Here is a 217,884-nt window from a genome sequence, read left to right as displayed (position 1 = left end):
TTTAGGATTTCATTTATTCAAGATGTATGACATGCGGAGGTTGGAATTTCTATGGGACATACCCTAGCAGTCATTCTGACATTGAATAAAAAGGTAAAAGATGCCTCCAATGGATTGCTGACACCAACATTATATCTCTTCTGCCTGAAATTTGGAGTCTCCTTTGCATGTGCCTTCTTTTTCTTAATTGGTACCCTGATCACTTAAAATCTTACAATTGGAAGGAGTCTGGTAATGCCTTTCCCATCTAGCAAATGTTATTAAAAATCAGGATCTTTCATGAACTGTAGGTTATACCAACATGGTCACTTTGCATCATCTGCATTTTGGGTTGAAGGGCCGATCCCTTAACTATAGTTTGAAACAATTTTTTAAAAAACTGGCTCACTGTATTATGTGGACCAGGTTAAACTCAGGACAATCTTGGCTTCCAGGCAGGTAGACAAGAATGGTTTGCAGTAATTGCAAAACTGGGTCATTTCCACATACTTTTTTTTTTTTGTCTTCATATAAACACTGGCAGGTAAATATGTGAGAAGTAGGAAGGAATCAGCTTAATCTTTCCCTAGTATGTGTACTGTGGCTCTGACAACACCTGGACTCTTACCATTACTTGACTTTTTTTACCCAGATTACAGAAACATACTCCTTTTCTCACACAAATGCAAAATTCAGGAAGTGTCAAATCGGCCAGCCATTGCACACATGACCAGGATGCTGACCAAAACAGCCGTAAATAAAACAGAGGGGTTAACTTCTATTGGCTCTGCCATCCAGTCTGGCTTTATGGCCAATCAGCCCATGGTTAATACCAGCTGAGTGTGCTTTATGAGCATAATGATTGATTTTGAAACTGCAGCCACTTACTAAAAGGGTTTTCCCCTCTCTACACAAAGTATTTAATGCACTCAGTTTGCCCTCAATATAATGTAAAAATAAAGTCAGGTGTTTGTTTTAGGGTAGTAAGCCATTGTTTAAAACCAAATTTGTTCTTGGTTGTGGCCTGGAAAAGTGACTTAGCGTAGTATGTCTTGCTGAAATTTTCAGAGATGCAAGAAAGAGCAGCTTAACAAAAAGGAGGATATTTGAAATTGAGCCAACAGCAATTACTTATCTATTACACTGATTGATTTGATCAACAAACCATACTTAAATGCCATCATTTAGCACCTTCTAACAATAGGAAATTCCCTTTGACACAGAGAATGCCTCAGCTAAGATGGTATCTTCTATTAGATGAATATCTTCCATTAGATGGCACATGAAAAAGTGTGCTTTACTCATATACCATTCCCCCCAAAAGTGATTAAATAAGTAACCTGTTCCATATATATCATAATCTAGGTAGTCTTACTGATGTTGCCTAGTTAGGTAATGAAAAATTGGCAAGTAAACAATCAAGCTCAGAGAACAGAGAGAACTTCACAGAGCTACAGATAATCAACTCTAAAGTATATTTAGCACATTCCAATATACGCTCACTATTGGTATGTGTGTACTCAGTCCGATCCCTATTCTCTGGGCAGAGCTGTTAAGGAAGAGGAAATTGCATCAGCTCTATTTGTCTTGAAAAGAGAGAGGTCTGCTGCAAGATTGAATTGGGCAAGAACCTTTGGTGTGTGGTGATAAGCAACCATAATGTAGGTGATAATCATAATGTATTTGGTGCAACTGTTCCTGCTTTCAGTGACTGCAAGCAGATACCCCCCCCTGGTGATGGTTGGGTGGCAATATAAAAAGGATCAGAAAACTGAAAGTTCTGGAGTCTTTCCAAGATGAGCTTCTGTGGAAGCAAGCAAGTCTTTTTTTGCTTGAACATGTCTGCAAATCCCAGTCCTCTTTACTCTGTGATCTGTTTCAAATTGTAGGAGGAAACTTTGCAAAATGCTCGTGTTATCAAACATTTCAAAGGAATCACTCGTTGACTTGGCTCACATGTCAGATCATAGCTGGTTAATTGTGGTTTATTGAGTAAACCACCATAGCTGAATTCACACAGCATGGCAAGCAAAAGTACGTCTTCTGTACGAACCCAGCAAGTATGGTTTGTAAACATAGATTAATCCCTTATTGTGTTGTGATGCACCCAGCTAAGTGTGGTGCAGAAAACCATGTCCCATTATATCGTTCAGCTTAGCCTGGCCAAGAAACAAACCACTGGTTCCAACCCAAAAGGGACCGACTTGCAAGAATTCTTCAAACTTTCCTCCAGCTCCACTAGCCACATTCCCATTCCTAAAGTGAAGGATGAACTTGTTAATCTTCGTTAACAAAGCAGACGATGCTCCAGCACTTGGCCCGACAGCAAGGATTTCATAAAACCGAGGAACAGCCTCGCGGCCGCCGCCATATTTTTTCCCCAAATCCGGACACTCTGTTCTGTGGCGCTGGTGTGGGCTTTTTCAATACGACCGCGGTTGTTCTTAAGAGGGTCTCAACATTTTGAAAAGAGACCCGGATGCGTAGAAACAGAGGCAGCGCTTGCTCCCCTGAACATTTGGTCTCGGACTAGGCCAATCCCATTTTATTAAAGGATGTGATCGGAGGGTCCATGCGGCTTCGGGACAGAGGCGCTCTGCTTATTCTCAGAGGCTCCTCGCCATCGCCTCCTGCGTCCTAGCGCCGCAGCTCCATTCGAGCCCTGCAATCCTCCCGGTTGCGCCAGGCGGAGGCGCGTTGGGGCCATTGCCGCGCCGCTAAGAGATCGCCCGCGATCGCCGCCCTCGTGTTCCCGCCCGCCGCGCGTGGCCAATGACGGGCCGGAATATCGGATTATTCTCCCCGCGCTAGCCAAGTAGGTTTCCCGGTCGCCAAGCAAGTGGACGAGCAACAGAAGAAAGACGTCGGCAATCGACCGTACGGCGGCTGCGGCGATCTAGCAGATCGCTCTGGAGAGCCGGAGAGGCGTCGGCTGGTCCACGTGGAAACCGCGGAGCGCAGGGCGCGACTGAACGTCTGGCAGGAAGGCACGCCGGCGGGACCCGCGAAACCCGTAGCAACCAGGCCAGCCGCGGAGCGTGATCAGCGCCCCCCCAACACGCACCCCGCTAATCTGTGTGGGGCGCCCCCTTCCCACTGTGGAAAAGGCGAAGGGAAGCCAAGCCGCGTCCCCTCTTTTCCCAGTCCCGTTGCTGCTGTGCGGAACCCCCAGGCCCTTTACACGTTTGCTAAGGCAAGTGGCGATATGCGGAGCGGAGGGCGGGGATGGGGGGGGGGACCCATGTTTCGTCCCGGGTTTTGGGAATGGGCATTGCGCGCAGCGCGGGTAACTGAATAGCCCGAGAGCGATTGTACTGGGGTGCGAAGCCAGGGCGAGACTCCATATGGAACAGGAGAGGGTGAGACTGGGTTAGGAAAAAAGGGGGCAGGTAGAGCTGTGGGGGCGCCTGCTTGCCTTTCTCCCACCAGCGATGCGAACTGTCTTCGGAGAAGCCCCGGAATGGCGAAGGCAGGCGGCACCGGAGCTGCCCCCCCCCCCCGCAAAAAAAAAAAAAACAGAATTCCTCTCCCGAGAGAAAGTAGAACTGGATTTTGCACACGCTTCCTTGAGGCACGCAGAGGAATTTCGCCCGTTCCTCTCTCCTTAGATTTAGGCCAGCCCGGCCGCTGCTGCAACTGGTTTTTTGTGTGTGTGTGTGTGGTACCCCTCTGGGGCTTCCTCTACATCCGACGCCTGTGAGCCCGGATAGCTTGACCTGCAAGGCTGGTAAGGTTTCCTATCTAACGTGGACTATTTAAGGATGTGTGTGTGTGTGTGTGTGTGTGTGTGGTGTGTGGTGTGTTTGTGCACGCGTTTCCCTTTTCGTAGTTTATGAAGGTAGGCGACTGCAGTTTCTTGCCCTCTTTCCGTTATGTCCACCTTCTTCCACCCCTTGTTAAAGACTACACGAAGAAGGTGAGCAGTGCGTGAGCAGTGCGGAATTGGATTTCTGGTCTGTCTGTTCTCATAGTGGTCAATCCAGGTGCCCAAGGAAGGCCACTAGTCTCCTAGCAGATGGCCTTTGAAAGCAGTCACCCTGCTACCATGGCTGCTAGCCATTTATCTCTCTCCCCTGCTTTCTATTAATTTGGAGCTTTAGTCCAGCCAACCCTTCGTTTCTACTCTTGACTTCCCCAACATGGTCTTTTCCAGATGCGTAAGGTTGCCACTTCCGTGATTCTTAGCCAGGTTGTAGAAATGTTGGTCTGCACACATTGTTGATGGCTCTGCAAGCTCATTCCCAGCCCAGCAAAGGAGCATCCATTGATGTTTCTCCAACTTAAGGAGACACCTCCATGCAGGTGGTTCTCAATTTACAACCAGCTTTGCAAAAGGTGCCTCGCCACTGGTCCTCATCCTTCCACATGTCACAGCATCCCCACAGTTACATGATCAAAATTCAAGTGCTTGGCAGCCAGCTTATATTTATGACAGTTTCCAGCATCTTGGGGTCACATGATCACCTTTTGCGACCTTCCCAGCTGGCTTCTGACAAGCAAAGTCAATCAGGGAAGCCGGACTCGACTAACGACCGCATGATTCACTTAACAATTGCAGTTATTCATTTAACAACTATGACAAAAAGAGCTGTACAATCAAGTGTGACTCACTTAACAACCACTTTTCTTAGCAACAGAAATTCTAGTCATAAGTTGAGGACTATCTGTATAGCTCTCAGTAGGAGAGCACCAAATTAGAGATGTTTTATCTGTTTTCCAAGGCATTTCCAGCAGTAGGAATTGATGCTCCTGGAGTGGGTGATTCCTAAGACTGAACATAGGCAACAAAGCAAATGGGGCTTCTACTGGCAGCTTGTACAACTCTTCTGATCCAACAAAATGGTCTAACTTGGGACAGATTGTGATACTTTTGGCAAGCAAAACAGGCTTTCCATCACTGAACAAACACAGTATCAGCACCTGAACAGGGACTAGAAGCCAGAAGATTTTTTTCCCTATTTTTCAAAAAGTTGCCAAGATTTGCAGGAAACTGAGCAGTGATGTAATGAATTACAGAGAAGCCAGGCTTCCCCCTCCCCTCACTTTGGGGGAAGTGGGTTTTTTTTCTCTTTCATTAACATGTACGTTATTTTTTTTTCCACACAACCATGCCCAGTTCTCAACATCTGCCAAAGCAAGTTCCGGCACTTTTCTGGGCCAGGTTTTTCAGAAGTGGTTTGTCATTGCCTCCTTCCTGGGGGTGAGAGGAAGTGATTGGCGTGAGGTCACCCAGTGGTCATTCTTGTGCCCAAGGCGAGACTAAAATTCACAGTCTATCAGTTTCTACTCTGATGCCTTAATCCAGTAGTGGCGAACCTATGGCACGGGTGCCAGAGGCGGCACTCGGAGCCCTCTCTGTGGGCACCCGTGCCACTGCCCAGCCTCGCTTCCCCCATGACCCCGTCCTCTCCAGTAGCCCCCCTGAAGGAGAGTTGCCCCTGAGCGTGGCCCACGCAGAGCAGCGCAGCCAAGGACATGGCAGCCAGGCAGCGTAGACAAGACTCTGCCCTCACATCCCATTGCGCACAGTTGATGCTGCAGGATGCGGGCAGAGGGCATGGCCGCCATAGCGCTGCTGGGCTGCCTGGGCGATCTGCGGTGGGCCCCGGAGGTGGTGAGTGGCCCTGCGGGCAGGTGGGGCAGGATGGGGGGGTGAGTGGGAGCAGGGCAGGGAGTGAAATGGGATGGGGCCAGTTTTTGGGCACTCGGTCTCTAAAGGTTCGCCATCACTGCCTTAATCATTACACCCAACTGGGTCTCGGAACAGGTTCATTAAACTTATCAAAACTACAGTAGTGGCCAAAATTGTGGAAACCTTTGGGAAAAGGGTATAGTAGAAATGCCACCTTTGGTTAAGTTTCCATCAATTTTTCTTCTAATTCCTTTATAACTGTAGCCTTGTTCACTTAATAATACTATTTTACCTCGCTTTCTGGGCAACAGTCAAGTCTTTGCACCATTACTTTAATTTTATTCCATTTTACAAGCTCACTAAATGAAAGAACACAAAAAACACCAACCAATTTGATAGCAATCATATAACACACTGACAAATGTCCTCCTCTCAGCTTCAATACATGACATCAATAATTGAATCCTACTGTGATCTCATTGGCTCATTGCCAAAACAAGATGACACCTGATTGGCTCTCTAAACACTCATGCTCATTGGCTACAATCAGATGAAGGAAAGCTACCTGATATCAACCTAAATAAGTTGTGCTTCCCTTTTCTGATTATTTGGCTATAACTTTTTATAGATTACAGTACAGATAATTGAACAAACTTTGTTGCATTATATTCTTGATTAAATTATCTTTCCATTGATATGTGATTTTATGGTACTACTCCAAAAAAAGTGATGTTCTTAGCCATCAAACCTCAAAAATACACTTTTCCCAAAAGGTTTCCACAATTTTGGCTACTACTGTACCTAGAATCCATTCTTTGGAGCTTTGTCACCAATACATTATCCACCCCTGTTCAGCTAAAATGCAGATTGTAACTGCAAACATATAGGGGCAAGAATGGGCTTTAAAAGGAGCCTCTAAAACAGTATTCCCCAATCTTGGCTCCTTTAAGACTTGTGAACTTCAACGCCCAGAATTCCCCAGCCAGCCATGCTAGCTGGGGAATTCTGAAGAGTTGAAATCCATGCGTTTTAAAGTTGCCAAGTTTGGGAAACCCTGCCCCAAATCTATGTCTCCATGTTGCCTGCCCTGACCATCAAGTCTTTTCCCATCTTCCAGGGAAGAACGCTTTCCAGCCCTGTGGACTGAAACTTTGAGCTGCAGCTGCACAGAGGCAGAGAGCCATGTGCACAGCCACTGAGTTATATTTGCTGTACTAGTAGATTTGGCTGTGTTCTGCAAACTGATACAAGGCTTTGAATCGTTCCAGTAACCAAAGATAGTCTTCCACTCTCTGAGTAGAGTTCCTGTTTGGGCTGTTTCAGTCTGACCGGGAGGGTCAGAAATTGATGCGGCGGGGGTGTGGTGTGTGTTTGTATCCAGACAGAGTGAGTTGGCCTGGTTTGGCAAAGCAGGAGTAAATGCCTGCTTCTATGTTTATTTATTTATTTTTAGAGTGGAAATATAAAGTGAGCCTTGGGCCAAGTGGGTGTGGGTGTTACATTTCAAGTCTGCTAAAGGCTGCCTTTGGATTTGCTAGTAATTAATTTTTACAAAAAGAACTGGCAAGCTCTGGCAGCTCTGCGCGTCTTATACTGTAATTTTAGATCCCAGGCACTCTCTCTCTCTCTCTCTCTGTATGTGTGTGTATGTGGATATCGTATTCACATGCTCACAAGTGCCCTTTGTACATCATTCTTTGCTGCTGAACGCCTTTCCTTTCTTTTCCACTCTACTCTACCTTACCCTACCCTACCCTACCCTACTCTACTCTACTCTCTCCCTCTCGCTTTCTGAAGCACACTGCATTCACAGCCTCCAATGGGAATATTCAGATTCTGCTTCTCAGGGTTATTGTAGAGATATGAAAAAAAATCAGAACTAGGCATTGCATTTAACTTGAAATGCCAAAAAATAAATAGCACTTGGTAGTATTCAGGATGGGGGACATGTCCTGGAGCTCCAAACTGGTTTATTATTGCAATATTTTTTAAACAATCTGGGATTCAGTTTTCAGCAAAAAAAATGACAAAGGAACTAGATTCTACTGTATAGCTTAAACCATAGAACCACACAAAATAAAGTTGCTTGTGTCCTGTGTGCAAAAAAAATTGTGGCTCTTTGGAGATTTAAGGAATATTTTCCAGTATTGCAGTGACACAATTAGTACAAGGCACTGAGTATCTCTTGCAGTCTTGGGCAATTGTTGAAAGATACTGCACTAACAAACTATTTTGTGGGTCAAAGGATGAAGTGGATAGGATCCTAATAAAATCCTTGGATATACACATAGAGCACGGGTGGGATTTGAGTGGATTTAGAGCCTCAATTGAGAGAATAGTTTCTTGTCTCAAAATGATAAGTCACAGACATTCGGTACAGTTGGAAAAAAACTCCTTGGATCATAATGAAAAAATTTGGAAGGATAGAGAACTACAGAGGTGACCTTGGAGAAGTAACTGTGTTTTCCCTCTCCTCCTTCTACACAAGAGAATTAAGGTGGGGTCAGATTAAGTTTCTTTTAATATTCTTTTTCTAGGATTAAATCATGTTCTGCTAACTGCCATATCCCTTCCCTAAGGCCATCTCTGTAGTTCTACTTTCAGCCTTGGAAGTACAAGCTGTTTCCTTCTGAAAGACCTTTCTTACTATACAATAATAGTAAGCATCTTTTTTTTACTTTCTGGCAATCCAAGAAAACGAGGAGTGGGAGGGAAATATGTAGGTGTGAGCAGTAGAATGATTCTATCACTTCTAAAAGAGCACCCTTGAGACAAGAAGGTGCGTGAATGCAGCCCTATCTCCATCTCATTAAAGCAGCTATGTATTTCCCAAGTTCATGCAATCCAAATTATTGTCTGGGTGAACAGTATAGAAAGTCATATGTGGGTTAGGCTTAAGCTAGTCACAGGATCACCCTTTGGTCTGGCCCTCGCTCTAAAGTCATCAGTGGGGCACCTTTTGTGAGTATTGCAATAAATAAAATTAACATCAACAGCTAATTCTGTTTTATTTGGCTTGAGTCCCATGTTAAGGAACATACTGGCAGTGGAACTGACGCAAGCTCCCACTTTATTATAGTTCAGGAAGTAACACAGAACATTCTTATCCAATCTAGACTTTTAATATTTTATTCTTTTTAATGGATAAAATTCATCATGCTTCTATTTTATCTCTAAGCCTCCCAAAATCTTTTCTAATTACATATTTTATAAATAAATAATTTCCTGGGGCACCTGCTTAAGACGGAGTCACCAATTTATTAGATTTACACATGGTTGGTTGGGTAGCTTATACGTCAGTTTTGTGGGAACCCAGTCATTGTCTTTTGAAAACTATACCCTTACATTAAATCCAGTGGTTAGAATGCAGGCTGACCCTGCCCACTATCTGGGGTTTGATCCTGACCGGTTCAAGGTTGACTCAGGTTTCCATCCTTCCAAGATAGGTAAAATGAGCAGCCAGATTGTTGGGGGGCAATATAATAATAATAATGATGATGATGATGATGATGATAAAGTTGGAAGGGACCTTGGAGGTCATCATGTCCAACCCCCTGCTCAGGCAGGTAACCCTATACCGTTTCGGACAAATGGCTGTCCAGTTTCTTCTTAAAAACTTCCAGTGTTGGAGCATTCACCGCTTCTGGAGGCAGGTTTTTGTTTTGTTCTAACTGTCAGGAAGTTTCTCCTTAGTTCTAGGTTGCTTCTCTCTTTGGTTAGTTTCCACCCGTTACTTCTTGTCCTGCCTTCAGGCGCTTTGGAAAATAAATTGACTCCCTCTTCTTTGTGGCAGCCCCTGAGATATTGGAACATTGCTATCATGTCCCCCCTCGCCCTTCTCTTCATTAAACTAGACATACCCAATTCCAGCAACCGTTCCTTTTAGTCTCCAGTCCCCTAATCATCTTTGTTGCTCTTCTCTGTACTCTTTCTAGAGCAGGGGTGTCAAACTCAATTTCATTGAGGACCGCATCAGCATTGCTGTTGCCCTTGGGGGGCCGGGTGGGTGTGGCCAGGGTCGGTGTGGCCTACTGGGTGGGTGTGGATGCAGTGGGTGTGGCCTACTGGGTGGGTGTGGCCAGCTCTACATAGTTTGCGTCAAGAGTGCCTGTGGAGGCGTAGGCAGGAGTGGGAAAGGCATGATCCACTGGAGGAGCCTCACTGTTCCTCTCAGGCCATGCGGGGTGAGGGGCTGGATGGTGGTACGGGATGTCTGAAGCCCTGGGCAGCAAAGGTCAAACGCCCAGTATGGCCCTCGAGCACCCGCGGCACCAAGCCCAATCCCACTACCCTAAGGGGGCGCCCAGCTGCACTTATCTCCTTCTCAAGGCTGCTGCTGCTGTGTTTGCTCTCCTTAGCCAGGTTGCTCATGACCACCAAAAAATTGTACATTGGCTCCTGGCCAGCCTGGGCCAGGGCCAAGGAAGTGGGGGCCGTTCCCTAACTGTTTCCAGGATGGCTTCGCGGGCCACATGAAACCATTTCGCGGGCCGCATCCGGCCCCCGGGCCTTGTGTTTGACATGTCTGCATTACACACTTCCCTCCATGTAGATGTGGTTCCATATGCTGACATTGTAAACATCTCAGAGAGTGCTGTGCTATTAAACTACCATGTGGTTTCTTTGTGTCATAGCATGATGTGATGTGAACAGGACAGTTGGATTTATTTCAGGTTTAATATATTGTTTGATCCTGGTCAGCTTCAGCTTGTTAGGACTACCATATGGAGCGAAGGGGTTACCCTTTGCATGGAGTGAAAATCCATGTGGAGCAGAATACTTACTTTCTTCCGTGTACCACTTATTGTTTGGTTGATTGCCCTGCATGTTGCTTGACCAGGCTGAAAACATCTCTTTGCTTTTCTCATGTGCACATGTGAACTGTTAACGTTTTTGAGACTTTGGCTGCTTTGTTAGCAAAAGCTCTAGAGGCTGGAGATGCAGCATTGGCAGATTCTTCAGGCTGCACGTGTCTCCAGGAAAATTGAGTTGACAGGCTGAACTAAAAATATGTGCATATGTACGTATGTGCGTGCGTGCGTGCATGTGTGTGTGTGTGTGTGTGTATGAAATGGCAAAGCCTTGTAGGATATACAGAGTATCAGGGATGTATCCTGTGGGCCTCCACGAGGTTTCTGTGTGGAAGGGCTTATGAAAATGCATGGATTAATTCCCTGCCAGACAGCTGTGGGTGGTTGAAGCCTGGAGATACAGCTGTAGCACTGTGCTGTGTTGCTAAGCAATCAACTATGAAGAGGAATAATAATAATGTTGATGTCAGTGGGGTACCCTTTTTTCAACTTGGTAGTTCTTCTATTTCCTTTTCACCAGCTATGCTCCTTGAAGCCTTTTCTGGCACAAGGACGAATACAATATCTGGTATAGCACTTTTAGACTTGTTTGCCAGCTAGTGAGGGTTAATTTCATATTAGGCATTTTTTAAAAATAAAGAAATTGGGGATCTTCTGATCCCTTAAATGGAGTGGGACAAGATGGAGGATTGAAACAAGCACATGGGAGGGCCAGGTTCACTTTCCTAGCGTGGTACAAGAACTGTGAAGCGCCCATATAATACCAAGCTACAATGTAGTTAGCTACTGTCAGTCTTATCAGGAAGACCAAGTAGGAAACACGACAGTTTCTAACTAATTCTAGCTAATTCTATTTTATTGTAAAACTTCATTAACTGACAGACTTAGATTCTGTTATAAGAGACAGACTTAGATTCTGTTATAACACAGCATGTTGTATATTATTTGTGTTTGTATTATCTCCAGAATCCTGGTCAGAATAGAATAGAATAGAGCTGGAAGGGACCTTGGAGGTCTTCTAGTCCAGCCCCCTGCTCAAGCAGGAGAACCTATACCATCTCAGACAAGTGACTGTCCGGTCTCTTCTTAAAAACCTCTAGTGGGGTCTTTTCCACTAGGAGAACTCTAGATCCATTACTAGCTGCTAAGAAATCCTACAGTGGAACTTCCACAGGCAGTCTATTCCAGATATAAAATCCTAGGGACTGCTCCCTCAATATAGGCTGCATCTGCCCATGGAAGTTCTGCATTCCTTCCTAAATGACAGAAAATCTTCCAGTCCTAAGACTTCTGGTTGGCCTAGGACAGTGGTGGCGAACCTATGGCACACGTGCCAGAGGCGGCATTCGGAGCTTTCTCTGTGGGCACACGTGTTGTTGTCCCAGCCTCGCCTCCCCCTACAACCCCCTCACCAGCAGCCCCCCTGGAGGAGAGTCGCCCCCGAGCGTGGCCCACACAGAGCAGCACAGCCAAGGACATGGCAGCCAGGCAGCGTAGACAAGACTCTGTCCACATGCCCCATCCTGCACAGTTGATGCTGCGGGGTGTGGACAGAGGGTGTGGCTTCCATAGTGCTGCTGGGCTGCCTGGGCAATCTGCCGCGGGTCCTGGAGGTGGTGAGTGGCCCTGCGGGCAGGTAGGGTGGGGGATGGGGAGGGTGGGGCAGGGGCTGTGCCAGTTTTTGGGCACTCGGTCTCTAAAAGGTTTGCCATCGCTGGCCTAGGGCAAAGAGGTTACTGATGTCATGGTTCTGATAGATGAAACCAGTAAAAAGAGAACTCCAAGGCAAGAGGTTTCCTTAAAGAACATATTTATTGGCTACAAAATATCAGCACTTTCAAAAATGAAACTAAGACTGAAGTTCCCCCCAAAGGTTACAATGTTACAAAGTTGATTTCCCTACCCCAGTAATATGTCATAAGTCACATTCCCCAATTAACTACTTTTGCGGCTTCCTAACAAAAGTTTCAGCCCACCAAAACTCAGGCAGCAATGACCTTAGTTCCCACAGAAGAATTTATTGTTTTGACTAAACTAAAAAATACTCATTTCCCCTCCCAACTCTGTGGCAACTGAAAACGAAGTGGAAAATGGCTTCAGCCAAATTTGTTTGCAGTATTGACAACTGGTTTAATGGAAGTTTTAATCAAGAGTGCTTGTGATTGCTTTATCCAATTATCCAGTCTTTAGACCAGGGGTGTCAAACTCAATTTCATTGAGGGCTGCATCAGCATTGTGGTTGCCCTTGGGGGGCCGGGTGGGTGTGGCCAGGGTGGGTGCGGCCTACTGGGTGGGTGTGGATGGAGTGGATGTGGCCTACTGGGTGGGCGTGGCCAGCTCTACATAGTTTGTGTCAAGGGTGCCTATGGGGGCCTGGGCAGGAGTGGGACAGACTGATGTGCATTTCTTCATTCCTCACAAAGGGTGACACCTCCCCAGCACGCACCCAGGGGGCAGGGCCGACGCGGCAGGGGCTGGTTCCTCGGTGTTTCTAGACGGCTTTGTGGAGCTAAGTCTGAATGTGTTTCAGCATAGATGGCCACCAAAAAATTGTACATTGACTCCCGGACAACCTGGGCCAGGGCCAAGGCAGTGGGGGCCGTTCCCTGTTTCCAGGATGGCTTCGCGGGCCACATGAAACTACTTCGCAGGCTGCATCCGGCCCCCGGGCCTTGTGTTTGACATGTCTGCTTTAGATCTTTAACGATGTGAACTCTCTAGTTTTCATGGCTTCTGTTCCTTCCTGTTCTTTGAGCGCCATGCTGTCTGCAACACATTGGAACAGTGGTGGCGGTATAGGAGATAGCATGGTGGGTGGTAGCATCTGGTCTCCTTCAGCTCCAGCAACCTGATGCTGTATCACATTGGAAGATTTCCCATTTCCATGGGGACAACAATTGGCGGGTGGAAGTATACTTGGTACATGGAGTGAATCTTGAAGCTGCCTTGGGGTGAACAGGAGGGAATTGTTAAAACTCTTTGGCATTTGAGGCTGAAAAAAACGGGAGAATGGAACTCTCTAGATGCCCTGAGAATTAAACAGAACTTCCATCTACAGCTATTCTTCAACTTACAACTGTAGTTGAGCCCACAATTATAGTCATAAGTTGTGCCACTTGTTAAGCGGGTCGTCACATGAACATGGCTGATTTTATGACCTTTTTGTGGCTGTTGTTCAGCGCACGTGGTAAAGTTAAAAAGGTAAAAGAGTCCCTGCAGATTTTACTCCATTAGTTGTTGCGAACCGTATAACTAAATGAATATGTGAACAAGTGAATTGAATGCATTGTCCGCAATGGGCATTTTTTGCCAGAAAGGATGAGAAATCATGGTCACATGACTGTGGGATAGAGCAAATGATCATAAATATGTTTGGTTGCCAAGCACCCCAAATGCAAATACATGATTGTGGGAGAGGGGAGAATCCAGCCATTAGAACTTTGAATCTGGGTTGTAAATACCTTTCTTGAGTCTATTGCAGTGGTTCTCAACCTGTGGGTCGGGACCCCATTTGGGGTTAAACGACCATTTCACGGGGTTGCCAAACAAGGCTGTCTGCCATTTTTTCCCCCTTTTCTTTGGCCACGCCCCTGGCACCCGGTGATGTATAAGTGGTTGGGGGTCACCACAACATGGGGAACTATATTATGGGGTCACGGCATTAGAAAGGTTGAGAACCACTGGTCTATTGTAACTTTGAAAGGTTGCTGAGCATACTGTGTGATATGTTGAGGACTACCTCTATATGGATGAACCATAGGCTAACTCTGCCCACTCTGCCCGGCTCAAGGTTGACTCAGTCTTCCATCCTTCCCAGGTCAGATTGTTGGGGGCAATATGCTGACTTTGTAAACTGCTTAGAGAGGGCTGTAAATGCTGAGGAGCAGGATATATGTCTGCTATTGTTATCGCTATATGATCATTCTATCTGCATTCACACAACATGTGCACTGCCAGCCAGGAACCGCTCTTCTATGAGTTTCCCTGGGCTATTTGCCTGTCTGTTGGAATGAAAATGTCAAGATGGAAGACATTTTTTCTTTTATGTTCTTTTAAATGGATCCCCCTTGATCAGTGTACCTTTAAAAACCAGGTAGTGAGGAGGGAGAAAACTGCTTTCGTACCTGGCTTGTTTTTAGAGGCAACTGCCTGGCTGCTTCGGAAATACAGGTAATCCTCGACCTACGACTACAATTGAGTCCAAAATTTCTGTTGCTAAATGAGACAGTTGTTACGTGAGTTTTGCCCCATTTTATGACCTCTCTTGCCACATTTGTTAAGTGAATCACTTCAGGTGTTAGGTTTAGTCACACAGTTGTTAAATGAATCTGGCTTCCCCATTGACTTTCCTTGTCAGAAGGCCGCAAAAGGTGATTGCGTGACCCCGGGACACTGTCATAAATACATGCCAGTTGCCAGGCGTCTGAATTTTAATCACATGACCATGGGGATGCTGCAACGGTCGTATGTGTGAAAAACAGTTGTAAGTCACTGATTTCAGTGCTGTTGTAACTTCAAACAGTCACTAAATGAATGGTTGTAAGTCAAGGGCTACCTGTAGAGGGTAGGGTCAAAGGCTCTTTACCAAGGGCCTGATTCAACAGAGCCCTTCTTCTCCTCAATATGTATTTTTAAGAGAGAAGCATCATCGGCTAATAATTTCTAATGAATCCTTTCTGGATAGGTTTGATTACTAGATCCTGTAGACCAGAGGCCCCCAATCTTTTGGGCACCAGGGACTGGTTCTGTGGAGAGGTTTTTCCATGGACTGGAGGGTGCGTGGTTTTGTGTGCTGCCCACATCCCGTGAATGGGGCTTTGCTTGTTTGTGTGGCCCAGTTGCTGGCATGCCGCGGCCCAGTACTGGTCCATGGACCGGGGTTTGGGGACCCCTGCTGTAGACCATGAGTTGGCCCCAGGATGCTGTATTGACTATGTCTTTGGTTTGATCCCAAGGCCTTTCCAACTTATTGACGTCCTTCTCTGTCAGAATGAATGAACATTGTGCTGTAATGCACCTTCCCTCTCCTGCTGCATTTACTTAATGTGGTTGGTGAGCAGCCTTCGGAAAGAGACTAGATGCTCCAAGTCCCAAACCACTAAAGTCTCCTCCTCCTTCTCCACCGCCTCCTCTGTACCTTCCAACAGAATCCTCTGACTTCGCTTTTTTCCCTCTCTTTTGCCAGAAGATTTCCAGGCAGGGAAGAAAGAGCACAGTGGACTACTGACTGCCAGCCCCAGAAAACTGCCTCATAGGGGAAGCCCATCAGCTTCTCCTGCTGCTCCAGGTGGGAAGGGAATCTGGAGTTGGGAAGCTCTGGGGGTGGTGGGTTGGCTGAGTTCACCCGTTTCCGGAGGTGTATTTTTTAGAGGTGGGACAGGATAAACCTGGGGAGTGGAGCTGTTTACCCGTTGGCAAACATAAAAAAGTTTCCAGACTGCTTTTTTAAATATCCTGGCTCTTGACATCTCTCCTTGCTGGCTGAAGCTCCCTTCTGGTAGGTCTTGAGTGCCCTCGGCTTCTCTGCTCTCTTCTTTTCCCTGTTCCCCCTTTCCCCCTTCTGATTCCTCTATAAAAGGGGGTGGTAAGAAAAAATGAGCAATTAACTTTTCTTGGGAGACCAACTTTCTGAACTTGGATAAAACAATAATACTAGGAATCAGAGAAAATATAAAAAAGTAACGAAGGAGAGGAGAGACTTAAACTACCTGCATTTATTTACAAGTCTGGTATTTGAATAAAGGGAGCTGCTATGCAAAGTTGTTAATGAGTAGAAGGGGGCAGGTTTATAGTAATCTATAATTTAACAAAGAAAAGTTAATGGAAAGATTGTAGAGGCAAGACCATATAGACCAAGGGTCTTCAAACTTGGCCCTTTTATGACTTGTGGACTCAACTCACAGAATTCCTCAGCCAGGCCAAGTTTGAAGACCCCTAATATAGAATAATGTCCTTTTCCCCCCTTACATGTTTCTTTGGCCTATTTGCAACAGAGTGCCCGTCCCCAGCCAGGGACTGCCACTCAAAAAAGCCCCACACTAAGATGACTTAAGAAACATTTGGAAGCTGCAGCCTCAATGGTGCAGAAAGGAAAACTATGGCCAGCTATATACTCTTAGGTCATTAACAGAGCCTTTGATGTGCTTTACCACTAGAAATTCTGCTTTTTCTTTGTTGTGGTCTATTTTAAAGAACAAATTGTTGGTAGAATTGAGGCAGTCCTTAAGAGAGGATATAAAACACCCTGTCTTGTTCAAGCTGATTTGATTTGTATGTCTTTCATGAATTTGACTACTGGTTTTTTAATTATAGTTTTTGTGATCCATTAGGCTCGCACAGGACATATATTTGCTAAGGATATAAACAAGAATGTAGATAGTGATATCAAATATAAGCTGATTTTGTACATAAGGCGTTTAATTTATTATGTGGATCAGTTGCAGAGTATATTGTGTGATCTCTTTATGGTGGTTTCTAAAGATAGTGATCATATTTCCTTGGGAAAAAAATGGACAAATCTGAAAAAGGAGCAAATCTGAAAGACGTGCATAAACATAAATTCTAATTGTTTATGACTTTGTTCATAAAAGAAAATTCAATAGCAAAACCAAGAAAAACTTTTCAAAAAATAAAGAACAAATAAAGGACTGTCCTTCGTAATAAAAGGATGTAGAGTTACTGTATTTATAAACCATGCTTGAAAGTTTAGCCTGTTGTGTGAATCCAAATAATTGGATTCATTCATTAAATCAAGATTGAATAAACTATAGTTTAGCGTGATCTGGGAATGTAATCAATATACAATAGATTGAAAAGAGAGGAGGTAGTTGATTAGTCAGAGATCTTTTCGTTGGTGGATTGGTTGGTTGATTTGGAGGTAGATAGGAGGGTGGCCAATTCTTTGTTGATGCCCTGAGATGAGGCCATCAATTCAGTTAGCAACATGGGGTGGCAATTGCTGGAAGACAGGAAGGAATCTGGGAGTCACTTAGGATTTCCGGCAGGAAAGGATCATTTCTAGGTCCTGAAGGTCTCTTTTCTCTGATATTGTAACTTCCAAAACGTGGTGTGCCCCTCACTAGCATCTCCCAGAGTGTCCTGATTGTCAGAGGTGGGGAGTTGCTTGGATAATTAGCCAGATGCTCAAGGACTTGGCAGGCAACCAGGAGTGCAAAAAAGCCAGATGGTTCCAGTCCTAGCCTGCCTTTTGATGCTCATTTGTGGCCAAGAGGTATTTGGTACCACCTGGGGGGAAGATAGGCAACAATTGTGGTTTGAGAACATTCCATATTCCTGCTAAGTTGCTGCTCTGCTATTTTGCAGAAGGTCTCAGATGAATCTTAGCAACTCCAGTGAAACAATAATAGGAAGGATTTTGGGGAGCTTACGGAAGTCAGAGTAGATAGCATTGAGCTCATATGGATCAAAAGAGAAGCAGATTCATTGAAATTATAACAATCAAGATGCCTTACTCATGAAGGATTCTTACAATCCTTCTGTGGGTTGAAAGGATATGTGTAGGGAGTGGAAAGTCATAACCCTTTTCTGGCCAGCAATGTCCTTTATCAGGATCATGTTCAGATGTCCTGTACTCAAGGAGAGCCTTTGGGCCATTCAGGATCTGTACGCATGGTGAGAAGTCCCATATGTATCCTTCTATCCAAACATACATCTCCTTGGCTGCAGACTCCTGGAGGTCAGTGGGAAATGTGTTGACTGCTGCGGCAATAAGAATATTTCCTGGCCGAAATATTATTTATTTGTTTTTTTATATCCCACCTTCATTATTTTTACAAATAATTCAAGGTGGCAAACATATCCAACACACTTCCTCCTCCTATTTTCCCCACAATAGCAACTTTGTGAGGTGAGTTGGGCTGAGAGAAAGTGATTGACTCAATATCACCCAAGTGATGGCTTTCATGACTAAGACAGGACTAGAACTCATGGTCTCTTGCTTTCTAGCCTGGTGCCTTAACCATTAGACCAACTTGCTCTCTGAGAAGATATGATAATCTGAGAAGATATTTTCGCTTCTCAGAAGAGAAAATATCAATATTCTCAGATTGATGAGCTAGGAAAAGAGAACAATTTCCAGCTGGAAACAATTACAGTGGGCTGTGTGGGTTAAAAGAATAACAGAGTTGGAAGGGACCTTGGAGGTCTTCTAGTCCAACCTTCTGCTCAAGGAGACCCTATACTATTCCAGACAAGTAGCTGTCCAGTCACTTCTTAAAAGCCTCCAGTGATGGAGCACCTACAATTTCTGAAGGCAAGCTGCTCAATTGGTTAATTGTTCTCATTGTTAGGAAAAGGAAATTTCTCCTTAGTTCTAGGTTGCTTCTTTCCTTGATTAGTTTCCACCCATTGTTTCTTGTCTTCCCTTCTGGTGCTTTGGAAAATAGGTTGACCCCCCTCTTCTTTGTGGCAGCCCCTCAAATGCTGGAACATTGCTATCATGTCATCCCTAGTTCTCAGACTAAACATACCCAATTCTTGCAACTGTTCTTCATATATATTTTAGCCTCCAGACCCCTAATAATTTTTGATGCTGCTTCTGAGCACCAAATCTGAAGAATTCAGCTCAAGTGGAACCAAGAAGGGCAAAATTGGGCAATAATCTTAGGATAGAAGTCTGATGAAGTGAGAGTGAGGAAACAGGGTTTGCTTAGCTTTGGGATAAGACTGCTGAATAAGAAAAAGATAACGTTTTTCAAATACCTGAAGGAATGTCATCCAGAAGAAGACCAAGACCTGTTCTTTATTGTTTTGTAGGGCACAAGAGTAATGTTCTGAAACTGCAGAAGAGCAGATTCTATTGAAACTTAGGAAAATCTTCCTTGTAGTTTGCCAAGGTGGTGAACACCCCTTCCTTCCTTGCATGTGTTTGAGTAGGGGCTGGATAACATTTCCTGGGGATGCTTTAGTTTGGGATTCTGCATTGAGCAGGGGCTAGTATTTGATGGCATGACCAGCCCCTTCCTACTTATTTTATTCATATCTCTGTGTGCGTGCATATGCACGCACTTAGGTGTACAGGTGGAATTTTTTAACTTGTTGACAGTTTCTTGCCATGACTGTATGGGACTTCCAAGAGTGTGGATAGTTAAATCAGTACACAAGGACTGAAGCTGCTAGGTAGGAAAAGAGCCATATTTCCCAGCATCTTAAATCCTCTTTCTGCTTTTTCCTGTACAGCTTCTTGGGGCTCCTGACCCTCTGAATGCTGAGTCCCATTATGGGCGAGCATCAGACTCACATCAACAGCCTCTTCCTGAATGAGGAGACATCTAAGCAGCTTGGATCGGGGAGCCGGGTGCATCGCTTCCGCCATGCCCTGGGGAAGCGTGCAGCACATGCCAGGAAGCAAATGTACAATATCACCCGAGAGAGCGTCAAAGGCTTCTTCCAGAGAAATGCTTTTGTTCTACTCACCATCTTGGCTGTCCTGCTGGGTATGGAGAGAAAGGGCCTTTGAGAGATCAAGGCGTGGGAGGGCATGGAGGGATCTTGCAGCCATTGAACTGTGCACCTCTGTGCCTGTCTAGAGGTCCAGGTGAAATTGTAATCCCACCATTAATTAAGAAATATGAACTTCCTGCTTTCAATATGTTTTCAATGATTTTTTTGTTTGTTTGTGAACCATTTTGAACATTGTTTTAGAAAAACCAATTAAAAAGCAGTACAGTAAATACAGTAAGCTAGGCTGGATATTGCAAAGTTAACCACTTTGTTTTGAATTGGTGCATTTCCTAAGTTTAATAAAATTGGAAAGATTAGTAACTGCTTAAAAGAGAGGGTTTGGGAATCAGTTAGGAACAGAAAGGTTTTTTTCAATTGCCAGCTGGATCCTCTCCTGTGAGAGACTGTCTTTTCTGACTTTCGTTTCTTCTCCCTCTCAGTTTTGCTTTCAGGTCCCTTCACAACCCTCTTATTTACTCAATCTAATTCAGTGTTTCTCAACTTTAGTAACTTTAAGCTGCATGGACTTCAACTCCCAGAATTCTTCAGCTAGCATGCTGGCTGAGAAGTTCTGGGAATTGAAGTCCATAGAGTTTAAAGTTGCCAAGATTGAGAAGACCTGATTTAATTATTTCTCTTGATAGTGGCAAAACATTTGGAGGTAATCTGAAGGCACTTGTCCCTCATGGAAAACCCGCTTGTTATTTTCCATAGCATTCTTCAGAGTTCTTTTCCATAAGAGAAAAGGTTGCTTGTGATATAGAAACCTGAACAGGAGTTTTTGGGTAGAGTTTCTTTATCAATAATGGCAAAGCCAAGGGGACATTCCTTGAGATGCTGATGGGGTTCTATAGAGAATAGCTTGGAGGCTCAAGTGTCCCATGACCTTGCATTCATTACATTACATTATGACCTGCACATAGATTATGCTCAAGGGTAAGTATAAATTTTGTGTGTGCTCTGGGACACATTTATTTTTTCTTTTTATTTGACATGTTCTGGGCTGAGGTTTTGGTATTCTTTGCTGGTTTGGGAACTGAAATTAAAAGATCTACCACTCTTGCTTTCGAAAAGTGCTTCTTGTTGTGTTAATTGAAATTGTGTTAATTGAAAGATAAGCCCTTCTATAGAGGTGTTTCTACCATTTTTATATATACCATTGTCCCTCCCTTTGCTGGATTGGCATCTTCACTACGTTGGCATCTGACAGCTTATATGAGTGATTGTCTCCTGTAATTGGGATGTTAATGTGAATTCGTTAAAAGGTGAGCACTCCATGAGAGTTGTTGTCATTGTTTTCATAACAGTTGGCAGATCCTTCCCTTGTAGACTTGGTGGTTCACTGGGCTGGCATCTGACAGTTTAGATAAGTGATTATCTCCTACAACAGGATCTGGCTCCAAGATTGGTTGGTAGTTGGGTTTGTTTCCAGCTTGTATTGAATTGTAGCCAGTTGTATTGCAGCTGAGGCACTAGGAGGAGCAGAACTGGGAATTAACCCTTAGGCTATACAACTTCCTTTTTGCCTGTGCAAATTAGGATCTGTCATAGGCTTGACGTGTACCAACACAATCCTGTGGAGGTTTGGAAGTTGATTAACAGTGCACAGTTGGGGAAAAGCCATCTGTTTTCCAAAAACAAAAAAAAAAGAAAGAACCTCAGGAGATTAAGTAAGTTAAATAGTCATGAGTTGGTTCAGTTTGACGTGGATGGAATGTTGATTGAAACCAGGCCAATAATTCTGTTCTTTCAGATTTCTAATTTAAAAGAAAAGAAAGGAAAGCTCTTAAAGCAAAAGCAGCTGGAAGTGAACAGATTAAAATCCTTCCTTCCTTCCTTCCTTCCTTCCTTCCTTCCTTCCTTCCTTCCTTCCTTCCTTCCTTCCTCTCTCTCTCTCTCTCTCTCTTTCACTCTCTAATGTGATATAAAGTGTTACAGTTATACTTAATAGTCTTTTTTCACTCTTATTAAATGCAGTTCATTGTACACAGTAGTGTTGTAGAGAGAGAGGATGTGGAATTAGTTGAAATAGCGAAATGTAGACAAGAATGTACTTCAGGCATCCCAAATTTCATGTGTTCCAAATATACTGGGAATTTGCAGTTCCATTTGAATTGGAAGTGAGAGCTATTTCCCCAAAAGGGTGGACAAACCCAGTTTCCAGGCATGTTTTGGATTGCTTACAAACAAGATAGCTGGAATCTCAAAAGTTCACAGGCCTGGGTCATATATTAATATAGTATGTTTGGCTTGTGCAATAAATTGTGCAAATCCAACCACTCTGGTTTATTTGGGATTCATGGTTAAACAAATTACTGAATCCAGGGACATGCTGTATGCTGCTTTTATTCAGCTTTTTTGACACGAAGTCTAAGAAGTATGGGGGGGGGGAACTGGAACTCTTTATAAGAGAAACACTTTTCCTACACATTTGGGGAGTCCATAAAAGAAATCATAATAAGACTGAGTAATATTTAATATTTGTTGAAGCCAATTCCTACAACCAAAAGTGATAAACAGGGAAATATCCATCTTCAGATCCATTTATTTACTGATGGGGTGATCAGAAGCATTTCCTGTTCTGATTTCCATTTGGTTAGCTGGGAATTCTGGGAGTTGAAGTCCACACATCTTAAAGTTGCCAAGACTGAGAAACACTGATCTAGAATGACAGTAAATACAATCCTAGCCAGATGATAGCAGTGGAAAAGCAGCCTTGCTTGAGAAGGTGTCCTCTGATGAGGCCACAAGTTGGGTCTCCAGGTCTGGTGAGCCAGGCTGAGTCCACAAACTTGAACACCTGGAGAAAAAAATGGGATATCAGTGCAGGTAAATAAACTGAAAACAACTGATATAAGAAGAGCCCTGTTCTTTGTCAGTAGTAGAATTGTAACATTTTCCCTTTTTGGCCTCATGTTTTACAGGGATTACTCTGGCCCTCGCCCTGCGGCCGTATCGGATGACCTATCGCCAAATCAAATACTTCTCATTTCCTGGAGAATTGTTGATGCGAATGCTGCAGATGTTGGTTCTTCCATTAATTGTCTCTAGCCTTATCACAGGTGAATGAGCAGGATACCTGAGACTCATTGTCATAAGGTCAGATCAGCAAAGTGCTGTCCAGCTTCTGACAATCTAGTGCTACAGTAGGCTTAGAAACCACCAATACAGTTGTTTGATTTTGGGGGAGAAACCACAGGGATGAATGGTTCCCAGAACACCTAGAAAGACGGGACTCATTGATTGTTGAACTATTGTTCTGATCCTTCTCTTTCAAGAAAAGCTAGATAAGCCCTCTCTTTCTCCAGTGGCTGTAAATTTATCTTTTTGGGATTAGGAATTGTCAATTTTTTTTCTTTGGGTGTGTTCGGGGTACAAACCTAGCTAAGGTACCTTCTCTAGTTTCCATCTTTCTACTGAACAGATCACGTCAGGACTTCGTAAGTATAAAAATGCAACCCTTGGTTGGATCAAGAAGTCCATTTGATGAAGCATCCAATTTCCAAAGCAATTCTGGAGATGGCTGAGAATAAGGTCTCCTATGATCTTCCACTGCTGAACTATGACTTTTCCTCCCTTTTCAGGCATGGCGTCTTTGGACAGCAGTGCCTCTGGCAAGATGGGAGTGCGTGCTGTCATTTACTATATGATGACAACCATCATTGCCGTCTTCATTGGAATCTGTATGGTCCTCATCATACACCCAGGAAAAGGGAGCAAGAAAGGCCTCCGAGGGGAGGGCAAAATTGATCAGGTCCACGCAACTGATGCTTTCATGGACCTCATCCGGTGAGTAATTTTAAGCCAGGGCAGAATCTTCTGATGCTGGGCTGGTTATGGAAAGTATAAAATGGTTGGAAGGGGAAGCTGTCATTCATTTGTTAACTTTGAAGTGCAATGGAAGTGGCAAGGTGACCCTGAAAGTAATTTTCTAGTGCTGCCTTAGCAATGTCCTCCAGCATGAAATGAGATGTGCTTTCTTTTGCTAGTTTTGTCCAACTGAGTTCTATGGTCCCTGTTAGTGAATTGCTAAGTCAGTCAGGAGAGGTTTGTCACCTTCAGTTCTGGGCTGTTTGCATGGTGATTAGCTACAACCCAGCAGCTTAAAACCTTCAAACTGACGCTGAAAGGAGATTAACGTCCTTCTGCTTTTTCTCTTGTAGGAATATGTTTCCACCCAATCTTGTGGAAGCCTGCTTTAGACAGGTAAGAAGAGTTGATGGTCCTAATTCAACTTCCAAACCTGGGAGTTTGCTTATTTGTGACCAATTCTGAGTTATGTGCTCAGCTTTGGTAACTAAAGTAGAAACCAAACACTACAACAATATTAATAATCAACATTTTGGCATGCTTATATGTCTCTCCTATAAATAATGCATACTAAAACTCCCACCCAAGATAGTCAATGGTGAAAATGGGGAAATTGTGGCTCAAGCATTCCGTGTTCAATTCACATGACTTGCTAAGTGACCTGTATACCACTTGAGACCTTGCTCATCTGCAGAGTTTGTGAGAGTTGCTCATTTGGATGTTATTTCTCTCATAAGAGCCCGAGCTGATCCTTCCTTCTGCTTCCCTTCCAGTATAAGACTCAGTACAGTGTCCGGGTTATCAACAGAACGGTTGTGAGCAACACTTCTCCTGCGGCCATGTTGCCACAGCACCCAAATCGGGATACCAACAGCAGCGGTTTCAACTACAGTGCCACCATTGCCAGTTTGCCTCTCCTGCCACTTGAAAATGCTTTGGGAGTCTGGAATAATGTCACTAACGCTCTAGGGAGCCTCCCGGAAGTGCTGAATTTTGAGGAGGTCATCCCCGGCCCGGGCTCGGTCAACGGGGTGAATGCCCTTGGCCTCGTTGTCTTCTCCATCTGCTTTGGCCTGGTGATTGGCAACATGAAGCAAAAGGGACACGCCCTGCGGGAATTTTTTGACTGCCTCAATGAAGCCATCTTGCGGATGGTGGCAGTTATTATATGGTGAGGACAGGGTCCCTCCTAAGCTGAGCAGGGGGCAGGCTGTGATATCTTTGAAAAACAGTCTTACTCTGTGCTAATTCTGGAAAGCTGTGGTTAAACCTAGGCAAGAATAGGATCAGCTTTAAAAAATTGCTATATGTAATGTATTGATTGTAGCTTTAATCCTACCACTAGCCAGATTTTTCTAGGCAGATTCTAAAGTTTTTAGATTTTTTGCTTGGGACATAAGGCTTGCTTAATTATTGGACAGGTTGATCAAAAGCTATTAGCTCTAGGTAAGTGGAGTTTCCAGTCATCTGTCTCTGAATAGCATTTGTTGAGATCAGGGAGAAGGATATTGGATCATGTGTTGGCCACTGGGGAAACAAAAAACTGGCCCAGATAGTTTTGATGCAGCAGATGTATTCATAGAATTAGCAGTTGGCAGTTGGTAAATAAAGCTGGAAAACTATAGACTACAATTTGCTGAAGGAGAAATGAAGGAGCGCTATTACCTTCCTGCCTTACTTAGGAGCTTCCCATTAAAGTATCAAAGGCAGTAGACTAGATGACCCCCAGTTTGATGCATAGGAACAATTGCATTCTTCATCAATAATGAAGGATCTTCCCCAGCCTCGTGTCTTCCAGATGTCTTGGGATTACAACTCACAGCATTTCTAACCAGTAGGATAGTTTATTAGTTTGTTTTATTTATTACATTTATATGCTGCCCATCTCACTGTTGAAGCAACCTTGGGTGGCTAGATAAAAAAACAATTAAAATTAATGAGGATTAAATAAAACTAAAAACCAAAGGGATGGTTAGTTTAGTTGACCAAGCCTTGTGGGAATTGTAGAATCAATACATCTGAAGGGCACCAGACTGGGAAACCTGGGTAATAATGACTAATCTTTTTTTCTTAAAAGTATGCTAATTACTATAAATTTATCTGTTTTACCAGAATTGCTTGATGACCAATAAGGTTGCGTGACAACTTTGTAATTAAGCAAATATGAAACTTTAACTGGCAGGAATTTCAATTTCAGCATCGAAATTGCCTTAACTAAATCAGCATTTGCTGATCACCCAGGAGATTACAATTGGTTCTGACTGGCAGTGGACCTTGGAAGCTTGATTTACACTTGTTTGCAAATGTTTTCAAAGAAAAAAAACAAGAAAGTCCAGTTGCCTTTGGGGAAAAGAGTCTCTAGGAGAACTTGGAGACCCTTCAGCATGAAAAGCTAGTAAATCGTCAACAACCTTTTCTGAAAGCACAAAGCATTGCCTGTTTTCCAGGTCAGCTCAGAGCTGAGTTTGGGAGTTGAGCGCTATTTTGATATGTTTCATAACAGGTACGCCCCGATCGGGATCCTCTTTCTGATCGCTGGTAAGATTTTGGAGATGGAGGACCTGGCAGTGATGGGAGGCCAATTAGGCCTGTACACACTTACAGTTATTGTGGGTCTCCTGATCCATGGCCTCTGTGTCCTTCCACTCATCTACTTCATCGTCACCCGCAAAAACCCCTGGATCTTCGTGGCTGGGCTCCTGCAAGCCCTCGTTACAGCCTTGGGAACGTCTTCCAGGTGATGGTCTCTTGCAAAGGAATGGGAGAGGCAGGCAAGCCATCTGGGTACTGGTCCCAGGATTCTATGTGTGTGTGTGTGTGTGTGTGTGTGTGTGTGTTGTTTCCAAGCCTTTTTTGGAACTCACTGTTGGAAAATGTACCTCCCAGCCAAGCCAACAGTTGGGGATCTTAAGTCACAAGTAGTGTGTGTGTGTTGTGTGTCAGATTAGTTGCCAGGCCCTTTTGTTGTTCACAGTTGGAAGAAGCAGCTCTTAACAAGATGGGGAGAAGCAGGAGTTAAGGATATTGGCTTGGAAGTATAGAGAGAGAAAAGCTTTTCTTTCCTTTGGAAGCAACTGGTAAGCCCTAATTTGCTCCAGCAATCTCAATAAATTAATGGAATTAATTGTTAATGTTAGTTTTTTATTAGTTGGGTTTATGTCTGTGGTCCTAGCTTATTGTTGCTATTATTTAAATTTGTATGCTGCCTAGTCTCCAATGACTGAGTAATTCACAAGTAAAAATATTTTAACACTTGGAAAAAAATACAACAATAAAAATAGAAGAATAACATATTATAAGAATGACAAAAAACAGATAGGAATGAAAAGAAAGATATCCACACAATTCAAAGTTATTGTTGCTTCGTTGAATTGTTTTTGATCTTGTATGCGCCACAGAGTCATTTGAGAGACAGCCAGCCATATAAATGGAAATAATGAATAAATGAATATAATATTCTTCAAACTGCTTAGCAACTCTGCTCAAATTTCATCCCAGGCAACTTGCATTCCTGCTTATATGAGAGAATATAGAGGTGAATTAGCTTCTAAAAGGCCATAAAATATTCTTCATTCAGGTTGAGAACTTTTATGAGTTTGGGGTTTTCTTAAAATGGCTACTGCATCAAAGAAAAATTTACATACTAGCTATCACAGATTAAAACATATACCCCACATAGAGACACATTATCAAAATCTGGTAATTAACATTCACTCATAAAAGATTAAAAATGTAATATAAAATAGCAGAACATGGTGTTACAAGTAGAAAAATAGCAAGGATAAAATCTGTCATCCATCAAAAACATTTGGAGGTTTACATGGTTCTGATCTGGACTCAAATGGCCAGTCTAGGACAGTGTTTCCTCAATCTTGGAAACTTGAGGCTGTGTGGACTTCAACTTCCAGAATTCCCCAGCCAGTAGGAAGTCCACACAGCTTGAAGTTGCCAGGATTGAGAAAAAATGGTCTAAGGGCCTTTCTTCATTACAAAATTGAAGTATCCATTCTTCTATGAATAAGCAAAAAATATATGGATGTGAAATTTGCTTGCTATCTTGCCCCTCCTTGCAGTCATTGACAGTTCCTGAAGTCTCTCCAAGGAAATGGATGATCATGTAAAACATTTTAAATATCTTAAAGCCATTCTTGGACAATGTTGGAAGAAGGGGGAAAGACTAGTTCAGGGATAGGCAACCTTGGCTTTTTTATGACTCATGGACTTCAACTCCCAGAATTCCTGAGCCAGCCATGCTGGACTAGTTGAAGCCCAGTTCTGCTTGGGCTAGGAATGAACTTGAAGACAGCATTCATGGGGATGAGGCTGAAAAAAGAAGCTGCCACAATGTTTGTGCCATAGTTAGCTGCGAGGAGGGAAGGCCTTACTGAGCACTGAGTGTTGGGTGTCAACATAAAAAAAGCCAGATTATGGGGTCCTTGGTATTCTTTGAGTTTGGTTGTTTTCTTGTAGACATTTCATTACCAACTAAGTAACTTCATCAGTGCTAGAAGGGGAGCATAGTTTGCAAGAAAACAACCAAGCTCAGAGAGCAACAAAGGCTGCACACTTCAACTCTAAGCGACAAATGTTCCCTTCTATCAGGCCCAGTTTGCATTCATTTGAGTAGAGTCTCTCAAAGAGATCACCAAAAGCAGGCAAATCCATGTTGGAGCAGGTGCTCAGATACCAAACTAAAGGCTGTCAAAGCTTTGTGTTTGAATTAGGCTGAAAGGAGCCATCTTTTGGCCTTGTTCGCAAGTTATGAGATGTTTTGGTTTCAGCTCAGCCACACTTCCTGTCACATTCCGTTGCCTGGAAGAAAACAACAGGGTGGATAAACGAATTACCAGGTTTGTTCTGCCAGTGGGAGCAACTATCAACATGGATGGCACTGCACTTTATGAAGCTCTGGCAGCCATCTTCATTGCACAGGTCAACAACTACGAGCTGGACTTCGGTCAGATCATTACTATTAGGTGAGTACACGCACTCGTAGGTGTGCTAGTTTGCTTTGCCAAAAGCACAGCAGTCCCCAGTTTTTTCAGCCCCATGGACTAGCAGCAATGGCGGCGAGGGGAGGGGATGGTTTCGCATGTGCAACCTAATGCCGCACATGGGCAAATGAAGCTTCACACATTCACCCGCCACTTGCATGGGCTGGTTCCCAAGGGCCCATGGCCTGGTGGTGGGGAGTGAGGGCCTCTTGTTTAGCACATATTTGCCTCATGAGATTTTGGATATGTGGATAGTATCCTTCTGCATTTGTTTTACTTCCTTACGTCTGTTATCTTAAAATACAATTTTTAAAGCTTGCTGCATTTTACATCCGTAGTCAAATAACTTTTTGATGTGTAGCCTCATCCTTGAGCTAGACCAGCAAGGCCAAGCTTAATAATTCTGCAGAATTATTTCCCAGCTTGCAAACTGCGGACTTTAACGCAGGCTTCTCCAAACTGATGCCCTATAGGTGTTCTAGATTATAATTTCCACAGTCCTTTGGCCTGTGAAAGTCTTAATCTAGAACCATCTGGTGGACACCAATTTGGAGAAGAGGATGAACAAAAGCTGTGAGGCCAGCTTTTGAGGAGTCCCATAGCGAGGCACTATTTTACTTAGTCTCCTCCACTCTAACCAATGCCCTCTTCACCACAGCATTACCGCCACCGCAGCCAGTATCGGAGCTGCTGGCATTCCGCAAGCAGGCCTAGTGACCATGGTAATCGTGTTGACGTCTGTCGGATTGCCAACGGAGGACATCACTTTGATTATGGCTGTGGACTGGTTCCTGTAAGTCCCTGTGAGGGAGAAATGTTTAGGGCTAAGGGTGATGTTTGTGTTTAAGTCCACTTTAAATAGACATAGCCCACAAAGAGACCTCTTTTCTTCCTCCCCACCTCCATGTCATTGTAATGGAGATGGCAGGATTTCTCCTGCCCAACTATCATTGAAAAATGAGAGCACCCACATTCAGTGATGGAACACCTGCTCTGCCTGTAGAAATCACTGTATCCAGTCTCCAGCATCATCAGATCGGGCAGTGAGAAACCCTGGGGATCTGCTACCACTCTGTACCAATGATATTGAGTACAGGTACTCCCCATTTAGCAGTTGACCGGCACCTTGGTTATTAAGCGAAGCAGTCACTAAGTGAAACGGCAACTCTACTTACGGTATTACTTCAGCAGTCGTTAGACAGTCACTAAAAGAGAATTACCTGTAGCATTTCTGTATGCTTGGGGTAAAAAAGTAAGACAGATATAAAGAAAACCGGGGTGGCTATTAATTCAAAGGGCAATCAAGTAGATAGAAAGTAAAGATGGAGTCACAGTTCTATATTAAGTGTGGTAGTTAAAGACCAGGTCGTTCAGAAACCTAAACAGGGGGTCAAACTTGCAACGTCACGTGACGTGTTGCAACGTATCGCGACTTTTTCCTCATTGCCAGAGCTGGGATGGGTGTGGTTTCGGCATGATGCATCTGGCCCATAGGCCGGCGGTTTGACAGCCCTGCCTTAAATAGAAGACCATTATAGGAAACAAGAGGGCAGGCTAGTTCCATCTCTTGCTCTAACTTAGCAGAGCTGTTCTTATATTTGCAAGTAATATCCATGTGAGACTGAAGATAGACTTCTGTTGGCATTGAAAATGGCAGCCCTCTTCCAGGCAATGTTGGACTTGATAATTCTTCCTTCTTCTGCTTTCAGAGACCGTCTCAGAACCACCGTCAATGTGCTGGGGGATTCACTGGGTGCTGGTGTTGTAGCGCACTTGTCTCGCCATGAGCTGGAGATGCAGGATGCTGAGCTCAGCAATTCAGTCCTTGAAGAGAATGAAAAACCGTATCATCTAATATACCAAGAGAATGACACACACAAGCACCTCCACAGTGAGACACCAATGTGACTTGGAGGAGCGGAGTATTGTCGGGATAGGATCTGTAAAGTCTCACGACTGTGAAGCACTAGAGAAGCAAGAGCCAACCACAGTCCTCCCACAAACTCTCAGCTCCTTTGTTTTCCCTGTTCATGTCACCAGAAAAAAAGGATTTTTTTTAATAACGGTGATTGTACTCCTAGAATCAGGATTTGACAATAGAGTCCGACTTTGCCTTTCCTGCCTCTTAACCACATCTGGTAATATCCTCCACCAAGTCAATTCTACATTTCCTTGCCAAGAAGATAAACTTTGAACATACTGTGCTGTGCCGTAAAGACCAACTAATTTAAATCTTGTGCTACAATTGTAATGATTGTGCTCATTTTTGAAATTTTTTTAGCACTTGGAAAAAATGCAGCCAAATAAGATAGATAGATAGATAGATAGATAGATAGATAGATAGATAGATAGATAGATAGATAGATAGATAGATAGATAGATAGATAGATAGATGATGCTTTATTGGTATGGAAAATGTTTATTTATGAGGATCATTAAAGTGGAGAATTATGTACAGCTTATGTTTTTAAAAAAATATGTGCAACTTGTTGCTGCTTCATTCATTACGATTATTATATGTAACCCTTGTTTAGCGACTCTTTACAGTTTCGATGGTGATGAAAAACTAACTTTGTGATCAGTCCTCACATTTATGACCTTTGCAGGGGTCCTTTACTTTTGTAAAGCTGAAGTAAAGATTGTAAGCACAAAGGAAAATTGAAGTAAAGATCATAAGTACAGTATTTTGTTTAACGACTTGAGTTGCCAAGTCATTTAGTGACCCAATTGTGGTCACTAAATGAGGACTATTGGAACTATAGTATCATGGTAATGCTTATTTGCTTTTGTTTCCTTATTGGTTAATTGTTCAGAACACAGTGGCTTTGTTTATCAACCCAAGATGCATATAGCTCAGCATCTTAGTTTTTTACACCGGTAACTATTTTCAGAGACAAATAAGCAAGACAGCCTCTCTTCTGTAGCTGCTCATAGCATCAGGGCACACAGCCGCATCAGGGCACACAGCCTTGAATTGTGACTCTTAGCTGTTGATAGATTTCTGCTTTCCCAGTTGCCTCATATCCTTTGAAAGTCACTGAAGATAGGGTCCTGTTGCCTCTTATGTAAAGCTTGGGACGTGGATGACTCTGACTGATCTCCAGTGTGGCATAAGGACCAGTACAGTCATCCCAGAGCCACCACCCTCATGCTTTTTTATATATTGATATAAAAATCTCTATAATGTGTCAAAAAAGACTGTGGAATGCATCACGGTATGCCATCAAAATACAATTTACTGCAAACAGGTATTTGCAAAGCAGAGCTAAGAAACATTTCATTCACTTTGGCAACTTAGCTGGGAAATGTTTTATTAATCAGAAGAACAGTATTTGGGTTTATTATAGGGATTGATAGGAAATGTCTTTTCAAGATGAAATCCAAGACATAGCAAATCCAACACTCTGAATTCTCCTTTTTCTCTCTCTTTGCTAGGTAGAAGTTTCCTTTAACCTTTTCCTGGTTACTTCCCTTTTTTCATTGCATGACAAAGTCCTTCTTTCCCTCTCCTAGAGGTTTGCTTGTTGCATGCTTAATTGTTGCCCGGTCCTTGCCTTTGAAGCGCATTAGCCAGACCCATCTCTTCCCCTGGCCCTTCTTCCCTCTCCTAGATAGCTTCTACCCCAGTCTCCCATGCCGTCTTCTCTGGCCAAGTCTTGCTGGTAGCCTGAGGCTTTAAAAACGCTGCCATGAAGGACAAGAGTGGGAGGGGATTTCTTCAGACTAGTGGCTATTTGGCACATGATGCTGAAAGGAAGCTAAATGTTGCCAGATCTATTGGGTTGGGATGAGTCAAGTTAACAAGCTGGCTCTCTGCAGTGCTTCTCATGGCCAGCCTGTACCTCTGTGCTATACTTGTCAAGTATTATGGGCTGCAGAATGACTTGGAAAACAATATGCATCCATTGGATTGTGAATTTGAAACCTTTGTCCTGGGATATAGTAGTATGAAATAGCAAAATGTATACTGTGATCCTTGTGTTGGTGGGCACACTCCTGGTCCCTTCCCCCAAATTTTGCCATCTGATGGGAGCTACAAAGCATGCCTTTTCCATGGCAGCCTCTGCCTTATGAAACACTGCCCCTTGAAGTTTGGCAAGGCTTCTGTATTCATAAACTTCTGTAAAGCTTTTTTCCCCCCAAGTGCTGGGATCAGATTGAAAACTGCACATTAGAAGATTGTTGTTGTTTTTAATGTTTTAATGTGTTTAGGTTTATAGTTTTAATATAGTTTTATATGGTATTTAAACTTTGGGAGCTGCCCAGATTTGGTTGAAAGATGGGTAGCTATATAAATGTTTTAAATAAAATAAATTATTTAGGAAGTACTTTGTGGTCCTTTAGTATAGACGGACAGTATCCCAAGCAACGGTTTGCTTATTCATGATGAGGGCTAGACCACATTTAGCTGGATCCATCTACATTAAGACAAAATCCAAATTGACCATATGATGCTTTGGCACAATGGCTCCCAGGCTTATTGATAGATGACAGAATTCCACTTCTGAGACAATAGGCATGAGGAATGTTACAGTACTGTTATGCTATCTCTTATAACCTGTTGCTCCAGCTGTAAAAGCAAATACTGGCAATTATTCCATCACTCATAAAATAAATGAGGCAATATGGCAGCTTGGCAAGGACAGCAAAACAAGATTGTAGTTGTAGCCTTATAGGTCATGATTATCATGCTTTGCCCGGAGCAGTGGCAGCTATAACACCCCAAAGCAGAGTTCTTTATAAGGAACCAGGAATTTGCTAGCCACCACCAGTGGTGGAAGCTGAGCAGTTAATTGGTGATTCTGGGTAAAAATGGTCTTCAAGTCTGTTTTTCTGAATCAATTTCTTTCCTTCACTCCAAATTGACTTTTGAATATCTAATATTCCTTAACTTTCCCCTTGATACCTATGAATTCTCTTGGAGTATGGAAATTTGCTATATTCTTACTAGTCTTTATGCTTGATTGTTAGTCCTTTCCCGATATAACGATATATGTTTCCTATGCTTTTGCTTTTGTTCACCCCCACATATGAAAGTAAAAAGTTGTCACCTTCCAGTTAAACTCAACTTCTGGTAAAAATAATCTTTGCAGTTTCTTGGCATGATATGGAAATGATTTGCCACTATAAACCAGATAGTTTAATTTTCTTACTTCCCATTCTAGCAGATAGCCTGGGATGCCCATTAAACTGCTATTGTTCAACTCTACTGAGTTTTTTAGATCAGTCGAAATCAACTACCTCCTAATTGGGAAATTATGAGTGAGGCTACTGTCAAACAATCATAGGGACTCTTCGTTTTTCCCATTCATTGCTTCTAAAATATCATCTATCTTTAACCTCTGAGAAAAGAAGAAAAATCAGACAGCATATCATTGCCTAGAGTCGGCAAATAAATTTAATATCAACAATACTTGCAAAAGACGGCTTTATTCGGAATAGTTTACATTCTGCGACGATACTGTTAGACACAAAATAGTCACAAATTGAAATCCACTCTATTTGAAGTTGCAAATAGAAAAGAAGTTTATTAGACTTCACAACAAAGTCTAAAAAGTAATGGTTTGCAAAGCGTGCTGGATTCAGGAAGGCAGACAATGTAATGTAGCCTAACACTGAACCACACTCATGTTTCAGAATCACACATTATTATACATCCTATCATGATGCCCCATTCCCTCCCCCATAGCCCCATTGGCTTAGGCCAATGATGGCGAACCTTTTAGAGACCAAGTGCCCAAACTGCAACCCAAAACCCACATTTATCGCCAGGTGCCAGGTGGGTGTGGCCCACTGGGTGGGAGTGGCTGTGGGGGTCATGGCAGACTGGGTGTGGCCAAGGTGGGCGTGGTCACCTCGATGTTGCTCATGGGAAGGGACGCCTGTGGGGGCCGGGAAGGGTTGGGGGAGATACAGGGGGTGGTGGGCAGGAGGCTTGTCCTGCGAGGTAAGGCAAGGCAGGGTGGGGGTGCCATTGTCGCAGGGCAAGGCAAGGCAGGGGCTGGGGCGGCTGCTGCCTAACACTGTCAGCCCCTGCACAGAGGCCAACGAGCGCATGGGGGCCGACTGTCCGTCAGCAGCCACAGCCTGCCAGCCCCTCGACTGGCGCACTCTGGGGCTCCGCAGCCCACTGCCATCAGTTCAGAGAAGCTGCCTCTGAACTGGACGGCCAGCCGACAGCTGAGAAGGCAATGCAGTGGGTCATGCCCGGGAAAAGGAGAGCATGCGAGACTAGGAGGGATGGGATGGAGGGGAGAGAAACCAGCTGTGCTGGATGCATCCGGCCATGTGGGATCTCGGCGAGTTAGCGGGCAGCTGGTTGAAGAGGAACGGTTGCCATTTCGACATGGTGCGAGTGCTGACAGGGCTCTGAGTGCCGCCTCTGGCATGCATGCCATAGGTTTGCCACCACTGGCTTAGGCTTTGGAGGTTACAATCTATCAGAAGCGCCTAAACAGAATACATTATCTCCGCCCCTGTTTGCTTACATTATACTAATAAGATCCCTCCTCTCCTCTCCTGTTTATTAAGACTATATATGTACATGCCTATCAATCTTGGAAATAAGATGGGTCCACATACCTATCAATCTTGGAAATACCAGGCACCAAAAGGTACAGAAAAACAATTCCTAGATGATGACTCATACCAGACCCCTTAGTAACTCGTTTCCTTCTCCCCTCATTTGAGACTTGTAATTTTCCAATATACATAAAGCATCTACTCAGGCAATTGAGTATAAAATAATGATTATAAAATAACTAATCAATGATTACATGATACTACTAAAATATATTTTATTTTTATTTTTAACTGTCCTCACTACTTCGTTTTTTCCACAATATCAACATCCATCAAACATCCAGATCTGCCTATTCCAGGTCATTGGGGACGACTCCATAGCATAGGCGAACAAAAATGCCAAATCCAGTCTGAACATCTGACTGACTGCGACGAATCATTATCATAATTACTATAATAGCGATTTAAGTACATATCTGAATATTTTGAAATATAACTTGACAAACATTACATATCGATCACTGCTCGCTATTAATACGCTAAATATGTTAGTTATTAAGTAAATCTTTGTGCCATTAATACAAATGTGTAATTAAGTAGCTAGTTATTAAGGAAAATAAACATTGAAGTCATACATGTGTCCAAATTTACAACATAAACACAAGAGGAGGACTCAGAATCCAGGATTAAAAATGAATGGAAGACAATTCCTTACCGGAAGAGGAGGTTCACAAAGACTACTATTTCCGCCCGTCTTGCCATGTGCAAAAGAAGCCTTGCTGGTGCCGGGGACAGAGCGGTCTCGTGATGATGGCGTCATCGGTGCGCAGCAGTAAGATGGCAGCTGCAGCGGCGCGCTCGCTGCTACTTTTGCGACTCTCCAGTCGGACCTGGAGATGTCGGGATCGCGTTTACTCCTCGCCGGGGCTGAGGCGGCATTTCCCTTCTGCGCCTTCCGTGGCGGGACCTTGGACGGCATGGGCGCCATCAGGAGCGCCGCAACCGGAGGAGCAGCAGCGGCGGCTCTTTCTCTTGGGCGGACGTTCTTCCAGCGGCTATAGCAGCAGCAGCAGCAGCAACGGCGAAGACAACTTGGAGGGCTCTGAGGGCGACGGAGGCCTTCCTGGCTCCGGCGACAGCTCGGGCTCAGACTCTGGCGGCCCAACTGTAGTGACAGCGCTGGCCCCGCTCATGGTCCCTGAGCACGTCCCCCACGTGCCTCTTATACCTATCTCCAGGAACCCTGTCTTCCCGCGCTTCATCAAGATAATCGAGGTGATCCACGTCAATGATATTTTTCAGATAATGAAGAGAAATTGGGAGAAGAGGAAGAAATCGTTTTTTCCTGGGAGGGGCTCATATCTTGGGGAAGAGCTTTGCTTTGTACAAAAACCTTGGTTCACTCTCTGGTACAGGTAGTCCTCGACTTGCAACAGTTTGTTTAGCGACCATTCAAAGTTACAAGAGCACTGAAAAAAGTAATCTTTGATCATTTTCCACACTTACGACGTGCAGCATCGCCATGGTCACGTGATCAAAATTCAGATGCTTAACAACTTGATGGTTGCAGTGTCCCGGGATCATGTGATCACCTTTTGCAACCTTCTGACAAGCAAAGTCAATGGGGAAGCCAGATTCACTTAAACTTAAGAACTGCAGTTATTCACTTAACAACTGTGGCAGGAAAAGTCATACAATGGGGCAAAACTCACTTAACAGATGTCTCATTTAGCAACATAAAGCTTGGGCTCAATTGTCATAAGTTGAGAACTACCTGTATATCAAGATAGTAAGTCTGGAAAGGACCCTCTAAACAAGCTCCTGTCTTCCATTGGGGTGAAATGCACCTGTGAGCAGACTCATGATAAGGCGAGTTATAATGTCAGAGACATAGCTTAGCATTTAGTTTTGTTGCCTTGAGTGGCTTTTATAATTAGACAGTTGAAATAATTATGGTAATAATGTATGAAACAATGGCTCTGCATCTAGCGATTTCAGATTTAGCTCTATATATTTGAAATTGCAGAAGGATCCACTACTGGGAAGAGAACCAGTTTGGTATAGTGATTAGAAACTGGGAGACTTGAGTTCTAGTCCACATTAGATGCAAAGCCAACTGAATGACCCTGGTCCAGTCATATTCTCTTAGCTCTAGGAAGGAGGCAATGGCAAACCACTTCTGCAAACCTTGCCAAGAAAACTGCAGGGGGTGGTCTAGGCAGTTACCAGGAGTCAGCACTGACTCAGGTATAACAATAACAGTAATAAAGTAGTAGGTAAAGAGCCCCTCTTGCATGGATTGTTGCTTTCTAGTAAACCACAATGTTTAAATGGGAACATTTCTAATTCACACTCTAGGACAGGGGTCTTCAAACTTGGCCCTTTTATGACTTATGGACTTCAACTCCCAGAATTCCTCAGCCAAGCACTGTGGCTGAGGAATTCTGGGAGTTGAAGTCCACAAATCATAAAAACCTCTGCTCTAGGAACAAAGGCTTTGTTGTAGAATTTAGAGGAGCTGTTGCCATGACCAGTCTGTTTTAGCTTGTTTTAATCAGTGGTCTAGTATGAAACAGTAATTTTAAGCATACAATAGTATATAACCTGGTAATCTAGCACAGATTTTACATTAGAAGTGGACAAGCTTTTAGTGACTGATGGGTAAGTTTGCAAATGGGTAGGGTAGGTTTGGGAGATTTCTTAAAAACTGCACTATGCCTATTGTAAGGCTGGGGTTTTTTTTTATGTTTCCCACCTCAGGGTGGCAGAAGACTACTGTAATTTATTCTGACCAATAACCATAGACAGAGGGTGTTCTAAGGTCATAAAAAGATTACTTTGAGGCCACAAGTAGTCAACCCCTGTATTATATTATGAAAGCCTCAGCCATTCTCTGTGTATGTACTGGGCAAACTTTGTTTCTCCTGCAGACATAAAGTATTTCTGTCAGATATAAAATGAAAAACAAAGATAGCCACGTTAAACCATCTGAAGGAAAAAAACAAAAATTTATTGGTCGAGCAGTTCAGTTCTTAAGTTTCTGAGCTAGATTGACCTGAAATAAGATTTGGTTGGGAAAAAAAGCACATTCATATAAAAGTAACTAAAGCAGAAGAGCTAATTTTTGAATTACGGTACATTATTAGCAAGTCAGAAAGAACTTTTCCCACCGCATTGTCCATGCAAATTCTTGTAAATTGGTATTGCTGCATATTCATTTTTCATTAAATGAGTTACGAATGCCTTTTTAAAAGATTCAAAAAGTTCAAAAGCACAATTCTTACTTGTGGATTTTGTTCTGTCAAACCTCTGGCTCGATTTCTTGCTGTTGAAAGGTTTTAAAAGACATTCCATAATTTTGGTAGATTATATTTTGATAGATTTGTTTTAATAGATTTCTTAGGATAATTTGTTTCGAGTATTCAATATGTTTGACAGTGTTGCCATTTAAATTTGTTATAAGGTTTTTTTAACTTTAAAAATTCTAAGAATCTAATTTCCTCTTTCAATTTAGCCATAGCTTTAGCTTGAGATAGGTCATAAATTACAGTTATGTAGCAGTACTAAATTTCTTTTGACAATTTAGTCCTTGAATTGGATTGTAAACCTTGGTTTTGTTTTGTTTCTCTGTACAAATCTGGCAACAGCTATGGCCTTGGCAGGGTTTCAGTTCTCTGTTTTCAAGTTCAGGGTTATACCGCAATTGGCAACTATTGTTATCTTTTTCTCATCAGGAATACTTTGACTAACAATAACATGTGAAAATGATCTGTTAGACAGGGCCAGGGGGATATTCCAAATTCAAGGAATTTTATCTAAAATATGTATTTATACCATGTTTTTTTCAATGGTAGAGCCATGGTAGGCTTACTTAGATTTGAAAATAGATTCTCAACAGTATATATAAGCTTTTAATGTTAGAATAAAAATACAATTTCATGGTTTCTAGTTATTTCTGGGCCAAAGGATATGACTAACAAGTTAGCCAGTTTCTTCAGATTTTAGCAAATTTCATCATCTTATTTGAGTGAAGCCATTCATTTTAAAACTAGAATGTATCACCAGCATTGATAATTGGCTTTTCCTTAACCTTACCAACAACTTGGAAAATGTCTGGTTTTAGATAGTTTTCCATTTTTTTTAAAGGCCCCGAGTTTTCCTAAATGTAGGAAGATTGCAGTCATCTCAAAGTTACCTTTCATGGAAACTTTTTTTTCCAAGTAATAGCCATCATTAAGTTCCATAAGATAATTCTGTGATATAGTGATATATAATAATAAAGTTGGAAGGGACCTTGGAGGTCATCTAGTCCAACCCCCAACCTATATAATTAAAGAAGCTATATTAGAAACATTGATGCCTGCTTTTGCTTGGCATAATTTTTGCAAAAATACTTAAGGCACCTCGCCTATTTTGTGACAATGTGTTAAATGTATGCAAAACAAGTGCAGGGAATCCCAAAGGTGCTTTTTCAAAAGGCAACTAGATTTGTTTTTCCTTGAAGATGTTTTACTTCTCATTTAAGAAGCTTCTTCAGTTCTTCAGAAACATCTTCAAGGAAAAGCAAAGTTCAGTTGCCTTTTGTCCTTTGGGACAACCATGATCTGGATGACTGAGAATCTCCATAGAAAAATGCAAGGAGTGTTGGAATCAATCCTCTTGGAGGCGTTTGTGTAATGTTTTGGGGCCAAAATTGGTAGAGATCTCATGGATATAGAGCTATCTGAATAAACAGCTTAGACTGCTATATATTTGAACCTAGATTGGTATTCTTGATAAAAATGGACAGACAGTCCCATGGAAAGGAAGGAAAGAGTGTACTGTACACTCTGCATCCCAGGTTGGGCATAATAATATGGATAAATACAATTTATAATTTATTTTTGAAGGGTCTTGTTGAAAGCTGGCGTATTGGAGTTCAGCGTCATGACATCTGTTAATGAACGTCTCATCAAGTCTATTTTAATTCTTAGGTAAAAAACAAAAAACTGGTTGATCTGTTGAGGAGAAAAGTAAGTCTTGCTCAGCCATATGCAGGTGTATTTCTCAAGAAGGATGACAGGTAAGTTGTAATTTTTTAATGTAATGCTTACATTATGTTTACTCTGAAGATCAGCTTATTGTGCTCTGTGAAGGCCAATTTAAAAGGACATGTTCTCTATCTCATTTTAGAAATAAAAAGAGTTCTCTTCTATTGCAGAACTGTTGCAGAGTGTTATGCTTTAAAAAATAGCTTCTGCTGTTGCTTAGCTGGAATTCAGAAATCTGAAATTTTGCAAACATGAATTCCCACTTATACAATATAATATGAAATAATTCTATGTTTTATTATCTCTAAGTTTGGGCCCCTGAGCAGTTGAGAAATGCTGTGATCACAAAATAGCTGTCAAGACTTGATTGATCATAGGCAATCAAGTTGTCAACTCTTAGTTGACAAGATAGATTTTTTCCATGATGATCTGTCCCTAGTCTGGTCCTTCAGCTGTCCCAAGGGTGCTTCTACTGCCACTGTAAACAACCCAACTTGCTGCTAGTCTTCCTCTTCTCTTTCCTTTTGACTTTCTTAGCAGTGGGGCCTTTTCCAGAGAGACAGGCCTTCACATAATAGATCTGAAGTAGGATAATTTGAGCCTGATCATTTGTACCTCGAGTGAGAACTCCAGCTTGATTTATTCAGTGACTCATTGGTCTGTTTACTTTCCCTGTCCACAATATTCCCAGGACTCTTCTCCAATACCACATTCAAAAATGTCAATACTTGGTATTGGGGATATCTCCCAACTACAAATAATATATTTATGATTTTGAATTTGCCTCACTTCTTATATAGAATTTATTCTCAACCCCTCCCAGCACCAATTAGCTAGTCATAAAACATGGATCTTCATATTTTTTTACAAGAGACCAATAAATCGGTCATCAGATTAAGGAGCACATGGATATGTTCTGTGTGATCTGCTGGCTAGCTGAATATTCTCTATTGCTTCTGTCAACCAATATTTATCTAGTGGGTAGTTTTATCTATGCATGGAAGCATCTTGGCTGCTATTCTTATTAGGAGTGAATGTTTAGAATTACCAAAATTTAATCCAGAATACTGTCTTTATCCTGACTGGGATTATTTTATAGCAGGATAGTAAGAATCTTGCTTATGGCTGTGTGGTGATTTTGAATATCATATTTAGACATCACAATAAGATGACAAATTTCAAAGTATCCCCCATTTCCTGTAATTACTTATTTTTCATAGATTCACTAGTGAATTGGAGAATGCTATCTAAAATGGGAGATGATGATGATGATGATGATGATAATAATAATAATAATAATAATGTTGGAAGGGACCTTGGAGGTCATCTAGTCCAACCCCCTGCTGAGGCAGGAAACCCGTCCTATACTATTTCAGACAAATGGCTGTCCAGTCTCTTCTTAAAGACTTCCAGTGTTGGAGTATCCACCACTTCTGGAGGCAGATTGTTCCACCGATTAATTGTTCTAACTGTCAGGAAGTTTCTCCTTAGTTCTAGGTTGCTTCTCTCTTTGGCTAGTTTCCATCCATGGCTTTTTGTCCTGCCTTCAGGTGCTTTGGAGAATAGCTTGTCTTCCTCTTGTTTGTGGCAGCCCCTGAGATATTGGAACACTGCTATCATGTCCCTCTTAGTTCTTCTCTTCATTAAATTAGACCAGGGGTAGGCAACTTCGGCTCCTTTATGACTTGTGGACTTCAACTCCCAAGCTGGCTCAGGAATTCTGGGAGTTGAAGTCCACAAGTCATAAAAGAGCCATGGTTGCCTATCCCTGAACTAGACATACCCAATTCCAGCAACCTTGTTCCTTGTTATGTTTTAGCCTCAATTCCCCTAATCATCTTTGTTGCTCTTCTCTGTACTCTTTCTAGAGTCTCAACATCTTTTCTACATTGTGGTGAGTAAAACTGGATGCAGTATTCCAAGTGTAGCCTTACCAAGGCATTGTAAAATGATATTAACACTTCACGTGATCTTGATTCTGTCCCTCTGTTAATGCAGCCTAGCACTGTGTTGGCTTTTTTGGCAACTACAGCACACTGTTGGCTCATATTTAAGTGATTGTCTCCGAGATCCCTCTCACAGTTACTATTATTGAGCAAGGCACTTCCTATACTATACCTGTACATTTGGTTTTTCTTGCCTAAATGTAGAACCTTACTTTTTTCACCACTGAATTTCATTTTGTTAGATAGCGCCCAGTGTTCAAGTCTGTTAAGATCCTTCTATATCTTAAGTGTTGGTTATTCCTGACAGCTTGGTGTCGTCTGCACTTGATGAGTTCCCCATCTATCCCCTCATCCAAATCATTGATGAAGATGTTGAAGAGCAGTGGGCCCAGAACAGAGCCCTGATAGATTCTTTTCTATCATTTAAAGTTTTATGTGTCAAAATAAGGTGTAAAAAAAAGTCTGTCAGCAAATTACTTTGCTCCGAAGTTAATATTAAAACAGATTTCTGTTTGCTGAAATTGAGTTCTCATCTTTCTCCACAAATGTCTCTGAGTAAATACTTTGATTTTTTTGTGTGTCAGCAATGAAGCAGATGTGGTGGAAAACCTAAATGAAATCTATCAGATGGGGACTTTTGTCCAAATCCATGAAATGCAGGATCTGGGTGACAGGTTGCGGATGATTGTCATGGGACATCGGAGGTAAATACATTCCACAATTCTTGGACCTTCTTTCTCGTTCATGTTTGTGTAATTGCTATATTGTGGTGGATGGATGTGGAACAATGCCATTCAGCATTGGAGAATTGATGTTATATTGATGAAGAAGATCTCTGTAACTTTGCATCTCTTCTGCATGGAGGCAGACATTAATTTTTAAAAAAAAAATTGTGACTTGAATCTGTCTTTGGTTCTGTATAAGGTTTAGCACATACCTAATCTTTAGACCATGTCACTATTTCAAACAGATACAAAGCCACACTTTGTATGGAGTCTAGAAGATAAGAAAAAAAATCATTTTTTCCTTCAGTGGGTTCTTACCCTGTTCTTTTCCTTCCTTGGGGTTTCAGAATTCGCATCAACAAGCAGATGGAAGTGGAGCTGGAGGAGGCCGAGACCAAGAAGAAACCCCGTCAGAAGCAGAGGCGTTCCAAGCAAGAAGCGAATGAGCGAACAGAGACAAAACACCAAGATGCTGAACTGGTGCTGGAGCCACTGCAGGCATCTCCAGGCGAGGTGCTCATGGTGGAAGTGGAGAATGTGGTCCATGAAGACTTCCAGGCCACTGAAGAGGTCAAAGTGAGTGAGGGGACCTAATAGGACTTCTTTCTGGAAGGAAACCACCTGAACCTGGGAATGCAAGGATGCCCACTTCTGCACGTATCAATCCTGTCTTAGCCAAACAGGACCCACAAAGATTCTCTCTTGCAGACATGTGGAGCCCTGTGCAATGGGCAAATACAGATTTAGCCTTGGAAATTCCCTTCCAGTATTTATCTGGTTGTACCATTTGTTTGCAGGCTCTGACAGCAGAAATTGTTAAGACCATCCGGGATATCATTGCCTTGAATCCACTTTACAGGTATGCTTTCCATCCTCCTTAGCCCCAAAGCAGATGCGGGGGCCTCTGTTGTGTTCCTCAGTTCTTTTCCCACAGTCAATTTAGCAAAATAAAGCTCAGTGTATAAAGCAATCGTTTTTCCTGGGTAGCCTGTAGATCAGACATGTCAAACTCGCGATGTCACGTGATGTCGCGCAATGTATCAGGATGGTTTTACCATTGCTGGCAATGGGGTGGGTGCGGCTTCCAGATGATGCATCCGGCCTGCGGGCCGGCAGTTTGACACCTCTGTTGTAGATGATGGTTGATAGACGTGGTTGTTAGTAATTTGGGGTTTGTAAATAACAGCAAAATATAAATAGCCCAGCAAAGAAATCCACACAAATTAGGGAACCGTGTCCTGCATGCCCAACACGGGATTTAGCAGCAATTTTAATTAAAATAGAGTCCTGCCTCATCTAACCGATAAACCTCTGTTTCTTAATCTGGAGACATTTTCTCTTCCTTGTATGTAGCTATTGCCTGCAGGCTGATAATAATATATGTAGGGCCCTTTAAACAATGGTATAGGTCAGACATGTCAAACACAAGGCCCAGGGGCCGGATGCGGCCTGCGAAGTGGTTTCATGTGGCCCGCGAAGCCATCCTGGAAACAGTGAAGGAACGGCCCCCACTGTCTTGGCCCTGGCCCAGGCCAGCCGGGAGCCAATATACAATTTTGTGATGGCCCTCTATGCTGAAACGCATTCAGTCTTAGCTCCTATGCTGAAATGCATTCAGTCTTAGCCACATGACCTGAGAGGAACGATGAGGCTCCTCCAGTGGACCATGCCTTGACACTTGCTCCGGTCCCACCCCCTTCTGCCAGAGACCCTCAGATCTGTCCCACTCCTGCCCAGGCCCCCACAGGCACCCTTGATGTGAACGATGTAGAGCTGGCCACACCCACCCAGTAGGCCACACTCGCTCCATCCATGCCCACCCAGTAGGCCGCACCCACCCTGGTCACACCCACCCGGCCCCCTGAGGGCAACTGCAATGCTGATGTGGCCCTCAGTGAAATTGAGTTTGACACCCCTGGTATAGGTAGTCCTCGACTTACAATCATTCTTTTAGCGACCATTCAAAGTTACAACAGCACTGAACAAAGTGGCTTACGACTGGTCTTTGTACCATTGTAGCATTTCCGTGGTCCCATAATCAAAGTTTGGGCACTACAGACTACAGACATACTAAGTGTGTGTCAGAGCATGCACAGTCTTATTGTGTGAGATAACCCAGGATAGACACAGTAAATAGTGGTCTATATTAAATGGTAGTTTATCTTACATTATCTACAATATCATACACCAGGAACATAATACATACACGTGCTAATACAGCAAGATCCAACACACAGCAGTTACAGCAAGAAAACGGAAGAGAGAGAATACATTTGCGGAGCCTTCCCTTTTATACAAAGGCTCTTAAAGAGACACAGACCCTGCTTGTTCTTAAAGAGACACAGACCCTGCTGACTCATTTCCATCATTACATCTTACATAAGCTGGTTAGCTGTTAAATTATTACCTTGACAGTGTGGTTTCAGAGGAATGTGGAGATAAGCAAGGAAGGTGGATTGTGGGAAGGGTTCTGGTCCGCTGCATCATGTTCTTTCGGTATATGTGCTGGAAAAGATGGAAATGCGCTTTCTGCTAGATGCATCTTTGCTTTGACATATGTTTTAATTTGGTTCATTGCAGAGAATCTGTGCTTCAGATGATGCAGGCAGGCCAAAGGGTGGTTGACAACCCAATCTATTTGAGTGACATGGGTGCAGCTTTGACCGGAGCTGAATCACATGAGCTTCAGGACGTCCTAGAAGAAACCAATGTAAGGGAGAAGAGAGTGCCACACCACAATAGGCTGAGTTTGAGGAGACTCAGTAACTGGGAACAATTAACCAGCCCTTAAACAGTGACAGCTTGGGTGATACAGCTGGTCAGAGTACCCTGATTGGCCCAAATGTGAACGTGTTTTGTTGCTTCTCTTTTTCTAGATACCAAAACGCCTCTACAAAGCACTGTCTCTCCTCAAGAAAGAGTATGAACTGAGCAAGCTTCAGCAGCGACTCGGGCGGGAGGTGAGGCCTGCAAGGGAAAATGGAGATTCCTCTTGCCTTCTTCAAGAACTTCTTGTCCTTTCCTGTAGTGAGATGGAAATTAACGGGCCTTGGACGCGTGCCTGGCTGAGGAATTCTGGGAGTTGAAGTCCACAAGTCATAAAAGGGCCAAGTTTGAAGGCCCCTGGTCTAAAGCCCCAGCTTTTGTTCCATCTCCAGGTGGAGGAAAAGATCAAGCAAACTCATCGCAAGTATCTCCTGCAAGAGCAGCTCAAGATCATCAAGAAGGAGCTGGGCCTGGAAAAGGAAGACAAAGATGCCATTGAGGAGAAGTTCCGAGAGCGCCTGAAAGAGCTGCTGGTTCCGAAACACGTCATGGACGTGATTGATGAGGAGCTGAACAAATTAGGCCTCTTAGATAATCACTCCTCGGAATTCAAGTAAGCGGCAACTTTTGCAAACATGTGCAGTTTCTTTGTCTCTTCCTAAGGATCAGGAAATCAGTGTGATGAACAACAGTGTGAAGTTTCTAGTACTCTTTTTGTATCACAATGTAACTACTGTGTGATAGAATGTTAGAATATATGTGAGTGTGTGTGTGTAACCGTGGTTACATTCCCAAATGTATGTGATACAAAAGGAGTACTAGAAAGTCCACACTGTTGTTCGTCACACTTATTTCCTTGTGTGTGTGTTTGTGTACATATAGACACACACACACATACAAGCAGTGCTTGAGTTACGACTTTAATGGAGCCTGCCCATCACGGTTGTTAAAGAAATCACTGTGGACATGAAGTGAATCCTTGGTCATTAAGCCAACCATTGGTTTGCTGTGGGTGTGATTTTGCCAAAAACTGGACGTAAATGCTGGGTTTTGATCAAAACTGCCATAAAAGGTGATCACAAATGGCCTAAAACGTGGCCTATTGGCTGAGCACCTGAAGCGCAGTCACTTGATCATGGAGAGGTGTAGCCATCAGAACTTTGAATCCAGGTTAAGTCCTCCCCAGATAGGTCTGTTGGAACTTCAAAGGATTGCTAAGGAACCGGTTGTAAATTGAGGACTACTTTTAGTTACAGTTATACACCGTCCATCTCTTAAGCACACAAGATCACTTTCAAATGCCACCTTCAGCACCCCTCCTGACCCAGATAAATAAGTTTAGTGTAACAACCGCTGTTAAAAAGGTTGCTTTATAACCATCACAAGTTATGATCACGATGGGCAGGCTCTATTACTGTCATAACCTGAGGACTACCTATGTTAAATTTATTTCCATGTAAGTAAGTATAATTTTAATGGGAGTTGAGGGACGCTATGAAGGAAGTATGATTTGGTCAAGCTTTTCTACTCTGCTCTTTGGATGCTGATGCTCTTTTGGTTTCTGCCAGCGTCACCCGCAACTACTTGGACTGGCTGACATCCATCCCGTGGGGCAAATGCAGTGAGGAGAATCTGGAATTGGCCAGAGCCCAAGAGGTTTTGGAGGAGGATCATTATGGCATGGAGGATGTGAAGAAAAGAGTGCTGGTAATGGCTTTGGATCTGTTCTGTTGGTTCAATATATTGCTCCCTAGCATTATTTCCTAAAGAAGCAATTTAGGTTAATGATTCCATTCCTTAGCAAAGCAGATTAAAGTATATCATAAGGATGTAAAACTGGAGCAAAATGGAGTGTCTGTGGAGAGAATCAGCATAATGTTCATAACAAACGCATGTTGGTTACCCTGCTCTTACTCCTCCAGCCCTTTCACTGACCGGCAGATTAAAAAGAAAGCCCTGGGTTGTCTTTCCAGCCTCTGCTAGCCAAAGCTGGACTTGTGTCAATCACACTTCTATTCCTGTCCTTTGTACGACTCAGGAATTCATTGCTGTCAGCCAACTGCGAGGATCCACGCAAGGCAAGATCCTCTGTTTCTACGGCCCTCCAGGGGTTGGGAAGACCAGCATTGCCCGCTCTATTGCTCGTGCCTTGAACAGGGAGTACTTCCGCTTCAGCGTGGGTGGCATGACGGATGTGGCAGAAATCAAGGGCCACAGGTATGTGCATCTTGGGATTCCTTTGCAGGACTTGTCCAAAGTATGATAGCTGTAATGTCGGGAGGGAGTTGCTAACAAATCCATCTCTTTCGGGTCATAGGAGCTTGGCTTCCTGATGTGCAGAGGCATCCACGGGGTGTGGCCAAAAAAGTCTAGAGTACATTTGTAATGCAGCAATTGAAACTTTGCCACACACATTAAAAAAACAGCTTTGATCATGCTGTCATGGATGCTCCACTGGCTTTTTTCACCACACCTTGTGCACTCATCTGCTGGTGTCGATTCTACTTTCTCTAGCTGAAAACGTGTCTCTAGCCTGTGCATGGATATTTATAAAAATAATATAAATTCTCATGGCAGTCTGAATGGCAAGCAAGGAGAAGTTGACTCTGATTGAGATGGAGAAAACTTTGCATAATTTAGACAGTTAACAACACCTTCTCCATAATCACATCTATTTTTTCTGGAACTACAAATTATTAGAATTATCTATATTAATATATACAGTACGGGTGGTCCTCAAGTTAACAACCATAATGGAGCCTGCTCATTGCGGTTGTAACTCATAACCATACATTGGGTCACCCACATGAATCTTTAACAATCTTTTTTGCAGCAGTGTTAAACAAAGCAGTGGTTCCTTATGAGCCATTTTTCCTCAAAATATAAGCCTATTTTTGGCAAACCATCTTAAAACGCCATGCGATGCAAGACGCTGCAAATGGCTATAGATGCAGACCAGTTGCTGGGCATCATCCAATGTGTGGTTAGGTGTCCATGTTGGAACATTGAATTTTGGTCATAAGTACCCCCTAGGATGGTCCATTGTAACTTTAAACGCTCATAAATTGAGGACTAGCTGTATATACCTACATGATCTTGCATGTATCTGATTGTGTACATTGAGACTTTTGACTGTCCATATAGTTCTTAACTTTTTTCCAGGCAAACAAAAATCAGAACCTTTGGCCTTTTTCAAAATAGTGCCCAATGCTTCAGGGGAGTAAAATCTAGCTGTTGCCAAATGCTCTGTCCTACCAATATATTTCACACTTGAAGCTCTAATACTAATAGGAGCCCTGGTTTCACAGTGGTTAGAATGCAGTATCGTAGGCTGACTCTGCCCACAGCCTGGAGTTCAATCCTAAGGGGTCTCAAGGTGGACTCGGCCTTCCATCTTTCCGAGGTCGGTAAAACGAGGACCCAGATTGTTGGGGGCAACATGCTGACTCTGTAAACCACTTAGAAAGGGCTTGTTGTTGTTAGTTGCGAAGTCGTGTCTGACCCATCGCGACCCCATAGACAACGTTCCTCCAGGTCTTCCTGTCCTCTACCATCTTCTGGAGTCCATTTAAGCTCACGCCTACTGCTTCAGTGACTCCGTCCAGCCACCTCCTTCTCTGTCGTCCCCTATTGCCCTCAATCTTTCCCAGCTTTAGGCCCTTCTCCAGTGAGTCCTTCCTTCTCATTAGGTGGCCAAAGTACTTGAGTTTCTAGAAAGGGCTATGAAGTGGTATATGTCCAAAGAGCAATTGCTATTGCTAATACTCGCCCAAGGACTCTCAGGAGGGCACTGTTAAAAACAAGCAAGCATTCTACTCCATCTGCATGCCTGTGTCGGTCATTTGACTGCAGTCCTGATCTCTTTCCACACAGGCGGACGTATGTGGGAGCCATGCCGGGGAAAATCATTCAGTGCCTGAAGAAGACCAAGACGGAAAACCCTTTGATCCTGATTGATGAGGTAAGGGCAGATGAGCCTCCTTTCTGGGAGTTTTCAAATGCAGCCTTGCGATGCTTTGGCTCCCTTTGTTTTGTTTTTGTTTATTCTGGTGGGTGACAGCAATGGACCATTCTTTCTCTGATGCAGGTGGATAAAATAGGGCGAGGCTATCAAGGAGACCCTTCTTCTGCTCTCCTTGAGCTGCTGGACCCAGAACAGAATGCCAACTTCCTGGATCACTACCTGGATGTGGCAGTGGATCTCTCCAAGGTACGTTTCCCCCATTGGATTTCCCAGGAGGGGCTGTGATTCCTCCGGCCTCAATCCCCGATTTCTCCATTTAAACACTTCAGGCCAGGAATAGCAAAGATCTTTCCCACTATTGGAATAAGCTTGCTTGTTGTCTAACTTATTTTCTTTTCATCAATTGACAGGAGATTAGTTTAATTCTCCTAGAACAGAGGTAGGCAACCGTGGCTCTTTTATGACTCGTGGACTTCAACTCCCAGAATTCCTGAACCAGCATGGCTCGGCTTGGAAACCTCTCCCTTTCCCCTCAGCGTGGCTGGCTCAGGAATTCTGGGATTGAAGTCCACATGTCATAAAAGAGCCAAGGTTGCCTACCCCTGTCTTAGATGGAACTAGCTTTTTAAAAATTATTTGCAAGCTTGTAGATTTAAAAGTTTTAGGAAGGACTTGTGTTGACTTTATTATCTCCTTGCTTTAGTTTTTATACTTTTTATGTGTGTTACTTGAACAATTGTGATGAGGGGGCAGTGGTGAAATTGAACAACTGCACAAATGGGCCAGTGAGAGTTAATTCCAATCTTCCAATTCCAGTTCTGCTTATGTGCAGAACCTTCCTGTTAGCTATATAATGCCTAAAATCCTGGACCACAAAGTCTATGGCAGTGGTTCTCAACCTTTTTAATGCCGCGACCCCCAACCAGTCGTAGGTCGAGGACTAAACCGGTCATAAGTCGAGGACTAAACCAGTCGTAAGTCGAGGACTACCCAACCGGTCATAAGTCGAGGACTTTCCCTGCCCGGGAGTGCCGCGCATGCGTGGTGCCGCCCCCTGCGCCGGCCTCGGCGTAGCTGGCAAGCGGCAGAAACGGAGCAGGCCAACCACCGGCTGGGCCACCAGCTGGCCCAACCCAAGGGAGGTAAGGCACCCGCCGGAAAAGGGGAAAAAATGGCGGACAGCCTTGCTTGGCGACCCCCGTGAAATGGTCGATCGACCCCAAATGGGGTCCCGACCCACAGGTTGAGAACCGCTGGTCTGTGGAGGTTCTCAGTTATTCAGGTAACTGGTTGTCCCAAAGGTGCTTTTTCAAGAGGTAACTGGGCTTTCTTTGTTTTTCTTTGAAGATGTTTCGCTTCACATCCAAGAAGCTTCTTCAGCTCTCACTGGATTGGTGGGGAATGGAAGGATTGATATTCCATTCCAATGACCAGCTGTCTGCAAGGAATATAAATCCTTCCATTCCCCACCATCCAGTCAGAGCCGAAGAAGGTTCTTGGATGAGAAGCAAAACGTCTTCCAAGAAAATCAAGAAAGTCCACTTGCCTCTTGAAAAAAGCACCTTTGGGACATGGGCCAGAAAGGCTTTTGGCCTGAACCAGAAGAGTTTTCCCCTAGATCAGCGGTTCTCAACGTTTGTGCGACGGCGACCCCCGTCACACAAACGTTCTGCGCATGCGCGACGGCGCCCCTATGCGCGGCGCACATGCGCGGCGGCGCCCCCTGAGGGGAAAAAATGGCGGATCGCCTTCTTTGGCGACCCCCGAAAAATGGTCGATCGACCCCAAATGGGGTCGATCGACCCCAAATAGGTTGAGAACCGCTGCCCTAGACCAACCTTGGCTCTTTTATGACTCGTGGACTTCAACTCCCAGAATTCCTGAGCCAGCATGGCTCAGCTTGGAGAGGCTCAGCTCTCCCTTTCCTCTCAGCATGGCTGGCTCAGGAATTCTGGGAGTTGAAGTCCACAAGTCATAAAAGAGCCAAGGTTGCCTACCCCTGCCCTAGACACCCATCTTATTGGCTTGCTCTTCTTTTCTTTCATTTCCACCCAGGTGCTTTTCATTTGCACAGCCAATGTGACAGAAACGATCCCAGAGCCCCTGAGAGACAGGATGGAGATGATCAATATTTCAGGATACGTTTCCCAAGAGAAACTGGCAATAGCAGAGGTAATAACGAACTTGGTTTTAAGACTAATTTTTATCTGCTGCATCTCTTTTTGTTCAATTTAAATTTGGCATGGGTGAGTCCTGATTCATACCAGGGCAGAGGAAACCTGGTACAGTCTTGTCCGTTGCAATCGTATATCCAGGAGAATATATGTTAATATTTTGCTCTATTCTGTATTAGTAAAAAATATCCAAACATCAGGTGAAGGATGGAGATATTTATACCTAAAAATGGAGAGTTACAAGGATGATCCATAAATTAGTTTGGGGTGGGCTTGTTGAAACTTGCACACTGAGTAGGAGGAGCCCTGGTGGCTGAGTGGTTAAAGTGCAGTATTGCAGGCTAACTCTGCCCACAGTCTGGAGTTTGATCCTAATGGGCTCAAAGTTGACTCAGCCTTCCATCCTTCTGAAGTTGGTAAAATGAGGACCCAGATAGTTGGGGAGCAGTGTCGCTGATTGACATTGTAAACCGCCCAGAGAGGGCTGTAAACCACCAGAGGGCAGTATAAATGCTATTGCTATTAGGAACTCCATTCTGCCCCCTGAAGTTTGGATTTGATATCTTAGTTTTTTCTTCTTCTTTTCCTGCCAGAGATATTTGGTTCCTCAGGCTCGTGTGCTCTGCGGATTGGATGAAAGCAAGGCCAGCATCATGAGTGATGTGCTGACGGTCCTCATCAAGCAGTACTGCAGGGAAAGCGGTGTGAGGAACCTCCAGAAACAAATAGAGAAGGTGAGGCAATCATACCTTTTGAGGGAGAGGCATCGAGACTACGTGTGCGCAATTTCTCATGGGCTTAATCCTCCCTCTTTCCACTACCACCCCGCCCCCCACGGGCTCAGGTACTTCGGAAATCTGCCTACAAAATTGTCAGTGGAGAAGTGGAGAAAATCGAAGTAACCCCCGAAAACCTCCAGGACTTTGTTGGGAAGCCCATTTTCACGGTTGATCGGATGTATGACGTGACTCCTCCCGGAGTGGTGATGGGCCTCGCCTGGACAGCAATGGGTGAGGCGGCCGTCAGATGGTTCAAATCTCAGCCTGGGCACAAGCCTTAATTGAATGCTTCTTTCTTCTGTTTCTGATTTTTAAGGTGGACAACGGGGGGGCGGGGGGAGAGAGACAGAGCTGCGAAAGGCAATTTAGGCCAGAATAAAGCATGATAGACTTACAGAAAACAAGCATATATAGAAAGTGGAAAAAAGCAGGAGATTTTTTTTTTTTTTTTTTTACAATGCTAGCACTCGGGGTCCTCCAATGAAACTGATATGCCTGGAGAGTCAGGACAGATGAGGAGAAAAATAAATAAACAAATATTATGGAATTTGTTGACACAAAATGGTGAGCAGCCGCAGTTTGGGTACTTTCTGAGGAAACTCAGGCTCATGAAGAACAGAGTGGATAGGAGATGGGATTCAGAAGGGTAGAGGTGGTCCTCAACTTACAACTGTAATTGAGTCCGCAATGACGGTCACAAGTCATGACGGTTGTTAAGTGGGTCACCATGTGAGCAACCCAATTTTATGTTTTATTTTGGGTTTTTTTGCTTCAATCGTTAAGTGAAGCCATTGTTTGCAATGCGGCATTTGTGGCCAGAAACCAAAAGTAAATGCTAGTTACGTGACCCATGGGCTGCTGCAAAAGGCTGTAAATTTGAATCTAGGTCGTAAGTACCTTTTTTTGGGAGGGTCTGTTGTAATTTTGAATGGTTGCTAAGCAACCAGTCATAAGTCAATACCTGTATAGATTCACGGTACTTTAATACAGTAAATTTATGCTATAGCCTGTCTCCTAAGTCATGAAGTTAGAAGAAGGCTGTATTGAGGCCTGTTTGAAGAACTTCCTGGTAGATTGCCACCACCCTTTCCTAACCATTACCCCTTAGTTGCTTCCTTCCAGCGTCTTAATTTTGATTTGTTAGATCATGCCATAGTGGGGGGAACACATTATAAATCAAGTTTTCTTTTCCTTTAGTTACAAGACATACGATGAAGCTAGTGAATTGGATTATAGGCAAGAATAGTTTGCTTACTAGGTGGTAGAGTTGAGTCCAGAATGGATTTCATGCGTTGTTTGTCTTTTCTCCTCAGGTGGCTCAACCTTGTTCATAGAGACCTCTCTCCGGCGTCCGAAAGAAAAGGAGAGCAAAGACGGGACTCTTGAAATGACAGGTCAACTGGGGGATGTAATGAAGGAGAGTGCCAAAATTGCCTACACGTTTGCCCGGGCTTTCCTGATGGAGAAGATGCCCACCAATGACTTCTTGATGACCTCCCACATCCATGTACATGTGCCAGAGGTACTCAGCACATCACAACCTTTCTATTTCGTTCTGTATTTAGCATAATGTGCATTTCATAGTGAAATGGGATTTATGGTGGACCCTGACAGTGCTGAACTCCATTCCCAACTGCACAACATTCAGGGTTTGTTGATACTGAGCAAGTCGTTTGTTCCCCTCCCCCCTACACAGAGATGGTAGATTTTTTTCTTTAAGGTTTTTTTTTGGGGGGGTGGTGGTTGCCTTCAAGTCAGGGGTGGCACATTTTCAGAAGTGGTTCTCCCTTGCCTTCTTCCCAGGGCTGAGAGAGAAGGACTGGCTCAGAGACACCCAGCTGGTTTCGTTCCTAAAACAGGACTCATACTTTTGCCTAAAGCTAGTTTCAGGTTTCAGGCCTAAAATCACACCAAACTAGTTCTGTTTTAATCATGCTTATGCCTACTTTGTGTCTAGATTTTCTCTTACAGGCACTTGGGATGCACCTGTTTCCTGAATAGATTCTGAAGTTTCATAGCAATACATTTGTATTAAAACAGGCAAGGAACTCGCCAGTATTGTCTTTAGGTCCTAGCATTTGGATGTGGATGGAAACTTGTTTCCTTATGCTTTTCTCAGTAATGAAGTTAATACATTTTGTTCATTTACACTTACAGACTCCGATCTTAAAAATACCCACTGAACTTTTTTTTCCCCTTAGGCTGTTTGGAACCTGAGAAATTGTTGTTATTGCAACTTTTCTTAGAATCGTGCTGGAACACAGGGAACTAGACTTGCTTCAAACCATCAGTTTTCTCCTGTAGCTTATTAAGGGAAAGAATTTTCATAGGTTCCGGCAAGAATGTTACTTTTGGATGACAGAAATCCTCTTAGGTAAAGCACCAAGCGTAATGCTTTACTGGGAGAGAGATCTGCCTTGAGAATATTTATAAAAAGACCCAAAAAGATTCGCAAGGTATTCATGTATCATATTTAGGATGATTCCAGAGGCCTTCACACTACATAAACCTCACCATCATTTGCACAACCCAGTGAAGTTTTCTTACTGTTCTTGCTATTCCTGAGATGGAGAGGGGTTGGGGGGGGGGGCAGCAGGAGGCTTTTGGGAAATAAGATTCCCGGAAATATCTTCAGGATTCCTGGAATCTTCTCAAAATAACAATCGTGGGACTTTAGATAGTATTTTGTAAAATCTGTTTTTATCGTATTACACAAAACAAAACGAGAATCTATGAATTGGGGTGGAAGAGTTAATATTTTATAAAACCTGTTTTTATGGTAGTCCACAAAACAAAAATCTTATGAACTGGGATGGAAGGATTACATAGTTAACATCCCTTACATCCAGTGAGCTGTCTTGGGCTGGCTGCATAAAGACTTAATGGCTGGGTGTATCCCCGTATATAATTCTACAACCTTTAATGGTAATATCTTAACCATAAACTTATATTCTATTTTTTGAACAGCAATATTCCCCCCATGGGGGAGGTGCACCATTCCTGGAGGTACTGCAATACCAGGTTGATGCTTGGAGTGGATAGAGCAAGCTCTCAGCCCATCTCCCAGTTCCAAAAATCCATTTAATATTTAGTTCTCAGATAGAGAACATATCAGATATTAAACTGATAAGAACAGATACTACACTTGATCTTAGCCAAAAGGCCGAGAAGCGATAAAGTAGGGGTGGCCATAGGCAAAGGCCCACCTTTTCAAAGCAATGTTGTTGTAACAGTGAGTAAATTCAAGCTGCTGAGCTTTTCACCCAGTCTTACAATAGATATTGTTTGTAATCTTATCAGATTTATTCTGTGAATGTTCTTCTTTTCATTAACCAAGGAAGTGGCCATCTGTTATAAAATATAATATCAGAAATTTTGAAATCTTTTTATCTGTATGTATTTCTGGTATGCCTATATGAGTATTCTGACTGTGATTGGTTTGAAATCTGCATAAGCCTTCCCATTTCTCCCCCATGCGGCTTTGCATAGCTGTTATTCATCTGCCTACCAGTAGAGGTCTCAGGACCTTTTACTTTACTGTAAGGTTCCGTGTTCTTTCAGCACAACGACACTTCCTCTATACTTCGGATTTCACGTGTCTGTTCCAAAATATTTATTTGTATTAAGAAACTTTGCTTGCTCTCTCTTCAAGTTTTGACCTGATCACAGAATGCATAATTATTCTTAACAAAGGTGACAGTTTATTTTCTATAATCCTCCATTCCTGCCAGATTGCCCCTCTCCCTCTGTCTCCCCAATAAATAATAAATATCTTTGGGAGAAGTAGTCTTGGGAGTGTGATGGAAAGCAGAAAACAGAACAATAAATAAAAGAAGGCGGCATTGTTCCTTTGGTTTGTGGCATCTTCTAAAGGCTTAACCAATTTAATTTGGTCCACAGATCATTTGCATTTATGTGCATTTATGTCAAAAGAACTTTATAAACACATTGCTAAGAACTGTTAACCTGGAACATAAAAAAACCTTTGTGGTGTAGATTAATAGTTTCATCTTTTGAACATGCTGAAATCAGATGATCAGGTTAAAAATACCTCCAGGTTGAGGAAAAGTATATAGGCATAATAGGATAGAAAAAGTAGAGAGAGCAAGTTAACAATGTTGGGGAAACAAACTCAGGAGTGAAGTTACAACTGAGAAAAAAAGAAGCTAGAATCCAGGGAAGCTGGAGCAGAATTTATGATATAAAAATGGAGAGTCAGGGAGGAATAGATAGAAGGGTCTAAGGCAGGGGTCTGCAACCTTGATAACTTTAAGACTTGTGGACTTCAGCTCCCAGAATTCCTCAGCCAGCATAGCTGAAGTCCACAAGTCTTAAAGTCGTCAAGGTTGCAGACCCCTGGTCTACGGGTAGATCAAAAATGTGCTAAACTGCAGTTGAAGTTTGCAGATAAGCCCTTTTTTGATGTTTTATTTGATTGGGTTTCTTTAATGTATGTTGTCCATAGATCTTTTATCTGAATTGATTATTCTCTTAAGGTAACTACTTAGGTATGGGGGGAGAACGTTTACAAAGGTTATCTTTATACTGTTGAGTAAGTAATTGGTGTTTGTGCTGCTTTCCCTTTATCTAGGAAAGCACACCAAAAGCAGTTGCAATGCAATGCAATGAAAGATAAATCAATTTAGTTTTCAAAGGGCACTTCAGTAAATTGTTCCTTCCTTGGTACACCCCCCCCCCAGTTAGACTTTAATTTCTAGAATCCTAGTTAATACTATGCTGATTGGGAATGAGTTGTCTTGCCTCAATTTAAAAAAAAAAAAATTCACACTCCGCTCCTTTGACGGTTTGGCCACATGCAAACCTTTTTGGCTAGAGATTGGCTCCTCGTTGGCATGGGGCAATTGTGTGCCTGTGTGGCTTCCCTTTGGAGTCGGTTGCAAAGTTGATTGTTGTCTTCAGTCAACCAACAAGTTGTCTGTGTCTTTCCATTCGCAGGGTGCCACCCCAAAAGATGGGCCCAGTGCCGGCTGCACAATTGTAACTGCCTTATTGTCGTTGGCGTTAAACCAGCCTGTGAGGCAAAATGTAGCCATGACTGGGGAAGTGTCATTGACGGGGAAGATTCTCCCTGTGGGAGGCATCAAGGAGAAGACCATTGCCGTAAGTGGAAAGAGCAGAGTCCTTCCACTGCTAGTAGTTGGTTCAAGAAAACTTGGAGACGTCCCTATTCTAGTTTACATACAGTATCTGTTTCCACACTTTATCCAAGTGGGTTATATGGCATTCAGATTTCCAAGCAGCAGTAAATCAATAACATCGGAAACGAGCTAATCCCTTCCATCTGTTATATCCCATTGTGGGTGGTCTTCTATTGCAGTGTTTCCCAAACTTGACAATTTTAAGGCACGTGGACTTCAACTCCCAGAATTCCACAGCCAGCGTTGCTGGCTGTGGAATTCTGGAAGTTGAAGTCCTCGTGCCTTAAAATTGTCAAGTTTGGGAAACACTGTTCTATTGCCAGAGATTTGGATCAGAACAAGATCCTTGCTTAGGGAGGTATCAGATTTCAGTTGGGCCCCCCATGTATCTACGGTGGATGAGATGATCATAGCTCTTATCTGATCCAGCAAGGACTTTTAACTGTGTACTTAGAAAAGCTGGCTGAGGAATTCTGGGAGTTGAAGTCCACAAGTCTGAAAGTTGCCAAGGTTGAGGACCCCTGCTTTAGGACATTTTTTCAGTTTTCAAAGGTGATTTATAAGGGCTGAGTGGGCTCACTTGGATTTTACTTGTTAAAAATACTCAGTTTCTATGAGCATTATGGCCTACAATCAAGGTCAAGGAAGGACAGAGCACTGGAGAACTGGGTTATTCGGAGGCTGTGTAAGAATAAATTATCATCCGGATAAAAACCATCAGTGATCCATCTGATGGCAGCTTCTAGCTACGAGCTATTCAGTCCTTTTTTTTTTCTTTCCCCTTTTATCATGAACAGTAGGGTACAATTTAGTTTAAGTATTGACAGTTGAACTACCAAGATAACTTAAGGCAGTGTTTCCCAAACTTGACAATTTTAAGGCATGTGGACTTCAACTCCCAGAATTCCACAGCCAGCGTTGCTGGCTGTGGAATTCTGGGAGTTGAAGTCCTCATGCCTTAAAATTGTCAAGTTTGGGAAATACTGACTTAAGGGATTGTACATTACAATAAAGCAGCATTTGCTGTTATCTGGTCTCGGGATTAAGAATACAGCACAGGGCCTGACCATGGGAGGGCAGAGACCTGAGGCCAGGGGGAAGAGGTGGTTCCTCGGTGTGTACTGACCACTTTCCCTTTTCTCCCAGGCCAAGAGAGCTGGAGTCTCCTGTATCATCTTCCCATCAGAAAACAAAAAAGATTACTATGACCTTGCTGAATTCATCAGAGAAGGACTTGAAGTACATTTTGTTGAACATTATAAGGAGATCTTTGACATCGTTTTCTCCAAGTCTGATTCTCCAGGAAGGTGATCTGCGGCTGGGGTGTCCATCTCGCCTTCCCACTCATTCCTCTCTGGAAGCAAGATGTGCTGGCTCAGCAGAGGTTGGATGTGACTCCTGCAAGGGCCGGCCGCTCATAATTATGGCTTGCTTTCCTACTCCTTTAGTCACTCTGAAATATATTCTACTCCCAACAGATTTGAATTATGAATGAATGAAAATGTTTCCTGTGACACGGGGCTACAAGACTAGACTGAAGATCTGTGAGGAAGTCTACTCCTTTGTTTTTCTCAAATGTATTTTCTTATTAGGCCTTATAAAATCCAGATCCCATTGTCTCTTGGTATTTTCTACTAGCACTTTATAAAATAATAGTGGAGCTATATTTAGATCACCTCTGGAGAGTACAACCAATGATCAGGGTGAAAGAAACTTGTATCATGCACACAGATCTCAATATAACAAATGTGATTATTCCCTGTGGTACAAAACAAAATCTATCAATCTTTAGTAGGATTCCCCTCCAGCAAGTTGGTAAGGCTGCTCATCTGGAAGATAATTTCACCTGAATTATTTGTTGGCCCACCATGCGGCGTTTAGTACAATATGCTAATTTATACATCAAGTAAAAAGCTATAGCAATTGCGCTCATGACATACTAAAGCAGGGCTTTTCAACCAGTGGTACGGGTACCACGTGTGGTACATTGGCGGGTGGTATGCGATCATCCTAAAAAAGTGGTAGTGGGAGAGAGGAATGAACTGAACCGGTGGCAGCACCACACAAGCCTGAGCAAGAGATGGCTGGAGCTGCAGGGCTGTAAGGGCTCAGCGGAAGCGACAGGATCAGTGCTTCTTCGGGGCTGTCAGGGCTCAGTGGAAGCACCAGGATCAGTGCCAGGCTCCAGTTGGAGCTCCGTGCTGATCCTGGCACTTCTACTGAGCCCAGAAGCGCCGATCAGCTGGAATGTTGCAGCATCTCCAGGGTCTTGTGATTTATTCAGATGCTTGGCAATTGATTCATATTTATGACGGTCAGTGTCCCAGGGTCATGTGAAGTGACCAAAACCTGCCACAACCCAGCAGATGGGAATAAAAACCAAACACCCCCCATCCCACCCCCACTGCCAACCCTCAATAGAAATGCTCACAATGAAAACCTCAACAGGAGGAAGAGCGCTGCCAGGTGGGCAGGCAGGTGTCTTGCTCGGCTGTGGCTTTTTCAGTGCCATTGTAACTTCGAACAGTCACTAAGCAAACTATTGTAAGTCGAGAACTACCTGTACTTTATCACTTTTTTCCTTTTTTGGGGGGGGGGTCATCACGTTTTTGACATCTTGCTAGGCGACTGGTGGTACTCGGATATTGCCATATTCTAAAAGTGGTACAATGGGTGAAAAGGTTGAAAAGCCCTGTTCTAAAGCACAAATAAATAAAACTTCACTATACCTAAATGTATCCATTAGACCAGTGATTCTCAACCTTTCTAATGCCGTGACCCCATAATACAGTTCCCCATGTTGTGGTGACCCCCAAGTGGGTGTGGCCACCAATAAGAGGGAGTAGGACAGCTAGGGAAAAGGGAAAAAAATGGCGGACAGCATGGTTCGGTGACCCCCGTGAAATGGTCATTCGACCCCAAATGGGGTCCCGACCCACAGGTTGAGAACCACTGCATTAGACACATGATATATCTGCATAGTTTGATGTTACATAAACAGCCCTTCCATCACTCTGTAAATTTCAGGGTGATGATGATCACCTAAATCCTAAACTATTCCAAGGTGAGCTCTTCAAATCTGAATTTATAACTTAATCCAAAGAATGCTCCACATACTGCTGGGCTTATGAAATAAGCTTTATTGGGAACAAGGATGTAGAATTCAGTCCTTCTTGGCTGCTGCTTTCCTCATTGCTGCCAGGACATTGCTGAGTTCTTCGCGCTTCCTCTTGGCACGAATGTGAGTCCCTACCTGTGAGGATAAGGAGCAAAGTGTGTTGGCATCTAGAGCCAGAAACCTGGCAGAAAAAACAGACTTGTGTGATAGAAATTGTCTGGAGAATATGCTGATTAGAAGAAAAAGGAAAAAAGTCCCAGTAAATCACTCTGAACTCGCTGGCCATTATGTCAGGAACCCAGCCTGATCCCGTTTCTTCCAGGAAACGCAAAACATTCCGGAGTTAAGAAAAGCCCAGGTCTTAAGAGATGCTAGGCCTGATTGTTTGGAACACGGCTGATGTTTCCCAGTGCCAGACGACTTAATTATCCTGGCTGTTTTGGATTGCCTCCCAGCCACTTTTACAACAGCTGCCAGCTCTCAGCTATTTTTGAATCAAGGAAATCTTGAATCAAGCTCAACTTCCTGTGACTTAAACGGACACATCCCTGCAGTTTTCTCAACAGCAATACAAATAAGTTGGCAATGTCTAAAATTCTGGGATTCTTTGCTCAACAGCCATGGCAATTTTTAGTGGTGCCATCCAAGGGACAATGGTTCTTGATGCTGCTTCGCTTCATAGCACTGAGACTGGCCAGGCTGATCTTAACTACAAAGGGGCAAATGGGCTCCTATCTCAACTGGAACTGTGTGGTGTGACCACTCCTTCCTGTTGCTCTATTCACGGTGGCAATGAATCAAAGAGGGCAGGAACACAACATCCCACACAACACAAAGGAAGCACCTTCCTCTGATGGTTCTTGGTTCTGCCCTTAATGGACAACCTTACAGGCTCCCAATCACCCACCATCTGCTCTGTGCCACACTCACTCTTTTCTTTATGAACTTCAGAGCTCTCTTGTCTTTGGAGACTTTGAGCAACTCCATCGCTCGTCTCTCATATGGTGCAAAACCACACACTTCCCGGATCATGTCCCGCACAAATTTGGTGTGTTTGGTCAGCCGCTGTTTGGAGAAAAAACAAAACAAAACAGTGCAACAGATTTCCATAGGGAGGAGGCACTGGTTTTTAAAAAGAAAAGTTCCCACATAAGGGCCTTCTATTTTGAGCACGTATAGACATAGAAGCATGTCTTTAAAGCCTTCCCTAAGGTGGTACCATCCAGATATACAACTTTCAGAATTCCAAGGTAGCATCAGGATAGGAAGACTAGGCAATATGGTGATGTTTCTACTCTTTAGGAGATTATGATCTACAACAATGAGAAAATAACAACCGAGGAGGTAAGTCAGAGGCCTCCTGTCCTAGGCAGACTCTTCACCCAGATGTATTGTGACAGACTGCTCCGAATTGCTGGGATAGCAATGTAAGATGCTGCAATACATCCTTCAAGAAAGCATTGGAAGAACAAATCTTGAGTGATATACATTCTTCTACACCAGGGGTCCCCAACCTCCCAGCAGCAGCCCACTACCAGGTTGTGGCCTGTTCGGAACTGAGCCGTGTGGCTGGTGCACACGCGCGCAGCTCGACTTGTGTCAGCAGCGGGCTGGCGTGCTTGATTTGCCTCAGTGGCAGGACGGCGTGCATGCCGCAGCTCAACCTGCGTAAGTGGTGGGCTGATGCACATGTGCGCAGCTCAATTTGCGCAAACGGCAGGCCGCCATGCACATGTGCACTGGCCCTCTACTTGTGGGGGCCAATTCCCCTCCCCCACCAGGCCATAAAGGTTGGGGGCCACTGTTCAAAACAAGTGTTTGTCAACCTTGGCGACTTGAAGAGGGGTGGACTTCAACTCCCAGAATTCCCCAGCCAGCACAAGGAGTTGGTCCACACTTCAAGTAGTCAAAATTGAGAAATAATGCTTTACACCAGGTAACATGGTTTCCAAGGGGATCACATGAGTGCCTAACCATTAACTATTATCTTTATTAAGGACAGATATTCTTGATGAAGAGAATTGGGAGCAATTGAGAGTAAGGACTAATTCTTTTCATTCCCTGCTGCCTTGACTGAATGCCGGTGGCTCCATGCAAATCCACACCCTTTTTTTTCCAAGTGTTGCACGATGACCAGTGATGATGAAACAGGAAAAATCAATGTGTGTCTGGTGAGTGAAATGCTGTATTAAGTAGCTGATCCTACAGACATAAAGACTGAATGTGAGCAGCATGTGGAATGAAAAGTTGCAGTGTGCTCCACTGCGCCAGAATTGATAGTTTAAAAAAAGATATTTGTGTTCTTGGGGTCTTGCTCTACTGTCTTATATTCGGCTTCTCAGACAAGGAGTACGTCCGGGAACGTGCATTGCATTATCTTTCTGTGACACAATTTTCTCTTGAGGCAAAACACTGGTACAGAGTTTCTTCTTTGCTATATATTGAAGAACATGGAAAACTTAGCTCTTCAGGAAGGTCAAGAAAAGAGTTTGGATTTTAGAGCTTATTCCCCATCTCTGTCTTGTATTGAACACCCCCTTGGCTTTGAGCCCCAACAGCCTTGTCATTCCATGAAATTGCTGTTTTGTATTTCAATTCGAGAATCCTAATCTGATTCACTGAAGCATCTCATTCAAACAATCTCCCACTGTTTAATACAATGAAAGCTGGGTTTTTTTGCTGGCTCGCACTTTCAACCTCCTTAAAGAAGAGTATAGGAGTCCTCACTTAACCACTGTTCCTGGAATTTCTGTTGTTATGTGATCCAGTCATAAAGCACATCACACAACAGCATCACTTAATAATAGCAATCCCAACAGCTCCCACTGCTATCGTTAAGCATTGATCACAGGTCAGTAAGCAAGGATTCACATGAACAGGACTTGCAACTTCCTTCCAGCTTTCAATAAGCAAAGTCGGTGGTCCTAATCACATTGTTTACTTTCTTAGACGGCTTGCAAACCAGCTGGTGGAGGGGTGAACGCCACGGAGGGTAGGTGGGGGCTGCCGCAGGGTGCAAATGTGGGAGAAAAAAATGGTGAGAACAGAAGTGACTTATGGGAGGGATTTATAACCTTCCCTGCTGGTTTCCCATTGACTTTGCTTGTGGGAAGCCAACGGAGAAGGTTGCAAATGGCAATCCAAGACTGTTGGACCCTGCAACTACTGTCAGTGAAAGCTGGTTAATCAAGTGCCCAAATTGTCCCAAAGGCAATGGGAGTTTCTTGAGGACTTGCCTTTTGGAAAAGCATCTTTGGGACAACCATGACCCTGGATGATTGAGAATCTCCATAGAAAAGCGCCCAAATAATGATTACACGATCGTGGCAATGGTTCAACTTTAAGGACCCCTTATTCAGTGCTGTTAACTCTGTACAGCTGCTGAATGAGTGGTCACTGAGTGAGAACTATCTGCATGGATTTTGAAGAGGGCACTTCTTAATCCAATATTGGAATGTGTGACCCTGAAATCCATTACCTTCCTTTAGAACAGGGCTGTCAAACTGCCGGCCCGCGGGCTGGATGCATCCTGCCGAAACCACCACCCATCCCAGCTCTTGCAATGGGAAAAAAGTCACATGTTACGTGGCGAGTTTGACACCCCTGGTTTAGAAAAACTACTCCCATCTTCATTTGCAAATTGTCTTGAAACAGATCAGACTGCCCATTTTGTCCGGGGCTGTCTACTCCGAGAAAACTTCACTAAGCTCTTGAACAACTGAAACCATCTTTCATTTATTTGTTAGTACCCGAGACCCTTTTTTTGCTGAAGATGCTGGGGACTGAATGAGAACCTAAGTGCAAGCCACAGCCCTTTTCTAGTAGAACAGCGGTTCTCAACCTATGGGTCGCCATTTTACGGGGGTCGCCAAACAACGCGATCCGCCATTTTTTCCCCTCAGGGGGCGGCGTCGCGCATGCGCGCCACGCATGGGGCCGCCGCCGCGCATGCGTGCCGCGTCCGTGTGACCGGGGGTCGCCGTATAAAAAGGTTGAGAACCGCTGTATTAGAATCTTGTTAGCCATTTATTTTTTCATAGATTCAAATAAGGTCAAACCCAAAGAACTGTTCCCATATCTTAAAGTGATTCAGAATCAGGAATAAGGAGGGCTTGCAGAGTCTGCTACTTTAGGGGTCCCCAATCCCCAGGCCGCAGACTGAGAGCGATCCATGGCCCATTGGGAACCAGGCCACACAAGTAGCGGGCAAGCATGCAACACCTTTATTTGCACGTGTGCAGGAATTAGGTTGCACGCACAAAACCGTCCCCTCCCTCCCCCGCTGCTGCCAGTCCATAGAGCTAGAAAGGTTGGCGACTGCTGCGCTACTTCATGACTCTTCTCCCACCTGCTCCAAAGTCCACACTTACCCCACGACGTCGACAGTGACGGGGTTTAGACATATTCTTGGTCACTTTGTGGCCTTTGTTCAGGCCAACGGCCATTGGATATCGGATCGCCATGGCTAGAAAAGAGCAGGGAGTAGTTATGATTAGTTGTGTACTCTTTTGTTCCCCCAGTCATCCAAAGAGATGAGTCAGCATGCTCTTCCACTCATGCCAGACAACCGATCCACTTTCTTTTCCTGGAACCCCTCACAGGGTTGTTTTTGTGGGAAAAGTAGGAGGAAGGAGTATTAGCGTGTACACTGCTTTGAGTTACTTATAAAGTAATAAAGGCAGGATAAAAATCTAATAAATAAAAATCCGTCTCTGCTTCCAATTCAATTTCCTACAAGGAATGGGCAGCATTTCAGATTTGAAGGCAAGGTCCTTTGGAATGTAAACTGTCTGCAGCTCCATATATCAATATATCTTTTCCTGGATGACCCTATAGCAGGGGTAGGCAACCTTGGCTCTTTTATGAGTCTTGGACTTCAACTCCCAGAATTCCTGAGCCAGCTTGGCTGGCTCAGGAATTCTGGGAGTTGAAGTCCAGGACTCATAGAAGAGCCAAGGTTGCCTACTCCAGGTCTTGGGGGAAGGAATCGCCACTTATGTGAATGAGTTTCCAAATAAATTACTATACGATCATTGTGCCTGCTGCCACGCTGAATCCTGTTGTCTCCCTCCAATGCCCGCGGTTAGGCACTTTTTTTTAGATCTACCAACTGAAACGAATCAGGAGCCGTTTATTCTATTCGAGTCCCTCGTGCCTTAAACGCCTAGACTTTTCCTAGACCCGACAGCCATCGCTAAGGCTCTTTTGTGACACGTCTTTTGCCCCCCAGCCAGATCCGGGCCTAGACAACCCTCCTTCCTTTAGCCCGCCTGGCACGTCCAGGCCTCCTCGACTGCTTCCGCGCTAACGGATGGACCCCGATCCTCCAAAACCTTCCATCCCCAAGCGAAAGAACTCACCTCCCTTAGTTCTGCCGCAAAGGCCCCGCCGGAAGAGGAAAGCCGAAGCTGCGCGCGCAATACAACCCGCTTCCGCTACAGTTCCCCCCCCCCCGGAGCATAGAGGAGGCCAGAGGGGCTACTGGGTTCAACGGGAAATAGTGAAGCGTTGACGGTTCTTTCAATCCGGGTCAGGCGAAAGCGATGAAGACGGTGACCATGGAGGCTGGGCTGGGTTCGATGCCGGTACCGCGTGCAGAGCTGAAGCTGGTCCGACTGTTGAGCCGTTGTGAGGCGATGGCGGCCGATAAACGAAATCCGGACGAGTGGCGGTTGGAGAAGGTCCGGAGGGGGGGGGGCGGAATGACAGGCACAGGCAGAGATTTGACAAGGGTTGTATTTTTTGCTCTGCATGGTAGCACTCAGTGGCCGGCCGGCCGGCCTGCCCTGTTCAACTGAATCGCGACTTATGCTATTAAATAAATGCATCATTTGCTTTTAAATAAGGAACCGTCCCGTACCATTGTATTATTTTATGGCAGAATGTTTGCATTTGCAACGTTCGGCAGTCTCTGGCAGGGCTCTCCCAACATAAAGCCAAATCAGAGGGGTTTCCTAGCGATTACGTGGACACCCCGCGTTAGGGTTTGGCCGAGCCTTTGAAGCAGTTTGCCACCGGCTTCTTCCAGTTTTTTTTTTTTTCTTAACTTCCCAATCTAACTGCAGCTGTGGAATATCCTGGTTTCCCATCCAAATACTCCATCTGATATTACTTAGCTGTTTTAAAATTAGGCTAGGTGCTGCGTGGGTTGCTGCTAATGTTGGAAGCCACTCTTGTTTTAGCCCAACCTGCAGGGACTGCACTCGCATACTGCATTAATGCATGATTTGCATTGTATAAACTACAATTTGATTCACATCTTGGGTTACCAACCACAGTGCTTGTTTGCATAGCACACTAAGCTCAAACAAATACTATTTTGGTTTAATACAGTGTAAGCTAGGTCAGTGGAAACCCTGTTATAGAGTCTAGTTTTTCAGTCCAGTTTTGGCCATCGTGATACAAAAAAGATGTTGAAACTCTACAAAGAATACAAACGAGCAACAAAGATGTTTAAGGGGATGGAGACTAAAACATTTGAAATGTTGCAGGAACTGACTGTCTAGTCTAAAGAAGGATTAGGGGTGACAAGATAGCAACCTTCCAATATCTAAGGGACTGTTGCAAAGAAGAGAGGGCAAAGAAGAAAGGGCCGGCTATTCCTCAAAACACCTGAGGGCAAGACAAGAAGTAAGGGATGATAACTTATCAAGGAGAGATCCAACCTAGAATTAAGGATAAATTTTCTGACAGTGAAAACAATCAGTGGAATGTCTTGCCTCCAGAAGTTGTGGGTTCTCTATCACTGGAGAGTTTTAGCAGGGGTAGGCAACCCTGACTCTTTTATGACTCATGGACTTCAACTCCCAAATTCCTGAGCCAGCCATGCTGAGGGCAAAGGGAGAGGTTTCCAAGCTGAGCCATGCTGGCTCAGGAATTCTGGGAGTTGAAGTCCATGAGTCATAGAAGAGCCAAGGTTGCCTACCCCTGGTATAGGGTCTCCTGCTTGAGCAGGGGGTTGGACCTTCAATGTCTCTTTCAACACTGTTACTCTTTTTATTCATCCAATAAATTATAGTTAAACAAACCTGAGTTCACATAAAATGCTGAGCCAAGGAACCACAGTATGTTATATGAATGGGTCAGTATTTAAGACATGGTAACCCATTGTAGATGCACATGATTCAGTTGGAAGTAAGTGCATTGAGCAAATAATTTAAAATAATGGGTAATAAATAATGAGTGTTCATGTACATGACACAGTAGGGTTGCATGTATTATGTTGTTAAATGTTCTGAAAAGCTGTTGCCCCCTTAATACTATGGTAGCATGCTGTACTTGTCCTATTGCTGCTATTCTGCTTGGTGTTATGTTTTGAGGCCTTAGAGCTCTTTAGTACAAAAGGATTATTTCCCAAAGAAAAAAGGATAGCAAATTACAGAGGATTTGTAGAAGAAATATGTTTAAATGAAATGTTAATACCCATAAAGTGCATTAATTTTCCCAGCAGATTCAGTATAATGTGGCAGTAAATTTTCATTATAAGAAGTCACTTCTTTGGTATGTTTCCTTCCTTCCTTCCTTCCTTCCTTCCTTCCTTCCTTCCTTCCTTCCTTCCTTCCTTCCTTTTTCTCATGAATATTCATGAGATATATGAACATCTATAAACTGATATCAATTGTGCATGATATATGATGGTTAGACTGCCAATCTCCACTGGGTGTCTCCCTCTGTCCAACATACAACTGATAACCAGTCTGTTATTTTGTGATGAAAGAGATGGGAGGAAATGAGCCTTTTCCAATATCATGTTGCCACGTCATGGAGTCCACTAAGGGTGGTGCAAATCTTGGCTTGGATTGGCAACACCCATTCAGATACCTGCTATAAAGCTTTAGGATAGTCAGTGCCAAAAGACATTCTCTTAATTAAATTCATCTTGGAACATGTAAATGTAAACATGCCAATGTATTGTTATCATTTAGGAAAGCCTTTTAAACTTTTTTTCACTGAAAAAGGCTCTGAACATGGCTTATGCCAAATTGATTAAAAGCCAGACAATTTCTGCCACACAGTCTAAAGACAGGCTGAAAATAGAAAGAGAAAACAACCAGATAAAGGCATCACATTGTCAAAGCATAATTTTAATACTGACTGCTTGGAATGGAATGATCAACTGACCATCATTTGTTTCCCTACAAGTAACGGAAGAAATACCCTTAATTTATTTTTATTTATCAACTTCTGAAACCGCCCATCTCCCTCACAGAGGAATTCTGGGCAGTGTACAAGTAAAATCTTAAAACATAAAAGGAGTATATAAAACGAAAAATTTAACAGAGGCAAAGATGATTAAAATTCAGTGTTAAAAATTAATTAAAAGGCGGAGGGAGGGCTTTCAGGGCGATAAACAGCCATATGACTGCATGCTCCTCTGCATCCCAATCAAGGCCGCAGAGCCATATTTTTGCACCTTTCTGAAAGGCCAGGAGAGTGGGGGCCCACCTCACATTTGGGTGCGCCAATGTCCCACATGACAGTGGTTAAATAGAGAAGACTCTCTTCCTAGACCAGAGTTCCCCAACCTTTTCGGCTTTGTGCACAGGTGGGTGGTGGGCGAGGCAATGCACCCGCGCCCTTGCCTGGCACTTCTGCGATCTGGTTCCGAAGGGCTCAAGTGGGTCATGGCCAGGGGGTTGGGGACCCTTGTCCTAGGCCTCACATGTTGGAATTCTTTGGCTGACGGGGTACACAACATACTTTCTCTGCTTGACTGGGTGGGACAGGCTAATGTAATGGGACAAAGACGGATCCATAGGTTATCTGGCCCCATGTCATGTATGGCTTTAAAGTCATTTTGTTGTTAGTTACGAAGTAGTGTTCGACCCATCGCGACCCCATGGACAATATTACTCCAGGCCTTCCTGTCCTCTACCATCTTCTGGAGTCGTCATATCTTTTTGCCTATTTGGTACTGTTCATGGGGTTTTCATGGCAAAGATACTGGAGTGGGTTGCCATTTCCTTCTCCAGTGGATCACATTTTGTCAGAACTCTCTGCTATGACCTGTTCATCTTGGGTGGCCCTGCACGGCATAGCTCATAGCTTCATTGAGTTACGCAAGCCCCTTCGCCATGACAAGGCAGTAATCCATGAAGGAGTTTAAAGTCATAACCAGCATCTAACAAGTGAAGTAAATTGAGTAAATGAAACCTTTTAAGTTCAGTTTTGCGTTGGTTCTTGAACATTCTGAGCCACATTGTTTTCTATTATTAATATTTAATCCTAAATCCTTTCAAATATTGATTTCTATTTCAAAATGTAGCATAGAAGGAAAAAAATGTCCTAAAGCATAATAACATACTTGGGTATTCCACAGCCTGTTAATGTAGTTCATTTGTCATTGACACAAACTCAGATGTCATGATTTAGAGTTTTTGCAGCCTGCTCAGAAACTAAACACCTGGAATACTGCAGCCAATTTTGGTCACCATATCACAAAAAAGATATTGAGAGTTTGGGAAAAATTCAGAGAAGTGCAACTAAGATGACCCAAGGCCTGGAGACTAAAACATACAAAGAACGGCTGCGGGACTTGGGTTTGGCTAGTCTAAAGAAAATGCTCAAGAAATAGGGGAGACATAATAGCAGTATTCCAGTATCTGAGGGGCTGCCACAAGGAAGAGGGAGTCATGTTGTTCACCAGAGCACCAGAGGGAAGGACAAGAAATAATGGTTGGAAACTGACCAAAGAGAGAAGCAACCTGGAATTAAGGAGAAACTTCCCGACAGTGAGAACAATCAACCAGTGGAATAGCTTGCCTCCAGAAATCGTGGGCGCTCCATCACTGGAGATTTTTAAGAAGAGACTAGACTAGACAATCACCTGTCTGAGATGGTATAGTTCTCCTGCTTGAGCAGGGGGCTGGACTAGAAGACCTCCAAGATCCCTTTCAGCTCTATTCTATTCCATTCCATTCCATTCTATTCTATTCTATTCTATTCTATTCTATTCTGATGAGGTCATTGGTTAACTGAGAGCCAAATCAGATGCTAGCAGTCAAATTATAGTGTCATAATTGTGAGACTAAAAGAGAATTCAGTTTTGTTATTGTATCATTTCACATTCTGATGCAGAGAAGGGATTTGATGGGAAATATACGATTGGTTATTAGCAAACTATGCTTAGTTTATGGGAATAATTTTTGATCATACTTCCTTAGGACGTAGTTTTTAAATAATTACATTTAAAAAAAACCTGGTTTTTTTACAGATTGATGTTCTTAAACTGAGAATCTTACAGCACTTTAAAAATAAACACATGTATTATAGTGTACGCTGTTATGAATTATAATACAATAAATTTCACTTTACATCTGATGAAATAGATTGTGTATTTGTTAGTTGATACAACTTTAAGGTGACCCAAGACCTAGTTATTTTTACTGTGGCGTGCTAAGAGAACTACGTCTCTAGAAATCCCATGACTGTTTACTCAGAAACAACTGCTGAATGCATTAGGAATTAGTATGTTGTACGCTGGCATTGCAGCCTTAGTTTTTCTAATTTGTAGAATATAGTCAGAACTCCAGTTGGCTTTTAAAACAAAAGTGATATATATTGTAGATTCTTAGTAGATAAAACTTACTGACTGCTGTTAACATTGACAGAATGTTCTGTTCACAGGCAATTTGTCAGTTTCAAAAACTGGAATTAAAGGGAAGTCGCTATCAATCTTAATAGCTGGAAAAAGAATGCTAGTTCCTGGTCCAACCTTGGCCAGATTCATTGGGGAGTAGCCACTATGAGTGCCACCTCTTGGCTATCTGCAGGCTTCTCTTGTCATTGCAGTCTGGAGCTAAGTTAAGATGGCCTCTATAGCTTTGATTCACCTGACCGAAAGTGCACTGAGATCCCACCCCAAGAATTTTGTGGGAAAGCTTCTGTGAAGGAAGAAACACCCATTTCTGGTCATAGAGCACTCAAAACATCACAGTGTTATCAACACTGCCTGCAGCCTCCTGTATTGTTTGAAGACTGAAGTTTTAAAATAGGCCTCCTTCCAGTTAGAAAGGATTCTCTTTCCTGGAGATTCACCAGTGCCAGAGAGAAGCACAATGGCTTTACCAGAACTGGGGAAGGGTTGCTTCTGTGTTCTGATGTATTCCTTGGAAGGAAGCAGATGTTCAGTTTTACAAAGAAGCTTCCAAATAGGGATCTAGCTATGAACAGCTTACCTCTGTTTTACAGGCAATACCTTTTTCTCCTCACTCCTCAGAAAAACATCACTGGCGCCAGTATGGCATTTGGTTTGATGCCCCATGGCTTACTTTTTTTTTTTTTTCCTTTTTGGGGAGACGTGTAAATTCCTGTTCGCCTCTAAGGCCGAGGGTGGCGAGCTGGAGGAAAAGGTGGGGTTGCTATTACAATGGGAGGTATATGCTTTCATTTATCATTTTCCCCCTTATCTATCTGCCAAATTCAGGCATATCAAGTTCTGGAAAACTAATTAGGGTTGGCATTGCTTCAGTCCTTTAGGAGTAAGAGATTCTGCCCGCCCAAGTTTCTCATCTAAAAAGCATCCTTTCAAACTAGTACAAGGGTGGGGAACCTTGGCTCTTTTATGGCTTGTGGACTTCAACTCCCAGAATTCCTGAGCCAGCATGACTGGCTCAGGAATTCTGGGAGTTGAAGTCCACAAGTCATAAAAGAGCCAAGGTTCCCCACCCCTACATTAGTAGTTGCCCACTTAAGGCTGCATTTTGTTCTGCCCTCATTATAGTCCTGGGAGGTAATGCTACAACGGACAGCGACACAAGGCTACTTTTGAGTTTTCATGCTTTAATGCAGTAGTTTTCAATCAGCAATTTTATTTATTTTTTTATAGATATTATTTTTTAACTATAACAATCTCCAGTGCCTGGTGTACAGCGTGTTGTCTTGGTTTATATTTTAACAAGAAAAAAGGACAATAATTAATTAACAATCAATAATTAAATTTGATAATTCCATAATTAATATATTAATTAATGATACATTTCTTTGATCTTCCCTTCTCCCGTTTGTATTCTTCTTCAACCTTAGCCAAAATATAATTCTTAATATTTTCAATATATAAATGGTTAGATATAAGCATTTTTTATATTTATACAAATGATAATTATATATATAACATTTTTTCAGCTTATATTATTCTCATAACCATCATCTCATTAGTTCAGCATACATCCTATTTTTATAATTTTTGTTCGCTTTCTGAGTCCTTATTGTTAGTGTTGTATTCTCTGAGTCTCCACTAGATGTCAGCAGTTATTTCTTTTTTCAGTTTTTCTTTCAGTCAAAAGGTTATTTTTGTTATATGTTTTTATAATTCCATCAAAAAAAATTAGGGTATAATCTTCACGGTTTTTTAATTCCTAAATTTGTCCAGACTGAAATATTTTTAAATCAAATTTTAATATATTTCTTCCCTCCTTTAATATTAATTCACCGCTTCCATCTGTAAGGGAATGGGGATATAGTCCCCTCCCTTCACTTCTGGAGGTTTTCTTGCTTTGGGGATCTTTTCAAGGATTTATATAGTAGATAGAAGAAAGAAGATCAGTACTCTCACCAATTCCAAGCACACTGTTCACCGATGTTTAGGTTCGTGCTCTGGGACTTCGGCTGCAAGACTTGGGCTAGACGTTGGGCTAGATTTTCTCCTATCGGGTTCGAAGGGTTTTCCCCAGATCAAACGAAGTGATTGCCGTCGCATCGTGATCAACAGACCGCCCCTCCTTCACAGTCACCTCTCTGGGGCAACTTCGGACCCATCTAGGGTCCCCCAAGCAGGAAGAAACTAGCTGTGGGGAGCGGAGATCCGCTGTTGCATAGCCATGCGCTGTGGGCGCAAAACCGGAAGTCTCAACCAGCAATTTTAAGATGGGTGGAATTCAACTCCCAGTATTGTAGCTGAGGAATTCTGGGAGCTGAAGTCCACCCATCTTAAAGTTGCCAGGGTTAAGAAGAACTGCTTTAATGTATTCCTGGAACCAATAAAGGAAAATATTTGTAGCTCAGGTGGTCCTCTGTGCTCTCTAGCTTGTTATTTTCTTGCAGACATTTCATTAACCAAACTAGGTAACATCATCAGTGCTAGTAAGGAGTGGGGTTTACTCTCAGTTTATATTCTAGTGTTTTGCCCTGTCAGTGTTGGTGGGGCTGGTCTTAGAGATTCGTTGGTTGGGTTGTTTACTGTTGGCTTGTTTGGTAGTTCCTTGATTGGGGTGTTGTTCACTTGATTGTTGGTCTGATGTTAATCTTGGAGTTAATCTATGCTTATTTGGGTGCTGATTGCTGGTGGGAAGGTGTTTGTTCCCTTTTTGGGTTGTTGATTGTCTCTTTTGCATAGGTAGATATTGTTTAAGTCTATGTGTCTATTGATTTGATTGATGTCTATTAATTTATCAGAGTGCCAGGCTTCTAGAAATTCTCTCACAATTTTGGGCTTGCCTTGCTTTACTGGAGACTAGAAGACCACATTTGACAGATTTATGCTACAGTTATTCAAAATGTGCCCTTTTATTTTTTTCTTAGTACGTAGCTGCTCTGGAGGAGATGTTACTCACATTGAAGAAACACTCCAGGTGAGTTGCTTTTTCTAGGATTTATATGGGTCTGCTTCGGTACTGATCCAATCCAATTTATAGTTCTAGGAAGGTGAGATAGAATGGGTAGATAGACATCACATCAACTGGAATTTAGGGGTTTATGTTCAGAGTTTTAATGCCAGGCCTCTTACAGTTCTGTCTTTGCAGGGAATATTCAGCATTGTGTGGTAATCAATTCCATTTTAATTAGGTTATTTTGGCAAGCACAAAGTAGTAATCAGATTTCACGTCTAGCCTCTAGCTTCTATGTGCCATATATTGCAAAAGATTCTTGGAAATGAACCTGGTATAGGAAATGAGCCAGAAAATGACAATATAGAACAGGAATTAGTGGCAATTGTTCATTGCCTCTAAGGACAATCCTGAATCACTGTATCATAGATGGGAGATGTACAGCTTAAATTCCCATCATCCCTGACTATTGGCAATGCGGGTAAGGAGATGGAGTGCGAAGCCACAAATATATAGAATATTATTTTTCTGGGCTTTTTTATTTTGCTATTGTTGCTGTTGAATTGAGCCATATCTTAGTTCCACTTCTTGTTAGACCTTCCCAGCTAACCCTGGTGGCCTTCTCCACTTCACGAGGACGATAAAAGAGAGGAAGATGCATGAGGAGCCTCAAAGATGCTTTCTGAATAGGTAACTGGACTTCCTTTGTTTTTTCCTTGAAGACGTTTCGCTTCTCATCCAAGAAGCTTCTCGGATGAAAAACGAAACGTCTTCAAGGAAAAAAACAAGGTCCAGTTGCCTCTTGAGAAAGTGCCTTTGGGACAACTGTGACCTGGATGATTGAGAATCTCCATAGACATGTATGAGGAGCATTTTTCTGTATAGTTCTTGTCTCAGCTTTGTGATTCCCTTTCAGCAAACCAGCTCCTGAAGTACTGAATGAATATTCTCGTAAGGTGGATTTTTTAAAGGGCTTGCTAGAAGCAGAGAAATTGGTAAGGTCCTCCCTTGTGGTTTTTTCTTTTTTAACCTTTTTCGAGAACCCCTGCTGAAATGACCCTCTGTTGGGAGAGGTCAATCATTAGGTGCCTTTTGCTTTCAATTTTTCCCAGTCATCATCTTCTGAGAAGGCGCTGGCAAATCAGTTTTTGGCTCCCGGGAGAACTCCTACCACTGCCAAGGAGCGAACTCCAGCAACGAAAACCGTGCATCTACAGACCAAGGCCCGCTTTATGGGCGAGATGAGAAATGAGCTGCTTGGTACAGTATGTCTTCTTAGCCAACACTACAATCACATCTCGTAAAACAGTTCCTCTTTAATTTTTGCTTCTGGGCATTTGTCCAAGTCTCTGTAGTACTGCTTTCTTCATCCCAACTTTCTCTGCCTCTCCCCTCCTCCTTTTTCCCTATTTGCTTTTTGTGTGTGTGTGTGTGTGTGTAATATCTTTTATATCAAGGTCAAATAATTAACTGAGGGACCTTGGTCTCTTGATTTAGGTCAGGGGTTCTCAACCTTGGCAACTTTAAGACTTGTGGACTTCAACTCCCAGAATTCCTCAGCCAGCTGGGAGTTGAAGTCCACAAGTCTTAAAGTTGCCAAGGTTGAGAACCCCTGATTTAGGTGGAGCTAGTTGGCTCTTGAGCTATAGGATGAAGTGGTACCTTACTCTTACTTTATGGGTCTAGACTAGAGTCACCTGAGGTTATTTGGCAGAGGTCAAGAGATTCAAAATTGCAAAGACCCTTCTTATGCCATTTATTACTGAACTCTTTATTTCTCCTCTCTTTCTGCTTTCCTAGGACCCTTCCTATATCAATGGTAAGTGTTTACTGATCATGTGGGATATGCAAGGACTCTGGAGGCTGCAGGATAAAATATTTAAACTCCCTAGTATTCTGCAATATAATACATGATTATTTATATCCTACTTCATTAGATTTCCCACTGATTTCTCATCTGGGACTATAGCACCGGGAATTCCCAATGGATCATTATGCCTATCTGATTGTCCTGAAAATTCCTGCGTATAACCAGGAAGCCAGATATGCCTGCTGCATTGCCCATCAGCAAATACTGGGAAAATGTCATTTTAAATTATATGCCCTCCTCACCTCTGATTCGCTGTCAGCTTGCCTTTTTCTTCCTTACTGCTGGCTTCCCCCTTATGCATAAAAATGTATAATTTCTGTTTGTATCTTTGCATCAATACATATTTTTAAGATTTACTAGAGAAACTGATTTCCAGGACAAGAGCATTTGTTCATTGCTTATAGATATAAATATAGCATTGCGTATGTATAAATATACATATATTTCCTTCCACAGATTTGGAAGAGAAAAATTTAAGGAAACGCATGTGAGTATTTGGCAGTTTAAAGGAAAGGGGATTGGGGAAGGAAGAGTCGCAATCATTTTGTTCAGACTATATAAATATCTTGAAGTTTCAGGGAAATGGAAATTGGTAAGAGAAAAAGGGTAATACTTAAGAATAATTTTGCCCTGCCTAGAGTTCAAAATAAACTATATACAGCCGCTTAGTTCCATGGTTTCATGAGAAACACAAGCCTGGCTTTGTCTTATTTCTGTTGGGAGATGGAAAAGTTCTGTTCCTGAAAAATTTTGCCATCTCCAGTTTTGGAAGGAATCTGTGTTCCCTTGGGTATGTGATCACCTGCTTGCAATTACATTATACCTTGTGTTGTGGAATATAAAGATAAATGCTTCTCTCTGGACACCCTCACTACTTTACCTAAGAGAAAAACAGAATGACCAAGGACGAGCAAAAAAGCAGAGGGGGAAGGCGGAACTGCTGACCTTGCTGGATTTCCCATTGAATTTCCTTGTAGGAATCTGATAGTATCCAAAATCTTCCCTTCCCTTCCCTTCCCTTCTGATAGTTAGCTACTGTTGGGTGGAGGAGGGAGCAAGGAATTGCAAGATTGGCTGGGAAACTGTGACCACAGCAGTTAGTAGCCCCGAAAGAGCCACAACTTTGGGAAAGTCCTGGATTTGGGGCACATTCTGTAAATTAGCCCAAAAATAGATTCAAAAACAGTTACCTTATGATCTACCATTTCACCCAGTTAAAGGTCATGACAACGAGAGTTTCAGTGGTATATGGAAGATATTTTTGAGTATCCCGCTTCAACATGCAAATAGGAATGCAGTTGCATTGAATGGCCATACATAGATATTGTATTCGTAATGTAGCTTTTCTTTTCACCTGACATGGGCATTTAATATCTTCTTTCTTGTATTCTGGACCTTTTATAAAACATCTGAGTATACACAATTGGTACCAATTGTATATAGGTCAGTTTTTTTAAAGTGTGTATCAATAAGGAGATCTTTCTCCCCATAGGACTCCACTTCCTGACGAGAAGCAGTCAGCTGCCGAACTGGATGCGGTCCTGCAGACTCATCACAACATCCAGGAGAAATTAGCTGAAGAGATGTTGCACCTGGCGCGCAATCTCAAGAACAACACTCTTGTAGCACAGAATGTGATTAAGCAAGATAACCAGGTACGTCCTAACCCCCTCCCCACAACTGTGAACTCTATACAGCTATTTTGTAATTGTGTCTGATTTTGAGAAAGCGCTTGTCCTTGTCAAAGTATTAGGGGAGGGCGAAATAGCACTTGTTGGCATGGCACTTGAGCACTACAAGTTGCCCCTTTGCTGAAAAAGCATTTTTTGTTGAGTTTGTCCAATGATGTAATGTGGAATAAAGTAGCATTTTGTGCCTTTTCCTGCACCTGCCTGCATTTTGCTGGTTTTCAAAGCAGTGACACTTTATTGTTTGTTTCAGACCTTGACGCAGTCACTCAAGCTGGCTGACCAGAACTTTGAGAAACTAAAGTCTGAATCGGATCGCCTGGAGCAGCATGCCAAGAAATCTGTCAACTGGCTTCTCTGGCTAATGTTGATCATTGTCTGTTTCATTTTCATCAGCATGATCCTGTTCATTAGAATCTTCCCCAAACTAAGATGATTTCTGGGCTGGTGTCAGCAGCAGCTTGGCACCTTATCTTATTTTATCTTTTTCATTTAACCCATCAAACCTTGCTGGGCTTTTGTAATTTGGTGAAAATGCTTAATGGGATACTAGCTCTGTTGCAGATTCTCATAGAATCTGAGCTAAAATGTTTTCCTCCTGCTTGAAAGACTCAATAGGAAAGCTTCTTCTGCATTATTATAGCAGGATTAAGCAACCTATGGGACATATGCAACAGCCCAGAAGTTCCTCTTTGTATGGCCTACAGCCCCCCCCCCCGAGTGTTTTAAATAACAATAGAAGTGGGGCTTCTGAACTTAACATACCTATTCATAAGCAAATAATCCCCCAAGGAATTTGGTGACCCACTGTGGGGGCAAAATAGTAACAAATCTTTTGGTTAGCAAAAGTTTTCCATTCCTGAATTATAAGTCAACAAAGACTCTCCTTGCTGCTGGTGAGGAGCAAAGTAGGTGAATTGAAATCTCATTAAAATAGAATATGACTTCACCTACTGAGGTTGGATGGGGGGGGGAGGTAATACTTAGCTGTTCTTAATTATTTTCCTTTCACAGATCATCTCAACAATATTGCTTTGGTCATCAGGTTCATTGACAAAGTACTCGTTAGCATACAACAACCCAGGGTTATAGAAGCTTTCCCAATTTTCTTTGCTTTGGAATAATAAAATAGTCCTTCATGAATATATTTCACATGCAAGTTTGCTAGTATCCCCTGGGGATTACTTACTCTGGGGGAGATGGTTAGGTAGACATTCATTCCAGGGTGATTGGCAGTTATGTGACCTTGAAGAATAAAAGTGTGGCAATAGTGACTCTTTGAAGTGAGTCGTGCTTCATGGAAGTTTAGACCTCTAAACTTACACTGCAGCAGTGTAAGGCTGAGGACAGCATTCCCTTTTATTCATTTGATATATTGAGTCAGAACAAGGCCGTAAGGGAAGAATTCAATTGAAGATAGAGTGGGCCTCATCTGAACATAGAGGTAAGCTTGAGTATGAATTAATTCATAGTCGGCTGGACTGTGGATGTTATTCCTCTGCACATTCCAGAGAAATGGTAGAGAGAGCAAGGAAGTGGGTGGGTGGAGGTATTTTATGGGCACTTTCCATTAACAACCATCCTGAAACTACCGCACCAGCAGTGTGGTTAATAATCTGTAGGAAACAGCAACTCCCCCAGTTGGGCCTCAGCATTTTAACTTGGCATTTACACAGCAGAAGGGATAGGCACAAAAAAGTGTAATCCCTTCAGGGAGAGGAGTGTCACCACCTTTGCTGCTCACACAGAAGCTGCTGCTGCTGCTGTAATTTCTGAGCCTCTTCCCCCCATTTCCTACCCCTTACCTCCCCAGTTGAAAAGTGCTGACTTGGAATCGGCTCATTAAGCTGTAGATGAGGCTGGGAGTTAACCCGAATTGCCTGTATGTTTGTTGCATTGTCAACCTCCATGTTACAACTTGCACATTATAAATTGTTGTTATTCTGATGTATTCTCTTGTAAGTTGCGTGCAAGAGGCTCTTTGAGGTAAAGGCTGAGCCCTGCAAACCTTGAGGAGAGAGCTTTGGTACTTTCCTAGTGTCATAAACATATGGTAAGATCATGGAAATGTCAAACTGTTGGATGAGAATGTAACTTTTGTCCTTCGCTGAGATAAAATAACCTGTCTGATGCCAGATCAAATCTTGGTCCACTGTCCTTGGGTAGCCAATACATTTAGATTAATAAAAGTCTATGTATCTTGACTGGCAATTCTTACCAAACTTAGTCATTTTAAAACCCTAGCCAGAAATGTAACATACCCATCCCTTCTGCTGTGTAAATGCTGGCTGGGTTATTCTGGGAGTTCAAGTCCACACCTCTTAAAATGGCAAAGTTTGGTAACAGAGCCCTAGGCCTGCAGGTCAATCACCATTACCTATCAGGGACTGATCATGAAACCTCTATGCCACCATGTGCTCCACTGCTGTGTGATGATTCTCCAAAACTTTGTTTGCTTTGGCAACTTGGTTTTGCCATTTCCATATTTGCTATTAAGGTCACAGTAGAAGATCTGATATTTCCTGTCTTAACCAAAGAAGCTTTTGAAAAGATTTTCTTTCTTATATAAAATGACAGGATCTCCAGTCTTCCTGCTGCTTCCTATCAATAGCTAGGAAGAATAAAGTTGAAAGATGATGCAGATGTGTACATGTTTCCAGATTCAGTACTTTCCAGGAGTTTGGGGAGCAAAGAAACATGATGTTCCAAGCTTTCAGTTATAGAACTAGTGAGAGATAAGGATATCCTCTGGTTTAGGAAGTTAGATTTAGAAAGTGGATGTCAGATAAAATACAAAACTGGGAACATCAATATTGCTATATCTTTTTTGGAAGTATCCTTGCCCCAATACTGTAAGAAAATCAAGTCTTTGGAAAGCCCACCCATCATGTTTCATTATCTTGAATGAGATTATTTGTGGGAATCCAACTAACCTCCCCAGATTTAATCTGGTAATTTTGCACTATGGTTGTAAAGGTGAAATGTGTTGAATTCTTGAACTCTGCAGCAAGCAAAAGGATGTTTTGCATATATCAGATTCCTGATTAAATGGGTGAAGTCAGGCATTCAATAAGAACAAAACTCTCTTATATTGGTGGGGAAAAAGGATATAAATCAAAAGAAAAAGAAAAGAGGGAAATCTCAAAAGCACGTTGTATGATTTAGCAGTTGCACTGAAAAAATGAACTCGCACTAACCAAGGGGAAATTTTGGTTATTAAATGAGGGTGGGCCTGGAATGGGAATTGCTTTCTTCCTTCCTTGCTGCCAAGACAGCCCATTACATCTCGCCACATGGGACTTCAATAGCGATGAAATGAATCAGTTTCATGCATAAATTCAATTGCTAGTGCCTCCCAACAATTGTATTGTGTGTTATCTTGAACACAATTTGTGCAAATAGTTGTTTTGTGTGAGCTTAGTCACAGTGGGAACGGCTGACAGTGTCAAATCTCAAGGATGGTGGTCAGCTTGATGGATAATGGGGCTGTTTTAGAAAAGGGGGGGGGGAGAAATCGTATGATGGAAATTCAGGTATCATGGTACTTAGGCTGATTCCTAGACCTAAGCACTTGACAAAAATAAGTTCTTTCTCATGTGCTAAATTTTCTAGGGGATTGAGATTACTAAAGCTAATCTCAATTCATGCTATAAGAAACAAGAAAAATTTAACCCATCTAAATGATATTCCTTGTTGTAGAATCAGAGTTGAAAGTAAAAGCTGCTCAATAACTAAAAATGGCAGGGGCTCTTTCAATGTATATGTTCAGACAGAGATTAGATAGCTATTGGGAATACTTTATTTTGGATTCCTGCACTAAGGCAGGGGGGTGAGGAATTGATTGCCTAAATGACTCTGCCAATTCTGATTGTATGAATCATTTGGTCATTGAATCCAACTACCTTGGTCCATTCAAGAATCCAAATCGAAGCAACCTGGCTTTCTAGTCTTTGCTTGAATTTAGTCAATAAAGGGATGCCCTACCATTTTCGCTAACTGTCTAGTCAGCGTATGCTATTGAATTGTTCTTTTTCTAAGATTCATTCAAAATCTCAAATGCTATATGTCCTGGCCCTGGGATTGATGGACCAGGTCTAGGAGTCCTACAATTGGTGCTCTGAATATTTTTTAAAAAAATTAAATCCGAGGTGCACACTCCACTCTATTCAGCTTTAATTTCCCTTAAAATTCATTATGATTTTGTCTACATTTCCCATACGGAATACACAAAGAAGATTATTTATCTTTTGCTGTTTTCCTTTGCCATCTGAAATAAAATTACACTATCAAGACAAATTAGGAAATTTAAGAACCACATGTTCTTAAATGGACAGGCAACAACTCTTTTCTAATTCTTCTGTTTATTATAAAGAACTTGTATATTTTAGCTGCTGGTTTCTGCTGCAATTCTTATTTTGCCTTTGTATGCTAATAACTGACATTCATATTTTTTCTCATACTCTGAGCATTATTGGATAGTCAAATAAAAGTTATAAACTCTGCCAGTGTTCATTCTGATTTTTCAATACTTCGTTAGATGAAAATACAGCACTATTCTTGTTTTCCTCTAAAGTGTAGAAACTATTATCTGAGGTCTTTATATTAGACCTTAGGATTCAGTTTGAAATCTTATTAAAGGTTATCATATTTCAGCTAAACACAATTTACTACTCTGTGAAGTGCAACTGATTTCATGTCAGCGGTTCAACATCCAGATAATTCAGACCATGACTCCAGAAACAAATATAGGATCACAGTGTTGGAAGGACTTCCAAGGTCTTAGGCTAACTCCCTGCCAGAGGCAGAGGTCCTCATTCCATCTCAGACAAAATGGTTGTCCAATCTTTTTTTGAAAGCCTCCAAGTGATGGAGCACCCAAATTCCAGGAGGCAAGCTGTTCCATTGCTTAATATCATTCTCACTGTCAGGAAATACTGCATCCAGTTCTGGTCACAATACAAAAAAGATGCTGAGGCCCTAGAAAAAGTGAAAAGAGCAACAAATATGGTAAGAGGGTGGCTGGAGGCTAATTCCTATGAAGAATGGATAAAAGAAATAAGTATGTTTACCTTAACAAAGACTGAGGGGATGGTGTTGACTTATTCTCCATAGCACCTGAGGCTAGAATAAGAAGCAATGAATAAAAGCTCCTCAGGGAGATTCAACCTGGAAATAAGGAGAAATTCTCTGTGGTCTCACTAATGCCAAATAGACCAGTACTCTCATTTACCTTGACCCTGATACTATCCCTCGATTGATGCAGCCCAGGATAAAGCAGCCTTTTAGGTAGCTGCAGCACACTGCTGATTCATAATTAAGCAAAGTCCACTAGGACACCTAAATCTTTCTCATTGACTTTATTGTTCAACCAATTACTGCCTATTATGTACTTTTGCACCTGACAGACTTGAACACTGGGCGCTATCAAAATGAAATTCAATGGTGAAAAAAGTTCTACATTTAGGCAAGAAAAACCAAATGTACAGGTATAGTATAGGGGGTAGCTTGCTCAATAGTAGTAACTGTGAGAGGGATCTTGAACTCCTAGCGGACAATCACTTAGATATGAGCCAGCAGTGTGCTGCAGCTGCCAAAAAAGCCAACACAGTGCTAGGCTGCATTAACAGAGGGATAGAATCAAGATCACGTGAAGTATTAATACCACTCTACAATGCCTTGGTAAGGCCACACTTGGAATACTGCATCCAGTTTTGGTCACCACAATGTAAAAAATATGTTGAGATTCTAGTAGAGTACAGAGAAGAGCAAAAAAGATGATCAGGGGACTGGAGGCTAAAACATACAAGGAACGGTTGCTGGAATTGGGTATGTCTAGTTTAATGAAGAGAAGGACCAGGAGGGACATGACAAAGAAGAGGGAGTCAAGCTATTCTCCAAAGCGCCTGAAGGCAGGACAAGAAGCAAAGGATGGAAACTAATCAAGGAGAGAAGCAACCTAGAACTAAGGAGAAACTTCCTGACAGTTAGAACAATTAACCAGTGGAACAACCTGCCTCCAGAAGCGGTGAATGCTCCAACACTGGAAGTTTTTAAGAAGAGACTGGACAGCCATTTGTCTGAAATGGTATAGGGCTTCCTGCCTGAGCAGGAGGTTGGACTAGATGATGTCCAATGTACCTTCCAACATTATTATTATTAATTATTATTATTATTATTTTACTTATTTTTCATGCCTAAATGGAGGACTATTTCTCATCACTGACTGCATCTTGTTGACTAGTAGTTAACGTTGTCAAGATCCTTCTGAATCTTAAGTATATGTTCAAAAGTGCTAGCAATTCTCCCTAGCTCTATGTCATCTGCAAATTTGATGAGCACCCCTTCAATCTTCTCATCTAGGTCATTTATGAAGATGTTGAAGAGCACTGCACTGAGGACAGAACCTTGAGGAACTCCACTGTATGCTTCCCTCCACATAGATGTAATTCCATTAAGGACCACACACTGAATACATTTGGTTGGTTGGTTTATTAACCACCCATCTCCCTCAAGAATTGGTTAGCCAACTGCAAATTCATCTTATAGTGGTACTGTTTATTCCACATTGTTCTATCTTACCAAAAAGTAGGCTGTGCTCTGCTTTTATCAAAAGCCTCACAGATATCCAAGAATGCTATATCCACAGCATTTCCTTGATCCACTAATTTAGTCCCTTTATCAAAGAAGGCAATAAGATTTGTTTTGCATCACCTATTCTTAATAAACCATGCTGGTTTCTAGTAATCACCTTGTTCATTTCTAGGTGCTCACAAACCTGCTGCTTGTTTGCCTTTTCCAGGATTTTCCTACATATTGATGTCAGGCTGATTGGTCCATAGTTTCTCTCTCACTGATCTCTCCCACCGATACAATAGAATCAGCCATCAATTTGTAGCATTATTTCTTGTTCCTGTGACTGGAAAGGTGGATGAGAATGCCACCTGATCCTGAAGGGTCTTCCTGCCTAGGTCAGTAAAGGTCATGGTGATAGTTTTATATGTTCTTTTTTATGTGCTTTAATGCCACTTGTATCAGCTAAACTTTGGGAGTTGTTCTCTCACACCCCTGTTCTTGGCTGACAGTGTACTATTCAAACTGATACTCTTAAGAATTTGAACAAAACACATCACTTAACGAATCATCATGTTCTGGCCTACAAATGTGAATACAGAAGTAGAAAAATAAATACATGGCAACTGTTTCCATTAGTTGCCAAAAATATATTACAACATACTGAAAGGAGCATAAATATCTAAGGATACTGTTATATACAATAATGGGCAGCTGGTTTGTTTTTGACTTAGTATGTCAAATGAATACTGCAACTGTTGCCACTGTAGTTTGTAAATCTTGATTTATAAATCAGTACAAAAATGTTCAACTTTTTTTGGCTGGAAGATAGATATTCTCTCCCTCTAAAAAAAATGGCCTTCAAGGATTGTAGAAGATACATTGACCAAAGGGTATGGTACTTGGATGGATAGTTTTTAAAATCCTAAAATAAATGCACTAAACCTACCAGAGTTTAACCTCATTATTGTGACAGTTTTGTCTTTAACACTAATTTTGAGAGTACTATACTAGTTGCCTGTGGGCTACCAGGCCCATTCAAGATGTGGATATTAGTCTGTAAAGCCTAAAGGATCTAGACCAAGTACAGAGTCCTCAACTTACAACCATTTGTTTAATGACTAAAGTTACAATAGCACTGAAAAAGTGACTTATGCCTGGTTTTTACATGACTGTTGCAGCATCCCCTTGGTCACATAATCAAAATTTGATGCCTGGCAACTGAGATATATTTATGAGAGATGTACTGCTCTGGGTTATGTGATCACTATTTGCAACTTTCCCAACCACCTTCCCACAAGTGAAGTCAATGGGGAAAGCCAGATTAGTTTAACGACCACTTAACAACTGCACTGATTCATTTAGCAACTGTGGCAAAAAAGATCATAAAATGGGGCATAACTCACTTAACCACTGCCTTGCTTAACAATGGAAATTTTGGGCTCAACTGTGGTTGTACGTTGCAGACTATCTGTATTTCAGAAAAGGCCTTTCTGAACACCATCCAATGTATGCAGTATGGTCAGCTAGGAAGGCTCTGCTCATAGTCCCTTCACAGTGATAACTCCTTAATTTTTCAGGTTTTGCCAAAGAAGTTCAGATGTCCACTTTTGGAAGACAAATGAGAACATGCTTGTCATCAGGTATTTGACAAGTTCTGTAAATAATAATAATAATAATAATAGTAATAAAACCTGCAACATAACATCCCAGACTTAACAATTGTCGATAAGAAAGACAAAAAAGTCTGGATAGTGAACGTGGCAGTGTCTGGAGACAGCAGAATAGAAGAGAAAGAACTGGAGAAGATAACAAAATACAAAGACCTACAAATAGAAATAGAAAGACTGTGGCAAAAGCAAGCAAGGGTAGTACCAATAGTCATAGGCGCCTTGGGTGCAATCCCAAAACAACTGGAGCACCACTTGAACACCATTGGCATTGACAAATTTGTTATTAGTCAATTGCAAAAGGCGCCCTTACTAGGAACTGTTTCCATCCTGCGACGATATCTGTAATACCATCAAACATCCACATCTGCCTATCCCAGGTCCTGGGTAAGGACTCGAAAGGTAGACAAAATGCCAAATCCAGTCTGAACATCTGGCTGACTGTGCGATGATCCATAATAATAATAATAATAAAGTTGGAAGGGACCTTGGAGGTCATCTAGTCCAACCCCCTACTCAGGTAGGAAACCCTATACCATTTCAGACAAATGGCTGTCCAGTCTCTTCTTAAAGACTTTCAGTGTTGCAGCATTCATCGCTTCTGGAGGCAGGTTGTTCCACTGGTTAATTGTTCTAACTGTCCAGAAATTTCTCCTTAGTTCTAGGCTGCTTCTCTCCTTGATTAGTTTCCATCCATTGCTTCTTGTCCTGCCTTCAGGTGCTTTGGAGAATAGCTTGACTCCCTCTTCTTTGTGGCAGCCCCTGAGATATTGGAACACTGCTATCCTGTCCTTCCTCTTCCTTCTCTTCATTAAACTAGACATACCCAATTCCAGCAACCGTTCTTGTAAGGTTTAGCCTCCAGTAGACTAAAAATAGTCCAAGATCAGACTACTTAGAAGTTTGTCTTTTATTTCTTTTTCCTGTTATTAAAAAAAATCTTTGCTTCCAATTTTTTTCATTTTATTTTAAAGTGCTGCTTTTGTTCTTGTGGTCACCACTAATAACTTGACAGCCCAAACCAGTGCTGACTCAGTAATGTGACCTGCATAAAATTCTGCTTGAAATGGGCCAATGAGATTCTTTTCTGATAGATAAATAAGAACCAAGAAAGGACAACTCACCTGAAATCTAGGACAAAATAAAACAGAAGATATTGGATAAGAAATCCAACAAATCAAAGCCTCACATGAAGAGATTTTAAAAGATTATGAAGGTAGGTACATTTCAGAGAATCTAGAAAAATGTCTGTCATACGAGAACAAGTCTAGTTAAGAATGCCAGAAAAGGAAGAAGAGTTATTAAAGGGAAAGAAGAAAAAAGATTCAAATAACTTCTGAAACTTATTGGGTTACCATATATTCAATAACTGAAGAAAACAAAAAACCTAGAAAAATCTGGGGTATCAGAAACAGCAAGTAAGTCTTGGAAAGGATGGAAGCCTAGAGTGCTTAATTTCTTCTGAAATCATTGCATTAAATGAAGAGTAACTTTAAATAGCAATATGTAATAAATATAAGAGGCCAAGACATAGCAAAAAATATCAAGGGGACTTGGTTTGAATAGATATGAAATTTTGGCTTATTCCAGTAGTGCAAAAAATGAGTAACAGCTTTATGAAAGGAATCACTATTGTCAGCAGATAAGTATTTTCTATTTTTCTGCTCTACTTTATCAACATGAATTTGAAAATTTTAAAAGTTTGGTGTCAACCATGGATGAGAATTATTTTTTCAGGCTGACTTTTTAAAGGATGGAATCCAAAGATCAAGCATGGATCAAATGGCAAAATTAAAAGCCATAGTCAGCCCCTCAGGAGATTCAATTTCAGATGAAGTCAATTCAGAGAAAAGAAGAGCCAATATTCTGTCATAAAATGAACATAGAGAGAAGGGGATCAATATGGTCAAAATGGTTGATGAGTTGGAAAGGCAGGGTATAGCAGAAAAACGGTCAGATTAGGTTTCTTTAAATAAACAAATTATGAAATTTCATCAGTAAATCCTCAATTAATTTCAAAATGTTGTCCTGGAAATGTGTGTGAGAATTTCTAACATCTTTAGGTCAAAGTTTAGTGGATATCCTTACTAAAATTAGAGGAAATATTAGAGTACTAGCATCCCCAAACATTAGTACCTGGGCATCTAGCCTTAACATTCAAGAGCCATGAGGACAGTTGCTCAACAAACTAATTATTAGGGCAAGGTGGATGAAATATAATAGCACTTCAGCAATAGGAATCATGTCATTTATTGATTTCAGTTAATGGGAATTTAATCTCAATAATTAGGAATGCAAAAGGTAAGTGTCAAGAAAGTTTTTTTAAGAGACAAATTGGCAACATGTTTGGGGAGGAACTTCCTATTATTTCCACTCTATTTGAATTTATAAAATGTAGCATTAATTTAAGGGAGAGATTGCAGAGTAGTGGCTAGTTTCAAATATGGACAAAAGATAAAAGTAAACAAACGAACAAAATCCCTATCTTATTGCTTTTCTTTCTAAGGCAGCGGCTCCCAACCTTTTCTATACCCCGCACCGCTAGAACGCTTCTGATATATTCTTGCACCCCTTACAAAAATTCGAAATAACAGCAACGAATTATGCATATACACTATAATTTTAAAAACCCAAGTTTTTGCACCCCTGGTTGGGAACCTGTTTTAAGGGGATGTACAATTAGTATCATGAACATCCCTAAAGAAATTGATAGCATCTTCCATTATATTCTTTGGATTCAGAAATGTAATTCTCCCATACAAATTAGCTTGTGTTATTCATGCTATTCTTATTAAAAATAATGTTTCTCTTTCCCTTTTAATTAATAAACTCTTAGATTTGTTTTAATCTGTTCTGGTTTAACCAGCCTTTTGACCATTCCCTCAATCCCATTAATATATGTTTTCACACCCTTTGCTGTTCCCTCTCTGTAATTACCAATTTAATCCCTGCTCGTTAATTACTGCCCTATCAATGCGTTCGCTGGTCTCTAAATACACCTCTAATTAACCTGCCTCTGTATGATTAAATTCGTATTCAACATTAGCCCCTGCTATTTATCAGAGTAGCAATTCATAGGAATACCTATTTAATTAGTCCTTCATTTCCCATCAGCAATGAGGTACGTATTAACGCTCCACTCCTGCTCCACGGATCAGCCTCCCCCTCAGCAATCAATGGCTCGCCTTACAACGGAAAAGCCCACATTTATTCATCAATGAGGCGATCAACCAGTTAATAAACAACCCCTCGAGTGCCTCCAAACAAGTCCGCTACCCGCCATAAAAAAGAGAGCGGCGCAGCGCTGCCTGTATCGAGCAGTCCTTACGTCAATTCATGATCCCTCATTGCCCCCCCCCCAGCACCCGTCCAGTCAAAAGACGAAAAGGTAAAAAAAAAAAGACGTATTGCATATATATATATACAGTGCATATATATGTAATATGAACCCTCCTCCCTCGCATGCCAGTACGGGATGAAGCTCCTCGAAGAAGTGCGCGGGATGTTCTCCTTGCCCGCGACTGTCACCGTCGCCTGCCATCCCGTCCGGGCTCCGGGAGCCGCTTTTTCCCTCGCGTCTCCAGGGCTGCCCGGCTCATAGTTGAGAAGGGGGAGGAGGAGGAGGAGGACCAGGACTCATCAGGCCCGGCCCTTCGCCGCGCCTCGTTGCTCTTCGCTTCTCCGCCCTACGGTCCGCCGCCGCCGCCGCCACCGCGGCTGCTGCTTGTTTAGCGGGGGTGGCTTTGGCTACAGTGGGAGGCTTCGTTGTTTTTGTCCACCGCGATCCGCGAGGGAAAGGAAGGCGGAGGAAAGGCCACGCACGGCTGGGCGCGCTTGGCTGCAGGAGGAGGCGCGGCGGGGCTGTTTTGTTCACCGCCGACGGACCCACAGACCAATTGACCGACCCATACAACGCCGTTCAGCGCTTCTGTCAGACGGTGACTGGCGCGGGTAGGAGGCGGGTTCCTTCTTGCCCTCGCTGGCGGGTATGAGAAGGCCCCGCCGAACGGCAGCAGCACAAACGGCGGTCCTGCAGAGCCTGACGCAGAACCGGGCCCGGAGTCTCGACTGCTCCTGACAGCGCAGCCCACAGCCGCCTCCCCCTCCTCCTCCTCCTCCTCGCCATGCGTCCCGCGCGGTGGTGGTCGGGGCCGGCCCTGGCTTTGGCCTTGGCCATAACTCTGACTGGGATGGGCACCTGGAGCCTGGCCAAGGGTGAGTGCCAAGGAAGAGGAAGGGGGTCGTAGTGGTGGTTCGGGGTAGCATTTTTTGGAGTCCTACTTTGAATAGTAATAGCGGCAGAAACAGCGGAGGCAATAATATGCATGTATGTCTCGCTGGTTGTATTGCTGTGGTGCAGCCTTTATATCACTTACTTGGGGTGAGGTTATTTGGAAGCGCTTACCTAGGGCTGCCAAAGGTATGTCTCTTGGTAAATAACTTGTTTGTCAGAGGCGTCTGAGGGATCTCTGTCTATCCGTCCATCCATCCATCCATCCATCCATCCTATCTCATCTCATTTTTACATCTCCCATCTTACTTAAGTGATTCTGAGAGGTTTACAGGATGTTTTGGAGTTTTTCTCACACTCCGATTTAAGTTGAAAACTAGGCACATGTGTACTTATAGTAGACAATTTCCTTCATGGGAGTGTGCTTTGAAAGTTTTCCAGTGAAATGTTTTGTCAGTGCAATGGCACAAACAGTTACAAAGGTGGAGATAACCTATTGAATGAGACTAAGGCTGGGTTTTCTAGTCCATTTTTTCTCCAGAAGTATTTGCTCTGAGGCTTCTGTGGGTGTTTTATATTGTTATTATTTTGATCATTGTTATTGTAATAATTGTATTAGTAATTTAGTAGTACTAAAATTACTTGTTAAGGAACTGGATGAGTCCTATGTGTGTCTCTTTTTGCTTCCTAAGTAAAATGCGATAGTAATATGGATATTACATCCTCAGCTTGTGAGTTTTATGGTGGTAAAAATCTTATGACAGTTTGTCAACTAATTTATTGTACTTTATAATAGCTCTATTCCATGCAGTTTGTAGAAAGTTTAAAACAACTCAAGAATTATCTTAACCTGATACTGGCTTAATAATATCTAATATTTATTTACACTAAAATTTTATAGTTTAGTATCTTTTATTAAGAATTATTTAGTGTGAATCCCCTTCAAGCTTTTTCAAGATAGAAAAAAGTATATTGTCACTATCAAAGAAAAACTTTACTGTGTAAATTGTGATTGAATTCTGTACAAGAATTACTTTTGTATTTTTTGCTACTCTAAAATAAGCAGAACTCTTAAAAGTGTTTATTGGATAACACCCTGGATATGTCAGTATACTTGTTTATTTCAACATGTTTATATTCTGCTTACCCTCCATATAATCTAGATGTGTTAATTATTGTAAATATTGCTCTTAAACACATAAAGGATCATTTAAACGCAGAATAAATCCTCAGACAAAAAATTGCATGTAACATTTTATTCTGAATATTTTTGCCAGTTGATATGCTATGGTATATATATATATGTATATATACTATTGTATATTTCACATAACATTAATATTATTTAATCATGTGTTTTTTTAGGATTCATATTTGGGCCTTTCAGTGGTATCTAGTTCAAGCATCTGCTTTTTTTTTTCAAGATGTATCCTGGCTTAGATGGAATAATAATTTAAAAAATACGTTATAGTCCAGAGTAGATCATTTGGGATAGGCAATAGATTTCTCATTCAAGAATGTTAACAACTGTACTGTTTATACTATTGTTAACAGCAACTTACTGACATTAGTATTTATGACATTTTATGGTAAAGGAGCATTCTCTGTGCCCAGGATCTTGCATTTTCTGGGTAAAATTGGCCAAAGGGTGAAGCATGCATCTTCATCTTTTTCTACAGCTGAAGAACATCATTGATTGTCCGCTTGGTGAATTTCTATGGAGATTCTCAGTTGTCGAGGTCATGGTTGACCCAAAGGTGCTTTCTTTCAAAAGGCAACTGGACTATCTTCAAGCAAAACAAGAAAATCCAATTACCTTTTGAAAGAAAGTACCTTTGGGTCCACTTGGTGAGCATAACCCAGAATTAAATTAGATTACAATAGTAGCGAGATCACATCATGCTTTTCTTCTTCTTTCCTTTGAACATCAGGAAGGAAGAAGCAAGAACATACATCTATATTTGAAGTTCTGGTACTGGTTAGGAATTCAATAATGTTTTCTGTGAAGTAGTGAAATTATTAAATTTATTTTAATAGCTATGTTTGTTATGATGTGCGTACATGTACTGTGCCTGTGAATAGCCTTAAAGACTTTTTCAGTTTTATTAATTCTTTATTTTCCACCCATTCTTCCAATAAATATTTCAAGGATTAGTAAAAGTAAATAGTATTGAACTGGATTACTTCCATAAAGCCATGGAATTATTCTTTTATGGGTTTGCACCCCTCTTTCTGTCTCAATTAGCTTCCTTGTCTGTTATAATGATTATAAAAGTTCTATTGTGTGGAAGCAAAAGGCAGATTTGTTTGTCACAATGGGACAGCAAATTGTGGCCCCCAAATAAAGGAAGGGGACAAGATGGCTCAACGGTTAAAGACACTGAGCTCATTAGCTAGAAACCTGACAGTCTAGGTTGCTTGACAGGGTGAGCTCCCATTACTTACTCCAGCTCCTGCCCACCTAGCAGTTAGAAAGAATGCAAATGCAAGTAGATATAGGTGCCATTTCAGTGGAAAGGTAACAGCATTCTATGCACCTCAGTGTATAGTCATGCCTGCACATGATCACCGAAGTATATTTGGACAATGCTGGCTCTCTCAGCTAAGAAACAGAAATGAGCACTGCGCCCTAGAGTCCGACATGACTGGACGGGAAATCTTTACAATATCAACTACTATAAGCCTAAACCAGGGGTAGGCAACCTTGGCTCTGTTATGGCTCTTTTATGACTCATGGACCAACTCCCAGAATTCCTGAGCCAGCATGGCTCAGCTTGGAAACTGTCCCTTTCCCCTCAGCATGGCTGGCTCAGGAATTCTGGGAGTTGAAGTCCACGAGTCATAAAAGAGCCAAACCTGGGCTAAACCATAGGTGTAAGAAATAACATTACGGTACTTTTATTTTTCTATGGGTAAAAAGTGCATCCTTTTTCTGGTTTCCTTGATTTGTATTGTGTTTAGAAAAATGAGCCATTTAATATGAGAAATATATTTGGAATATTAGATGGGACTAAAACCATTACTTCTGGAATTTAACTTGAGAATTTTTGCATGCTGTGAATTGCATTGGGTAAAAAATAAAACATAGCCTTTTGCATGGAGAGGCCTTCTATTTCAAGATGAAGTCTTTTTTTTTCCTAAAGAAAAAGATTTGAGAGTTATTGAGGGAAAGTTCAAGGTCCAAAAGGCATTTGAATATGATATGGCTACAGTTCTTTTGGCATTTCAGAGTGTTTTAGTAAGGGAACCACTTTGTCCCCAATGTAAGGAAAATATTAAATCCAAATTTGTGTGTGTGTGTACACATACACATACAGAGACATTAAATTTTATGTTGGTTGTTGAAACATTTCACTTAAGGTTGACTACAATAATTCCAGTGCTTAACCAGACTGTTTGAATTCTACCACTTTTAATGTTTTGCCACAAATATTTTGAAATGGGTCCTAGTTTCTCCTTCCCAATGTTTTTAATTTGCCTTCTGCATCAGTTTCTAAAACTGTTTCTCTCAAATGTGGCATTGGGAACATGCAGAGGTATAATTGTACAATCCCTGTCTATATATTCAGAGCTGGCTATATATAAAATAGGGAGTCAAAATGACACTTTGCCAGATAGGTTATGTTAACATTCTTTTATGCAAAGTGCTGGTTAGCATTGTGGGTTTTTGAGTTGTGCCAAGAAAATACACAGTTCCATCTTGAGGGTTGTCTATCTCTCTGAGCACATACACAAAAACAAATATTTTACAGCATTTGGTAGCTGGTACAAAGTAACTTCTTTTTAATGTAGTAAGTATTACCTTTAAATAAACAAAACATGTTTGTGGGTAGGTATTGGCATTTAAGCAAAATGAGGTAAATGAAAGAAACCTAAACAAGTTCCTGCAGAAAATAATAGTAGTACTACTGTAGCATTTGATGGCAGTTTATTAACTGAATTAGATTTATCTGTTCTATGTTGGAGTGTGGTATTTTCCCCCAAACAAATATTAAGTTTCTTTCTAAAACTCAAAGTCTTTTAAACCAGTCAACAGGCATGCATTTCCCTAGTTTCCCCAGTAATATCATATATGTGATTCCTTAATTAGAAATTTAGATAATAAAATGTTTTCCCTACTTCAAAAAAAAAATCCTTGTGTATGGAGAAAAGTCTTGATAGATCTAGGATTAAATCTGAATTAAGATGACTCACACTTCTTCCAATATTAGGGGTTTAATTATTATGACTTTGAAACATGTTAATGGGAAAAATGAAAAAAATGAAAACAGGCAATATGCTTCTTCAAAGGTTTGAATGGCAGTGTTTGTAGCTTTAGTGTAGTTTAGTAAGAATTTTTTTTTCATATTACAGAAGGAAAGTATAAATGATCAGGCAGGAAACTTGCTTTCTTAAAATAATTCCTTATTAATTGGAGTTGTATGTGCATTTTGGATTGCAGTGAACTTTCCCTGATTTTATTTGAATTAACTGAATGATAGGCAGCTTAACATGATGGTATTTGCTGGCAAGTGAAATTATAAATATCTTTCTCCCAGAATATTTTAAATATAAATAAAAGGTATGCTTTGAGATGTATTAACATCTTTCTTCTGTTCATAGCCTGGGGTCTTCTGTTCTGTTCTCCAGTGCTCCTCATACCAAAAGCCAAAGCTTCACATGAGTCATGAAGGTTTCTTACTCAGATTATTTACTGTAAACATACACTTGCATTCCAGAATTGCCCCAGCAAAGTGCTATTTTGATTTTACTCTTTGATAGCTGAACGGTATACTATCAAATTAGCTTATATAATAAATTGTGTCCCTCCCCCCTTCCTGGTTTCATTTCATGACTTTCTGGGGCTTTACAAGAGCTATCACTTCTATAGCTGAGTTGTATTGACAGACTTTGAACTGGATTCCTTTTATACCCAGAGAGAGATGTTGTCCTGCTGATTCTGCTTCATTTGGTTCTCGTAGTTCAATATTTCTGTACAGCACAGAGATAAACTTGTAAAGAAATTATATAGGTTTTTCTCAAGGTTTAGAAATAGAGCTTCACTTCGCATTAGACAAGTTAACCAGAGCTGCTTTGCAAGCATATTGTTTGCCTGCTACAGTATTTGAAATGGATTGCATTTTATTTATTTATTTATTTATTTATTTATGAGACTTATATACCGCTTTAAGTGCAAGCACTCTCTAAGCGGTGTACACCAGTAAGCAATGTGTGTATATATATATGTATACATATACATATTGCCCCCAACAATCTGGGTCCTCATTTTACCTACCCCGGAAGGATGGAAGGCTGAGTCAACCTTGAGCCGGTGAGATTTGAACCGCTGACCTGCTGAACATAGTCAGCTAAAGTGGCCTGCAGTACTGCACTCTAACTGCTGCACCACCTCGGCTCCAATTCCATTTTGGAATTGTTGGGGATTTTGTAGTGTGGCTACCTTGTTCCTTGCACTAGGATAGGAACCCGGACTTGATGTCCTTTGGTTCCTTCAATATGTGTATTAGATTTTTGCTCATTTAAACTTTTGTAAATCTGGAAGACATATGAAATTGGTCCGTATATCTAATTTAAAAAGCTTACACAAATAGATTGGGCATAAATTCAATAATAAATTATTCTAACAAGAAATTCATACATTACAGACACACGGATTTTCATCCATCATGTTTTTCAGGTGCAATAGTTTGGTTTTGATATAAAGCACCCTAGCCAAATAACTTTGTTTGCTGATTGGCTTATTTTTTTAACAAGCGAGTATTGGGGTTGATCAGGGAGTGTGAGTACAGTGAGAGAAATTTGTGTTGCCAAGTATTTCTACGAATATCTTCATTTAGGAAGTTTTTTTTTCAAATTAGATTATCTATTATGGGATTAATTTAATTTTGTAGTTATATATGCAGTGTAAAAACTTTATGTACCATTGATCCATTTATCGAGTACTTCTATTATTTATTGATCATGTATGTATTTTTAAGATGTATACACAACAAAGTCCACATATGTAAAAAAAAAAAAGAATTACCAATTGGATTTGGCTAGTCTAAAGAAAAGAAGAAATAGGGGTGACATGATAGCAGCATTCCAATATTGGAGGGGCTGCCACAAAGAAGAGGGGGTCAAACTATTCTCCAAAGCGCCAGAGGGCAGGACAAGAAACAAAGGTTAGAAACTGATCAAAGAGAGAAGTAACATGGAATTAAGGAGAAACTTCCTAACAGTGAGGACAATTAATTAGTGGATCAACCTGCCTCCAGAAGCGGTGAATGCTCCAACACTGGAGGTTTTTAAGAAGAGACTGGACAGTCGCTTGCCTGAAATGGTATGGGTTCTCCTGCTTGAGCAGGGAGCTGGACTAGAAGACCTCCAAGGTCTCTTCCAGATTCTATTCTGTTCTGTTCTGTTCATTCCATTGCATTGCATTTTATTGTACCACATCAAAATAATTACTTCAGAATCTAAAGCGATATTAATAGTGATAGGTAAAAAAATATGTAAATTAAAGTTAAAACATTATAAAGACAAAAAATATACCCCATAGAATCAAGTTTTCAGGATTCTAGTACAAATATATAAACTATTACAGACTCAGCAGCACAAAACTTTTGAGGAACAGCTAATCTTGTCATATACAGTAGCATTTACTTAAGCACCTCTTTTGTATAATTTAGCTTTCAGTTGCACTTCTGTTAACACATAAAATGAATTGTGCTGTTGGAAATGAAACCTGAAAGAGAAGGAAGCAGATCATGATTTTTTGGGTATGTGTATGGAGAGACCCAAAGAAAGAAGAAGGAAATGGATGATAGGCTACTGTACTTTATGTCAAAGCAGAGCTATCAGAATTACCTGCTGTTCTCATATAAGGATTTCTTGGTTAGCGATCACCACTTTCTTAAAAATTTATGGCCTTCTACTAGTTGCCTTAACAAATTTAAAAAGGAAAGTAAAAGCTTGTTATTAGTGCTTTCTATTTTTTTATTCTTTTATTTTTAATGCTGCAGAAGCCACTCAAAGTTGTCTGGTGGCTTTAAAATGTGATCACATTAAGACTTAAAATGTTTCATTATTTAAATCCAGGGAATCGTAGCCAGTTTTGATCTTATTACATCATTTGCTGTATAAGAAATCCATAAAATAATTACTATTTTGTCATCTCTATGTTGATCTTCAAAGAAGTTTAAGCAGAGACAGTTATTTGTCCTGAGACCCTTTCCGTATTGCCTTTTAAGGCACCCAAAGTATGCTGTGTTGCTTTAAAACAGAGTAAAAAATTCCATTGATGATTTATGAGACAACTTAGCTATAATGCCAAAAGAATCCTGTTGAGCAACCATATTGTTCCAGATTTCACAGTAATGTTGCCAAGTTAATATTTTTTTTAATTAATGGGTCTTAAATGATTACTCACAAAGTAGCATTTGTAATTTAATTATGCTAGAATGCATCTATGAAGGTAGCTTTGCAATCTTCAGAAATGCATACTTAAGACTATTGATAAGAAGGCTGTACATTTTGTGTTGTACCAGTAGGGCTCCTGTGGTGGAATGAAGTCTAAATCTGGTCCAAGTTGCAGACTCAGCACTGAAGAAACCAGGTTGCTAAATGTTTTGCGGTGATTGAGCTTATGGGCCCATTTCTGCTAGGAAAGTATTGTTTTCTTATGTGGCTTCTGTTTTTTTCCCCAATTTGTGAAAAGAGCTCCTGGGACAGTAATCCAGCTTGTTAGATCAGGTTGGCATTGGCCACAGTGATGCCATTTGTCAGGACTAGGTATAAATGACTTTTGTGGATAGTGTATTAGGATGTTTGGTTGCCTTTATTTCCCTTTATAACTTAACTTGTTGTTAGTTGCGAAGTCATGTCCGACCCATTGCGACCCCATGGACAACGTTCCTCCAAGCCTTCCTGTACCATCTTCTGGAGTCCATTTAAGCTCACTCTTACTGCTTCAGTGACTCCATCCAGCCACCTCATTCTCTGTTGTCCCCTTCTTCTATTGCCCTCAATCTTTCCCAGCATTAGGCTCTTCCTTCTCATCAGGTGGCCAAAGTATTCGAGTTTCAACTTCAGGATCTGGCCTTCTAAGGAGCAGTCAGGGTTGATCTCTTCTAGGACTGACCGGTTTGAACGCCTTGCAGTCCAAGGGACTCGCAGGAGTCTTCTCCAGCACCATAGTTCAAAGGCCTCAATTCTTTGGCGCTCAGCCTTTCTTATGGTCCAACTTTCACAGCCATACATTGCAACTGGGAAAACCATGGCCTTGACTATAGGCACTTTTGTTGGAAGGGTGATGTCACTGCTTTTTAATATGCTGTCTAGATTTGCCATAGCTTTCCTCCCCAGGAGCAAGCGTCTTTTAATTTCTTGGCTGCAGTCCCCATCTGTGGTGATCTTGGAGCCAGGAAGATAAAATCTGTCACTACCTCCATTTCTTCCCCATCTATTTGCCAGGAATTGAGAGGGCCAGATACCATGATTTTGGTTTTCTTAATGTTGAGTTTCAAGCCAACTTTTGCACTCTCCTTCTTCACCTGCATCAAGAGGCTCTTTAGTTCCTCTTCACTTTCTGCCATTAGATTGGTATCATCTGCATATTTTAGGTTGTTGATATTTCTCCCGGCAATCTTAATTCCAACTTTTGATTCATCTAGCCCTGCCTTTCTCATGATGTGCTCTTGCATATAAGTTAAATAGGCAGGGCGACAGTATACAGCCTTGCCGGACTCCTTTCCCAATTTTGAACCAATCAGTGGTTCCGTGTCCAGTTCTCTCTGTTGCTTCTTGACCCACATATAGGTTTTTCAAGAGACAAATAAGATGGTCTGGTACTCCCATCTCTTTAAGAACTTGCCACAATTTGTTGTGATCCACACAATCAAAGGCTTTAGCATAGTCAATGAAGCAGAAGTAGATGTTTTTCTGGAACTCCCTAGCTTTCTCCATGATCCAGCGTATGTTAGCAATTTGATCTCTAGTTCCTCTGCCTCTTCGAAATCCTGCCTGTACTTCTGGTAGTTCTCATCCACATATTGCTGGAGTCTAGCTTGTAGGATTTTAACTTAACTTATATAGCACTAAAACTTGGTTTTGGAGTCAGAGGAGCTTGTGCACATTTATTTTACATGTGTTTAATCAATAGTGTGTTTTATTAAGTAAGACTCACTCATAACTAAAAGAACATGTGGAATCTTTAATATTCTATGTTTTGCTAGTCCCTGCTATGAGATTTGCATTAGGGCCAAGATATACATTAAAAAGAGACCCAGAGTGTTATAGATGTAATTTAACATTCTCTGCTGGTACATGTAATTCTAGCTTTGAAATTAATTTAAAAAGTTCTCTTTTTCACTTATTGGAATGGCTATTCTGTTGCTCCTGATTGCTCTTAGGCAAGCAACTGCAGTGCTTTCTGTTCCCTAAGATGACAGGAGGCTAATATGACAAACAGACGTGTTGCTCACACTCTAGTAATGTAGATATTCAGATCTTCCTTTTGCTACTTAAGAAATGCCCTACAGCCTTCTCCCATTTCAGTCAAATGGCTGCAGGGCATTTTGTTCCTTCAATGATAGAATGGATAGCACCAGCAAGTGAACAATTGTTGCATAGCTGCCTCTGATTGGCTGCCATATTACACACATATGAAAAAGTGAGCTCAAAGTGCATTCTTAGTGCCTTGAGGCTCTTTCAGTTCGTTTGAATCCGTCATAGTGCTAGATATATCTTAGTTGCATACAGGGTTGTTAACTGAGATATTAATTTACAGAAAAGCAATTATAGACATCACTCTGTTAGGCGTTAAAATGGATGTTATGGAAATATTAATCCCTCCCATCTGTTTACCTTTGAAGGTTTGATTGCATGTGATGAAATAAAATTCACATCAAATCTGAACTGTTCTGTTTGCCTAGTGTAGGATCTTGCTGCTTCATGAATGCTACAAAAGTCTGTGGTTGTCTTACTAAAAGATTATAACCTCAAGCAACACCGCAGAATTATGGTTTGACCTACTATATATACTTTACCTCAGTACAGTGAATACATACTGTACACATTCCAAGTAATTGTAATAGTAGTGATTATTTTGACAGTGAACATAATAGTCTGAGTAAGCCCAGAGTTGTAAAATCATAGTTTATGAATGCCTCATTCTTGTCATGAGGCAAGTAGGGGGTGTGTGTTTATGTGTGAAATTATCACTAATTGAGCTGGCTTTTATAGCACAAATAACCATATCTGGACACAAATATTGTAGAAGCAGGCATTAAGAGCCTTTTCTTGGATCTGAGGGAAGTCAGGGCCCCAGAGAAGGAAATATTAAAAAGGCAGAAAAATATATTTCCTCAAAAAGGATTTTAAAAAGCAGAAGCCAACTCTGCCCCCAAATCTCTGTCTCCAGCAGGAGCCAGCCCTATACAAATGTAAAACCAGAAGACAAAGACCTAAAATCTGCATATCCCACCTGAGATGGGACATAATAGGACTAACCCATTACCATCAAGTATACCAGAGAGTCACACCTAGACTCATGTCAGAATACATGACACAGGAGATAGCCTCAAAGTTCATGCCACAGGAACGGGAAACTATTCCAAACAAAAGGCTAGAGAGGGTATAAAAACCTACTGCCCATGTGCTCAGGTCTTTCTTTCCTCTGGTCTTTCCTGCAAGAACCATCTTTCTGCCTCTTCAATAAACTGTAACCTTCTTCCCAAAGCAGTCGCCATGTTGTTTATTTATCCCCTGCTTGGATGAACCAGGGTGAAGACTTTACTTCCAACAGATCTTAAGAAAAAAATGCCATGTGTGTGATCAAACAAATGCTGCTTGCCATACTTGCCATAGGCCTGGAAGATAACATAATCTTAGTCTCCAATTAAAAAAAAATGCCTCTGTCTCCTACAGATGAATGTGCCTAAATTGAATTACAATGTGCCACATAGAAAAGCAAACATGGGGCCTGCAAGTGAGTGAAATAAACCCTATACCAGTGGTTCTCAACCTTTTTAATGCAGCGACCCCAACTGGTCGTAAGTCGAGGACTACTCAACCGGTCGTAAGTTGAGGACCACTCAACTGGTGCAGCACCGTTTGTAGAATGGGACTTTTGGCGGACTCAGCAGGGCAGAGACAGCCTGGACAATTCCTATTGGCTTTTGAAAGCCAATAGAATTAGACTCTATTCAAGAGAGTCTATTCTATTGGCTTTCAAAAGCCAATAGAATAAAAGGGAGTAGCACAGCTAAGGAAAAGGGGGGAAAAAATGGCGGACTGCGTTGTTTGGCGACCCACGTGAAATGGTCGTTCGACCCCAAATGGGGTCCTGACCCACAGGTTGAGAACCACTGCCCTATACTATTGTTGAAAGAAAAAATATGATAATATGTTTGTTAGGGTTATTAAGTATTTTAAGAAAGAGGATTAGTTGATCACCTTGATTATTACCCAAAACACATGCATTTCTAAGAAAGACAAGAGCTTCCCAAAACTTTTGTACCTTGGGCTCAATGTTTGGCATCCTGTTGATCACAATAAGAAGGGGAACACATAACTGGTGATTTCCACTCCCCACCCCACCCCCCTGTATGTGAAGAGGAAAGGAGAAGCTGAAAGCAGTCAAATTGTTTTTTGCATTCCATGATTTGTCCTTTGGACTCAGCTACTGAGAGAACATGTAAGACCTGGCCCTTTTCTTTTTTATTTATTTTATTACCACAGTGAAAAAAAAATCAAGCAATAAAAGAATATATATTAAATCAACAAATTCATTACTTCATCAAAAAGAATTCTGCCACAAAAAGTAAGCCCTATTAAAATCTTGTATACGTGGATTCTCCTATTTTTTTTAAAGTCAGTGAGTTATTAAATATGTTATTTATCTGTAAATCATTGAATAACCTTTACCCTAATCATAAACAGCATTTTAATTATTTACATACTGTTTTTCAAATTGCATTTCCCAAATCTATTTGTGTAGAATATTAATTGAAATCAAAGTCTGTGTGGTAATCTGATTTCTCTATTCAGACAAACAATTTGCCTACAAGGTAGCAAATGAAGTATGCTGGACATCTAAATATTTTCCTGCTTGTACCAATATCTTCTGCTAGTACAAATGATTGGTGGATTTTGCCAGCAAAATCCTGCAAACCCGGTCATTCCCAGTTATCCTTGTTAAGACTAGGGATCATAGTTGTTGTTATTATATAGGCAGTCCTTGACTTAACAACCATTCATTTAGAGACCATTTGAAATTATACCACTTTAAAAAGTGACTTACAACCAGTCCTCATACTTACAACTGTTGCACCATCTCCAAGTCCTGTGATCAAAATTTGGGTGCTTTGGTAAGCAGCATATATTTATGACAGTTGCAGCGTCCCAGACTCAGAAAGCTATCTATAGCTTTTGCATAGATACTAGGTATCCTGGAGTTGCTTATTATGGCATTGTAGTGTGTGTATGCATGTGTATCTGTAGAAATATGTGTGATGATTGTGTTCTTAAAAGGGGAATTTGTAAACTGTTCATTTGGAAGCATTGAAATATGTAAACTTAGAGAAATAGATCTGTACAAATCGGATTTTAAAAACTTATATCAAGTTCTTTAGCTTTAGAGATTTAAAAGCTTTATAAATTGAAAAATAGATAAGGCTATAGAGATAAATCTCAAATGCACCCTATATTTGTTAGAAGTTAAAACAAGAAGATAACAGAGTGTTCTGTCTAGATTGAAAAGTAAGCTTTTTTAAAAAAAACTCAGATTTGTTCAGTCTTAAATTTACAACTAGCAATATATGGAATGAGAGCTAGTTTGATGTAGTGGTTAAAGGCCTCAAACTAGACAGTGTGAGACTGTGAGTTCTAGTCTTGCTTTGGACCTGAAGCCAACTGGGTGATCTTGGGCCAATCACTCTCTCTTAACCCTAGCAAGAAGTAAGGGCAAATCACTTTTGAAAAACTGCCCAAAAAACTTCAGGAACCTATGCAAACAGTTTGTCAGAGTTTGACACAATTATACAGAAGGATAAATAAAACTTAGAATACTACCATAAACAGATAATAAGAACTCTTTCTTACTTATAAAATAAGTAAGAGACAATGAAAACAGCCTTGTGAAGTATGAATAGAGTAGAGTAGAATAGAATAGAATAGAATAGAATAGAATAGAATAGAATAGAATAGAATAGAATAGAATAGAGCCGGAAGGGATCTTGGATGTCTTCTAGTCCAGCCTCCTGCTCAAGCAGGAGAGGCTATACCATCTCAGACAAGTGATTGTCCAGTCTCTTCTTAAAAACCTCCAGTGATGGAGCACCCACGATTTTTGAAGGCAAGTTGTTCCACTGATTAATTGTCCTCACTATTAGGAAGTTTCTCCTTAATTCCAAGTTGCTTCTCTCTTTGGTCAGTTTCAAACCATTGTTTCTTGTCCTGCCGTCTGGTGCTTTGGTGAATAACGTGACTCCCTCTTCTTGGTGGCAGCCCCTCAAATACTGGAATATTGCTATCATTTCTTTTTTTCTTTAGACTAGACAAACCCAAGTCCTGCAACTGGTTTTCATATTTTTAGTCTCCAGGACTTTGATCATTTTGTTGCTCTTCTCTGAACTTTTTCCAAAGTCACAACTAATACTATGCCTGTTTATACATTCTAGCATTATATTAGCTTTTTTGGTTGCTGATGCACACTGCTGTCTCAGCAGTGCTTAGAATTATTTTCTAAGGCCCACAATTCCCGACAATTAGAGACCACGTTTATTTAGTGATATGTTAATAGTCAAGTTGGGAGGTTTTTTTGTAGGCTGCATATGATGATCTATGTTTTTCGTGTGCAAATTATTTCTAAGGCTTCAAGTATCTTAAAATTATACTTCTAGTCTAATACATTAGCTGTACATGCACAGCTAATGTACATGTACAGGGCTATATCAGAAGCATGGCTTATTGAAAACTATAATTCCTACATCAAACAAACCCATAAGCAATAGTTTCTAAACCAAGTGTTAGAGCTACACTAATGCTAAGACCAAACCAAACAAATCAAATTAAATCTTAGTATAATATTTGTATTCATTTATTCAAACCAGGGAAAATAGATTTTTTTAGGTTTCAGATTGCCACATACACATTAAGTAATCAATATTAATAACATTGCCTTTTAAAATATGTAAGGTAATAAATGTTTCATGGTAGTGCAAATGGCCTGGATATAGCAGGCTATTTCAGTTAGGGCAGTACATTAGAAGAAACAGATGCACTATGCTTTCATTCCACATTATCTGAGGCATTGATGGAGAAACAGAAATATGTTGATTTATTGAATTAAGTTGCTGATGCTTTGTAAGTGAGGTTGGATATTAAATGCCTTTGTAAATTTGCATATGGTTTTTATATTTAGAATTTGGTGAGGACTCAGAATTGCATCCAAATACAGCACACTGGTTAGAGTTATTTTTTGTCAGGAAAAGAGTGTATCCTCCTCTCTTGAAAAATTAGCTCTCTGTGGCCATGTTCACATAAGTTCTAAGGAAGAAGTCCCAGTTAGTAAGCACACACGGAAGTTTCGTGTTGTTTATTTTTTTATTTACCATATTTGTATAGCTGCCCACCTCATATGAAAATGGCTCTGGACCATGTACAGCATAATTAAAAAAATTCAATTTATTTAGAAATAAATATAAAAAAGGCACACAAAATAGGAGAGGATTATATTAATCACAGTGATCATAGCTATTGCAAAATCTCACTGGTCCTCTGAGACCCCCTGTCCTGATGACATAGCCATGTGTTGAGGGATCTGTGGAGTGTTGCGAGGGATTGGGCCAATCTTCCTTGGGAGGTGGGGGTCCTCAAGGTGAGTGTCATGGCAGAGAAGGCCCACTTCCTGGGACACGCCAGATGTAATTCCCTGGCAGACAGGATCCGCAGCATACTTTTTCTGGCAGACCCAATGGAGCAGGCAGATGTAATTGAGTAAAGGTAGTCCCTCAGATAACCCAGTCCCATGCCATGAAGAGCTTTAAAGATCAAAAGCAGCACCTTGAATTGAGTCCAGAAAGAAACTGGTAACCAGTGCCGCTCACTAAGCAGAGAGATAACATGTGCCACTTTAGAGGCCCACATAACTGCCCATGCCACTGCATTTTGTACCAACTGAAGCTTCCAGATATTCTTCAAGGGCAACCCCACTTACAGCACATTATTGTTTGTTTCTTTCTTATCCTTCCATCCCTTCTCCATCAATCCATCCAATTTCTACATAGTGTATCTCATCTAAAAGATTCTTGCTATAAAGACATACAGTTATGTATATACACACAAAAAAGGTATGTTAAAAAATGTTAAAAAAAGGTAAAAGGGCAGACGGAATGCCCTCAAGTGACCAACCACCATCAGGATTGCGTATCGCTTTTAGATTCCCATGAGTCTAAAATGTCTTGATGCTCTTCTGGAAAGCCAGAAGAGTGGAGGCCTGCCTTATCTCTGGGGATAAAATATTTTATAAGGCAGCTGCAATGGCAAAGGAGGCTGTCTTCCTGGATCTGACCATTCAAAATTTTTAACCAATGGATTCCATAACATACTCTCCCTACCTGAGTGCTTGGAATGGGTCAGTACCATTGGGATGAGAATCACAGCATTACAGAAATTCAGATGGGAGGCAGCAGCAAGGGAATGAGTGCCAGTTAGCAGAGTCCCCTGATGTAGGAACAGGTAGGACTGATGCCCGACACAAACGTATGTGAAGGCCATATTTAAATTTGAACAGTCAGATTTGAAAAAATTGTGTACAATAAAATATTCAAAACGTAAGAAGCAGTATTTAATTTTTTTAAAAGGCAAGAGATGTTAAGAATTAATTAAAAGGTGTGGGGGATCTGAATATATCTTGATTTGTTATATTAGAACATCCAAATGACTTGAGACTGAAAGTTGTGATAAACTGGGAAATGGCGCTACGAAACTGGGAAATGGCGCTATGGTATGTTCCTCAGAGACTTTATAGGGAGGCTCACTCCCTTAGGGGAACTTTCTATTACGTGTACTGTAGTCACCATCTAAAATTTGAAAGTATAAGCTGCCACAGACTAGCCTCTGCAATGAGAATGAAGCCAAAACGTTCATTCCTTTTTAAACAGTGTATGGTACATAGCACATAACATGAAAATAAAGAAAACAAAACAAGAATTATGTATTTTTGCATGATTTATAGTTAGCTGGTTTTATTTACAATATTGGGCACTGGCTTATTACTGTATTGAAACTGTAAATCCCTGAGATGTTGGTTGTTGTATTACCGGTACTTGTTTGCTATGTTGTCTATCACAGAGTTAGCAGAGTGTAGTGAATTTAGTAATATCTTAGTGTTATTGCCTGACTTTACAAGAAAAATTGTATTTGAAGTACAGGTAATCCTTGACTTACGACTGCTTATTTAATAACCACCTGTAGTTACAGCAACCTCAGAGAGATTGATTATGGCTTGTAAAGCATTTCCAGGCATCATAAGGTTCTGCCCACTTCCTCCACCCCAGTGATCACATAATTGCATTTCAGGCTCTTGGAATCAGGCTCACATTTTTACTTAGTTGCAACACCCCGTTATCCTATTACTATGATTTCTTTTTTTTTTAATGCTGGTTTCCCTCTTTTTGTCGATTTCCAGCAAAAAATGCCCATTCAGGAGAATCGATTCGGACGTATGACAATATGATTTGCTTAACAACTACTATAAAAATGGTTGTAAGTTCAGATCCAATCATGTAGGTGCTTCAGCTTATGACTGTCATGACTTATGACCGAAATTCTGGTCCCATTTGTACCTTGTCTTACAAAGAAGCCTTTAAATGAGTAAGTTTGGATGGGTGGTTAGCTGTAAAGATGACTGTAACATTGAAAACAGACAAATCAGTGGAATATTTGTCAGTTTGAAAATAATTCTTTCTTTCTTTCTTCCAGTTTGTCCAAGTATAGATATCCGGAATAACATGACCAATTTCAGCATGCTTGAGAATTGTACTGTGATTGAGGGACATTTGCAGATCTTGCTTTTGTTCAGAACTAAGGCTGAGGATTTTCGAGATCTCAGCTTTCCTAGGCTGACAATGGTAACCGAATACATCTTGCTATTCCGGGTCTACGGTGTGGAGAGCTTCAGGAAGCTTTTCCCCAATCTTACTGTGATCCGTGGGACTCATCTCTTTTTCAACTATGCTTTGGTCCTCTTTGAGATGGTTCACTTGAAAGAGATTGGCCTTTACAGCCTGATGAACATTACCCGAGGGTCCGTACGGATTGAGAAGAATCCCGAACTGTGCTTTTTGTCAACCATTGACTGGTCTCGGATTCTGGACTCCGTGGAAGATAATTATATTGTTGATAACAAAGACAACAACGAGTGTGGAGATGTATGCCCAGGAATAATGCAAGGGAAAAGCACCTGTCCTCAAACTGTGGTCAATGGTGATTTCACTGAGCGTTGTTGGAGTCACGCCCATTGCCAGAGAGGTAAGTTGATGAATAACAAAATTCAGACTATTGCTGTACATCATTTCTTTTGTTTTTACAAAACAACCTGTTTTGTAAAATGTTTTCTTAGTGGGCTCCCAATCCCAGCTGTCTTTGCCACAATTCTAATCTCTTATTACCAGATATTGCTGATTTACAGTTCCTCTTAGCCTTCATCATTGGCCATGCTAGCTGGAGGCTGCTGCAAGTTATAGTTCCAACAATTTTGGGAATGCTATAAGTTGTGTACTAATGATTATGCTAAATCTCTGAACCCTTTCCATCCTACTGCAAATGATGTTCTTCATCTGACTTTGAAGAAGAAATAATTGTATCCTGCGTAGGTAATACAGGATAAATATTCAGATTCTGTAGTTTTCGATCTTTAGCTGGAAGGATCATCTAACATGGTATGTGGTATGCTTAGAAAATGTTGCTTTTTCAGGACACATAGTTGCATCTGATGATATAGACTGGACGGTTTGTTTCCGTACAATGTACAAGCATTCTGTTTCTAATACCACAAAGACCCTGTGTATTGTTCACCAAATTCTATTCAAATCCCCTTTGTTTAAGTTAGTGGACAAAATATCAGAGTTCTGTTGCCTGCTTTGATAATGAGTTTTGCAAAGGAAATTTTTTTTTCCCAAACAAATTTGTATTTTTCATTTTTATTACCATGCCACAGGGTCCTTTCCCCAGTTTTAGCCCTGCATATATCCACTGGAAAAAACAGTATCTATTCTGAAAGAATGAACATTCAGCCTTTTTTGCCCACCTTATGTTTTTGAGGTATTATCCTATGTATCTTTGTTTCAATTTCTCTAGTGCCAGGGTCTCCAAACTTGGCAACTTTAAGAGGAATTCTGGGAGTTGAAGTCCACAAGTCTTAAAGTTGCCAAGTTTGGAGACCCCTGCACTAGTGTAAAGACAGCCATATGCTGAATTTGTGGAACAGGAAGAGGAAATGATCTACAAAAAACCCTGGAAGAATAGAGTGATTGAGTGAATTGTTTCTACTTGGAAACCACTTCTGGACTTTGTGCTTGAAGTGGAAAAAAATGATACTATGATTTTGGATTTTACTGCTTAGATGGATTTGTTGATATAGAAATGGCTAGTTCATACTACTATAGAAATGTAAAAAATTGATGTTCGATGTTAATGCCTTATTTTACTGCAACAGAGGGAGTCAGAAGTCAACGCCTTTTTTTTCTTCCCCCTTTCCACATTTCTCTTTTTCCCCTTCCCCTACCTTTGTTCTCTGTTATTTGCTTTTGTATCTTCGTATTATATGCTATAAGTAAATAACAATCATAAATTTAAGAGAATATTCACTCTATTCAGGGCATTAATCTTTGAAGCCTAAGTCTGTTGAGGACGCTTTTGCCTTCTAGCACAAAAAGAGTTTCTAGCCCACATGATCTTAAAAATAAGCTTTCTTTGGTGAGTTTATAACTCTGGAAAGTCCTTCTTTGGTGGGTTCATAACTTTGGAAAAATTTCTGCTTTTTCTACTGACTTGTTTTTTTAGAAAGTGACAAAGTTCAGAGGTGTGTATATGTGAGAAACAGTGCTTTGTATTGTTTACTTAGGTAGAAATATTACTTAGCAACTGTTTCCAATGACTTCTTGTTCTTTTTCTAAATGTCCTGGGAATTTCTGTAATCATAGGCCAAGTTTTATTGTATATACTACTTCCTTCTCCCATCCAGCCCCGTCTACTCACAGTATGAGAAACCAAACCTCATGATAGCACTAAATATTTGTGATATTTATTAATCCTTTTGAGGCATATGCAAATGTATCCTGTTGCTGGTATCAGAGGAGGAAAAAGCATGCTTACTTTCACCATGAAAGTCAGATGAAGTATTTTCTAAGAGTTCTCAAGCAAACACTGGTTTGATGATGGAGAAGCCTCAATTGCTTTTTCCAGATCAGTACTTCTGTATTCACCTCTGTGTATAAAGAAATGGGAAGTAGCTCATTTCTCTGTGTACTTTATGTTTCTGAATTAGGGTATATTTGGATATATCAAAGAAGGATGCCTTTCTCACACATGTCATATACCACTAAAGATATATTCCAGGAGATAATGATGATGATGATGATAAAGTTGGAAAGGACCTTGGAAGTCATCTAGTCCAACCCCCTGTTCAGGCAGGAAACCCTATACCATTTTGGACAAATGGCTGTCCAGTCTCTTCTTAAAAACTTCCAGTGTTGGAGCATTCACCGCTTCTGGAGGCAAGTTGTTCCACTGGTTAATGGTTCTAACTGTCAGGAAGTTTCTCCTTAGTTCTAGGTTGCTTCTCTCTTTGGTTAGTTTCCACCCATTGCTTCTTGTCCTGCCTTTAGTTTAGGCGCTTTGGAAAGTAGCTTGATAATCAAGCCTTTAGTTGAAACCACCACTTTTCACTGATATGGCTGATATATATACCTGTCCTCCTATCATGGAAAAGAGCAAAAATGTTAAATTGATTCATTTATGTATGTACCAATAAAACAGAATATATGTAGCTCAAGGTTGAACTATATCCTTGGTGCTCTCTGAGCTTGGTTGTTTGCTTGCAGATGTTTCATTACCACACTAGGTAACACCTTCAATGCTAGCTCTCAGTGTGGTCTTTGGAAAGGATGCTTGTGCCATCTGGCAGGATAACAAGGCTGAATAAAAGGATCAAAACAGAGGATTGTCAAGCCGATATAGACAGAATGTAATCATCACAGGCTGACTTGACGCTTTTAATTTATTTTCTATAGTTTTTTGTAGGTGGGAATAGATTCAATTTTTGACCGCAAAATTGAGGGTGAAGTATAAGGTATACAATTATTAGCCAGTACTTGAACATTGACTATTTGATGTTTGGCAATGAAAAGCATACTCTATGGCCTGTTTGGTAATAAAAAGCTCACTCTTAACTGGAAACACTGCATTTGCAAAGCATAATTCTGCCTGTAGCGTCCTAATAACCAAAATACTGAGAACAGCCTACTCAAACACAACTTCATTTCAACTTTGAACAGCTGGTATTTGGAAGTATTCTGACAGACAACAACAAAGGAGTCTGATACTTAAATCCTAAGGTGGGAAACACTTTTAGGGGGCCTTTCTGTAGTAATTTATAGAAAACAATAGTTTTACTTCTACTCCAAAGGAGGAGGAAGATCTTAAAATGCAATCTGTATATATGTGCATGTATGTGTGCATGTATGTACCTTATGCTTGTATATATGTAGTGTGAGTGTTTAAATACGTGTATACACACATTCACAATACATACATACATACATATGTATACATACATACAACACAGAGAACGAAAAGCTGATCAGTGTTTTGCTCCCGTTCTTTAGGAATACAGGTAGTTTTTAAGATAAGCGGTTTACTCTTTCATATACAGCATATATGGTAAAATGTTCCTTTATATTCTATAATATTTTTTATAAAACCAACTATTTCTAAAGCTTCACATGAAACACTAACATCCATAATGCTAATTCCTCCATTGCTTTCAGTCTTATTTATCATAACAAAATTACTGTGAATGAATTCAATTAATGCCAAGCCAAGATTTGGGATTACAGTACATGTACCAGCAAAAAGGAATTCAAGCACATGCTTCCACATTTCCCCACATTCTAGCTTCCAAAACTTGCAAAACTATGTATTGCTTGTAGAATACCTGGCCCACAAGCAAGAATAAAATTCACCCAAGGCTGTATTCTGACATTCAAGGCTGTTTTCTATTATGCAAAGTCAAAATCTGAAATTTACTTTTAGAGTAATTTTCAAACTGCAGCTTGTAGGATTGTTATCATAAACAAATCAGAAATGCTGTATTGAGTACAACAGTCTTCCCAAAGATGCCATTCCTCAAATAAAGACTATGCATCTTTGACATAGGATAGAATTGATTAGTAAGGTGATGGATCCTTGATGCTCTCTGAGTTTGGTTGTTTTCTTGCGGACATTTCATTACTCACATTAGGTGACATGATGTAACCTGAACTGCACAATGAAACATCTGCAAGAAAACAAACTTAGAGAGCACAAAGATCCCTCATTTCAATCCTGAACTATAAATATTCTCCTCTCTATCGATTAGTTGGAAATGGTAGTTGCTTTTCAGCAGAAATGGGAATTCTATTGAGATTACACAACTTTAACATACTTTATTGGGACCATCCTGAAAGGCAGCTTCAGGCTATCAGAAAGAATTATGGTTGCCTGTTTGTTAATGACAGTCTTTCTTGAATCATGTTCTCTTCATTCTGAAACTAATTATTAGCTGGTGTGCCAGTCTATTTTAAAACTCAGTTCTAAGCATTGCTTTTAATATTTTTTTAAATTGACATATTTTTAATCTGCAGACTCCCAGCAAGCTAGCCTAATGTAGTATACAATACAATAATTAATAAAGTTAATAAAACATATAATAAAAGCAATGCAATGAATTAACAATAAATCACATTTGTACCAAAAGAGTCATAAGAAGAGTCATATTGGGTGGAAGAGTGGGGGGGGTAAGGGTAATATAGATAATGGTTGCTTATAGAAGGGTGCGGCCTGGGCAGTTCCCCTATGCCAGCGGTTCTCAACCTATGGGTCGCGACCCCATTTGGGGTCGAACGACCATTTTACGGGGGTCGCCAAACAATGCGATCCACCATTTTTCCCTCAGGGGGCGGCCCGCGCATGCGCAGCACGCATGGGGGCACTGCCACGCATGGGGCGCTGCCACGCATGAGGGCGCTGCCGCGCATGGGGGCACCACCACGCATGGGCGCTGCGCATGGGGCACACTGCGCATGGGGCGCGCCGCGCATGCGCGGTGCATCCATGTGACCGTGGGTCGCTGTATAAAAAGGTTGAGAACCGCTGCCCTATGCAGCGTTCATGGGTTTGATAGGTATGAGAGGAGAAGAAGGTGTAGAGAGGAAGTAGGATAGTAAGAGGAGAGGGGGAGGGGAAGAGAGTAGGAGGGGAGGAGAGAAAGAGGAGGGAAGTAGGGAAGGTTTTAAAAGAGGGTGGACGCTGGGGGGAATGGGCAGGTCGTACCAATGGTTAAGAATTTATGTTATTTTAAAATTGTATCTTTTACAATGTATAACTGGAAAAAATAAAAAAAAATTAATAAAAAAAAGAAGAGTCGTATTGTACCAATACAAGTCATAAATATAAAGTATCAATCAAAAAGATGCAGCAGTTTATAAAAACAGCTTTTCAAATTTCTTTCAAAAGTATTAAAAGAAAATGAAGCCTGTATCTCAAGGAATTCTATATTGAAAATGCCTCTGTTGAGAATGCTTTGGATCTTGTGTCTAACGGGGCCTCTGTTGTGTGAAGTACCTGAAGAGATCTTAATGGCTGAATGGAACTCCTAACTCTTGAAATATTGTGGAAATCATTTTGTTAGGCAATATCCAAGTTGCATCAGAGGGTTGGTTATAAGTCAAAACTAGCACTTGATTTGGAAAATAATAGGAAGCCAGTACAATATAAGCTAGAAGTGGTATCATATGTTCCAGCTAAGAAATAACAGAAACCTGGTCACTATATCCTGTTTTATTTATTATTGTTGTTGTTGTAAACTTCTGGGAATTCTTGGGGAGTCTGCTGCTAGAGAAATGAGAGGGAGAGGGGAGGGGAGGAAGGAGAGGAGAGGAGGAAGGCTTACTGCAGCCTCTGGCTTTACCTCAGAGTATCCCCAAGTAAAGTGCATTACAGGAATCTCTTTGAGAGATAACCAAAGCATGACTTACAATGGGCAGATCAGAACTATTCACTAATGTCTGATAGTAAGTACAATAAATGCTTAGAAGTTTCCCCTCAGTTCCTCTCCTTCAGGGGAATATAGCAGAGTAAATAAAATCCAGAGTAAGTCCCACCAAAAAATAAAACAAAACAAAGCAAATAAAATTATATTCTCAAATGGCTTCATATAGGTATTCATGAGTATGAATATGTGAGTAGAACCCTATGGAAATTTACAGCAGATAGGCTGCAGGGTAGCCAAAATTACCATTTGTACCTACGCCCTTCAAAGTAGGGGTGGAACTACAACAAAGCCATGCCTCTCATTTTCAAATGGTTTTGGCAATTTAGTAAAATACTGTAAATGGTATCAAAGGCCAAATGCTTGAGGAACACAACCCATACATCCTCAACATATTGACCAACAAGGTGACCAAAATTATTTCCATGTTATTCCTTGGTTTAAAAGCAGATTGAGAGAGCTCTAGATGATTAGGAGCATCAAGAAGTTGCTAAGTAACGTCTTCCTTTATGTTCACAAATAGGGAGGAGTCTAAATACAATTTTTTCTTCAGTGGAGATATTATGCTGCTGTCTTTAATGAAGGCGGTATAACCCATAGCAGAAGAAAGTGTTAATAAGAGAATATATCACTTCCCTCAATGGATACCTCCCAATCTGAACTACCCAGGACTGAATTAGGTCCAGTCACCAAGTAATAGCTCAACCTTGTCCAAGCATCTTTTCCAAATACTCAAGGGAAACAAACAAATTGAGAAGTAGGACAAGCAAATACATTGACTATCTCCCTGTTGTCGTCATAATTAATGATATCTTCCATCTGACTGTTGATATGGCTGACTTTATCTGCAAAACATTTCACAGAACCTTCACAGATCATCATCCAAGGACTCAAGAAGGACTTCTACAATTTTTACTGTCAGCATCCGAACCATCCAGAATAGCTTCCTCTGGTGATTTTCTGCAGATGTAATGACAAAGGAGAAAAAGCTATTTTTTTTTACCCCAATGCCAGAATGTAAGCTAGGCCTGGCCATAGTTACTTTGGATTTCCACCACTTTTGCTGTAGCCATCTGTCTGCCTACTTCATACAGTATTCTATAACTCCTTAAACAAAGATTAACAGCTTGGTGGGAAGACAGAAATTGTAGCCAAATAGTCTACAATCTAGACTGAGAACTGGAGATTTAAATCTGCCACCAAGGCCTCCAGCCAAACATTTGGTGCTGCAGAGGACAGATTCGTCAGCAAATTTTTGGTAGGTAGAAACTCAAAATCATCCCCTGTGCAAAGGTGGGATATAGAGCATTAAATGTACTTTAATTAAAATGGTGAGCTGTCCATGTCAAAGGATTCAATTCTAGCTTCTCCATCTATGGAGTGTTAATCATGATGCAGGAAGCCAGATGTGCCCCACTTGATGAGTACAGCAGATATCAACTGTGACAGGACAGGGTAGTTATGGCAGCCACAAACTCTTGAGCAGATCTTAAGAGGCTGGCCTTTAATAAACTGCCATTTGGTCAGGATCTCGGGATGTATAGTATTCCTTTCTGCATGAGCACCTTCTTCCCCCAAATAGTGTCAAAAGTCATTAATCATTTTTGTGTCTATGTGCTTAATTTTCAAATTTCAAATTGGTCTGATCTTTTTGGGATCAGCTTATTGCTCATCATGCTTCCTGTGGAAGAGGGATACTTGTATGTTTGTTGTACTTTTATTTGGATTGTTTGTTAATTTGTGATGTATCGTCACTACTTATATACTGTTTGCTGATGTTAACATATTATGAATTTTATAAATATTAGAGAGGAGTATAAAACATGGCAAGCAATATCTGTATGATGTATATATTCACATTGGGGGAGAGGATTCTGAAATGATATTGATAAATGTACCAAATTTTATGCAGCCCTCATGTGCATATATTTTTATATATGATAGAGTATTTGGTTCTTGTTTGGGATAACCACGCAGGGCTTGAAGGACCATTTTATCCATTTAATTAATTATTTACCTCAATCACATAAGCTTTAGCATCAGTTACTGAAAAACTGGGCTCTGAAGCCAAGTAATCTCTCAGAGAAGTAGCTTGTGTCAGGCCTTTCAGCTGCTTTCCCCCCTCAATCTGTAGTTTGTACTGTATCTGGCCATAGTGCAAATTAACAATAGAGAGATTAATAATATGAATGATGTGGAAATCTCTGCTTCAGGGAAGGTTTGATGCATTCTTTATTCTGGTTTTCTTTGCAGCCTCTGCAGAATAGTGCCCATCACATGCTTTTCTACTTATCCAAACATGTATTTTATCACTCTAAATTCCTCTTGCTTGTATTACAGCCTGCTATTCTGTACTTGTTGTGGAATTTTGGTTATGTGGTCATGCTGGAATCACTCAGCCACAATGTGAGGCTACGTAATTGTCAGCTCTGAGAAAAACTATGGCTTTTCCTTCTTTAAACCTGTGAGGTGGAAGTTCTGAAATTATTTGGCATCCAGTTCTTTAACATATAGCCAGAACAAATGAGACAGATTTGATTTAGGAGTCTGAATTGAGCCCTACAAGTTGTCTCCAGTGCTAATTGGGATGTAAGGGGAAGAGGGAGGCTCTCAGATTAGAAGTGGTTTTTTTTTTTTTTTTTTGAACAAATAAGTTGGAACTGTTCTTGTCTTATATACAGCAATAATAGTCAGAGAGGGACTCTAGATCAGTGGTTCTCAACCTGTGGGTCAGGACCCCATTTGGGGTCGAACGACCATTTCACGGGGGTCGCCAAACAATGCAGTCCGCCATTTTTTCCCCCTTTTCCTTAGCTGTGCTACTCCCTTTTCTTCTATTGGCTTTCGAAAGCCAATAGAATAGACTCTCTTGAATAGAGTCTAATTCTATTGGCTTTCAAAAGCCAATAGGAATTGTCCAGGCTGTCTCTGCCCTGCTGAACCCGCCAAAAGTCCCATTCTGCAAACGGTGCTGCACCAGTTGAGTAGTCCTCGACTTACGACCGGTTGAGTAGACCTCGACTTACGACCGGTTGGGGGTCGCGGCATTAAAAAGGTTGAGAACCACTGCTCTAGATTGTTTCATGTTTTGCAGACAAGCTATCCCCCTTTATCCACATGATAAGCATTTTTTTAACCAAGGTAGGCTCAGTCTGAGACCACATTTCTACCTATAAAAGCCACTCATATGTTCTATGAGTGGCTTTCTATTTTCTGCTTTCTATTTCACACTAGCTTCCAGGAAGCCTTTGATTTCAAGGTAAGCTTACTATGTGTCTAACAGTAAATGACTGGTTAGTAGCCATTCTTCAAGATTTCAGGCACAGATAGGTCCTTTCCATCACCTGCAATACCCACCTGCAATATTGGGTATTGCCACTGAGGCCTCCTTAACCGAAGGAGCTGTTCTTGGATTAGATGCAAGAGTACTAGAATGTAACCAAGTGATTGATGCTTCCAATATTATGGAAAAGAAGTGTGGTTGGCATTTAGTAGACCCAGAGGGATTTTTAATTAGCTTTAAGATATGCAGTAGATTATTGATGGAGATTAATTAAAATAATTGTTGATGCTTATCATTTCTTCATGCATCCTTGCTTGCGACGTGGATCTTCTCAGCTAAAGCATTAAGATTGCCCGGAAATTTATTCTAAAATGCCTCCAATTTTAGAAAAAAATGTTCCCTAACTCCTTGGCCTTAGGTCAGTTGTTAAGTTGCATTAATAAAATCCTTGAGAGGGACGCTGAAGTATCTTTGGCTTCTGATTCTTGTGGCTTTTTGCTGCTGCCTTCTATGTGCAGTTGATTCTTTTGGCAGCAGGATTCCAACATGTACTTTACAGGTCCAGTTCAAGCAGAACAGACCAGATGTTTTTTTGGAACTGTGTCTAAACTTAGTCAGATCCAAAGTATAAATGCAGCTCTTTAAGAATAAACATTGCTTAATGGATTTTTCAGAATGAGTTGAGAAAAAAAATTGTGCAAACTGGAAGAATACAATTAGGAAATTTCTCCATTTCTTTTTCAAAAGGATAGAAATTTCACTTGTTACAGAACCATATGAGGAACATACGGAACTGTCACTCTCAAAAAAGCTAAACTAAATTCAGTGAAATAACTGCTGATATTTCAACTATTCTAACTCCCATGATTGCAGAGCCTTTCACTTGCTTGATTTTGCAATTGCCCTGCATTGCATAAGAAAAGTCATTTCTTTGTAAACTGTTAGTATTTTCCATAAATACAAGTAGTCCTCGACTTACAACCACAATGGGAACCAGATTTCAGTTGCTAAGCAAGGCAGTTTTTAAGCATATTATGCCTGATTTTACTACCTTTTTTCCTATGGTTGTTAAGTGAGTCACAAGATTATTAAGTAATCCATAAGTTTGTTAAATGAATCTGGCTTCCCCCAGGGACTTTGCTTGTTGGAAGCCCGCTGGGAAGGTTGTAAATGGTGATCACATCATTCTCCAGCACAGGAGATGGAGAATCCACCAATGTGTTTACTCTGTCTTCCTGCCCAATCAGATCAAGTCAGCCAAACCTGCTATGCCTGTCCTGGACTAGGGTGTCCCTGTCTCGTCTTGATCTTTGCCCAGGACAGACGTCCAAGTTTGGCTCACAGGCAGGTAGATCGAGTCCCATTAGTGGATTTTCCATATTACCAATGTCTCCTGAGCAGCACTGGGATCAGTGCTGCTTCAGCTTGACTGCTAATCACCTGAATCTCATCTACGACCCAGGCAGAACGGAGGCTTCCGTTCTCCTTTCCTTCCCACAGGCAGCACTGGGCTCAGTGCTGTAGCAATTCCATTCCTCTGCTCCTCATCAGGCCTCCCTTCGTCAGAGTTTGCAGCTGCAGCTTCAGCACCGCGTGCTGGCTGAATTGGGTGATTTGCACTCACGTGCGGGCCCGATTCTTCTCTCCTTCGAATCATGACCTGTTTCTCTCTCTCTCTCTTTTGGATTCGGCGACTGACAGCAGAGTGGTTGCTTGCTCGCTCATGTTGCCGGAACGGCTATTTAGGTAGGCATGCGGGCTGGTTTTACCCTCCTCTCCGACAGTCGCTCAAGGGATCCTTACTGTTTGACGCGGCCGCCATTTTGCGGACCGTGTGGCTACCAATGTTTCTTACCCGAAGGACACGACTGAGGGAGGGGATCCTCCTTTCTACTGTTCCCAGCCGCCCTGTTCCCTCCGGAGTCCTCGCATAGTGGCGTGGGCCGGCTCCATTCTTCTCAGCATTGGCTTAATAGAGCCTTTCTCCATTCAGCACAGGGGAAATAGACCGGGCCGCGGCCGCCATTTTGAAAGGCCCGTGTATTCAGTGGCTCCCTAGGGTTCACAAAAGGGTTTCCCCGATGGTTTTTGGGGTCCCCTCATAGAGGTGACACCATTCCAGTCACATACATTTTTTTTCCTTTTTATTTTTTCCTTTTTCTGGAGCGCATAGTCCATTGGGCCCATTTTAGGCCCCAATCTGGTGTCTCCCTACCTGGTCACCACCTGGCGGGCTCTGCATCGGACTGTGGTTACCACACAAGGAATTTTGGTCACCTCCACAGATCCGCCTGCCATGCAAAGCGTGTTGACAATTATCACCTTGCTGGCCTGGCAACACCGCGCATCGTACGAGCAGGCTGGCTGTCGTCACCTCGTTGACTTTGCTGTGGCCGTAGACACGACAGGTCATCGGGAGTACCACCGGTTGGGTGGCCAGGGGGGCAGGACGATCATTATCATTCCCTGCCCTTAACTCTTACCCGCCAATAGATCCACTGCCAGGGATACCCTTCTGTGCACCTGAGTTTACCTTTAGCAGGATGGAGGACAGCATGGCCTCCCAAACCAAGGACGCCTTACCTCCTTCCTCGGGCCAGAAACAGCACAGGTCCTCCAACCAGGAGGCCGCAGGTAGGATCTTCTCCAAAGCACAAAAGCAGGCCAGGGCTGAGGCTGAACAAGGCAAGGCTCCTCTCTTTGATTTACCACTGAGTCCCTCTACCTCTGCCCAGGGAGTCTGGTCACCAGGGGCACTTCTTGCTTCTCCCGCTCCGCCTGGACCGGATCAGGACATCCACACTCTTCAATCACTATCTGTACCATGGGTCCAACGCCCGATTCCAGAGGCAACCTTCACCCCCACAGCTGCGGGACTCAGGGTAGCTGAGTCTGACACCTTCCCCCCTGAGGATTGCCTTCAAGCTTTAATTGCTCAGGCGGTGGATCGGGCTCTCGCGGCCAGGGCATCGCACGTGCCCAGGACCAATTCAGTGATTTCCTTTCCAATTCCCCAGTGGGCAACTCCAGGATATCATGGGCCTCCCTCCCCGTTCCAATCTGGAGGGCTTCTTCCCCTCCAGAGCATGATCAAGAATTAGATGCCCCGTGGTCGAAGAGGAAGATTCTCCCCCGGACCCGCCGCCGTTCGATGGGCTTTTTAATCCCTCTCTTTTTCTGCCCTTTCTTTGTAAGGCCAGTACTTTTTTTTAATTTTTTTTAAACCAACAAAACAAAACATAACACATATACACACACAGTGTATAATCCTTTTTTTTTAACAGTGATTTCGTAATGGTAATCTTATATTATTATTGACATTTCCCCCCCTTATTCTTCTTTAGAATATTTGTCCTTGTTGCCCTGTTGTTTCTTATTTGCATTTTTCTTCCTTCATACTATACTTCATACTAAGAATAATACATATTATTATTACTATACATTATTATACACACATTTTCCACTTTTGACCTTTCCACATTTATTCTCTATTATTTCTAGTCTCCAACCAGTCATACCACTTGTTCCATATTAGATAGTACTCTGTGTCTTCCTTTTCTTTTATCTCTTTTGTTAATTTGTCCATCTCAGCACAGTCCAGGATTTTTCTTATCACTTCTTCCTCTGGTGGTATATTCTCATTTTTCCAGAACTGTGTGTATGTTACTTTTGCTGCCGTTGTTATATGTAGAATTAAGTACTGTATTTCTTCACTATATTTTCTGTTTAAAATACCCAGCAAGAAGATCTCTGGTTTCCAGTCTACAGGTTGGTCTATTTCTTTGATCCATCTTCTTATTTTAGTTCAGTATTTTTTCATAACTGGGCATGTCCACCATAAATGATAATATGTTCCATGTACTTTTTACATTTCCAACATGTTGGCAAATTGTTCTGGAACATCTTGGTAAGCTTTGCTGGTGGAAGTGCATAAGGCCAGTTCTGCGGCACACATTAGCCCTGATCGTTCTACTCCAGCAGCAACAACTGCATCTGGCTCAGACGTGGACCCTGTCTTCACTGAACTGGTAGTAACACAACACCACATACCTTGTCCGCTTCTATTCCTCAATGCGGTCTGGAAACAGTGGGTCTCCCCTGGCACCTTTCTGAGGCCCTCTTCATTTCCTTCCACCCTTCTTCCAAGGGTCAGAGGGTGTCTGCTTCTACGATTGGCAGATGGATCAGGGCTTGCATTGCAGGGGTGTATCAGTCCGATACCTTGCCGGTTCCACGTCGTGTCATGGCCACTTAACATGCAGTGCAGCTACCTCTGTGGCATGGGCCACTCAGGTGTCCATTGAGGATGTTTGCAGGGTGGCTACGTGGTCTTCATCCTTGCCCTTCATACGACACTACAAACTGGACAGGTTTGCCTCTACGGAGTCCTCCTTTGGCAGGAGAGTCCTCCAACAGGTTGTATTTCGAGGCGTCACTCCGGACCTAGCTGCTTCTCTCCCACAAGGACTGTAGGCTTTGGTATGTCCCATTGGTGGATTCTCCATCTCCTGTGCTGGAGAAGGGGTGTTGTCTTGCCTGAACGCCTTTTCTCAGCATGGAGATAGAGAATCCACTCCCACCCTCTCAGGTCCTTAGGCCTAGGGTTAGGTTCTCTGAGCCAACACGTCATACTGTCAGTCAATGTCTTTGCCCACGTTGAGACTGGGACACCCTTATCCAGGACAGGTGTAGCAGGTTTGGCTGACTTGATCTGATTGGTCAGGAAGACAGAGTAAACCCACTAGTGGATTCTTCATCTCCGTGCTGAGAAAAGGCTGCAACCCTCATAAATAGATGACAGCTAACAAGCAACTGAATTTTGATCATGTGACTAGGGTTGCTGCGATAGTCGTAAGTGTGAGAATCAGCCATAAATCACATTTTTAGTAGTATTGTAACTTTGAACAGTCATTAAATGAATGGTTGTAAATCAAGGACCACCTGTACTGTCTAAACACTTCATTGAATGCAATGCAGAAAGCAGAATTTACATTTTGTGTTAGACACATGTAAGACTCAACAATAGGGATAGATAACTGTTCAACATAGTATGCAGGTCTTCCCCAACCTGGCACTTTTTAGTTATTAAGACACTGTCAGAATTCATACCAGGGTCTGCTGGCTAAGAGAGTTGTAATTCCAAAGCATCTGGAAGGTATCAGATTGAGGAAGGCTACAATAAGTTGTCCATATGCAGTTCACCTCAGTCTTTAATATTAATCCATAAATAAAAGAAAGTCTCTTATTTTGTGTTTTGAAACAGTGTTTTAAGGATCCTGCATGGCCATTAAGCAGACCCAGGAGCAAAGGCACCTGTGTGGAATAAATATATTAGTTTGGGGAGCTACTATGTCTAAAGAATTGGCATCTCTTTTTGAGATATAATGAAAGGTTTGGGAAAGTTGCTGGCAGGGAGTTGCAGATTATTTTTCCCTTTAATAATCAAACCACTTAAAGCAGCCCAGTGTTGCATAGAAACTGAGTCTTTGGGAAATTCTTGATTTACTTTTTAGCTTATGGAGCTAAGACCAGTTCATCTATTCTACTTTTACTTTTTCCTTCTCTTGAAATGAGAAGATTTTTTTCTAATTCAAGGAATGTATTTCTTTTGATTGTGGTTGTTTTATTCTTGCTTTGCTATCCCTAACTTGTTGAGCAATCAAGAAGATGATATTGCTAAATTATTTCATTCCCTTGTGCTTTGTGTTGTCCTGTTTTCAGCTTTGTCTTGTGACAGAATTCAGTCTTAAAATGCAATTGTTGTGTTAGTGTCCTGTGCAGACTGCAAAATTCTGTGAATCTCTTTAAGGATTGCGTGTATTTTAAACAAACATTTGTTTAAGTGTTCAAGCTATTTTACTGCTTCCTGTTCATCACATTTAGGGGTTTAATTCTGAATTAAGTGCCTTTTAATAGAAGCTTGAATTGTCAGTTATGTATCTTACACTTGAAAAGTGGGAAAACTTGGCTGAAACTATGAAATAACAATATGCTTATTAAGCTTCAAGATATTGCTAAGCATAGACTTCCGGTTCCGGAATGCAGCGATGCCAGTCGCGCCTGGAAACTTGTCTCCAGGCTGTCCAGAGTTTCCTTTGCCAGTAGACCCCCTAGGGGGTCGAAAGTCACCCTGGAGGAGTGACCACCAAGGACAAGGTCGGCTGGTAGATAGGGGAGGGCAGCAGCTTCCCCCGAGTCTCCAGCTTCTCTTTAGGGCCAACGGAGCAAAGATCGGCCTGCCGATCACCCTGCTGCACCAGCCGAAAGTCACATTGTCATCTAAGCGTTAAAGACCCACCACGGATGATCCAGGTGAGACCCCTTTTGTTCCTCCCCATACCCCTGCTGTTTTTGCCTGTAGAAGCTGTTTGTGCTATTATTTTCCCGTCTGGAGAAAGCGGCTTTAGTAATCGTGAGAACAAATGCGTTTTACAAAAAGGACAGAAAAAAAATTCATTTAAAGACTATATTCTATTCCTACTTACATTGTGCTGTAGAAAAAACTGTTTTTTGTGCTTTTTGGAGTGGTATTATATTGGCAGAGTATTTCTTTTTCTATTCTCCCTTTAAAGATAGAAAAAAGAAAAAAATAGCGTTTGAAGAAATCTTTGTAGCTCACTGAGGACACTTACTGGTCAAAAGTTAATATTGGATTGTTTATTTGGAGGTGAGAGAGCTTTGGCCTTCAAACTGTTTTTCAAGAAAAAAGATAATTTGAACTAGCCGTGTGATCTGTGGGGGTGGATAATGTTCAAGTGTTCAACTGTAACCTTCACTAAAAAAGGAAAAGGACTCTTCTTCAACTATTGCTAAAATGGAGAAGCCTCAATCACATTTAAACTGTAAACTTATACTGGAAAAGATCTATGAGGCTAAAGAAGAAATATGTACTAAAATAAAAGAGGCTACTACAGAACTAAGAGCCAGAATCTCTACTTTAAAACTTAAAACTGACTCCCAGATTACACTTGACTTCTCTATAAAACAGATTATACAAGAAGAGGTTTTAACTGAGGATAAGGAGAATCTTATTTTGCCTTACAAGCAAGACCAGGAAAAGCAAAGACTGAACTTTAGACTTCTGAAGCAACGAGGCTTTATGGACAAGAGAAACAGAGGATTAAATCAGAGATCAAGATGGTCTGTATCGAATCAAGTGACACTACAAGCAACAAAAAGGGACCTATTACCTGGAAGGGAAGCCCTGTTATGGAAATCTACCTGGCAAAAGAGGAAAGCTAGAATAAGATTGAAAAATGAAATTTAAAATTTCTTAAATTGGATTAAAGGCAACCTAGAACTATGGACTGATCTAAGGACTGAGATTTTGAGTTTGAAGTAAAAAGATGTCTTAGAGTTGGAGTGAATCAATAATTAATTGAATGTTAATTAAATATTGAAATGATTTAAGGTTTGATATTAATTTGTTAACTTAAAGAGATTGATTAAGTGAAGGATTAGATATCTAGAGAATAGTTTGATAAATACATACATTTAGATGTGTCTAGGATAGATTAATATTTTTGTTTAAAAACGAGATATCTTTCTATATAAGGGATTAAACACAATTTAGAATACTAGGAATGTTCCTTTTAGAATGTTAGGTTTATTTCTATGAAAATTATGATGTAATGGAATGACGAAAATTGAAGAGATGTTTCAGATTTGAAGTGAACTAATAGTTAATTGAAATTTAATAAGATGATATGATTTTCTGATGATATGGACGTTATTAGTCATGATAATTAACTGGAGACTTGAATTTTGTTTAATGGAATGACATGATTTAAGGTATGATATTTTTTTTAGCTTGAAGAGATAGATCAATTGATAGATTTGATAGGTATAGGATAGATTAATATTTTACTCTAAATAAGGGAGATTAATGGAAGAAGAAACAAATAAGATTTTGATAAAATTAAGAAAGTAGAACACATGTAGAAGGGATATTTGAATTGAAAATGTTTTATTTAAAGTTAATTTGATTATGGTAGAAATTGATGAAGCTTAAAAACAGGTTCAGGTTGAATAAATTTAAGCTAGAATTGGATATTCTAAATATACTGTGCTATTTGAGGGAAAAAGAGAGGGAATATTTGATGTATTGATTATATTATGTATATATGTCTTGTTTTAAGATGTTTGATTACCCCAGCACCACGGTGTGTCCTGAATATGTTGCTTTAAGAACTTAAAAAAACAATAAAATTTGTTTTAAAAAAAAGATATTGCTAAGCATAGAATGTTCACATTATGTTATGTTATATAAAGTTCTAGGATTATATTCTACCATTCCTTTAAGATATCAAATTGATATATACAGTATAATATCCCTGTCTTCAGTTTTTCCCCATAACAGCAATGGTGTTAGACCAGTGGTTCTCAACCTTTTTAATGCCGTGACCCCCAACCGGTTGTAAGTTGAGGACTACTCAACTGGTGCAGCACCGTTTGCAGAATGGGACTTTTGGTGGGCTCAGCAGGGCAGAGACAGCCTGGACAATTCCTACTGGCTTTTGAAAGCCAATAGAATTAGACTCTATTCAAGAGAGTCTATTCTATTGGCTTTCAAAAGCCAATAGAATAAAAGGGAGTAGCACAGCTAAGGAAAGGGGGGAAAAAATGGCGGACTGCGTTGTTTGGCGACCCCCGTGAAATGGTCGTTCAACCCCAAATGGGGTCCCGACCCACAGGTTGAGAACCACTGTGTTAGGCTAATGGAAAAGCTTAAATCAGTCATAGATTTCAACCAGAGACTTCATTATCTACTGAACCGGTGCGAACCAGCTAAATCCCACCACTGACCACGTTATTTTTTTTTAGTGCTGTTGTAACTTCAGATGATCACTTAGTGAACTGTTGTACTCCCTGTACCATTTGATTATAATTTAAGAGGTTTCAAAGCAGTATGGAAGATTTAAATGTTACTTTTTATTGGAAAAGGTTCAGAACAAAATCCCATTTAAATCTTCATATCATATCAGTCTATAGTTTTAAATTTGCTCAAATGTATTCATTTTTAATATCTCCTAAAACTTTTTAATTATTATTGGAATACTCATTTGTTTTTATGTATTGAGATTTTTAAATTTATTTCTCTAATAGTTACTCTTTACTCTCTGAAATGATAAGAATTTTCCTGTTTTTTTATGAAAACAAGAAATTTTCCTGAAATCTTCTGATTTAGTCATTAGCCACTTAATAGCAAATATGAAACCTGGTTTTAAGAAAAATTCACCTACAGTTGTGTGTTCAGATCTGATCATCCCAGTTTAAGAAGGCTATCAGTCCACTGGCATATGCATGGAAGTAGTTGCACAGTATTTCACAGTATAAGAACTCAGGCTCTGTAAATAAAAGTTCAATGAAGAAAAATCAAGGTGGTAGCAGGGTCCTGGAGAAGAATCTATTAAGAAGTGATGTGATAGCTTGCTTCAGTTATGGAGAGAGTTAACTTAAACGATGGAGCAAATTTATCTTTGTTACTTTATATGGTAAGTTTTGAATCAGTGTCCTTCAAACTAGAAGGAGTTTTGACATTAACTTTATGAAGATCTTCTCGATAATGTGACCATTGGACAGTGTACACTTATTTTGTAATCCTCTACTTCATTGGTATCCTCTACATCATTGGACACTTTTAAACAATTTGACTGAAGGCAGTTTATCAGGGATGCCATATCTGCAGCCTTTATGCACTACAATGAAGTGACTTCTTTATGAGTTGAATAAGTGGTCACCTGTTCAAAGAGCTTTGTGGACAGCAATAGCAAAGCTCAGTTCACCAGCTTAACGTCTTTAAATTCTAAGGATACCCTCTAACTTCTTTGTAGTGCTAGTTCCTAGGTACAGTTTAGCCTTCAGCCCATCCTATCATGCTTCCTAGGGAGTGCAAAGAACCACTGCCTATAAATCTGATTGGAAGAGAGATGCTGCCAAATAGCCATATGATTCTTTTTATTTTCAATTTTATATTTTGACATGGTTAAATTGGATATCATGTCTGTACATCCTGGCATCTTATTCTCCATCAGCTGATTCTTATATTCTTGTCTTGAGAAATAAATGTTACCCCTAGCTTTGGATTTTCTTTGGCTGTCAGATATGTTGAGGACTGTGATGCCAAGTAGGTTCAAAGGCCATCTTGGCTACTGTGGGTCAGTTTGTTTTGAATATCAGTTCCAGAGCGCTGGCTTTTCCTTCCCTTTATTTTTAGCAGGGGAACTCTAAAGAAGCCAGGCTTCAAACATTGCTTAATTAGGTTGTGACAGAAGATTAGGCAGATTCTTGTGAAGAGGCTCCATTAACATCAACCTCTTCTTTTGATGACTTGGTGATTAACATGTGTGAGAAGAAAACTATTGGGCTTTCTTCCAGGACAATCTTGTCAGTTTAACATTTTAATTCAGCTCTTCAGACAATAATGTGTTTTTGCAATTCCCTTTTATTGTTTACTTAAGGGTATGTGTATTCCCCCTGTGTATGTGTATTCCCCCTTTGAGGGAATGATATTGTCTACCTTTAGCAAGACAATGTAAGAGAAGAGACAAGAGAAAACAGACATGTACATTTCCCCCATTTATTATGCTTGTATAAATCTATAGAGTTTGCAGTGGGCTTGCAATTACGTAGCGGGTTGATCAGAACAAAAGTATGGTTAAAAAACAAAACAAAAAGGATGCCACATACCAAAGGGATCGAGTTTATTAGAAATAAAACTGAAATTACACTCATTTTAAAAGAAAAATATTTGACCTCTACCATTCCTAATATTTTATTTTCTCAACATTAGTATGATGTAGACAACTCTTAGCTCTCTCTCCTAACTTAGTAACCATGAAGGATTGTAAAGAAGCCTCACTTAGAAATTCTTTTAAGAATAAAGGCAATTTAATACAATGTAGTATGTATTAGACTGCAGTATGACTTATTTAAAGCTATGATTTCTAAGATTACTTCTGCTGTAATCCACTGCATGATGTTTACTTTTGCATTTTTTAAATCTTCAGACTATCTTCTTTCTCTTCTTTCTCAGTTTATGGAAAAATAATATCATTCTATCTTGCTTGCCAGTTCTTAGTAGAGACCTGGACTAACGTTTTGTTGCTACACTGCTATATTGTTATATACACTGTTATATTCTATATAACATTGGTATAGAATTGTGATGGGTGTTAGTATTTGCATCAGAGCATCTTGTTGTTGGTGTTGGTTGCTTGACCTGAAATATTTCTGTGTTTAGAACTTTCTCCTTACTATTCCATTTCATGACAAAATGGTAATCAAATAAATATGATTGTTTGTATGTCTATATGTGCATACATTGGTGTTTATCAGCTTTGTCATTATGTGTAGAATTCATGTTTTCAAATAACTTTAATAGATCATAAATCAGATACCCCCCCCCAAGCCTTGTTATGCTGCCTCATCATGATGGTGGAGATATTCCTGGGAAGGATCAGAAAAGAATGCTGGGAATATACACCAAGAGTATGTACAGTACTCCCTCCAGGGTCATTTAAGCATGAAGGTTATTCCGGCTGTCCAGTTGAGCAAGCAGGCACCTATATCAGAGAGCAATAACTTTTCGGAAATTTAATAAACTTTTATTTTAAAAATGCTGGAGGCGGATAAACTCTTCATTAATAACAACAAAGGCATTTAATATTGTGTGGGAGAGGGAATGGTAAACTACTCCTATATTTTATCAAGTAAACCACATGGCCGGGCAATATAAAGTAAGTGAAGTTACAGAGCTGGATGATGGGCCTCTCAAGTCAGATGCCACTTTATGTGCTATTGAGGAAGTGCTGAGTTTTTTTTCAGAGAACCAGTGGTATTTATTATATGGTTAGTTTAAAGCCTTTGGGGCATCTCTTTGCTGATGTTACCATGCAGGGAAAGAAAATCTGAACCAGAGGCAAAATTACTGTGGAAACATGGAATGCAAGGGGCATGAGCATGGAACATCTTAATACAGTGAAAGATGAAATCAATCAATTACGCATTGACATCTGAGGCATCAGCAAATTAAAGTACACTAGAATGATGCTTACATATATGGACATCATCAGTTGAAGCACACAGAAATTGACTATATTCCAGGCTGACTCTGAAACAGATTACAAACTCATGTAAGTTTGAAGTCACCCTGAAGCAGAAGAATAAAGGCAGCTAGTTTTCATGATATGATCTTGAGCCCATTTCAAAAAGAACACCAGGAATTGCTTTGAAGTTCTGACCATCATTGTTAGGGAACCAGAAAAACTATGGAATCAGATCAGATAAATGGTTAAAGATGAAAGTGAAAATAGATTGACAACACCCCCCCCCCCAACCCCAGAAAGGAGCACACTGGATATCAGAATAGATGGTAGAAATTGACAAGAACAGAAGAGAAGCCAAAGCCAAGAGAGAGACTAAGATCCGAGGGAGGAACTCAAAAAAGTATTTCAGAGAATTGTTAGAGAGAAGAGGCAATGTTCCATTCACATTTGTTGAAGGTACTGAAAAAGGAAATACATACAGAAAAAACAAGGCAAATCTTCCAAAAGATCTCTGACCTCAGAAGGAGGTGCAACCTTGAATTTATATGTTTAAAGGTCAGTGGACCAATAGTAACCAATACAAAGAAAATCAAATAATGGCAGAAGGAGTGTACTAAAATTCTATACAGTAGAAATGTCAACATCTGAATCATTTGTAAATATATTGAACAGCACTGGGCCCGGGACCAAATCCTGAGGCACTGCATATCTCTCTTCAGGTATAATAGATCTATTACTGACCACACATTGGCTTTAATCAACTGCAAATTTATCTAGTAGCAGGACCATTCACCCCATAAGGTTCCCATTATCAAAGACTATGATCAACTTTATCAAATGCTGTATTAAAATCTAGGTATACTACATCTACAGCAGGGGTTCCCAACCTCTGGGCCGTGGCCCACTATTCGACTTGCGCAAGGGGTGGGCTGGCACACAGGCACATGTGCTTGCAGTTTCACTTGTTTGAGTGGTGGACTGGCGCATACGCCCATGTGCTGGCCTGCTACTTGCATAGGCTGGTTCCCCTCTGCTCCCCCCCCCCCGCTGGGCCACCAAGTCATAAAGGTTGGGAATCACTAATCTGCAGCATTCCCTTTGTGTACTAATCTAACCAGTTTGTCAAAAAAAAAAAAAAACCACTAAGATTATTCTAGCATGACCTAGTTTTAACAAACTCATGCTGGCTTCTAGTAATTACCTTTTTCTTTTTAAGTGCTTGCAAATCCACTTTCAAGCAATAGGCCCAGTGTTCCTGGGAGTAGCCCACCTCTGGGTTCTCACTATATTTCCTTCTGCCCATTATCCTTATTCCCCCCTATCCTCATTTTCCATGTGTTACATCTAGGAAGACATAGTCCAATCTCTTCCCCTCTATGTATAAACAATTTAGTCCCCCCAGTAGGTATAGGAACTTGGAATTGACAGTCTTGGAATTGACAGCTGAGATATCTGTAAAATTCAGAATCGTGTGGACAATTGTTTTTTCTGCAACATTTCATACAAATGAAAGTTAGACTTTAAAGGAAGAGGATAGAAAGAGTATTGATGCTTTTGAATTTTGGTATTGCAGAAGACGATCGTCAAGATAGCCAAGAAAACAAAAGAAATGGCTCATAAAACAAATATGTTTAGAGTTCTCAGTTTAGGCACAAATCAAACTCAAATTATATTTTGGACATAGTCATAGGGAAGGTATGCTACAGATTCCCTTCAGACCAACGAGATCTAGGAAGAGGGCATTCTCTGCTGCTGCCCCTGCACTGTGGAACATCCTGCCCTCAGAAGTGAGGAAAGCCCCCAGCCTTTTGGCCTTCTGCAAAGGGGTCAAAACTTGGCTGTGTAGCCTTGCAAAGGAGACACAGAGACCCACATAAACATGGGGCAGGCTGGTCCCGTGAGAACCTTCCCCCTGCCAGTGGAACAACTTGCCTTCAGAAATCGTGGGTGCTCCATCACTGGAGGTTTTTAAGACAAGACTGGATAGCACTTGTCTGAAATGGTATTGGTTCTCCTGCTTGAGAGGCTGGCTGGACTAGAAGACCTCCAAGGTCCCTTCCAGCTCTATTCTGTTCTATTTACAAGTTAATCTCCCATCTTGGAATTCTTTACCTTCTGAAATCATTGTTTTTTTATTTAAAATGTTGATTTTATAATTTTAAAACTTTTAATTTTATTGCTGATATTGTACACCATCCAGAGTCCCTCTCTGAGGGAGATGGATGGTTAAATTAAATTAAATTAATTTAATTAAATTAAATTTATATGAAGACCTAGCTTTTTTGAGATGTCTGTAAAGGGAAACATGAAAGAAAAGAAAAGAGTATGATCAGCAGCAAGGTGGATGGACTCAACAATAGCATGATGGGTGCACCATTCAAAACCCTGAAGGATCCTTATATGGTTGTGGAGATTATCTGTCCTCACCAAAGTTAACACTGACTTGATGGCCTATGATCAGTCATTCAGATCAGATAACAATTTAATACAGCAATTATACTAATCAAAATTGTTAAGTAATCATGGATGGATATGTCTCATAAAAATGAAAGCGCCTTTACCTGTTGTGTATTTTGTCATATTTACTTTAATCTAAAATGTGAGCCTACCCCTTGTACATTTTTTAAGCAGCTCATAGGATATATATATATATATCAATTCCATACAGGCTAGTACCTAGAGACTGAATAATAGCAGATTAGGGAAATATTTTGGATCAGACAGCATCAAAGGATATTGGTCCAATTAATTATATCTGAATGATTGCTAGCTGCTTCTTTGTTTAGAAATTATTTTAAGCTCTGAGAAATCAATTTGCAGAAAATGACTATCTCACTGGACTGTCTTTCTTCTACATTGCCATAGAAAAGAAATGCAGTAGAAAAATTTTTTTGATGGCAGTTGAAATATCTTATAAAATTGATCCTGATGTACTGTCTCAATAAAATTTCAACTGAAGGTAAAGGATGACAAAAAATAAACCTTAGCACTTTAACCACCACCACCACAGTATTTGATTTACAAAGTTTTCAGTAAACCAAGAAAGACTGCCTAGTTTTCTCTTTTCTCCCATAATCAACACACATACATAGACCTTCATGGACATGCACAGCAACAAAAACAAAAACCCCACAAGGCAGTGTTGCGGGATTATAAGGCCCTTCTAAACTGCTAAAGGGTAATTACAGTACAGTATGCTTTGCAATTGACACTGCTGTGCCGAAGCTGCTGGGAGCTGCAGTTGAGCAACATCCGGAGAGCCATGAGTTCTCCACACCTGCTTAGATCTTCCGGAGCCAAAATCTTTCCAACTGTCAATTAGTCCAAGAACTACAGATACTTGTGCTGTTCTGTGAATTTTAGAACGTCACTGGCTGAATCATGAGGGAGAAAGAAAGATAATATTTTGTTACGATTGTTTGCTGGGCTTACACAATTGAAAACTGTTAGTTCTGAGCAGCGTATAAGCTCTCAATAAGTAATTGTGATTTAAAACCATACATTCAGATAAAAGAAAATGACTAGACGTATGTATAGTCGCTCTTTTATTGTGTCCCACTACTAGCAGAACTATGTGGATCTGAACCTTTCCCCTCTGTTCTTAAGCCAGGAGACCAGTATGGTCAATCTGTCTACTCTCTTGCCTCCACGGTTGTGATATGTTTCATGAAAGATAACATGCCTTCCTTGTTAAACACTGCCCAAGTATCTTACAAATTCTACCACTTCTTGGCAATTTTCTATGTGTTGCCTGCTTTTAGACAGATAACAACTTAATGCATAATAATGCACAAATATGCTGCCACTTTATGTAATTTCCAGAATAACTAACAAGAGAAAGGACGATGGGAAAGCACCACAACTGAGTCTTAACAGTTGTTTCCATGGAAGTAGAGTTGTTTTCCTTTTATCAAGATGCTGAGGATACTCCAGTGGTAAATGGAATAAAAAGGTTGAGATCAGAATAAAACCTCAGCAGCAGCCAGGCAGTAGATGGCTGAATGCTGAGTACAATAGGCTGCTTCAAGAATGGGGGGGGGGGGAAGCCATAATGTGCTACTGTATTTAATGCTTATCAGAAAATACCTGCTTTTACCTGGAGACAGTAGGTAGTGTGTGTTAGCCTTTGCTGTTTCACAGTCTTTTGTTACTCAATTTCTCCTTTCCCCAGTCACCCTGCAGTAGCTGGATCTACTTGGTAGCTGTATTTTAAACTTAGCAATTTTAGTTCTCTTGCAGTTCAGGAGTCAGCAGAGCAGGCACGATGGAAAAACAGCTGCATAACTGGAACACATACCATAGTATCTTGATAGGATAGAGTGACACAGAGGAACCTTTTTCGGTTTGCACCTAATCCATGGTACAAATGTGCCCTTGCAATTTATTTTTTTCTACATGTCTACATACTGTCTTTGGCCTGTCCCCAGCCATTGGATGAGTCAGGTTTAAGTTGCCCTTAAATTGTCCTGTAGTGCTGTCATTTTGGAGGGAAATCAAGTGAGTGCAATGAATGGAAGGCAATACAGTCAGAATATACTGATTGGCTATGGAAATAGAAAATGTTATGCTGGTATAGTGTAGGTTTTTATTTACTAACTTAAGGTTGGGTGGAAAGTACTGCAACTCAGCAGTGGGAAAAGGCCAAGAATTTGCAAGAGATGCAGATACAATACTGGGCTAATTAAGGCAGCAAGTTGTTCCATCCTATTTTAATTATTTTTGTGTTCTATGTTCTTGAGTCTCTTCCTTGTGGTTGATGATTGCCTGTTTGTTTCCTCCAGGAAGATTGTAAGTGAAGATCAGAGTACTGGCAAATCATGTCTGGAGTGCATTATTATGATTATTTTCAGTATTGGCATTTTTAGTAGTTAGCAGAGAAAATTTGATCTAACATTGGAGTGCCATACAGTCATATAAACTGATCAGAGAAACTGAAGGAAAGAATAGTGGCAGGAAGTAGAGTAAAATGACCTGAACTTTAAAGAGTACCGGTAAGTAAATTGTATTCCTCTACTCTGAAAGTTACAATGCAGGCCTGTGGATGTAGACTCTTTGGCAGAAATATTTTTCCATTACATGTATGATATGACACCCTGGAAACAGGATCTTGATGTTGTTAAAGAAAACTTCAATCCAGTCCAGTAGGAATACTGGATTGAGAACAATTGAAAATAAGTAGGGAGTACCTGCAAAATATGTCTTACAGAGTACTGCATAAAGCGGTTCTTCTTTATTCAGCTGTGGCTTTCTTCTAACATACCATTTAATTTTTTTTCCCACTTTTGGAGTTTTCTGTCAATAGCCAGTTGACCAAAAGTGTATCCAGTTTTCTGAAACTAGTTTTAGGGGTCCTCTTTTTACATTCTTTTTCTCAATATGTTTTTGGGAGGGATCTAGCAATTCCTAAGATTGCTTGCCAGTACTATAGATGGTGCAATTTTACCTGTGTAAGCAATAACACTTTGAGAACTGAAGGCTGCCTAGGTCTTTCAATTGAAGATCATAGCTCTTCTCTTAGAGAGGAGGGGGGGGGTGCTGTTTATTTTACTTGTAAGTTGTCAACTCTGGGAAAGAGACAGCTGCTGGGTTAATCTTGTTGTTTTTTGAGTAAACATGAAATGTTTTTTTACACACAATTCAAAAGGATCATGGTGTTATGTCCTTAACATTTATAAATAAAAATTACTGGCTGAGAATAAAAAAAAAGGTTCCTGAGGGGTTTTGTTTGTTTGTTTGTTTGTTTTACTAAAGTCTGTACAGAGCATTTTGACATTTTGGAAAATGTGCAGAAAATTTTGAAGTAAACGTGTGGGTAGGAAAGCTGGAACTGGGCAGAGGGAGGATGCAGCTTCATTAAGGAATACCTAACAAACCCAGAGAATCTGCTTGTTTGAGGTATTTTTTGCATTACGCTGGTTTCAAAGTCCTTTTAATCCATTGTAATCTTTATGTGAACTCTTAAACATGACAGAAAATTGTGGTTAATGAAACTGGGCCCCATTCTTTGTTTTTTGCTCAAGAAACTTTGTTTTACTGGATGGTTCTCTAGTTTTACAACTGGATCCCTGAATCACATAATAGCCCTCTTTTCCTTCTCACCGTTTGTCAGGGCTTGTTTGTTTTCGTAATGTTAGTATAGATCCAATTTTGGCTTAGCTGAAGCATGTTGCGGTCCCAACAACACAACTGCTATCCTTCATAGCAACTCTAGGTTTCTTCCAAACTCACTTTCCCCCAACTAGAGTGCCTCAGTTGTATACACTGGTTTCTTGTGATACATATTTGAAATTTCTCTGAAGTATATCAACCTTTCCTGACATTCCAGGTTGCTTCTTAATCTTTACAAACCCCCAGTAATTCCAGACATAACCCACATACATAAAGGCAGTGTTCTCTGTTGATTTTGTTTTGAAAGCCCATTCAAGATTTTGAAAACAGCAACATGTACTGTTCTGTACATATCTGGACAGATTTCTATTAAGGAAATGCATACATAATTTACATAGCCTGATGTTCATTATTCAATATGTAAAATATTTTGCAGAAACAGGAAGTCCTTCCTTCCTTCCTTCCTTGCAGAGTGGTATTCAAAACCTAAAAAGTGAAACTATCATCTGTCATCAAAATTTTGGTTTACCTAGTTTCTGTCTCTTAATTCTTCTGCTAATACTTTTTGGAACTAGCAGCAGTCTGAATGGCATCTAACATGACTGTGTTTTGTTCTGGATTAGAAGCAAAAGTGCTATATATGGGAAACCCATCCTCCAAAAATGCCTTTTGGTATGATGGGATTAGAGTTTTCAGGTGGACAGACAGGGTCGGTAGCCAGTAAGATATTCTTTAATAGTCATAACTAAACCTTTCACATGTTCTTCTGTCTTTTTAACAAATGAGGAATTCATAAAAGAAACACAGTATTTTATAAATCATATTTTTCTTCTCTGCATCAATGTTGTGTTTGAAGATATCTCTTGTGCAGTAAAATCTCTGAGATTTATGGAGGGTTACTTTTAAAGAGTTACTTCTTACAACTTCTGTATAAAAATCTGACAACAGAAAACTTTTGAACTTTTTGTTTATGTGTATTTGTCATTGTCCTACAAACTATTACGAGGAGAGACTTTGTGTTAATCTTAGAACTGACTAAAGTAAACTTTGTGGCTACAGCATTGTAACTCACATTCAGCTTGACAAAACAGTTCTGGGGAATTGAAAGGTTGGCTCATTTTTATTATTTGGTAATGGATAATAATAGTACTTGCCTGAAAAAAATTGGAATATGTCTTATAATCTCACCTCACTGACTTGTGGGGTCTTTTATGTGTGTCCATCAGTTCTATGTATCTGATAGACCTGTGGGTAACATCTTGCATTGTTGAGACAAGGCAGGGACAGAAGTTGCAGTAATGTATTAGAGCAAATAGTTTGTGGCTGATGGGAAAGAGTTGTGCTTGTTGAGTTGGTGCTATTTTTTCAAAACATATCTAGAGATATAAATGCTGCTTTTTCTGACCCAGAGCCAAATATTTTTTTATATTCCACACGGCAGCAATTAACCTTTAAAAAACATTGTGATGGTGTCATTTGCTAGCCAGGATAGGAATGAGGGCTGCTTGTCTCCAGGCTCTGTCTACTAGAGGCAAACATGGCAAAGCATGCATTTCTTCTGACCACCTGCTGTTGCTGCAAGCATTTCAGAACAGAAAAATTAATGTTATAACCACAGTATGGTAATATTTTTATTGGAGCCAACAAAAAGGATCAAAGAAGTGGGTAACTGAAGTTTATGCTTGGATGTTGAAACCCCAGAATCCACCACTTTTAACAGCCTGAAGCCGGAGCAGGGAAATGTTAGGTAGTTTAATTGGATTAAAAATACAGCTACATTCAGAAAATTGTTACACAGCAAACTGGAACAGCAGTTTTATAAACTGACATGTAAGAGGAATTGCCTCTTCCTGTTCTACATGCAGCCTAATCCAGACCTTGATCTATTTCATGTCTTCGGAGCACTGTGTACAGTAAACATCTGGCAATTCATTCCACTGTTGTTCCCACTTAAGAAACATTGAAGACAAATCACCTGTTTTTTTTAAAGGTGTTTTAAAACCAAAAATTAGAGTCTCTTTATCTTGAAGTATGGTGCTGGAGAAGACTCCTGCGAATCCCCTGGACTGCAAAGCGATCAAACCAGTCAGTCCTAGAGGAGATCAACCCCGACTGCTCTTTAGAAGGCCAGATCCTGAAGCTGAAACTCAAGTACTTTGGCCACCTAATGAGAAGGAAGGTCTGAGCCTAATGCTGGGAAAGATTATGGGCAATAGAAGAAGGGGACGACAGAGAATGAGATGGCTGGATAGAGTCACTGAAGCAGTAGGAGTGAGCTTAAATGGACTCCAGAAGATGGTAGAGGACAGGAAGACCTGGAGGAACGTTGTCCATGGGGTCGCGATGGGTCGGACACGACTTCGCAACTAACAACAACAAATCTTGAAGTATAATAGCAATTCAATATTTTGTACTATGGAACAGTGGGTTCACTTTCTTTCAATAACAGAGCAACATGTAAGTCCAAAAAAACAGTGTTTAATAAATGAGAAAAACCCTTACAGCATATTTCAAAGAGGGGCAGATTTATTGTAATAGATGTTGTGAATTAGAGGCAACTTCATGTACTACATTCTTTGGCATGTGTGATTTTTTTGAGTACATTGTGTCTCTGAAAAATGGGGATGTCAGTTGTATGACTTTCTGTTGCAATAATATTTATTTATTTAGATTAGATGATTAGTTTAGATTAATATCCCAACCTTCGTTCAGTAGGTATTTAGTACTCCTTCCTCTCATTTTTCTCTGTCATGATGATCTTATGAGATAGGTTGGGCTGAGGGAGAATGTTATTAAAGTTATCCATTGAATTTCTATTGTGGAGGGTGGTCTCCACTACCAGTCCAACAGATTAACTGAAATAACACATTGGTCAGTCTTTTAAGATCTATGGACTGCTCTCTTGTGCATGTAATAATAGAGAAATTTTCCTTACTTGGGAAGGCTATTTAATATTGAAAGACATTTCTTTTATTCACAAGTACTCTAGTTTTATCATCTGTGAGACTGGTACTACGATTTCTCTTGTAAAAATATGCGCAGCTTCCCTGCCAGTTATTGAATTGGAAAGCTGGTGTGTGTGTGTGTGAGAGAGAGAGGGGGGGGGGATTTCCTAGCCTAGTCCATCTTCTGCAGCATTTTTTTTTCAGAAAAAAATCATGATTTTAGAAAATGTGCCTTAAAATGAAATAAAAGTTAAGTTTCATGAAAATATGAAAGTTATAGTTGCAGCTCAAAAAGAGGTCTAAGAGTCATCAATAACTTATATGGAAGATTTAAGTATACTTCTTGAACGTATTTTCCAATACCAGGAGTCAGTATGGCAGGGAACTGCCCCACCCTTCTTTCAATCAGTATTACACAACCAGCTGCATTAGATCTTTCCTTATGTTGAATGCTTTAATAGAGCTATTGCACCAGTCCTGCTTCTTCTTCTCCACAAATGTTTTTGTGTTGAGTTACTTGCTTTCTTGGAAGCACAGGAAAACCTCTCTTGGTCTGTTAATCTGCTTGACCTCTTATACAAAACCAACCAACCAAACAAGCTATCTGGATTTTTATCTTTATAAATATATAATTGAATGGAGACTCAGAACAACATAATAATAGAACGACAGAGTTGGAAGGGACCTTAGAGGTCTTTTAGGCCAACCCCCTGTTGAAGCAGGAAGCCATATACCATTTCAGACAAATGATTGACAAATGCTTGACCCAGGACCATTTTAACTGTCCAATACTGCAGTTCAAAGCTAGGAATTCATCACTGTACAGAGTATAAAACACTGTCCCATTTGTAGGAGAGTCACTTGTCTTCCAGACTTTATAGTACCAGTTGCATTTGCAGAGCATTTTTAAATGCAGAACCCGGGATCATGGCTGGAAAGCGTTTGGTGAGTGCGAACGGGGCTAAAGCATTTAGGTTGATGCTAGTGAAGACTTGTCACATGCAATAATTGCACTCAAGGCCAAGAAATTGCGTCCACAACTTGGATAATTTAGTTTCCACAGCAACTGTTAACTTTGACGGGTGGTGGGTGGTGGAGGATGGATGGCCCAGACATTGTTTCCATATACAATAAATAAAGCAAGAGAAAAAGACAAGGGGGATTTCTCCCTTATAGAGATGCAGCCTACAGTTCCTATCACAGCAGTGCTTGATTAGAACAGTACGTACAGAGTCATCATTCTGCATGTGGATTTTATCCAAAGTAAGCTGTTTCAAGCAAATCGAAAACTTTCAAACTTTATTTATTTTTTTGCTTTTTTTCCTATTGAGCTTTCCCACTCCTGTCAGAACTTATGTATTATTGTCACAATGCAACGTGGCTTTAACTTCATTTCTCCTCCTCTACACACACACACACACACTCAGATTTTAAAGCAGGAATAACTTTTTTCCAGATTGTATTAGTCAGAAAGCCTATAAAGAGGGCTGCTTTTTCCTTCTCTTGTGTGTGGAAGGGGTTAAGTATCTGTTTGCTTTGTGCAAAGATAGAAAAATGTGTTGAATGGCTTCCTACCCCAAGCAGCCAATGTATTGGCTAAGGGTGAGGGCGGTTCTGTTGTCAGAAGCATTTCCTGACCTGGATTTCTAAGGATCTGGAGTTTTAAAATGTTCTGTTTTCTTGTTTGCAGTCCAGACGAATCAAGTTGCTCTCTTATCCAGGCTAGTCATAGTTTATCTGCTTCTCTGACTTTGTCACTCTTTTCTTATCCAGAATAATGGTATTTAAACAAAAATAGGCTTGAATTGAGTAATGATATTGTTAAGAAAATTTCCTGAAAGCTTTTCTTTCCTGAGCAGGACCCCTGAATCTTTGACCAAGTGGCCTAATGCTTGAATAGTTAAATAAATAAAATTCCATCAGCAGGGGCCAAAATAATCCCAGTTTATGGATTACCAGAAAGTAATGCTGCTGAGAGTAAAAGGCTGAATGATCTTGGCTAAGTGCTCCCGTATGCATGCAGGTGTTTTCTAAATTATTGTTCCTACTATAGCACTTTGCGGTGCATCAAATTCATTCCAGTCTGATGTTCACTAGCAGTATGGGGTGGAGCTAGGGAAAACCTGCAGTATAATGTTCTGAAATGTAGGAATGCGTTGCAATTTAGGAATCCTTCATAATATGCCTTCTCAAACTTTGTACATTTGATCCATATTTCTCTCATTTGAGGAAGATGTGGCTGCGTGAGCAACCATAGATTTATCATTAGAGCTTCACCTCTCCTTCATTCAATGTAGGCATTATTTTTTTCAAACATATAGATGGATATAATAGTTTGTGTGGATGGAGGAATACACCCTTGTTCCGCTAATAGATCTCTGATCATCTTTGTGATTTCTGTGTACCTTAACAAGGAGAGATTGTGTCTGTGCAAATAGGACTGTACAGGCACTGTTCAAGACATGGGTTCTAGGTATCTGGAATTTTGAATGTAAAGTAAGTTTCCCCAAACTACACTTTATCCACTGACCTACAACATGAGTACAATAGAAGATATCACACTGTCTTCTAAGAAAATGAGACTATGTGTCCTCACATCTAAATATGGGAGTGTTGTCAAATACTTGGAGTTGCTTTCATGCACTGATTATTTGTGAATTCGTTTTGGCAGTTCTGTGTTCTCCAAGTGATTGATTATGTGCCATCAAGTTCTTATTGACTCTTAATGACCATGTGGATAGATTTTTTTTCTTTCACATCTTCCAGTGATGCCCCCATTGCCATTATAACTTCCACAGTGGGCAAGGTCTTTGCATAATGTGTCCAAAATAGGATAATTTAAGCCTCCTGCATCAAATGAAAACCTCTGTATTGATTTGTTCCAGGTTCCATTTGTTTTCCTCGCTCTCCATGAACTTTTCAGAAATCTTCTCCAATATTAAAGTCCAAAAGCATCAATATTCTTCCTTTGCTGCTTCTTTAAACACCAACCTTTGCTTCCATAGACTATTCTCCTAGTATCACTTAGATATTGTTTAGTAATATCTGGAAGAATTCTTCACATTAACTGAAAGGCATAAAAACCCTGTTCAGCTTGCTATTCCAGTCACTGTTCTGATTTCAGGCAGACTGCAGAAAAATTGTCCTTACTTGGGGGAGAGATCTCTGTAAAATGGACATCAAAGATGATCAGGGGACTGGAGGATAAAACATATAAAGAACAGTTGCTGGAATTGGGTATATCTAGTTTAATGAAGAGAAGGACTAAGGGGTAACATGATAGCAGTGTTCTAGTATCTCAGGGGTTGCCACAAAGAAGAGTCAAGCTATTCTCCAAAGCACATGAAGGCAGGACCAGAAGTAATGGATGGAAACTAATCAAAGAGAGAAGCAACCTAGGACTAAGGAGAAATTTCCTGACAGTTAGAACAATTAATCAGTGGAACAACTTGCCTCCAGAAATTGTGAATGCTCCAACACTGGACGTTTTTAAGAAGAGATTGGATAATCATTTGTCTGAAATGATACAGGGTTTCCTACCTGAGCAGAGGGTTGGACTAGAAGACTTCCAAGGTCCCTTCCAGCTCTACTCTACTCTACTCTACTCTACTCTACTCTACTCTACTCTACTCTACTCATAGTGAATATTTACAGTTGACTAAAATTGGAACTGTATTGGCTAATGGAACTTTATTTTGTTTCCATGGACAGCCTTCAGGTGCATTGTACCTGTTTATAATTCCATGAATCTCTCTGCATTGTTCCTGTTCTGGAATACTAAGAAATTGATGCTTGTCCAGCACTGCCATTCCTTTGTTTTTCACACAAAGTGGAGGAGATAGCAAACCAGACTTCATTAGATGTTCCATGTTGCACAAGTAAAACAGAAAGCTTTCTCTCTCGTACTTCCAAACCAACAGTTGCAACAAACATAATAAGACAGTACAAGGAAATTGCTTATTACTCTCACAGGACTGGAAAATAAATCAATTAAGCTCTTGTTGTTTATAGACTACTGTCACTTTCCAGGCTGAGTCATTTTGCAGTCATAACTGCTCTGATTTTTCATGACTCTTTCTTGGGACTGTAGGAACAGAATATTGGAATGAAAACTGTATTCCACTTTTCATTAGTTAACTCTATTAGTGGTTTGAACTACCACAAATATATTTCAGGCTTTATGATCCTATCAAGATTACAGTAGAAAAAAAAAAGAAGGTGCTTGAAAACAAACATTTTGATCAATATACATATGTGAATTTGCTTTTGCATTATAATTGACGTATCATAGAAGAAGTGAGAAACTCAGTGCCCTCCTGTTCTCAAAAGCTTTTCTGTTTCTTAAAAAGCACCGTCGTGGTTTCAAAAGATCTATTTTTAAGCCGTGTGAGGCTGTAGATCCAGAAGCTTGTGGCTGTGAGATACATATTTTGATCAAAATCTGCCTATTGGCTTTAGATATCCAGTAGTTTTTGATCTAAAACAGGTCTCTTTTGTGGCCCTGAGCTTACTGTATGTTGCCTCTGCACTTCTGGAGGGTAGCAACTATAAGGTAAAAGGAGTAGTTTTGATATTTTCTAATGGTTATCCCCCAGCCACTTTAGAAAAAAAAGCTTCCTTCCTGATTATCATTTTGCTCAACTAAGGACATTTCAGAGCTAGATATTACTTAGCTATTTCAGTTCCTTATTTTGTCTGTATACCTTACTCCAGCCTTGCCCATAGGACTTGCTATTCGTTAGGAAGTAGAGCAGAGGTCTCTAACCTTTCTGGGCTCGAGGACTGGAGGGAAGGAGAGCAGCTTCAAAATTGGTGTGCGCACACAGGGCCATGCACCCTGGCGCGGCACTAGCAGCCCCATTTGCACATGCGGCATACACTGGTGCCATGCACATGCACAAACAGCTGTGCACCCCCCACGGCAGCTAGCAGTGCATGCACAAATGGGCTGCAGACACCTGCCCCGCACTAGCATCCCCGTTTGTGCCCACGCACATGCTCAAACAGGGCTGCAGGCACTCGCATGAGTGGAGGGAATGCACACTGACATGTGCGTGCACCGGGCAGCCGTTTCAACGGCCCACGGGCCAAGAGCCCGTGGCCTGCTCCTGGGCCATGGACCATAGGTTGGGGACCCCTGCAGTAGAGCCTTCTGACAATGAACTGGCATAGAGAGCTGAATAGCATGTGATTCCTTTCTAGCATGGTGAGGAGGCGACTCCATAGCCATTTAGCAAAGAGGCAGACACCAGCTTTTCTATGAAGGGATTCTGTTCTTCCTCTGAAGTCTACAGTTCTACGTGGTTTGTTCTGATGTCCTCCTTAGTAATATGTTGATTATAAAAAAATATGGGTAAACAGAAGGGAGGCATACCATTTCTCTAAGAAACAAGTACACTAAACTGTGTACATTACCATTCTACCCCCTCCAAAAGCTGTATCACCAGCTTTTCTGTGCTGAAAGAATTAAAGTTGAGTAAACAAAATTAAGGTCGTGCCAGTCTAGATACTAAAAGGCATGTTCCAAAACTGATATTAGTGTATTTGAGCGGACTCATGATAAAAGTATAACAAGCATCAAAAGAAGGAGGTTCTATGGGAAGGGGCTGGTGGAATGAAGATAGATTTTTTGGGAGAAACAAAATAGAGGCCTTTATAAATTAAGAATGGATGGTGAATGGTGTGGGGGCAAAAATTAAATGTTCATGTTTGTATTTGGACTGAATTGAAACATATGGAATTTGGTCTTGTGACAATAAGATGCCACAATGCAAAGCTTTAAATAAAATTAGATGTTTAGACTTGGGATCTTGGGATCTACCACATGGTCCTATGGCATCAATATGCCCAAGGATACCTCTTTTGCTGCTTGTCAAATATCATGTCGACTTGACTTTTTATATTTTTCAAATATATATTTTTAATATGTTTATTATGCTTACAGCCATGGTGGCACAGTGGTTAGAGTGCAGTACTGCAGGCTAATTCTGCTGACTGCTATCTGCCAGCAGTTTGGCAGTTTGAGTCTCACCGGCTCAAGGTAGACCCAGCCTTCCATCCTTCCGAGGTCGGTAAAATGAGGACCCAGATTGTTGGGGCAATGTACTGACTCTGTAAACCACTTAGAGGGGGCTGTAAAGCATTGAGAAGTAAGAACAATCAACCAATGGAACAGACTGTCTTCAGAAGTTGTTGGTGCTTCATCACTGGAGGCTTTCAAGAAAAGACTGGACTGCCATCTGACAGAAATGGTGTAGAGACTCCTTCTTGGGCTGAGGGTTGGACTAGATCAGGGGTCTCCAACCCCGGGTCCATGGACCAGTACTGGGCCGTGGCATGCCAGCAACCAGGCTGCACAAAGAAGCAAACCCCATCCGCAGGATGCAGGCAACACACAAAACCATGCACCCTTTGGTCCGCGGAAAAATCTCTCTCCACGGAACCGGTCCCTGGTGCCTAAAAGGTTGGGGACCTCTGGATTAGATGACCTACAAGGTCCTTTCCAATTCTGTTATTCTAGTCTGGTCTGGTCTAAGTGTTATTGCTGTTTGAAAAATAGGAATTCACCTTGCTGTAAAGCAGTGGTTCTCAATCTTTTTAATGCCGCGATCCCCAACCGGTCGTAAGTTGAGGACTACTCAACCGGTTGTAAGTCGAGGACTACTCAACTGGTGCAGCAGCATTTGCAGAATGGGACTTTTGGCGGGCTCAGCAGGGCAGAGACAGCCTGGACAATTCTTATTGGCTTTTGAAAGCCAATAGAATTAGACTGTATTCAAGAGAGTCTATTCTATTGGCTTTCAAAAGCCAATAGAATAAAAGGGAGTAGCACAGCTAAGGAAAAGGGGGGAAAAAATGGCAGACTGCGTTGTTTGGCGACCCCCGTGAAATGGTCATTCGACCCCAAATGGGGTCCCAACCCACAGGTTGAGAACCACTGCTGTAAAGAATCAGCCTTTTGTATCATCATGATTTAAAGAATGCCTCTTGTCTTTAGTTAGGATTCCTAAGCTTCTTAGAAAATAAAAATAGCAAATGATGCAGCCCACTGTGTTCACTGGAAATGCACTTTACTGTTTAGAAAAAGGGCAAAGGTAAGCAGAAGTAATAAAATCAATCTGCTGGATTGTGGGAGTGGCAATTGACATTCTGGTAAATAGTCATAAAGTACTCATTTGTGGAGGAACACTCGTGTGTCTGGTATACTTTGATGAAGCAATAAAGGCAGTTTTCTTTGAGGTGAGGAGAATCTCCTTCTAAAAATGCCTAGTAATCATTTCTTTGTTTCTCTTCTCCAGTGTGTCCTCCCACATGCAAGTCTCAGGGCTGTACCCCAACTGGCAAGTGCTGCCATACAGAGTGCCTTGGCAATTGCCTTGAGCCCAACAATCCACGGAAGTGTGTGGCGTGCCGGAATTTCTTTTTGGATGGCAAGTGTATAGAAACATGTCCACCTAATTACTATCGCTACAAAGGCTGGCGGTGTGTGACTTTTGACTTCTGTCAGGAGCTGCACAATAAATGTAAGATGGCCCGCAAGTCTGAATGCCATGTTATCCACAATGGCGAATGTGTCTCTGATTGCCCTTCTGGTTACATCTTGAACTCTACCAAGTGAGTTCTTCTTTTTTATCTTCTCTTCTTATTGCTGTGTAGAGATAGCTGGTTTTTGAGAGGTATATCAGGATTAGTAGCAAATAAATTACAAATGAGAAATAAAGAAGGGGGAGGGGGAAATAGCATTTTGTGCCAAGAAATAACAAAGAAACGTGCAATCCAAAATATTGGGAAATTAGTCGTAGTTCCCAATAAGAATAGAAATGCTCTTTTTTTTCTCCCCGTAACATGAAAGTCAAGAGTAGAACTAAATTATGAATATTCACTCTCTAAGTATAACTCAAGATATATTCTGCACACTATGCTAGTCATTTTAGATTAGACAGTATTGATTGGAAATATGTTTAATGTATGCATATATTATTTAACAGCAACTTAGTACTTCTGTAGTTTATGGAATTGGATGAAATGTTTAAATATATATGCACATATATATGCTCATATTTGTGCTGTCTTCCAAATATGTGGAAAACATTCCTTGGTTTTCAGTACTTGGAATTTGCCTCCTTCCAGCTCATCATAAATTTTGTAAAGAGACGGGGTGTTGTCTTACCTGAACGCCTTTTCTCAGCATGGAGATGGAGAATGGATTTTCTGATTCATTAGTTCAGTGATGGCGAACCTTTTAGAGACCGAGTGCCCAAACTGCAACTCAAAACCCACTTATGTGTCGTCGGGTGCTGGGTGGGCGTGGCCCGTTGGGTGGGCGTGGCCCATTGTGTGGGCATGGCTGCAGTGGTAACGGCAGACTGGATGGGATTGAAAGATTCAATCAATCAATTCCAACTTCGCAAGATCTTTTTTTTTCCCTGCGAGAAGTTGAAATCGATTGATTGATTGAATCTTTTTTTTTTTTTTTTTGGCACAAGGTGGTAGAGACCTAAAGCGAAAAGGTTTTATAAAACCCAGCTGAAGGCCTAGGACTAGGGTGACAGCGCGCGTGCCCACAGAGAGGGCTCTGAGTGCCACGTGGCACATGTGCCATAGGTTCGCCACCACGGCATTAGTTCTTCTTACATTGTAAAGAGGGAAAAAATGAAGAGCAACGTAGGAAGAGGAAATGGACAATTTGGAGCATTCTCAATAAAAAAAAAGATAATTGGCAATTCAATTGTTTATCACAGGAGAGCTTGTTTCTATTTCTATTTTATTTCTATTTTGATTCTTAATTTTAAGCTGCTCAGAGTTGTATGAAGATTGTGTAGTCTATAAAATAAACAAATAGTAGATCAGATTTTTTTCTGAATATTAGTATTAATTGTAATATTTTTCAATTCATTTCATTCCAAGGACTTTAAACTAATATGGGGTTTTGAGCTTGGTGGCAGTTTTCTTTGCTTTTCTGCAAGTAAATCTATCCTAGTATGATAGCATTTTGCTGGGAATATACCAACTATGTTATCTGCCTGCCAATTTCACCATGATAGATTTTTTTTAAAAAAAATCCTACCAGATGATTGAATCCAGTGCAAAAATCATGTTTGAAATTTGAATTATTAGGAAACCAGGAAGATAACAAACCAACGTAACCACGGGGACAGGATGGTAGCTATGTTATCAAATTCTTCATCCTGGTTGAGGCTGGAAAAAAAATGGCCTGAAGAGATTAGCGAATTATTAAGGCACCACCTGTTTGCAGATTGTAGGTTCTTGTAATAGTGGCTATGAATTCTAGAATCCTTTCCCAGATTGGAAAAGCTAGTATTTTATTGCGCCATTATCCATTATATTAAGCGTTCGACAGCTTGAGTGATCCCCTCTGGTATTTTCTTTTTCAGCTTGCTGTGCACACCCTGTGCGGGTCTTTGTCCAAAAACGTGTGATGTGGGTGAAGAAAAGATAATTGATTCTGTTACTGCTGCACAGGCGCTCCGAGGCTGCACCATTGTGAATGGAAGTTTGGTTATCAACATTCGTGGAGGAAGTGAGTGTCTACATCTCGTTTTACCTTGTATCAAGAGAAAGTGTAAACATTTTTTTTTTTTCTGTCCAGCAACCCTGCCATGATGAGCAGGGATTAAAATTGCAATTTTGTTTTTAAAGTTTGGTGGGGGCTTAGATTTGGAGGATATTCCAAAATTTTAATCCATCAGAAAGCCACAATTTTGCCAGTCTATTTTCAATAATGCAAATTTACAGAGTTCAGGGGTGTAAAAGTGTGGCCTAAGGGCTAAATGTGGCCTGCTGACATCTCTTTTCGAGGGTAAATTAAAGAGGAAACTGGCAGATTTAAATCTTGCAAAAACATAAGGAATCTATTTCATCTCTTAACACACACACACACACACATACACACACACACAATTGCAGATCCTATTCACTTAATGCGGTTCTCAAAAGCTTGACTGTGGAAGTTCTACGCTCCTATCATGGGTAGTCCAACCCAGGCCTAATAAGATAAACAAACACACTAGTAAAGGACAAAGGAGCAATGCCTGGGAAAGACCATGTCATATGTGTCTGTATTGGGCCATGGAAGCTACTTGCTGATGGTCATCTCTGGTGGTTGTAATGGTGACTTTGGTACTTCACATAGGTCAGGGCCCAGTATAAATAAGAAGCTGTTCTTTGTTCATAATTTTGTGGCTTGAATGGCTGATGTTTCATCTTCCTTTAGCTAACATTGCTGCTGAGTTGGAAGCCAACCTTGGTTTGATTGAAGAAATCTCAGGTTATTTGAAAATCCGTCGCTCCTATGCCCTGGTCTCTCTCTCTTTTTTCCGCAAGCTGCACCTGATCAGAGGACAGACTTTGGAAGTAGGGTGAGTTCAGTTCTTCAGGGATATCTTGAACCCCTGAAAATACCATTGAGATCAATGGTATCTTTCCCCACTGCTGTTTTATTACAAAACATCATAAGCAAGTCAATCTGCTATTAAAGACAAGGGGGTAGGACAAGTGATAATAGGTTTTGATCTCCTGTTCTTTGGTCCCTATTATCAAGACGTTTTGAGGGGGATTTAGAAATGAGAGCTGATTACAAAAGAGGCAGCTTGGCAGTCTCCTCTTTCATTTTTTGGGCATTTGTTTTCTTCATGTCTTTTTCCTCCTTATCCAGAAATTATTCATTTTATGCCCTGGACAACCAGAATCTCCGCCAGCTTTGGGACTGGAGCAAGCACAAGCTCTCTATTGCCCGGGGGAAGCTGTTCTTCTATTACAACCCCAAATTGTGCCTGTCAGAAATCCATAAGATGGAAGAGATCTCAGGAACAAAAGGGCGCCAGGAGAAGAATGACATTGCTGTCAAGACCAATGGTGACCAGGCTTCTTGTAAGGATCAATTGCTGCTATCCAAGGAAATGAATAATTCTGAAATGATGTGTCTTTTCTTAATTATGCATGAGCGGAGGCTGAACGTTATCTTACTGGTTAGGATGCACATAGATACTCTTTTGGTGTATCTGTGTGCATTTATGTACATCTTAAGTAACATTTATTATTTCACAGCCTCTAGTTTTTTCTGTTCATTAGCAAATTGTTATTTTGCATTAAGACTAAGGGGTCAGGCAAAGACAAAAAGGCATATTTCTCTCAGTGACTTTAGGAACCATGCTACCACTCTCACTTTAGGGTCAGTAATTGCCCATTAGTGTGGTTGAAGCTTTATTTTAATCTCAGAGCAATGAGGAGAGGAAGTGGGCATTGGTCCAGAACCATACATTTGTTATGTTTTGGCTTTGTTTCCTTCTGGGAATGTTTCTGCATTCAGAGATGTAGCTTCCAAATTGGTAACATCCTGTTTATGTATGTTATGTATTTTCCGACTCAGTTGCAAAGCAAATGCAGCCCTCTTTTATGAATTTCTGCCAGGCTGGCAAAGCACAGGACAATTTGTCCCCACAGCCTCCCTTAGCAATAGCACATATGTGTGTGAGAGGCTCTCTCTTCTCTCTCTAGATCAGAGGGGCTTGATTTCTATGGCCACAGCTGCCTGCGTTGTATTAATTCACAGGAAGGTGGGGGTGGGGTAACAAAGATCATACTTCCCCCTCTTTCTCTCTCTCTACCTCCATTTTCAGATTAAAAAATCAGTTCCTTATTTCTGATACTCCAAGGTGTTCTTCATGTTCTTCTGATTCAAGCCAGTTCAGTCTAGTGGTTGAAGGCACTACGCTAAAAACCAGGAGAATATGAGTTGTATTGCTGCCTTAGGCATAAAAGCTGGCGGGTGACTTTGGTCCAGTTACATTCTCTCAGCCCAACTCACCTCGCTGGGCTAGTGTTGTGGGGAAAATAGGAAGGAGTATTAGGTATGTTTGCCATTATTTAGGAAGGCAGGATATAAATAAATACAATGAATAAATAAGCTACTTCCCATGATGGCTTTTTCATTAACACCTACTTTGGTCTCTGACTTTAAGCCCTGATTTTCTATGATATTTCAGTTTCATTTGACAGTAACCCCCAACATAGGCGGGTATAAATCGTTGGGTATAAACAGTGAGATGGGTCATATATAAATTAATATATGAAGGAAAATTCCATGCTCTTGACTCTCTCTTCTAATTCACCATTACTTTCCTGTTGAACTAACATCACTTCTCTGGGTCTCAAAGAGTATGGGACTTGATTTTCTGGATACAGTATGAAATACTCAATTTGGTATAGTCGTACTATTGGGTTTTTTTTAATGCACAAATGCTTACTGATACAAATGTGATGTCATTCTCTGCAGGTGAGAACGAAGTGCTAAAGTTTACTAAGATAAAAACATCCAGTGACAAAATTGTACTGAAATGGGAGCCATACTGGCCACTGGACTTCCGTGACCTTTTGGGCTTCATGGTGTTCTATAAGGAAGCGTGAGTAAACAATCCCTGTTAAAATTAGGTTCCCAGATATCGACGCCTACATTGTGCAGTGCCAGAAGAGTTAAGGCTGAGAAAGGTTAATGGTCATATAGACAGCAATCTAGAAAGTAGCAGAGTTGCCTCCAGCTTTCTTTCTTTCATTGAATATTTTTAAATTATTTCATAAAGTGACTAAATTAGTAGAAATGCTGTGGACATAGTATACTTAGATTTCAGTAAGGTATTTGACAAAGTAGACCACAACCTGGCTAGAAAAAGGTGGGATAGACAACATCACCACTAGATAGATTTGTAGTTGGCTGACAAAACATACTCAACGAATAGTCCTCAATGGCACTACATCCACATGAAGTGAAGTAATCAGTGGGGTACCATAAAGCTCTGTCTTAGGCCCAGTACTCTTCAATATCTTTATAAGTGACTAAGATGAGGGAATAGATGGGGAACTCATCAAATTTGCAGATGACACTAAACTGGGAGGAACGGTCAACATCCCAGAAGACAAGTTCAGGACCCAAAAAGATCTTGACAAACTTGAACAATGGGACCTGTCCAGCAAAATGAGTTTCAATGTGGAGAAAAGCAAAATTTTACATTTAGGCAGGAAAAATCAAAGATATAAGTACAGATTAGGCAAGACCTGGCTCAAAAACAGTAACTGTAAGAGGGACCTTGGAGTCCTAGTGGGTGATCACTTGAATATGAGCCAGCAGTGTGCAGCAGCAGTCAAAAAAGCTAATACAATCCTGGGTTATATAAACAAGATCACGCAAAGTATTAGTACCACTTTATAAAACCCTAGTAAGACCACAGCTGGGTCATACTACAAAAAAGATGTTGAGACTTCGGAAAAAGTTCAGAGAAAAGCAACTAAAATGATCAAAAGCCTGGAGACTAAAACATATGAAGAACGGTTGCAGGACTTGGGTTTGGCTAGTCTAAAGAAAAGAAGAAACAGGGGCGACATGATAACAGTATTCCAATATTTGAGGCGCTGCCACAAAGAAGAGGGGGGTCAAACTATTCTCCAAAGCATCAGAAGGCAGGACAAGAAACAATGGTTAGAAACTGACCAAAGAGAGAAGCAACCTGGAATTAAGGAGAAACTTCCTAACAGTGAGGACAATTAACCAGTGGAACAGCTTGCCCTCAGAAATCGTGGGCACTCCATCACTGGAGATTTTTAAGAAGAGACTAGATAGTCACTTGTCTGAAATCATATAGGTCCATGGTGGCGAACCTATGGCACGCGTGCTACAGGTGGCACGTAGAGCCCTCTCTGTGGGCAAGTGCACCGTCGCCCTAGGCCTAGCCTTCAGCTGGGTTTCATAAAACCTTTTCACTTTAGGCCTCCGCTGCCGTGTGCAAAAAAAAAAAAAAGGTTCAATCAATCGATCAATTTCAACTTCTCGCGGGGAAAAAAAAAAGATCTCGCAAAGTTGGAATTGATTGATTGAACTTTTTAGTCCCACCGGTCTGCTGTTATGACTGCAACCATGCCCACCCAATGGGCCATGCTCACCCAATGGGCCACGCCCACCCAATGGGCCACGCCCACCCAGCACCCAACAATACATAAGTAGGTTTTGGGTTGCTGTTTGGGCACTCAGTCTCTAAAAGGTTCGCCGTCACTGATATAGGTTCTCCTGCTTGAGCAGAAGGTTGGATTAAAAGACCTCCAAGGTCCTTCCAGCTCTATTCTAGTCTATTCCAAATTACTACTATTATGCTTAACTTTAAAAATGCTTCACATTAAAAGAAATAAATAACAACAGCTCTGTCAAAACATCAATTATGTTCAGTAGACAAAAAACTTTATGGCCTTTGCTTGTGTTTATAACCTAGTGGAAGCTATCAAGTTACCAGAGGGAATAGCTTCATATAGTATTGATGCACTTCCCTTTGAGTGCTTGGCTTTACCACTGCACTACACCAAAATTGCCATTGTTTGTTTGCTTGGGCTATTTGACCATTTTAGGCTGATATGATTCTCTACACACCTAGCACTCACTATCATTCACCAGTCTGGTTATAGAGAAGAGTTCTTTCTGCTCTCCATAATTTTGAATTTGTATCCATTGTCCCCATTCTAAATGAATAGCATATTTCTTCCTATGTGTATGTATTGCTTTTCTGAAACAGCAGCTAGTGTCCTTTCCCTTCCTTTTTGGGCTAGTCCCTTCCGGAACGTGACGGAATTCGATGGCCAGGATGTTTGTAGCTCCAACAGCTGGACAGTGGTGGATATTGATCCTCCTTCCCGGTCTGATGCCAAAATCAAAGAACCTGGGTATCTGATGCGGGGCCTGAAAGCCTGGACTCAATATGCCATTTTTGTGAAGACACTGGTCACTCATACAGATGAGCAGAAAATCTATGGGGCAAAGAGCGAGATCATATACATTCGAACTAACGCTTCTGGTGAGCAGTATGATGGTCTTGCAATGTTCAGGAACTGCCAGTCAAAACAGTTCTTGGGGGAGGATTGTTATAATTGATTCCCTAAGTTAATAATTATATACTATGTAATTATTTTAATATATTGCTGCAGAGTTCGTTGGAAAAGACTTGTAAGTCATTTAGTGTGACCTCTTTCATAGCAGAAGTCCAGCAATCATCTCCCCCTAACTGGCCTCAGCTCCTATTTGAAAATCTTTTTTCAATTCTTAACACCAGGAAATTCCTCATAATATTCATCTAAATCTCCTTTCTTTTTTAATTCAGTTTCATTGGTCCTTGCCCCACTCTTTCTTTTGGCAAAAATAGGCCCACTGCTGTATGTGGCATCCGTTCAGATATTTATAGATTTCTATTTATAATTATAATAATTTATAATTGACCATTGTAATATCTCCCCTAAATTTTCTCTTGCAAGCCAAACATGCCCAGATCCTTTAACTGTTCCTTATGGGGCTTAGTTTCCAGACCCCTTGTCATCTCAGTTCTCCTCTGAATCTGCTTGGCTTCTCCGTGTGCCATTTAAAGTTTATTATCCAGAAGCGGACATAACATTCCAAATGTGATCAAACTAGCCCAGAATAAAATAGAGACAATCAAACAGCCAAAAAGGAAACGAAAACACCAAAAACACCTCCTCACCAGCAATCAGCATTCAGATGAGCAGAGATTAACATTAAACCAACAATCAAGTAGTAAGCAACACTTGAATCTCCCCAACTACTAACTCAGACAAACAAGCTAACAGTAAACAACAGCCCAATCAAGGAACCATGAAGACCACTCCCACTAACACTGACAGGGCAAGTAACTAGTACAGGGGTAGGCAACCTTGGCTCTTTTATGATTCGTGGACTTCAACTCCCAGAATTTCTGAGCCAGCCATAAAAGAGCCAAGGTTGCCTACCCCTGAACTATTATATAAAATGAGAGCAAACCCCATTCCCTAACAGCACTGATAATATTACCTGGTTTGTAATAAAACATCTGCAAGAAAACAACCAAGCTCGGAGAGTACCCAAGGGCCCACAGCTGAATTATGAGCTACAAATATTCTCTTCTATTGAGACCTTCATTGTATGACTTGATAAGGTTTTTGTTCACCTTTGTTCCTATTTTTTTGATAGTTATATATATATATATTTCCTCTTCTCCCCAGTGCCAAGTGTCCCCCAGGATCCAATTTCTGTTTCCAACTCTTCATCACAGATCATTTTGAAGTGGAAACCACCTTCTTATCCCAATGGGAATATTACACATTATATGGTATCCTGGGAACAACAAAGTGAAGACAATGAACTCTATGAACTGGATTATTGTCTGAAGGGTAAGGCAGGCTAGCTGTGTCCCTGTTTCCAGATTTAAATTTCTGATATTTTCAGAGCCAGTAGGTTGGTTTGCTTATTTAGTCCATTGTAATTCTGTACCCCATGTGGGATTGCCTTTAAAAACCATCTAGTACAGTGATGGCAAACCTTTTAGAGACGGAGTGGCCAAAAACTGGCTTCGCCCCTGCCCCACCCCCTGCCCCACCCCTGCTCTGCTCCCCCATCCCCGCCTGCCCGCAGAGCCACTCACCGCCTTCAGAGCCCACCACAGATTGCCCAGGCAGCCCAGCAGTGCTATCGCAGTCACGCCCTCTGCCCGCGCCCTGCAGCATCAGCTGTGCACAATGGGGTGTGAGGGCAGAGTCTTGTCTATGCTGTCTGGCTGTGCTGCTCCATGTGGGCCATGCTCAGAGGCAACTCTCCTTCAGGGGGTCTGCTGGAGAGGAGGGGGTCGCGGAGGGAGGTGAGGCTGGGGCAACAGCATGTGTGCCCACAAAGAAGGCTCCGAGTGCCGCCTCTGGCACCCGTGCCATAGGTTTGCCACCACTAATCTAGTAGTTTTAATTGATAGAGAATGTAGCAGCCCAGATGTTCACCTGCAGTTATTATGTGGACCCTGTGACACCTATATTGTATCCCTGCATTAATTCCTGGTGAAACTTCAGATGCAATTTGAAGTTCTGGTGTTAACCTATAAAGATCTTTATGGCTTGGCATTAGGCTACTACCTACAAGACTGTATCTTCTTATAGAATTGTGCCCAACCCTATGATTATGCCAGGAGCATCAGCAGATAGTTCCCCATTTTCATTAAGTCAGGAAAGTGTTATTCAGGGGAAAAAATGTTACTTTTGGGTGGCACCAGCTGTTTAAGTTGTTTTTTTTTTTTTTTGCTTAAGATCAGATTTCTCTTGGCCATCTTTCAGAGGATGTTGACAACTGAGCTGTGCCAACAGGCATTTGGATTACAACACCTCTTTGTGGATATTGTTTTTGTGGGGTTTAGTTATGCTTGTACTTTTGGTTAATTGTATCTGTAAGCACCAAGAGTTTCTGGATTACAATGGGGTAAAAATCTAATAAACTAACTCTGGCTACATTAATTTAATATAGTAAACCAAACCAATCACTTTATGGCTTAGCACATGTGAATACCCAACTATTATCTGATGTTTCCCCCCAAAAATTATTGTATTCAGACATATACATCTTCCTTGTGTTTCCATAAAGCCTTCTATCTCAAACCTGGGGTTTTCCATATACAGTTATGGCTATAAACACACAATCAACAACCAATACCTATTTTTGGCTATGTAGCGCTGTCGATTTAACCCAAATTAAGCTTCCTTGATTAACCTGGAAGGGAGTGATTCGAGCAACCCTATGCTAACAGCAATTCGCTAAAAATAACTGGTGTCTTCTACACATAACTGGTGTCTTCTACACATGCTGTGCCAATGTTCTCATAATCTCCTAACCAAGAGGGTCAATAGATTATGTAACAGGCTGCCTAACCTTTTGATTTGAAGTAAGAAAAGTGTCAAGGAGCATGCAGAAACAACTAATACCTATCTGCAAATCCTTAAACCAAGCATATATTTTTCTGGGATTATACAACTTCTGAGGGCATCTACATGATCCTGGGAGAAGGAGTAGCTGTTTTAACAAGTTGTAGTCAGGTACTACATTCAGTCCACAAACATATTCAATTAAAGAGTACCTTGCTTGAGTTGCAGCTTCTTTCCAGTATGAATTGTCATTACTTATTCAAAAACAGGATGACCTTGAAGCTGTAGTTCTTTTACTGAGCAATTAATCTTTTAGGATCGTGAAACATAAAAGCTTTACTGTCCATCTGTCCTGCAGGCTTGAAGTTACCCTCTTGGACATGGTCTCCCCCTCTAGTAGAAGACCACATCAAGCACAATGGGACTGAGGATGAAAAAAAAAGTGAAATTTGTTGTACCTGCCCTAAAACAGATTCTCAGATCCAGAAGGAGTTGGAAGAATCTGCCTTCCGGAAGACTTTTGAGAATTACCTCCACAATGAAGTCTTTGTTCAGAGGTAAGTCACTGAGTGTGGCTTTCATAATAATAATAATAATAACAACAACAACAACAACATCCTGCGACGATACCTGTAATACCATCAAACATCCACATCTGCCTATCCCAGGTCCTGGGTAAGGACTTGATAGGTAGACAAAATGCCAAATCCAGTCTGAACATCTGGCTGACTGTGCGATGATCCATCATCATCATCATCATCATCATTATTATTATTATTATTATTATTATTATTATTATTATTATTATTATTATTATTATTATTATTATAGTTGGAAGGGACCTAGGAGGTCATCGAGTCCAACCCCCTGCTCAGGCAGGAAACCATATACCATTTCGGACAAATGGCTGTCCAGTCTCTTCTTAAAAACTTCCAGTGTTGGAGCATCACCTGCTTCTGGAGGCAGGTTGTTCCATTGGTTAATTATTCTAACTGTCAGGAAGTTTCTCCTTAGTTCTAGGTTGCTTCTCTCCTTGATTAGTTTCCATCCGTTGCTTCTTGTCCTGCCTTCAGGCGCCTTGGAGAATAGCTTTACTCCCTCTTCTTTGTGGCAGCCCCTGAAATATTGGAACACTGCTATCATGTCCCCCCTCGTCCTTCTCTTCATTAAACTAGACATACCCAATTCCAGCAACCGTTCCTTATATGTTTTAGCCTCCAGTCCCCTAATCATCTTTGTTGCTCTTCTCTGTACTCTTTCTAGAGTCTCAACATCTTTTCTACATCGTGGTGACCAAAACTGGATGCAGTATTCCAAGTGTGGCCTTACCAAGGCATTGTAGAGTGGTATTAATACTTCATGTGATCTTGATTCTATCCCTCTGTTAATGCAGCCTAGCACTGTGTTGGCCTTTTTGGCAGCTGCAGCACACTGCTGGCTCATATTTAGGTGATTGTCCACTAGGACTCCGAGGTCCCTCTCACAGTTACTGCTATTGAGCAAGGTACCCCCTATACTATACCTGTACATTTGAGTTTTCTTGCCTAAATGTAGAACCTTACTTTTTTCACCATTGAATTTCATTTTGTTAGATAGCGCCCAGTGTTCTAGTCTGTCCAGGTCCTCCTGTAGCCTGTCTTCTGGAGTGTTGGCTATTCCTGCCAGCTTGGTGTCATCTGCAAATTTGATGAGTTCCCCATCTATCTTCTCATCCAAATCATTGATGAAGATGTTGAAGAGCACTGTGCCTAGAACAGAGCCCTGGGGCACCCCACTACACACATCCCTACATGTAGATGCAGTTCCATTGAGGACCACATGCTGAGTATGGCCGGTCAGCCAGCTACAAATCCATCTGGTGGTGATGCTGTCTAACCCACATTTTTCTATCTTATCGAGTGGTAGGTTGTGATCTGAGGACAGACTTCCTTTTTTGCTGTCAAGTAGGAGATGGAAGTATATTAGAGCAGGGGGTCCACGGCTCAGTACCGTGCCGTGGTCCGTTGGGAACTGGGCCGTGCAAGCAGCGGACAAACACACGAGCATGTGAAGCTCCATTTCTGCAAGTGGCAGGCACATGCAAAACCATCCCCTCTCTCCCCCTCCCCCTGCTGCCACCGCCGCTGCTGCTGTTACTGCCAGTCCACAGAGCTATAACATCAGACCTAAATTAGTTCTCTTACAAACTGAAAGTATATTTGACATGTCCAGATTAATCCTGGACTCTATAGCCAATATGAAGATCACCACACCCACAATATTTAAGGATCCCCACAACTCTTGTTAAATGGCATTAAAGGAGAAGATGAAGCCCAATAATAACCCGTTCACAAAAGCTATGAAACAAATCTACAATTTTTTAGGAGGACCAGCTGGTGTCAAAACCCACTGAACTAGCAAGGACATTTCCCATTAATTTTTCTGCCTTAAAGGACAATGCAGATTACATCTGATTTTAAATATAGCAAGAATGAAACTTACTTTAGGGTAGCAATTGTTTTTAAATTCACTGTATCACAGAATATTTAGTCAGGCTTTGGTGGGATAGTTTTAGAAAGAGGGCACATTTACATCTGGATTGCTTATTTTTTTGGAAAAGGTTAAGATGTTATTGTTGCTGTTACTGTGTTATTACACATTTACCAAGAAACAGCATCAAAAACTCCCACAGTAATTACAATTATTATAACTCAATGCAATGAAGTTTGCTCAGAGCCTAATAAAAATATTTTCAACAGAACAGTGCATTTAAAACAGAGTTCTGAGATAGACTGGATGTATATACAGCTGCAATCCGATGCTTACCTGGAAGTATTCACTAAAAAAGACTCAAACAGCGAGACACTTCACAAACCTACTAATCAAATAAAGGGCTTATAATCTTAAAGGCTGTCAAATTTCCACAGAAGCAAAAGGAGAAGGGAGCCAAGTTCTTCAAGGTCTGAAACCTGGAGACTACAACTGTGAAACAAGAACTTGAAAAAAGATCCTGCTGAAGTGATCATAAGTTTGTATTTTAAAGCTCTGGTCTCTGGCTCAGAGAAGAGCCAAAACATAGACCAGAAACCCCGCTCCCCCATCTTTTGGGCACCAGGGACCGGTTCCGTCGAGAGAGGTTTTTCCGTGGACTGGAGAGGGTTTCGCATACTACCCGCACCCCAAGGATGGGGTTTAGTTGTTTGCACGGCCCGGTTTTTGGCATGCCGCAGACTGAGGCCAATCCACAGACTAGGGGTTGGGGACCCCTGACATAGACATAGACCATGGGTAGGCAACCTTTGCTAGCTGGCTCAGGAATTCTGGTAGTTGAAATGCATGAGTCATAAAAGAGCCAAGGTTACCTACCCCTGACATAGACCAACCTGAATGGCCCTGGTATTATAATTTAAGAGAATTTTTTTATAAAGTGATGTATCATGGGTACATGACACCTTAGAAATGATCAAAAATGTACAAAGATAGTTTAAGTCACTGTTGGAAATGTGTAAAACACAGAGGGATATTTTGCCCTTTACCAACTTGTAAAAAAGCCAAGAAATTTTGGATACAAATACATACAATGATACAAAGAATCTTAAAGATTAATATGCCAAAAGAAAAACCACCTTTTTATTGGGAGTTAAGTATGCTGAACTGGAAAAGACTCAGGGAAGATTTAGTTTTGTAAATGATAACAGCAGCAAGATTATTATGTGCACAGAGGTGGAATTCCCACAATGGAGGAATGGATCATAAAAATGTCAGAACTAGAGGAAATGGCAAATCTGATCAGGGAGAAAACAAGTGCTTTTTTTTATAGGCTGGAAAGTTTTTGTAAACATCTTCCTAAAAGAAGAAAAAAAATGATGATTTACTGTTTAAAAGATTGAAACAGATGAGAATTAAATAAGGGGTTGAAGGGATTTATGGAACAGAGAAGGGAAATTATAGGTTTGTTAATATTTATTGAAGAGAAGAGAAAGTTGGAAGTTATTACATTTCATAATTTTATTTTTTCCTTTCTCTTTTTTCTTTTCCTGCATTTCTTTTTTTTTTTTTAGATTTGCTTTTTTACTTCATGTAAAATCCTTAATACATATAAATAAATAAAGGAGCAACCTAAATGGTACTGTTCTGGACTAAGATCCAGTAATAGAGACAAAAATTGTTAACAACTGCCAAAGAATCTGTTACAATACTCTTTAAGTGGGACGACTAAGGACATAGCAATAACACTGCTCTAAAAGAGCCCCTGTATCCTATAAATATTCAACAAGTGAACATTAGCAATCTGCCTGTAGAATAAATACATTAGTGCAGTCAGAAGACAGTGGGCAGAGGAGACAATTAAGAGGGAAGACTTAATAGAGAAAGAGAAGGATGATCAGACTGAAACATGACAATCTTAGCCTTTTCCATGTTCTACTTGAGATACTAGATGGACATCCAAGAGAGAAATGCCTGTAAGATAGTCTGTTACAGTTGAATGTGCATTGTCACCAAGTTCTACAAAAGACCAATAAATTGAATATTAGCATAATAATGATACTGGAAACCTTGATTATGGATCAGGACACCCAAAGAATGAGTAGAGACAGTAAAATAGTACTCAAGATTGATTCATGAAAGGCATTCCCTGTAAGAGGAAATTCCTAAGACTTAAATCTCTAGTGCAATATTGCAAAACAACAAGACAAAAAAGATGCAAAACAATCAGGTGCACCACCAATAATGCCAAAGACTGTAACCCTGTATAACCTAAACAACAGTATCACATGGTCAAGTATATCAGATGCTGCCATCAGATTCGAAAGGATTGACATTGATGCAAGATGCTAGGAAGTTGCCAGAAAAGTGTTGTTCAAAATTCAAGAAAATGCCATCTCAGTTGAATGGAAAACTACCAGTAGTTAATGAACAGTTCACTTGGAATGTGACACAAGACAGGAAAATGGGTTAGAAGAGTAGCATAAAGGAATCCCTCCATGATTTAGTCTCCAAGACTGGGATACATTCAAAAGCGAGAGAAAAAATAAAGGGGTTGTGGGAGAAGGACTAACAAGAGGAAAAGAAAGAGCAACATTCACCACTTTATCAGGGAAAAATTCTCCCAGATCCTCAGGGAAAGGTTGTACCTCCCAGCACAGAAAGCTGTCATATCACGAGTCAGATCTTTGAACTATGTAGTCCAGCATTGCTGACGTTGACTGGTATTGCTGACGTTGACTGGTAACCATATTAAGTGAATCAGTGTTTTCAACAAAGAGCAGCCATTTGATATGGAAGATTTATAGCAATCTCTTTGCATTATTTGTATGTCAGGAAAGAACATAACAGGATCCATAAATATATCATCATACGTATAACATACCCATGGTCTATATTAATAGAATTCTATACAGTAGAATAAAAGAAAATATACTCAAGTATATTCAACAAGTATGTCTTGGGAGATCCTTAATCTAAGAAGATCCTCTGTTTTAATAAATTGAAATCCTCTATAATTTATCTCCAAAAGCCAGAACAGGGAATTTGAGATGTTTTTTGTCACTAGGAAAAAGATTGGAAATAAATTACCATCATGGTACCCTGAATATAAATATTCAGGGAGTTTATATATTCATCTAAAGCATCTGACGAATAGGGCATGGGTTTGGATAAATTACCTTGCTTGCATCTCTGAATTAAAGAGATTAACAACAGTGTGTTGATTTGCAAAGTAGATGTTGGGGAATTGCCAGCTAGACTGGAGGAAGAGGTCAAGAAAGGACTTAACTTATAATTGTTGCACAGCCACAAACCACATAAGGATGACCTCTCTCAAAATCTATGCAGCCTTATCTGGTTATTCCCAGGGGAAGGCAAGCATTCTGGTAAGATTCTTGTAACATAGAAGAAGAAACAAAGTTACAGCCTGAGGCTATTTTACAAGTGGTTCTGCTTGATTGTGCCTGACAGTGGTTTCTGGATTAGACACCAACCTTATCTAGAATCGCATGAGCAAGTTTGGGGTAAAACTAGGCTTTTGGTTGTGCTTACAGTATGTTGGCCATAAACTAACCAGGGGTGTGAGTACATTAAGGCTGGTTAGCTTGGTATACATTTTCTCTACCTTATTAAAAACCATTATATAAAAATCTTGGTTGAGCTAAGTCATGAAGAAACTTTGAAGTCAATAGCCGTGGATCCCTTTAGGGATGATCATGGCATATAGAAGATTGCAAATTGCAATGTAAGAATAAACGGTAAAAAGCATAAGTTAACAATAAAAATAAAAGAAACAAAAATGTTATGTTTCTATAATACTAATAGAAAGGGAAAGAATATATTGTAGTCAGTCTGATTAAGAATTGGTGTAATCTTGTCAAGCATGGTTAATTAATATTTACTTGTTTATTTATTGAGTATATCACATTTATATCCCACCACAATTATACACAGTCTTTTAGTAGCTTGCAACTTGAAAGAAAAATAATGTGGTGTGGCTTTATGCCAGTCAGGAGGAGTACAACACAGATCTTTGCTTGTTAGTAGATCATTCAGGAATGTATGAATGTTTAACACACAATAAAACGTCAGTTTGTTGCTTTAGAGAAGTGTATAACAAATAAAGTGGAATTAAGAAATACTTTGTGCAATTTGTTGAACGATAAGAGTGGTGTATGTTGGAAATCCAGTACGCATGGAAACAAATAGAATGCTTCATGCACAGTTCAACACTGAGCTTGAAATAAGATGAGGGTTCTTCAATATAATGACGGCATATAAGGAATGCATGTGATGATGGTAGTGTACTTTATATGCAGGTGATGTGCTCTGTAGTTGGCTTAGCTCAAAAGCTTTATGGTGAATATTAGACAGGTTGTAAAATGCAACAAGGAGCATGAATCTGAAAAATAATGTATCAAAGATCAAGGTGTTTGACGGGAAATATGCATTGAATAATTGCACATTATTCGTAAAAGGCCCAAAACTGGAGCACGCAGGTCACTTTGTATGCCTTGATACTACTTGCTAAACATGAGGAATTGGATAAAAAAGCTAGGAAGATGTGCAAATACTGGTAGAAAAATAATTCATAATGTGTGGTTTATTGTGAAACATGAATGTTGAAAGAAGCAAAAATGATCCTGTCTAAAAATGGCTTTCCGCTTATTTGTTATATGGAAGTGAAAGCTGTGTCAGAAAACACCAAAACAGCTTTGGTATACGGGCAATCCTCGACTTAAAACAGTTTATTTAGCGACCATTCAAAGTTACACCAGCACTGAAAAAGTGACCTATGACTGTTTTTCCCACTATATGACTATTGTAGCATCCTCATAGTCACACGATCAAAATTGAGATGCTGAGCAACTGACTCACATTTATGAGGGTTGCAGTGTCCCAGGGTCATGCAATGACCTTTTGCGACAAGCAAAGTGAATGGGGAAGCCAAGTTCACTTAATGACTCTGTTACTATCTTAAGAATTGCACAACTGTGGCAAGAAAAGTCATCAAATGGGGCAAAACACACTTAATTACTGTCTTGCTTAGCGACAGAATTTTTTTGCTCAGTTGTGATTGTAAATCGAGGACTACCTGTAATAGGAATCTTTTAAGGAGAATGCATGCTGAAACAGGATGAGAGAGGTCAAGAAGGAACGGGTGCTGAAAGAATGTGGGCTGAGAACAGAAATGAGTATTAGTGAAGAGCATTCAGCTGATTTGGTCATGAATGACCATTAAATCGCAAAACAAATATTTACAGGAAGTGCGAAAAGGTGCAAAGGAAAATAAAACCTGAGAAAGGATATAGTTAGGCAGAGTTGGTAAGGTCCTCTGAAATACAAAATTGAGAAAGTGTAAAGAATACAAGGCAGTGTAGGTATGACTATGGTAGAAACATGGATTATTTGTAAGATAGAAAGTATGGTAAGATACACTGAATAATGTTAACAGAAACTAGATTTAGCTACAGTATATGTTTTCCTATCTCATGCCTTTGGGTTATATGACTACTATTTCTGACTCTTTCTGCCCTTTGCATAACATAGTTTACCCCAAAAGGGAATAGCACACAAGATACACACATGTGTAGCACTAGCAATAGCACTTAGACTTATATACTGATTCATACTGCTTTTGCAGCCTCTCTAAGTGGCTTACAGAACCAGCATATTGTCCCCAACCCTCTGGATCCTCATTTTACCAACCTCAAAAGGATGGAAGGCTGAGTCAACCTTGAGCCCTTCAGGATCGAACTCCTGGCAGTGAGCAATGAGTTAGCCTGCAACACTGCATTCTAACCACTGCGTCACTACGGCTCTATAGAGAATTGAATGTAGAGAATTGAATGCAACTTTTTGCAAATAATGATGATGATGATGATGATGATGATGATGGAAGGGACCTTGGAGTCTTCTGGTCCAACCCCCTGCTCAGGCAGGAAACCCTATACCATTTCAGACAAATGGCCGTCCAGTCTCTTCTTTAAAACTTCCAGTGTTGCAGCATTCACCACTTCTGGAGGCAGGTTCTTTCACTGGTTAATTGTTCTAACTGTCAGGAAGTTTCTCTTTAGTTCTAGGTTGCTTCTCTCCTTGATTAGTTTCCATCCGTTGCTTCTTGTCCTGCCTTCAGGTGCCTTGGAAAATAGCTTGACTTCCTCTTCTTTGGGGCAGCCCTTGAGATACTGGAACACTGCTATCATGTCCCCCCTTGTCCTTCTCTTCATTAAACTAGATATATTCAATTCCATCAACCTTTCCGTATATGCTTTAGCCTCCAGTCCCCTAATCATCTTTGTTGCTCTTCTCTGTACTCTTTCTAGAGTCTCAACATCTCAACATTGTGGTGACCAAAACTGGATGCAGTATTCCAAGTGTGGCCTTACCAAGGCATTGTAAAGTCAATAATAATAATAATAACAACAACAACAATAAAGTTGGAAGGGACCTTGGGGGTCATCTAGTCCAACTCCCTGCTCAGGCAGGAAACCCTATACTATTTCGGACAAATGACTGTCCAGTCTCTTCTTAAAAACTTCCAGTGTTGGAGCATTCACCGCTTCTGGAGGCAGGTTGTTCCACTGGTTAATTGCTCTAACGGTTAGGAAGTTTCTCCTTAGTTCTAGGTTGCTTCTCTCCTTGAATAGTTTCCACCCTTTGCTTCTTGTCCTGCCTTCAGGCGCCTTAGAAAATAAAGTGGTATTAATACTTCACGTGATCTTGATTCTATCCCTCTGTTAATGCAGAGAAGTTGCTCAAAGTCATCTTTCCATCTATCTGTCTCCATCATTGCTCCAAGAATACAAAGAATTAATATGAAACTTATTTCTGTGAAGACAAAACTCAACAGCCCTGGTAAAAAAGAGGCTTTCCAATCTTGTGATTCCAGGATGCAAGTGTATTACTTCAGTAGAACGTGCATTTAGGCACTGGGTCTGCTTATATCACTTAGCTGTCTTCTGCCACCCATTGTCTAGATTAGTGGCCCCAACCTTTTGGACATCAGGGACCGGTTCCATGGAGAAAGGTTTTTCTGCGGACTGGAAGGGGCATGGTTTTGTGTGCTGCCTGCTTCTCACCGATGGGGCTTTGCTTGTTTGCACGGACCAGTTTCTGACATGCGGCGACCCGGTGAAGGTCCATGGACCGGGGGTTGGGGACCTCTGGTCTAGATCATTATCTGCTGTCTCTTTCTGTTAGTAGTGGCTCTCTAAAGAAACAGAGAAATGCCTTTCTCAGCTAAGTTACCCTTTTAGCTGGAGATACTAAGATTTAACCCTGGGATATTCTGAACAAAGATCCTGCCGTGTATTATTGAACTACTTTTTCCATTACCTTTTCAAATGTGATACATCTATAGGCCAGCGGAAGGATCAAGGAGGCGGCGAGATCTTGGGAGAGTTGCTAATAGCACCATGGTGGCTCCAACCACGCTGGGCTTGCTAAACATGTCTACGACAACACCAGAGGAACCGAAGCCTTTTCAGATGATGGTTTTCAAGGAGTCAGTAGTCATATCCAACTTGCAACACTTCACAGGGTACCGGATTGAGATCCAAGCCTGTAATCGTGAAGCTCTAACAGTATGCAGCGTTGCAGCCTACATCAGTGCCAGGACCATGCCAGAAGGTGAGAAAAGCATTTCCCAGCTGGGTCCTATCTAATCAGCATGTTTACAAGACAAAGCATGAAGCAGACTTGCTAATTTGCACTGATTGGCTTTTTGTCCCTTCTGTTCTTTTATCTGTTAGTGAAAGCAGATGACATTGTTGGGCCTGTGACTCATGTGTTAATAGAGAAAAATGTAGTCCACTTAAAGTGGCAGGAGCCGAAGGAGCCAAATGGGCTGATCATCCTCTATGAAGTAAATTATGGACGCCTTGGAGAATCAGAGGTGAACTTTCAGCCCTTTACACTTCTTTCCTTGGGTGCTGTCTGCTTTTTCCCCAGGCTTTTTTGTATAACATTTTAGGAATAAGGGGAATTGGATTCTAATAGTCTTTTCCTAGTAAAATGACTCTCTTTCTCTATGTATAAGAGAGACAGAGCATACACGCTCATCTCTTAGCTCTAATTGTACCTGACTCCAGACCTGAGAAATTAGAAATCTGTTGTGAGATGAGTTGTATTGCACATCAATACTTATTCATCCTGGATTACACAACTGCCCACAGTTTTTTGTTTGTTTGTTTGTTTGTTTGGGTGCACAGAACACATTTCACACATGTAGCTCTTCCTTAGGTCATGTGGCACCTCTTTTGGGCAACAGAACACCCAATTATCTCTCTTCTACCCTTTAGGAACAACGCTTTTGTGTATCTCGTCGAGAGTTTTCCACTGAACAGGGCTGCAAGCTGAGAAGGCTGCAACCTGGCAACTATAGTGTGCGCATCCGAGCTACTTCATTGGCTGGAAATGGGTCATGGACAGAGCCCGTCTACTTTTACATTTCTGATTATTGTAAGATAAATATTTCTTGGCATTCTGAGTTTCTAATTGCTTGTTGGGTGGGCGAGATATCTAGTGTGTTGTGCGTTCTCATCTCCTATCCTGTGAGAGGAACGATTAGCTCTGACATCAGGCTAATCTTCAGAAATAGTTGTTCTGGATGTTATGAAACACGGACTGGGAGGAAAGTCCAAAATCCTGTCTTACATTTACTGTATACTTACCTTTTCTTTTTTCACTCTAGTGAATGCTCCCACCAGTCTTGTAGCCATCATCGTTCCAACCATTTTTATTGTCTTTTTATTCATGTTTATTGGAGGAGGTTATGTCTTTATCAAAAAAAGGTAAGTGTGTATCAGCTTTCTTTTCAAAATATAGCTCTTTAACAATGCATTGAGATACAATCAATTGACGATCTATAACAGACATAGTTAAATTTAATTTGTACTCCGTTGCTGCTGACAGAAAAACATATATGTGTGAATAGCTTCTTTTCTCTCATCAGTAATAATTTTGTTAGTATGTTTCTTGTTTTTTAAACATATGGTCATACGTTCCTCTTTACTAGTATGTAGAAAACTCTTATGTCCCTTCCAGTGTTGGATCTATGATTCCAAACTATTAAATTCCATTTGGATTTTTAAAATTATCAGTCTATGAATTTTGCAGTTTGCAATAGTGGCAAATATCTGTCACTCAGGTGTAAGATGAAAGTGAAGATTTGTTCTCCGAACTTGTGGGTTGGTTTCCGAATGTTTTGTTACTGGGCTAGGTAACATCTTCAGCCAAGTTTAAGGGATGTCAGTGTCGCTGTTCTTCTGTTTATAACGGCTTCAGGTATAGGGGTGTGTGTGTGTGTGTGTGTGTGTGTGTGTGTGTGTGTGTGTGTGTGAAGCCCTTATAAACAGAAGAACAGCGACACTGACATCCCCTAAACTCGGCTGAAGATGTTACCTAGCCCAGGGCTTTTCAACCTTTTCACCCATTGTACCACTTTTAGGATATGGCAACATCCAAGTACCACCAGTTGCCTAGCAAGGTGTCAGAGACTTGATGACCAAAAAAAAAGGAAAAAAGGAAAAAAGTGATAAAGTGCAGGTAGTCCTCGACTTACAACAGTTTGCTTAGTGACTGTTCAGAGTTACAATAGCACTGAAAAAAGTGCCCCCCAGGCCACAGCTGAGCAAGACGCCTGCCCGCTACCACTTTTCTAGGATGCTCGCGTACCACCTGCCATGTGCCAATGTACCACAGGTGGTACCCGTACCACTGGTTGAAAAGCCCTGACCTAGCCCAGTAACAAAACATTTGGAAACCAACCCACAAGTTCAGAGAATGAATCTTTACCCTCACTTTGGAACTTTTCCTATGACTGGCATGGTAGCCTTCTGTTTTAAATATAATTATAATTATAATTATTATTTACAAATTTTATTAAATATACATTTTAAAAATAAAAATGGACACAATTCAACTTCCCTGGCTTCAACAGTGCTATTAGTATTACCTTATGTTACAGAAAGAAAAACAGAAACTTAAAATACATTCTATAACAGGACAGAGTATAATAAACTGTGCGTATAACATCTGTAAATTTTTTGATAAACCATCTTTCAATCGTCAACGTTGCATTTACATATCTTTCAGTTGTGTCCTAATATAGGTACAAATAAGAAGTCCTTATATCAACTAGTCAATTGATAATCATCTCAGCGATCCTCCTTATCTCTAACCAATCATACAAATTTTTCCAAATGTTTTAAATATAATTATTGTGGGTTTTTTTTTTTTTGTAATCCCTATATCACTTTGAACAGCGGCTTTGCCAGTAGCAAATGTTTCATGGCAAGTGGTGCTTGGTCTAACTTCCCTCTTCTTTTCAGGCAAACAGAAGGACCAACAGGACCACTTTATGCATCTTCTAATCCAGAGTATCTCAGTGCCAGTGATGGTGAGAAGCACCTCGGTTTCCATTGCTCACTTTGATTTTTTTTCCCCCAGAGATTGTGACCAAATGTTTCAACATTTTTAAAAAGTTGTTGTTCCCCCTAAGTGGGAGCCTAAGATAATTTGTGACAGCATTTGTTCTTCTTCGCTATTTAATTTAAAGAATAGGAAATGAGGTGTCACGTGGAGTCCCCCAGATTTGGTCCTAAGGCTGGTAGTTTCCGACATTTCATTAATGGTTTGGATGAAGGGCTGAAAATTTCTCATCAAAATTTGCAAATGGAATAAAACGGTTGGGATATGTTTTTCAGTAAAAGGCAGGAGCAAAATTCAAAATCTTAGATAGATTGAAGAATTTGAGCCAAAAATAACAGGGAAAATTAAGAGGGACAAATGCAAAATTGTTTATTGTACCTAGAAAGCAGAAATCCAGTGCCCGAGTGTAAGATGGGGGATAGTTGGCTTGGTAAAAGGGAAGGACTTGATTGGTTGGAAAGGACTTGATAGTCTACAAGTCCTTTCCGATACTGATTCTGCCGTGAAAAAATGATTGAAAGGTCAGAGAAGGAAGCCACGAACGAGAGTAGAATGAGTAACACTGTAAGTATTCATAGTGAAAGGAGAAAGGGATGGATTTCCTGAGATATATTCATGTTTTAAGGCAGTGTTTCTCAACCTTGACAATTTTAAGGCATGTGGACTTCAACTCCCAGAATTCCACAGCCAGCATTGGCTGTGGAATTCTGGGAGTTGAAGTCCACATGCCTTAAAATTGTCAAGGTTGAGAAACACTGTTTTAAGGGCTTATAAACTCCCCGCAGAAGGAAATTTGGCTAGGAAGCACATACAGTCTTCTAAGGCTGGTATGTAAAGGGAACACAACATTCCCTTTACTTTTTCTTTGTACTGATAAAGTGACCAGAAACCAGGAGATTGCGAGTTCTAATCCCATCTGGCTGGCAGTTTTAGTTGTAATGAAGACACTTTTACAGGATGGTAACAGTTCTATTTCCCATTGTTCAACCTCCTGCAGGATACAGCAACGTGAGAAAAAAATAATTGTAAATTAACGTGGGAAACTCCTGCCTTAAGGGAAAACTTGTTTTAGTTTGGAAGAGGTTTTGGGCCTAGCTGCAATTGTGAGATTCAATCTACCTTCTTATCTGCGTTTGAGATCAGCCAGTTTGTGCATTGATTCTTTCTCCACATCTCTCCCTCTCCCCGTAAACTGCAGTTTACATCCCTGATGAATGGGAGGTCCCACGGGAGAAAATTGCCTTGCTGCAAGAGTTGGGACAAGGCTCCTTTGGCATGGTCTACGAGGGAATCGCCAAAGACATTGTGAAAGGCGAGGCGGAGACACGAGTAGCAGTCAAGACAGTAAACGAAACTGCCAGCCTGCGTGAGCGCATTGAGTTCCTCAACGAGGCTTCTGTGATGAAAGGTTTCAGCTGCCACCATGTGGTAAGATGGGGAAGGCTGCTGCTGCTGCTTGCTGGCACATATTTATGGGGGGGGGGGCGAGGAGGGAGGCCTGCCCTCTTCAGCCAGCCTTGAGAAGAAGTCTTTGCGTCTTTATCATAACTTCTCAATTTTGGGGGCATTTTTTTCAGTATGAACTATGAGGATATAGATCAGGGGTAGGCAACCTTGGCTCTTTTATGACTCGTGGTCTTCAACTCCCAGAATTCCTGAGCCAGCATGGCTCAGCTTGGAAACCTCTCCCTTTCCCCTCAGCATGGCTGGCTCAGGGAGTTGAAGTCCACGAGTCATAAAAGAGCCAAGGTTGCCTACCCCTGGCATAGATGATGAAAGGATGTTTTGGTTAGAATAAGAAAGTTTCTTTGGAACTGCTGTAGTTATGGAATAAAGCATATACTTTGCGTTGAGGGAGCAACTCGCTAAGTATGTCTTAAAATTGGCCTTTTTTTTTTTTTTTTTTTTAACTTCTTTCATTAGGTTCGTCTCCTGGGAGTAGTATCAAAAGGGCAACCAACACTAGTAGTTATGGAGCTAATGGCTCACGGAGACCTGAAAAGCTATTTGAGGTCTTTACGGCCAGATGCAGAGGTAAGAATTTGGCGTGACTGTGTTTGTGCACAGAAATGAGGGGATAGAAAAGATGAAAAGGTGATTGGGTTGTAATCCGAATGGATAATAACAGTTTCGGCTCGGCTTTCAGAATAACCCTGGCCGCCCCCCTCCAACTCTCCAAGAGATGATTCAGATGGCTGCTGAGATTGCTGACGGCATGGCTTATCTGAACGCCAAGAAATTTGTCCATAGAGATTTGGCAGCACGAAACTGTATGGTGGCTGAAGATTTCACAGTCAAAATCGGAGGTATGGTCCCCTTCTAGAATGCTTGGGTTCTTATGGAAACAACGGAACATTTCTGTGTGACTCTTAATCGGATCCGGCAGGATCACTGAATCAGTGAATAACAGTTCCAGGGCAACTGGCAGCTAATGGCTCTGATAACATTCTCAGTGGGAATTCAGCCTCTTTCCCGTGTTCTTGCTTGAAGCTGCGGCTGTTTTCCCAATTAATATTTTATTGCAATGTTCTTTCTTCGTCAGACTTCGGCATGACCAGAGATATCTATGAGACAGACTATTACCGCAAAGGAGGAAAGGGTCTGCTGCCTGTGCGCTGGATGGCTCCAGAATCATTGAAGGATGGTGTCTTCACGGCCTGTTCAGATGTGTGGTAAGTAGATACCTGTTGTTTAAAGTCAGTCAGCCAGTCCTAATCCTGTTGTTATCCTCTCTCTTTGAACTAGATACAGGGGTAGGCAACCTGGACTCTTTTATGACTCGTGAACTCGCTCAGGAATCCTGGGAGTTGAAGTCCACGAGTCATAAAAGAGCCAAGGTTGCCTACCCCTGAACTAGATGCTTGACTTTAACTAGAGTAGAAAAAAGAAGAGAAGCATTGATACCAGCCTCTGATCAAGAGGGCACAAAAGGACTACATTCTTCTTGTTTGGTTCCACTGCTTTACTTGCCCTCTTCTCAACTGTTCTGTGGCTGGCATGAAGAACCTCTTCAATATCTCTCATTCCTTCCTTCCTCTTTCCTACAGGTCTTTTGGCGTTGTCCTTTGGGAGATCAGCAGTTTAGCAGAGCAGCCTTACCAAGGACTCTCCAATGAGCAGGTCCTCAAGTTTGTCATGGATGGGGGCTGCCTTGAATGGCCAGAAAACTGTGCAGAGCGACTGTAAGTATCAGGAGTCAAAGTCTGCTGTTGCAAAAATATACAGGCTAAGAAACTACGCATCAGATTTGTACTTCCTTAAAATAGGTGGAAGACAGTCCACCACTGTATTCCACTTGTCTTAAGGAAATACAAGTTTAATGCAGACAGCTTTGGGGGGGGGGCTGCATAACAGTATGTAGGAAGGATCTTGGGAGATAAGACTCAACAAAAGAGATAAAAGGTAACCTTACGCCCACAGCAGGAATGTGAACAGGGAAAGGGGCTCAGAAGAAACCCTCCCTAGTTTCTCCAGCTGTAAAGGGGATGGAAGAAGAAATATACTTTTAGGTTATTTTTCCATTCCAATGTGGGAAAGAGCTTATATCAGGTTTCTTAGTGATTTAAATAGACCAAGTGAGAAAGGATGTTTCTCCTCTGCAACACGACAATTCAATAGAGAGAGAAACAGATCTCCACTCCAGTGAGGAAGTCTTTTTGTGTTTTAATTGGGGCTGGAAGCAAGATCCTGCAATGGTTTGCTAGCAGGCTGGGCAAAACCTAACCTAGTTTGTTTGTCATTCCAGCCACAACCTCATGCAGATGTGTTGGCAGTACAATCCCAAGATGCGCCCCGCCTTTATCGAGATCATTGAAATGCTGAAGGATGATCTTCACCTGACTTTCCGAGAAGTCTCGTTTTTCTACAGCGAGGAGAATAAGCCACCGGAGACAGAAGAGTATGAGCTGGACTTTGAAAACATGGAAAGCATCCCTCTTGACCCAGCCTCTTACTCTCAGAGGGATGAGATCCTAGGGCGGGACAATGGGCCCTCTCTAGGGTTCAAAGGGAACTATGAGGAGCACATCCCTTACACTCACATGAATGGTGGCAAGAAGAATGGCCGTATCCTCTCCATGCCTCACTCAAGCCCATCCTAATAGACCCCTTGGCTTTTCCTCACGATACAAATCTCAGGACTTGCAGTATTGCTGGCACAGCATTTGAGACACACCGATTTACTTTCTATTCAGATTTTTAATCATCAAAATAGAACGGCCATTGGGGTAGGGGAAGGTTTCTTGTGTGTTTCTGTTCTTCTTTTTTTGGTGCAACAATTCACTTGCTGTCAGCGGACTTTATCTGTGAAACAAATGGACAATTCTGTGGCTGCTGATCTCCTCTCGTGCAACTCTGATTTTGAGGTAGGAAGTGATTTCACACAACAAAGTTGGAAAAGAGAACTTCTGTCTACCCCTTGTATTGAGCGGAGGAACTGCGGGTTCTCTCTACTACTGCAGGGAAGGGAGCCTTGGACTGGATCGTTCCCAAGCCGAACCTGAAGCTCTTCTCTTTTGCCAGCCTCTCTGGAGAACCTCTTTTGTGATTTTAGCATTTTTTAAAAAAAGACTGAAGGATCTTCAGGATGTGTGGAATGTGGTCTGTCTTTTTCCTTTGATTTGACCAACAGCTGCTGCTTTTCTTCTTAATGGATTAACTAGTATGTGTGCCCTGAATGTGTATGTGTGTGTGTGTATGGAGGTACAGGTGAAAATGGATAAGTCCTTTTGTACATAATAGTTTTATCTAACCACAGAGGTGAGAGGGTGTCCCTGTCCTTCCTGCCTGGCCCAAATTCCCCTGACACGAATGAATTTTGAATACATTATTTTTATACTGAAGAAACTCTTTGGGGGATTGCATCTCCTCTGCCATTCAGCGAAACGAGGTAGCCAAAGTGGTAGCCAATATTCTGTTTAGGATTTTGTGAGACATTACAAGACTAAACAAGGCAAAACAAAGCCAAATTCTCTCCCCTTCGTCTTACCGACCTGCCTCATGACTCTGGAGCTCTGTCTGGTTAGCATTAAGTGTATATGTTTGTTGTGACATATTTAAATCATAGATAGTGAACCACCATATAAATTATTGACACCTTCCTTGATTTTTGTTTGTTTGTTTGTTTAGCTTTTGCCCTATGGAGGGGAAAAGAGGAGGAGCTTGCTTGTTTGGTCTTTAAGGGGCCTTAAGTGTGTAAACTGATTCTAGCAAGTTAAGCGCTAGGAGATATAGTGCACAAACCTGTGCTTTAATGTTCAAATAATAGAGTGGCATGTGCATATTAATTTTTCAAAACATTTCACAACTCACCGTGATGCAAATTCTGAAACAGTTGGTCACCAATGGTGAAATCAAGCCTTAGCAGCTCTGACGGAGGTCTCTTAGCTCTGAAAGTTACATGAAGCCTGCCTACATTTTACTGGACTCTGTTACTCTTCCCCTTCCCAATTTGTGGGGGTCATTTCAGTATGTGCCCGGACCAGAGAAGAGCTACTTAATCTGTCAACTAGAAAACGTCCTAGCTAAGGGAGAGAAAAAAAAAAAATCAAAACCGCTCCTTCTGCTTACATGGAGCAAAGTGGATTGTGTGCAGAGTTCTGGAACCTCCACACACAGTCTTTGAGTCAATGGTTGTGTTTTTTTCCCTTGGCTTTCTCCTACCATTTCTGCTTAGTAAGCACAGTGCCAGAGAGTAAATATCCAGTGGTACCCTGTCCACCCCCAATTCACTTGCACACCTTTGCATAAAATGAACAGAAGCAATGCAGGCACCTTCCTCAGATTTCCAGTCAAGCTTCTGTGGAAGAACTGTGTGGAAGAGAGTAGGATTTTTCTAGCTTTATCTGTTCCAGCATCTTGTTCTATCAGTGTCAACCAGTGCCCGAGTTGGTAACCTCCAAGGAAAGGCAGCCTTGCTGGTCCCAAAACAACTGATGCTCTACAGTTACTTCTGGAGGATAGAGGGCTTGGAGGGTCTATACTGCAGTCCGGTAAGAACTTATCTTGCCCACTTTTAAAATCCTGTAGAGCAGTGTTTCCCAAACTTGACAATTTTAAGGCATGTGGACTTCAACTCCCAGAATTCCACAGCCAGCGTTGCTGGCTGTGGAATTCTGGGAGTTGAAGTCCTCATGCCTTAAAATTGTCAAGTTTGGGAAACACTGCTGTAGAGCCAAAGACTGCTAGAAGATGAATTTTAAAAAGGGAAGCAGAGAAGGATGGCATATCTTTAAAGTTTACCTGTTAGAAAGGGTGTAATCTTTCTACATGTGTGCCAATGCTATCTTTGTTTGTTTCTCCATCAGTGTAGATTGTGTATCTCCGTCCCCATCCGCATAAATTATGTGTTTGTAAGTACTTCTATGTTTTGAAGTTCAGAAGCTTCTGAATTTAGTTTTCAGACAATGTCTCTCCACCCTCCAGTGCACTTTAGCCTTTTTGTTGCCTGCCCAGGCCTTTCCCCCAGTCTGATCCATAACATAAGTCTGGGTTCCCTCTTAGTCGTTCATATCTCTGAAGTTCCAACTTCACATTTCAAGTGCTCTTCAGTGCAAGATGAATCTGTTCATCTGCTGAAAAAGGACCTCACCAGAAGCTTTCTTTATCTTAGTTTTCCTGCGTTTTACATAAGCTTTTAATTTTTCCTTATAATGTGAATTTTTATGAAAAAAAAAACACAAAAAGGATCGTGTTATCATTATTAAAAAAAAAAGCAAATTTTAGGAGTTTGGGTTTCAATCTGTGTTAAAACCTTAAACTTTTGAATCTGTCAGTGTTTTGCAACTAAGCCTTGTGGGCTAGCAGAGATGGTGTGTAGCTCTTCTTATTTTAGTCCATCTGTTTTCCCCAATTAGTTGGCATGGAAGAACGAGGGTGGTCTCCAGGGATTTTCTCTTTTTCATTTCCCTATTTCATCCTGAAGTGCTTCTAGATTTTTCTTTTTGGAAGCAAAACATTGTTCACCGGTCATTTGAGAGTGATCATCTCACCTACAAAATTGCTTTATTGATTGTGGGGGGGGGGGGGAGAGGAAATGGGAAATTAAAAACTGATGAGTTGTCTTAAAATCCTAAAACAAGCATTTCTAGGAAATTTTATATCGTCCAACTGGATATCCTGACATGGAGAAGTTTGAACTAGCATCCCTGTGGTTGAGCACATGAATGTGCCAGTGCTTTGCGCCTTTGAAGGGAGGAGAGGAGGAGCAGATTTGACCCTCCGAGAGGATTTCTGCTCTTCTTGTAGGCATAGCAAAAAAAATGTTGCCTTAGAAGCCAGTCAACTTCTTCCCAGTTTATGTGTGTATATGATCACAGAACACAGTTTTTGATTGTTGGGTTTTTATATATAAAAAAGCCTCTTGTTTTAAAATAAAGGATCAACATGTGCCATGGTTTTGAAAAAGAAAATAGAGAATATACTCACTTGATTTATTTTTTCAGTGCTTTCATATAAGAGCCGAGCAGTGATATGTACAGAGAGTATCTTTGAATATAAAAGTGAAAATTTGCTGTGTGTAAAATATTAAACAATTAACTGTTTATATTAAAATAAATAAATTCTGAATAAATTATCCAAGGATATATCTAACAGATGAGTCCTTTTGTCCTTTTTTGTTCACTGGCATCCATTATTTAGGAGTAGAAAAAGCCTGTGGAATTTACAGCAACTTCTTAGCTGGAGATGCAAAGCATCTGAACCCTAGAGACATTTTCACAGAAGTTCCTTTACATTTGAATATGCTTTCAGGATCAGTCATTGGAAAGCTGGCCAGCATTCTCCACATCCCCTCTGCCCCCCTCATTCACCCATTTCCTTATCTTTGTGTTTCTTTAAAGATGGCTTTAGGCCAGTGGTTCTCAACCTTTTTAATGCCGCGACCCCCAACCGGTCGTAAGTCGAGGACTACTCAACCGGTCGTAAGTCGAGGATTACTCAACTGGTGCAGCACCGTTTGCAGAATGGGACTTTTGGCGGGCTCAGCAGGGCAGAGACAGCCTGGACAATTCCTATTGGCTTTTGAAAGCCAATAGAATTAGACTCTATTCAAGAGAGTCTATTCTATTGGCTTTCAAAAGCCAATAGAATAAAAGGGAGTAGCACAGTTAAGGAAAAGGGGAAAAAATGGCAGACTGCATTGTTTGGCAACCCTCGTGAAATGGTCGTTCGACCTCAAATGGGGTCCCGACCCACAGGTTGAGAACCACTGCTTTAGGCAAGGTTGAGGCTAGTTATATTTGTTTTGGTTTTTTTTTAAATTCTGTTTGGGGGTGGGTGGGCCTCTTACCATAAGTCTTTGGCTTCCCAATCTTTGTGATTTTCTTGGCTACAGCTGGAAATGTGGTTGCTTCAGTTTCTTTAGTGAAAAGGGATCCTTTGGAAATTGTTTTGCTCTTGAAATTTGATCTGGGGATTGTGGATTTAGACCAACAAAACACTGTGTTTTCATGTAAATGTCATGCCAGTTTCTTTGTTGTTAATTTCCTTCCTTGCCCTTAGATGGGTATTGAATAAGATAAAGGTGGCTAAGATGCCATACTTACACTAACGCGAGTGTCCCAACTCATCATGCGGTCCAGCCACAAAATTAGTGCGAAAAATGACTTGTGCAAAGTGAATGAACCAACCATGGGAGGAGAGTAAGACAACAGATGTTGCCCAAGGGAAAAGGAAGTGTTGTGTTTAAAGCTGTTGTTTTGCAGTGAGTGTGTGGACTGGCTTTTTCCATCGAAGTTTATGTTGAATGCCTGAGGAGAAATAAGTGCCGTAGGGAGACTTTCAAGGAGGAGACACCATGGGGCAGATATTCTGGGTAAGTGCCACATAAATGTGGCTTTGAACTTTATTCCATAACTAGCATATTAGAAAACAAATGTTGAAGTCCAGAACTGTTCTTGAAGATTAAGCAAAAGAAAAAGGAAGTGGGAGACAAAAACATGCCATCGGAGGTATTTTGTGGATAGCACAAAACACAACAGCAATGGTGATTTTGAACAGAACTTGAATCTAGGACTTTTCTGCAATTGCGTCCTTCAAGTAATTTTTTCTTTATGCTTAAATAATTCTGGAAATTTGGAACCTTCTCCACTGTACTAAATTCTAATGAACGCATTATATTACTGGCAATTCTGATTATATTTCTAATGAACTGGCTGCATTTTTAAAATGTAAATTACATTAATTATATACTCTGGCTGTTTCAAAGCAGCTGTTTCAAAGGTATGTTTCCAGGAAGAGGAGACCCTGAGGCCATTCATCTTGCTTGTTCTTTGCTTTATGTGTGTTAATAGTTGTAATGCAAGCTGCTAACTAAACATGTTGCGTTTGAGGTTGCAATGGTTGCATAACAGGCAGAACATAAAAAGACTCTGCTCAAAATTACTTAATTGCTCTCCCTATGGAAGTTAATTAACTTGGTCTGTTGCAGCAAAGACCTGTTAAATAGGCCAATGTGGTATAGCAATTAAAGTGTTGCACTAGGGCCAAGGAGGCCCAGATTCAAATCCACCTGATCGACTTTGCCCTTCTGTCGTAGCCTGACCTATTTCACAAGATTGTTGTAGATAAAAACTGGAGGATGTATACCACTTTGAACTGGAGAAAAGGAATAGAATAGAACAGAATAGAATAATAGAATAGAGAGTTGGAAGGGACCTTAGAGGTCTTCTAGTCCAATCCCTGCTCAGGCAGGAAACCCTATACCATTTCAGACAAATGGTTGTCCAGTCTCTTCTTAAAAATCTTCAGTGTTGGAGTACCCAAAACTTCTGGAGGCAAGTCATTCCACTGGTTAATTGTTCTAACTGTCAGGAAGTTCCTCCTTAGTTCTAGGTTGCTTCTCTCTTTGATTAGTTTCCATCCATTGTTTCTTGTCCTGCCTTCAGGTGCTTTGGAGAATAGCTTGACTCTCTCTTCTTTGTGGCAGCCCGAGATATTGGAACATTGCTATCATGTCCCCCCTCCTCCTTCTTTTCATTAAATTAGACATATCCAATTCCTGCAACTGTTCTTCATATGTTTTTGCCTCCAGTCCCCTACTCATCTTTGCTGCTCTTCTCTGCACTATTTCTAGGGTCTCAACATCTGTTTTTATGTTGTGGTGACCAAAACTGGAGCAATATTCCAAGTATGGTCTCACCAAGGCATTACAAAATGGTACTAACACTTCACGTAATCTTGATTCTATCCCTTGGTTCTATCCCTTCTGTGTCATGTATTCTGACCTGAGTCTGGGTGTGCCTTTCTGGTATTCTGATGGTGATGGGTTAGTCCTATTATGTCCCAAGGGTTATATCCTGCTTCCCTGGTGCTGGGGTTAATGACTTAGAGTTTGGGTGGGGTATGCGGATTTTAGCTGTCTTTGTTTTCCTAAGCATCTAGCTCCAACTTTCCTGATGGTTTACATCTGCATTTGTACAGGGCTGGTTTATGCTTGGGACAGAGAGACTTGGGGGAAGGGTTGGTTTCTGCTTTTAAAATCCTTTGAGGAAATATATTTTTCTGCCCTTTTAATATTTCCTTCTCTGGGGGGGGGGATGACTTCCCACACCTCTATTAATGCAGACTAGCACTGTGTTGGCTTTTTTGGCAGCTGCAGCACACTGCTCGCTCATATTTAGGTGATTGTCTACTAGGAATCTGAAGTCCCTCTCACAGTTGCTACTATTGAGCAAAGTACAACCTGTCCTATACTATACCTGTGAATTTGGTTTTTCTTGCCTAAATGTAGAACCTTACTTTTTTCACCACTGAATTTCATTCTGTTAGATAGTGTCCAATGTTCAAGTCTGTCAAGATCCTTCTGTATCTTTTTTTTTTTTAATTGAAAATTTTTCAAATTTTACAAGACAAATCCCCTCCCCAAACCCCCCCAGCCTCCCATACCCTCCCCCAACTCCCCAAACCTCCCTAACCCTCCCCTGGACCTCCCAGAGTTGATTACGGGCTTATCCAAAATATTTCAAAAAAAAAAAAAAAAAGAAAGAAAAAAAGAAAAAACTTAAAACACATATAAAACTTAAAACACATATAAATCCTAAACAAATCTTAATATTCTAAATTAAATAGATATCTCTAAAAAGTAATAATCATTAAACACATTATAATATACTCTGAACATCTTCTAATCATGCTTATAATATTATCCACCATTCTATATAAATTCCTCCCAAAACACAATTTTAAGCACTACTTTCTTTGAACATCTATAACTATAATATAAAATCTAATATAAATCATAAACAAATCTAAATACATTTAGTTAAACGAGTTATACTCCCTCCAAAACGCAAATTTAAACATAAACACAAATTTAAACATTACTTAAAACTTTAAACATTAGAATCCCCTTATACACATTTAACCAAATTTCATCTTAAAAATAGTAATAATAATAATTAGAAAAAATAAAAATAAACCCAGAGACTAAACACATTATAGTATACTCCAAACCTTCTAATATCATGCTAATATTATTGTCATTTTTATAAACTCCCCCAAAACACAAATTTAAACATTACTTAAAACTTAAAAAATCCCTTATACACATTTAAGTCTTTATCAATAAGAAATTTCATCCACAATAAACACATTAAACATTTAAATCTTCACCAATAACAAATTCCATCCACAAAAAAAAACACAATCCTTATCAGTCTCAATTGTCCATTTTCATTCTCCATCCATTATCATACTGATCCTTCTGTATCTTAAGTCTGTCTTCTGGAGTGTTGGCTATCCCCTCATCCAAATCATTGATGAAGATGTTGAAGAGTGCTGGGCCCAGAACAGAGCCTTGGCACAATATAAATGTAATATAGGCAGTCCTCAACTTACAACCGATCATTTAGTGACTATACAAAGTTACAATGGATTATCCAAAAGCTACTTATGACCCAGTCTTGAAGTTCCAATGTCACCCATCTTGTAGGCACATGACCAGAGTTTGGGCATTACACACTTATGGCCATTTGTCCTGCCTGCACTTGTGACTGTGAATTGTGATGGTTTTGCTGGAAACTGGCATTTTACTGACAAAAACAGCCTGTAGCGAAGAAGGGGTGAACTTAATGATTGTGGTATTCACTTAATGACCATGACACTCGCTTTACAACTGCCACATTTCTTTAATGTCTGCAGTGAAAAAATTTGCAAAATCGGGTCCGATAGCATGGTGACCCACTTGATGAATATCACAACTTGCAACCGTAATTGCTAGGCTCAATTACAATTGTAACTTGAGGATTACCTGTAAATGCATATTCTAAACTTGCTAATATGTAAGATCCCACCATCTGCTTTGCTATTATTTTAATAAATGATTTGAATAAAATCCTCTGTGGCTTTTTTATGTGAAAAAAGATATTTGTAGCACCTTTTCAACTAATACATGATTAAAAGGCATCATTCAAGAAAACGGATTAGAGCACTTTAGTGACAGCTTAAAACTGAAGGCAGAGACTGGAGATCTGGTTCCCTCAAGAGAAATCCCTGTGACAAGCATTACAATTGTATTTTAAAATATGGCATTTGTGTACAGGTAGTCCTCGAGTTACAGCCATTTGTTTAATGACAAGTTGAAATTACAATGGCACTGAAAAAAGTGACATGATCTTTTTTTCATACAACGGTTGCAACATCCTCATGGTCACCTGATCAGAATTCTGATGCTTGGAAACTGGCATGTATTTATGATGGCTGCAGTGTCCAGGGATCATGTGATCCCCTTTTGCAACCTTCTGATAAGCAAAGTCAATGGGGAAGCCAGATTCACATAACAACCATGTTTCTAGCTTAACAACTGCAGTGATTCACTTAACAAGTGTGGCAAGAAAGGTTGTAAAATGGGGGCAAAGCTTACTTAAGAACTGTCTTGCTTAGCAATAATAATAATAAAGTTGGAAGGGACCTTGGAGGTCATTTAGTCCAATTCCCTGCTCAGGCAGGAAACTGTATACCATTTCGGACAAATGGCTGTCCAGTGTTGGAGCATTCACCGCTTCTGGAGGCAAGCTGTTCCACTGGATAATTGTTCTGTCAGGAAAGTTCTCCTTAGTTCTAGGTTGCTTCTCTCCTTGGTTAGTTTCCACCCATTGTTTCTTGTTCTTCACAAACTGTCTTGCTTAGCAATGGAAGCTTTGAGTTTCAATTGTGGCTGTAGGTGGGGGACTACCTCTTTAGGTGTGTGGGCTAAGAATAGTTAGAGAGAAATTATCCACTGGGTGGCAGTATAGCATCCAAAATCAAAATTAAAATCAGAATTGAAAGGGGAGGAAAAGCCTACAGCCTGCTTGGTTCATCCTGGGCTTTTATAGCTTTAGGTTCTTTTATAGTAACAAGAAAACCAAAAACTGGAGAGACTATACCAGATTCTATACTGTGAGCTGCCCGGAGTCATTTGGAGTCGAGCAGTGCCAAAATCAAATTAATTAAAGTATAGTACCATGACGTAGTTGCAAATTTAAGTAATGGCTCCTCTGAGCCCCAGAATTATTGATGGGATGGTACTGGAGAGTTGTGAAGGGTCACTGATCAGTTTCTTCAGCAGCAGAATGTTTGACTCTGCCTTCCTGGCCAAATGATAAGTTGAAATGAAATAAGCCATTATTATAGTCCTAGAACAGCCTTCAATGGTAAGTTTTTTTTTTTTTTTTTAATAGACACTTGGCATGGAGTTAGGTATTGATATCTTTTGCCTTTTGGAACAGGACAAGCATCTTTTGTTGCCTAAATAGAAAGTTGAACTGAAGGAACAGAAGTTATAGATAGTATCTTTCTGTGCCTTGTTAGGTCTCAGTTATCCATAGAAATAGAGTTAGAAGGCTCTTATAGAGATCTTCTACTCAGCCCTCTTGTTCATTGCAGGGATCTGCTAGAATAGGGGTCCCCAACCCCCATCTGTGGACTGGCACCCGGCCACAGTCTGCCTGCAACCAGGCCGCACAAGTAAGCAAAGCCCCATCTGCAGGATGCAGGCAGCACACAAAACCACATACACCCCGGTCCACGGAAAAACCTTTCTCTTCGGAACCGGTTCCTGGTGCCCAAAAGATTGGGGGCCGCTGTGCTAGAGTATTGCTGACAGATGACCATGCAGCCTTTCTTGAAGATCATTAAGGAAGGAGAACTCATCACTTCATGTGGCAACTGTTGCCACTGCTTACGATTGGGATGGCTGCTTTAATGTGGCTGAGCAAGTTAAGATGGCGGCTGATTATGGCCGCCCTCTGGACTTTTGATCACCTCTTTTCTTCAGAGTATCATCCGCTCAGTTATTTGAAGACTGATATATCACTCCGCTTTTCTTAGGCTAAACGTATGCAAATCCTTTAACTGTTCATCATAAGGCTTGATCAAGCTCCTTCATCGTGTTGGTGGCTGTGTTCTGAATTTGCCACTGTCTTTGTCACATTTTTATCAGTCATTTCAAAGACGGGCTAGGGGACACTTTCCAGTTGGAATGTCCATGGAGATTTTATGAAATTTATGGAGATTCCAAGTTTGAAGATGGCACAACTGTGGTGCCTGGAATGAGACCCAGTAGTCCAGATCAGGATCGAGCAGGGTGGAAAAATGACTTCCGATGATGCATCATAAGATAGCATCAAGCCTGGGGAATTCTGGGAGTTGAAGTCCACACATCTTAAAATGGCCAAGGCTGAGAAACGCTGCTCTAGCATGATGTCTTTCTGATAAATCTATCTAGCTTCTGTTAATCATAGCCTGCTTATTCAAGGGCACATAAACATGTTTGACCGTTTGAAGACTTTGCCCTGAATAGACCTCAAGTTGACTGAACTGTAGTTTCCCAAGTCTCCTTCTTCCTTTTCTAAAAATGGGGAAGGCATTTGCCTGCCCCTTCCCCAATTGTCTGAGATCTTACCAGTTTTCCAGTTCCCAAAGATGATCAAGAATGCTTTTGAAATCACCCCTGCTACTTCCTTTAGTATCCGGTGATGTAATCCATCTGGTCCCCAGAAGTTGAATTTATTTATCTTAGCTAACTTATCTCTAAACTTCTCCTAATTTATTCTGAGTAGTCCCACCCCTCACCCTACCTCCCAGCAGCAATATAATCATAACCAGCCTGAGCTTCCCTTTCGTTTCGAAGAGGAAACAGATGCGAAATAAGAGTTAAGTTCTGTCTTCTCACCATCATTCTGAACACCCTTTTTGGTTTTCCTTTTATTTCAAGCATACTTAGGAACCCCTTCTGGTTGTTTTGGGTATCTCTTGCAAGTTTCACTTCTTTCTCTCTTTCTTTCTCTCTTTCTTTCTTTCTTTCTTTCTTTCTTTCTTTCTTTCTTTCTTTCTTTCTTTCTTATTTATTTTATTAACTTATAATATAAAATACAAAAGCAAACAGTAGGGAACAAAGATAAGGGGAAGGGAAAAAGAGAAGTGTGGAAAAGAAAGGAAAAGGAAAAAAAAAGGCATTGACTTCTGACTGCCTCTGTTGCAGTGAAATAATAAGGCCTTAGCATTAAACCTCAACTTTTTACATTTCTATGGTAATATGAACTAGCCATTTCTAGATCAACAAATCAATCCAATCAGTAAAACCCAAATCATTTTTTTTCCAACTCAAGCACAAAAGCACTTGTATTCTTTTCCTTTATCAAAACAGTCAATTTAGCCATCTCTGCAAACTCTATCAACTTTTGTAGCCACTCGTCCATGGTGGAAATCATCAAAACATTCTTCCATTTTTATGCATAGAGAGCTGGCTCAGGAATTCTGGGAGTTGAAGTCCACGAGTCATAAAAGAGCCAAGGTTGACTACCCCTGCGTAGCGTAGTCTTGCTGCCGTCAACATATATAAAATCAGAGTTCCAATTTTTCCCCCCTTTTTCCATTAGACCCAGAATACAATTTTCTCGTTTTATCTTTATGTTCACTTTAAGAATTTCCTGCATTAGAATATGAATCCTACTCCATTATTATTTTTCTTTATCAGATATCCAGCAGAAATGATAAAAAAACTCCCTTCTTTACATTTACATTTCCAACATTCATTTGAGATACCTTTATACATTCTAAACAACTTATCTGGTCTTAAATGCCAGTGATACATCATCTTATAAAATTCTTTTAAATTATAATTTAGTGCTGAATCATGCAATGTTTTACATGTTCACCTTCCAAATTCAATTTCAATAACATTTTGGAAAACTTAGCCATAATATGTCATTTCACTACCACATAGTGAAATTTCCAATTCATTTTTAACAAAATCAAGTCTGTGATTCTTTTTATCTACTTTGAATCTTTCTTTCATTTGTAAGTAACTAAAGCAATGGCAGACTTGACCTTCTAATTCTAACCCTTGCTTAGATTGTGCTGCAGCTGCCAAAAAAGCCAGCACAGTGCTGGGCTGCATTAACAGAGGGATAGAATCAAGATCAGGTGAAGTATTAATACCACTTTAAATGCCTTGGTAAGGCCACACTTAGAATACTGCATCCAGTTTTGGTCACCACGATGTAAAAAAGATGTTGAGACTCTAGAAAGAGTACAGAGAAGAGCAACAAAGATGATTAGGGGACTGGAGGCTAAAACATAACAAGGAACGGTTGCTGGAATTGGGTATGTCTAGTTCAGGGGTAGGCAACCTTGGCTCTTTTATGACTCGTGGACTCCACGAGTCATAAAAGAGCCAAGGTTGCCTACCCCTGGTCCAGTTTAATGAAGAGAAGGACGAGGGGAGGACATGATAGCAGTGTTCCAATATCTCAGGGGCTGCCACAAAGAAGAGGGAATCAAGCTATTCTCCAAAGCAATGGATGGGAACTACCCAAAGAGAGAAGCAGCCTAGAACTAAGGAGAAACTTCCTGACAGTTAGAACAATTAACCAGTGGAACAACCTGCCTCCAGAAGCGGTGATGCTCCAACACTGGAAGTTTTTAAAAAGAGATTGGACAGCCATTTGTCCGAAATGGTATAGGGTTTCCTGCCTGAACAGGGGTTTGGACTTGATGACCTCCAAGGTCCCTTCCAACTTTTTTATTATTATTATTATTATTATTATTATTATTATTATTATTATTATTATTATTATTATTATTATATTTGAGGGTACGGTCACCAAAATTAAGAGAGATTATTTTACCTCACATCTACCAGTCCGGCTTCACTGCCATTTCTTTTCTAAAAAAAAAAAAAATTTCATGGGGGGGGGACAACCAAAGAGGCAACTTCGTAAAAAAAAACAAACAACCTTTGTATTATATTTATTCCAAACTCTTTATATGGCACCTCACTTCCTTCTGAGCTTCAGCCTTTGCTGATAGGATTCCTTCAATTTCTAGATTCTATCATGTATTTTTCTTCGGCTGGTTCATTTTTCCCCCTTGTGTACAGTGCAAAACACCATCATTTCTTCTGGGTCTGTTCCTTCTGTTTGTAGCCTTCCTCTACACCAGGGGTCTGCAACCTTGACAACTTTAAGACTTGTGGATTTCAGATCCCAGAAATCCTCAGCCAGCATAGCTGGCTGAGGAATTCCAGGAGCTGAAATCCACAAGTCTTAAAGTTGTCAAGGTTGCCAACCCCTGCTCTATACCAATCATGAACATCATCCTTTCAGTTTCCGTGAAATAACTTATGACCACAATTAGGACTGGAACTGCTGTCGCAAATTGAAGACATCACTAAGTGAGTTGCACCCAATTTTATGACCTATGTTGCTGCAGTTGTTAAGCAAATCTGCGTTCCCCCCCCTCGACTGTGCTTGCCAGAAGCTCCCTGGAAAGGTCACAAATGGTGATTGTACGATTCCAGGGCTCTGCAACTGTTGTAAACGCATGGCGGTTGCCAAGTGTCTGCATTTTGTTCATGTGGCGGTGGGGACACTGTGAAGTGTGAGGACCGACTGTCACTTTTTTCCCAGCAGTTTCGTAACCTTGAATGGTCCTTAAATAAGTGTAAGTCGAGAACTGCCTGCTGTGCCTTGAAAAAAATGTAGTTAAATCCAGTAAACATGTACTCTATCTTCTCTGGTCTTAATGCTTTTTTCCTTGATTTTAGAAGAGACAGAGCCCAGTTCTATGGCGTGTTGTTTGGAACAGTGTTTGTGGCAATGAAGAGACTTTGTCTTTTTTTTTTTTCTCTTATGCTCAGATATTCAGGAAATAATCAGCTGGCCCACCTCGTTCAAGACAGGTTTTCTCCAGCTGCTTTTCTCTGCAGTGTTGCCCCTCCATTCCTCGTAACTGTTAACTAGTGTATTTGATTTACATTCAATAGTCCCGATTCCACTTTCAAAAATATTGAAAATATTTCCCATTTTTTTGTGTCTGGAATTGGCAGAGACTGACCCGGAGTGTTTTTGACTTGAAAATCAGGTATTCTGTGACTGATTTACATCTCTTCCTCTCAAAGTTCAGATTATCACCATTTAGGTTTTGTTTTAGGAATTCTACTTTGAAAGACAAGGTCAGCACGGAATGACACTCATGTAGGCAGACATAGGAAAGTCTCCCATTTCCTGCCTGAGCAGGGGCATGGACTAGATGACCTCCAAGGTCCCTTCCAACATTATTATTATATTATTAATCATCACAGTCAGCCAGATGTTCAGACTGGATTTGGCATTTTGTCTACCTATCGAGTGCTTACCAAGGACTTGGAATAGGCAGATGTGGATGTTTGATGGTATTACAGATATTGTCGCAGGATGGAAGCAGTTCCTAGTAAGGCTGCCTTTTGTAATTGACTAATGGCAAATTTGTCAATGCCAATGGTGTTCAAGTGGTGCTCCAGATTGCACCCAAGGCGCCTATTACTATTGGTACTACCCTTGCTTGCCTTTGCCACAGTCTTTCTATTTCTGTTTGTAAGTCTTTGTATTTTATCTTCTTCAGTTCTTTCTCGTCTATTATGGCAGTACCTGTGCGATGATCCGTAATAATAATAATATTTGAACACAATATCTGCAATTAACCATGAAACTCTCTTCTTTTGGTCTACGACACCCCGAACCATATATTTACCACAGAGATTAGATCTGAATGACACACTAGGCTAAAATGTCGTGGTCAAACCTATGATATCAAGTGTGGTGGGAATAGAACTATAATTAAATGCTGGCCCGCAAAAGGTGACCGCTTCTTATGTCTGATCCATACTAAAATACCCGAAGATGCAGGGTTAAATAAAATGGTTATCTTTTAAATACAGCAATCATCTGCAAGTAAAGTAGATCTCCTTTATATGTCAGTCCCCCTCATCAAAGGCACTGCTTGGCTTGGAGAGAAAGCAGGCAGCTGTTGCTGCTGTCAATTGGTCTTGTGCTGGAGCAGGTCTGGCTGATTCTCTCCCTGGCTCCCGCTGCCTTCTCTCAGCTGATGACTTTGACAAAGCCCTTGCTTGCTGCCTCCTCCACTCCCTCTGGGTCGGAGCTCCAGAGGAGTTGCCTTTGTCTGTCCTCCACTTTTCCCGGGCAGTCCAGACGGAGACCGGCTTCTCCATGGCCGACTCTCTTCTCAATCATTCTTGGCCATCCTTCTCCAGGAGGTGGATGAAGAGATGGTCGTTCAAGCGAGGTAACGTGGCAAGGGCCCATGTTTGGGGACAGCTGTCACCAAGGGACGACGAGGCAGAACAGGCTGAGTTGCCTATGGATTCCACAGCCACTGAGAGGCGGTTGCCATGAGGGGAAAGTGGGCCCAATGTAAATATTTGGCTGCGCTCTTCTTCCCGAGTGATTGACACCTTGGGTATATTTGGTTCAACCACGGCTCTTTGGACTTTTGCCTTTGTATGTGCATGTGTGTGCATGAGTTTATATTTATAAAGGGGAAGCTCTGTTCTTCTGAGTTGATTTATCCTAGAAGGGGATTGTGGCTTTCCAACAGAGCCTGGCTAATAGACAGAAGTATATTACTTATAGAATCAAATTTTTAGAGTGCTTGCTGAATTTTCCAAAGAGGAACAGCTGCTGTTGGGGGTGTCTCGGAGGGAGCTATTCTCTTTCAGATATATACCCATCAGTCCGTCTTCTTGTTTTTAGTTTATTTTTCTCTAGGACAGGCATGCTTGTGTATCTCTGACATTTGAATATCGGATTGGCCACATATATGGGTTTCAAACATAGGATATAACTCTTGCCACAGCCGTGGTGCTGCTTTCTAATTGCTCCCCCCCCAACACACACATTGGAGCTTCTTCCTCAGGCTGTCATTTTGTTTAGTACAAGAGCCATAACCTTTTATGGTTCCTACCAGAATGTGCGATAGTCAATTGCAGAATACGTTTAATGTTTCTTAGGACAAATAGTATTCTTTGGGGACTGGCTGCTTTTTGCAATCTTTAGGACTATATTTTTCCTGTGTCAAACTGTACGTAGATCAATGAGCAAGAGATGCATCGAGTCTTACATTATTCAGTATGATTTAATGTGGGCGTCAAGGAATAATATTCCCGCCTGAGTTCCCACGATAGATGTTTTCTGTGGAGGAAGGTTACCCTTAGGGGTTTTAGCGGGGTTTTAGCTGACTGGCCAATTCTGATTGGTGTCAATCAAACCCAGATGAAAATGAGAGATTGTCTCTTTCATTCTCTGGACAGAGGTGGAAGGCTAGGATGTCCTCATAATAGGTCAGTCACATCTCTCATACTCTTCTTACTTTCATACCTCTCCAGACACTGACATGGGGATAAATTCGGTTTTCACCCTAATCACAATAAAACTTTTAAAGTGTTGTCCTGTCATTGTAAAGATGACTGTCAACCAGAGTTAGTTTGCTGGGTCATTTGATGTTGGAGTGAAGGCTGAGATATCTATGATTAGTGTCATATGGTAGTGTATAATGGTATGAAAACACATCTGACTTTCAAGATACTGTGAATTTTCTTCTAATTTTTTTCCTCCTTGTAACCTTGTTCAGCTGAAAACAAAAAAGACTCTCCTAATTTTTTTCAGTGAGATTTGTGACTGAGAGAGGCTTCGAATATGGACGATTTGATCCTAGTTTGCTCTGGCGGACTGAAAATAATCTGCATGGCAAACTTAAGGCCCAGGCTTCTTGGTAACTTAATGTATTGAATAAATGGAGCCATTTGATTAGGTTCAATGAATTCTGGTTAGAGAGAAAATTGGTCAGTTTAACAACCAGGTGAAGTGTGTTGCATTAATGTAGCATGTACAGGTAGTCCTTGACTTATGACTGGTTACTTAGCTTGCTTACCCCCCCCCCAAAAAGATACTTATGATCCATTTCTGAAGTTCCTATGCATCCACCCACCCCGCAGTCATGTGACATTTCACGTACTTGGCAACCGTCTGCAGTGTCTTGAACACATGTGTCTGCAATTTATGACTTTTTCTGGTCTTTACTTACAGTTTTCAGGAGAAACCACCCGTAGTGAACAATGGGTCTGCTTAAAGACTGCAGTATTCATTAAACAACTGCCACAAAAAAGATCATAAAATTGGGTTAGTCACGTAGGTGACCCGCTTCACCACCATCATGTCTTATGACCATAATAGGCAGGCTCCATTAGGGTTGGAAGTCAAGGACTGCCTGTTTTTAGAGAAAAGCAAAACTTATATATTGTCCCACTTGCATCAATGAGCCTGTGAGCTTATGCAAGTATCGAAACAAACGTCTAAGACCAGCACATGAAGATCCCAGGATAGACTAAATATGTATGAGATCATCTAATTCATCAGGGATGAATCTTGGATTAAACCGCCATCAACATGTCAGTTGCCTCGGGACAGAATCTGACTAGGGTGGGTTTTTAAAAATATCTTCACTCCTTTTTTTTTTTTTTTTTTTAAAAATCTTATTAGACAACTGCCTCGTTTCCTGCAAATACGTGATGGCTCCGCGTAACACGCCGATACCCGTATTTTCAAAGGATGGTGAAACGCTCCATTCTACCCTCTTGCCTTCAAGTGTGTTCTCCTATCTTCTCATCACCATAAATAAAGCATGAGGATGTCTGGCCTCTCCTTCCCCCTCATTCAGTGTTTTGGCAGAGTTTGTCTCTCTCCATGGTACCACCTGGAAATCACTCAACCACTCTGAAGTAGGGCCAGACAGCCAAAGGGGAGCATGCTGGGGGAAAGAGCTTGGCATCCCCCACTCTCCTGTTAGAGGGCTGCGTATTGCCTAAAATGGTCTCCCTGCGGCCCTCAGTGCTCTCCCCTCACAGAGCCACCTCTTCCGTGCACAGCATGTTCCAAAGTTTATGGGGACTGATTTATCGTGTATTGAGGCTGGATGGTTTGAAGGAGGGAGGTCAGATCTGAGGATAACTGTTAAGAACTCTGGGTGGGCCTGGGACACTCTGGGCAACAACGCCACTGGCTCTGTTCCCAGGCTGGAGTGTCGCTTCAAACTAGCGATGACAAGAAACTGCTAGCTGGTTTTGTCTTTTGAAAAGAAGGAGGAAACCTGGAGCAACAGCAGTCCTGATCTGAATCTAATTTAAGCTGTTCCCACCTGACTTCTAGAATGTGTATATGTGTTTGTGTGGGGGGGAGGCTTCACTAATTTGTCCAGATTTAAGAGCAACGTTCCCTGTGCAACGAACTAAGACAACCGCATACTGCATTTTAGACAGCAGCTGTTAGACATAAATGCACTGGCAGAGAGCAACGCTTTCCGGGACCTAAAGATTTAAAGCGACTCTCTCAAGTTGCTTGTCAGGTTAATTTAAAAAGTAGAATGTGCCTGGGCTAGAACATCTAAAATTACAAAGATTTAAATGTATAAAATAGAGAATAATATAAATCTTGTAGCATACATTCTAGATTTTCACTAGAATGAATGCTTGATTTTAAAAATGTATTTGGAAGGGTTTTTTAGTCGGCGTCCATCAGTAAGTATCAGATTAGCTGTGCAGTGTTCCCAAAGTACACAGTGGCAAATCAGTGCAAGAGACCTGGAATACGATTCGCTACGGTAAGGAAGTTGATTCCAAAAGAAAACGTAGCAGCTACATTTCTATTACATGTGCAGATAACGAATTGGCACGTCAGAAACAGCATGTAGATTTTAGTACAGTACGCTAAACCAAAGACCTCATACCAATAAAATCGACATTATCTCAAAATCAGATCATTAACGAAGAGCTACTAGTAATACTAATAATAGCAGATTCTACATTTCATTTCAACAATGCAATGTGGAATCAGAAGGATACTATGGGAAGAGTGAAGGCAAATGCTGTGTTTTTCCTACATTGTTGCAGCTATTTCTGTATCCTTCAGCTGGTGGAGAGATAAGAGGCTGCTTCTTCCTCTGGCCCACAGCCTTCCTGCCTTGTAACTGGGTCCTTCTGCTCCTTTCACTCAGGGTCAGACTGCAAGCGAAGCGCAGGAGATTTCCCCAGCAATCACGCTGCCTCCACCTCAGGGTGTAACAGCCCCAACACTTTGTCCCCATCCTTGATTGCTGAGGATGAGGTCTTCTTTGGCAGCATGGCAGAGGAGAGGGTGAGTACATTAATTGCGGTCTAGTAACTGAGAGGACAACCTAACTGTGTGTTTGGAGGAAGAAAGTAACCTAGATCTGTGCTGCTCTCTGATCGAAACTAGGTACTTAGGAAGGTGACCTAAGGATCCTTCCACTTATGTGTATTTGTGGAACTATTTTTATATGCAACAATGGGGCATCAGAGGCACAACCCCTTCAAGATGGTAATTCCAAAAAGCATTTAAATTCTCACTTCAGTCAGAACTATGTTTCTTCCACAAGCTGTAAAGATGTATTTTTTTTCTCCTTCATTGGTGAGTGAATTCCCACGCAGTGGAACAGTTTTTTGTATCCTATATGTAGCTGAAGCTGCAAGGGAGCATTTTCAGCAGTGGAAATTTTGTTTGTGAACTTCTTGATTTGAAACTGTCTCCAGACACTGGGTATGTCATTCTAAGGAAAGCTCCAGAATTCAATGGCAGAGTACATGGCTGGTGTACTGAAGGTCACTAATTCATTCAACTACAGGCTACAATCAAGGGATAGAACCAAGGGATAGAATCAAGATTACGTGAAGTGTTAGTACCATTTTGTAATGCCTTGGTGAGACCATACTTGGAATATTGCTCCAGTTTTGGTCACCACAACATAAAAACAGATGTTGAGACCCTAGAAATAGTGCAGAGAAGAGCAGCAAAGATGAGTAGGGGACTGGAGGCTAAAACATATGAAGAACAGTTGCAGGAATTGGATATGTCTAATTTAATGAAAAGGAGGAGGGGGGACATGATAGCAGTGTTCCAATATCTCAGGGGCTGCCACAAAGAAGAGGGAGTCAGGCTATTCTCCCAAAAACCTGAAGGCAGGACAAGAAACAATGGATGGAAACTAATCAAAGAGAGATCCAATCTAGAACTAAGGAGGAATTTCCTGACAGTTAGAACAATTAATCAGTGGAATGACTTGCCTCCAGAAGTTTTGGGTGCTCCAACACTGAAGATTTTAAAGAAGAGATTGGACAACCATTTGTCTGAAATGATATAGGGCCGTGGTGGCGAACCTATGGTACGTGTGCCACAGGTGGCACTCAGAGCCCTCTCTGTGGGCACGCGCGCTGTCACCCCAGTCCTAGGCCTTCAGCTGGGTTTTATAAAACCATTTCGCTTTAGGTCTCTACCACCGTGTGCCAAAAAAAAAAAAGATTCAATCAATCAATCAATTTCAACTTCTTGCGGGGAAAAAAAAAGATCTTGCAAAGTTGGAATTGATTGATTGAACTTTTTAGTCCCATCCAGTCTGCCGTTACCACTGCAGCCATGCCCACCCAATGGGCCACGCCCACCCAACGGGCCACGCCCACCCAACGGGCCACGCCCACCCAGCACCCGACGACACATAAGTGGGTTTTGAGTTGCAGTTTGGGCACTCGGTCTCTAAAAGGTTTGCCATCACTGATATAGGGTTTCCTGGCCGAGCAAGGGGTTGGACTAGAAGATCTCCAAGGTCCCTTCCAACTCTGTTATTCTGTTGCCAGCATCTTTCGTAGGAAAGTGAGTTGGATGAGACTGTGTGAAAAGATCTGTTCTAGATACGCTGACCTGGAGAATCAGAGAAGATAATGCCCAGACAACAAATGGACTGTGGATAATACACAACAAATGTCAGTTTAAAAAGAAGTCTCTAGTTAACACAGAGGCTTTTTTTTTTAATATGCAGAAGATTCAAACATTAATCCCAGATAACAGGGCTGAGTTTTAAAAGACATAGACCAAAAACCAGACGTTGTGTATGTGTGTTTTCTTTAAAGAAATTGACACAACCATCCTTGTATCCGTTTGTATCTTAGGTGATTTTATCTCAATTACTCAGTTTTTAGTCTGTTCAAATAGCTTCCTAAATAGGTCTGGAGAACCTCCATTTGGAGACATTTTCACAAGTGAGGCAAGAATATTATCTGAAATCCTCCAAGCCCAGAGAAGAAAAAGCCACATTTGCAGGGGTGTTTTTTGGTGTTTTGTTTTTTAATCTTATCTTTGATTTTCTGGTTGCAGGCAATATATTTGCCAACCATGATTTATCAGTTAAGGCAGAAATAGGTGGATTCACCCTTGCTGAATATTAACCACAGCCTATGAATCAAAACTATAGAGTCTGGTTTTACTAAGCCAAATGTGTACAATCACTTTATGGGTTAGCGCAGTGTTTCCCAAACTTGACCATTTTAAGGCATGTGGACTTCAACTCCCAGAATTCCACAGCCAGCATTGCTGGCTGTGGAATTCTGAGAGTTGAAGTCCACATGCCTTAAAATGGTCAAGTTTGGGAAACACTGGGTTAGCATGATGACTGAATTCAATCTATGGTCCACTAAGCTGTATTCAAATATGACCCAGATTGTGCTAGATATTACATAATAGGAAAAAAAATACCATCAGAAGAAAGAATTACCTCTTCTTTTATACAACTGCTGCTTATTATTACATTTTCTTTGTACAACTCATGGTAGTGTTTCTGCCCCCCATTTTCCCCAAACCACAGCCAGGGAAGTGGATTGGGCTGAGAGAGGGAGTGACTGGCCCAAAATTGCCCATCCAGCTCTCATGCCTAAAGTGGGACTAGAACTCACAGCCTCTGGGTGATTGGCCCAAAATCACCCAGCCAGCTTTTATGCCTAAGGGAGAACTAGAACTCACATTCTCCCAGTTTCTAGCCCAATACCTTAACTACTAAACTCTCTCTCTGCCTTTCTACTGTATGTCTCCATCCATGCCTTACCTCCCTTGACCTATTTAATTATTCCCTCCCTTCCTTTGGCAGGAAGATGCCTCTTCTCCAGAACAGGACACACTTCCATGTATTGTTGACAGCAGCACTGAAGATCTACTCTCTATAGACTCTGCTCTCCAGGGATCAGAGTATTATAAGGATCTGGGATTTCCTGCACCTACAGAGACGAATAGTAACATGCCCTTGCGGCTTGATTGGACATCACAGGAAACTCCTGGTTTTTGCTCATCAGCAAAAAATTCTACAGGTGGTGAGGAGATACTCACCAGTGCTCAGAGCTTGGATACACCTGCCTGTTTCGAGATGTCACATCACTATTTGGAGGAAGTCTGTCCTTGTCCGTGCAGTTCTGAGAACCAGGGGAGCTTTGTCAAAGGTGAGCAGGAACAGCCACTGCATGATGAGGAAGGCTTTCCAGTTTTGACCAGGTCTATGTCTACATCACGGCGGCACAGCTGGGAAGGTCTTCAGTCTGCAACAGATGCCCAGCGTAGGTGAGTCTGCCCTAGGAATGGGAAAGTTGAAAAGGTTGATATTGGAAGAGCTTGAATAAGGCTAAAATTCCACCATTTAAATTGCATCTTTCTTTGGACTTCTCTTGGCTTTTCTATATGCAATAATGAGATGTTATGCCTAACTTAAGCAACTTCAGCAAAAGAATGTGAGTGAACTACTTTAAAAAGATAACAGCCACAAATGTATTCATTTATATCCCCCTTTCATTTTTATAAACAGTTCAAGGTTGCAACCTATGGTACCTATTACTTCCTCTTCCTCCTATTTTCCCCACAACAACCACCCTGTGGAGGTGAGTTGTATTGAGAGAGAATGAGTGGCCCAAAGTCACCCAGCTGGCTTTCATGCCTAAGGCGGGACTAGAACTCACAGACTCCCAGTTTACAGCTTGATATCTTTAACCACTCAAACTGGCTACTACTGTAATTTAGGCAATTACTCAGGTATGAGGAATAGGATTTATATATGTTCATAAAATTTTCATATTGGCGACTTAGCTCTGCTCTAATGTGCAAGATCTTCTGGAGTTTCTTTGATTAAGCGAAGCTTATTTTTCTTCTGAGCTGCTCTTAAGTTGTTACTACTTTTTCAGGCAAAATAGACTTTCAAATAGCCAATTTAGGATCCATGAATTATAGGAAAATACTTTCAATAAATATGTATGTATGAATGTATGTAGTGTATGTATCCCTGCCAGCTGTATTATCAACTTTTTAGACTGGAATAAGGGCTTTCGTATTCCAACTATCCTTTTGAGGGCATAGTGATAAAGCAAGTTATTTTTGAAATTATCTTATTCTGTGTAATTCTTGATGCTCTCTGAGCTTGACTCTCTAAAGACTTGTCATTACTTAACTAGGTAACATCATTAATGCTAGTAAGTGTGCAGTTTGCTCCCTGTGTATACACTGTGTGGGTGTTTTCTCCTTTGTAGTTCTTTGAGTAGGATATTGTTTTCTGCTTGATTTTCTTTGATCTGATGTCAATCCCTGCTTATTTGGATATTGGCTGCTGGAGAGGCTGTTTTCTGTCTTTTTGTTTCCTTCTTAGCTTTTATATTGACCCCTTTGAATGGTGTTTAAATGTGGTTTATCTCTATTGATGACTGATTTGTCTGAGTGCCAAGCTTCCAGGAATTCCCTAGTATTTTTGGATTTGGCTTGATCTAGCATGCTAATAGTTTCCCAATGTTGAATCTGTCCATGTGTTATGAGATTAAGGAGTTTTCATTGTGTCTTTTGACTGTTAATTGGTGTTCATGGATAAGCTCTGTTAGTCTTTTGCCTATTTAGCCTACATAATGGCTGTTACATTCTTCACACTGGATGTTGTAGATGACTCCTGTTTTTTTTTTGTGTGCTATGATCATACCGTGTGGTTGTAATAATCTGTTGGTTGTTTTTGAGATATTGTTGATATGCAGTAGTATTATCCGTTTCATAGCCTATGTTGGATGTGCTGTAGTGGGTTGAGTGCTCAATACTAGGCTCAATTTATATATACTGAAATAAAATCCCAAGAAGATCTTATGGAGCCCATAGTCTTAAATCACCACAAGATCTTGTTCATTTTAATGAATGGCAAGTTTCTGCAACCTACTTTCCAAATGTACTTTCATGATCTTGTTCCTGCTGGGAGCTGCTGGATTATGTTAAGTATGATATTATATTGCTTGAATGATATGGTCTTACATCACTCATACATCACTCATTGCTGAGCAGAGATCTGGATTTAGTTGCTTGTCTGGAGTGAATAACCTGCAAATATTGGTTCTGAATACAAGAAACATGGAAAACAGGGTTTAAACTCCCTTAGTCATGTAGCTCATTGGGTAATAATTGTGTCAGTCACTCCACCTCTTCTGGTAATTTAATCCAAGAATATACAAAGAATAAAATATAATAAAAGATAGTTTTTTTTCTTCCTAGCATTTCCCCCTAAGTCAGGGGTAGGCAACCTTGGCTCGTTTATGACTCATGGACTTCAACTCCCAGAATTCTTGAGCTAGCTGGCTCAGGAATTCTGGGAGTTGAAATCCATGAATCATAAAAAAGCCAAGATTGCCTACCCCTGCCCTAAGTGCAGGGTTCACTTTTTTTCTTGGATCAAGAAAAAGTGTAGATCCAGTAAAGAGTGTTGTATCCAAACAAAAGATACAAATGTTATATAGTTATCTAACTATTGTTGTGCTGAAATAACAGTACTGTGGACAGGCTTTGTATCACTTCAATAACAGCTAGGAAGATGCCGTAAGTTGTTAGGAAAGAAATGAACACTGTGGGTTTACTTTAATAAACACACAGAATTTGCAGAAGATTCTCCTTTTAGAGCTCATATTCCAAAAGACTTTACCTTTTGATTTACCTATCTTATGAAGTTAATTTGTAAAACGCTTGGCTTCATTTGTACCGATTCGAGTTTTGCAAAACTTAATTCTGATTTTCTAAATACCCGAATTCTTGCTGGTATCCACTACTGAAGTGTCTCTAACAGGTATTTGCAACATGCCTTTCAAAAGGAAAAGGGGGCTGCCTTAAAAAAAATCAGAATTGCTATCGCTGCTTATAAAGAGGAAAAGCTGTCAGGTGATGAATGAGAATATTATTTGTTGAATTGTGTGTGTGTGTGTGCAACTCACACCGGGCATTCCTTTTTAAGGACTCGGATGTAAAAATCTCATGAGTAGATGCCTCCCTATTTCTCTGCCAACTCTGAACAAGCAATATTGATTTTAGAGCACAGCCAGAAGAGGGGCTATTTTAAACTCTCTCCTCCTTATAAGGTGCCTGAGGAATTATCTCCTCTTGGGATCTTGGCAAAGCTTTCTGTCATAGGCACTGGACTTCTGTCGCTAAGCAGACTTTATGCCAGGTATAAAAGAAGGGGTTTTGGGGGAGGGAAGGCTAAACAGGTCTGGGAGTTGTACCTCCCCGCTAAATCTCACAATGGATCATCAGAGATTCAGAGATCGCTTTTGTGATCCAGGCTAGCAGAAACAATCCTCTTGTTAATCTATCTAGCTATTATGTTCCATTCTGAGTGCTGAGACTAATCTTCAAGAGCCACTTGTGTTCTGTGACTTCCTTTCTCTTGAACATCTCCATCAACTTTCAAAAGATGTTCTTTAACAAAAAAAAAAGAATAGCGTGATCTTATGTTACTTGTTAGGAGAACGTGCCAAACACATCAATTCTCAACTAGTGTCCCTAACAGCCCCTGAGTTATTCTTGTGTAAATGCTATAAAAGCAGTGTAAATAAATTTGACAGGGAACCTGGCATCTTTACTCAGCTTAAGCAATGCAAACAAAGAAGTCTATAGTTAAATACTAATTCTGCATGCAATAATTTTGCTTGAAACTTTAAAGGGTTTTATTTGCAAAAAAGAAGGATCGATCAGCTAAGAAAGAAAATCCCAAAGGTGCTTTTCAAAAGGCAACTAGACTTTCTTGTTTTTTTTCCCTTGAAAATATTTCGCTTCTCATCCATGAAGCTTCTTTAATTCCTCAGTTGCCTTTTGAAAAACATCTTTGGGACAACCATGACCTGGATGATTAAGAATCTCCATAGACCAGTGGTAGGCAACCTTGGCTCTTTTATGACTTGTGGACTTCAACTCCCAGAATTCCTGAGCCAGCATGGCTGGCTCAGGAATTCTGGGAGTTGAAGTCCACGAGTCATAAAACAGCCAAGGTTGCCTACCCCTGCCATAGACATTAAGGATGAATACATTAATACATATGTTAAGCAAGTGATGACGAACCTTTTAGAGACCGAGTGCCCAAACTGCAACCCAAAACCCACTTATTTATTGCCGGGTGCCAGGTGGGCGTGGCCCACTGAATGGGCGTGGCTGTGGTGGTCACGGAAGACTGGGTGAGTGTGGCCAAGGTGGGCGTGGTCACCTCAATGTTGCTTGTGGGGAGAGACGCCTGTGGGGGTCGGGCAGGGTTGGGGGAGATCCAGGGCGTCTCTGGCAGGTGGGATGGTGGGTAGGAGGCTTGTCCTGTGGGGTGAGGTGAGGCAGGGTGGGGGTGCCATTATCTCAGGGCAAGGCAAGGCAGGGGCTGGGGCAGCTGCTGCCTGACACCGTCGGCCCCCGCACATAGAGTCTAGCGAGTGCATGGGGACCGACAGTGTCCATCAGCAGCCACAGCCTGCCGGCCCCTCAACCGGCACACTCTGGGGTTCTGCAGCCCGCCACTAGCAGTTCAGAGAAGTGCCCACAGAGAGGGCTCCGAGTGCCGCCTCTGGCACGCGTGCCATAGGTTCGCCACCACTGTGTTAAGCCATATTGGGGAGGCAAATGCATTAAATATCAGGATTGTAAACAAAAATATAATAAACCCAAAACTAGCTTTCTGTCCCTTAATTCACAGCATGCTTGCTTAGCTTAACTTTCCCACCCACCAGAATTCTCAGGCAGTACCCATGAGGACTAAAAGATTTCTTCTCTTTTCTTTTTGTAGGTAATGAATTTTCAAAGTTGCTCAGGATATTATTATAAGAATAATATATTACTATAATAATTGAAGAAATGCAGCAGAAAAAAACCAATTGCGCTTAATCAAATCATAGCAACGGAGAATTTACTTTCCCTACTCGTTTTAAAAAAAGAGTTCCTGAAATGCTCAATTCTGCATTTTAAGGGATCAGTATAACAAAAAATATATGAGAAAACCCTTTAAAAGTGTCTTATGTCTGGTAAAGTTAAGACTGTTGTGTCCTTGAAATGTTTCTTCTGCTGTGATCCAATTTTATTCCCCATCAGGTTCAGCCTGGATGCATCAGAGCTAGGGAGTGACACAGAAAGGGAGGAAGAAAAGGAGAAGAGTCTCCCTGATTTCTCCCCACCTCTGTCTTGGTCAGGACTAGAAACTTGGCATGGTAGCGGTGTGATCAAAGTGAAGGCTGAGCCTTTGTGTCAAAACGTGGGCCTTGTGGAAAAGCCTGGGAATGTGGTGAGTTTGGCTGTTTTGTTGGCTGCCCTGCATTATGGAGTGAATGTGGCACCCACCTAACTTGACGGTGACAGCATGGCCAGATTAGTGGTTTGCTTCAGTCAGCTGCTTCAAGCGCCTCCCCGTCCTCTTAAAAAAAAAAACCCAGAAAGCTAGTTAAGCCCATGACCTGAGGCTTTACCAAACTATATTTATGTGTATGAGGTATAACTCAGACCTGGTAACATAGCCATTAAAAGAAGATACTAAAACTTAATGCAAAAAGTCCCAGATATAACCTTCTGCATCTCCAAATAAGGATTAGTTAGCAAGTAACAAAGGTGCCTGTCTGATATGTAAAAGTGCTGTCAGTGGAAAAGGCAATCCAGGCTAAGGAGACCGACGGCCTAATCTGTGAAATAGTTAGTAATTTATTTTTCAATTGGGACCTCATTTGCTCCCAGCATTAGGAAGTTGTAGGGTGATACAAAATAAAAAAAAACAACTAACCCTGCCCCCTCCGCAACAACACAATATTATAAACCAGGGGTAGGCAACCTTGGCTCTTTTATGACTCGTGGACTTCAACTCTCAGAATTCCTGAGCCAGCCATGCTGGCTCAGGAATTCTGAGAGTTGTCGTCCACGAGTCATAAAAGAGCCAAGGTTGCCTACCCCTGTTATAAACCAATCCAATCAGACCTCAGTATTTTTAACATAAAAGCAACCAGTCAACAATGATGTATTTAAAACAATACCCTGAAACAGAACCAAGTATATATAATTTAAAGCTATTGTTAATCTGGAAGTGTCCACTAAATTTGAATGAAGTGGGACAATCAACTCCTCTGTTAAGTAAAAAGGTATGTAAACTTCTTTTAAAGGTCATCACATTTTCACAACTACGAAAAGAGCTGATTTCAGAGTTGTGGGATCAGGTCCCTCAAGGTGTGGAACCTGAAAATGAAAACCAAAGGCAGGGATGTCCTGCTCTAGTGCCTGTAGGCTGTGGGGGGTCTGGATGGGAAAAACCGGCTTCAATTGAACCTAGCATGGCTTTGGGTGTTGGGGGTCTTCTAAAATCTGGGATTTCATCATATTTGGTACTGGATGGGGCCCCAAATGGATCCTGTATACAATCTGGAGGTCCTTCTGGACTTATAATTCAAGAAGCAGGTGGCAATCAGGGCCAATTTTGCCTTGTAGATCAGCTGTGCCTGATCATGAGGCTCTGCTCACAGTTATCTCCTCCTTCAGAGTCTCCCTAGAATCGATGCTATAAGTCAGGGGTCTTCAAACGTGACCCTTTTATGACTTGTGGACTTCAACTCCCAGAATTCCTCAGTCAGGCACGCTGGCTGAGGAATTCTGGGAGTTGAAGTCCACAAGTCATAAAAGGGTCACGTTTGAAGACCCCTGGTATAAGTGCACATCAAGCGAACACTTGCATAGAATCAATAAATGGATGAAAGGTCAGCTGGTCTTCAAAGGTGGCAGTGGAGGGAAATCTGGAAGCCCGGAAGATAATTTCAGAGAAAGGATTGGAGGATTTAAAATTGTAAAATAGGTCTGTTAAACTTTGCAGAGGTTTAACACACCTATTTTTCACCGTTTTTAGGCAACAAACTGGAAACTGTGTTGCCAAAAAAAATAATAATGATGGTTTGCTGCTAAAGCTGAGGTGTGTTCTAATAGCTGCCAAATGGGGGCTGCCTCCTCTTGTGCTAAAAGGAGGAAGTGGAACAGAGTGTCCCAGGGTTTAATGAAGACATTAGCGTTACATCATCTTAAGCCAGTGGTTCTCCACCTGTGGGTCGCCAAGCCATGCTGTCCACCATTTTTTTCCCTTTTCCCTAGCTGTCCTACTCCCTCTTATTGGTGGCCACACCCACTTGGGGGTCACCACAACATGGGGAACTGTATTATGGGGTCACGGCATTAGAAAGGTTGAGAATCACTGTCTTAAGCAAAGAAGGGGCCAGGGGCTGACTGTGGTGGAGATCATGAACTATTCATGTTCACATTCCAAGTTAAACTAAAGAAGAAAGCCAGCCAGTTTCCACAATATGAGCCTGACCATATCTTGACCCACCATTTTCAAGGAGAACATCACAAATCACTTTGAAACCCTGAAACCCATTGATCAAGAAACAGTGGGATTGGATTAAGAAAGTTGCTATGAGAAGAGACTGCCAAAGACCAAGGAAAAGAAGAAAACAAACTGGGGTGTTAGAACAGAGGGTGAAAATTACTAAAGAGGACTAAGCCAGAGCAAAGAAAGACAAAAAGCTCAGGAAGGAGTTTGACCAAAAATATTAAGAGAGCTGTTAGAAGAGGCAAAAAAGCAGTATGACAACATGTGTAAAGACATGACTTCAAAAAGGTCTCTGAACTTAGAAGATTTCAACCTGAAATTTGTATGTTAAAAGACACCAGTGGACAGATTCCAAGAAGAGAAAACAAAGACAGAAGGAATATACTGAAATCCTGTCCAGTGGAAATGTCAATTTTGTAAGGTATCTTAGAAAACATTCCTTATTTATAAGAAGCTCTAGCACAGGGGTCTTCAAACTTGGCCCTTTTATGACTTGTGGACTTCAACTCCCAGAATTCCTTAGCCAGGCACGCTGGCTGAGGAATCCTGTGAGTTGAAGTCCACAAGTCATAAAAGGGCCAAGTTTGAAGACCCCCGCTCTAGCATTATAAGATGAAGTTAGATCAGCACTCTGGTCATTGCCAAATTAGAAAGCTACAGGAATTGCAGAGCAGCTGCAGAAATATAGCAAGAAACAGAAGGTGAATCCATAAAGATTCTAACTAAACTCCAAACAAATTTGCAGAATGGCACAGTGGAAGAAGTCAATCTACATATCAATATTAAAGAAAGGAGAGTTAAGAGAGTGTGCAAACTCTCCTACCATTTCACTTGCTAGCAAAATAATGCTTAGGATAATCCAGTGCAGATTGGAACCCTACATCATGGAAACGGGGACACCATATATCCAAGTTGGCTTTAGAAAAGGTTGACATTATTGTTAATGCACCTGGTTAATTGAGAAAAATCGAAGAATACCAAAAATTCATTCCAGTAGGCTCCTAATACCAATTGCAGGGGAACATGAGCAAAAAAAAAAAAAAGTACAGTATTTCTTTAGGTTCTCTCTGTGGGCTTCCCATTTAGATAGTTCCATGGTGGGAACAGGGTGATGGGCTGAATAGGTTTAGCCACACTGTTACTATGTTCTTAATGAAAACTTGTTCAAGGTTAAAGAGAGCAGGGCTAATGGGTTGCTCTCTCTCTTTTAGGATAGTGACAACAGTGGGAAGCGGCTGAGGTCCACTTCAGTCTCATGTTCCTGTGGCAATGTCCCCTCTCAACATGTATCCCAAAGCCTGGATGTCCCACTTCCAATCTCACTGGGTTAGTAGCCCTCTTTGGTTGCTAGTTAACAGGTTTTTTGGAAAAGAGAGATGCTATCAGATGCAAATACATATGATGGGAATATAACACTTTCCAAAGGAAGGGACATCATTTAACCCAGAGCTGTCAATCTTAGGACAGGATAGATGGACTTCTAGAAATGATTAAGCTAATAATTGAAGGGAAGAAGCAAATAATTGGAGGGAAGAAGCAAATTTAAAATTTGAACACTTTCCATGCTTTGTATAAGATATGTAAATTCTTCAGCTATAAAGCTAGGCAAGTTTTAAATTCTTTTATTTTCTAAAAAAAAAAAAAAAACAGTCAATATGTTCCTGAGATGTTAAGTATAGTTTTATGTCTGTCTATTTATAAGAGTTCATATCTCACTGTTATCACTGCACAAAAATATTAGAAAAAATATATTTTAAAGAATGAAATTAAAATATAAAATGTTCCTACAAATAGGTAAGGTAGCAGTCACTTCTATTTCATTTCTAACTTATTCAAAAATATTTGTACACTACATTTGAGGGGGCTTGCAACGAAGAGAGGAAATGTTTTTGTCTGCTTCTGTCTTTGAACAATGGGACAAATGTGCCAATTTGTTTGCTTCCAGCTTCTTCTGGAGAGTAGTTAAGTTCATATGAAGCTCTGGTAGGGTTTGGCTTTAGTTTAGTGTGATATTTGAACCTAGAGATTATAATTTAATATTAGGTATATGAACCAGGGCCCTGTGGATTATTCAAAAAAATATTTAAAAATTCCTGGTACAAACTCTGTGGGAAATTGGATAGAGAACTGAAGAATGATTATAAGGCTCTTTCATATCCCAATCTTTTTAAAATTGCATTTTAGGGATTGTGCCACCTGTGTTGGATATGATTCAAAAGGACCATGTAGCCCCAGAACAAGTGTAAGTGCCTGAATGGAAACAGCATTCTTCTTCCCCTTGAGAACTTAGCTCTTCTATCTGTAATATAAAGAAACCCTGCTCATTGTTCTAGCCTTTTATCCTGTTTGGGGATATAGTGTTTATTTGATAATTTTCTACTTGTTGAATCTTGGTTATTTTTTTTAAACTATTTTTATTCATAATACAATTAAAACAACAATGGACAAACATGACATTCCAGAATGAATTTTCCTATCAGTTCCTATCATGGTACAAAAGCTTAATACATCGTTCTTAACCTCTATATAAGCCTCATCTTCTATACAATACAATTATATATACAATTATATGTACAGTATATATATATCTTTTAATTCTACCATTAACTTGAAATCCGAGCAGTTCTCCTTAATTCATACCAATGGTAAAATTTGCCCCAGATTTCAAAGTATTCGTGTTCTGTCTTGTCTTTCATAATCATTGTAAGCCTGTCCATCTCAGCACATGATAAAATTTTATGCAGGATCTCTTTTTCTGTTGGAGTTCCCTTATTCCTCCAGTTTTGAGCAAAAACCAGTCTGGAAGCCGTTAAAATGTGTAGCATTAAATAAAGTATGCCTTTGTCATGCTTTTGTGTAGTTAAACCTAATAGAAAGAGTTCTGGTTTTGGTTCTACCACTTGCTCTAATATTTCTTCCAACCATACTTTAATCCTGTTCCAAAAATCACAAGCTCGCGTGCATTCCCACCACATATGATAGTAAGTTCCACTTGTCAAATTACATTTCCAACATTTAGGGGAGACATTGGTACACATTTTAGCCAATCTTGTGGGTGGGAGATGCCATCTATAAAACATTTTGTAAAGGTTCTCTTTGTAAGAGGTGGCCAAAGTAAGCTTCTTGTTTCTTGCCCATAGTTCTTGCCAGATGTGCAGAATCTTGGGTATTTTTACATGTTTTATGGACTGACACCCTTTGGGAGGAAAGCATTTTGGTAGAAATTAAAAAATAGATGAAAAATATTCTTAGTTGTTTTTTCAAATTTTGGAGCACTAGCAGGAAGATAGCATTTGGAAAATGGGAACACTTTAGTAGCATTGATTCCTGCTTGAAGTAGCCCTTTAGCAAAGAGGTAGGGAATTGCTTCTAAAATTATATCTGATTTAATTACATTTTCTAACAGGTTAATGGTTCAGGAGGTGCTGAAGGAGCTAGCACAGTATCATAGGTAAGTGTTGAGTATCATCATCCCAAAGTGACATCTATTATCCCATTATATAATTATTGCCTTGTAAGTCCAGAATGGCTCCTGCAGGTGATGGAATTCTCCCGGAAAAATATAGGAAGATATTTATATTATCTTAATAGAGAGGGGTTAGCAAAAATAAGCTATTCTGGAATTTTTTTTAACAAACCCTATTTGGCTATGTATCTTTCCTATGTTCCAAGCACGAGACTGGAAGAAAGGTATTTGAAAGTCTGTAGACTCCAGGCAGTATAGTATATAACATTTACCAATTCTTCCTTTCAAAAATGCTGTTTATATTAATTACTCATATTTAGGAACTCCCATCTCCCTCACAGGGACTCTGGGAGATATACAAATAAAATATTAAAAGCATAAAAATAGTATATAAAATTTAAAAGAGGCAAGGAATGTTAAAAAAATTAATTATAAGGTGGGGGGAGGATTTTCAGGAAGTTAAATTGCCCCATGACTGTGTGCTCCTCTCTGTGCCCCAAAAAACCCTACAGAGCCATGTTTTCACACCTTTCTGGAAGGCCAGGAAAATGGGGGCTGCCTCCCTTCTGAGGAGAGTGTTCCACAGAGCAGGGGCAATAGCAGAAAAGGCTCTCTTTCTGGACCCCACCAGTCAGAATTAATGTCCTTGTATCACAACATTAAGTGACATAAGAATAGAAAAATAGTGGCAGCTCCTATGTTATAGGATATTCTCACTGTAATTTAGATCAGCAATTTGCTGAACCAGTATTTTCCTTAACTTTTTGAGCTACCTTTATTGTAATGCCTTTTTTCTTAAACTGTGTTTCCTTGCCAGTGCTAAACAGGTATTGTACTCACCTGAAGGTAAACATGAAACCCAGCAAAACCTGACCTGGTTTGAATTCCTGTCTAATGAGTAAGTTCCCTCTGCATCTATGTGCATAATGTTACATTTTTGTCCCCAACTCTGCTGTGATTCAACAGGAATAAAGTGCAGTGTTGAATATACCGGTAGTCCTTGACTTACAACCGTCACTGAGCCTGGAATTATGATCATAAGCCATTGTGGTCATTTTTGGATAGTTTTTGTGGTGATTATTAAGCCAACAATGCCGTCGTTAAGTGAATCCATTTTCCTTAATGGTTATTTTTTTTCTGAAAATCGGAAGTAAATGTCAGAAACCAACAAAAAATATTGTAAATCATGGTCACATGATCACAGGACAGTGCAAATAGTCATAAAGATGAACTGGTTGTCAAGTGCCCCAAATGCAATTGTGAGGGGAGGGGTTGCAGCCATCATCGAGGGGGGACACGATAGCAGTGTTCCAATATCTGAGGGGCTGCCACAAAGAAGAGGGAGTCAAACTATTTTCCAAAGCGCCTGAAGGCAGGACAAGAAGCAATGGAGGAAAACTAATCAAGGAGAGAAGCAACCTAGAACTAAGGAGAAACTTCCTGACAGTTAGAACAATTAACCAGTGGAACAACCTGCCTCCAGAAGGGGTGAATGCTCCAACACTGGAAGTTTTAAAGAAGAGACTGGACAGCCATTTGTCCAAAATGGTATAGGGTTTCCTGCCTGAGCAGGAGGTTGGACTAGATGACCTCCAAGGTCCCTTCCAACTTTACTACTACTACTACTACTACTACTACTATTATGATTATGATTTCAAAAATGGGTTGTAAGTAGCTCTGGGGGAGGTCTGTTGCAACTTCAAATGATAGTTAAGCAGCCAGTCAGAAACCGAGGACTACTTGTACAATGATGGCGCTCATGGCGATATGGGATCCATTCTGTATCTTTGCATTTGCTGGCTAAGAGGATTTGGAGCCAGTTTTGTATAGTGCAGTGGTTCTCAAACTTTCTAATGCCGTGACCCCATAATACAGTTCCCCATGTTGTGGTGACCCCCAAATGGGTGTGGCCACCAATAAGAGGGAGTAGGACAGCTAGGGAAAAGGGAAAAAAATGGCGGACAGCGTGGTTTGGCGACCCCCGTGAAATGGTCATTTGACCCCAAATGGGGTCCCGACCCACAGGTTGAGAACCACTGGTATAGTGGTTAAAGTGCTGAAATAGAACTCAGGAGACCAGTCACTCTATGTCTCAACCCAGCTCACCTCACAGGCTTGTTGTGAGGCAGGAGGAAGGAGTATCCCACATGCTCGTCATCCTGAGTTAATTATAAAGACAATAAAGGTGGGATCTGTCAGGCTGCAGCTCTGCTGGTTGCCCACTTTATAGTTTTGGCACCAAGTAAAAGGCTTACTTTCTAAAGCCTTTTTAGGTGTTTTAGTTTTAGACTGGATGAGATATTTAGCTCTCCTTATTTATTAATTTGGTTTTCTCTGCCTGTCATTTCCATTGGTTAAAATATAGCATATTTATATTCTGTTAACTATTTTGGAAGCTTCTGGAATTGAAGACATAGAAGTTAAATGATCTAAAACAGATTTCCTATAGCTAAATTTATTTATTTCCTTCTTCTCCCCCTTCCCTACCTCAGATATGAGGAGAGTCCAAAGAATGACAAAACTGAAAAGGTGGCTAAGGTGAAGCGGCGGCTGAGCAATCTGCGCAACCGTGTCACTGGCTCATGGCAGAAGGAGAAGGTGAGAGGGCTGTATACAAGCCACTTGACTCAATGAAACATATGGTTTTATATTGGAAGTTTATAATCAAGGTATCATGAGAAAGAAGAATGGAGCAGGAATTATGCCTCAACAGCAGAGCAGGCATTTTCTTTACAGAATGTCCAATTCAATCCCCTAACTTGTATTAGTATTAGAACAATCAAGTAAAATAGAAAGATCTCTCTGGTCTGGCCCTAGAGGGAAAAATACAAATATTCTAAAAGAAGCAAAATAGTATTCCAAGAACTGAGTTGGAAAGGAATAAGTGAATGGCCGTTTGAGGGCATTTAGTTGTAAAAAATCTTGACATTATGGCATTTTCTATTTTCTTAGGGTAAGAATAAAGATCGGGAGAAAGAGGCTATGGAGGCAAAGGAACGAACACAGGCACTGCATGGGCATGAACTAGCACTAGGCGCCTTCTCTAATGGCACCTGTTGTTCTCTCTGTGGCAAAATCCTGCTGAACAAAACAGGGCTACAGTGCCTGAGTGAGTAGCTCCTTCCTGGGTCACAGTGTGAGTCTGTCTGTCTTCTGGCCAGCTTGGTTTTACATTCTCTACTATGAGAGTTTATGAGTTCTGCTTTCTTCCTCCTCCACTGCATTATCTCAGAGGTCATCCCATCTCTGTACACGTAGTCCTCAACTTACTACCGTAATTGAGCCCAAAATTTGTTATTGAGATGTTTGATGGAGTTTTGCCCCATTTTACAACCTTGCTGGCCACAACTGTTAAGTAATCGCTGTGGTTGATAAGTTAGTAATCTGGTTGTTAAGTGAATCTGGCTTCCCAATTGATTTTGCTTGTCAGAAGGTCACAAAAGGGGTTCATATGACCTTGGGACATAAGTATAAACCAGTTGCTAAGCATTTGAATTTTGATCAGATGATCATGAGGATGCTTCAAAGGTCATAACTGTGAAAAATGGCCGTAAGTCACTTTTTTGTGTCACTGTAATTTTGAATGGTCACTAAATGAGTTGTTGTAAATTGAGGACTACCTGTACTTAAGGTAGCCACTTCCTATTCTGACATTGCTCTGCACTGAAAGTGTTTTTAGTATTTAGTTCAAAGTTTTTGGTTATGTGCATGCATATGCTTTGTTCGTCTGCAGGAAAACTTGTACTATATTCATTAACTTTTGGCCTGTTGACTAAATTTTGGTAAATGCAGATGACACCAAACTGGCAGGAATAGACAACACCCCGAAGACAAGCTCAGGATCCAAAAAGATCTTGACAAATTTGAATAATGTGCCCAATCCAACAAAATGAGTTTTTATGTGGAGAAAAGCAAAGTTTTACATTTAGGCAGAAAAAAATCAAAGGTTTATGTACAGATTAGGCGAGACCTGGCTCAAAAACAGCAACTGTGAGAGGGATCTTAGAGTCCTAGTGGACGATCACTTGACTATGAATCAGCAGTGTGCAGCAGCAGCCAAAAAAGCTAATACAATCCTGGGTTGTATAAACAGAGGCATTGAATAAGTGTTAGTATTGCTTTATAAAACCCTAGTAAGATAACACCTGGAATACTGCAACCAATCATCATACTACAAAAAAGATGTTGAGACTTTGGAAAAAGTTTAGAGAAGACCAACTAAAATGATCAAAGGCCTGGAGACTAAAACATATGAAGAACGGCTGCAGGACTTGGGTTTGGCTAGTCTAAAGAAAGGAAGAAATAGTGATGACATGATAGCAGCATTCCAGTATTTGAGGGACTGCCACAAAGAAGAGGGGTCAAACTATTCTCCAAAGCACCAGAGGGTAGGACAAGAAACAATGGTTGGAAACAGATCAAGGAGAGAAGCAACCTGAAATTAAGGAGAAACTTCCTAACAGTGAGGACAATTAACCAGTGGAACAGCTTGCCTCCAGAAATTGTGGGCACTCCATCACTGGAGATTTTAAAGAAGAGACTGGACAATCACTTGTCTGAAATTGTATAGGTTCTCCTGCTTGAGCAGGAGAAGACCTCCAAAGTCTCTTCCAGCTCTATTCTATTCTCTAAATACCTTTTCTATATATAAACTATGCTTCAGACCTAACTGTGGGATACCACTGAACATATTCTGAATGGTTGATTATCTGATACAAATTACTATTTAAATACAATTCTGCTGCAGGCAAAACATAACAACTAGTAAAGCTTCCTGAATTTATTTTAAATAATGTTCTAGTCAGCTACTATAATACATTTCCCTTTTAATTTTGCTTTGTTTTTTGTTTAGCCTACAAATAATGTAAGCAAGAAAGTTAAAAGATAATAATTACATATAAAATTGCATGCAAATCCAATCTTGAGAAATACTTTCTGCATGAAAATCAGACTGCAATATCATTAACTATGATTAATAAAAATAATAGATTAATATGGTAATCATGAGGCAGTACTCTTAGTGAATTAGAATAGCATACTGCAGTTACGATTGTATACTTGCCTCAGTTACATGGAGCAACGGAAATTATTTTAAAGATTATCAGGTTTTGATGGAAATTGTGCTTGTATTATTAGACATGCATATTATCGTCTTCAGTTAGGCAAAGTAAATAAATAATGGTTTATCGGACAGCAGCCCCAAAACCACAATTTTACATCTATATTTTTACACATTACTTGTTTTACTTTTTTATGGTACTACTCCTTATATTACTTTAAATTTCCTCCTTTCTTTAAATTCCCTCCTTTGGAGCAAAGCCTTTCATTAGACCCCCATAAAGCCATTAAACCCTTTCCCTGTCCTCTTGGACAAACTGCATGTCATGCTTCGCTCCCCGAAAATCTCATGTGATAGAAACTTGGAGAGCTAAAAAAGATCTGAAAAGAGAAATTAAACCATATGTACATTTATTTCGTTTTCTTCGCTATCAAAAAAACAACACACCCCCCATGGAAAAATAGCTTTCCTCTTCTAAAGATTGCCCGACTTAAAAAAAAACTAATGACTGGTAGATATTTAAAATCCTTGAAACAAATGTTTAGATTTTTATGATAAATGACATAGATACAGTATTAATACCTCAGCCACAAGAGGGGAGAAAAAACCCACAAGACTAGGCAGACGCGGTTTCTAGGGCAACCAGCTTTTAGACGAGACGGGTAGGGAATCGCTATCTCGCGGGATCTTGAAGTTCCGCGAGAGGTCGATCTCAGAGACTCTGGATTTGGAGTTCGCCTGAACGGGCGAGCTGGGAGTTGAGCCAGAAGGGCGGGGAGTTTAAAAAGACTCGAATCGTTTTAGAAAGCCTCGCTTGAGATCTCGCGATATCTTTTAGGCTGAGGCGGAGCCGGCAGGTGATTTTATACCTTTACGTTGCGGGATTGGCGTTCTCACGCCGCCTGAGGTGTCCCGTAAGACTGCTCTTGTTGTTCCATCCCAGCAATAGCCTTCCCGCCCTCACTCGCCCCTCGAACCGCCAGGGCTGAGCACACTACGGAGTTGAATGGAGAATTGGAATCCCGCGGGCTTTAGCAGGTCTCGCGATATGCTTGGCTGATTCTACGGGGGCGGGGCCAAAGAGGAAGTGTCTCAGTGAGGAGGCGAGGCCGGGTTGGGCCTCCTTGGGGGTAGGAGAAGGACTTACATCTGCCGCTGAGGACAACAGTCTTACAGGGTAGGCTGGTCCAGAGAGAAGACGAGGCGTCATTTGATGACGTCAGAGGTCAGTATTAGCCACACTTAACCCCACTCAACTATTTGGGTAGAGGGAGGCTTCTCATGGAGACCTTGGGAACCTCACACTTCTTTATATCTGGAAATGTATATGTTTTGCTTTCCTTTCACCGGTCAAGTTCTTAATCTTCGTGGATCTGTTGCTCTCCGTTTTAACTTTTCTTTATGAAAATAATGGAGGAATTGATGCATATGATGTAGATGAATAAATCAGGTTGTCATTCGGAAGACTTTGTGCATGCCCAGTAATGGTTGCTAGACTTCTTTGAAAACAATGTCTTGAGCCACGAAGAATAGACTAAACCAAGAGGCTATAGTTTCTGCAAGTAGATTGGCATTTCCATTTTAAAAAATCTCTGATATTTAAATTAATGAAAGGTTCAAGAGAATTCCTTCCTGTTGCAGTATTAGAGAGAAATTGGCCCAATGGATAAGCAGTCTTATTTGATATAAGTCGCCTTTATTTATTCCCTGCAGGCAGCCATTGTTAGGTGATGGAGTACTTCTTTTTCATCTATCCAGAATACCTTAAAGAGATCTTTGGGTTTAAAAAAAATGAAATGTTCTTCTCTTAGTGTCACTGAGAAGATACTGATCCCTTTCTAACATTTTATGGCTATTAAATTCATTATCTGACTTGTATAAATAAATAGGTTGGCTCTATAACTTCCCAGAGAGTCAATATAATTGGTATGACAGTGGGACTCAACAGTCTGATTCAGCATAGGCAAGATTTATGTACTATATTTAAGAGAATTGTCACATTCAGTCATCTTGCATCTCCAGTTAAACAACAAATGGGATTGGGCAGTAGTGTTTCAAAATAGTTGTAAATTACAGGTTGTTGTATGAGCCTTTTACAAGAAAATCCAAAAGCACCAGCAGGATATTTCCCCCCCCCCCATATTATTACTGTCAGTGAAAAGATCACAGCATGAGCCATTTTTTAAAGTCTGTTGAAATATTCCTTCATTCTAAAGATGACTGAATAGAATGGAAAAGAAATCACTACAGATGTGGAATTTTAGAAAAAGGCAACTGTACCAATAGAAGAGAGTATATATAACTTGGGGCTGAAGTGTGGTGCTCTCTGAGTTAGTAACATCCTGTGTTAGAAAGGAATGGGGTTTGCTCTATAGTAGCTTGCCTTGTCAGTGTTGCTGACAGGGTTGTTTCTGATAGCTGTTTCTGGCCAGCATTAAATGTTCTCTCTTTCAAGATTTTGTTGACTACCATTTTTAATGACTTCTTAAATGTATTGGTTTTCTAAACATTTTATTACAATTTTTTTATAAATGTTCAAATTTGATTGCTCATATGTTGCCATGATGGTTTTGGCAGAAGGGCAGTATTAAAATTGTGACAATAATAATAAACTGAAAAGGAAACGTGTTGCTTTTGGTAGGTTGGCCCAGCAATTCTATCCTACAGTTAAACGGAATGATGTGTGTTAGTGGACACGTAGCTCTTACAGTAGTGCAAAGTTGAACAGATTGCATAAATTCTCAGCCTGTGAGGAGATGAAAAGATTCCACTGAGAAAATCTTCAAAAGGTGCACAAACACCCGTAGCCAGAACATTCATAGTTGTGCTGCCATCAACCTTAAGTCTGTGGCTATACTATTATTGTATGTGTACTCAAAGCCAGTGGCAATTAGGTTCATACTTTTTTGCAGTGACAGTATTCAGTGACACCTGAATACCTCAAGATATTTGCCAATCATCTGATATTTTTGAAAACAGGCTTTCTGATTTTCTTATGGTAATCATAATATTTGGAAAGCTGTAGAAGAGAAAGCAGGAATGAGCATTCCAAACTCTTATAATCCCTTGAGCAGATGGCTTGCTTGTACTTCTCTATTAAGGGGGGGGGGGAAGATGTCTATGGAGATTCTCAATCATCCAGGTCATGGTGGTCCCAAAGGTGTTTTTCCAAGAGGCAACTGGATTTTCTTGTGTTTTTTCCTTGAAAACATTCTTGGATTAGAAGCAAAATGCTTTCAAAGGAAAGAAACCAAGGAAGTCCAGTTGTCTTTTGGAAAAGCACTTTTGGGACAGGGAAGGAAAAGCGTTCCTGCTGCAAGTTCTGAGTTTGAGTTCCATGGCAAAAGTGCAAAAAAGATACTTTTTCTTTTCCTAGCCTCTCCCTTTTCCCCTCATTTGGGGGGAAAGAGTAGAAGCTCTTAGAACTTAGATAGCAAGTTTAACAGCTGTTTCCTGAGCATGCTGCCATAAGAATAAGATGGCACTCATATATCTTTTGGAAGTCTTCAGATCAATTGATGTACATCAGATTCTTAAAGATACAATTTCTTTAGGTGGAAAAATGGCTGGGGAGGGAGGAATGTATAGCAGTACAATAGTCCTCGACTTACAATGCTTCATATAATGATTGAAGTTACAATGGCACTGAAAAAACTGACTTATTGACCATTTTTCACACTTACAACCATTGCACCATCCCCAAGATGATATATTCAAAATGCAGACGTGTGATAACTGACTAATGTTTATGATGGTTGCAGTGTCCTGGGATCATTTGATCACTTTTGCAACCTTCTGACAAGCAAAGTCAGTGGGGAAGCCAGATTTACTTGACAGTTGTGTTATTTACTTAACAACTGCAATTTATTTGTAGCAAGAAAGGATGTAAAATGGGGCAAAACTCAGTTAACAACTGTATCACTTAGCAACAGAAATTTTGAGTCAATTTTCATAAGTCAAGGACCACTTGTATACGAAGACCCAGCTATGCCAATTGGTAGGGGTGCCTCAGCTGCTACAATTTCTAAGTACTTTAAATTATGAACTTGTTGCACGAGGCTTAAATTATAGTGGTGATTGCATGCTATGTTTGGATCTTGAGCTGTGGTACAGAGTACTACTGTATGTTATCTCTTGATTATAGGTGTCTCTAACTTTTCCTTCCTTCAGTTGAGTTTAATAGTAAGGCATTACTTCAATGGGCTTCAAAGCCACAATGGCTGTGGGCCTATCAGCTGCTGAAACTAAATTGTGGTATTGTATCTTTAATTAAATAGCTAAGATGTTTAGTACAAAGGTCAAATTGCTGGAAGGTTCCACCAAAGAGAAACAGTGAAATGATTACCTGTATTACCATGTAATTAATCATTTGGCTAGTTGCCTTGAGCAAGAATCAGTTAGAGAGAAAGAGAGAGACTAAGCACTAATTTAGCATTAGGCATCAGATTTATTATTTTGTGGACTGTAATTTGTTGGGGGTTTATTTGCAAGGTGAATCTTATGGGTCAGCTTATGGATGACTTTTCTAAGATATCCTGGTAAGCTTTTCATATGTAGGCAATAATGTGTTAAAGCAGGAATATTGATTTGGTGTAAAGGGAGATATTTTGAAAATTGTCCCTGGACCTTATTTGATAAGGTAGGTTTAGAGTTTGCTATGGAGGGGTGCCCAGCAGCAAGCTAATTTTTCAAGCCAATTTGGTATGGTGATCAGAATACTGGGTTAGGATTGGGGAAATGTGGGTTCACCGCCAGCTTCAGCTGTTGTAACTTTTGGTGACTTGGATCATTCTTTCAGCATATCATAGGTCTGCTGAAGTGTTGGAGTGAAAAGAGATCCTAATGTAAGCTGTCTGGAGCTCTCAGATATAAATATAATGAAAAAAAAATCAAACTTTTCCCCCTCTGCTCTCAGGCATCCTGTAGGATAGATGAGTTGTTACGCACTGGGGTCAGAACGTTGAAATCCAGTTGCTTGTGACTCACTCATTCAGCCACAAACTTTGCATAGGAAACTATGCCACAACTAGATAAGTCTTTGAGCTTTAACTTTTGGTTCACCTGGAAATGGAGACATTTGCCCTGGCACACCCTGTTTTTTTCCCAGCAGGCCTTTCAGGCAGAGAAGTTTTCATGCCTGTTAATCTCACTTTATAAACATGCCCTCCCAGTGTTTATACAACAGGAATTAGATAGATACCAGGGAAAGCCTGTGTAGAAAATCTCTCCAAGAAAATTATGCTTGTGTAATGAGCCCGAGGCTGCTCTTTAAGAAGGTTCAGAAAGAAAGGCTATACAAAAATGAAAACAGTCAAATTAGAAGGATCAATGTCTCACTTCACTGTCCTCCCACTTAAATAACCAGGATTACTACATGCCAGGTGAAAAAGGAAAGAGATTCCTAAAAGTATTTCTGTTTGATGTCTCTGGTGCTTGATGTTTCTCAAACTGAAAGCTTCTTAAAGAATTTTTGTCCTGCATTGTCTTCTCTCTACAAATAATTTGTGTTTAGAGATGAGTGTATGGTGGCTGAGAAAAAAGGACTACATCTAATAGCCAGGTTGATCTTTCAGATCTGGTTCTATTTATACTTTATTTACAGTCTAAATTTCTAGGGCTGCCCATTTGTCAATAATTCTGGGCAGCTCACAAGGATTAAAAAAAGAAAAACAGTACACTAAGGGAGTCCTTAGCTTATGACCACAATTTAGACCAGAGTTTGCATTACTAAGCATGCTATGGTTGAGTGACCTGCAATTTTATGTATTCTTTTGCCATGATGAATCACAAAGTTGTTAAGTGAATTTGGCTTCCACCATTGACTTTGTTTGTCAGAAGCTAGCTGGAAAGATTGCACATGGTGGTCACCTGACCCCAGACCCTGCAATCATAGTAAATACATGCTGGTTGCCAGCATCCAAATTTTAACCATGTGACTGTAGGGATGCTGCATGAGTTGTAAGTGCAAGGACTGGTTATAAGTCACTTTTTTTTAAAACCGGACTACATGTACCACCAGAAATTGAATATATCATTTTAAAATTTCATTTAAAAGAGGTTGTGATATCTTGCAATATCGTAACTTTCTAACAGAGAAATTTTGTGTTAGTGTATCAGTCCAGCTCATACATAAAGATAAGAAATTTGAGGAAGTAGGCATGTGTTTGCTGCAGGTTCATTTTTGGCTCGTTGCTTTGGAAATTGCTTCCAGATTTTATCCTTGTGATGAAAAAAAATGAAACTTTGATTTTGATTTTGCTGATTAGATAAGTTGTTATAGAAATGGCTAGTATATATTACTGGGTAAAAGAAAAAAGTAGAAGCTGTAATATTGTTATTTTCTACTGTGCTAAAAAGAGTTAGAAGTCAGTGCTTTTTTCTTCTTTTTCCCCCCTCTACCCCACATTTTTACTTTTTTCCTCCTTTAGTTTTCCACTATTTTTATTTTCCTCTATATTTATTTTCTAATAAATCAATAAAAAAATTCCTGCTAGGAGTGCTCTAGAAACCAAGAATTTTCTGTCCTTTTAAAAAAATACGTTACATCTGGATTTGTTTCTTCATGAGCCAAAAACAAATTCTCACTAATAATTGTGGTATATTAAATGAAGAACAAAGCAATTATCCTTTGAACATAATGCTAAACAAAAAGTGGCTGTATACATGTTTATTTCCTTAATTCTTGAGTGGATGTACTATGATAAGTGTTTTTAAAATGCTATATAGTAATGGGGGTTCTTTTTAGGAGATATAAATACGTGTCCCTTTAGAGATTTTAATTTTGTTTTTTCCAGCTTCTGTTGACAAAGGGAGATATACTCAAATATATATTTGGTCCCAATAGTCTGTGTTTTTT

General features: G+C 40.9%; 6 protein-coding genes, 2 long non-coding RNA genes and 1 other non-coding gene across 11 annotated transcripts; 5 read left to right on the top strand and 4 right to left on the bottom strand.

Moving 5' to 3' along the window:
* Positions 1 to 2,644: 2,644 nt before the first annotated feature.
* Positions 2,645 to 33,013, top strand: LOC120305996 (excitatory amino acid transporter 1-like). Of its 2 annotated transcripts, XM_039338515.1 has the most exons (11): positions 3,535 to 3,706; positions 15,608 to 15,709; positions 19,621 to 19,877; positions 22,809 to 22,946; positions 23,469 to 23,673; positions 24,048 to 24,090; positions 24,468 to 24,865; positions 26,198 to 26,431; positions 28,476 to 28,670; positions 29,347 to 29,481; positions 30,398 to 33,013. In XM_039338515.1, exons 3-11 carry the CDS (start codon positions 19,646 to 19,648, stop codon positions 30,594 to 30,596), a joined length of 1,779 nt encoding a protein of 592 aa, XP_039194449.1. In that variant the 5' UTR covers positions 3,535 to 3,706; positions 15,608 to 15,709; positions 19,621 to 19,645; the 3' UTR covers positions 30,597 to 33,013. The 2 variants fall into 2 exon arrangements, with proteins under 2 accessions (XP_039194450.1, XP_039194449.1); XM_039338516.1 differs by lacking the exons at positions 3,535 to 3,706; positions 15,608 to 15,709 and adding an exon at positions 2,645 to 3,172.
* A 2,984-nt stretch (positions 33,014 to 35,997) lies between these two features.
* Positions 35,998 to 59,372, top strand: LONP1 (lon peptidase 1, mitochondrial). Its single transcript, XM_039338514.1, has 18 exons — positions 35,998 to 36,485; positions 40,184 to 40,272; positions 42,771 to 42,890; positions 43,259 to 43,487; positions 43,709 to 43,770; positions 45,492 to 45,621; positions 45,788 to 45,871; positions 46,070 to 46,290; positions 47,246 to 47,384; positions 47,716 to 47,894; positions 49,551 to 49,638; positions 49,765 to 49,887; positions 51,697 to 51,813; positions 52,409 to 52,549; positions 52,660 to 52,825; positions 53,908 to 54,116; positions 57,551 to 57,715; positions 58,900 to 59,372. The coding sequence occupies exons 1-18, from the start codon at positions 36,018 to 36,020 to the stop codon at positions 59,062 to 59,064; spliced, it is 2,895 nt and encodes a 964-aa protein (XP_039194448.1). The 5' UTR covers positions 35,998 to 36,017; the 3' UTR covers positions 59,065 to 59,372.
* On the bottom strand, positions 55,579 to 55,769 carry LOC120306005. Its single transcript, XR_005556148.1, has one exon. It is a non-coding gene; the product is annotated as a U2 spliceosomal RNA (small nuclear RNA).
* A 1,501-nt stretch (positions 59,373 to 60,873) lies between the features above and the next one.
* RPL36 (ribosomal protein L36) lies at positions 60,874 to 66,338 on the bottom strand. Its single transcript, XM_039338512.1, has 4 exons — positions 66,232 to 66,338; positions 65,242 to 65,336; positions 61,802 to 61,936; positions 60,874 to 61,006 (listed from the first exon to the last, which is right to left on the bottom strand). Exons 2-4 carry the CDS (start codon positions 65,332 to 65,334, stop codon positions 60,917 to 60,919), a joined length of 318 nt encoding a protein of 105 aa, XP_039194446.1. The 5' UTR covers positions 65,335 to 65,336; positions 66,232 to 66,338; the 3' UTR covers positions 60,874 to 60,916.
* USE1 (unconventional SNARE in the ER 1) lies at positions 66,313 to 82,474 on the top strand. 2 transcript variants are annotated; one of them, XM_039338510.1, is made up of 8 exons: positions 66,313 to 66,552; positions 74,390 to 74,439; positions 75,332 to 75,410; positions 75,528 to 75,680; positions 76,216 to 76,234; positions 76,742 to 76,772; positions 77,778 to 77,940; positions 78,227 to 82,474. In XM_039338510.1, the coding sequence occupies exons 1-8, from the start codon at positions 66,415 to 66,417 to the stop codon at positions 78,407 to 78,409; spliced, it is 816 nt and encodes a 271-aa protein (XP_039194444.1). In that variant the 5' UTR covers positions 66,313 to 66,414; the 3' UTR covers positions 78,410 to 82,474. The 2 variants fall into 2 exon arrangements, with proteins under 2 accessions (XP_039194444.1, XP_039194445.1); XM_039338511.1 differs by lacking the exon at positions 76,216 to 76,234 and having other exon boundaries at positions 66,314 to 66,552; positions 75,528 to 75,675.
* Positions 82,132 to 89,530, bottom strand: LOC120305994. The gene is made up of 3 exons (XR_005556147.1): positions 89,298 to 89,530; positions 83,043 to 83,139; positions 82,132 to 82,950 (listed from the first exon to the last, which is right to left on the bottom strand). It is a non-coding gene; the product is annotated as an uncharacterized LOC120305994 (long non-coding RNA).
* A 287-nt stretch (positions 89,531 to 89,817) lies between these two features.
* Positions 89,818 to 174,289, top strand: INSR (insulin receptor). The gene is made up of 21 exons (XM_039338509.1): positions 89,818 to 90,428; positions 107,410 to 107,958; positions 145,419 to 145,734; positions 147,516 to 147,661; positions 148,355 to 148,499; positions 148,796 to 149,010; positions 150,416 to 150,542; positions 152,728 to 152,972; positions 154,168 to 154,335; positions 156,203 to 156,401; positions 165,674 to 165,942; positions 166,065 to 166,207; positions 166,614 to 166,773; positions 167,006 to 167,105; positions 168,645 to 168,712; positions 169,943 to 170,172; positions 170,668 to 170,778; positions 170,891 to 171,050; positions 171,287 to 171,416; positions 171,792 to 171,926; positions 172,490 to 174,289. The coding sequence occupies exons 1-21, from the start codon at positions 90,338 to 90,340 to the stop codon at positions 172,842 to 172,844; spliced, it is 4,062 nt and encodes a 1,353-aa protein (XP_039194443.1). The 5' UTR covers positions 89,818 to 90,337; the 3' UTR covers positions 172,845 to 174,289.
* LOC120305993 lies at positions 173,005 to 176,344 on the bottom strand. The gene is made up of 2 exons (XR_005556146.1): positions 174,905 to 176,344; positions 173,005 to 174,765 (listed from the first exon to the last, which is right to left on the bottom strand). It is a non-coding gene; the product is annotated as an uncharacterized LOC120305993 (long non-coding RNA).
* Positions 176,345 to 187,551: 11,207 nt separating this feature from the next.
* Positions 187,552 to 204,681, top strand: LOC120305989. Its single transcript, XM_039338508.1, has 5 exons — positions 187,552 to 188,286; positions 192,049 to 192,188; positions 194,986 to 195,449; positions 200,241 to 200,430; positions 203,715 to 204,681. The coding sequence occupies exons 1-5, from the start codon at positions 188,211 to 188,213 to the stop codon at positions 203,832 to 203,834; spliced, it is 990 nt and encodes a 329-aa protein (XP_039194442.1). The 5' UTR covers positions 187,552 to 188,210; the 3' UTR covers positions 203,835 to 204,681.
* Positions 204,682 to 217,884: the final 13,203 nt, after the last annotated feature.

The sequence above is a fragment of the Crotalus tigris genome, unplaced genomic scaffold (assembly GCF_016545835.1).
Source record: "Crotalus tigris isolate CLP2741 ecotype Arizona unplaced genomic scaffold, ASM1654583v1 scf7180000017701.1507938, whole genome shotgun sequence".
Taxonomy (NCBI): Eukaryota; Metazoa; Chordata; class Lepidosauria; order Squamata; family Viperidae; genus Crotalus; species Crotalus tigris.
The sequence above is the reverse complement of the archived record's forward strand: the minus strand, read 5'-3'. Positions and strand labels throughout refer to the sequence as shown.

Excerpts from the sequence above, each read along its gene's own strand:
- LOC120305996 (XM_039338516.1), top strand. The coding sequence starts at position 19,646 with ATGCTGAGTCCCATTATGGGCGAGCATCAGACTCACATCAACAGCCTC. Across the intron at positions 22,947-23,468 it reads TGTCTCTAGCCTTATCACAG|GCATGGCGTCTTTGGACAGC; the intron begins GTGAATGAGCAG and ends CTCCCTTTTCAG. Across the intron at positions 28,671-29,346 it reads GGTCAGATCATTACTATTAG|CATTACCGCCACCGCAGCCA; the intron begins GTGAGTACACGC and ends TCTTCACCACAG.
- LONP1 (XM_039338514.1), top strand. The coding sequence starts at position 36,018 with ATGATGGCGTCATCGGTGCGCAGCAGTAAGATGGCAGCTGCAGCGGCG. Across the intron at positions 47,895-49,550 it reads GCAGAAATCAAGGGCCACAG|GCGGACGTATGTGGGAGCCA; the intron begins GTATGTGCATCT and ends CTTTCCACACAG. Across the intron at positions 54,117-57,550 it reads TCCATGTACATGTGCCAGAG|GGTGCCACCCCAAAAGATGG; the intron begins GTACTCAGCACA and ends TTCCATTCGCAG.
- RPL36 (XM_039338512.1), bottom strand. The coding sequence starts at position 65,334 with ATGGCGATCCGATATCCAATGGCCGTTGGCCTGAACAAAGGCCACAAA. Across the intron at positions 61,937-65,241 it reads GTCACTGTCGACGTCGTGGG|CGGCTGACCAAACACACCAA; the intron begins GTAAGTGTGGAC and ends TTCTCCAAACAG. Across the intron at positions 61,007-61,801 it reads TGAAGTTCATAAAGAAAAGA|GTAGGGACTCACATTCGTGC; the intron begins GTGAGTGTGGCA and ends TTATCCTCACAG.
- USE1 (XM_039338510.1), top strand. The coding sequence starts at position 66,415 with ATGAAGACGGTGACCATGGAGGCTGGGCTGGGTTCGATGCCGGTACCG. Across the intron at positions 74,440-75,331 it reads ACATTGAAGAAACACTCCAG|CAAACCAGCTCCTGAAGTAC; the intron begins GTGAGTTGCTTT and ends ATTCCCTTTCAG. Across the intron at positions 76,773-77,777 it reads AAAAATTTAAGGAAACGCAT|GACTCCACTTCCTGACGAGA; the intron begins GTGAGTATTTGG and ends TTCTCCCCATAG.
- INSR (XM_039338509.1), top strand. The coding sequence starts at position 90,338 with ATGCGTCCCGCGCGGTGGTGGTCGGGGCCGGCCCTGGCTTTGGCCTTG. Across the intron at positions 170,779-170,890 it reads CTTTACGGCCAGATGCAGAG|AATAACCCTGGCCGCCCCCC; the intron begins GTAAGAATTTGG and ends CTCGGCTTTCAG. Across the intron at positions 171,051-171,286 it reads TTTCACAGTCAAAATCGGAG|ACTTCGGCATGACCAGAGAT; the intron begins GTATGGTCCCCT and ends TTTCTTCGTCAG.
- LOC120305989 (XM_039338508.1), top strand. The coding sequence starts at position 188,211 with ATGGCCGACTCTCTTCTCAATCATTCTTGGCCATCCTTCTCCAGGAGG. Across the intron at positions 192,189-194,985 it reads GCAGCATGGCAGAGGAGAGG|GAAGATGCCTCTTCTCCAGA; the intron begins GTGAGTACATTA and ends TTCCTTTGGCAG. Across the intron at positions 195,450-200,240 it reads GCAACAGATGCCCAGCGTAG|GTTCAGCCTGGATGCATCAG; the intron begins GTGAGTCTGCCC and ends ATTCCCCATCAG.